Source organism: Terrapene carolina, unplaced genomic scaffold, assembly GCF_002925995.2.
Source record: "Terrapene carolina triunguis isolate 2854851 unplaced genomic scaffold, T_m_triunguis-2.0 Scaffold234, whole genome shotgun sequence".
NCBI lineage: Eukaryota > Metazoa > Chordata > Testudines > Emydidae > Terrapene > Terrapene triunguis.
Genome location: NW_020664585.1, coordinates 4,448,806 through 4,670,808, shown reverse-complemented (window position 1 = coordinate 4,670,808; position 222,003 = coordinate 4,448,806). Strand labels below are relative to the sequence as shown.

The window sequence follows — 222,003 nt, the reverse complement described above, 5'->3', positions numbered from 1 at the left end:
AAGTCACTTTTATATTTCTATTGGTCAGTTTCCCCATGTAGCCGAGCACTTGGCTATATTTGTTTTTTAAATGGCAGATTACAAAGCAGTTCAATCCTTGCATGTCACTGTTAATATGCAGCTTTAATTAAAATGCTATAAATGGGAGTTAAAGAGAGACAGTATGTAATCAGGAGCTGTTGGCACAGAAGTGGAGCTATACGGTACCTTGTATCTTATTATATTCACTATTTAGACAATGTGCTAGACATGAATGGTGGCATGTGAAAATTGCATGTTTTTGCCCCGAGCAGCTCTCACTCGAAGTCTACTCTGGTGCTATATAAATACCATAGGCAGACTGGCAGAGAGAGCGAATCTAGTACAGCAAAGATAAAGGATGCGGGGAGGGGAGATTGGTAGTGAACAACCAGAGTTACAACAGTGAAAGATCATGCTCAGCTGAGCAAGATCAGCATGGATTTGTCAAGAACAAATCATGTCAAACCAGCCTGATAGCTTTCTTTGACAGTGTAACAAGCCTTGTGGATAGGGGGGAAGTGGTAGATGTGGTATATCTTGACTTTAGTAAAGCTTTTGATACTGTCCTGCATAACCTTCTCATAAACAAACTACGGAAATGCAACCTAGATGGAGCTACTATAAGGTGGTGCAAAACTGGTTGGAAAACCATTCCCAGAGAGTAGTTATCAGTGGTTCACAGTCATGCTAGAAGGGCATAATGGGTGGGGTCCCGCAGGGATCAGTTCTGGGTCCAGTTCTGATCAATATCTTCATCAATGATTTAGATAATGGCATAGAGAGTATACTTTGTGGATGACACCAAGCTGGGAGGGGCTGCAAGTGCTTTGGAGGATAGGATTAAAATTCAAAATGATCTGGACAAACTGGAGAAATGGTCTGAAGTAAATAGGATGAAATTAAATAAGGACAAATGTAAAGTAGGAAGGAACAATCAGTGGCACACATACAAAATGGGAAATGACTGCCTAGGAAGGAGCACTGTGGAAAGGGATCTGGGGGTCATAGTGGACCACAGGATAAATATGAGTCAACAGTGTAACACTGTTGCAAAAAAAGCAAACATCATTCTGGGATATATTAGCAGGAGTGTTGTAAGCAAGACACAAGAAGTAATTCTTCCGCTCTACTCTGCGCTGATACGGCCTCAGCTGGAGTATTGTGTCAAGTTCTGGGTGCCACATTTCAGAAAAGATGTGGACAAATTGGAGAAAGCCCAGAGAAGAGCAACAAAAATGATTAAAGGTCTAGAAAACGTGACCTATGAGGGAAGATTGAAAAAACTGAATTTGTTTAGTCTGAAAAAGAGAAGACTGAGAGTAACATGAGAACAGTTTTCAAGCCATAAAAGGTTATTACAAGGAGGAAGGAGAAAAATTGTTCTTCTTAACCTCTGAGGATCGGACAAGAAGCAATGGGCTTAAACTGCTTCAAGGGCGGTTTAGGTTGGACATTAGGAAAAACTTCCTAACTGTCATGGTGGTTAAGCACTGGAATAAATTGCCTAGGGAGGTAGTGGATTCTCCATCATTGGAGATTTTTAAGAGCAGGTTAGACAAACACCTGTCAGGGATGGTCTAGATAATACTTAGTCCTGCTGTGAGCGCAGGGGACTGGACTAGATGACCTCTCGAGGTCCCTTCCAGGGCTATGATTCTATGATCATGCCAATGCACCTTGGAATTATATTACACACATTGGCAACAGCTATTAGAGACAACATCCAGTGCATGCGTCTATAAGGAATTCCCTCACATCGCCCTGCTATGGAGTTTTTCACAATTGTCCATGTGTCTCATGGTGTTATTTACCCTCCCTCTGAAGCATTAGGTACTGGCCTACTGCCAGCGGGGGGTGACTCAGTGTTCTGATCTGGTGTTGGGATAATGCTGGAGATTCCAGCTGCACTGCTAGGAGGGGTTTATTTTTGTATAAGTGTGTGATGGACCCAGAAACATTCAACCCTTATCCTCCCCCCATACAGACACGCACAGAGCTTGGAATGGACCTACATTACTAGTCAAAACCACACTCCCATTTTCTCACTAGGTGCTGATCTGTGGACGGCAATGTCAGATTTCTGCCCGAACCACATAGTTGCCTTCTCACTCCGCAAGGGAACTCTAACTAGCGGGAGATATAGCTGTCCCCTGTTCCTGCCCATATCTGCAATGCAAAGACGTGTGTCTGGCTATAAAACACTCTCTCCTCTGCTGTGGCAACATCAGCCGGTTGCCAGAGGCACCACAAAGAGCAGCAAAATGGGTTCTCTGGAGCCTTGCCTGAAAGAAATGCAATTGGCATGCGCCGGGGGGCGTCATGGTTCTACATTGTGTATTATCGTAATTTAATATCACTGCTGCGAACGCTGGGGAGCAAGATCATCTCAAACACTGGCTGAGGGTAGGAGCGGCTGCATGCAACCTTCCTCCCCCTGCCCTCGGTGCTACCTCACCTTGTGCCAGCTCAGCTTAGCGGGGGCTGGGAGACTTTCCCTATGAGATTCAGCTTCCGTTTGGAACCGTCTCATTTCCTCTAATCTAGGGGGCGATATTCAAAGGCAGGAAGGTGCCTAATGCCCATTGCAGGTCAATGGGAGTTGGGCACCTCGCTCCCATTTGTGCCTTTGAAAATCTCCCCATCCGTTTCCAGCTCCTACACGACCCAAACCGGCCCCATTCTTTGGGAGTCTCTAACCCAAATGCTAATGCCACAGGGGTGCCTATTCTGCGGCATGTTTTCGGTCCAGCTATACAAAACAGCCGTTTCACCTGTTGGAGTCAGGGATACACAAGCTGCTTTCACCCCTTACTTCCGAGGGGCTTGCCTTGCTCAACAGGAGGGCCCAGGAGAGACGTTCCCTAGCTGCTCATGTCTCGTGTAGCCAGAGGAGGCACTTACGTTTGCAATTTGTACTGGCCTGATTCCATGGTGGGGATAGCAGATTCCCACCCTGCCCCGTGTCACTAAGATAGCTTCAAAGCAGTTAGGACACTACCGTGGTTTGTAAGAACGATCGGCTCAAACATCTGCCGACGCTCTCCACTCCGTCGCAGTAGCAATGTTTTCATAGTGCTGATGGGTACATACGGAGCAGTGACATGGGAGCTTGAGGATCTGGGGTGACCAACGTGTCTCTTGGGTCCTGGTAAAACAATTACACTAACCTTACCATGGCTGTTGGATCCAATCTCTGCAGGTCCATGCAGACCATTCAGTAGATCCCAGCAATCTACTGAATACAGCTGCCAATGATTCATAACGACAAAGACCAATTAGACTGGGATCCTGCAAGTGAGACCTGCTGGATACCCATCCAGTGTCTTTGAGCAATTGTAGGTATTACTGTAGATACACACACAAAGTCCCCAAGCAAGATCCAGGGAGCATAGACAGTAGAAAAGGAAATAACTTAGTAGTCATCCTGTCCATGCCTCACCGACTACCAGCACAGAATGAGTCTAGATTCCTATGAATTTGGAGCCATTTTAACCACTTCTCTTGGGATAGTCATCCTTACGGCTCAGCACACACGTGGATCTGTTTATATACCCAGACGGGGGTGTTGCTATCTACAGATGACATCCAGTGTGGCTCTGATTCATTTTTTTTTATTATATGATTGCAGTAGGACCCCAGGGCCTCAAGCAGGACTCGGCCCAGTTGGGTCAGGTGCTGTATAAACAGAGCTAAGGACAGCCCCTGCCCCAAGGAGCTTCCGATCTAACAAGACGAACACAGACAAAGGGAGGGTGGCTGGGATATCACACAGGAGGAAAGTGATCTGGTTGAATCCAGGCATGTCCTCTTAGTACCATGGAATTTATTTTGTTGCCCTCAAGACAAGCCATATGAGAAGGATGGGGAGGGATACAGCTGGAGATGTACAATTTTAGATACAATATACACCTTGTTGCAACTGAAATAAATACGCATCAACCATATCAAACAGCCCTTCAGTCTAAGCATGAATAGCTAGTCAATTTCCTGTCGGCATCGAGAAAGAAGAACATCTTGAGTGGGGATCCGGAGGTGGAGCAGGTATTGTCTTTTTGGGTCCGATCAGGGATTCTTTGGCTTCTAATGGAAAAAGATCCTGGCGTAAATGGTGAAAGGGTGTGTATTGTACCGAGAGCGGCTTGCTTCCCAGAGTGCTGTTGGAACTTAATGTCTCATCAGAGAACAGAATGGCACTGCACCAATCCCCGCCCCCCCCCCGCCCCCCCCCCCACTTTTTGTACTACAGTCCAAAGCCACAGGCTATTTAATTCCATTTCCAAATGAGGAAGGTTCTGCCCACCAGTGCTTGAGGTGGGCTGGCACGATGCAGTCCTTGGAGGGATTCAGTGGCAACCTGACAAATGATCCGAAGCTGCAGCCTCAAACCAAGGCTTCATTGAAAATGGCTTTACGTGCTCCCCACAACGTATCCAATGATTTATAGAACGTTAGAGACCGCTTGTACTCAGGAAGCATATTCCTGAGCTTGTGAATGTCTGGTATTTGGAACTGAGAGGCTGTCCAGCGAAAAAGCATTCGAATATAGATATGGCAAATACACACAGTGGAACCTCATCCATTCCTGCTTTGCTAATCCATTAATCTGATCATTATCACCCAGGATTTAATAGCCGAGTGCTGTGGTGAGATCTCAGGCTACTAAGAATTCAGCCCTTTTACAAAGGCTATTCAGACTATACTATGGGGCAGTACTGTGGTCTTTTGGGTAAGGCGCTGGGCTGGGAGTCAGGAGGCTTGGGTGTTATTCCCAGCTCTGATCTGGGACTTTGAGCACGTTTCTTCCCCTTTCTGTGCCTCAGTTTCTCCACCTATAAAATGGGGATCCCGATGCTTAACTTCCTTTGTGATCTGCCTTGAGATTTACAGATGGAAAGCGCTGTACAAGAGCTCAATGTCATTAGTGTCACTTTCCTTTGCTCCTTAACGTTCAAAAACATATAACCATTTGCCCGCTGGAAATGTGTGGCAGTAGGAAAATGCGGTGCTCTTCTTGAAAGTGCAACAAGAGCGCCTTCTTACTCATGGGATCCACTGCCAGTGCAGTCAGAGTCACAGTGACCGCTATACACCGTAACTGCGGTACCTTCTGAGCCCCGCAGAGCCCAGAGAAACTTCGGGAGAACGAGCTGGATTCTCGTCCTTCTCATGCATCCGCCACAGACTTGCAGGGACAAGTTGACGTCAGAGTTCGAAGGAAATGGGGTTGCACAGCTGAGAGTGGGAGCAGATTTTGGCCTGCTAAATCTTTATTCATGGCGATGATGCGGGGGACCCCAAAAAGATGCTGAATCTGCATTGTTCACCGAAAAAGATGTCAGCTGAAAAATGTAACCAAGCTCTAATTAAAAGAGCTGTAATCGTCCAGGGAGCACTTTTGACTGGAGTCAGTGAGAGAGAATAAATATGAAGCGATTTTTGCAAAAATCACCTTTCAGACTAGAACTGTGGTGTAAGCCAATTTAATGGCATTTCCATAGTTCGCTTTTATTTTTCTATTCAAAGGCAAACTCAATGTTTGATTGTCTTCACTGGGGGAAGACACGACGCATTGTGAGGAAAGTATCAAAGCCTGGCCCTGAGTATCCTGTGGATGGGGCAGATTGTCTCCTGGTGTAAACCACCAAAATGTCATTGAACTCAGTGCAGCTGAGCCTATTTACACCGGCGAAGGCCATAACCCAATGTTTTCTTCTCCCCGATCCACGGAAGACAACTCCAAACTTTAAAGAAGTTCCACACGTTTTCTATCCTGGTGGAAGCCAAAGCGTTCGGGTGAGTTTTCCTCTCTATTTAACAAGGCCCAAAGCTGTGGAGGGGTTGGCTTTTTTGGATAGAATATGCTGACATTTTATAATGTAGTGCTCTGGACTGTATGCACTGAGCTGGCTCCCCCAGGACATGTTGAAAAATGAGATGCTGTATTTCAGGTGTTTATCCTGGGGAACAAATAAATAAGTAGAGAAACAGAAACCTCATGAATTTTTTAAAGAGCTTATCAGCATCTTAAAAAAAAAAAAGAGGGAAATATCCATCAGATCTGCATTCTCTGCACTTTCCCCCCCTTTAATCTTTTAATCCTCTTGCTTCCAGCTTCAATCCACATGGTCCACTCCAAATAATCACAAAAACAATATCAATATGCGGAAGAAAGCAACAATCATTCTAAGAGCTGCGTTAGCCCGAGTCAGGCAGCTGCTTTCCCGCAACACACACTCTGATGCCTAAACCAACTAACGTCCTTTTTTAATCTCGCCTTGTCCAGGTGCAATTTATCAAGTAAACCCCTTTGTATAGGGAATGTCTCAGAATTACAATATTTGCTAACTTTTTTTTATTTTTTTGCAGCACACATTTCTTCGTGGGATAGGAAAAGGCCCCTCTTTGGCATCTTGCCCAATGCACGGATCCTGCACCGGACCCAGGCAGGAGCTCCTTTGTTACTGTGCAGGGCCAGGTTGCTTCAATAGGGGCGCTGAGTGGGCCCAATGGCACACCTGTGTGGACCGGGTGGCAGACATCACCGGACTAAATTTAACTGGGGAATTTATTACGAGGAAGGGGGTATTTTTAATGCTGTTTATGCTGCATCACTGAGTAATTGATTACGATGTTGTGAATGAACTTTATTCACATTTGTCAGGGATTCTTCAGTGTTCTTTGGACACTCTGCAAACGTACCAGCGTTGGAAGGACCCTCTTCCTGTCCCAGTGTATGCCGCATGCTGCCCTGCCCTCACACAGGCATATAGGGCAGCTGGCATAAAGCAGTGGGAACACACATTTAATTCCTTTCTTAACTGGCGTTTGGCTACAATTATTATTACGATTTATTTGTGCTGCAGCAGTGCCCATGGATCTGGGCCCCATTGTACTAAGTATTTCCTTAGCAATAAGTGAGGTGGCAGAGTTGCAGATCTTTATTAAGCATGCGGAGAGGCCAGGGTTACATACTGCAACACTAGAACTTGTGTGTGAGCAGCCTGGCCCCAGTCTGTCGTCCTGATTTGCTGGTGTTCCTTCAAACTAGGTCCTTCCTGAAACTTGGTTCCCTTTTTCCAGTTCCGTGCATCTGACTACACCAGGCGCCGTACAAACATGTAATAAAAGAGACACTCCCCACCCCGAAGAGCTTAGTCTAGGAAACTTTGCTCCTTGTAAACTGAGCTCCTCCGCTTTCACTCACCCAAAAGGAGTTGAGGAGCAGCTGACTGAGTGAAAACTGAGGGCCCAATTTTAATGTCCTGGGGGGAAATTGCTACTATGGGCTAGAAACATGAAAGAAAAAGCTACCACTGTTTATATTGTACCTCCTGACGTCAGTGGGTCCTGTGTCATGTGACTAAGGCCAGGAAATATGCAGCTCTTTCTAGCCCTCCTGTGGGGAGACACTGTTGTTATTCAGTGTCCACTGAACAGCAACGGGGGTTTTGCCTGGGAAGCCAGCAGGCAAAGTTCAGACAATATCTTCTGCCCTTGTGCTCTCCCCGCTGGTTCTACAGTACATTTTAATCAACAATCCTGTTTCCCAAGGCCAGCCGTGCCGCGGCCCCAACACTAAGAGGGGTCGTTTGAAATAAATTGTTCATTTCTAGGTAGATCAGAAATGAAAGAAAAGAAAAATCCATAGCTGCCAAAGAGGGAAGTCAAAATTGATAAGGGAAAGGATGTATTGGAGAGAAGCAGATAAAAGGCACAGCGGGTGTGCGTGTTGGATGATTTATTCAATAGTCACTATGCATAACAAATTGGCAGTCAATCGTCCGTTCAAATGCAAAAGACCTATTGACAACTGGCTCCCAACTTGCCCCTCCAACCCCGGACAGATGTGCATTTGACAGTGTGTGAACGACATTTAACAAAGGATTAATTCATTTATTCCTGGAGCAAATCACAAAGGTTCCTCCTCCAAGGCTTGTTTCCTATTTCAGGGCAAATAACCAAATAGCACCAGTTGGCCATTGGCCATGGAAATCCCCAATGCCAACTGGCAAGTGTATCCCATTTTCCCCTCCTTTCGCTGACATTTTTAATGGCCAGCTGCCAGGAGCCTGCAGACTGCTTGCTTTGGGAACAGGGGGTATTAATTAAACTCAACTGCATAGTCAGTGTGTTCATACGCAACAAGGTTGCAAACCCAGCCACGAAAGTGGAGGTTTTGCAGAGGCTGTAGCCCTTGCTGAGTTAAAACTGTAAATAAAGCCAACTCGGTTTCTTTTGAGCTTTTGGTGTGTTTAGCACAGACTGGACACAGGGAGGTGTGAAACTCAGAACCACTGGAGGTTCCCCTCAACCAGGCACCCTGATGTTTGGATATTTTTTGGGAGCTCAGGTCCACGCAAGATGTGCAGTGTTTCCTTCTTCTCAATAGGCCTAAACGGCCATGGGAACCGCTTGTTTTTGGAGATCTTTTGAGAGCTTATCTGAGCTTAACTGAACCGTCATCCCAGCTCTGTGGGTGAGATTGTCTCCTGCATAGAGGGGATGGAAGAAGCATGTCCCCATGGATGCCCCTTCACATCAGCAACACACATCAGGGGCTTAGCAGAGGAGTGGCCGGCCAGAGCTCTGTACGTGACACTGCCCACCTGCCACCCAGCAGAACATGGGTAGGAAATTCCCACAGAGGCAGCATTGCTCTCAGGAGTGGAGAGGGAACAAATGACAGTGCAGTAAGCAAGCCCTGACTGGAGGTGGATGTGATTGCCTGCTGATCGCTATCGACATGGCAGGTTATGCTCCCTTCCCGCTCTGTGGGCCCTCAACTCCTCTCCCACCAGAAGACGATATGCTAGGAACTCCCCATGGTGTGAGGTTTCCTGAGTAAAGCTCCCCTGATACAGAAAACTCCATGGGAAGGGATGATTTAGCCCTTGGCCTGTAAGATAACCAAGCCCCCCAGTAAGCAGGTAGGAACGCAGGAGTTAGCAAGCTACTCAAGGACCGATGGACCATCCCATTGGGTGGCCTGCCTCTAGCAAAGGCTGGTACCTGAATGCACTGAATAGACAGGGGTCTATTCCCCACCTCACCCCCGCAGGATATAAGAGTAACTCCAGTGAAGTCAGCAGTGCAACTGAGATTCTACCCTGGGGGGAGAACAGAGCCTGAGTTTGTCTGAGACGAGAGATGTCTCTACATTTAATTGCCAGCACCAGTAACATAGCTAAGGGCCTAGTTCCTGCTCCAGTTTAAGTCAATGGGAGAGAATATAATGTTGTGTGACTTGAGAGAGAGCGTTATTCAGAAAGAAGCTACATGAAGATTGTTTTCAGAAGGGTTAGCCTGCCGATTTGGATCAGGGCTGTGTCAAGCGTGGTGAGTTGTCTGAGACCAGATGTTCAAACCAGCTCAGCATCCATCCCACTGGCTTCAGATCTTCTGAAAATCTGGCCACTCATTTCAGTGCCTAAATGGAAGCAGAGCTCTTTTGAAAATGGAGATCACGGTGCCTAATTCTGATTTAACTTCCGGAGTAAAAAAATCCCAGCTCCTTTCTGCATGTTACTTGTTTCCATTTGCAACGGGACTTGTCTTTTTAATAAGCTGCCATTTAGATGGTTTTGTTATGACATTTCTCCTTGGGAGCAAAGTTATTTTTGAGATGTTTCATGCGGAGACATAATCAACTCTGCTGGAAAGAAGAAGCACTTTAGCTACGTTACTGCATTCAAGTGGGTGTATGGGGAGGGTTTCATGTCTGGTGTGCTGGGTAATGACTTGAGACGACTCCATGCTTGTAAAACTAAACTGGCTCTTTATTAAGAGAACTATTTACAGAAGTGCTGAAACACCAGGTACACTGAAGCCATGTGCATACAGACTGACTTCCTAGTGCTTCGTTCAAACTCTTCCCTCCCGCAACCTGTGCTCCTCCTTCCAAGTTCCATGTTCCTCCAAGTTCTATGCAGGTTTCTGCAGAGCGGGTTAACACACGGGCCTTTCGCTACTTGCAATTAGGCATAGATTCAGGAACGCAAGTGAAATAAATCTAGAGGCATTTCAGTCTATCCCCTTGTGTGGATTTGTATAAATCTGCATTATGAGATGAGATTTGTCCATATGGACATATGAATTATGGAACTAAATGACTTTTGGATTATTCCACAAACATCCCAGTTTGTGAAAAATATTTTGCACAAAGTTTTACTAAACAGTTTCAAAAATCTGTAAAATTGCTTCAGTTTGGGGGCATTTGGCAGGGTCAAAAATAGGTAAATTTCTTTGGGGGAAAAAATCATTTGCTATGAATAATTCATCTAGTTCCCAGGGGAGGCTCCTTTCACACCTGTTTGCACTGAGCCATCTTTGAGCCAATTTCATGAGTCATCCAAACTTTTAAAGAATGAGCCAGAGCCAGAGAGTTGCAGCTCAGTAGTACCGTGCTTAGTGGGGATTTAAATCTCTATTTATTTAAACTTGTCAGATTGCCAGCGTTGTAACAGATTGAAGCTCGGGGAGACAGGGTGACCCACTGCAGAGGACAGTGGGACTCAGGAAATCTAGGTTTCATTCCCAGGTCTGCCAGTGACCTGCCACATGGCCTGGAGCAAGTCCCTTCACCTTTCTGCATCTCTTTTGGCACCTAGTTCTTTTCGGGATTACTCTAATCTGCAGTACGGTTTTCCTCTCTCTTGTTGCTCCCCTCTAGGGCTGGTTTCCTCACTGTCCTTTCACACAGTCTCACCACTTTTGGCACAGGAGTCATCTCCACTGCAGAGCTGGTGTCTCAGATCCTGCACCTCTTTCTATTCCTCACGTGAAAACATTTCTTTTCTCCTCCGCCTTTACTTTACCTCTTCATCGTTCTCTCTCTCTCTCGCTTTGTTGCCATTGTTTATATCACCCTGTAACTGTATTACTTAAAAGTGAGAAGCCACTTGGGATAGAGCTAGGGTGACCAGATGTCCCAATTTTATAGGGTCAGTCCTGATTTTTGGGTCTTTTTTTTATATAGGCTCCTATTACCCCCCACCCCCGTCCCGATTTTTCACATTTGCTGTCTGGTCACCCTAGATAGAGCTGGCAGGAAGGACACTATCCTGGGCCTGGTTTTCAGATGCGCTACGCACCCACAGCTCCAAATGAAGCCAATGGGAATTGAAAACCAGGCCTATAAATGGGGGATTTCTGGCTCTGCCAGTGAAATGGAATTTCTCCTACTCCGCATGAAAAAGGGTGCAACTGGGAAAAGGAGGAAAAACTTTCTTGATCCAGGGAAATGCTAAATATTGTAACATTAAACCATCTCCGCCACAGGAAAATGAGAACAAAGGAAGGGGCAGCTGCCAGTGAATCATGCGGCTCTCCAGGAAAGGTTCGCAACGAAGATCTTTCCCGGGAGAGTTACATCGCCATTTCAGGCGGTTTAATGAGTTCATTAAGAAAAATTAGGGCAAGTGAGGGATGAGCCCTCAGGGAAAAGTTAATTTAAGATGTGGTCTGCAGGAGAGGGTTTGGTTTGCCTCTTGGGGCCGGTGGCAATACATGTATTTCCTGTGGCACCAGACGATGAACAGGGGAGCCAATCAAAATATGCAAATACTGTAGATGAGATGCAAGGTACCCTGCTTTCAAGTGCCTGTTACTGGCTGGATTTGTCCTTTGTCTTGGCATCCGGTGCCTGCTTTATAACCTACTGCTCTGAGCACTTCTGTGATGGGCCCGACTGGATGGAGGCGTGAGGGAATCAAGCGGGACTAGGGGCAGGTGGAGACCCCGAGGCTCGGCTCTTGCATGGTCGTGGTGCGATGGGGCCGGGGACAAGTCAGCTGAAGTGCTGGTCTCCCTGTGCTGAGTGAGGTGACTCCAAAGCCCTGTTCCATTACTCAGGGTGACAAAGGGATGGGGGTGGGCCGAGAGTGAGTGCAGGGGAGACATGAGCTTAACTGCTGAGGCTCTTAGATACTCTTAGCACTCCCTCCTGCTACTAGGTCGCCCTGCTCCACTTTCACTACAGCAGCCTGCGGGTCCACCCAGCCTCACACATCTTCCCTACACACGTATCACCTTGTCTGCAGGGCCCACGTGAGATCACCGAGGTGCACTCGTGTCAGTCCTCACGGCCAGGCCCAGCTGGGACTGATCTGGTGTGGGGAATCTCACACTACTTCTCTCCTTGGGGCCCAGCAGACCCCGTGGGGTAGCAGCCAAGGTCATTGGCAGGACAGTGGGTGAACGCACGCAGAGAGAGCAACAACGTCCCGTTGGCGAGGAGGGAGATGGAACAAAGAAATCAGCGTATATGTCTCAAGGAGTGTGCTGGATTCTCCGTCGTCGGCAATTTTAAAATCAAAATGGGATGTTTTTCTAAAAGCTCTGCTCTAGAAATGATTGTGGGGCAGTTCTCTGGCCTGCATTATCCAGGAGGTCAGACTAGATGATCACAATGGTCCTTTCCGGCCTTGGAATCTAGGACTCTGATGAATTTAAGTCTGTATAAATCAAAAGCAACACCTTCAATTCCACCCAGGAACCAATGGGTAGATCCTGCAGATCCCAGAGCACCGGTTTTACGTCCTGGTGCCAGGATTTGCTGCTTAAAAAAACAAACTGTTTCATGCCACATCTATGTCGGTTCCCAGGTTTGGACTCCATGTACATCACACTGCCAGACTTCATACTCCAAGGAGACATAGGCGTGGATGACAACAGCAAGCTCCCTGACCAAGTGAAAAGGGCATGCTCGCCTAGCCAGACATAGATGGAATACAGCTGTCTGCCTGGCTGCTACTACATAGAACTGTCATAAGCAACAGGGCATCTTACACCACCTACATTGTGAACTTGGGTGACCAATGGTGAACGACACTCCAGTTAGAGGGTCGATATTGTTTTGGTCACCCTCCTTACCTCACTTGGAGCTGGGTTGAATAGAAAAGATAAGATCCAGGATCCAAAGCAGAAAATCACTTGACCTAAAGTCACCGTATAAAGTCTCTAGAAAAGCCCCGTAAAAGGGAGTGAATGGCTTTTAAAGGTAAAACGATTTGTTACAGCAAGAGGCGCAGGCACTCATGTGGAATAAAGAGCGGAAGCGCCAAATTGGGCACCTTTCAGCAAGCACTACATTCACTTTAATGGGAAAGGGGAAAGACTAAAATCGTTAGCCAGCCTAAAGCGCTGAATCAGCGGATCTTGCTGAACGTGTGATAGGGCATTAGTCTGCTTCGCCGGCACTTGACCCTGGAGCTGCGTGTTTGAAAAACACCTGTTACCCAATACCTTTTAGAGCTGATCCACTGTGGAATATCAGCGCGGGTGCATATAGGAGGCCTGGGAATGTCCCGTTTCTTCATCGGGGGAAGGGTTCAGGACACTAATTGAAATTCTCAGCAGTGATGTCAGTTCCTGGGCTTTTTAAAGGAGCAGCCTGCTATATGCAGCTTGTGTCCTTGATTCTCCCCCTGACCCCACTACCCTGTGCATTTAACAGTCAGAGGAAAGCTAAACTGTACATCAGTGAAGCAGGCAAGAGGAAGATGTGGGGTGATGAAAGCAAAGCACATAAAACAGCTGGTGGGGAGCACCCGTTTTGTAATAATGGCTCTGGAGTCCGGTCTGTTTTACAGGCATAATAAAATAATGACAAAAATAATAATAAATCATTAGTACAATACATCTAGCATCTTTCTTGCCGGGAGATCCCAAATTGCTTTTACAAACACTGGGTGCTTATAGCGAAATCATTTCACCTGCCACTGGAGTACTGCCACCTCTGAGCTAGGATGAAGCAGCTGTTTAACAGTGTACAGCGATTACACACAAGAATTTAGGTAAAGGGAATTCAGAGGAATACTGTAAGTGGCAGGGGAGATTTTAGACAGGGAGAATGTAATTACCTGCATTGGAAATTGGCCAGGGCTTGCTGTCATCACCCCTACACTTGCATAAAATGCCATTGGATTTGTATGGACCACAAGTGGTCTGGATACAGAGATTTTTGTCTCATCTGAAAGACTGGATCCCTAGCCCAAGAGCACCCCTACTGCCATGCTCAGGCACTGCTTCACTGTTGGTGGAGTGAGCCACCTACCGAACTATCACAACCCCTTTCTGCATCAATCTTGATTTCAGATATGAGGACCTCAAATACTGACCTGGCCCAACAATGCTTCATTTATAAGATCTGGCAAGCTCACAGTCTGCGGTAGTGCGACTTTTGGCCACCTACACAGGGCCAAATGCTGAGGTCCGTGCTCAGGAAAGCTCCCACTGAAGTCAAGATCACTGTCATGAGTATAATTTATATCCATTATTATAATGATTACGTATTGCAAATGACTGAGGAGCAGCAAAACCAGAGTCAAAACCAATTGAGATCAGTGTCTCTGTGTGCCAGGTGCTGTATAAAGACATATTAAGAGACCATATCTGCCCATAAGAGCTTAGATTTCAAATAATCAAGACAGAGTGGGAGGGGAAACAGAGGCAAAACGAAGAGAAGTGATTTCCCCAAGCAGGTCAGAGGCAGAGGAGAGAACAGGTCTCTGGGTGGCTAGTCTATGTCCTAGACACTGGAACATGCTGATTTGATCCATGTTTAATTGTTTCTTGCTCAGAAAGATTCAGTCAGATCTCGTCTATATACTGCATCCGGATATTTTGTCCCCATTCTTGCCTGCCAATGAACTGGGATCCTGAATTTGGGTTTCCACCTGCCAAGTTGCACTCAGGAAAACAGCCGGGACAAAAGTTACAGAACAAAATGTCACCCATGAAACGTTTATGATAAAACCACATGGCCCTGCTGTAGGGGTCTGATTCGGGCTCTTGGCTAAAACGTGGACGTGACAGATGGTTTTGCACGATGAGACTATTTCATGACAAGGTTGGAAACACGAGCTGATCTTGGCTGTGTTTCACAAAGCCAGGCCAGGCCGGCCACGTCGCGAGTCAAGCTTTGCAGCAGCAAGAACGTTTGTTAAAAAACCAAGTATCCTACAAACCTGGTAAATGTCACGGGACTCAGGGAAGAGAGAGCAAATAAAGAGGGAAGCGGAGCTCAGAACGTATATTACATCCAAATGCAAAGTGTCCCCTCAGTGAATCCTCATTGTCTGTCAGCACCGAGGAGCAGATAGATGGAAAAGGAAGGCCATTCGATATGTGGAAATAAGACAGCAGCTCGGCACTTAAGCTGGGAGAGCGGTGGTTGGGGAAATGGAAGTGGTGTTTAAAAGGAAAGGAATTCATTAGACTTCACAGTCTATGCCCTATAATTGTTACTCCAAATCTCCGACGTGCTTTTATTTAACCCTTTGATTTCCCCCCCGAGCTCATGTTCCGATGCCTTCTGGTCCTTAAAAGACAACAGAGTACATCACCCTGGATCAGCTACTACAGAGCGAAGGGATTCGAATCCAAGACCCGAGACTGGAGCCTCAAATCTGAACCACTTCCAAATGTCAGCAGGGGTTGGGGGTGCTGAGGGCGAGTCCCAGCAGCCAAACCTGCCCCGCTGGTTTGGGTTTGGGGTCAGCCGAGGTAAAGTCTCAGAAGACCAGCAGGTGACATATTGGCCCCCTTGAATCCAAGCAGAAGCCTAACCTTGATGGCGACCTGCAATTGGCATCCTTACCTGGGCCCATCTGGCACAGAAATACATTGGGCATCTTGGGGCCTGTCTGCGGCAGTGTGGCTGAGATAGAGGAGAATGGGCACAGGGAGGCCCCCTCCCCCTGCCCCAGATTGCATCTAGCCAGGATCAGACTACCTGCTGTCTGGAGGAGGGCTGGCCACCACTTACCGAGCCAGCCTGGGCAGGTGGTTGGGGCATAACCAGGGCAGAGCATGGGCATTATTGTCTATACCCCTGTAAAGAGCTGCTGGCTCAGAAAGATCCCCCCTGCCCAGGCTGCAGGGATAACAGCAGCTTTCAGATTTGCCCTCGGCTCTCCCCAGCCATCCGCTGGCCCTTGGTGATAATTTTGCAGCAACAGAAACACGAGAGGCGCATATGACCTAGAGGGTCATTTCAGTTTGGGTCTGGCTTCCCCGCTGAATTAACCTGAGTTACGTGTGCTCTCATTGGCCGAGCTCAGGTGGGAACAGCCATGCTGTGTTCCAACTGGGGCGACGCTCAATCGCGTGTGTCGCTAGGACTTCTGGGGGCACATCCCATGGTCCTTTGAGCTGCAATAAGCTGAGCTGCTCTAGGAATCTTTCCCCAGTGAATTGTGGGAGAACTTGTCTGTCCTTTCTGGGCACACAGGGGGGGAATTGTGGGAAGGTGTTGCAGGACTAGTGGCACCGAGGGGAGCTAGCCTGCGTCCACACTACAGCAGTCATGTTAGCAGTTGACAAGTTGTGCCAGAGCCTATGCCCCTGATGGGGCAGCCATCTTGAATGAAAAGCACCACCACATTCCAGTGAATGGGGCGTGTATGTGGCTGGGATTTTAGTTAAGGGCGACACTGAGGTTCACTTTGCAATGAAGACAAGGCCTCTGAAATGCCGCCGGTGGGTATCCCAACTAATGAGGGACATTCAAGGGAGGTGGTAAAGTGCCACTTAGCATCTTTCCTTCCCTTCTAAACCCTGGGGAATTCAAAGAGCGTTGTCTCTGACAAGTAATCACAAACCGCCAGTACCAACTCGCGTCGCTCACTTTTCAGCTACGTCTGCTCATCCTTGCCAAAGCTGAAGCAATGCAAAATGGAAATTTAAAAACTTCATCCGCGTTGCCAACAAAGGCTCATTAGCTTGCAAGGTTGGTTATTTCCAGTTGGATTTTTTTCCCAGCCCACACAAATCCTCTTGACCAAGGTAAAGCCAAGTGCTTACAGCAGCGAGATTGGTTGAAAATTGACTTTTAATCTGTTGCTCCTCCAAAGACCCCAAATCTATTAATACTCCTTCTACAAGGCAAATACAAGTTTTTGCTGAGGATAGTTACCAGGAGGGGGGAGCTGGGAAGTCTGCTGCTAAGGATTGTTACTTGGTGCTTCAAAGTCCTTGAGCTCGAAACAGTCTGAGAAACTTTTTGTCTGTGTACGAAACACACACACACACACACGTTTCTGAAATGTCTTAAATAAGCAAAGATTTGGAAGCCAGGTGCAGTGAATATTGACGCTGCAGAGGGGTTCACTCACCACAGGAGCACCTTCTTGTGGCAAGTCATGTTGTAGCAGTTGTCTCTCCCTGTGGCGCCCCCGCCAATGGCCGCTCCCTTGCTGCGGTGATCTCTCAGGGCGCAATTTGGCCCTCTGACCAGCTCACGCTTCAGTCCACCCTTACCAGGGTATCAGAGAGTCCAACCTATAATCCAATGACCTTACAGCAGATCTTCCATCTGCCTCTGGGCTCCATGCTCCTTACATCCCTGATCTCTGGCAGTTTCACTCCACCTTTCTTGGACGGGGACGCCAGACCCTCCCACTACTCTGGGTTCCAGCCCAGAGACCATGCAGCTGGCAGCTGAGGTCTCCTCCCTCACACTCCTTGCTTCCTCCCTGGACCATTGCCTACCTCTGTTTTCCCCAGAGAAGGACTGCAGACTCTCCCTACAGCCCTCTTCTGCTCTCAACTTCCTGGCTTTATACTAACCAGTCTGCTCCTGCCCAGCTGGGCTTCATGGCCAGTTAAGCCTGGTTCTCCCTCCAGGGGCAGCCAGGAAACATAATTGGCCTCCCGGGTCCACATTGGCTCAGTCAAGGCCTATGCCGGGGTACACACACCATCACAGATGAATACAGAGCCTCCGCTGGCATAAATGAACATCAGCTTGAATATCCATCGAAGTCAGCTCTGATACTAGCTATGGACATCAATGCAAGTACACCTGCTTGTCAGAATTCTGGATCCTCAAGATTTCATGTACTACTGAACAAAACTGACTTTCTGTTTCAAAAAAGCTAGTTCCTTCCCAGCGTTTCAGAGGGCATTCTGGGAGGGCAGGTCTGAATTTGGACCCAAATTGTTAAATAAAAATGCCTTAAATTGGTTTGATCAAAATAAAAGAAACCAGATATTTATCCTCTGTATTTAAACAGCTGCTGTCACGCAGTCTCTGAACCCTTATAATCTTTGATATATTTATCCTTACAGCCTGTGAGGTAGGACAACGCTATTACGCCCATTGTACAGACGGGCAAGCAGCGAAGCACAGAGGACTGAAGTTATTCATCCAAGGAATCTAATGCAGAGCAGGGAATTGGACCTGGAGTCCCAGGCTAGAGCTCTAACCACTGAGATATCCTTCCTCACTCGTAGCTATGAATTATGAAGGTAGGTAGGGCCAACCCAGGGTCTCTTAAACAAGAACTAACCCAAATCTTCAGCCCAAACTCCAAATGCACCTTTGCAATGTTCACAATAAGCAGGTGGGACTTTTGTGTCCATTATTGTTCATTTTTGTGCCTCTCTGCATCTCCCTGTTCCAACAGGGACCAGAAATGGAGGTGCTTAAATACCCCATTTCGATGGGTTTTATGGCTTGACGGGATGCAACAAGTATCTTGAATCACATTGGGATCCAGTTCAGGAGTTGCCCAACCCAATCCTGAAGACCCAAGAGGTGCAGATAAGCTCCAGAGAAGCATCCATTCAGAATGTACTGAACATCTGAACCTTCCAAGGGTGACCCATCGTTGATAAGCCCAAGAGAACGCTCAGCTGATATATCTGGATACCTTCCCAGGGATGGACGTTGATTCTGTCTCTTTGGGATTCTCTCTCTACTCCAGCTCATTGCCTCTGTCTTTCCCTTTGCTGGTAAGAGACCTTCTTTTGAGACTCTTCCTCATGTTGGGAAGCATTTGGGGCTCCCCAGGGGTACCCAGGGTTGTGAGGCACTTCACCACCACCTGCTTTTAGCATCAGGAAGTCTTGTCAGTGCCTGTTGCAACACAAGCACTGCCTTGCAGGCCTCCGCAGGAACAAAACCCACCAGCTTGTGAGATTCAACTAAAGACCAGCACTTTGAGAAACACCGCAGCCCTGAGATATATTTATAGTGAAAACAAGGCTATGGAACAGAGACTCAAGTGACAGTGAGTGAGAATACTGGAGACAAACGGTTACATACAAAACAAAATCATAACATGCTTTCTAGAGACTAAACTTAACAGGTTAACCTCCTATCTAAAGAAGCTTATCTCACCCAAAGTTCACTCCAGCCTTTTCAACCAAGCCAAGTTGAGACTCCTTTTTCATAAAGCAAACTCGCTGTCTGTTTACTTCCTCAGTGAGGGGTCTAGGGTGTCTTCTTTTCCCCCCCAAATATAGTAAAGCAAACCTTTGATGTGCACTTCAAGCTATGGTTCCCTCCCCCCCCCCCATAATGTTTTTTTCTTCCTATTAGTTTCTTTCTTTAAAGTTCTCACAATGCTTCATTTTGGTTCAGATTGGTGAGTGGTGGCGACCTAGTGTGAACCATAAAATACTTCACTGACATTTAAACAGTCAGATAGATAAACATTTCTCGTCTGACAGAAAACCTGTTCTTCACCGTGGCTGGTGACCGGTCTCTAGACACAGGCTTTAAGAGCATATTTTCAGTGCCTAGGCATAACTCCTCACACAGTAACTGTACATACATTTCACAGTGATATTGATGACCAGAGTGACACAGGCTTTTATTAAAGACCTACCATGCCGCTCTTTGGTGAGCTAGAGAGTAAATACCAGATTCAGGAGATCCCTGTAACCCCTTTGCACCCCATTCTGTGCCCCTGGCCAGTTGGGTCCAAGAGGTTCCTGGCTCATACTCGCATTGACTCCATTGGGTCCATGTGTGTAATTGTGGGTCAGAACGTCACAATCTGGCCCAGGGTTCTCTCTCTCGCTCATGCCTGGTTGCCATTCTTCTGCTTCCCTGTTCTTTTAGAGCCAGTTTCTCTACCCCAGGGCTCTCCCACCTTCCTCTCCCTTGCCCCCTCAAATCTTCAATTGTCTTTCCTCTCTTGCTAGGCCTCTCTCCTCTAGGCTTCCACCCCCCTCTCCAAGCTCCTAACCAGCCACCCTCATTTTGCTATTTTTCTTTCAAATGCTTCTGCCCCCCCAGTGCCGGTTATAGCACTGCCTGTAATGTCCTCCCATGCTATTAATCTGTCAACCACGGTGAGGTTTTCTGCTTCAGTTTGTCGCACCAAGCTGATGGAAACAATATGACAGCCAAATGCACGGACCCATTCAGCGAGGAGCAAATGTCAAAGCCACGGGGTTCAGGTAGGTTTGAAATGTTCTCACACGGGCTCATCCCCTCCTTGCTTCCACTTATTCCTGTACAAGGCTGTTCTTCTGCACGCCAGCTGCTCTGGCCCAGAGACAATCAGATGATTGAGAAGCCAGCAGGGAAGAAGCACTTTAAGCTGTATACGCGGCACCCCCCACACCCTGGGTAAAAATTTGCGTATAAAAAGTTGACATTTCGAATCACAAAAGGACCGAATGTTGCTTCAGAGACAAACTTAATTTTTCTACACCCAAGCTCATTAGTGGCACATCACATGAAAGCAACAAGCGCCCCATTTAAATTGTAGATTATGACCTTTACGCTTAAGATCTTTTCAGACATCCTGTTTACAGCTTTTTCATACTGGCACTTCATAATCCTCAAAATGAGATTTTTATAAAGCCTTTTTATTAGAAGGTACTGCATCCTATTTCACCCGCTCCCACTGGCGTGTCCTCTCGAGACAACCTTGGTATTGGAAGTTTTTGAAAATTCCCATAAATTAATGCTACAACTAGATCATATTGTGGAGAGAGGCAGCATAGATTCTGTTAGACTCTCTTCTCTTCTATATTATCTTGCTCCTAAGAAAGGAACTGGTTCACTGAATTTGAGCCTAGGAACATGTGAGGAGAGGGATTCTTATCATGGGACAGAAGTCAGTGCATTTCAGGGTTGATCCACAAAGAACATTTATGCAACAAAAGTCACCTCTGTGCAATGACGCAAGTTAATCGCACAGGTTTTGTTTGCTTGAGAGGTTTGTTTAAACAGTCCTTAGTTTTTGGCCAGTGATTTAGGATTTTTAAAAAATTGAATATAACTAGGAGGGATGTTCATGACAGTGTTAAAAGTTTGATGAAAACAGGGGTTTCCCCCCCCCCTTTGTTTTTAAAAAGAAACATTCTCCGTGCTGAGAAGCAGCAAGTGAAACTGATTCTAAGCAGAAAGGGTAACTAACTGGCTTTGTCTGAATGAGTGAAGTGCAGCAAGTAAACAAACTGCATGGACAGTGTAAAGTGAATTAGTGTAATACATTCTCCCAGTACGGAGAGCTTGCAACTCGCTTTAGAGCGAGGGGATTCCACCTACTCTGTACAAGTCAAGGGAGTGCCGGGTTTGCTTCTACGCTGTTCCTCTACCTTGGAGCAACTTGCCAGAAAGAAACTGAGGATGGGTAGGGTGTAGGCAGAGCCACGGCTCTGTTCCCTGCCACCCCCAACCCTCCATGTTCTGGCCGGGGATGTCACAAATTACATCCCCACCCGGCAACCAGTGTCTCTGCACTGCCCCCTAATATGGGGCTGTGTATTTTGGCCCCAATTCCACAATGTGCTTAAACACATGCTTAACTTTATGCATGTGCTTAAAGTCCACCCCTACTCGGCAAAGCACTTAAGCAGGAGCTTAAGTTTAAGCCCCGGAAACATCAATGGTTAAAGTTAAGCCCACAAGTAAGTGCTTTGCTGAACTGGGCCTTCCTGCACAACCTAGCGCTTAACGTGTTAGTAGGGGGTTAAAGACGTTATTTTTATCTTGACAGTTTATTTTTATCGTATTTATTTTTTTGAATGTGAAATAGTTTTGAACGAGGGAACGGATATTCGATTTGTCTCAAGATGTTGTATAACTGTGATGAGATCAGGGCTAGCAATGCTGTGTTAGCCCAGAAAGTTAAGACAACTTCTTCTTACAGGTTCAAGTGCTTTAAGTTGCCTGTAAATTGAATTGGCTAAAAATTGCTGATCCATTCGAGATGGACCAGACTCCGGGCCAGATGCTTCTTACTATGCCTGAGTGAACACTGCAAAAACCCACAAGCATGTGTTTGAATTCTTAAGCTGATTTCCCTCACCTCGGCTGATGCCCCTTCCAGGAATGCGCTCGTCTCTCCGGTCAGTGAGTTTGCTAGTGGGGACATTCGCACAAAGGGGATTTAAGAGATCGTAGCGAATTAAAAGAGCGTGTCCTGCAAATATCCAATCCTTGAAACAGGAGCTGCTCCAAGCAGTTTTATGACATGAAATTCGTTTGCACAAAACATTCGTCAGAAAATTTGGAAGCGTAAATAAATTCCTAAAAACTGGAACACTTTGGACACAGGGAAATTCCTTAGGAGACGGATACTCCAGTGCTCAGGGCGCTAGGATGCAGAGAGTTTGCTGCTCCGTGCCAGACTTCCTATATTTAAAGATAAGGAAAATCAATAGGGCGTGGTACCTTCTGGTTCGCGTCAGCAGCGGCTGCACAAGGTAGTGAAATCGAAACACGGTGGTGCACTCGGCAAGTCACACCCTTGTCAAAGCCAAAGTCAGTTATGAACGGCCTAAATACCTTTAAAAATCGGGGCCTTAGTCCCTCTGGGCCTCACTTCCCCATTTGTGAATGGATATAACAGCCCTGCCCTGCCTTCCAGGTGTGTTGCGAGGATAAATACAGTAAAGATTGAGCGGTGCTCTGAGACTACGATAATGGAGGCCGTAACAGTACCTTGGTAGCCAGACAAAGGGCTAAATTCCCCACGTAAACGAGGTCAGTGGAACTGATTTGCTGAGCTCTGCTCCTGAGACCCTTGAGAAGGGGGCCCTGCCTGCCTTTACCCAGCAGGAACAAAGTACCTCCCTTCAGCCATTACAACTAATAATAACCCGAGGGCCGAAGCTGAGAGGCTGCTCTGAGTCATGGAACCGCTTGCTGGAAAGTTACTGGGGGAAGAAAAGTGAGTGATTGAGGAAAAAGCCCCCCCCCCCCCCCCGCCTGTCTCACAGTATTGTTTCCTCCCGAGTTCCCCGGGCCTCATCCCAACTAGGGGGCCATTTAATGCACCGTGAGCGCATGGCTGGTGGGCTCCCATTAGACCCATGTCCATGAATCCTGCCATCTTTGCTCAGCGGGGCTGTTGGAAGTAGGTCGAACCTAATCCTGAGGAACGCTGAGGGGAAGGGCCAGAGCTGGAACTACCCCTGAGCATCCAGGGGGGGCAGCTAGGAGCTTGTTCCCTCCCCTTCAGCAGCTACCTTTCGTGATGGCAAGTTCCTGCCAGTGGCGTAGCCAGGGTTGCAGCCGAGGAGGAGCGGTGGCGAAAAAAGGCGCCGGTCCTTCGGTGGCATTTCGGCGGTCCTGCGCATGCGCCGAAATGCCGCCGAAAGATGGAGCGGCGCATGTGCAGGGCCGCCCTGCTTCCCCATCCAGAGCGCTGTCCGGGGCACCGAGACCCCCGGCAATGCTCTCAGGGCCGGAGTCCCGGCCGGAGCACCCGGAGCCGGCCAGCCCGTGGCCCCGTTCCGCCGGCCGGCCGGAGCGCCGGGAGCCGGCCAGCCTGTGGCCCTGTTCCGCCGGCCGGCTGGAGCGCCACTTTTGGGGAGGGGAATGTGGGTTCAGGGGAAGCGGCCGCTTCCCCTGAACCCCGCTAGCTACGCTGTGCCCCTTGCATTGCTGTCCCTCACCATACACAGAAGCAGGGAGGCAGGGGGAGAAGGGGGGCGCCATGGCCCCATGCTCCCTGCACCGCAAGTTTGTTCTTTTTTTGCTAGATGTAAATTAAACATCACTCCCACACAAAAAAACAACCAATAAACAAACAAACAAAACCCCAAAACACAACAAAACAATCACTGGTGGGATGAAAGCAAGCACCCTAAGAGGGAAATATAGGGCGATACGTTATGCATAAGGGAAAATACGTATTTAGTGGAATCTGATATAGTTGCACATAATATTGGGTGTCATGTTGCCAAAATTTAATGGCAGTGATTGTAAGCTTTTGGGGGCAGGCCCCATCTTTTGTTCTACATTTGTACAGCACCAAGCACAGTGGGCTCCTGGCCTATCATTAGGGCCCCCCAAGCACTACAGCAATACAAATAATAAATAATAACAACCATTGCAGGCTGCTGCTGCTGACTCCAACCCATTTTGGGCCCCCTTTGAGCCATCCCGGCTGCGCGCTGGCTGTTTGTGTGTGTGCATTGCTCCGTTCTAGGGAGCATTTTCCCTCTGTGACTGTGCATTCCAAGTGACCTTTTTAACGCTGGCTGCCTGGGCGTGCTTCTTCTGGGGGCGGAGGAGCGTGAATAAACAGAAGGGGGGGGGGGGAATCTAGAAGCAACAGCCACCCCATTAAAAAAGTGGAAAGATGGCAGTTAAGGAGTTAAGCAGTAGGCAGTGCTATAGGCCTGCGAATAGCAGCGAGCAGCAGAGTGGAGCTGCAGCAAGGAGAGCTGGATAGAGATGTTAAGTAACGGAGCTCAGAGAGCCTCAACCGCATCAGTAGCTGGAATCCTAGCTACAGGGCCAGGCTTTCCCCTCTTCCCCCCCCATTAGAGGCAGCGGTTGGCCTGAAAAGCCTCCTGGGGGCAAAGCAGGAGTCGCAGGATGGACAGAGATTCTGGGTTGCATGAGGGGGAATTGCAGTGACAGCTACTTCAGCACTGCCATCCTTCCTGGAGACGAGGGCTCTGAGACACACACACGCACAGGCTGGGGCTGCTGCATTTGGGGGGACGTCCTCTCCCTCCTGCACACGCTTACTTTGCTGGTGCCTTGGTGGAACGCAAAGCGAATGCCCTTCTGAGCAGGGCGGCGAGTGGAAGGAGAGCGGCTGGAGGAGAGGGTCCGGGTAGGAAAGGCAGATACTGTACAATGCTGTTGGAAGGACCCAGGGAGCACACACAGCAGGCAGGGAGGAAGCTGGCGCCCTGGCAACTGACCTCTGTGGAGTTGTGAAGGGACTGCACAGTGCTCAGGTAAGGGGCGTAAAGTGAGCAGTGCTGGGGGCTGGTTATGCTGGGGCTGATGGAGCGGTGGCTTATTGTATTATTTTTCATGTTGAAAGCATTAGCAGATTCTTTGCCCCCAAAAATGTATATAAGGCTACCGGGGGGAAGCAGGAGAGGACAGGTTACAGGGATTACCAGAGGCCGGAGGGTTACTGACAAAGTTTCACTTTGGGCTGCCAATAAAGCTGCTCTTTGGAATGGGAATCTGCTCTGTTATCTTCCCCCATCTGCATTTAGCCGTATGGGAGACGCTTTCAGGACCTTTTAAAAATGCAGAGCGTGACAAATGATGGACCGACAATTGCATTTCCACTCACACTTGTCCCCATTACAAAAAAACCCCACGCTGGAAATGACCCGAGTGTCTGTTTCGGCTTCTCAAAGCTGGGAGTGGGGAAAGGAGAGGAGACAAATCTTTTGTTCTTCTATAATGAGTGTTTTATACTGTCTGTGTAATGAAGTTTTAAATCAATATGTGAGAGCTTCCTGGCTCGGAAGGGGTTAAAACTCCTTTGCAGGGAGGTGTTAATAATTCTATTATTGAGCGTGATTTCTCACCATATTCTGCTGGTTTAAAAAGGAGAAGGGGGTGGGGGGAAATCTCTCTCCTTAGACTTTGTGCAGGAACATTTGCAGCATGGGAAATTGGAAAAAGCTGGTAATCCTTTCAAATGAACTTTCCTGATTCATTCTGCATCCAGGCTAACGTCTTAGCATTTTTTAAATATCTATGTTAAGAAAAAGGGTGAGAGTGAGCAGGAGAGTTAAATAATAATATGAAGGTTACCTTGAGCCTAAGATTAGAAAATAAATAAATAAAAGGAAGTCTCTGCTTCTCCCAACAGGGCACGATTTCATAAACTTTCTCTGCAAATGCAGTAAGCCCACCAAGGGTTTGAACTGAAATATGTGGAGTGGCAAACTTTGGAGAAGGGATGCCACTGAGGGGAGGGGAGAGGGTAGTAGGTTCTAAGGCAGAGAGCAGAGAGGTTTAAAAAGCCGGCTGGAGCCCTTGGAAGCATGAGATGTCTGATACACTTCAGTGACCCTTCCAGTCCAGATTGTTCCTTATTGCACCACTGGTTCTCCACTTGCTGGTTTACTCTGCTCAGATCATTTTAACAAAACATGAACGGGGTTGTACAGGGACCACCTGTCTGGAAGCATCATCCCCAAATTAATCCCTTTGCTCTTATTGCAAATGGAAGAATCTTTCCCTCTGAGTTTCACTAGAGTTTTGCTGAGCTATTGTTTTAATAGGCAGCCCCTTTTGTATGATTAGCCCCTTGTATTGACAAGCTACATTGCAAATGACTGGCTGGCCCTCCATTCATCTGCCATCCCTGAATTTCGCCTCCTTTCAGTCTGGATTTTCACTGATGGTTATTATTATTATGGCAAATGCAGTTCAGTGCTCAGGAGAGGGCAAGAACTGTGCCGTGAAAGAACAGTCTCCTCCAAGTTTTGGGCAAAACACCGGGAAGCTATGCTGATATGTAAAGTTAGAGCGATATGTCTGTCTGAGCCTAGGGAGCCTTGGAGAAATACGAGATAGAAAAGCATCTAGTTTCCCCCCTGCAAACCGCAGGGTTGTCCCTGTTGTCTCTATATGTCTCCAGTATGGTTGTAAAGGTCCCAACCACTTGCCTTGTCTTGCATTCTGCATTGAAGGTCCCCCGGAAATCACACATGAACCCCCCTTGTCCTCTTCACGCCCAGCATGGGCATGGGGCACGGGGCCATCTTCTCCCTAAAGGTGAACTGCCACCGTTTCTGCTCCAGCCATATCCAGGCAATCTTCCCATTGGCTTCAAGAGGACGTTTGCCTATGTAAGGACTGCAGGAGTTACCCCTGTAGCTGTGGCTGGTCCAAGAAACACTAAGGCAAGGTCTGATGGTTGGGGCTGCATTTTCTGAGACCGACTCTGCGATGTTACAATTGATCTCCCCGCAGAGAATGGGCTTCAGGTCCTGTGTGTATGATCCACCTGGACATTTTTAGCCTTAATCAACTACTGCCAAATAGGGATCAAAGGGGGTCCACGTTCTCTGTCTTTTGCTATCGCCATTTCACCACTTACCCATGTGCTACAGCCGGAGCTGGGATCCCAGCTCTCTCACTCAGTAGGAAGGCAGCTAGTCTCCTCCCGTGTTGTAGTGAGCAGACATGAGATGGGGAGGTAGAATGCCACCTACAGAAGTCCAGGGGGCCAGTCTGTGACATGGGCGGAGGCAGAGGGAGGGCCCACAGGCAGGGACATGCAATTTCACTTTTCATGGGTGCGACCTTTCTCATTGCGAACAAACTGTTTTCATTTTTGGTCTTCATCAGGCCTTTTATTAACACATTAGGGGCCCGATTCTGATCTCAGACTGGTGTCTATCTGGAGTAACTCCTCTGAAGTGAATGGAACGCTAGTGCAGATGAGATATCAGAATCAGCCCTGGACTCTTCTTTAATAACCGGCAGCTGCTGTGTTAATGCCCAGGTAGGGTGCATTAGCGTGTTACTTTGGGGCACAGTGCAGGGAGTGGGAAGGGGGTAGATTGGCTGGTACGTGCATACATTTTGTATGGCTAGATACACCCGTTGCTTCCATGGCAGTTCAGGGCCTGGCCCCCAGCCCAGCTGTTCACATTGGCTTGTTAAAGTTAAAGTCACTTGTCAGTGAGGAGAGAAAACTTCTGGCACAATTTGGACAGTGCTGGAGGTGAGCCTGAGCGACTACGTTTGGATCCAGGTCTGTGTCCCCAAATTGCAGGTTTGTTTGGTTCTGGTTTGCCCCACTGTAGAGACAGAAGCACGATGCTCCGGGCTGAATCTGAACTTCTCCAGGGATTAGAGGCGTCTGAGCTCAGATTTTCGTTTGGGCCCGTCCCTGGTACAAATGTATATAAACTCAGTGAAACCCCTGGACAGATATAGCGGGGGCTGCAGATGTGATATGTACAGTCTGCCGCCTGGTGGTCTTGTGTCCATGTGTGTGTCATGCAAAGCAGTCAGCTGGTACTGGTGGAGCCTTGTGGCTTAGCATTCCTGGACATACTCATTTTCCAGAGTGAATAATCCAGGCAGCCTGTGCATCACTTGCTGCCTGACTGTAATTGACAAATGCTCTAAAGTGGTGTTTTTTCAGCTAGTTAATTTTGGACAGTGCTGCACGGGAACTACTCGAAGCGATTCTCTAATGCACTCGGCACGCCGCTGCTCTCTCCCATTCCATTCTTCCAGCTCCTCTTTGCAAGAAGCCCCAATTTAATAGGAATTGCTGAATAAACTCACGGACGCTGAAAGCCCAGGTATAATTTGATTAAGTGCATCGGGAAACAGGCAGCCCAAGATACAGAGCAACACCTTGGCATAAAGATTTCTAATTAGAACGCATTTGCTTTGCTTAAATAAACAAATCAGGAGAAGAAACTGTCAGTTGCTAAGCGCCCCTCTGGGTCTCATCCCGCCAGCACATCACATCCTGCTGCAAAGGATTCACAGCAACTCTCCGGTGGCTCAGACACAAGCAGGGCTTGAGTACCCCCTGTGGGTGCAAATTTGCACCTCTGTGTATCTGAAGAGCAGCTGCAGACAAGGGGAATTCACTCCCTGGGGGAGCCCGGCCACAATCTCTCTGTTGCCTTCTGCTGGGGGAGAGCAGCTTTCAGTTCCAGCTGGACCCACCTGATGGAAGCTGCTGAGGAGATGCAATGACCTAACTGTTCCCTGTGGTACCATGGCTGCTTTGGGCATTGCATAAGTCAGCTTCAGGGCCCCCACAAAAGAGGGGTTACTGCGACTCCCTTCCAAATGCAGTTTCCACTACCAGAGGCCTTCAGTGCTGATGGAACCCAGGCAGTGAATCTGGCCTCGTATCTAGATTTAATAAATGATGATTGCATGTTACGGTAGTGCCAGCCTGGGGCGCTATAACGCTCTAGTCACCAGGAGTTGGAGATACCCCACCTCACTCCATAGGGAAAGGTGGTCCGCAGATCCTGCTGTCTTACCACTGAAAACTTTAATCTTGGTAAATCTTCTAGGCTATGTAGGGGTGGATTGGTTAATGCTTGGATAGGAGACCTCTAGGAAAATCCCACGTATTATCCAGGATGTGTCTGACAAAAGCCCGAATGTGGTATTAGCTGGCACGGTGCTGTCAGAGTTGTTGTGTTTTAGATGAGATGGAAATCCAAACTTAGTCGTACAAAACACAGATTTCCTCCAAAACTGGATCTCCTTCTCTCCCCATTTTGTTGAGCATTAGCAAAGAGGCCCAATTCCATACCATCACTACAGTGTGCAACCTTTTAGTGCAAAAATAGGGCTCATTTAGAAGCCATCTGAAAGGTGTCGCCAGAGTTTTTGGAATGGTGTTAGAGATGAGATTTGAACTCCACTGGATTTCAGGTGCTTTGCTTACCAAGAAAAGAAGGTGATCAGTGTTCTAACATGCAGGAGCCCTCTATTGGAGGCAATCAGAACTGCTCACCTAGGTCCCTGTTATTTCAGGGCCGGGTACTTTTGGAGGAGTTCGATCCCTGGTGTGAAGCACAGTAACGAATATAAGGCTCTGTGGTGGCCGCAGATTTCTTGCAATATATTTAATAACGAATTTCTTTTTTTGTGCACACACTCTCTTCGTGTTGTATCTCAATTAAATACATTTTAAATTGTACATTCATTAGCAAAAGAATCCAATTAGACCACTCATCAATATGTCATTGTGAGTGATGGCTTTTCCTTTCAAGGTCATGCACCATCAAATCTTCTGATTCTGGGGGGAGGGATAGCTCAGTGGTTTGAGCATTGGCCTGCTCAACCCAGGGTTGTGAGCTCAATCCTTGAGGGGACCACTTAGGGATCTGGGGCAAAAATCAGTACTTGGTCCTGCTAGTGAAGGCAGGGGGCTGGACTTGATGACCTTTCAAGGTCCCTTCCAGTTCTAGGAGATAGGATATCTCCTATAATTTATCACTATCATGAATCTCTTCTAACAACAAAAATATGGGATATAAACTAGACTCTCACTTACAGCTGTCCTTAAACTGATGGCAACTTGACACGTTGTTAGGTCTGTTACACTCCAGTTGTAGCCAAAATACTCTTTTTTTTTTAAAGAAAAATCTATTCTGTAAGAAACTCTTCTTCGGATTACTTTAGTTTTAAATACACTGATAAAAATAACGTCTCCTGCTTGGAATGGTATTTTTGCTTGCACAGTCCTGTGCATAATCCTAGATTACTGAAATCCGGGGAAAGACTCTGCGTCTAAGAACTGGAGAAGTGTGGTTTTATAGGTGAGATTAGTTTGGTCTCCTTTACACTGAGAGATGCTTGGGGATTAATTGGAGACACCACCCATTTGACCTCCACATGCAGTCTTAAGGCGGAACATTTCAATGATTACTGAAAGGGATTTATCATGTACTACCTGGTAGGAAGCTGAATTAACCTTCCAAAATCTTCTACTGGAACTTCCATTAAATGGCTTACTCCCCTCCCTTAGTAATAAAGTCCAATACTCCAACTTGCCCAACGACTGCTCAATAAAACAATGTTATTTTTAGATACACATTAGTGGCTTGATTTCAAATGTTGACTAAGACCAGCATTGGGTCTTAAAGTGAGTACCACAAATTAGACTAGTATTTTGTCATCAGTTTCATATTAGGGTGCTGCTCCTTGATTCCTGATGTCTATACAGCAAGTATCTGATCTGCAGCTGGTATAAATTGTCATAGGTCAATTGATGGGCCTATGACCATTGACAGCAGCTGAGGCTCTGGCTGCATATGTATCCCCCATATTACCTATATAAAATAGAACCAAGTTTTCAGGTATGTGTTATAGGAATAAGCTGGAGAGTAGGGATAGGATACAGAGGGACATAGACAAATTAGAGGATTGGGCCAAAAGAAATATGTTGAGGTTCAACAAGGAGAAGTGCAGAGTCCTGCACTTAGGACGGAAGAATCCCATGCACCGCTACAGACTAGGGACCGAGTGGCTAGGCAGCAGTTCTGCAGAAAAGGACCTAGGAATTACAGTGGACGAGAAGCTGGATGTGAGTCAACAGTGTGCCCTTGTTGCCAAGAAGGCTAACGGCATTTTGGGCTGTATAAGTAGGAGCATTGCCAGCAGATCGAGGGACGTGATCATTCCCCTCTATTCAGCATTGGTGAGGCCTCATCTGGAGTACTGTGTCCAGTTTTGGGCCCCACACTACAAAAAGGATGTGGAAAAATTGGAAACAGTCCCGCGGAGGGCAACAAAAATGATTAGGGGCCTGGAGCACATGATTTATGAGGAGAGGCTGAGGGAACTGGGATTGTTTAGTCTGCAGAAGAGAAGAATGAGGGGGGATTTGATAGCTGCTTTCAACTACCTGAAAGGGTGTTCCAAAGAGGATGGATCTAGACTGTTCTCAGTGGTACCAGATGACAAAACAAGGAGTAATGGTCTCAAGTTGCAGTGGGGGAGGTTTAGGTTGGATATTAGGAAAATCTTTTTCACTAGGAGGGTGGTGAAGCACTGGAATTGGTTACCTAGGGACAGGGCCGGGTTTAGCAAGTGCGGGGCCTGATTCGTGGGGCTTGTACTCACCGGGCGGCGCTCCGAGTCTTCAGCGGCACTTCGGATTGCCACGCTCCGGCCGGGGTTGCGGGGCCACGGGGTTGCTGGGCTCCGGCTGGCACTCTGACCGGGGAGCGGCGCCATGGGACTTGCAGGGATCGGGCCGGCGCTCTGGCCGGGGGAGCAGGGCCGTGGACCTTGCCGGGCTCAGGCCGGCACTCTGGCCGAGGGAGCGGGGCCGTGGGGCTTGCCGGGCTCGGGCCGGCACTCCGGCCGGGGGAGCAGGGCCCTCTTAGGCGCAGGGCCCGATTCCAGGGAATCGGCAGAATCAGCCTAAAGCCGGCCCTGCCTAGGGAGGTGATGGAATCTCCTTCCTTAGAGGTTTTTAAGGTCAGGCTTGACAAAGCCCTGGCTGGGATGATTTAGTTGGGGATTGGTCCTGCTTTGAGCAGGGGGTTGGACTAGATGACCTCCTGAGGTCTCTTCCAACCCTGATATTCTATGAATCCAGATGTATTTTATAAGAATCTGTCCTTGACTTTGTCATTTTTTTCATCATTAGGACAACTGCAGGTATTTGTATTTACAAACCTGGAGCATTAAGGGGGTTCGTGTGCCCTGTGGGGGTGAATTGCATCAAATAACACTGAAGTCCTTCAAAAATAACCCTCCAAATTGTTCCCTTCCTGTAGGGAGGAAGGAATTTGGAAAACTCCAGAATTCTATCTGGATATTTTAAGTCAGAAAGCAAGAGATTTGCAAGAGGAATGGTGCAATGGCTCAGAATCCAGCAATGTGTCCATTAACCCAGAAAAAGGGATAACAAGCCAGGCTAGAATGACCTCCATTTTTCAGCTCTATTTCCCTGTATTTCTACATTACCTACCCTCAGTTAAAGGTAAAGGCCAATCTCTCTCGCTCTCTCTCCTGCAGCCTGCTAAATGCAAGCAGGCTGCTGACCCAGCAAAAAAAATGCCACGGGAGCAATGGGCCCTGGCTCCTAGTTAAAAAACAAATCTATTTCATCCACCCCGGCGATGCTAGCAGCACATCTTTGTATTCAACTTGCTTGCTATAACCAGGTGTCACTTCCACTTTGAGGGTCAGATTCACTCCTCCGCTAGAGCCATTCTGGTGATGCAAGCAAGGGGATCAGCAAGCAGCCAGATGGTCCTAGCTGGGGATTCCTTTGGTGTCCTGCCCTTCCAGCTGCTGGCCTGAGAGTTGGGTCAGGGCAGAGGGCCACTGTGCTCTGGTGGTTCCCAGCCATCGCCGGCTGGTGTACTTCAGAGCAGTCCTGAGATGTAGCACTGACCCTGTCGTCCGGGAAGCACAAGCAGCTGCTTTGAAGTCTCTGCCACTCAAACGCCCCTGGATGATGACTGGAACTTTGTTCATAAAAGGCCCAGGAGACAGTCTGTAGAGCATTGATCTCGGCATCTGTTCCCCATCCCACCCAACGTGTTAACAGCGGATCAGATTGACCAAGGGGACTGGGGGGTGCTGGGGTTCCCCCCCCCCTCACATTTTCTTTAAGGCTGAATTACTTTCAGGTGGGACTGGAGTTGCTTCAGCCAGTGTCTCTGATCAGCCAGGCCGCAGCAGAGGAAAGCATCATTCCCAGAAAGCCTGGCACTGTAACGCCGCCTTATGCTAGGTTAAGAACAGCCAGCTAGCTGCACCCCCCTGAAAGAGATCAGTCATTAACTAACGAATCCAATGGGAGAGTCGGTCCGACAGCCTTGGGCAAGTCATTGCAGCCTAACTATACTGCAGGCTAGAGATGTGTCGCAATGGAGGGGACTAATTCCAGATGGATTTTTTTTTAAAGTGCCTTTTTTTTTTTGTCAAGAGAAGATCAGACCAGAGCTTGAATTTATTTGTTATTTGAAAATAGTATCTGGGAAAAGGACTTGGTCTGTAGCTTGTTTGCCGGCAGTTTGCCATGAGGCAGTGTGGCCTAGTGGTGAGAGCAGAATTGCGGGGTTCTGTTGCTAGCTTGCTGCGTGACCTTGGACAAGACATGTCCCGTCTCCGTGCCTCAGTGTCCCCACCTATAAAATGATACTGACCTCCGTCGTAAAGCACTTTGAGATCGACAGCTGAAAAGGCCTATGCAAGTGTAACCCACACACCTCTTGGGTGTGGTGTTCTGTCTCCTCTAGTGGCACCGAGACCACTTAGAGATTAAAGAGTCTGCTACAGCCTTAGCTAAGAGCCATGTGGTTTTTGGCTCATTCAGAAGAGGCTCATGTATTTCGCTCCAGAGGTCCCAAGTTGAATCCCGCCCACAGGTGACCGGGGTCTGTCGGTGTTACATAAGAGCTAGGTATTATTATTACAAGTATTCAATATTTGATAGTCCGAGTCCAAACTGTTCTGAATGGCCTTCACAACATCCCTTGGCAATGAGTTCCACAGGTTGACTGTGTGCTGTGTAAAGAAGTACTTCCTTTTGCTTGTTTTAAACCTATTCATTTCATTGGGTGACCCCGTAGCTGCAGTATTGCCAACTCCAAGCATTAAAAAACCATGAGTCAGGCCTGCAAAAATCATGAAATTGACTTAAAAATGAGGAATTAAAAAAAAAAATTGGGGCTTACTTTATTCCTTTTCTGATTTCTCAGCCTTTAGGATGCACCCGAGTCACGTTTTAAAGCTTCCCTGGAGTAGGAACGACAGCTGAGAGTCTCACCTAGTCACATGAATCTAGGAACTGGGGCTTTCAGAAAAACATCCAATCACGCGCGAGACTTGCGATCAAACAGCAAGAGTTGGCAACGCTGCATAGGTCCCCTGTGCCCCTGGTCAGCTGGGTCACAGGTGCGTGTGGTTTAAGAGAGAGACTGGGGAAAAGAACCGAAACAAGTGTTTTTTTGGGAAGTGGGGCCACCTATATCCAGCTGTGGGGGAGGTAGGTGCTCCTAAATGAGGGCTCTGGCTGCGTTCAAGTTTTGTTGGCTATTTAGACAATATGGTGAAAGATGTATATGATCTGAAGAGAAACCAGAGTATTTAGGCAGCAAATAATAAATAAGACAGTAAATATCATAATGCCACTGTATAAATCCACCGTACGCACATACTGCATGGAGTTCTGGTCGCCCCATCTCAAAAAAGATATATTAGAATTGGAAAAGGTACAGAGATGGGCAACAAAAGTGACTAGTGGTATGGACCAGCTTCTGTATGAGCAGAGATTAAAAAGACTGGGACTGTTCTGCTTGGAAAAGAGGCGACTAAGGGGGGAGATGACAGAAGTCTATAAAATCATGACTAGTGCGGGGAAAGTGAATAAGGAAGTGTTATTTACTCCTTCTCATAACACAAGAACCAGGGGTCATCCAATGAAATGAAAAGGTTTAAAACAAACAAAAGGAAGTACTTCTTCACACAGCACACAGTCAACCTGTGGAACTCATTGCCAGGGGATGTTGTGAAGGCCAAAAGTAGAACTGGGTTAAAAAAAGAACTAGATATGTTCATGGAGGATACGTCCATCAGTGGCTATTAGCTAAGATGGTCAGGGATGCAACCCCCATGCTCTGGGTGTCCCTAAGCCTCTGACTGCCGGATGCTGGGACTGAACAACAGGGGATGGATCACTCAATGATTGCCCCGTTCTTTTCATTCCCTCTGAAGCATCTGGCACTGGCCACTGTAGAAAGGATACTGGGCTAGATGGATCATTGCTCTGACCCAGTATGGCCATTGTTATATTCTTAGAGAATGCAGTTTTGCCTCATTCCTTCTAATACACACGATATTACACTACTTTATGGTCCTGATTCTATGGTGTACCCAAGGAGCATGTGGTCCAAGGTGGCAGGGGCAAAGATGTCTTTTGAAGCCACTTTTTGTCCCTCCCCCAATTCTAGTGTCATGGCGAGGAGTCACCAGGGGGCACTCTTACACATAATTTGACATGTTCTTTTTCTTACTGTGTGAGCAAATGTTCAGTCTTCGAAGAAATGTTGTGCTGCTAATGTGGGGATGTGGATTTTTGGGGACGTTGCTGCAAACTGCAAGGGAGTTTGTTCTCTGCCTTAATCTATCTAACTAAAGTCAATTCCTGGGGCAGAACTGAGCACTGCTGTTTGGGCTGACAGGTTTGCCTGCATGTCATTGGTCACCACCTCTGTTCAAAGACTGATGTATACAGTGTACAATAACCAATAAACACTGAGAAAATACCCTGACCTCACATCCCTGATTTCTCTGACTGGTTGGAGGTGTTCAGCATTGCTGCAACTAAAGGCTGAGGTTCATTCAGCAGCACTGAAGGAGCGAGCAGAAAGTCTACCATCAATGTCTTGCCCACATTTGACATGCTTTGGTTTCACCACATAGAAATCAAGGACACCATCACGTCCTTCCAGCTGGCAATACTCTTGAAGAGTGTGATCTCCATAGCACAATCAGTTCTTCCTCTAGAAACTTGACCGTGATGAACTGACAAGGACACAATTATCTTTTTGTAACTGCTCAGATATCTGAAATTGGAATTGAGCATAGTCAAGCATACCCTGGGAGAGCTGCCATCTCTTCCTAGAAAAATGTGTCCTGGGGAGTTTTCAGTAATGACAATGACAGTTCCCTTCTAGCTTTCAACTCTTCTAACACATCTAACCAAAGGATCTGTCTGTGCTGCAGCCCGGGGAGCAGTCTGATGTCAGCTGTTTCGGCTCTTGTAGCCTGTCTCCCAGCAGAGCCAGCTCAGTGAACAACTCATCCCTCACAAACTGTAGCAAGAAGTCTTGAAAACCTCGAGCGGTCTGGCACTGAAGAGTAACCCACCTTCGGGGTCTGCAGGCTGTTCAAAGCCAGGTAGCCTGCCCATGGCCATGGGCAATGCAAACCCCTAGCTGAAGGGGCCCAGATCCTCCCCCTGTTTTCAATGCGCAATGGGATCTGGTCTGTATCTCTATGGCTGCTTCTTTCACTTCGAGGCTGAGGAGACACAGTACAATCACTCTTTGCCCATGGTGTGTAACCCAGCCCTCTCGTGAGTATCCCACCAGGGGAGCCCATGTCTGCCAATCTCCGTCCCGGGGATGACACGATGAAATGATGTGTAAAGGCCTCCAGGATGTGCTATCATGACAAAGCCAGACTGCAGGGAACCCGGGGCTAGCCAGTCCCACACCCGCTTAGCCAAACCTGAGGGCTAGAGGCCAGATATCCGAGACATTACTGCCGGCCTTGGCATACTAGGACTATGCCAACAACTAAGCCAGCTGGTGTCTGGGGCCTACCACACAACGATATAGAGGCGTATGGTGCTGTACGGTCTGTTTGATGGCTGGGCTCCGGCCCACCCTACTGCTATCAGTGGGTTGGCTGCTGGTGCTGTCGCTGCCCCAAAGTGCTCTCCTCCTCCTCCTCTGCTAGCCGGTGGCCTGGCCCTGCCTGCTGTGGGCTCTGATGCAGCCTGCCATGTTCTTTTCGGCCTGGCTGGCTCTGGCGTTGTGTCGGGGAGATGCCGGCTCTTCTCTCTTTAATCCTCTTGCTTCCAGTCCACCAGAGCCCGTTATACGGGCGTTGCTTTGGGTGCTTAGCACAGTAAAGAGCATGTTTAGCCTTGTGCCCACCGCAGTCCTGGCTCCCGGCCGGTGTGAGAGGCTTGCTTGTGAGTTAGCCTCGTGGTAACGTACTCTCCTGCACACGCTACTCTGCCCCTCGTGGCCCAGGCCAACAGGCAGAGACGCACCCCTCTGAGTGCTGGAGCTCTCTGTGAGTCGGTGATGACTCAGCCACTAATGTCACCTCCCAGCATCCTCTGGTTCCTGGGCTCACCCCTCGTTCATGGCAATGATTGCTGGATGAGGGCAGCTCTTTTCCTGGTCTCTCGCCACAGTTTTCTGCCAGCCCCTTGTCCTTTCTGCTGATTTTTCCAGTGTTTCTTTTCCTTGGCTGCTGAGGGAAGACTGAGCGACTCAGACCCCTCCAGCATGCAATGTTCACTGCCTCTCCAAAGGAATCTGGCCAGAGGCATCTCCCAGGTTGCCAGCTCCCCTCAGGCTTTTGCCTTCTCTTCTCCGAGTGGATCTGGCTGTGAGATCTCACACAGATAGACCTCCGCTCCTTCCCACTTGCCTGCATGCCTAACTGCTGCGTGCTGATTGCCTCATTTCAGGGTAGGAATTCGCTCTTGGGCCTTGACTTCTTGCACAAGTGTCCAGCATTCTCTCTGCCCACTGCTTGCCGCAATCTAAATTCTCTCTTTGATGCAACACGGCTTGCCGTTCCGTATCAATACTTCTCGCATTGAGACCTTTACATCAGCTTTAAACAGGGACGCCTCTGCTCATCCTCTCCTTGAAAGACAGCCGAAGAGATCTCTGGGACTGCATCAGCCAGGAATTTCACCATATCATCTTACATGCCATGGGCTCCCTGGGATATCCGCTGAGGTTCCATTGCTGTGGATGTCAGTCCGTCGGGGAGGAGGGCTGTCGCTCTGATCTCCCCCTGGCAGTTTGAACGCTGCCTGCGTGGTGTTCTCTAAACCATCCATCTACACTAAACAGCTGAAATATGCCTAGGTGTCTGATTAATACACATGGAACCTAGCCACTCCAAAGCGAAGCCTTGTGCTGTAGCCTTGGTGTTGAGGAGGCTAGATGTGGGAGCTCATGAGATATTTGTGCTCACCAGCTGCTTGGAGACCCAGGCAATAATTGCACTGCTGGGCCTAATGCACTGGCTAAGTGTGAGACCAGCCTCCAGATCCTCAAAGTTATTTAGGCACCTAACTCCCATTGAAATCAATGGGCGTGGCACCTTTGAGGATCTGGGCCCGTGTCTCCATCTAGGTCGTATCGGCAGGGCATTGGCCTAGAGCTCAAGAGACCAGGGTCCAATTCCTGGCTTAGTCACAGATTTCCTTTGTGCTCTTGGCAAGTCAGTTAGGGCTTGTCTACACTATGGGGGCTGTTGAAGTGCTGTCGCTATGCTGCAGCAAACCCATAGCATAGATGCATCCTACAGTGATGGATGGGGTTTTTCATTTCCTGCAGGTAACCCACCTCCCTGGGCGGCGGTAGCTAGAATGCTTCCATTGGCCGAGCTGCGTCTACACCAGGGGTTAGTTCAGCAAGGCTACGGTGCTCAGGGGTGTGAATTTGTCAATCTAAATTGTTAGTGTATTCCAGGCCCTAGTCTACCCTATGCCTCAGTAACCTGGCCATAAAATGGGGATCCCAGGGGCGTTGTGAAGATAAATACATTAATAATTGGGAGGTGCTCAGGTGATGAGGCAACCTAAGTACCTACATCTAGATAGAATCTATTCCCTTTTGTCAGCGTGGAAATTCAGTTGCATTGATATCTACCGTCAATATAACCGGACATCTGCTAACAATACAGAGATGAGCCCTGCTCTTTGGGAGATGTGGGACGACTCTATGGTGCTGAGCAGGCTGGGGTCTCTGGATACCAATCCCCTAAAACATTGTTTAATGTTGGACTGTGACTGGGTTATTTGCTGGGCTATTTATTCCATCTAAATTAATACAACAGGTATCTCCCAGACCTCCCTGCCTGGAGAGTTTTGCAGTCCCTCCCTTGTTAGTCATGATCTCTCCCCATCCTCCCTGCGTGGGCAACTCCCCTGGTCCTGGGGTCTTTTCCTCCCTCTGCAAACCGCAGCGGGGCTTTCCCCCTTCATTCCAGCCTTCTGCTGTGCTTTGTAGGGCCATCACCCCGATCACTCCCAGGCATGGCTTGTTCTGCAATCGGCTGGCTCGCCCCAGCCCTAAAGGGGCTGATTCCACACTGATTCCACACTGTAGAGAAAGGTCCCACACGCTGTTTTTCCATTGGTCAGTTACAGGATTTGTATCTATATAGGGCTGAAATCCTGGCCCCATTGAAGTCAGTGGCAAAACTCCCATTAACTTGGATGGGACCAGGATTCCACCCAAGGAGTTTTTAGCTTGTGTAAAGGAAACCGTTTCTGACAAGAGAAAGCTGAAGAAATACTAGGGCCAAGTCTGCAAAATGCTATTTTTGTCTTTATTCTTTAACCAGCAACAGTCTCTACCAATTGAGATCCAGCTGTAATGCAGCGTGCATGCAAATTCTAAAGGGTCTACAGAGTAGATACCACGACAACCACGGAGCCTGTAAAGATGCAGACGGACAGCCCGTCTGATTGAATAGCTGCCTCATTTGAGGCGCTCCCATTTGGGTCTAAGCAGCCCCCTTGCAGGGAAGCATATGCCATCACAGGGAGATAACAAACAGCGCTTCTCCACTTGCATCCCAGAGTGCACCTCACTCCTGAGGCATGCTGGCTGGGGGAGCTGACACAGCGAGGCATCTGCTGTGTGGGCAAGTGGAAACAGGCCTGGGGAACATAGACCTGCGCACTGTCCTCTCCAATAGCGGAGAGTTTGGACACATGAAGCTCTGTTCTGCTGCTTGCTGGAGAAAGCAGGAAGGCTGATCTTCAGCTAATGTGATAGAGAGAGACTTGTCCTATTTGTAATTTCATATTCCAACATGCTAATATCATATTAGTATTATGGTTATTCATTTCCATTAGTGAAAACAAACATTGATCTAATACGCTGTTCACTGTAGCACAATGGAAGATTGCTAGTTTAATGCAATTAGCCTTTCTTAGACAATGATAGAGCATCTCTGCTCTTTCCAGAAACATTTTCAGGCCCTGCTAAAGGAAACCCAAGTCCTGTAAGCTAAGATAACACTAATGGAAAGTGTCAGATAACACCAGCTTGTGGTTGTTACTGGGTAATTAAAATAGTAATACAGTAATATATTGGTACATCACAATGGGCTGGCTACAGTTACCTGGTGCCCTGGCTTGAATTGTAAATGAACGCATTCTTATTTATGTTATTACAGTGATTTCAGTGTCCCCGTTACCCTGGCTGTTTTAAACCATCTGATCTGAATACATTGTAACCTGTATCCAGATCTGGAAATACCTGGCTGTTTTCTTTTTTCCTTTATGAGCCACCTTTGCACTTGCAAGGTGCATTCATCGTAGGGCAGGATGCAATGTGCTTGCATGGAATTGCGGGCAATGGAACAGAACACAATACAAACCCATACAAAATTCTGTTAGTCTTAAAGGTGCCACAGGACTAGGGTTACCATTCGTCCGGATTCCCCCGGACATGTCCGGATTTTAGAGCTAAAAATAGCGTCCGGGGGGAATTTCTAAATGTCCGGACTTCCCCCCCATGCAGAGCACGCGCGGCTAACAGGGAGGCCGGCAGGATGGTGCCACTTACATGGGGCTCCGACAGCCAGAGACAGCCCCTCCTTCCCCCTGCAGCAGAGATCACTCCCTCCCTGCATTTGCAGATCACCAGCCGGCCGTTCGCACCGGCAGTCTGGAGCTCTTCCCCCTGCTCCTCCTCTCCGGCACGCTGGTCTGAGCGGCAGAGTAAGGAGGCCAGGGAGTCAGAGAAGGGGCAGGGAGGTTCTGGAGGGACAGATCAGCTGGAGCAGCAGGGAGAATCTGGCCCTTTATATTTCAATGTCCTTTCTCTGACTGGATCCGTAGGTCAGTGGGGCTATGTCCTAACTAGGGCTGCACATCAGAAGGTCGGCGAGGCGCTTTAGTTAATGTTTCATAGCTGAACTTGGATCCTTAATGGGACCCTTGGCGCCTACAGAGCTGGATCTCCTGAGAACAAGCCTTGTAGCAGACCAGCACCTCCCCTCCAGTCCTGGCCCAAACTAGAGAGCAGGGGGCCGTGTGAAAAATTCAATATAACCTGCACAACAAAGGTGCCTGGAAGCTTTCGAAGCAGATGCTGCTTTTGCATCCCTCCCCACCAGCCATGGCAAGCAAACCTCTCCTGCTGCTTCCTGAGTGAATGAGTAACAGCTGGAGGTCCATTGTCCTCAGCCTGCACCCTGGCACCCTGCTGTGTCTCTCACTGCAGTTAGCCAGCGCCGGGTTAGCCTCGCCCAGTTGGGAGCATCCCCCTCTCCCTCTCCAACAAGGCCCTACTTATGTCTACTATGTCCTCGCTGTTTCTGCGCTTCCCCTTGGAGGTCTGGGGGCATATCCCAGGGTTCTTTGGGCTGAGACACTCTAGGATTCCTTCCCAGACAATTATGGGAAAACTTGCCTGTCCTCGGAGGGAATCGGAGCAAGGCATTGGAGGGCGATCAGCATCTGGGTGACTTAGCCTGTGTGCTAAGTTCAAAGAGGGCGGGTTCTAGCCCAGGTCAGCTAGCCTGGGCTTCAAGCACCTACAAACCCAGCATACAAGTTTGTCTGTGTGGATGGTAGCGGGTTTGGGCTAAAAACCAGGTAGGAGCCCAGGTTAATTGGTCCGTAGACATACCCACAGCCAGTGTCTCGTGCTGTACACAAGAGGGGCATTGGGTTACTGGAGAAATTCATTAGCATGGGACTGATTCAAATGGAACGGTTTCTTCACACATGTCGAATTTCACCATCTATTTCCTATGTCCGCCCTGCATTTCATCCCGTATTTCACACGTCCTTGTTGTGTGTCCTTGCTATGGCTGATATCAGAACTAAAATCCCACAGTTCCAGACTGCACAGGCTCAGAAAAAGTATTTGAGTGTTAGGGGACGTCTTCAAAGTAAACCTGGAACCTTCCGAGGTTGGGCACCGCGCGAGCAAAGTACTCTTACAGCGCCAGGCTTGGATTCACTTGGTGGCTAATTCAGGGCAGATCTTCCTTTTAAGTAAGCATCTCCCGCCAATGGTGGAGCACAGCGGTGAAACGAATCTCTTCCATCTCTCTTTGTCATTGGCTGCCACTTCCATCTGTGATCCGGGGTTGAGCTCGACTGTTCTGCCCGCCCTGCTAGGGGGTCTTCTGAAGGTTTCTCTTGGGCATCCTTGTCTCTTCACACCAGTTGGTTTCTACTTGAGAGCTTCATGTGGGCGTCTGTGTGCTGGCATCCGCAGTACGTGCCCCAAATGTGCCCGATGCTTCCGTCCAATTCTTGTGGAGGTAATTTCTCAGGTCTCTTCACTGGTGATAGTCTCTCCTTCCAATGTCTTATTTTCAAAGGCATCTAGTTTCCTATCTAACATCTACTAGATCTCCAGCCCTCGCAGCTGCATGTGAGGACTGAGTTGCAAATGCTCAGGTTTGATTGCCATCCGTTGTTGAGCTTAGTGAATGCTGTGGACGCCTTTCCTAGCCTCGATGCCACATCTTTCTTGAGGTCTCCCCTGGCTAGTGTGATGTTGCCCGGGTAAACGAACTGTTCTACGTTCTTGATGGTTTTGCCTTTTAATGGGATGTTACTGCTTGGTGACCGGGATTCAAGGATGTTTGTTTTGGTGTAACTGATTATGAGCCCTACTTGGCCGGCTGGTTTTACAAAGGTGTCTGTCTTTGTAGGTTTTGGGGGTGTCGCTCAGCAGCATGTGAGTGAGCATCACATTTAAGGTTAAGCTGTTGCAGAATCAAGCAGAGAATGTGTCAAGTATTGGAATTAAACAGAGGGGCTAGTTCAGTGACATTAAAAAAAATGGTTCGCTCTCTCCTAGGGTCACGTCCTGATTGCTGCTGTGAACGTGCAGCAGCTTTCTGGATTTGGTTCATTATGCATTGGTGGTGCGTGTCCGACACTGGACTTTGCTTGTCTGCTAAATTAAGCAGCCCAGTTAGGTGTCAGGTTGCTACTATGGGTGTAGGAATGTAATAACATCCTACTAGCAAACTCGGTTGCATTCTTTGCATTGCAAGCTGATATTCTGCAGGCACAACAAGACAAAGGAAAGCACAAAGAGCCTTTATGCTACAAGTTGTATGAACCGAGTCACCCGTCGTCACCCACCTGTGTATTCATTTAGGGAGAAGAAAGATGGGCCATTTCTTTTCCGAAAGCCACTTTCTACCTAAGTGCGTGTAGGCGCATGTGCTTTCCCCATGCATACTGTGTGCGAGGAATATTCTATTGCACAAAACTCGTACCTGGGAGACTATGGAAAATGCCGAAGCTATGAAACGTTCCATCTCTCCTGCTAAAAGGGGGGAGTTGGTTTGGTACAGATATTGTGTAATTCTGGTGTCAAGGTGCAGGGACTGTACATATCTTATGGGAAAAGGTCGTGTGAATAGATCTTTTGGCATGTAGCAGCCAGAGGGGAAGCATTCGCTACGGTGCTCTAGGCCAGTGGTCCTGAAACTTTCTACCTTGCACCCCCCCTTACCCCTGTCTGCACCCCCCCACCCCTCGGAGATGGGGAGCCCTGGGCGTGGGGCTGGCAGCAGGGGGCAGCAGCCAGGGCCGGGGCCAGGAGCAGAGCTGGGTGGTGCTCCCTTCCTGCCCCGTGGGGACTGGCCCGGGCCCCAGCTGCGCCCCCCTGAGCATTCCTCTGTGCCCCCCGTAGGGGGGGCATGCTCCACAGTTTGGGGACCTCTGCTCTAGGCACTCAAAGAAGTAGCAATGCATCCCCTCTCCCCTAAGTAACAGAGGCAGAAACTCATGTTTATTTAGGCTGTCAGCTCTCTGGGGCAGGGGCCATCTTCTGTTGTGTGTTTGTACAGCACCGAGCACACTGGGGGGTCTCTAAGCACTATTGCAGTACAAACAATAATGATGTTGTTCCCAGTCTCGAATGCAAGATGTAACCCTGCTGCAGGCCCTGATTTCTTTCTCCCTAGATGAGATCACTTTCACGAATGTTTTTTGCACTGCTTCCAATACAAAGGACGTTATTGCTGCAAACCTCTTGTGAAAAAGTCTGGCTGCGATTTGTTTTCAGTCTGGGACGTCTTTCCAGTCAAAAATCGCCCTGGCATTCTAATGGATTTAAGAATTCAGTATCTTGGGAATATTTTCTGTGCCATCACACTTATGTGCTTTTCCTTTGCAGTGTGGAGTAACGTGCATTTTTCTTCTGCCTTTCAAACAGGGCTCACAGTAGAAATCCTCTGTGCTGTGTTTGCTTTCAGACGGGCATGGGAGAAATTCATGCCCCCCACTGCAGTTTGGGAGCATCTACTTCTGACCGAATCATTAAGAGCGCTATTATTTTGGCAGCAGAGTTTGTGCCACCGTTTCCATGTCCGATGGTCCAAAGCCGTGACTATCTGATCCTTTCGCAAGCCCAACCCAGTGGCTCAGGCCGGCACATCTAGAGAGCCTGGGACTGGGGCTTCGGAGCAGCCTGTTGAATTTTTAATCCGCTACAACTGAACTCCCAATGTCAGTTACGTTTAAAACTTAAGACATCCGCTCAGTTAAATAAAAGAACTCCCCTCAATTCGCTACAGAGCATGTCGAGGTGATTTCAGCCGTGCACTGAAATATTGTCTGGGCAGCTGTCAGAGGACTTACGCTGACACAGGCTGTTGTGTACAGCAGAGGAGACACATTTCCGGCAGGTATCCGTCGGTGGAACTAATCAATGTGGACGGGCAGCGGAAAATCATCTCTAGGTTGTTCTGTGTAGGAATGTCAGGTCAGATCCTCAGTTGGTGGAAGCTGGCATAGTGCCATGGGAGCGGCACTGGTTTATATCTGCTGAGGACCTGGTCCAGCATTTCAGAGTTTATTTATAACTGACTTGGAAAGCCGGGGTTGTGTGTGGTAGCCTCAGGCCTCGTGAAAGCGAGAGAAACAAAGGAAGGGTAACGTGCGGGAATAAAATCATGATAATTAGCAACAACAGTACAGCACCTTGCATTTAATACAGCACCTTGTATCTCAAAGCACGTGACGGACGTTAGTTAATGAAGCCTTGCACCAGCCTTGCATGCGTTCCCCTGGAGGGTTCAGCTGAACATCCAAAATATTGTGAAGCAACCCTCTTTTCGGTTCCTTGCTCACCAAGCAGCTCGCCTCAGCTGCTCCCCACCATACCCAGAGCAACACAACAGCCAGTCTCCTCTATCGGAGTCGTAAGCTATTCAGCTCATCAGTAAATCTTATTTACAAATTCCTTTCCTCCCCCATCCCTGTTAGCACTGGCGTCTGCTGTCTCATTTCAATCGAAAGCCTTCCGTTGATTTACAGCAAGGAAATAGATTTATAAACCTTAAAACAGATTTGGAAATCCTGCAAAAATCTATGAGCAGATGGACAAATCCTCCTTTGGATTTACAAATCAAGCCAATAAATCCCAAATAAGAGGTTTTTCCATTGCAAATCTTTTTGCACTTGGGCCAGAGAAGGGACTTAACTACTAACCAGGGACTCTGGAGCCCAAGCCACCAGACATACAGTTTCCATGAAAATGGCTGGATGAGAAAATTCTGTACCTGACTTTTGTGTATTGTTCAGGAAAGCACTGTAACCTGAGCAACCCTCACGCTGCAGTGTCACCAAACATACAGAACCGAGGGCAATCCACTTGCCGTTATTTCTATTTACAGATCTCACTCTTCCAACTGTTCCCTCACCAGTAAAGCTCCTCCACCCACTGTCTGGACTGGTGGGCCCAGATCCTCAACTGGTGTCCATTGGCGAGCTCTGACATTGCAATCAGTTGTGCTACACTGATCTGCACCAGTTGAGGATCTGTCCTTCTATTTCTGTTGATCTGTTTCCCAGTTAACAACCCCCATGTAGTTGTGCTTCTTCTCTCACACCGACACACTGGCGCTCCTAACCCTGCCCTACCTACACTTTCATGACGTGATTCTTCCTGGACAGGGTCAGGTAAGATACTGACGGCCGCCCACCTGGAATGCCTTAACGTCTTCCCAACAGCTACGTGATATGCTCTCGAATGCACATGCCTGACCTCTGCTGAGGTCAGCGGCAGCCTCGGGTATGTGTCTAGCGGCATAACTAAGAGTTGGAATGCAGTCTCATAGAATCATAGAATATCAGGGTTGGAAGGGACCTCAGGAGATCATCTAGTCCAACCCCCTGCTCAAAGGAGGACCAATCCCCAGACAGATTTTTGCCCCAGATCCCTAAATGGCCCCCTCAAGGATTGAACTCACAACCCTGGGTTTAGTAGGCCAATGTTCAAATCATTGAGCTATCCGTGCCCCCCTTTCATTGGAAAAGTTCCCTTTGACTTCAGTGGGCTTTGGATCAGGCCCCATCTCTAACTGACACGCTACTCTTCCATCTTCAATGATCTCCCCCACTGCCTGAGAGCTAGAGCTGCTGTGGCCAATCTTTCTCATTCTGATACTAATTGGCTAGGTGCTGTGATGGGGAGACTGCCTGGGTTTTCTGCTTTGCACCCGCTCATGTTGACACGGGGATCAGCGAAGAAGACCCGCCAGGCGTTCTGGAGTCACTGCTCTGGGCACCCGTCTCAGGAGAATGGGAGCTGTTGAAGGAGACGGAGTGTGGATGGTAATCCAAAGAGTGACAGCACCTGTCTGGTTGGAAGCCGAGGATCTCAGTCTGTGGAGAACTCTTCTGTCTTTGAAGAGCTGCATAAGAGGGCTCAGGAACTTCACTTCTGCTGCGCACCTGGTACAAGGTTGCTATTGAGTCCGACCACTCTTCAGCTGCCATGGCACGTAGTCTGGAGGAACAGCTGTGCAATAGCGGATATACAGAGATAGGAATACTAATCTGAATGTCATTACTTCTCAGATAAAGCAGTTCAGAGATACATCAGAGGACACAAGCTGTGGCCCTCTCGTAATATTTAAAGTTGGGAAATTGTGCTCGTGCTGAGGGCTTGATGGGAAATAATTCCTTTTCACCAAAAATTCAGAGGCTTTGACATTTGTTTTTTTGTGCCAATATGCAACAAAAATGAGACCTTTTTGAATTTTTTTTTTTTTGTGAAAAAATGGGAGGGAGAGAAACTTCCCTACCCTGCAATAGCCAAAGTCCCAGTGATGAGGGCGCTCACCTGTATGTGGAAACCCGTGTTCCAGTCCCTGCTTCAAATCAGGACTTGAAGCTGGGTGTCTCACATCCCAAGTGGGTCCCATCGCTGCTGGGCTTTTGGCTGTTCTTGGGGTGGGTCTCCCTCTCTTACTCTCCGGTTTGGACCAGAAATTCCATCCTAGACCTCTGATCAGCTCTATTCGCAGCCAACAACAAGTCAAAGTCAGAGGCCCAGTGAAAACCATATGGACCATATTTCCATGGGGGGCTGAATGGAAAATCTCCGAGGTTTAATCAGGAAGGGGGTTGGCATTTAAATGCCCCTGCAGCTCTTGTGGGCACCTCCGTTGGTGCATGCCGTTGCCTATGTTTATTCAGGAAGCGTGGGTAGCTAGACACCGACAGCTGACGAACAATAGGAGAGGTGCTGCAGTGATGTCACACTGACTCTTAAAGGACAGGATATACCTGGGTAGAGCATGACCCGTGAGAACTGCAAAGAGATCTAAAACTTCTTAGCAAACTTGAGTTGAAGGAGGCTGGGGTCCTGAAGGTTGGAGCTGATGCTTGGCTTTGGGAGGAAACCTAGCACATTTTTTAACCTGAAATGTGGTGTTTTGGACTGTGTTTCACCTTGAATTTTTGCATTCATTCAAAGTTGAAACTCCAAGGGGTGGGAACCCTTGAGACGCAGCAGGGGAAAGGATCTCATGGTCCCTGTTAACCAAAGTCATCACATGTCACACAGCTCTAGGGGGTTGCACTACAGAAAGGGGGAAAGCCTTCCAAGATTTGGATGCTTGTCTACATTTATCCTGAGAACAGGCTCCCCTGGGCCAGGCCAGATTTAGCTCTCAGATACACCAATGAAAGTCTGCAGTAACTTCACTGAAGTCAATGGCACGCTCTGGATTTACATCCATTGGCATCGTTCTTTATTTGTAGCACCGGGGCATCCAAATATCCCAGCCAGGGTCCAGGCCCCATTGTGCTGATGGATATACAAACACAGAAGAGAAGAGAGCTCCAGAGCGCAATGGAGACGAGTGCCAAATCTGACCCATACTTTTTAATGATCAAACGTTTTGGTTTCATGGACTGGGGAAGGATTAAACTCATCATTAATCCAAACCAGATTGCCCATCTCCTGTGTCCGTCACGTTGGGAGAGTGAACTTTAGTGGTTATAGTAGGAGGCTGGAGGGCAGGGGCAAGCCTCCTGGGTTCTGTTCCTAAGAATACCACCGACTGACTCCTGACATGAATCTGGGCCTCTGAATTAACTTTGCTGTGTTGCAGTTTACCCATGTACAAAACTGGCATACTTCTATACAGCGTCCTACATGAGTGCTGTGAGACTATATTCATTCATCGGTGGAAGGAGTTTTGAGATTCTTGGCTGAACGGAGTTATATGAGGAATGTATAAGCCATTGTCACAAAAGCATCTTGAAGCCCGGTGATGGAGAGAGCTGACAATTCTGAAACAAGAAATGGTTTCGGGTCAACCCCAAAATGACAGTCTTTAAAATGTTCAGCGAATCAAAGAGAAAAAAAAAGTTTGGGGTCAAATGGAGCTTTAATTTTGAGCAATTTTTAACTTTTTAGTCACCTATAATTGAAGGAAATTTCAAAACAAAAAATCATTTAGAAAAATGTCAAAATAAAAAGTTTATTTTTCTGACGAACAATTCAGCAACAATGACATGAATTTTCTAAATGTTTCGGTCAGCCCCAATCTGCATTTTTCGCTGACAAAAGTTTCAGTTGAAAAATGTCATCCAGCTGTAATGGTGAGCAGAGGAGAATACCCATAATCCCAGATCCAGACACCCCAAAATAGCTGAGAAGTTTCGATCTAGATCCACACTTTGGACCTGACCCCACTCAATAATGGACTGATCCAACCCGCCAGATCTAAACACAGAGAAAGTTTTGATCCGGGTCTAGAACTGAACTCTACCGCTCAGACCCATCTGTAATAATAAGAGGCAGATGGCACCTCCTGTAGGGAACTGATGGACTTATACAGAACTTTAGAGTGCACACAAGAAATGGAAACTAGCTAGAGACCTGAAGTAGGAACTATGAGATGAACTAAGTTATACTGCACAAACCTCAGACAGCTGGAAATCAGAAACTGCCACCGCCTAGCAGAAAATAGTGCTATATTGGGCAAAGGGTGTTGCCAACAGACTCTGAACCCAAGCCAAGTCAAATAAAACATTAAAAAAAAAAATAAAGTTAGATTTGTTTTAACTGCCTCTAAAATGTCAGGTGGTATATTTAGCTTGGCAGCGTCCCTGGAATGGATATGTGGAGCGTGTTTTTCTGGTGTGGGCTGACGTCTGTTTGTGGTGTGGATGAGACCAACGGGCTTTCTCCCCTCCAAGCCCCACACCCTGCCTTCAGAACGGGTTACTTAGCTTCAAAGGGATTGCAAAAAATTGCTGTGCTTGACGGCTACAAATCTGCCCATGTATTATGGCTATATCATTTGTATCTATATTTACAGCCACTCCTCTATTGTGATACAAACTACTCCCTGCCTACTATCACTATATAGAGATAGGGCCAAATCTACAGCTGGGGTGAACTGCCATTGCTCCATTGAAGTCAATGATGCTACATCATTTATACCAGCTGAGGATCTTGCCTCGATAGTGTAAATTTTCAAACGTGACGTGTGATTTTGGGTGCCTCACTTTTTTGGTGCCCAAATTATTATTTATTATTGGCATTACCCTAGCACCGAGGAGCCCTTGTCATGGACCGGGCCTCCACTGTGCTAGGCGCTGTACAGCCAGAGACCAAAAAGACAGTCCCTGCCCCAAGGAATCATAGAATCATAGAATATCAGGGTTGGAAGGGACCTCAGGAGGTCATCTAGTCCAACCTCCTGCTGAAAGCAGGCCCAACCCCAACTAAATCATCCCAGCCAGGGCTTTGTCAAGCCTGACCTTAAAAACCTCTAAGGAAGGAGATTCCACCACCTCCCTAGGTAACCCATTCCAGTGCTTCACCATCCTCCTAGTGAAATTTTTTTCCTAATATCCAACCTAAACCTCTCCCACTGCAACTTGAGACCATTACTCCTTGTTCTGTCATCTGGTACCACTGAGAACAGTCTAGATCCATCCTCTTTGGAACCCCCTTTCAGGTAGTTGAAAGCAGCTATCAAATCGCCCCTCATTCTTCTCTTCTGCAGACTAAACAATCCCAGTTCCCTCAGCCTCTCCTCAAGCTGATATCAGCTCCTGAGGAGCTGATAATCTACATACTTTGAGGTCTGATTTGCAGGAAGGGATGAGCACCTCCCCTCTGCGAAATGAAGACACTTGGAAGTGTCACTTTTGAAAACCTAACCAATGAATTGAAATATAGGTTGACAATAGATCTAGACAAACACACACACACACGCTGGCTTGGAGCTCCATCACTGACAATTTTTCAAACAAGATTGGATGTTTTTCTACAAGATCTGCTCCAGGAATTCTTTTGGGGCAGGTCTCTGGCCTGTGTGATACAGCAGATCAGACTAGATGATCACAGTGATCCCTTCTGGCCTGGGAATCTATGAATTGTAACCAATGATCCCCCCCCCCCCCCCGCCTGCCTTTGCAATGCTAATTGCATGGCATGAGTTTAATCATATGGTTTTCAACTTAAATCCCTCCTCCCCCCCAAAATAAAAAAATAACATTAAAGGATTAAAACTCCAACAGAACTTGTGCTCAGTCCAGCACCCTGAACGCCATTTCTTGGCAGAAAAAAAATGCCTGCTGGTCTTTTCACTTCTTAGTCACTCCTAGCTTTGCTGTTGGGTTTTCTAATTTTCCCAGGGAGAAGATGAAACACACATTCTACCTCCCACATACATACATTAGCTTTTAAGGACAAGACTGACAGTAATGAGCCACCCCCCTGATCTCTGGAAACTGTAGCTCTGATGGGGCCTTCACTGTTCTAAATACTTGGTGGGTTTTGCTGCTCCTTGCACTGTGAGTGCTTTGCTCTTTTCTCTAATAGCAGGGCCGAGATGGGAAAAAAGAGCGCTTCAGCCATGCAGCGTGAAATCCGGCTGCACTTGAATTAAAGGACTTTTTTAAGGGCCATTTTTGCCTATGCACAGCATCATTATCAGCTTTGGACTCCTTTAGCCCAGGTAAGAGGAAGGGATTCGGCGAGTCTCTTGTCGTTCAGTGATAATGCATGGAGCATTGTAGAAGGGAGCTACGGGAGTTCTTCGTAGTTTGAGCCAACATCTTCTATTGAATTTGAAATTATACTAATTGGAATCTTGGCCAGGCATTCAGAGCATTGAATTGTGACCATTACTAATCAATAGGAAAGAAACACAACAGGAACCAGTAATGCCACCTAATCAGAATGCAGTTTATTCATAACAGCCAATAGTATAATTGTGTTAGGAACAGGCTGATGGTATCTGATTGGCTGGAGCACAGGATATAAGCCTGTCCTTGTTGAGGCTTTTGCATCAATAAAACCACATGGGTGTGATGGGGTCCAGATACCCGTGATTACTAAATATACCCAACACAGAAGGCCTAATTATATATGTATACACACCGCATCTGTGACTGGTTTCTAAACACAGAACGCAATGAGCACCGCAAGAGGGCTCACCAACTATTTAAAGGGATGCTCCTTCACACTGCAGTCCTCTTGGCCAATCAGGAATGCCGCAGGCCGACGGCTGAGGATTCAATTCACTCTTGGGCACAGAATCTGCACACGGGCTTAAGTGGGACTTAACTGTTGACCCTATTTTCAAAACCAGAAAGTGAGACCCTTAGGCTTAGACTCATGACATGCCCAAGGGCTCCCGCTCTGGTTCCTTTCTGCGATCAGCCCTGCCTGGATGATGTAGATTGAAAAAAGGCTAAATTCTACCTTGTCTCCCTGTGTTCCTCATAGAGTGCAGGGAAGTGAGGGGGAGAGAGACCACCAGGTGCACGCGGACCCCTCTCCTCTGAGGGGGTCACAGCTGGGGTTTTGCATCGACTAGAGTGGGTCATCGACTCGTCTTGCAATGTTGTTGCCTAGGAAGCTGTGACAAGCTTTGACCCACTGTGGCTGTCGTGAAACATGTTCACTGCGTGATGCGACCCAGGGCTGTGGGCAAAGCAGGTACGCCTGGAAAAAATATTCCGCAGTTATAAAAAACTCAAGTGTTTAGACTGGTGCAATGAAAAACCTGGACATTTCATGAGCCCTGACAGAATTCAGGGAATCATGGGACTGTCCCAGTAAAACCAGGATGTCCTGTCTCTTTACTTAAGTATCAGGGGGTAGCCGTGTTAGTCTGTATCTACAAAAACAACAAGGAGTCTGGTGGCACCTTAAAGACTAACAGATTTATTTGGGCATAAGCTTTCGTGGGTAAAAACCTCACTTCTTCAGCTGAAGAAGTGAGGTTTTTACCCACGAAAGCTTATGCCCAAATAAATCTGTTAGTCTTTAAGGTGCCACCAGACTCCTTGTTCTTTACTTAACTGATGCATGGTCTCATTCTAGCCCTCTAACTCTTTTCAGCGTCTCCATCAAACAAAACAATTTAAATTGACATCAATCCCCATCTGACAGGTTTGCTTGTGTGTCTGTAGACTGGGGAATTTCTTGCACTCCGATTGTTATTTTTAGTTTTGAAACTCCATGGTTAACGCACGTAGATGGAGAAAGGTGCCTTAGAAACAGACCAATTAAATAAATAATGTTCCTGTTGATCAAATCATTCTATTAAAGTCCCAGCCCTTTCAAATGAGATTTCATTCATCTCCCAGAAATTGTTACTCCAGTAACCATTGCCACCAAAGTCTAATAGAATTTACGCGGAACGACATGTAAAAACAAAACACTTTTAAAATGTGTTTTTATGTAAACCCAGCATGGGGTGAGGCTGCCTGCAGAGAGGAAATCTTAGAAGAGAGGGAGGCTGTTGTGCAGAGAAGATAACAAAACACACTGGCAAAACAGCGTTCCTGCTGCAGAAAAACAATCCAAAGCCCTGTTTTTCCTGGTGTAAAATCAGGAGTCGCTACACTTCGTTCCAGTGGCATCCATGCAAAGGGAGTTAGGTTCAGAATCTGAAATGAACAAAGGAAATTCCCGGCTGTTTGGGATGACACAAATCTTTACACTAATACATACACGGATGCCCTAATACTATAATCCCCACTACTGCGACTACTATACACTAGTCAGCGCAGCCAGTGCAAGAGGTCTTTTCGAAATGTCCCTATGAAATTAGTTGTGTTCTCGTGGAAATCCTGAATGATTAGTGCCAAGGCATCATCTCTTATTGCTACCAGAGCAAAAGGAGGCCAGCTCTGCCAAAAGCGTTCTTCTAAAAAGCAATGTGGCTAACGGGCATTCCTTCCAGGAAAAGACTCGCTGCTAGTTTCTGATGTCATTTATTCTGAAGCCAATGGAATTACTCTGAATCCACGCCGGTGTGAGGGCTTGATCTTGCTTTCCATCAACTGGAATAGGAGCAGGGCCAGGAGAGCATGAACTGGTCCAGTGTATGCAGTTTTCATTGGGTGGGGAAAAAACATGTTCCATCCATTGATACGCAAAGCCAATATGGCCCTTAATGTGGTTTTCCCCTCGCACACCCGCCCAGATTGCTTCCCAACAAAAGAAGATAACAAACAAGTTCAGCAACAAAATGTCATCAAAGCCCAGAATTTTAGCTTTGATTTAAAAGCAACCAAGTGCACAACATGTTCTTCTCATCTCCCGAGGCATTCACAACCCCGGTGTATTAGTGGCTCAAGGGATTGGGCATCGAATGGTCCTTGCATGGCTGAGTTTGACTGAAGGACAGAATGGAAACCTTAATTTGTACTGTCCTGGCTTTGCTCAGTTTCTCTCCCAGCTGTAATATTATTTAACTCTAGTTGGATGCATCTCATTTTCTGGTTCTGGTTTTGTTTTGTTTGGTGGGGGGGTTTGGGGGACGGGGAGAAGGAGAAATACCTTTTCACTGACAGGTCTACAGCTGGATGATTTACCGAAGAGCCCATTCTGATTTTAGCAGCGTGAAGTCCGCATTTCATGTCACCACGGAGATACACCTAACATATGTCTAGTTTGATAACCAGACTCATATTTTCAGAAAGTGCTCATGGGAGTGAAGGACTCCTAGCACTGACTAGATCTAAGACAGATGATTTGCAAGCTCCTAACATAGCCACTGCACTCCCCCCCCCCCCCCGTTATCTGCAATTATCCCTATTGCAACCCTGGGCCTTTTTTAGTCTAGTGGATGGAGGAGAAGCTGGGAATCAGGACTCCTGGCTTCCCCAAGAATTGTGACAGTGTAAATTCTTATTCACAGGAACAACTTGATTGCAGCATCTGCCAATGGTGCCCCATGTATCTTTTGTAAGTGAGGCTAGGAAAGTTGCAGAATACATACATAAGACAACATGATCATCTAACATCAAGAGATTTTGAATTGCCAAATTACTAGATGGTAATCAATATGGTGAGGCAGCATCCGATTTAAAAGCTGTGGGTTGATTTTTTTTTTTTTTTTGACAGAGAGAGACCAGCTCAAAAATGCATGCTATAAGACTGATTGCACACAAAAGCTTTTAGCTCTCCAGGCATCTGGTTAAACTGAGTGTGGATGAATCAGATCTGACTGTTGCTGATGTAATCAGTGCAAACACGTACTTCCTCTTGGAAACGCCAGATGACTTCTTCATTCTGGCTATTAGTGCCGGGAACTAAAAGTGAGAGCAGAATTTGCCTCTGTGCATTGCAGCTACAGTATCTTCCACAGGAAGATCTCACAGCACTTTTTTGGCCTCATGTGACGTAGATAAGTGACACACCTATGGCTCTCTAGGACTTCACAACTGTCACGATGCTTTACATCACAACCACTTGGGAAACTTCACGGTAGCGGGGGTGGGGGATAGGACCCAGATGCTCCTGCTTCCAAAGCACAACCCCCTACAGGAGATTTGCCATTAGCTGTTAGCAGTACACAGACTATGGAACATTTTTGAACAGTCTAACTCCATCCAGGAGGGGGCAGTCAGTCGGACATATACACATGCCATACCATTCAGTTAGCGCATGGCCAGATCATGATTCCTGTTTGACAGTTAAGGAAACCAAGAATTAATGATTGTTCCCGGCAGAGTCTCCTGAGCAGGTAGCCTGTTTCCACGTTTTAAACACTAGACTACAGTCTAGCCATCTCTATTTTTAAAGACCTTTTCTCTTACTCTGTCCTAGGCCCCGATAAGAAGTGGTACTGATATGATGCAACCGGATAGTTCAATTGCCTTTCTTCTCCTAATGGAACTCTTGTGTTGGCTAATTTGCTGTTTTTAATGGCCTGATTGTTCTGCACATCCCAGGGAAGCCGTGTGAGCACTTCAGTGTGTTTTGCAGTGGTCACGTGCTAGGCGGTGCTTGAAGGCAACTGAACCTTGTTGCTCAATAATTGCAGAGCAATTTGGAGACACGACTCAAATGTATAATTTATGGGCGCTTCATTCATCCTGGTCACAAGCAGTTACTGAGACAATTTTTATAGCACAAAAACAATTCCCATCAGGACATGTGGCTGGCTACCTAGACAAGGGCATTAGTTTGGAAAGGGAAGAAATCATAGAGGCGTAGGACTGGAAGGGACCTCAAGAGGTCATGTCGTCCAGTCCCCGGCACTAAATCACTTTGAACTTTCTGATGAAGGTTTCCTCTTCAGCGAAAATGAGCAAAGGACCCTAAAATGAAGAGAGCCTGATCTCACCTGCTTTGCACAGGGTGAGAAGTGGGTGTAAAACGCTAGCAAATCAGAATTCCCACCCGCACCTCCAGGAGAACATTTCACACACACTTTGCACAAGTGTGAATGACAAGAAAAGAAACCAGGCAGTAGGGAACCCGGCCCGCCACCATTCTGATTTGCTAACATTTTATGCCTACTTTGCACGGGTGCAAATAACTGCATATGGTGCAGGGCAGTGAGAGGAGGAACTCCGGCTCTAAGCCTGCACTGCTGTGCACTATTATATCAGCATGAGCTGGTGGACTACTACCCCAGAGCCCCGTCTTTCCTTCTAGGATGGAACCGCTCACGGTGGGGGAAAGCAGTTGCTGTTGCCACTGCTAACACCATGTGTCTGCTCAGACCACCTTGGAGATCAATTCTCATTAGCCAATGGAGAATTAACAAGCACTGGGCTTAAGGTGCAGGAGGGAGAGGTTAGGCTGAGCATTAGGAAGGAAATAAATCATATTTGGGCCAAATTCTGCTTGTTTCCACCCATATGAATCCATTAACGTTAGCAGAGGTGGGAGCTGACCGCAGAATCTGGCCCTAACCCTAAAATGGAACCAAATGCCAAAGGAAGTTATGGACTAGCTGGCACTGCAGATACTCCAGGCTAGGCAATAAACAAGGGATGGTCTAGGCATAATAAAAATCAATGATGATTCCTCTCCAAATGCAGGAGATGGGTGAGACCAGCCATTGCTAGAGCTTTCCTCCAACCCAGGGGAGTCTGAGATTTTAATAAGGGCATTTGTGGAGCATAGCCCAGAACAACTGATGAAAGCCACTGCTCTAAAATCTGACTTTTCCAACCCTGCCCCACTGCATTGAAATGTCTGATTAGTTCCTCTTGCTTTTAGCTTCATTATTTTGACTGGTAAAGCATGTGACAAACTGTCCTCTGGCTGAAATGCTGATCTGGCTGGCGCTTATTAACTCTGCTTCCAAATAAGGGACGCTTGGGCAGCCGTGTGTTCTGAAGCTGCTTTCCCTGTACGATGAAGATAAAGCCTTCTTCAAGTCCCAGGCTCCCGAGGTATTTCTCACATAGCTCTTCCGAGGAGCACTCATCTCCAATGCAGAGGGCTGCCTTCCACTGCTGGGAATGCCGTTTGACTTTAGTTATCAGATGAAGTCCCGTACACTTGTCATTCTGATGACATATTATTTAAGAGCACTTGCGTGTGCGTACAAACACACATACGCACGCTCTCCCTCGTGCCTGGCAGAGAGAGCTGGAGATCCCAGAGGGGAGCGAGCAGACACCTTGGTGCAGAACAACAGTAAGTGACAGCGGATGCCGTCTTTGACATCGGTAGTAGGGATCTAGGAGAGCCAAGTACGATTCTGACATCTAAAAGCACTCAGGCTACCTACTCTATAAAAGAAACTATGGGAACGGAGAGGTCGTGGAACGTGCCAGATTGGCAGCTCCTGACAAATGTAGTGCACTGTTCATCCACTGAACCAGTCCAGCATGGGCTTCTTGCCCCTACTGGTGTGCCTCAAACCTGGCACGGAGGGTAGGTGAGGCTTCATGGCTCAGTCTTCACAGCCTCCTGGCTGAGTTTGCCAACCAGTGCCAGCTGTGGGGGTGGATTTAGGAGGCAGGCACTTGTCCGCTGGAAGGTGGACTGAGACTACCGAGACCATTTCACCCCCCCGATGCCCGACACACTCAAACCTCCCCAAATACACCCGTGTCTGCAGTGCCGACCCCACACAAGACAAAGCTCAAAAATGAAATCACTATGGGTTGAATAGGGAATTTCTTGAAAGGCCATGAAGTCAAAAACACCTCCAGTCACTTTACTAAGGCCTACCAGCCCTAGTCAATCTCTCTCCCCCGCCTCGGAATGATCACAAGGCAAATTCCACAGCAGGTTCGGTCTGACAGTTAGCCATGCGTGACAGGACGTATTGTGGCATCCACCCACGAGCGCTCCGGCCACCACCGCACACTTGTTACATAGCAGCGCAAAGAGCTAGAGGATGACTTTGGCTGGGTTATTAATCCCAGCTTTGATGGAACAGTGACTGGTAATGAGAAACAGCAGCGTTGCATCATTAGAATGAAGAACCATGGGGGTAGCGTATTCAGCATCCAGGCGATGCAGAAAGAGAATGCTCCAAATAGGAGTTTCTATCTCCCTGACGGTACTTGGTGTTTCCGGCTAAGGAGAGAGAGCCGACGTTCCTGTGCAGAGACTATTTACCCTCGCTAGAGTTAACTTGGATCTTTTGCTTCTGGTGGTTTTTTTCTTTTTATCCTGCCTGAAAGTTAGCATTGCAGAACTCCTTTAATGAGGGTTATGGTGCTGTAAGCCCCTCCCACCGGGGATTGCCTTCTTCATCTGTGATTAAACCTGCTCAGTGAAATTCTCTGAGCGATTTCGGTGCTACCAGAGGGCCCCAGCTTTCTGGTTCTGCACTCGTCCCGTTCAGCCTGAGCTGACAGCAATTGCACTGGAGGTGGGGAAAGGGCGCAGCGTTGGCATTGCACCAGTATTGTTCTTACTCTTGATATTATCGTTGCAGACAGAGAACCGGCTGGAAGGATGTGACGCGTTAGGCTTCACCACTGGACAGGGTGAGGGCTTGGCAGGAATTTGTTGATCCTGTTGTGGCGTCTTACTAAAATACTGTGTTTTGGTGACATGTCACACAACCCCTTGTTAAACCAGCCCATCTGTCTGCTTTCCTTCCACATTAGACTAGGGCAGTGGTTCTCAACCTATTTACCACCGTGGGCCGCATATGCAGCTCTGTGTTATGTGGGCTGCCTCCACACAATATATATACTACCTTATGGCCCTGAGGATGTCACGTGGGCCGCAGCTGTGTGCTGATTGGGCCGAGGCTTGAGAACCACTGGACTACGGGCTCAGCAGTCAGTCCGCAAAGAGTTTTGCCGGCAAACTATTCAGAAGCTGTACAAAAGTCTTGCCCCTCTAGTGGCGGGAGGCTAGGCCGTTGATTTCAACGGGCCTTCTCAGGTGCTTAAAATCAAGCTTGTGCTTAAGTGCATTGTTAGATCTGGGCCTTAGAGGCAAGTCCAGACTGAAAGTTATTGCAACTCAGCAGAGGTGGAGGAGGAGGATCGATAATTCTTTTGCAAGAGCCTCGAACTGGTTCTGTTCCTGACTGTTGAGAGCTTTGCCCCTCAGTAGCCCTCCCATGAGCTGGTGGACTTCTCCATAGACAGCTTGAACTTTTCTGGAGCTGTCCCAGGCCTTGTAGGCACTAAGACATCTCCCGTGAGTTGCACCCAAAGTTGCAATGTGGACCTCACCGTGAGCTCTTTTTTGGAGTAGGAGAATCTGGGGTCACCATGACTTTGTTCCAGAAGAAAGAACTCTGCCTAGACTCTGTCCTGGGTTATGGTTTTCCCCATCCTCTCTCAGCTGCTGCAGAGAATGCAGATAATTGCATCTCGGAGCGAGTGACCTCCAGCACACAGGCCTGATTCAGCACTTGTTTTACATTTCTGTCAATTTTTCACACTTTAGGGGATGTTTAGCGGCAGGAATCAAAGTTGAAAGGTGCCCCGGTTACCCCTGGCAACCGCATAAAGCGGAGCTCATGGCTTGTGAACATGTAATTGGAATCACGATCGCTATTTTGTGTGTGCTGGCTGGGGAAGAGGGAGAACAGAGAGGGGGTTTCCTCCTCCTCCTTTTAATCGATTATCTGTTCATCCAAAGCTGCAAAGAAAGGGACCGATGCAGAACAGCGCTGCCTCCCCTTCAGACTGTTTGTAAACATCCCCCTGGCTGGGGAACAATAAGAGGAGGACATGATCTCCTCAAGACAATTAGCAGAAGTATTAATGGAATATATGCAAATGTGCAATAATTGACCTGAGACTTCAGTTCACAATGGAGAAGGATGAGCTCCAGATGGCTTAATGAGAGTAATTTAAACCCTTTCTTTATAGTGTCAGAGCCACAAAAGAAATAAGAAAAGCCAGGCTGCATTCCACCCTGGGAGGAGTGCGGCTGGAGATTGTTGTGACACACCCATGCACCACTTGTTGCTTTGGAGGTACAGCGGGGATAGACCCCAGCTCCCCCTGCTCCAAACAGCCCAAGCCCCTGCCACAGGGTACGTCTTCACTACCCCCCGTATCGGCGGGTAGCAATCGATTTATCCGGGATCGATATATCGCATCTCGTTAAGACGCGATATATCGATCCCCGAACACGCTCACTGTCGACTCCGGAACTCCACCAGAGTGAGCGGCGGTAGTGCAGTCAACGGGGGAGCCGCGGCCATCGATCCCACGCCGTGTGGACTCCAGGTAATTCGATCCAAGATACTTCGACTTCAGCTACGCGATACTCGCGTAGCTGAAGTTGCGTATCTTGGATTGATCCCCCCCCCCAGTGTAGACCAGCCCTGACACTCCATTGTTTTTAGTAGCATAGGGCCTATGACACACAGTTAAGCAATTCTAATTCCATCCAGCAGAGGGATGTGGCGCTCAAGTCATTATGTTGCTTGAGAAGATACCATCTATTTTATTTACTCTGGTCATTTACCTTTTGTTTCCACCCTGGGAGGATGGATTCAGTGCTGGGTTCAAACAGGGTGTGTAAAACACCGCCTCCTGCTCGGAACGTGAACCAAACCACAGCACTTTTCCAAGAAAGTTTGGAATGAGATCTTTTAAAAAAAAAAAAACCTCCTGTCGGCGGCTGTCTCTGCACTTATGTCTCCTGTCTAGTCCTTTAATCTCATGAACATTTAGCTGTTAAACCCAGCCTCCGGAGTCAGGACAATGGGCGGGGCGGGGGAGTGTACGGGCATGTCCCCAACCTTTTTATTATCTGGCTGATGTGTCTGTCCTCCTGTGTCCTGTCCCCACCCCCCATAATGTGATTGCTGGCACCTGATTCCTCCTCCCCAGAGCTTGCTGTACCTATGTACCCCGCTTCCCCTGGAAAAAAACCTCCTTAGGAGTTATAGCAAGCGGGGGGAATGGTTAAAATGAGAATCTCAGGCTGTCCCTGCTTTGGGCAGCTGGCAAGCCCTCTGGCCTGTATCTGAGGGGAGAGCCACCTTCTCCAAAGAGGAATGTGTGAGTAGCCCATGTAGGAATGAAAGGAGACAGCAGGCAGCACCCTCTCCGTATCCTGCTCTAGCTTACCCGGATTGGGGCGGCTGAGATCAGGAGCGTCAGCCCTCTTTGACTGGCGTTGTTGGGTGAAAAATAATATCCACCCCAATTTAGGCTTAAACAGGGTTTTTTTTAGCCCTTATTATATACAGTTTTAAGACACCATTATTATCACCTATGAATTATAGATGCATGCAAAACCAGATAAGGCAAGAAAAATAAATGATCAAGTTACCTGCCCGGGGGACTAGGTAACTCTTTTCAAATCCGTGGTCCCTGCTGCGTTCTCTCCATCTCTCCATCTTCACCCTGCTGTTTGCACAGATCACAAATAAGACCCACAAACCAGTTTCCTGGTTTACCCAACCCTGAAGCTGTTTCAGCTAAGTTCTGAAATGCTGCATCAGCAGAGACACACATGAAAAGCAAAAATTCCTTCATATTTTCTTATAATACACTATGGACTATTCATTTCTCTAACATTGATTGATATATATATATATATATATGACAAACATAATGCATTACACATTCTCTAACAGGGCGATAGGTCAGGCTGACAAGGGGTCCTTGCGGGAGGAGGAGGAACAAGAGCCAAGTGCTGGAACATCTCTTGAAATCTTTTCTCAGTGTTTACTCAGCCCTTACTCAGGCAAAATTCCCATTGAGCCCCGGACAATTTGCTTGAGTAGGGACTTCAGGCTACGGCTCGCTGAGAGGTGCTTGGCACCTGCCACTGTCATTAAAGCCAACGGTGCCAATCCTGAGGGACCTACTCAGTGTTTACTCAAACTGAGTAGAGGACAGAGTAAACACAGAGTAAGGACCTCAGAAGCAGGCCCAGGATGAAGTCTCTGAACTGGTGTCAGGCCGATTCTTGAGCTAATGCTCCTCCCTCATTTGCAGCCTGATGCTAATTGCAATAAAGTTCACACTTACAGAGCAAAAGGTGTTTGAATAATTACTCTGGGAAGCAGAATTAAAATATTTATTTATAATTCACACCATATGTTCCACCAATATTTTGTATTTAATCAACTAAAGACAGATGGCAGAACATTAGAGGCCATTAAACTAATGGCACTTAGTTTTTCCATTTATTTTCTTCTCCTTTGGAAAAAAATGAGGTGGATAAATGAAATGGAATGACGTCAGCGAGCTTTGATCTCTGAAAGGCCAACTGGAGCTAGGGGTGAACCAGGGAAAGGAGCGACAGTGTTGCCTGAAGTTAATAGAGCTGGATTCCAGTCTTGCTGACACCTGTTTCACACTGGCTTAACCCCACTGACTTCAGAAGAGTTACTCCTGGGTTAAACCAATGTGAGGGCAGAATGAAGCCGTTAGTCATTCATTAGCAAAAGGCAGTGGATGGCTCTGGGATCAGTACTGTACTTCGGAGCCATCGGTCACCAGCTCTCATCCATCCTCAGTCAGTTGACATTATGACCATCCTCTGAGGAACATTGGCGCTCACAGTCCAGTTCCTACTGACCAAGCCGCACCACAAATGACACTCCAGAGTCAACGAAGAGATCGGGTAGTGATTGGAGCTCTCTTCTTGGCTGGGAGGTAATCAGGACAGGGCAGGATTAAGACACCTTGGAGGGGCTTTGCTGGGGAAGCTTGTGTGAAACAGTGTTAAGCCATGCGTGCAGGATAATACACGTGTGAGGTAATACTCATGCATGGATTATACAAAAGTGTCTTTAACTCAGCGTGCTCTTTCATCCTCCAGTGGCGATGCAGGGCTCTTGCTGGCGTGGGAATGATTGTGCCTGCAGCACAGATATCGTGTAGCATTTCAGCAAAGGAACTGAATTATTGTACAGCATTTGAATTATATTTGAAGCTCTCTTCTCTAATTTTGGCCAGCCTGGGACACCATACTGGAGAAGAATGCAAGGTTTCCAGATTCAGGCGGCACAATAGAGATTAGTTCCATTTAGCCTTGAGCTCTGCGGTGCTGTTGTTCGTCTCTTTAGGATAATGCTGGGCAGGAATCGGTTTTCTTCTCCCGCAAGAGTTTTTTGAGATTTCAAACTTTTGTCCTGTTCCAGCCTGGGAGGAAAGGTTGAAATCTCAAAATTTTTCACAGACTGATCAGCTGGAAAAAAAATCAGATCAGGTCGGTCAAAACACCAATCAAAACATGTTGGTTTCACTGAATCAGCATTTTACAATGAAAAATTGTTTCATCAGAAAATTCCCAGCAGGCTCTACGTAGACCGACAGTTTCACACTTGAGTGCCAGAGACAGGCCTGTAGGGTGGAATTTTCAAAACCCCTAGAGCCCAGACCCATCGATGTATTTAGTGCCTAACTCCCATTGAAATCAACATTCCTCCTTTGAGGACCTGGGGCCTGGGTGACTCGGGAGCCGAGTTCTGGTGAAAGTCAGTGGGCTGGTTTGTGAAGCAGTTTGTGCTGTTGTGATGCCCCACTGACAGTCATGGGCTCCTAAATCATGTGGGCATTTTTGAATGTTCCACCCCAGACCATTTTAAGGCACCGCAGTGACTGATTGCCAGCTCGCTCCCAACCCCCCTAAGACACAATCCACTAAGCCTATGGCAACAGCTTCTGCATAAACCTTGACCCTGCTTATTTAAGGGCTGGCGTGTTAAGAAATTTGTGCTGCAAACACCCCATTTATTGAAAGAGACAATGCAGCGAGTGCTTGCAACGTCCCTATTGCCTGGGCTGCTTTCTTGTTCCCGGGATTCAGAAGGGTAAACTACTCGGCTGCGCATTTTTGCTGTCTGTTCTGTGCATACAAAGCCGACTTCGCTCTCCGGGCCTGTCAATCGGACCTAGTTCAGCTGCATGAAAATTCACTCTGAAAGGGAGAGGGAGGGGAAGAAAAGTAGTTTATTAAAAAGAAAATGTGACGAAAGGCAGCAATCAAAAGGGTTTTCTTTATAGTTCCTGTTGCATTCAGAAAGCCCAGCCTCCCGTCCCCCCACTCTGTTAGTACACATTCGAGATGAAAATGATTCACAGTTGGATCAACAGCTCTCGGAGGTGTTAACATTTGCAATAATCTATTGCTGTTCTTAAAGCAGAAATTAAAACCTTCAGTCTGCAACTCCCAGGCCCCCAGCCTCTGGGGCTTGTTGGGAGCAGCCTTTCTGAGAGGCAGCAGGGGAAGAGACAAGCCCTGCGAATGTTGCAGGAAGCTCGGTGAATAATTCTCTTGCACATCAGCAGGATGACAGAGCCCACAGTGTCTTTGGTTTCCCACACTTCTCTAAATCAGTGGCCTGTGCTGACAACACCTGGTGGCTGGAACCGCTGGGCGAGAGCCGTCTCCCTTAGCTCTGTTGAGTTCAGTGAGGTTACTTCTGTCTGGATTTCAGAGGCGAATCAGGCTCATTATGCTCCCAAAGCTGACCCTCTACCCCCACAGTTACTCACTGCCAGATCGGAGTGGGAAGGACTGACCCCCCTTTTGAATCAGTGGCAATCGCTCCATTGGGGGTAGGGTGATTCGGAGTTAAAAGGCAGCCTTCTCCCTGGGCGAGCTGGCTGGGCCATCCGGAGCGCTGACCTTTGCCCCTTTGAGCCAGATTCTGCTCTCACTTACTCTGGTGTCAGCTGGGGTATCTCTCCCGGAAGCCCATGGAGTTCCTCCGGTGTAGAAATGGGGCGAGGTCAGAATCAGACCAATTGCACCGTTATGCAGACTCACCAGCTACTCGGCCACGGGTTGGCACCAGCAGACATAGCCCCCAGAATAACGGTGTAGCCCCAAGTTCAGCGACACAAAGTTCAGGGGCTGTTTATCCCTGAAAGGGCACAGGAGCAGGTCCCTCCAGGCTGCATGGGTTGCTGTCACCACACAATTTCCTTTTCTCCCAGTGGCGGGAAGAACAGAGACACTTCCTGAGATGAAAGAACCTCCCTCCCCCCAGCTTCCCAGGGCTGTCTATCTGCAGGCCAAGGAAGCCCTGCACGGCCAGCTGTTACAGTACTCCTCAGCGGGGTAGCTTGAAGGTCAGCGTTGCAGCTACGCCTCTGACTGAAGGCAACAGAGATGCTCACATGAAAGATGTAATAAGGACAAATGCAAAGTACTCCGCTTGTAAGGAACAGTCAGTTGCACACATACAAAATGGGAAATGACTGCCTAGGAAGGAGTACTGCGGAAAGGGATCTGGGGGTTATAGAGGATCACAAGCTAAATATGAGTTAACAGTGTAAAAAACAACAACAACAAAAAGTGAACCTCATTCTGGGCTGTATTAGCAGGAGTGTTTTAAGCAAGACACGAGAAGTAATTCTTCTGACTGATTAGGCCTCAACTAGAGTGTTGTGTCCAGTTCTGGGCGCCGCATGTCGAGAAAGATGTGGCCAAATTGGAGAAAGTGCAAAGAAGAGCAACAAAAATGATTAAAGTCTAGAAAAACATGACCTATGAGTGAAGATTGAAAAAATTGGGTTTGTTTAGTCTGGAGAAGAGAAGACTGAGGGGGGACATGATAACAGTTTTCAAGTACATAAAAGGTTGTTACAAGGAGGAGGGAGAAAAATGATTCTCCTTAACTTCTGAGGATAGGACAAGAAGCAATGGGCTTAAATTGCAGCAAGGGCGGTTTAGGTTGGACATTAGGAAAATCTTCCTAACTATCAGGGTGGTTAAACACTGGAATAAATTGCCTGGGGAGGTTGTGGAATCGCCCTCCTTTCCACTCCCCCTCCAATACCCCATTCCGCAAGTGCTTAGAATCATAGAATCATGGGACTGGAAGGGACCTCAGTATGTCATCTAGTCCAGACACCTGCACTCAAGGCAGGACTATGTAATAACTAGACCATCCCTGACAAGGGATTGCCTCCTTGGATGGGTGCTCAGCATCTGTCAGGATCAGACTTTACCGAAACGTCCCAACGCCTTGTTGGTGCCATCAATAGTCCCCTCTTGCAGCACAGAACTCAACATGGCTTTCACCAAGTTGAGCACCCGGTACACAATCTACCGGCATGCCAGGGCCACCTGCACACAAGAACACTCGGCTAGAGCAGCAGCCGGGAAGAGAGCCTTGGCCAGCACGGCATCAGCAGCGCGAATCAGAGATGGCCTCATGGTACTTTCAGACCAGGCAGCGGAAACATCTTCTCACATCCGTGAGATGTAAAGTCAACTCACTGCTTGGCAAAACCACCTGTTGGTCTCTAGGGATCAATCAGTCCTTGGTCGCTTTGCTGAGTCCGCCCGCAGTGGGGCCTGTTGGAACAATCACCTTGCCATCAGCCACTGGATTGAGACCATCAGCTATATCGCAGAGGCCATCAAACCGCTGTAAGGTGCCACTGGACCTTTGTTTGCTTGGGCTGGATTCAAACCCAGCAGCCTGGAGGGGAAATTCTCCGTATGCCATTACCAATCCCCCATAGCCAGCTAGCCCCCACCGGCAGGCTCTCTTCTTACACTGCTACTGGCGGGAATGCTGAGCCGTCCCCAGGAAGTAACGGTCCTTCAAACTTTTGATACTCACAGGTCATCAAGCCACGAAAGAGAGGCGCCGACTGACTTGTCATTTGTGGGGAAGGCTGGCACATTTCTGAGCTCTTCGGCGCCGCAGTAATCTTTGCTGCTTTTCAAATCGGAGGGTAGGAAATGTCCCGTGGGCGCGGAGAGACATTTGAGTGATAGAGAATCTGGAAAACATTTACAGTGTGTTTAAAAAAAAAAGTAATAGCTCAGCTTGTCTACTTGAATTTAGGACGGAAGAGGCAGGGGGAAAAGCCGGGCGAGAGCTGCAGACAGTCTGTTATGTGTTTTTTGAAAGCTGAGATTGACTAAAACTTACATTGCGACGGGAAATGAGCCAGTGTGCATGCAGAAAGGGGCTGTGTGCCTGTCAGCGAGCCGGTCTGGAGGGTGTGCTGAGATCCAGCGCTTTGCACAGATGAAATCATTTAGAATGTTTCTACAGCAACTACGTTGTGATAATGCGCTCCGGGCCGCCCTGACATTCTGTCAGCATCACGTGACGCCCCGAGCTGCCTCTCTTACTGGGAGAGATGGTGCCCCCCCGGCTGGGCATTAGGACAACCCCAATAGGCTGTCGGGTTGGGGTGATGCCCCGGGGAGCAGCTGGTACCCTGCTCCAGACCCCGAGTCACATCAAGGGATAACCCCAGCAGAGAACTGCCCGTTGGGTTCTGGGGGGGAGGGATATTGCTGCAGAGGGATGTTGGCACCCCATTCTGCCCGGTGCCCCCAAGGAGCTGCACTAGATATTAGTCCCCACCATTTGCAGAAGCATAGGAAGAACTCTAAGCCTAGGTGGACAAAGAGACGCTTGCAGGCAAAGACGCCCCATTAGCAGGGATTGGCCCCCTGGTCAGCAGTAAACGGTTTATCTTTCTGGTCAGGCGCTAACAGGAGAGTCCGCTAGCACATTGACTAGGTGTCGGGGGCACACAGGCAAAGCCGTGCTTTCCAGGCCCAGCCCCACGTCAGCGGTGGGGTGGAGATGCATGGCCCAAGCAGACAGTTCCTCCTAGAGCTCCAAAAGGGAGGTGCTGCTAAACCTATGCACGGATGTAACCTATGGGCCCCCAGTTGGCCAGCATGTCGGTCTGTGTCGGGAAGGAGGGGATAGGCAGCTGGTTTCAATGGGAGACACCCAATCCAGCCTGGGAGGAGCAGGGCTCAGTCACATGACAAAGATTAGGCCCTTACCAGAGAGGGGCCTCCTAACTACAGCCAGTCGGAATGTGTTCATTAAAATATGTTTTTTTGTGAAAGCCAAAATGTTTTGCAGAGACTTATCGGTTTCTGGGTCTGGGGTGGGGAGAGCGGGAGACCCAGGCAGGTCCTTGCTCTGTGGCTTGGGGGTTTGAGGATGGGCTGGGACATGGGACACCCAGGTTTGAGTCCCTGATGCAGAGTGATCTAGAATTAACCACCGGAACCATTTACTGAGGGTCGTGGTGGATTTTCCATCACTGACAATCGCCTGGGAGGCAGCAGCTGGATGTTTTTCTAAAAGTTCTGCTCCAGGAATGACTGCGGGGCAGGTCTCTGACCTGTGCTACCCAGGCAGTCAGAGCAGAGGGTCACCATGGTCACTCCTGGCCTTGAAACCTCTGAATCTCTTCCCTGTGGCAGCTGGAGCCAGGTTCGCCTCCTCTGAAGATAAGTTGCAGCAGCCTGTTGAGAAGGAGGCTGTTTCAGGTGCTCTCCTGCACGGCTGTACGGGAAGGAGCGACCTAGTCTCGCTGAATGAAGCCGCTCTCCATTTCCTCGCAAACTCCTCTGCAATAAGGGGCTCTGGTGCTGCTGGTCTATTGCCCAGGGGTGAATCAAAACAGCTTCCGTCCGTTTTAGCTGCACAATTAATTTAGAAAGGGCTTTAAAAGGCCTAATCTAACTAATGAGGATAAGATGTGGAAGGTGATTACGCATCTGCCTCTCCGATCAACAGGGGCACCTGGCAATAAATATGCAGATTTGGACCAAATTCAGGCAGCCACGAGTGCTTCGCTGGTATCCGCAGAAACGAGCGAAGAAGAGCTCGGTGGGGCTCTCTCAGGAGCAGAAGTTATTCCCTCACCCACTTGGCTCTTTAAGTAGAACACTGGGAGACAGGAGGCCCTGAGTTCAAATCCCAGCTCTGCTACTGCGTGACCTTGACTACGGACTCACCTTTCTGTGCCTAAGGGTCCCCCTCATTAAAATGGGTGTGTGGGGGGGGATCATGATAGTAGCTACCTCCCAGGGATATTGTGAAGCCTGACTGGTCAAGACAAGAGTGTGACCTGGTTGCTGGGGTGGGATGGTTGAGAAGCAGGCTGTAGTGCCCTGCTCTCATTGGACTCTGGTGTGTGTTGGCACTGCAGAGATCTGCAGTTTTCTCCCGGTAGCCCTGCTCTGTCACATACACTCACTAGGGGTGGTTTCTCTCTCTCTTTCTGAGCCTCCTGTGGTATCGCAAAGTACCACGGGATACATCCCAAGCAAGGGTACGTTTTTGGTCCGGTAGCTCCCGCGACGGACAAGGGCAGATGAAATAAACCCAGAGCCACTCTGCCTCTCTCATCGGTGGCCCAGAGCAACTCTCGTCTCTCCCCCACAACTGCTCAGTGAAATATGAAAAACAGGCATTTTCTTGTCTGAGTCTGAACATCCCAGCAGCATGATGACACCAAAAACGCAGACGAGTTATGTCTTGCTGCTCAAGCCTCACAATCTGCTTTAGGTTCTGATGGAATCTGGTAGCTCCCAGCTGCTTCTTCCACCCCCCACCCAGTTCCCACAACCAAGCACCACCTTCCTCCCCATGGCCCATATTCCTCTCCCTTCCCCACCAAGGTCCTGCTACATCTCCTCCACCCACAGCTTCTCCTTCCCACAGCTGGGTGGGTCCAAACCCTGGCCCAAACCCTGGTTCTTACAGCGGCTCTGCCTGGCCCTGCCACAGGCCCCACGTTATTTCTTTCTTTCCCACACTGTGTTCACTCCGAGTAAGGAACCGTGAGGTTCATCTGCAATAGAGATGGGGAACCAGTTTGGAGAAAATAAGAACTGTACTGATGCAGAAGTAAAACCCAGGCGGGAACTTGCTCTGATGCCTGCTGAAACTCAGAGGCGGGTTCTGTTGAATATATAAACACCTTCTACAAGCGCAGTAGTGTCTGCGTGCATGTATACTAGGAATGGGCAAACCGACTTGAACCTCCGTCCAGCACTTGCACCAGCTCCAAGTCATTTGGGGAGCGCTGATTTCAAGTGTGAAACGTCCTTACGTGCGTGCTTCCGAGCTGGTGATATCAGGCGAGCATCCCCGTACGATCGTGGTTTATAGTTACTGTAATTCCCCTTCCCTCTGTTGAGCTCTCAAAGAAGAGTTGCTAGGGATGTCTGGGAAACTGAGGCTAGCACAGTGCTATCCTCCATGCCTGATCAGGGGTTGAATTTCATCCCATCCCAAGCGGCCGCCCCAAGGGAATGTGGCGATGGCAATCTGAAATAGCCGAGACGCTCTGTGTCTATCCAGGAGCCTGATCTCCCCATTCCCAGCACTGCACAGTGCTCTCCAATATGCTGAAAATGGGATTAAAGAAAGAGTTAATGGCCACTGCTACTGCTATGCCTCTCGCTCCAACAGGCTCGGCATATTATTGTACCGTCAGCCAGAGCTGAGTCAAGAGGACTGTGTTCTTGCCTTGCTGTTGCATTGGATGCAATGCCACAAAGATATTGTCCTGCAAGATCTAAGGTTTGCGCTGTCTGCAAACTTGGGGAAATAAGGGAGACTCATGCACAGTCCCCCTAAAATCCCCCAAACCCTCCACTTTCCCCTCCTCCTCTAGTCAGTAGAATGCTAAAAAGCTGTGGTATGTAGCCAAGAACATAAGCAGTGTGGAATTTGCAGCTGATCTGAAACACAGGTGGGAGGGAGGGAGGGAGGGAGGGAGGGGGGCATTACACGATCTGATCCCATTTATCGACGAGCAAAGCCATTTTCCACATCACATAAAGAGGAGGCTGGAAAATCTGCTAGTGAGTCAGACGGAGAAGCAATTCTCAGGCCCTCCTCCAGAACTGCTCGTGCAACGCTGTAACATGGGTGATGGGGAGAATTCCCTCCTGACCCCGAGCTGGAAATGAACTTCTGCCCTGAGGCATGAGGATTGATTGTATCCGAGCTAGCGTAACTGCCCTGCCTGTTCACAGGAATGCCCGATAGACAGTATCAGCATACAATCTGCTCATGCCAAGAGCTTGGTCCAGGCCTATGAAGGTGTATGCTTGTGTATTTGTGTCTGTGTCCGTGCTGACCCGTCTGCATTGCACACTACGTGGCATTCTCTTTGGGCGAGAGGGGCTAGACGGGCGCCATTAGAAACTGAGCATCCTCGGATCACTGAAGGGCAAAGGCCTGTCTTATTTGTGACCCTTTTCAACACCTCCGTCTCCTGTTTATTCTTCCCACCGACCCAGAGCAGGGCAAAGGGGAGAACAGAAGCTCAGGCACCAGCCAATCATTTTCAGGTCAGCAAGCTGGGCACCAGCAGAATGGGCAGCGTGTTCGGGCCATGTCTTAATGGCATGTGGGGCAGATTTTCATATGTGGGCACAATGGGTGCATCCCTGAGGATGCATAGGAAGGTTGGATGCCTGCAAGCCACTGCATGGGTGTGCACAGACGAGCCATTACCTGCTTTGTAGGCGCCGTTTTGTACCCTTTCAGTGGCTCTTTGACTTGGGTAGGCAACGGGGCAGGCGGATTCTGCCACCGCCATTATCCAGGCTGAGTGCTTGTGATTATGTAGCGCTCGCCTGACTGGTGAAATAACAGGGGAAATGTCGTATAAGGTGGTTCTGGTTCTTGTGACAGTCAGAAAAGAGACTCCTGCTTTAGACTTGCTTGGTGCTCTCCCTTAGGCCACCTTAAATATTTGCAGGAGGGGGGCTGGATTCTCCTTCACAATGCATTGCCGCAGACATCAGGACCAGGTGAATTCATTCATATTCGCCACCCTAGTGGCATGCAGCCATTCTCCTCTAAGGGAAATCCTTGGAAATTGGCCTTTGGAAGGCTGGGAATCGAATATTTAGGACTCAGCCACTTCCCAGCAGCAAAGATGCAATTTACAAAAAGTTAAAGTGAAACCAAAGTACCCCCTGAATTCGAGGGTTTTCATCGATTTCTCCCATTCGTTCCGACAAGGCCATGATTAACGGTGACCTTTTCCCTTCAGCACCTTTGTGACCGAATAGCTGCCGGCTCATTAAATATGAATCTGAATTAACAGCCAATCAGAAGAGGGGTTGCTGCTGGGGAATGACTGAAGCCCCTTTGATGACTTGGCTGTAAATTTGCTTTTCATTCGTTTGTGGGAGCCTGGCCTGAAGCATGACAGTCTCGAAGGGCTGTGATTAACGGGATGGTGCAAACGGCTACCCTGGGGATCAGTCTGCAGAGGCCTTGTTGCATACCAGGGACGGGAAACTCTTTGCCTCATTTCAAACCCAGCCGAATGTCCAGGCCATTATCGCATTTGTGTCCGGCTTTGGAAAGACGGGGAGGGGAGGAGGGGAGAACAGGAGAGGAGAAGGGAAAACGGTTGAAAGACAGACCCTACTGCAGCAGAGTGAATAGCAAATGTGCACGGAGTGTGGCACAACGGAGTGGAGGGGAAAAGAGTGAAAATGGATGCTGTACGTACATATATGTTGTACACCAGGCAGCTACTGATGTGTGTCTGTGTGCGTATGGCTGTGTGTATATCAGTGTGTGTGTGTGTGACTGTGTAAATCGCTGCATGAGAGGGTTATTCTATTCTTGCTAGAAAAATTCAGTAGAACTTCCCTAGCAATCGAATGGTATTAAAAAACAAATGTCGTCACTCTACCTTGTCACCATTATTACCAGGCATAAAGCCCTTCTAGTTCCGTAACACACCCTGGGGCTGTCAAGGCAGTCAGTAGCACGGCACATGTCTCAGCCCTCACCTGGCTGGCCCATGTCCCCAGAGGCCACGTTGGCCTTGGAAACTTTTATGTTGCAGATACACGGATACAAGTCTCCCTTCCCACCTGCTAATCAGCTCATTCATGAAACTGGAAACCTGCAGCTAACATTCCATTGCTCTTGTAATTCAGATGGTTAATTGCTTTTGGCTACTTACCTGGTCACTTTTTAAAAAGTGGTGTCAATTCCTTCCTGACCCGAAGCGGGAAATCGCTTCTGGCCTGAAGCATGTGGATGGATCACACTTGTGGTTTGTATCCTAGCTAGCATAACTGCAGCGTTTAGTGCTCATGCCTGATACACAGTATGGCCTTTTTATAAAGGCCTCTAATTTTGCTTCCTCAATGAACCATAGCCACAAGCAACAGAATATGGATGCCTGAGTGCTTGGTTACCCCTTGAACAGAGACATAGGCAGTCAAGTATGCTTAGTTAGATGGAATATCCTGCGGTACCCCTGACCTGATGCCACCCATCACTAGTATCTACTGCAGAACACAGGGAAATAAGAATCTTGTGAGAGACGCTCTGGGGTGGGGCTGGGGATGACGATTTTGGGTGCAGGAGGGGGCTCAGGGCTGGGGCAGGGGCTTGGAGTGAAGGGGGGTGAGGGCTCCGGCTGGGGGTGTGGGGCTGGGGATGAGGGATTTGGGCTGCAGGAAGGTGCTCCGGGCTGGGACCAATGGGGTCCGGAGGGTGGGAGGTGGATCAGGGCTGGGGTAGGGGGTTGGGGCACGGTTGGTGGCGCTTACCTCAAGCAGCTCCCAGAAGCAGGGGCATGTCCTGCCTCTGGCTTCTGTGCTTGATGACGCCATTTCCAGGGGTCATTTTCCTGACACGAGCTGCTCTTGGGTACATTCCTCTTGCCCACAATAAGAACTTGTGCCTTTTGGGATGTGTGGCCCAAGAAAGTTGAGACGGTGCCAGTCGTGTCTGGGGTCCAGATGGATCTTGTGTGGCCGGAGAGGAGTCAGGACAGGGGCTGGAGAAGGCTACTTTCTCGTCAGCATTGCGGTGGTAGCTGAGGCAGCAGAGATACCAAGGCTAAGAGCCAGGCTTTTCGCAAAGCCTATGTAGCCCCCATGTGCTGAGCAGCTCGTCTGAAAATCGAGCTGTAAGTGTCACTGTGGGAGCTGCTGGGAGTGGAGCCAGTTTGAAAATCTGGCCTCGTTTGTGGGGGCTGAGCTCGTTTGAAAACCTGACCTCCCGGGGGAGCAAGTCGCTAGGAAAGGGGCCCGGGCATGGAAGGAATTCACACAGGTATCTTTGCACAACAGAGCAATAGACACACAGCTAGGGCAGTTTGACAGGCAGGAGCGGAACAATGGCTGGGTTGGCTAATCCGGAGAGAAAGGCTGGTTTTGTGGAGCAGCAATCAGGAGAGCCGAGTTCTATCACTTACTCTCACTGTGCCTCAGTTTCTCCATCTAATAACACCAACCTATCTGGCCGGGGTTTATGAGGCTTATACTGGTGAAGCCTGTTGAGATTTTCAGATAGCAGGAACCCTGGAAGCGCAAATTGTCTATGGCGTGTTACTTTGATTAGGGAGGGAAATATGAATGTAAAATCCATCCTTTTTCTAAGTGCACATAACCAAGGAACATCTGTTTGTTGGAGAGCATTAATTGGAAACAATGACCGTGACCGAACCTCCCTCTGCACTCAGATGTGTGCTCTATTAGGCAGGCTGCAATGAGGAGTTTGTTGCGATGCTGGATGGCTTTGTAGTGGAGGGGTTTCTGATGGCTGCTTCTCATCTGTCATGCAGAACGGCCTGGAAAATGCAAGAGAACGACCACATTTAGGGAGCGCTTCATGGGGCTGTCCAGGTCCGGGTGTTTTTTGGTCTGGAAATAACCTATTTCTGGGTTGCATTGGATTAGAAACACCAGGAGAACAGCTGAGCCAGCTACATGTTGGTCCTTAATATTTTCTAGTCTTCAGTGAAGCTAGGGGCAGAGAGACACATTCAGTAAAGAAATAATGGGTGGAAAGTTATTGGAACTGTAATACCCCGCCCCCCGGTTTGGGTTCAGGGAAAGCTTTAGGCAGAGGTTTGGGTCCCTTCTGCTTTTCAGTGAACTAGCCAGTGCATCCCTACATAGGGCCAGATCTCCAGCTGGTATAAAGTGATGTTGCTCCATTGAAGACAAGGCTCCTCGGTGTCATGCAGTAGCAGCAGCTCCGTGCTTTCCCAGAGGCACCAGGGAAGACCCATGAAGCACAGACAGCTGTGCAGATTTAGCCCAGCTGAGGATCTGGCCCATTTTGTCAGAACCTCCTGTCTGGAGCCCAGGAGCGAGTATGGCGTTTGCACAAGGAGAAGAAGCCGGGTTGAGCTGTTCAGGTTGCACTCTTTGCTTGTGGTCCTACTCTCCTTTTTCTGTGCTTACGCAGGCTGTGCGCATGACCTGCATGCCCCCTATGCAGCACTTCAACCCTGTGTGTGCAAAGAGCCTAGTGCAGGTGCTCTGCTCTGCCCGGAATTTCACCTCTCGTTTTCCCCTCTAAGCGCATCTTGGGGCTTGTCTTCACGTACAGCGCTACAGTGCAGAGTTCTCAGCTGTGCCACTGTAGTGCTTTAGTGAAGACACTACTACGCCATTGGTAGAGCATCTCCCGTCAGTGTAGTTCATCGACCTCCTCGAGAGGCGGTAGCTGTGTCAACGGGAGAAGCTCTCCCGCCAACATAGCACTGTCTACACCAGGGCTTAGGTCGGTATAACTCTTGTCGCTCGGGGTGTGGATTTTTCATGCCCATGAGTGACGTAATTCTACTGTTACAGGTCTGGAGCGTAGACCTGACGTTAGTCACAAAAGAACTGGTACATTCTCTGGGGGATGGTTTTGTCACCACCTCCTCAACTCTGATATGGGAAACAGGGAGTCTCTTTTGTCATTATGAGGAAGCTGAACAGGTACCTGTAGCATGGCCACCGTGGCTTATGATCGTGTCTGATTTAGCAAGCGAAGGCGAATCCAGGCTGAGCAGTGCTTAGATGGGAGACTTCCAATGAAATCTCAGGTTGGAGTTCAGTGGGTGGTAGTCTGGGACCAATTGAACTGAGCCACTATGAACCAATGGGAGGAGGGAGAGCTCAGTGGTTTGAGCATTGGCCTGCTAAACCCAGGGTTGTGAGTTCAATCCTTGAGGGGGCCATTTAGGGATCTGGGGCAAAAATCTGTCTGGGGATTGGTCCTGCTCTGAGCAGGGGGTTGGACTGATATTCTATGATTCTATAATGCCACCACATGATCCTGGGGAGAGCAGGAGGGCCTGTGCTGATGGGAGTTGTGGCAGAGGTAGGGTGACCAGACAGGGGGTGGGAGGTAATAGGAGCCTATATAAGAAAAAGACCCAAAAATCGGGACTGTCCCTATAAAATCGGGACATCTGGTCACCCTAGGCAGAGGTATAATCTCTGACCGCTGCAGGGGGCATTCAAGATCCAGAGCCTGTTAATGAAGCAGGGTGTTAATATGAAGAGAGCAATTTTCAAAAGTGCCTTGGGAGCCTGCAGCATAAAACGTCATTTGCATTATGGTCACCTGACCATGGACCGGCCCCTTTGGACAGAATCAGAGCCGGGTCGCTGCTATTGGTTACTAAATTACTCCCCCGGCTCTAGGCTCTTTCTCAGCAAAGAGGCGTCCTGCCATCAGTGGGGGTTTTATCATCAAGTGCATGAGAATTTCATCAGAAGAGTCAGCCCTGGTTGCTTCCAGCTGTTGTGCTCTAAGAACTGGGAAATTCCAATGTTGCTCTGCCCTTGAGGCCTCTCGCCTTGGGTGAGGGAGGCAGTCGGGGGCTGAGATACAAGACAATCCCTCTGAGTCAGCAGGGACTTCTCAAAGCAGCGCATGGTTTCGATGAGGGGATCGGGGGCTTTGCGGTGACACATTTTTGAGGGAAGTTGATCCTCAAGAACTGAATGGCCTGATAGCAAAGGTTGGATCCAAACAAGGTGCAGGCAGGTGCTGTGCAAGCGTCTCATTTTAGTTCTGCCAGTACATTTGCAGTCTCCCCCGCCATTGTAGCCCTGGGATGTTCCCTGCACCGGCTCTGCTGATGATGCCCCTCCCCCTGCTATGCCAGCCAGGAGCGCCTTCCTCCTGGCTCTGCCAACAACCCTCAGTTTTGACTGGGCTCTAGGACACTGGTCTCTGCCATTCTCCTTTGACTCTCTTGTGCAGGAATTCCCCGCTGTGCATGGAGATTCGCTATGATATGCATAGGACTAGCAGCCTACCAGCTTCATAATGACCTGACCAGGCTTGAAGTCCAGTCTTCAGCCACAAAAGGCTCACACAGGCTCTCCAGAAACTGAAAATCAGAGCTGGTTTAAAAGATCTTGCCTGTTTCACAGCAACCCCTCACGCTGCACCTCAGGCTCACTGGAGAGCCCTTACCATCCCTTCTGCTCATAATGAGCACAGTTTAAGGAGGTTTAGCTGTTCAATGTTGGTGAAAATGTAGACAGCTAATCATTCCTCCATGTGGAACCATATGCCAGGCCAACAGGGAGTTTGTAGGAACAATAAGACACATGTGCTTTGAACCCAGTCTCATCGACCGGTTGGCTGGGTGTTCTCCGAGAAGTCTGCCTTTGCTCAAACTGTGACGGGAACAGATGCAGGCAGTTGTGTGGGGATGTGGCTTTCCACACACCATGGCAGGAAGGCGATGCACAAAGATGCTGCAATCCTCTGCCAGCTGATTGAAAGATTTAGCATCTGTAGAGGCTTTGGAGTGGAGGGAAAGGTAATTAAAATATAACGCAATGCGAAAAAGGCTGGTCAACAGGCTGGAAACATCAGAACTCCTGCTCCAAATACTTATATAGAAAAGTGTCAAACATTCTGATCCGATTCTAAGGATTCAAATTATTTGGAGAATCTGCAGAAAACTTAGTGTCACAGTGGTATTCATATTATATTGTGATGAAGTAGGTAAGTAGGTAGGTAGGTAGAGAGAGAGAGTCTCACTATTCTCCACTTGATGGCATCATAACTCATCTGTATGACATAGGCCCTATACTGCTGATAGCTAATAGGGATTCTCCCTTAGCTAGCAGGGACCTGTGCTTTCGTAGCAGGAGAATTTGAGTTCTATCCTGTCTGAATCCAGGAAATTCCAAGTGGCCGCAGTGTACGACACAGTGACAACTGTAACATGCCTGGACAGTCCTGGATTTCTTATAATACTAGGTTAATTTGCAAATATCCCAGACTGCTAAGCTTCAAAAGGAAAGAAGAGGATTTGTGTTTTATCTTGACTGGGATCTGTCTGGGGGAGGGTATGCAGCTTCAAATGCTATAAATCTGTCCCTGCTAAAGCCTTCCGAACACTTTTCTAATGATTGTCTTTCCTTTTGACTTGCAGGTGGAGATTTCTTGTCCTGAAACCGAAATGAATGGAGATTCATTAAACAAAGGGCTCCAGTCAGTATTCCGTACCTGGAGACGCATCCAGGGACCTTTCATTCTTTCGCTGAAAGGGAGACCGTGCCATTTCCATTACAGAAATGCCTGCAAGAACCAGCGCTGAGGAGCTGAAAGCGGAGAAAGCCAGTGAGGGGAGCCGTGTCAGCTGATCAGCTTTCAAATCGCCTTCAAACACTCATTTTTCTTAACATGATCCCGCCATCAATGGAGTCTCCAGAGCACCCCTTAGGAACGTTAACAGGAGAAGAATAAAATGGAGCCAAATGGTACTGTGATTTGCTTTGAGAAATACCTCGTTTTCTTAGCACAAAACGGGAACTGAAAAATAGACTTTCCATCCCCTACCCCAGCCCCTTTGGACTTTATAGAATTCTAAAATATTTTTGTATGAGTTCAGTATGCAGTCCCGTTCTGCTTTAGTGGCTACTTATTGATCCCAAAATAATACCAGGGGAGAATACTTCAGCAGCTGAACCAGTGCAGCGGGACGGCTGACAAAAGGCCATTGTCCTCCCTTTCCCACTTATCTTATATCAGCTGGTTTTGACCCAATCTTGTGCACTTGAAGAGAGAGTGGTGAGACTAGAGTTGCTGTCTTTGCTCTGCGACTTCCCACCCAACACAAGGCGAGTAATGAAGGCGCTATGGCCAAATTACTGGTAAAGTTCCAGCGTTATTTTAGGCGGAAACCCGTGCGCTTCTTCACTCTGATCGCGCTGTACCTGACGGCCGGGAGCCTGGTGTTTCTGCACTCTGGGTTTGCGGGGGAGCCCACCATCTCAGAGAATGAACCCAACCCCCTGGATGGCACCAGCGAAGGGGCAGCGTTTCAGTACCTGGGGGTGGTTCAGCTCGGGAGGGGGTTCAAGGAGACCCCGGAGGCTCGGAATTCTGTCCGGAGGTATGGGCCGTGGTTCAAGAGCGTTTCCAAGGATACGCCAGAGAGGAACAAAATGGGGGACTATGGCGGGGCCTGGAGCAGAGCTCTCAAAGGGAGGAAGGTCCGTGAGAAAGAGGAGGACAGAGGTAAGATTCTGATGGGGCTATGGGAAGAGAGGCTGAATAGCAGCGTATATTCACAGCAGGGAAGAGGCACAGACTCATAGCAAACCTCCCGGGCAAAATCCTGGCCCCGCAGGAGTCAAGGGGAGTTTTGTCCCTGATATTTGCTCCTCCATCCCCTTGTAGGGCATTTTCTAGGGCTTTAGCGATTCTGGTTTTTGATAATTCACCCAACCCAGCTTCCCCCACTTCCTTTGGGAAATGATGCCTCCAGCCAGGAGAATTTCCCCCCCAGATATTCAGCCTGAGGTTTCCTTTGCTCATTTTCATCTCGTAATAAGTCCTAGTCCAAGGGCCTCAGACCCAAACAATCCACCTCCCCTAGGGTGTTTATAAGTGGTGCTTGCAAACATCCAACGGACCCTCAGGGAACTTTCAAGAGGATAACTGCTAAGAGAAGAGAAACACAAGTTGAATCTTAGGTCCAATTTATGTCCCATTGGCCCCATGGATTTGAATATGCTCTTGTGTCTCCTGCATTGAGCGAGTCTCATTTGCTAGGCACACCTGGAGCCAGATTCTGATCTCAATTACACTATCTTATGTCTCCATTGGCTTTGGTGGGGTTACTCTCAATGTACGTTGGTGTAACTGAGATTAGCAAGGGTCTTCATCTTGCCCTGTATTTTTACTGGCGCCAGCCTGCAGGAACACTAATCTGAAAACAACCTGAGCTTCGCCCCTGGGGGTGCGTTGAAATCCACTCACTTTTAATGGTCCCGCTGGATGCCTAATTGAAAGGCTGAGGAAGATCGAAACCCACACATTCAAGTGAGTTTCTGTTTCCCAAGCGTTCTGTGCATTGGAGCTGATAAGGCAGCACTGCAGTGGATCAGTGATGTTTCTAAGCCAGCCAAAGAGCTTGCACCAAAATCAGCATCCTCAATCTCTTTGTGTCTATATGAACTATCCATCCCTGAGCTGTTCAGCTTTGGCACCATGACGGGGGACCGAGAGGGCACTGGGGACAGACCAACACCCGTCAGTCCCTCCTAATCCCCTTTTAAACATAGATTATCTCAGTTTTAAATGAAACCTGCTACTGATTTTACCCTCAGCTGACAGCGTCTTTTGTGTGGTGACTTATTGCGCGGCTTCTGATGTGCTTATCGTCTCTGAGAACCTAATTTACAGGACTTGACAGGACAGTTATTGTATGAGGGATGCAGAGCAATCATAGGTTCTGTTTCTTTACCGAGCAGGGTGGCGTAGCCGGCTTTGTCTATTCCCAGTCATTATTTCCATTCGTGCCAGAGGGTGTCACACAGGCTTGGTCCACACTGGGGCGGGGGATCGATATAGGAAACGCAACTTCAGCTACGAGAATAGCGTAGCTGAAGTCGACGTTTCCTATATCGAACTAAAAATACCTACTTCGGGTCCACGCGGCGCAGGCAGGCTCCCCCGTCGACAGCGCTTCCTCCTCTTGGCGAGCAGGAGTTCCGCAGTCGACGGGGGAGCGCTTCTGGGATCGATCTATCGCGTCCAGATGAGACGCGAGAGATCGATCCCAGAAGATCGATCTCTACCCGCCGAATTAGGCGGGTAGTGTGGACCAGCCCACAGAGAGGCAGCACGTCATCCATTTCTTTAGCAAGAAAAGGCATTCTGCATCTTTTTGCTTAACGCTGCCCTGCATGGGTGTTTGCTGCGCGGAGCAGACGGCAAGAGCCAAATAAACTCAAAACCTACTTCAGGAGCTACCTGATTTCCTCCGCGTGTTCTGAACATTCCCGCTGCTCCACAAGGAGTTTCTAAAAGCATCCGTGCCATCGGTACGAACTGTGAGACGAATGGATCACCTCGCTCCGGTGCTGTAGTTATAGTGGTCTTGTTGCTTACCCTGAAACATTTGCCAGACTGCCAGCCCAGAAAGACACTGACATGCCTTTGATCATGAAGACACCTTAGCAATATTTATTGTTATTAATACTTCTGGTACGCCTCACGTGCTTAACGTGGGCATTCTGGGTGAATGGGTGGATGCAAATTCCTTCTAAAGTAATGGGAAATTAAAGTACAGCCAATTACATTTGCAGTAGGCTCTCAGATTTGCTGTCTAGATGTCCTGATATACCAACTGTCCTTCTCGCTGTAGGTAAATAATGTACAATATATTGTGGATCGGCTAAAATGTTGTTAATTACCCAGGATATGCTCATTTAGTTGTTCTTGTTGGTTTTTAAAAGCTCACGTATTTACCCGTCGGATGAGTAAACGCAGACAAACACGCACTCACTGAGGTACTCTAAGGCTGCATTTTCAGAAGCGCTCACGGCATCTGGCTCGCTCCGTTTTGGGGCCTACTCCAGGAGAGCGGGGGCTGTTTGGTACCTTGGGAAATCAGGCCCCAAATGGCTCAAGTTGAGCACCCAAAACTAGTGGCCACTTTTGAAAATCCCGTCTCGTATGCCAGAGTTAATGCTTCATACCCGGGATAAGCCTCCCTTTAGAAAATTGTCCTACATATGCTGATGGCATTAAATATCAGACGACAGCAACAGGATGAGGTGTCAGGAGAGTACCCAATGATGACACAAAATTACCTGCAATCAGTGTTCCCAGATCTGAAGATGAACGGGAACGGTACATTTACAAGGCAGTTAGACTCTGCAAATACACTTTGCCTTGAGTTCTCAATCTACTGTTTTTTCCCCCGTGAAGCACTAACTTGCATCTTTGGTTGAGTGTGAATGCTGTTACCATTTGTTGTCATTAATAAAGTGGGCTGGTGAGAAGAAGCAATATAGCATATTGCTACAGTGCGGTGCACCTGTGACAGCAGCATAATAGATTGCCTTGGTATTTAGGGAAATAGCGGCAGTATTATCCATGATGGGAACCCAAAATGAAATACGAAAAAGCAGCAGTAACTACTGATAATGGCTCCAGCAGCAGATTATATTTTTGAAGATGATTTTTTCCATAGCTTTTCCCAGGGAAGGCTTATGTGGACCAGTAGTTATTGCAAAAACACATGGTTCTGTTCTGTTGCAAAAACACAGAGTTAAAAATGTGCTGCGTCCACAGGAACGACGAGACCGCCTGCAAAACCAGACAAACCCATAGTGAGGCATTAGGAAGCTGAGCATGTGAAGGAACGTTGGTAGCATTCACATGTCCCCCTGTTGTGAACTAATTCAGTGTCTCTCTATCTGTTCCCCGAGATAGTTCTGTGAGCGTCCTGCTTGATTTAGCATTAATGGGCGAGTGTCCTGCAGTTAGCAACGCTTTTCTCGTCATTTGGAAAACGAGCTCAACTAGTTGAGTCAGTTGGTTACAAGCCGGTAATCTATTCCCAGGCGTTTCCCCTCTAGGTCATAGGCTGGCATCTGGCCCATACAAGCTGCGAAAAAGGCTCAGCAACAATTGGCAAACAGATAAAAGGTTTTAATTCATTCACAGCGAATGTTTCGACCAGCTCTGGTTGTAGGGATCAATGTTGGTGGTTCTGGGCTGTGGAGGTGCAAAGGAGGACTGGAAAAGACATAAAGGAGGTGGGATGTACAAGATACCCAAGAGGTGATGGCTTCTCTTAATCTGTTCACAGAATATGATCCCTGTGTATTTGCTTTACCTCTGAGTCCCTGGACATTTTGCAGCATCAGCCCCTTTGTACAGAATCTGAGCATCGAGGGACAATAAACGTTACAGGCCAATTCCGATTAACTTCCACCCTCAGCTCCCAGTGGTGTGGGTGGGAATTGTGGTGCGCAGCAGCCCCTCAGCAAATGCTCTGCACCAAACAGGATTAGGCCCGAAACAATACTCCTAGGCGCTGCATGCTGTGTGTTCGAATGGCTGCAGCAGTGAACCAGCCAGGAACTCACCTCTGCACCGTGGGTGCAGAAATGATTGTTAATTGGCTGATATTTTGTGTTCCATCTGGAATTCCCCTGCATTTGGCGTTTGCTCTAGAATAGCAACTGTCACTCATGCGACAAGGAGCTTGTGTAAAATGTCCACACACAAAGCCACGGCAAAGAGATGATGGACGCGCACAACTCCCCTCGCAAGCTGGTGCCATTCGCTGAGCATGCCGCCCCCGCCACCTTTCATCTTGCCAGGTGTGCAGACAGGAATATGATCTCACCAGTGTGCATGGGAATCTGTATGTATAACTCCCAGGGACAGTGAGTATGGAGATGACAACATACCCCCAGTTAGTTGGGATTTCATATTAATATGCCAGATGAGTAACCAGTGAAACATTTAATTTTTCACAGAAGTAACCTTCCGTGGAAATGTTCCACTGAGAGGCTGAGTATGTATTTCTCGGGGGGGGGGGGGGGGGAAATGCTGTCATAAATCTGTGGCAAGCTAGGAATTTCACAGCTCTCACTATGCTGTGCACCACGGATCTGCCTCTCAGGTCCTCGGTTTCCAAAATCACATCCGCCAGCCGCTTTAGCTCAAGTTGGATCACCGTTGGCAATTAGCAGTATAGGGCCTATGAATCACAGTTGAATGGTTCTTATTTAATCTAGTAGAGGACAATGATGCAAATGCTCTCTAGACAGTTCATTGCAATGCTCTGTAGTGGCAGCTAAGTCATTTCAGGTCGCTCCAATCCCCTAATAAAGAAGCTTTTCCAAAGCTGGAAAAAAGTAAATACCCTCCAGCCAAGTGACTTTCATGTCACATAACAGGAGACGGGAAATATAATGCCCAAATCAATAATCTGCCCTTTCCCCTCCAGCCTTGTGGTGTTCTTACCCTTACAACAGAGGAATCTGTGGAAACCCACTTCTGAAACGCGTTTGGTCGTGTTCATTAGATTAATTTGGATTGACACGCAGAGAATCTCTACCAGATGGTTAGCGAGAATCAGCTGTCTGTCACCATAAAAAACCATGCAGCATTCCTGTTCCTGGCCATATGTAATGTGTCCACTGCAATTAACTGCTGATAAAATGGCTTCTAATTCCTAACGATGGAGATGGGGATTGACGCAGGGAGATGCTATCGTTATCAATGCACAGTGGTGCTGGCCATGAGCGACAAGAGTTGGACTCCACACTTGCGTCAGCGACTCCTAGAAAAGGGGCTACTTTGTGTGCCGAGGGAAAGCAGATGCTGCTACCACTCAGTTTATACCTTAGTTCCCAGCAAGTGACCGGCCCAAATAGTATTCAGAAGAATCTTTGAGTTCAGTAAAGCCAGTTCATCCGTAAGAAACCTCTGCCGGCTTTCTGCTAAATCATCAGTAGAGAAACAGCCCAATCCGAGACGGGGCTGCATGTGAGACAGAGGGAGACTTTGGGGTTGTATTCAGTACATTCTGGCAAAGCCCCATCTGCATAAGTTTCCCTGCATTTTGAAGCGCAGATATTGTACACGCTACTGTATTTATTAGCACTTTCCTTGTTTGTTTGTTTTATAATGCTCAGTGCTCGGACCGGGTATAAGCAGCTATGGCCGTAATTAACAAGAGTAAGCGAGAGCCAACGAGGCCCGAGTGAGATGTTTGTGAGCAAATGGAGCCTGAACGAGATCTGAGTAGACCAAATAGAGACAATCGGGTGGATTCACCAGTATGGACTGGCAGTAACCACACCCTACTCAAGGGCCTTCCACAGGGTGAAACCGGTGTAAGGGAGGACAGAATTGGGCCCAGTGTGTGTGCCCATGCTCCCTTCTTAATCAAGGCTCTACTGCCTAACCTGCGAGCGCTCCTTCTTCCAGCTTGGGTTGACATACCTGTGCTAGCTTTGATCACAGGTATGCGTCGCAATGCGCAGCGGCATGGACTAGCTGCCCAAGTATGCACCTCGGGTCTTGGATGGGATTATACTCGAACTGTTAGCCCATGCTGCTGTTTTTAGTGTGCGAGCTTGGTCAAAGTTAGCGTGTGTATGTCTATCCGAGCTGGAAAGGACACCGCCAGTGGCACTGTGGACATCCCCCTAGAGTCTTCAAGTACATAAAAGGTTGTTACTAGGAGGAGGGAGAAAAATTGTTCTTCTTAACTTCTGAGGACAGGACAAGAAGCAGTGGGCTTAAATTGCAGCAAGGGAGGTTTAGGTTGGACATTAGGAAAAAGTTCCTAACTCTCAGGGTGGTTAAGCACTGGAATAATTTGCCTAGGGAGGTTGTGGAGTCTCCATCATTGGAGAATTTTAAGAGCAGGTGAGACAAATACCTGTAAGGGCTGGTCTAGATAATACTCAATCATGCTGTGAGTGCAGGGGACTGGACTAGATGACCTCTTGATAGGGTGACCAAATGTCCCGATTTTATAGGGACAGTCCCGATTTTTGGGTCTTTTTCTTATATAGGCTCTCACTCCTTGTCCCGATTTTTCACACTTGCTGTCTGGTCACCCTACCTCTCAAGGTCCCTTCCAGTGCTATGATTCTATGCTTCCTTTGTGCCCTCCATTGGAAATGTGTCCCTCTGTTCTTCAGCCATTCACTGCCCAGCTGTGCGGCTTTTCAGAGAAGCGAGCTGTGTTCCTGTAACGTATGTCGCAGTCTGAGGGTCCGAGCACGTGCTCTCCTGCGAGCACCTCATTCAGGGGTTGTCTCTTTGCTGTGTCTGTTTGGCATTTGGGGGGTGGTTGGGTGGGGGTTAGTTGCTTGTGATGTTTGGGAGCTTGGGCTCGGTGATCTGGTGATCCCTTCTGGCCTTAAACCCTATGCCTTTATAACACACTCTTGGCAAAATTCTCTGCTGGGCAGAGGTGACAGCACAAGGCCCAGGCCTCACCTCAGACCAATTTTGTAGGGTTATGCGGTGCCTAGTCCTTGTGTGGACCTCCCCACAGAGGCGAATTTCTCCAGCTGTGAATTGCTGATGACACTAACCATGACCTTAGGAAAGGAGAAACACCCTTAACAAGCTGGCTAAACGCACCCCTGGCGTATGGCCCCAGGCTGTAACTTGGTGACACTCCTGCTAAAATCACAAATACCAGTCCCGTCCGTCCTCCTGCCCCATTGCTGGAGGCTTTCTGCTACCCCAGAGCCGTCGGGCGCAAACCTAATAGCATTGCATACAGCAATTAGTGTGTAAACCCTTTAGAACAGAACTGTATTTAGGCTGGAGAAACTGTGCGTACCAAACACGCAAGGCCTTTGATCTGCAGCCTTCAGGATAAGGGTAGATATTTATTTTAATGCCACCCTAAAGCTAAGCCCTGAGAAATTCTTTCATCCTGCTTTTAACTAACAGTTAATGCCCCGTGAGCCAGCAGAGAACGTGGAGGAGCAGACGCAGAAGCCAGCGCAGCCGAGTGACTTCTGCCAGCTCCAAAAGAGCTACAGGCAGTAGGCTCTCGCTCTGCAGAGCAGACCTCGGCAGCATCCACGCCTTGCACTTCCTTAGCATCAGCTGTCTGGGGATCTTAAAATACTTTGTAAACATTAGTGAACTAGCCCCATGATTCTTCCTGGAGGTAGTGGAATATCATCAACCCCATTATACAGGTGGGGAAAGTGAGGCATCGAGAGGTTGAGTGACCAATCCAGGGTCACGCTGAAAGTCAGTAGCAGAGCTGAGATTGGAACAAATGAATCTTGCTGCCCAGCCCCCCCCCCATCCCCCAGCGCTCTAACCACTAAACTGCACACCCCACCCAGAGCAGGGTATGCAAGTCAGCAACCTTGACTCATACAGTTTCGCTTCTTCTTTCAGTCACTACATTACTCTACTTCCTGGGTGTGGTTATAGAACCCAGGAGTCCTGACTGCAGGTCCCCTGCTCTAACCACTAGGAACCCGTTCCATTCCCAGTGCCAGGATCCCTAGGCCAAGAGAACTGTCTGACTCAGCTGTAGTCAATCCCACTGAACGCATTCCTGGACATCGCGAGTTTGTTTTAGCGGAGATGGTGCCACGTGTTGTTATGTCCAGATGCCAAGTAGCTAGGCCCAGAGGCTCAAAGCTATTTAGGTGCCTCCTTTCCCATGGGAGTTAGGCACCTAAATACCTTTGAGAATCTGGGCCGAAAAGCCTTGCCTGCTGCAAGCCCTTCCTTGGCGCAGCAGAAAAGCCTCTAGGGGCAGCAGCCAGATAGGAAGAGCCTGGGGGGTTGAGACTCCACCTCGCAATCCGAGTGACAGCAGGCGGTCAGGTTCACCTGCGGTCCTGAGGAGAGCACGGGAGTGTATCAAAGTCCGAGTGAGACCATGTGCTGCTTGAGCTGTGCCGCAAAAATTACCAGGCTGGCTACTGGTGTGAGGGGAGGGTTTTACTCCGGGCTTGGTATCGTAAATCAAAGGCCCCTCTAAGTCACCGTCCCCATGCAGAGAGGCTCTCAATATCCATCACTAGCCGCCGACACAGCTGTCCCCTCCAGGTGATCAATGGCTCTCTGGGGCAGGGAGAGGAGCGGCTTGTGGAGAGCAGGCTCTCTCCACATCAGCCTCTCAGATCCCTGTATTACGGGATGTAACCCAGGTGGCGGCACCAGGGAGAGTTATTCCAGGCGGATGAAAATCACCGTATAGGTATCGTTATTTGTATTACAGTCACATTCTCAAAGGGACTGGAAGTGAACGAGAGCTGGATGCTACCTTTGCTTTTTAATCCCTTTTTCCCCAAATCCATAGTGAGGCTCCTAAATAAGTGACCAGGTTCCCATATGTGCTGAGCCCCCACAGCTCCCACTGAAGACAAAGGGGCCCCGATATAAGGCTCTCCGGTCCCAATTCTCCGTTGGCCTAATTCAGTTGACTTCAAGGGAATTGCACCAGCAGGGAATTTGATCCTCAAGTTTGAAGTGCTTGGTCAATGAACACACCCACGGAAGTCAGGATCGGTCTATGGACCAGCCAAACAGGCTAAAAAGGGCGACGTTCACAACGGTGTAATAATGATTCTGTGCTTGTAAAGCACAAGTGCACACTTTGGGGCACTTTTTATTTATTTATTTAAGACAATCGTGCTTGTTCTTGTGATCGCCTCTTCTTCAACCTTCCTACCACGGAATGTACCCATGGAGATCTCTCTGTTCCTTTGACAAGCTAGCTGCAGCGCATCCACTCTTCGCTGAAGAACGAACATCCCTACATCTGCTGCTTTCAGTGCAAAGCAAAATGCCATTTTCCGTGGGTGCTGGAGATGGATGGAAGCAGCAGCAAGATTTTGTGCAAGTGATAAGATATGCAAAGACTGTGGTTCCAGCTAAGGACAACTCAGTAAAGTTCCGACCAACTAGATGAGTCTCTTTTTGGGCTTCCTTGACTGAACAGATGTCTACGCACAGCCAGTCGTGGCCACTGGAGGTGGGACTCCAAGCGTTGGCAAAGCCAGTTCTCATGCCTGGCCACATGCAAAAAAGACATTGGCCCTGATTCTACACTACATGATCAGCTGCTATATTTCACTGCAGAGGTGACTGCATTTCAGTGGGGGACAAAGTGTATTTGCTGCATGACCTGTAAAGTGTTTTGGGATTCTTTGGGATGAAAGGCACAATCTAGACAAAACGACATTTACTATGAATATTGCCATTTTATTTACAATGCTAATGCCACTTAACTACTAACGAAGCCATCAGATGAGAAAGAAGTAGGAGGAACGTGATTTAATACATATTTGCTGGATGGCTGTTTTCCAGCAAGTCAACATGGTCCAAATTCACTTCTGTTCCATTGACATCGGTAGAGTTACACCAGGTCTGAATTTGTCCAAATGCATTATTTATCAGGATTATATCATAGTAGCTGTGTTATTAACTCTTAGCTTCTGCTATTCCAACTGGGCTGTACTATGCTCATCATGCCCCTCTTAGCCCCTTGTTAACTCATTATCCTTGCATTTCCCTAATTATTCAGTAGCCTTCCTAATAAGTTGCAGTTCATCTATGTCAAGAGCAGTGTACTAAACATAACGCACATCAGTCACTGGCCCGTTAAAAATTACTGGAGTAATCCAATATCAGTTGGATTTATCATGAACAAAATTAGTTGACCTTCTGAAACCTGTTCAGCATTGTGGAAATGCCAAGTTATGCTGAAAATAATTGGAAGCAATGAGCTATTACTATTCCGTGGTTAACGTTATCAGGGCACATTTCCATCAATCTTCCTCCCGTCTTCTCCTCATCCTCCAAAAGTCTTTTAAGAGTTTCTAAGAGGATCTTTTAAGAGGTCTAAGAGGATCCGACAACCTTTAACTGTTCAAGTTGAACCTAAAAAGCAAACACGGTTGGTATTGTCCCTGGGATGCACTGTGGTTTGGATGGCACCCATGCAGTGGGGTGTGGAGAGTATGGATTTTGGCTTAGGTAGCTGTGATGGTTGCAGACTCCAAGCAGGAGCTGAAGAATGTTATCCGTCAGGAGCATGGGACGGCTTGGTATTAGCAAGTTCCATTGCTGCTGCATCTGATACCAAGGTGGTGGATTTGGCGTACGAATCTAGACAGATGAAGAAAGAGAGAATGAAAGGCCCAAATAGTTATAATTGTGCATTGCAACGTGCAGAATTCTTTCCAAGCCAGAGTGAGCCCATAATGAAGCTGTTCTATAGGTCTGATCCAATGCCTACTGAAGTCAATAAAAATATGTGCTTGGCGCATGGGAATGATGGGGTCAAATAACTATGGAAGTATACAGGAACACAGGCAAAGAGGTCAGATTATTCTGTTCATAAATGTATCAGGCTCCATCTTCAGACTACTTAGGATGTGTGTCTCCACTGCTCCCATTGGGGAAAAATGTATAGAAAGAACCGGGTCCCCCTTCTGTGATTTGCCCCCAGTTGGCTCCACGTTCTACGGGCCAGATCCAGGCCATTAACTTCAGCTGAGTTACACTAACTTGCACCCTCTGAGGCTCTAGTCTGATGGGTCTGTTGTCTGTGACACTATGCTTCAAGCGCCTCAGGACTGGGGCTAGATTTGGATCAGTTAATTCAGAGTAAATCAGAGTAACTCCAGTGAAGACAGCACTGGTTTAAAACCAGTCTGAGATCAGATATAGGCTTCTTGACTTGTAAATTGCCCTGTAAATCATCCCGATTACCCCGGCAGCCAATAAATACATGAATACTATCATTAATTGGCCAGATTCTCATCTCAGTGTCACAGGAACAAATCCAGAGTAATTCCACTGCTGTCAAATAGGTTCTAACGACCGGCCTGGACATGGGATGATCTCACCACAGCAGGATTCTCATGTCAAAGCTACAGCTGGGAATCCATAGTTAGGAGGAGGTTGAGTCTAGGCTATAAGCAAGGTCAAGGGCTCCACTTGAAAGGAGACACTGAACGTAAACGGTATTTGTCTGTGTGTCTTTGAATCCCAGTGCTTGTGGCCACATCCCTGCTGATGGACAACTAGGGCCCCTGCTCACCTGAGGCTAACAGGTTTGCTCTAGGTCTAGGCCCAAGACAGGACTCTGACGCCGTCACCGTGAAGTAAGGGGTAACTAAACAAACCCAGAGATAAAAGGGACTTGACCCCTGTAGGATTCAGGAACATGTTTTAAAGAAACCATTTGACTTCTGCACATTCAAGAGCAAATCGGAGATATGTTCAGAGTTGTGTGCCTCGGGCGACTCCTGTCCTAATCAGTAAGCTGCACATCGCCCATCAAAACAGATTAATAAACGTTACATTAACAGATTACCAAATAGCTGACTACCCACCCAGCACTTGGGAAATTGCTTTTTTTCTTCCTTTAAAAAAAAAATCGTCCCAAGAAATGGCTGTAGGCTCAGTTCGCTGAACAAACATGTCACGTGACTCTCATCTGCAATGTAGCTTTTCAGCAGAGCATGTATTTTGTCTCTGATTAGAAAAGAAAAGGCGAAGGCAATGAGAATTATGTCGGCCACACTTATTAGTGGTGATACAATACCCCAGACAAAGCATCTAGCGTGGGTGCCTGCCTGCTTTAATTTTGACTGGCTCGGGTAACTGGTGCACAATGTATTACCTGAGTACCAGAGCTTCCCTAGTCTTCAACAATATTCTCATTCATAATTAGAGCTGGCTGAATAGTGCAATATATTTTCCCTGACTATTCCTCTGAATGTTTAAATGAATCCACCCCAGCCACGTTTGCCCTGTTCTGCGTACTCTTTCCCAGTCCCACTAACAATGGAGAGACCGAGTTTTGCTGGCATGAATGTGTGCGGGAAACAGGTGTCAAGTTTCGATGCGTGGCTGTTCCTGGAAACCTAATTTCTCAGGTGTGCATGTTAGCACACAGCTCATCCAATCGGGGAACAGAAAAAATACACCTGTCACAACCAAGAAGCATCCAATCAGGGACCATAAGCAATATATGTGACTTGACTTATCTGACCAATCGTGACTAGCCAACATGACTAGCTTATAGGGTGTATACTGAATACCATCAGAAGCCTGTTCATAATCAATCCACAGAGTTTTCAAAATGTTAGATCACTTCCAATAATGAATATGTTTAAGGCGATTCTTATTTGCTTGCAGATCACTTTGAAAAAGGCTAAATTTGTCCAATAAACCATTTCTTATGAATTATGTATTCAACTCTGTCCCCATCCACTGACACGTTCCACAAGTACTATTCTTTGTCCTAGAACAATCTTAACTCTGCCCTGTACTGACCCAATGCAGTAACCACACAATGATGATAAAGGCATTTTAGTATATGTGGTTCCAGATTTTTAAAGGCACACTAGATTTTTCTTCATGCTGTTTCTCCCCACATGGCCTCATTATGGGGCAGAGTTAAGGTTGTTTGGGTGCTTTAACTGGGTTTTCCTTACATGCTTGGATTTCTTGCACTCTAAATATCCTGAGTTTGTAATACTTAGTTTTGAGACTATTTAAACATCCTTGGCACATGTTCACGCTGACTTTACGGATACATACTTTTAACCTTTTCACACTATCTTAATCTCATCTTTGTCTGGGGATAGAAAAAAATACTTTAGTGCGGTACGGTCATGACTCAGACCACTATGGTAACAACATCACAAGCTGTAGGGTCCATTCTTGTAGGATACTGTGTCTTTTAAATATAAAAAATGTTGGGGGTGAGAACCCTTCTTTGAAAAGCTTTCTAAGGGGTGTTTGAATTGCAACCTGCGGTATAACTCACCTTAGAGACACACAGGACCAGATGCTGACCTGCGGTCAAGGAGAAATAGCTGCATCTCAGGAACAGAGCAGAAAGGTTACTTTAAGGCACCTTCATGGTCCCCTGATACTGGGGCCTTCCTGGCATCGCCATAGCAGTTCTGATGCAAGTGCGATTTTGCAGATATCACTCCATCACCTAGGCTGGCCTGATTCTGATCCTACTGGCAATTTACATGATTGAGTGCAAGATTTGTAGATTCCAAGGCCAGAAGGGACCATTGTGATCATCCCATCTGATCTCCTGTGTAACACAGACCAGAGAACTGCCCAAAATCATTCCCAGAGTAGATCTTTTAGAAGAACATCCAGTCTTGATTTAAAAATGGCCAGTGATGGAGAATCCACCACGACCCTTGGTAAATTGTTCCAATGGTTCATTACTCTCACCGTTAAAAATGTCTGCCGTATTGCAGCCTATTTTCTCCCCTATATCATGCTTTGGACATGAAATGTGGTTGTCTATCTACACCATCTCAGGACCTCCACCTCCATTAAAGTGACAGACAAATTTACATTTCGGCCATTAAAACTTTTTCTTCCTTTCAAATAAAGGTTTCTCTTTCAACTTAATTTAAGATATGTGAATCCATCCGTTATTATTAGACAAAGATCTGGGACAATTGGTACATTTCCATAAAATATATTGATTCGCCAGCCTTGGGAAAGTAAAGGTTTTGTGAAATACATCAATAAAATAAAAAGAGAGACCAAAAAGAGCATTTCTTTGAAGTGTTTGCAGGTGCCAGGTCTCTTACAGATTTCCCCACAGCCAGTTCAGGCCTAATAGAAGATCGACTCTATCACTTCTCCAGCGACTCAAAGCAATGCTTTCCCCAAGCAGTTTTCAACAGTTCCAACAATACCGGAAGCAGGAGATGCTACCTGAACGCAGTCTGTATCCAGACGGAATGTAGTGTTCATTACACCCAGGGCCCTGTCTATGTGTGTGGGAGCACTGCTGTTCATCTCAGAAGGCAGAGGTCATGCTGTGATAGTGCCGGCCTATTTCACTCTGCCTTTCGACAGGAGAGATGGCGTAGTGACAGAAAATACACTTCTGGCAGATCTGAGAAATCCCTCCTTGAGGATACACCAATCTGTGACCCAGCTCTAGCAACTCTATGTGAGCTCCCCGAGGCTGCAATGACTGTGTTAGGGAACTGCGTATTGTCCCATCAGCCATTTCGAGCAGCTTTCCCCATGACACCCTGCCGTGAACAAGCGGCTCACATTGAGATGCTCGGAGTTGGCGGAATGCAGCATTGCGTCTGCAATGAAACTGTATCGTGACGGGTTCAGCATGCAGCACTCCTGGATGCCAGACAGACGAGGCAAAGGCACCAAGGTCTCTGCTGAGCTTCAAACCAAATGGTAATTGTCCCAGTGCTGCAGCTTCATTTTCTGCCTGTTAAAATTAGCTCAGTGTCGTTTTTGTCCCTGCTTTGCAGACTTTTCCCCCAACTTACTGGTATTGTAACTATAATTTCCTATGGACGGAACCGAAATTAACTCCCGCTCAGTTCTTCAGCTGCATAAAAATGCATGACAGAAAGAAAGACACATGGCTAGAGATATAGAAGTGACCATACCTCGTCCATCCTAGCTGCCTTATTGTTTTTTAAAAGAGAGCACGTTCTGGGTGACTTCCTGGCTCAGCGGATCTGTATTGGCATAAGAAGTCTAACTTCCACATTGCAGGTTTGAATGTGGCCATGGTCTGTAATGATCAGAAGCTATTAGAATCATAGATTATTAGGGTTGGAAGGGACCTCAGGAGATCATCTAGTCTACCCCCCAGCTCAAAGCAGGATCAATCCCCAACTAAATCCCCAAATGGCCCCCTCAAGGATTGAACTCACAACCCTGGGTTTAGCAGGCCAACGCTCAAACCACTGAGCTATCCCTGCCCTATGATCCAGTCTGTTTTCTGACCCAGGGGAAAGGAGTTGTATTATGTCCATTAAGTTCCTTATAGGCAGATGACCATAAAAATTACCCCCTCATTTGGTACAAAATAGGCCCGGTCTCATCAGAGAAGTCAAGGACTTGAATGGGCCATTCAGACTGAAATCCACCCTTTCCCCATGGTCAGGAATCAGTATATTAGGAGGACAGCATGGGGGAAAGCTTGCTTTGTTGATGTACCGTTTTGGTGAATAAACAGAGGACTTCAGTCTGACAACCTGGTCCCTTTCTCCAGACCAACATGCACCAGACAAAGGAGAAAGCTATCCCTTGTGCACTTTTATAGTGGGATGAGGTTTGTGTTGCCCTCACTGCCAAATAAAATACATCTGTAGGCCCATCTTTCTATTTTTGCTAATAGCAGCTGCTTGCACTGTTATTTGATTCATGAACAGGTTTCAAATGCAAATCAACAACTCTCTCGAGGAAAGAAAAGGGAAACACAAAAAGCGTGGGTAACTGTGAGAGGTGCTGGCCTCTCCCATTGAAAGGTAGCACGGAGAGATTTCATGGACTCAGACAAAGGACATCGGCTGAGAACCTGAAAGCCCCTTCTAGCCTGGCCTGACGTTAAAGAGCAGTACATTCAGAACAAGCAGAAACAGGTTTCAGTAGACAGCAGGTAGTCAGTGTGTGGACTTCCCGGCGAAGGAGTTCGGGTCAAAGCTGGTCTGGTTAATTTCAAGACCACCCTAAACATTTTCAGCTCCTGCGTGCAGCCATGATCATGTGTTCGATCCTTGGCACACTTCACAGCAGATGGGGTGTGGAAGCCAGGATGCAATTCGTCCCCCCCCCCCCAACCACCAACAAACACAGCACTGAACATCGTCAGATACACTTTCTTTTTTTGCTGTCCTCTGGATATTGGCCATTACTGAGGCAAGACTACATGCACATATGGTATCTCTTCTGCTCCTGTATTAAAGGCCTTCTTGACAGATACTGCCCTATAGATCTAAGTGAAGAATCGAGAAGCAGAACAGAAAGGACTTCAGTTTAATCCCTTTTGTAGGGGAAAGAAAACCTCCTTAGTGTAAGACTCCCACATCTTGTCCGCTATCTGTATTGATTCTTCTTCTGCTTTAAGTACCTCTCCTAGACGGCTTGCAGCTCTCTGCACCATTGTGTCTGAGGCACGTTATACTCAGAGCATATATTTAAAAAGCAAACAAACAAACAGGATGTTTTGCTGAACAGCTTGACTTAAAAGAGAAAGCAACGGCGCTGCAGGTGCAGTGTGCAGATGTTCTCCGAGCTGTATTGCCTCTCGCCGCTCTCCCATGTGTACTTGAGCCACATTAAGCTCCTTCCGACTCCATTATTCCTTTGCCAGTTGCCTAGTCAGTGTGGGAATGATTGACATTTGTCAGGAGTCTGATGGCGGCACAGACATTAGGCACTACGTTATATGCTAGTTTGCATGCCGAGCAGTCTGGCTTTTCACTGAAGCACCTGCACGGATGCTGCCTGTGAGCTACCCAGGCGTCTACACGCTGGGCCTCCTCCAAAGTCGGCCATGTTTTATTGTCAGGCGTGACCAGCGCTGACGGATTATCACTTTTCCCGTGGGGGCAGCGGGGTCCAGTGGAGGGGCACTAGGCTGGAAGTCAGGACACCTGTCTTCTGTTCCTTGCTCGGATACATGGCCCTTGGGCAAATGGCTTCACTTCGCTTTCCCCTCCTGTTCTTTGTCTGTGTCTTGTCTCTTCAGATGTAAGCTCTTCGGGGCAGTGAGTCCCTCGCATGATATGTAAGCACTGAGCTCAGTTGAACCCTCTAGATGTTACTGTCATACAAATTCCTCCTCCCCCTTGTTTCCAACTTGGAGACAGCTCTGCTTTTGGGGAGCAGAGTTTCTGAGGTGGGGATCTCCAAGGGTCCCAAGGGAATTAGGCACCAGCTCAAGAGCTCAACAGGAGTTGGGCATCTCATGCCTTTAGGCCCCTTTGCAGAATCCAGCTTTATTTCCTAAAGGATATGGCAGCTGGCAACTCACTTAATGGCCGGATTGTCATACTCTACCCACCTTCCCTGTGGAATCCAGAGCTCCCCCGTGTTTGTGACGGCCACTAGCTCATGCTTTCTTTCCTCCCTCCCTTTCCACGGTGCTACATAAAGCTACGCCGTGGGCTTCTCTTTGGTGATTAATGCAGCAGATATGCAACCCCGAGAGAGACACCCAGACCTTCGGCAGCCTCATTATTTGGAATCTATGAGGTGTGCAGGCAAGTGTAATGGTCCCCACAATGCATTATTCATGACCCATATAAATCCTGAGCTGGAAGTACCAACCTTTACACAGATGGAAGAGTAACTAGGACTTCTTGATTAAATGCTGCAAGCCTGTGGGCTTGATCAAATGCCCCTCCACTTCCACTGAAGCATGCCTGTGTTTGTAAGGGTAGATGTGACAATACACAGCCACCTTCACAAATGTGCTGTGTGCCACGGAGCTTTTCATAAAAGGTGTCTAGTGCCTGGGACAGAAACTGTCTTCCTTTGATTACGCCTACAGTGACTTAACTAAATACACTTGCACACAGGATTCCATGTGCAGAGTTGGCTGTAAAAAATAATTGTGAACAAAAAAACCCTGGCTGTAGAATGAGAGGTTGGAATAACATCCCTTTGGAAACTTGTCCCCTAGTTCACACTAGGGATAGTGCCCTGCACAAGTGGAACATGTTGCCTTTGTACAACATCATCCAGGCCCCAGTCCTGCATAACTTTATTCAGATGAGTAGCCTATTGGCTTCATTCATGAGTAAAGTTCTTCATATGAATCCGTGTTTGCAGGACGATGCACAAGATACATAAAGTATCTAATGCTTTTCTACTCATCATAACTTAAAACCAATGTAAACATTTAATTAAAGTCTTGGAGGGGGGAAATATTTGCTCACGAACAATGGCTTGTAGCAGGGAGCAAATTTCCTTTGTTGGGCATGACCAACCTGACATTCCTTTAAGAGCATCATAAGCCCTGGATTGTCACTGCATGATGCAGCGAGAACAGGATGTGCATGATGCTGCTAGCACAGAGATTACTCTGCCTACTGCAGATTTGCTCCTGCTCTCCTTTCTCTCTCCCTGGCCCCGTGTGTCTCCCACTTCCTTTTGCATTGTCCAATAATTCTGACCTTTCCTATCTGCCTGGTCCAGCTGCCTCCAGCTTCTCCACCTGCCCAAGCCATTTCTTGCCTTTAGAACAAAGAAAAGCAAATACATCTCCGGCCACAGGAGGTCAGAGTCAAATTCTGTGGCTGTATTTTAAGAAGGGCGAGGTAACTTTATGTCCATTGCTAGCATTTGTCCTTGTGCATGCTAGGCTAGGGGGAATCAGACCTCACACTTCAGGATAGATCTTGGCGTCTAGAGATTGTTGTAGGGATGCATGAGAACAGAAAGCCCCACCTAACAGAATTCCGGGCCTGACTTCCTTACACTTTAGAAACTCCTGGGCTCCATGCCCTGTTTCTGAAGAGCTCCATGTTGCAGAGTGAAAGACGGAGTGGGCTTCCTTCCTTGTGCATTAGGCCCTCGAGCATCTCTGTGATTCTCTGCGGCGTGCAAGATGGAGCGCCAAGCACGTTGCCTTTCCCTGACTCCCTGTTCCCTCCGCAAGCCTCGTGTAAAACACACACATTTGTATCCTGGAACAAATGTTTGGAGAGTGTCCACATCTGCTTCTACCAAGGCGCAAACGGCCCTGAGTTAAGCGACAATGAGTTAACTCAAGGTAAAAAAGACTAGGAAGCAAATGCCCCCTTACAGGAAATGTCACCCAGCAATCAGGTTAATTTCACCCTTTTGCCCAGTGCACAACGTCCTCCTCGAGAGGCTGAGCCAGCAGATCTGGTGACAATCAAATGCACCAATAAAAATAAAAAGCAAAGACCGAGAGGCGCCTCAGTTTCTCCTCGCAATTTATTGCCATCTCAGCCCTTGATGTGGAAAGCTGCTTCATACAGTTGGGGCCAGATCCTCAGTTGATGTAGCTCAGCACAGCTGCACTAACGTCAATAGGCCGGTGCTGATTTATATCCTTGTTCAGAATCTGACCCTTCTTCAATATTTTAAAATTCATTTGATTCACCACCATTCTATCCTCTTTTCCCGTTTTTCTTCTTCCAAGCCCTTCTAGTAAGAGCATTTTTTCTACTAGTGAGATTTCCATTCTAAAGTTAGCCGTGGTTTATGCGTAAACTTATGAAAAAATATGATGACTTTACTGTAATTTTAAGAATGACTGCTTTTCCATCAGGGAAATCATGTAGTTTTTACATGCAAATCGAAAAATAATGGACGGATCTTTTTGTAGGTGCAAGATTTAAGTTGCACAGCGCAGCATTTGAAACCAACAGGAAGGGCCAAATCCCGAAGACCGGAGTGGGTTTTTACTCAGTCCTTGCTGAGGCAAAGACTTCTGTTGACTTTGATGGGGTAAAACCTGGGTTTAATCCCAAGCCTGCTGTCATCAGTGGGGGAGGTGGGGGGGAGTCTTTCGTTGTTAGCACTGATGACTTTGTTCCAAAGACGTCTTTGCCCAAGCATGTGTGACGGCTGCCATCTTAGCTGACAGGCCAGGAATTGAACTGGCGACCTCCAGTGCTAAAAGCCTGCGCTAAAAAAGCCATGCTTGTTACAGCGATCGGGGTTGTAACGATGCATTTCCTCTGCCGAGCGGCACGGTGGGGGTCCTTTGACACATGCTCACCAGAGGGTTACACCTGCACTCTGTGATTTATCTGCTGTAGCTCTGTGGTGCTGATGGGACTTGTGCACAGTAGGTGGGGGACCAGCCCCAGCCTCACCATCTGATTCCAAGTATTCGCCGTGCCTGCTGGCACTAATTTCCTAAGCACCTCTGCCGTGTTGTCTCGGCTCTCTCACTTGAAGTGCTAGGTATTGTGCCTCAATCTGGGATGCGGAGAATCAACTGACTGGTGCTAAACATGATGGATTGAGCCATCTTCCTGGCCTTAGCTGCCGGATTTTCTTTTTAATGTAAGGCAAGTCCTTGAAAGGACTGTGCTAATTATATAGTATATAGCTTATGGTTTGTATGAATTAGCCCTGAAACAACGGTTCACTCTGCAAATACAAGGAGCCTTTGCTCTGAATGACCTGGGATATTGTTAGCTGATAGGTAAAAGGAGAATTCGGCCCCTGATAGATAGTGCTGTCAGGCTGCTAGAGAGAGTAAAGAGCGGGGAGCAGCAAAGATAAACTGAGCCGAAACACCCGCAATTAGCTTGTGCCTGCAGCTACTGGAAGTGCCCTCTTCAGGCAAGGGGCTTGCCCTAGACTCTCCAAAATTCACACTTACTGTTCAGAGCCAGAACTGAATCCCGTAGCCACAGGCTTGCCCATAGAAATGGGTGAAAACGGGGGGAAACAGAGGAGAGAGAATGCAAATACTGGAAAGTGTCCTGCTCTACCTGTATAGCTGTGGCATGATCTGCAAACCCACAAGGAAGAGACAGCACCTGGCTATGTGCCCCATGCCGAACCTTGGGATACAGGACCTGTCTTCACACCCATCCTTACGTTGTGCCTGAAATAAGGAACCAAAACTCAATTGTGTGTAGCCCTAAGGCCCCTTCACACCATTCCGGCAGCATTAATCCAAAGGGGCTTTCCACTGGGAAATACCTGAGCGTAGGGCTTGCCCAGGTTGTGTCCAATTTACAGAGCCAGCCTGACATTGTCCTCCTCTTTACCCTCTGCCCTAGGGGATATAGCTGGAGCACTTCTCTGCTTTGGCTAGTCTCACAGCTGCTGCAATGTATTTTCTACTGGCCGGCACTCAGACACTACAGAGGTGAATGCAGTACAAGAACCTATATAGATACGCTTGGCAGATTTCAATTGTTTTAATATAATTTCAAAGTATAATATTGATGTTTATTTGTAAGCATTTTTTATCCATTTAAATATTAACAGTTGCACATACAATTTTGATCTATTTAAATTTTCACGGGAAATTGGGGGTGGGTCAGACAATAATTATTTAATGACAGCAGACATTGAAATTGAAAAAGTTAAAGCTGTAGAACTGTTAAAACACAAATTGTCAACATCCCCTGTCAAAATATACCAAGTAAAAGTCCTTAAATCAAACTCTAAGTTCTCAAGCAGCATTTTTTTTTTTACTTTGCCTTTCTGTAAATGTAAATGATTATCAATGGAGATATTTTTCATCGGTTTGCGTGTGCTTGGTAAAATCAGCGTTGACTGACATTGACCAATAAAAATCTAATCCTTCCAAGCTTAGATATAGAATATAATAGAATAGGGGCTGTTGAAGTTAAGTGTAATTTAGAGCAGCCTTGAGGCTGATCTAACTTATGCTGGGGGCCAGGCCAAGAACAGAGGGAGGTGCCACAATGTATGAAGCTGCCTTTGCTGCCTCTCTGTTCTTGCACCAAGTGTAGCTCAGCTGGAACTGCCCACTCTGTGTTCATGTCCCCTGCCTATTCCTGTACTGCATCGTGAGCTACACATCCCAGGCGTTGCATCCACCTGCCCCTGGACCTGTTTCTGTGGTTCATCCTGGGACACAGGCCGTAGCCTGATTCTCCTCTCATGTACACCACTACTTCCATGGACGATAATGGAGCTACTCCCGGTTTACACGAGCACACTTGAGGGGGGTGGTGGAATGAGGCCTATTATTATCACACCCTCACCTATTTCAGTGGTGCATCTTGGAGGTAGACCCCTTTCCCTTTGCCTGCAGGGTGCACCTTCGGCTGGCTGGCAAAGCACTTAGCTACATAATCAGGGGAAAGAAAACCCGCCGAGTGATTTGGAGCCAGGCAATGTTCTGTCATTAAACTCCGTGAGCAAGGTAATCCCCGACCTGAAAGGAGCAGGGAAGAGGAGAGGACAGCGAGGAGAACTTCAGAACAAGGGAAAAGATGGACAGAGCTACGCGGCTCATATCGGGCAGTGTGTGAAGACATCCCATTTCTTGGCAATCCTGAGCAGCGCAAATCACAGCAGCCAAGCGTTGCAGTTTTGCCAGCAGCAAAGCAGCAGAGCCTGCCAGTCAATTGCCCTTTGCATGCCCCCTCCCCGAGAAGCTGATCCCTGAAAGAGAATGAGAGGGGGAAATCCAACGCTGAACATCGGCAGAGAAAGCAGCCGACATGCTAATGACCGTGCACAGGGCTGGGATTCTGCAGATGGAAAGGGGAACTTGTCCCCAAAACCTCAAAGGGAAGAAAAGTCCGTTCAGAAAGAGAAGCCAACGGCTGTGAAATGGCAACGCCTGCAGTTCTCTGTGCTACCCATCTAGTGTAGTGCCCGTCACCCCATTAGCAGTGGAATCATCTCTATTGAAACAAACAGCAGGTAACCATTTAGGGTTGCACTGCGCCTGGTCCGTGGTTTGTGTGTGTGTGTTGTGTGTGTGCATGTGTGTGTGTGGGGGGGGGGGGGGGGGGGAAAGGGAGTCTTCCCCCTCCCCCACTTATAAGGAGCAGCTCCAGTAGGGTTGCCAACTTTCTAATTTCTGAAAACCGGACACTACAGCAGGAGCGCCAGAACCTCCCCCGGTCCCGCCTCTTCCCCGAAGCCCCGCCCCTGATTTGCCTCTTCCCCAAGGCCACGCCCCTGCTCACTTCTCTCCATTCCTCCCCGTCGCTCGCTGCTCTCCCCTCTCACCCTTCCTCGTTGCTCGATCCTCTCCACCTCCCTCCCCTCGCCGGTTGGCCTCCCTCTGCTCCGGGGCTGGGATGGGAGCTTCAGCCCCTGACACACAGCCTGCCTACCCACGAGATGCAGGTAGGGGGCTGTCCCAGCTGAGCAGGGGCTGGTACAGGTTGATGACCCAGTGCGCCCCCACCCGCGGTAACCAGACTTTTGGTGTCCGGTCAGTACATCTAACTGGACACTGTATAGGTTCCCTTTCGATTGGACTTTCCAATCAAAAACCAGACAGCTGGCAACCCTAAGCCCCAGTCATGTTTCCTGCCCTCATAGAGGCAAGGAGAAGGTTTGGTGGGTGCAGCTTGGCCACGCCTGTGGAGAGGGGAGCAGGGGTGCACTCCCTATGCACACTGGACAGTCTTGGGAGTTATTCTGCCCCAGTCTGGCCCCTAGTCACAACATGATGATACAGGGCCTGATCCAAAGCCCACTGAAGGCAAAGCAAATCTTTCCACTGAATTCCAGGGCTCTGGATCAGGCCCGCGGAGAGGACTTTGCGTGTGGCAATGGTTGTGGGGATGCCCAGGGTAGGATGGCATCGAGAGAACCAGCACTGGGCTTGGGATGTTTAGCCCCCTGTGCCCATCCCTGGATGGAGCCGGGACGCACAGCAAGTAGCAGGATTCTGGGTTGTGCACGGAGGTTTGTCTCCAGAACCCAGCTTAGAAGTTCTGATTGCACAGCTGGGAGGGCTCTAACGGCCATGGCGTTCTGCCGGCCGGGAACCAGAGTAACGCAGCCATGAACCAGGCCCCGTCTGGATTGTGTTTCTAGCCTCTGCATTCTCAGCTTCCCAACGTCGCAAATTACCTCCCCAAATTCAACCCCCTTAGCCCCTTCCCTGAGCCCAGTGCTGCTGAGGAGAGCAGAACCTCCCACTGAAATATGGGCTATTTCTTTAGGGATGGTTCCTTTGCGGACGTGCAGCGACTGGAGTTAAACAAGCGAATGAGTTAAGCATTCGGCCTTCCAGGGCTCTGAAAAACTCATTTTGCTTCCCTTCCTTCTCGGGAACCTGCTTTATTTGCCTGTGTATTCATTCCTTGCACCTACAGGGGTGCTTCGCTGATGGATTCCTGCTCCCCCTCTCCCTCCGCTTGACTTGCATTTCTAGGCCAGCTGAACTAACTCATGTTGAAGAGGTGAAAAATAATATTTAGCCAGAGGCTCGGATTCGGAGAGAGAGGGAGACATTGGGAGTCTCGTAACACGCCGAATTCTTCTTCTCTTTCTTTTCCCCAGCAAAATACATTGGCTGCTACGTGGACAACACTCGCCGACGGGCGCTGCGTGGCGTGTCCTTCTTCGACTACAAAAAGATGACAGTGTTCCGTTGCCAGGACAACTGTGCCGAACGGTAGGGTGGTAAATGAACACAGCATCTTCATTAATTTCAGCACATCAACAGTGTCTCTCTCTTGTCGGCTCAAGCACTCCAGTTTCTTGGCCATTTTCCTTCTGTCTCTCCCCCACCCCCATCCTTAACCCCCGCTCCCGCCCCCTGGGATGTTTTGAAAGATCCTATTTTTCTCACCAGGAAAAGGCCAGGGCAGTTGATGTTTCTCATTTGGGATGAAAATGCTGTCCTGATTAGAGGGGAGCCTGAGGCCCTTTCGCTGAGCACCACCCACTGACAAAACCAAAACCCACTGACCAGATTTTCCAGCCTCCCCAAACTACCCTGGTTTTAGGCCCATTTGCTTTGGATGAAATTCATCTTGTGCAGCAGGCACTTCAATGCCACATACGCCCTCAGCCCAGGGTATAGTGCTGTACAGGCCACGTGTTGGCCCTCTGCACAGGGTTCCCCTTTACACAGCACGAGAACCAACCGGGACCCAATCTCCAGGCCTGGAGGATACACCTTTAGTGCAACGACTGCACTGTGGGCCAAGCTGCAAGTCACAAGACACAGGCTAGTGATGTGGTTTCACATGAGACAGCCGGCATCTTTCCAGGCTGCTCGGTGTGGCCTTTGAATAGCAGTAATTGCCGCTCACCCCTGAATCCCTTTTTGTTTTGGGGAGAGGGTGGGGAAAATACAGTGATCTCCAGGTGAATGAACGTCTGAAACCTTTTATTACCTATGTGGCCTGGAAAAGCTCTTCTGCCCCGAGCATCGTCCCAGATATATAATGTGATTCCGTTGCCTCGATTACCATAATATCTGTGCATCTCACACATATTTACCCTCCCAGCACCCTGATGAGGTAAGGAAGTGTCATTAGCCCCATTTTTCAGATGGCAACTGAGGCCCAGAGATCTTAAGTGCCAGATTTTTAAAGGAATTGGAGCATCTAAAGATACAGAGAGTAGGCACCTAATGCCCATTGAAACCAGTTATTGAAAGCCCACTAGGGACCTATCTTCATCTTTAAACGCTTGCATTGCTTTAAAAATCTGACCTTATTCAAGGTCACCCAGGGAGTCTATAATGGGGAAGGGGGGGATTGAACCCTAATCACTCACATCCGAGTATCAGTAGACATGGGGGCACCTTCCGTGATGCCTTTGACCAGAACTTTAAGCTAAGCGCTGTCTAGGTTCCTGTCTGAATGTAAAGCTGGAGGGATGCGTTAACACAGAGCGAGGAAAGGAATTGGGAAACAATTTGCTGCTTCTAAACATTCCACCAGCCACTCAGCGTTCCACGCACCAGCTCCTCCATTGCCGTGCCTTTGAAATGCACTGAAGAGGGTCTGTATATTGCCAGATAATCCCTCCTCTAGGCTCCGTAGCAGACATTCTCACTCCTGTGTCTTCTGTAAAGTCGAGAGGCCAAAGCCCAGCACGCGGAGCCTACATGTGCCTGTGACATTCTTGAGCTTTTCCATTAGTGCAGCCATTGATACAGCAAGTGGAGTCCTGCTCGCTGATCCCCGGTTCCTCCCTGCAATCTTTCCTTGCAACGGCCACATCAGCAGGGCGGGGAGACAGAATAGGAACTGAATGATCACCCATTGGTCCAAACTATATTGGACATGCAGGGATAAAGCTGCAGCTGGACCTCTAGCTCACTGCCTGTTGTGCAAGTACCCGGCTGGATGGGCACAGACTTGTGCCTGCCCTTTGCAGGGGCAAACACCTGCTAAAACATCTAATGCTTGTGTGTGCCCTTTACACAGCCTGGGAGTCCACAAGTGTTAGCATCTGCACCTTAGAAAGGAACATTGCCTCCTGTTGGGTTCGTGGGTGCAAATGCTAAGATTTACCCCCGGGCAGCCGTTAGACAATTGAAAAGATTCATGCAGCGTTGGTCCACGCACAGGTGTTTGCAGATGACAAATGCAGCTGCAGGTTCATGTGCATGCAATTTTGCACATGTGCAGCTGCTGGCTGAGTGCTAAGAACCAGCGGGACTGGATAAGTGAAAGTGTGTCTCTTGACTGAGTTGCCACACAATACACCACAAGATTATTTGGATTGTAAAGTCCCAGGTGCGGGGATCTTCTCTGCTCCGTGTTGTACACAGCATTGAGCTCAGCCCTGCTATTCAACAACTAATGATAATAATAAAATAATCTGAGAGTTTGCCCAGCAGCTCTCTTACTCAGCAGAATTGCTGCATGACTGGCATCTGCCTGGAGAACCCGTGTCACCCCTCGTGCTAGTCGATTTTCTGTGGCAAGCTCTGACCCTTGTCTCTAAAGGCAAAGGGGGTTCATCTCTATGTTCACTTTTCAAGCCCACTCCTGGTTCAGATAATGTTGCAATCTCTTCTTTTCAAACCCAATCGGTATCAACTAGTGGAGCTTTCTGACTCTGAGGCCCTGGAAAGTCTTGTTATTTCACCCGCAACACATATAATGTCCTTTTTGCCTGTAAGTAATGTTGCTGTCTCTTGCTTTATGATCTATAAGATGCACTAAGCACTTTTTCTTTTAAAGTGATGCTACTTCCAGCTGGTGTCTAGTAAATCATCAGCAATGGACACACACATCCAAAAAAATCAAACACACTCTTGTTCAGAGAACTTTAGCTGTAACATGACTGCTGTGGCAACCAGAACCCTGAAATGGCTTGCGGCAAGCTGATCTCCCATTGTGCCCAGTACTTGGAGCAATTTAGATTGACTCTAGAGTGGCTGAATTGTTATGGAGAATTCTAAATGCAGCAGAATCTGGGTAATGCCACAAGCTGGGATTGGACGACAGGGGATGGATCACTCGATAATTACCCTGTTCTGTTCATTCCCTCTGGGGCACCTGGCATTGGCCACTGTCGGAAGACAGGATACTGGGCTAGATGGAACATTGGTCTGACCCAGCGTGGCCGTTCTTATGTTCTTATCAGTATCTTAATCAGTGTACCAGCTTACCTGACGCAACAGCCAAGCAATGGATTCCAGGCTGGCCTGCTTCTGATTCAACAGGTCTGATTCTGATCTCACACCCAGTTGACGCTGGTGTAACTCCATTTCCTTAAAGGAATTACTCCTGATTTGCACCTGTTGAAGTGAGATCAGAATCATGCCTGGTTTCGCTAAATACTGGATAAATAGTGCACTGGTCAGTTTAAATGGCTCACCTGGTGCAATCTGGATGCCTGAGTTAACAGATGTGACTTGGGGCTTCCTGGTAGAGATTATCCAGGGTGTTCTCCCCAGCACCTGTTGTTCACCATTGAGGGCCTGATCCAAAGCCCATTGAAATCAGAGAGGTTAGGACCAGGCCTAGGAAAGTCAAACTGGCCTTAATAGAGGTTTCCAAAATGTGCAACTGTTTTTGCATCACCTATTTTGAGTGCAGCTCCTCTTGATTTGACAAGCATCGACCTGCCAGGGCAGTGTGCTCCCCAGGGCCACCGGGAATGGGATGTGCCTGTGATGGGCACATTTCTCTTCCCCCTGTGGTCTGTGTCGGGGAAGAGCCCAAGAGTACTTGGAAGGAAAATCCACCAGCTATTGAGCGAAATTCCCCTTGCAGATCTGCACGTGAAACTCTCTGTGCATAACCAGGGCTGCTGCAGATAGTCGTGGGAAATCTGCACACACAGGGCCAAATCTTGAGACCTGCTAATGTGAGCAGGAGAGGTCAGCACCACTCAGGATTCGGCCGATAGCAAGAGCCAGGGATCAGAGTTGCAACCCACTGTGTGGAGCGGAGAGGAGAATTTATGCAGGAGAGACTTTCCACCACGTCTGTCTCGTGCGGTGGGCTCTGAGGAACCTCAACCCTTTCCAGATTAAACACGTCCCGCACTGGGGAACATTGACATTCCCAGCACTTTGAACTGCTCGCCCACCACTGATCTCATTAGGGTTTTGAACCGTCCCCTCTGGCAGGGGCAAGAACTCAGGGGGTCAGATCCCCAGTAGTTCTACTAACTTCCAGTAGGTTTACCTGGGCCAGGCTCCTCCTTCCACCTGTCTCTGTTGTTTCACTGTGTAAGGGATGCTGCTCTGACTGTGGTTTCTACCTCCAGGGGTTATTTGTACGCCGGGTTGGAGTTCGGTGCAGAATGTTACTGTGGACACAAAATCCAGGCCTTAAATGTGAGCGAGTCTGAATGTAACATGGAGTGCAAGGGAGAGAAGAGCAACATCTGCGGAGGTGTGAACCATCTCTCCATTTACCGGCTGGAGCTGGCCCAGGAGTCCGCCAGGAGATGTAAGTAATAACTGCGCCGCTGTCGGAAATGGAAGTTAATGAAAATGGATGGGCAGGTACAACATGGAAACAGGGAAAGTGCCTGGCTGGAAGCATTTGCATTTCCCAGAGCTTCGTGCCCACCTCTTTGGGTGAAATGCACTCCGTGGGCTTACCTGGAGGGTGCATTTCATCCCTGGTGATCACAGCAGCTGGGAACACTGCACTCTCCTCTTCTCATGCTCAATTCATGCTGATGCCTGTAGCCCAAAGTGAATAGTGAGACTCAGGCTGGGGAGCCAATGTACCTCACTAGTTTGGGAGCTTGGCTTTGGCTGGGCTCTGATGCTTTCTTGCGATGTTCAGAGGTGTCTCTGAACTATCCGGACTTCCCCAGCTGTGGATGACTATGAGCTCTCTGGCAAGAGCTCCAGCCCCTCTGGCTTCTGGCTGCAGGGAGGAGTTCAATGAGGAGAGAGCAGCTCCGGAAGGGGCATCCCAGGCACAGAGGGGCTGTGCTGCTCTCTTAACTGGGATTGTTTCCAGAGAAATTGCTGGGGTTTATTTGGGGGAACGCTTGTGCCAAGAGGCGTGGCATACATTGTGCCCTCAAGGTGGCCAGACTTAGGCTCCAGTGTTAGGGACAACCCCCATACTGCCCACACCCCCTCTCTAAGACAGGGGAAGCCGTCTCCTGCAGTAAGAGTGAACTATGACCGGACAATAGCTTGGCTTTAGGCTCACACCCTCTCGGTCCTGTGGTGCACTATACGGTCAATGTAGGGCCACTTCAAGCAGCCATTCTGTGTCCTTCTACTATAAAGAAAGGGGAACTTTATATTCTTCCCATCAACTTTGCCTGGCCACTTTCTCTTTTCCAAGCTTCGCCTCCCCCCACGTTCCTCGTACGAGTGCTGGGCAACTTTGAGCCATAAACCGGGGAAAAGAGGAGATGGGGGGGAGGGTTTGATGAGCCCTGGAACCCCCCCTTACATGCTTTCCTAAAGCCCCAGTTAATCTTCTAGTCCAGTGCATAGTGCACTAGACTGGGAATCAGGGGACCTCGGTTCTGTTCATGCTGCTGACCTGAGGCAAATCTCTTAATTTTTCTGCTCCCCATCAGTAAACTGGGGTTAAAGATATCCACCTTCCTTTGTAAAGTGCTTGGAGATCCACAGAGGACGAGCACTGTAGAAGAGCAAAGTGTTATTATTCTCTTCTGTCATTCAGGAGTCTGGAAAGGGTGATGGATCGAGTGGTTTGCCACTGGGGAGCTCTGCTCTTACCTGCTCTTGTCATTCTTCACAAGGAAAGATAAGGAGGGGCGCTCATTGCTGGTCCTAGATTCTGAGCTCAGAGACACTGATGTGTATCTGGAGTAACTTGAGGGGAGTTACTCAGGATTTAACCTGGCCTGAAGTCAAAATCTGGACACAGGCCCTTTAATTCCTCTTCATCCCGCAAGGAGGGAGAGACCTTTGAATTAGGAATGTCATGTTGTTCCATTTGTCCTGCAGAAATGATGCCTGCGGAGCTGTGGGTGGGCATCAGAACTGAACGTGGGCACTTGCTGTTCCTCTAGGAGATGAAGAATATACACGGGCTCCAGAAAGGAATGAGTGGACTTCCATTCCGCTCTCCTTTGAACACATGCTCTCTCTCGCTCTCTCTTAAAGGGACTCCTTTTGGCTTCCAGTTAAGTTGCATAATACTGTAATTACCCCCCATTCTAAGCCTTTTTTCTGACACTCTTTGGCGGAAGCTGCCAAGAACGGTGTCGTTGTGATGGTAAAGTGTGCAGCAGCCGTCAAATTACTCCAACTGGGGTCTTGCCATAATCATTTTAATAAGGATGGATTGACTTCACTGGCATAATTTAGCAACAAATAACGAAAAGAAGAAAACTCGATGCCGTGTGCTTTCTGTGATGAACTACATGCCAGATTTTTTTTCTTGAAAGGAACCTTTACAAAGATACAAGGCAGTACGTGGCTAACATGTAGATCTGGGCACTGGGAAGCCCTGGGGTTTGAACTACAGGAGAACAAGATTCCATATTAATATCAAGTACCATGGGGCAGTTGTAGAAGCAGAAATCTGAAGAGCGGTAAAACTTTCATCTCAGTTTGGGTGTTGGCTTTAGTGTGCAGGTGTTGGGACGGGGGTGTTGGTGGGCTGTGATCGGAGGTCAGCTGAGATGATCTGGTGGTCACTTTTGGTCTATGAGAGGAGGCAAGGGCCGTGGCCTCAGAACAAGTGCAGAATGATCTCTAATGCACCTTAGGCAAGACAGCCAAATGGTGAGAGACTTGCTCAGGTCAGCAGCAGAGGTGGGAACAGAATGTAGGTCTCCTGAACACCACTCCAGTGCCCACTCCCTGGCACTCCGTTGCCTCTCATTGTGTTTCCAGGCAGGGCCTGATTTTTCCCCAGTTCTCTGCCTGGCCTGGCTGAGATCAAAAAAGGCCAGGTCACTTGCCCAAGGGAGCAGCCCATTCGATTCACAACAGAGGTTCTCAGAGTGTGGAACCATGGACAGCAGGGCACTCGGAGAACCAGCTGGTCACATGGTGCTGGCTCCCAGCGGCTAACCTGCATTAAAAGAAACTCAAAATCCATTCACTGTTTCCCTACTGTGACGTTTTCGCGGTTGCCACAGGGATGTTATGGGGTGGCGGATGAGAGGGAAAGTGTCTGAGACAATCTGAGTGTCGAAATGTGGTCCGCCCAGTGAAAACGTGGGAGAATGCCTGCATTGCCCAGTGATGTGCACTTTGCTTGTTTCGGCGCATCCCACTGTTGTTGTCCAAAGCAAAGTCCGCAGCAACCTTGTGCTCGTTTGTGTCTTCCCTTGTAAGTGGTGAAATGCTCTCCATTAAAACTGCAGCATCGGCGCATCCCCCTCAGCAGCTGTCCTGAAACGTTAAAGATGTTACAAACCTATAGGACACTTCTTATAATCAAAGGGCCTTTCCCTTGCAGTGAGCTGGCATTAGCGTTTGCCAGAAACAGAGGAGTGGGGAGAGAGAGAGAGTCTTGGGGAGCTGACGTTCTCTCAGAGAAGCTGTGTTATTAATTTACAGTAAAGGTGTGTCAGCATGGACCTGTCAGACCTCATTAACCTTAATGCTGAGTTGCAGATGTCAGGATTATTTGCAGTATTACAAAAGAGCTGTGAAATGGACTGTCTGAATCGCATTGCATACTTACAGGACTTTCATAATGAAGCCAGCACCGGCTATGCAGTGAGCCTGGCTAATTAGTTCATTCCTGCCAGGCAGACCAAAGTCTTCCTGAGTGATTGCTTGGTAAATATGCCAAACGATTTGATTTCTCGGATTGAAAACAGAGGCATAATCGTTCTTGTTTGGGGCAGACAGTGCCTGGCTGGAATGTGAGCAGCATGGAGCATACGGATCTCAAATGACTTGCATCTACAAGTCAGACTGGTTTAGCAACAGATAATAATAGATAATGGATTCCACTTTGATGTTACTACTTATTATTTGAGGTGGCCCTACAAGTTGTCTATACTATTGACTATTTGTGCTACTGTGGTACCTAGCGGCCCCAGGCATCGGCCAGGCCCCCATTGTGCTAGGCCCTGTACAAACACAGCACAGAAAGCCAGTTCCTGCTGCAAAGAGCTTCCAATCTGAGTGTGAGACAAGAGACAACAGATGGAAACAGACGGACAGGGGAGCAGATGGAAACAATGAAATAATATTGGTCTGTATGATAGACAGCGGTTACAGCACAGAAGTGTCCTATAGCACTTTCCATCTGGTGATCTCAGATAGCTTTTCAAGTACTACTGAATTAAGACTCCTAAGCCCTCTCGGTAAGGTAACTCAGAATGATCATCCCCATTTCTCCAGGGGGGAAACTGAGTCACGGAAATCGGAAGTGACTTGTTCGGGAAGCCTGTGGCAGGTCTGGGGAAAGAACCCATGTCTCCTGACAGTCTCAGGCCAATACATGAGATCTGAAGAACAGCTTGTTTGTAGTGTGCTGATAAGGTGATAGCTGAGGTTGTACTAAGGTATGATCTTCACATCAGGTTACCTTGGACTTTCCGGATTTGATTTTATCTGTACGAGTGTTGCCTGCAGCAAAATGTTCCTCCCGGGCTGAGCTATTCCTGGATGGAATGAGTGTTTTATTCAGATGTTATTTCATAGCTTATAAAGCCAGAAGGACCCACTGTGATCGTTCCTATACAACACAGGCCAGTGAACATCCCTGAATTAATTCCCCTTTGCCCTGGTACAGATCTTTTAGAAAAATACCCAATCTTGACGGAAAAAGTGCCAGTTGGTAAATTGCTCCCCTGCTTAAATCCCCCTCTGTGCCTTATTTCTAGTCTGAGGGTGTCTACAGCACAGCCGCTCCAGCGGCACAGTGACAATGCTGCAGTTGTGCTAGTGCACACTTCCTACAACAACAGATGGAGGGGGGGTGTTTCTCCAAGAGGCAGTAGCTAGGTTGACGGAAGAATCCTTTGGTTGACCTAGCCACCTCTACGGTGAGGGTTAGGTCGACCGAACTGCAGTGCTCAGAGAGTGAAATTTTTCACAGCTCTGTGCAACTTCCTTAGGTTGACTTACATTTTAGGTGTAGACCAGGCCTGAATTTGTCTAGCTTCAAATTCCAGCCGCTAGATCTTATTATACCTTGGTCTGCTAGCCAGAAGTGTTCCCCACGTAGACACTTCTAGACTGTGATCAAGTCACTCCTTAAACTTCTCTGTCTTAAACTAAGCAGATTGAGCTGCTTCCATCTGTCGTTATAAGGCCGGTTTTCCAATCCTTTAATCATTCTCCTGGCTCTTCTCTGAACCCTCTCCAATTTACAAGCATCTTGAATTGTGGACACCAGAACTGGATGCAGTATTCCAGGAGCAGTCAGTGTCAAATACAGGGGGATATAATCTCCCCACTGCTACTCGAGATTCCCATTTGTACTTCAGTGATCACATTAGCCCTGGGAGCTCACGTTCAGCTGATTAACCACCTCGACCCCCCAAGTCCTTTTCAGAGTCACTGCTCCCTAGGATAGAGTCCCCCCGTATGCAAGTATGGCCTACATTCTTCGTTCCTACATGTACGACTTTACATTTAGCTGTATTAAAATACCTATTGTTTGCTTGTGCCCAGCTTACCAAGTGATCCAGATCGTCTGTATCAATGACCTGCCCTCTTCATTATGTATCACTTCCCCCAATCTTTGTGTCATCTGCAAACTTCATCAGTGATGATTTTAAGTTTCCTTTCACATCATTGATAAAAATGTTAAAGAGCAGAGGGCTAAGAACTGATTCCTGCAGGACCCCACGGGCAACAAAGTCATCCCCCTTTTAGAGTTACTCTTTGAGGCCTATCAGTCATCCAGTTTTGAATCCATTGGATGTGTGTCATGTTTATTTTGGCCCGTTCGAGTTTCTTAATGAAAATGTCACATGGTACCAAGTCAAACGCCTGAGGCCTTGTCTACGCTACACTACGAACAGGGGAGGTGCACACACTACAAAGCTACTTTTGGCGGCAAAACTCTGCTGTTTTGCCGACAAAATAAAACCACCACCACAAGAGGCATAAAGCTTTTTGTAGCAAAGTTAAAGCAACCGAGCGTCCGTGCAGACTCTGCTGTTTGTTTTGTCGACAGAACTGGCTTCCCCCAGTATCCCACAATGCCTGCCGTGACCGCTCTGCTCACTGGTTTGATCTCCGCTGCCCTGCAGGCATGCGCCCCTCCCCTTTCCGAGTTGCGGGAAGTATCTGACAGCTGAGTGCGCTGCTCCCTTTGGGGAACAAAGAGCAAATCATGGAGGGCTTCTGTTGTGCCCTGCACAGCGGCAGGCAGATTGCTGCTGCAGGGAGGCGGAGGGGGGGAGGGACCTGACTCCTGCGCTGCTTTGACAATCCTCAGCACGGAGAGCTCCCAGAGCAGCTCTGGATGCTGCTCCCCACAGATGAGGAGGCTGTGGGAGAACTCGGAGGGAATCACAGAACCAAGCACAGAATCACAAGCAGGCAGAGCGGGCTGCTTCAGGAGAGACCAATGTGCCAAGGAGAGCCAGGGGCTGATGTGGGGGTGGGAGGGTGTCCCCCTCACCCTGCCTCAGGATAGATCAGTCAGCCTGCTGTCTCCCCTGCCCCAGACACACCACTGTCTCCCCCCCCCCCATTTCAGTTGAAAAGCGGCTGACAATCTACTTGGATGCCCCTGGAAGGATGGGAGGAGAAACCTGCATCATGTGACGCTATACCTGCCCCATGAGGCATTGCAAACCCTTCCCAAAGCACCCTGCGGCCAGTTGCACAGTGGGATAGCTACCACAATGCACTGCTCTCTGTGTCCATGCAAGGGCTGTTAGTGTGGATGCACCCCGCCGACACAAGGAGCTAGTGTGGACGTGCAATAGCGGTTTTAATTAAAGCGTGTATTTAATTAACGTGGCATAACTTTTGCTGACAAAACTCATTAGTGTAGACAAGGCCTAAGTATATTCCATCAACACCTTTAGCGCCAAATGTGTAATCTCATCAAAAAAGATATCCAGTTAGTCTGACAAGGTCTATTTTCCATAAACGCATGTTGATTGTCATTAATTACAGTACTCTCCTTTAATTCTTTTTAGTCAGTCCTATATCAGCCATTCCATTAGTTCGCCTGGGATCTATGTCAGGCTGATAGGCCTATAATAACCCAGGTCATCCTGTCTACCCGTTTTAAATATTGGCACAACGTTAGCTTTCTTCCAGACTTCTGGAACTTCCCCAGCGTTCTAAGACTTATCGAAACAACACTGATGATTCAAACAGTTCCTTGGCAATCTCTTTTTAAACTATTGGATGCCCGTGGAATGTTTAATTTCAGGAGCTGCAGCTGAATATCGTCTTTAGTTACTGGTAGAAGGGAAAGTATTTAATCATCATATGTTAATATGACGACATTGTCTGTTTTTTCCCAATTACAAAACAGAACTGTTAGCTGAACTCTCCTGCCTTTTCTGCATTATTACTTCTATTAGAGATTGGAGCATCCATTTGAATAATATAAGAACCAGCTTGAATGTCTGTCTGTCCAGCAAACCTGAATCTTTTGGGAACTTAGAGCTGTAGAGGCAAACTTTCTCAAAGCCCGCCAGTCTGTAACAATCAGAGCTGGACTGTGCTGGCCAAAGATGTTGGGATGCCCAGACAGTGAATCCACCTGGTCTCCGGCTCTGAGGATCCAATTCAGCAGGTTGCTCTGTGAGAACGTCACCTGCTGCTCCAGCCCCTTTAGGAGAGTGATTCTCTGTGAAAACGTTGCCGTCTTCACCAACTGGAGACCCCTCTGGTCTCCATTCTGAATCAACAGCTTTCTCTTGGCATCCCTGTTGGCCGTTGCTCAATCAGCCTTGGAGGGCAAATATAGCTTCTCTTCTACTGCAGTGGTGATGGCATTTCCATTAGTCCCTGATCAGCTCCTGAGCATTTATAACATGGACTGGGAGAACCACATGAGACATGGACTGTCAGTTGGCTGCTGGGGGGGGAGCCCTGGAAATCTCTTTGCTCCTCAGGCAACAAGCTCCCCACACGCAAAGGGTGACATTCGGATGAACAAGGATCACCTGTTTCCCTGACAAAGGGTCAGGGCAGGTCCAGGAGAAGAGACAGAAACTGAAGTGCTTCCTGCCCCACTGTCCCCAGGCACAACGCGGTGGGTATCCCAGGAGAGGATAAAAATAGAGACAGACTTTGCTCCTGGGCTTTCGCTCCTGTTTTGTGTCATAAGCAACCAGCAAAATGCAGCAATGTGAGTCTCACTGGAAAGCCTCACGCAGAAGGAACGAAGCTCATTCCGGCAAATTGCTTTTGCCCTTGTTTTGTCGTAGCTCAAAATGACTCATTCAAATGCCATTAGCAAATCTAGCTTCACAGCCATTAGGCGACAGCAGATCGTTATCATAATAGGACACAGAAAATGCTCTCCGGGCGCACAGAATCTGAGGGGTTTGTGGGGGAGGGGAAGCAGATGGAAGAGGATGTGTAGGAATTGATCCCTGTCTGTGGACTGAAATGGCGAAGGAAACACTGCTGATAGACTGAACCCTTCAGTGAAAATGTGGCTTTGTAACTTTTCTCTGCCTTTGTTTCCCCACCTCACAATGGGGATAATTCTACCTATCTTCCAGGTGGGGTGTTCCCCTCATTCACAGGGCTATAAAGTGCTGTAAGGATGCAGCAGAGAGGAAGGACATTCTTTTGGTTAAGAGACAACCTGGGATTCAAGTGATCTAGGTTTAGTCCCTGGCTCTGCCACAGACTCCCTGTGTGACCTTGGACAAGTTGCTTAATCTGTGTGTGTTTTAGTGCCCCACCCATAACGTGGGGGTGACTGTACTTCCTTTGTCTGTCTGTTTAGATTGAAAGTCCTTTGGGACAAAGACTCTCTCGCTCTAAGGGTATGGACAGGATCTAGCACATTGGGATCTCAACTGGGCCCTTTAGGAGGTACCAGAAGAGCCGTAATGAGATGAAAGGGGCTATGGAAGTATGAAGTTTCCTTCTGCAGTAAGTGTCTCCTGAAATGCGGTGAAATGCCATGAATTAAAGGGCTAGGCTCCCCACTTCACCCTCCTGCCTTTGACAACAGATAGGAATCTCTCTCTGGCAGAATGTTCTCAGTGTCCTTTAAGAGTCCTTCACGTCAGCAGTCTCCCATGGAGAAGGCCTACCATGCTTGGAAAGGAAGTATTAACCAAGTGGCCATGCATCAGCCACTTGACTAATGAGGTTGGTCGATGAGCTTCCAAAGGGATGTGAAATTCTGGTCACCTCCACTGCAAAGAACTTCAATCCGATGAGCTCACTCCAGAGGGTGCTTTAGATCTCAGGAAAAAGAAATGCTCATGAAAGAGCAAAGGCTGGAGGTGGCTCTGGAGAGACGTCGTGGCCGATTCAGGAGAGCGGTCAAAAGCCAGGTCGTCTCCGTGAGGAGGAGGGAGGCCAGGTTCAGCCGGCTGGAAAATTGAGCTGGCATCTCAGCCCACTACCAAGCAGTGTCTGGCTTCTCCAGCCAGCTGGGAGATCATGTGCCAGAGCAGACAAGGAGGTCGCAGGATGCACTCATATGGGAAGCAGGCGTGAGTGGTGGCGAGATTCCTACGAGAGACCCATGTGCTATCGGGGCATTGGTGATGCGCTCTGTCTTCTCTACTGTGCCAGCCACCGAGGTAGCTGAGCCCGCAGGAACAATTGGAAGCACAGGCTCTGAGGGGGATTTCTATGCCCTGTTAAGGTGCAGTTCCTCACCCCGTCACTCGGCGGTGCAGGTGGCCTGTGCTAAATCATACCCTGGCGGGCACACTGATTGTTCGCTCCACTAGTCAGTAAAGGTACCTAGTCTTTCAGTCTCCCCACCCTGTCTGATTGCTTGATCCATCTGTTGTGTCCTGCCTGATACTTCTCTCTGGGGCAGGGCCTGCCTTCTTTATTTGTTTGGCACAATGGGACCCTGATGCTTTGACTGGGGCTCGGAGGCACCTACCATAATAACCATCAATAGGAAGGGCAGAATTTGCAATTTGCAAGTGACACTGCACTGAAACTATTTGAGACTTGCATTCTGATTCCATATGTAATACAAGCTTTGTACACCTGGGTGCTGCGCAGGAATCCAGACACAGTGTGGAATTAGCTGATTATGAGAGTAGCCAATAGTCACTAAAAGAACCATCTGATTGGTCCACGGGAAGTTAGACCCTTTCAATTCATTGAGCGTACCTCTGGGCCCAGGTAGCCTGTAACAGCTTGCTGATCAATGCCCTCTTTCCCCGCCGACCGTCTCTAATGGAGCAGAAAGGTGTTTAATTACTCAAGGGATGTCCATTTTTTAATATCACAAAGGATTCGTTCTCCCATGTTTTTGTTGACGAGGACTAGTTATTACAGGGATTTCCCGATGTGGTAGGTTTTATATAAGAACGTAAGAACATAAGAATGGCCAGACTGGGTCAGACCAAAGGACCATCTAGCCCAGTATCCTGTCTTTCGACCGTGGCCAATGCCAGAGGCCCCAGAGGGAATGAACAGAACAGGTAATCACCAAGGATACCCACCGGATTGGCGGGTAGTGATCGATCTATCGGGGATCGATTTATTGTGTCTAGTGTAGACGCAATAAATCGATCCCTGATTGCTCTGTCGTTGACTCCGGAACTCCACCACGGTGAGAGGCAGAAGCGGAGTCGACGGGGGAGTGGCAGCCATCGATCCCGCGCCGCGAGGACGCGAAGTAAGTGATTCTAAGTCGATCTAAGTTACGTCAACTTCAGCTACGCTATTCTCGTAGCTGAAGTTGCGTATCTTAGATCGATCCCTCCCCCCCCAGTGTAGACCAAGTGATCCATCCCCTGTCGCCCATTCCCAGCTTCTGGCAACGGAGGCTAGGGACACCATTCCTGTCCATCCTGGCTAATAGCCATTGATGGACATATCCTTCATGAATTTATCTAGTTCTTTTTTGAACCCTGTTATAGTCTTGGCCTTCACAACATCCTGTAGCAAGGAGTTCCACAGGTTGACTGATAGCGGCCTCAGATCTGGATTAGAGGCCCTGCCTGTCTTATAATTAGCTAGTCACTTGACATCTAAAGGAATGCATCTGCTGTCTTTGGCCCAACTATCTAATAATGTAGTTCAGTAAATGTATATGTCTTGTTTGTTTTCAGGGGTGTCACCATGTAGGGTAGGTCCTTTGGTGCCCTCTGGAGGAGACCCCCCTTGTGATACTCCTGCATCGCAGTGACTTCCCTAGAGGAAGGTCATGCTGAGCCCAGAAAAAAAGGTGTGATGGTTTGGGGTTAAATCCCAGCTTCCTACCTACATCTGCTGGGCAGGTACAATCGAGCTTGGGTTGTACCTTAAAAGGCAGCAGTAGAAACAAACGATCAGAAACCAGCATGAAGGTTCTGGAGGCGCAATGGCTGCTTGGTTTGGTCTGATATTGTTTGTTGGGTGTTAATCGGCTGTTAAAGGGATGCCATCAACTTGAAACTCACATTTCCTAGGTGGGTGATCAGTGATGGTGGCAATTTTACACCTAGTGACTTGACCAAGGTTGCACAGTAAATCTGTGGCAGAAGCTGGACTTGAAACCCAGGAGTCCTGCCTTCCAGTTCACTGCTGCTCTAAACACCAGACTTTGTCCAAAATACTGACTGTTCCTTGAGGGAAATTTCCCCATTTCAGGAAAGTAATTCACCGGTGCATGTTCTAAGTGCAAGGTGACTTCAGCAGATCACTTTTGCTGCCTGGAAAACCCATAACCTCCCTTCGAGATAATAATGACCCACTTTGCATAAATGGAGCCAGGGTTGTGAATGGAAGGGGTGTAACCTTATTAAGTGATTTGGACAGGCGGATGAACTGTAACACAGCCAAAGGAGAGGGAAAGAAGAGAGAGACAGAAAGGCAGAGGCATCTGTGAATGCAGAGTGTTTCTTTAATGAGTCAGAAATGGGTTTTTGATCTCTTTCTGACTTTTTAAGGCTTTTGTGAATCTTGCCTGTAATTTCGTATTCATTGTATTCAGCCTCCCTTCATCTTTAAGCCCTAGACTTGTGGGGCTCATTAGCAAGTACTTAAATGTCAAAGGGAGAGAGAGAATCTATCCAGTCAGGTGAATGATCATTTACGGTGATACTTGGATGTGTCTAAGATCCCCGGGAGGAATGGTTTGGGGTTTTTGCCAGGCTGTCCCACAGGAAAGCCAGCAGAAATCAAATTAGAAAAATGCAAATGAACACTCACAAATTGTTCATGGCACTGGTATTGCTCTGAGACCAGAAGGGAGTGTAGTACTCCAAGCCATGCTTTGCTGCCAGCATACTCTGGTAAGCTAAGACTCTTCGCTGCAAAACCAGTTGATACAGACCTACGGCAGGTTTCCATTATAAAGTCAGTTTTAATCAACAGTTACCCCACTGTCATGTGGCGTAGGCAGCCATGTACCTGGGATGACTTCGTTTTCTGTGTACTGCTTCTTTATATTTCCAAAACATCAGCCATTTTGTTCTCAGAGTCGCTGCAGCCTGTTACCGTGAGGCACATACACTGTGCTCCCTCTGTTTCTCTTGTTTATTTTTATTCACTCACCGAGTTTTTCCTTAATCTAAACTAGCAGCCACTTTAGTTGTAAGTAAAAGTGTATGAATAATGGATTTTTTGCATGGGGGCTGGACCAATGGGTATAGTGGGGGTGCTGAGCTGAGAGCTATTGTACCAAACTGGAAACCACTTCAAGCCAGGAGGTCTTCCACACTCTCAGAACGGCAAGGTTCAGCCCCTATAATTTTTTGGTTTACTGGCAATTCAAAAACAGGAGAAAAATCACTTCGGGTCAAACCAAAATTGCATTAAAAAAAATTTTTTTTTGGCAAATTAAAAAGTTGGGGAAAAGTTCATTTACAGTTGAATGAAATGTTTCGCATCAAATTTGAGCACGTGAAGATGTTTTTGAATTTATTAAACTAAACAAAGGAAATCTCTAAACAAAAAGTCACTTCAAATTGAAAAATCAGAACGTTTTATTTTGAAAATGTTGAAATGAAATGTTATGCTGTTTCCAGAATTTATTTTTGTAGGGTTTTTTTTTATTCTGATTGAAACAATTCAGCAAAACGGACATGAATTCACAGAATGTTCAGTGGCACCGAATCTGTGTTTCTCGTTGAAAAAAGTTTTGGTCAAACAATTTTGCCCAGCTCAACTTTGAAGCTGGTTGGCTGGTTTCTGTGTGTGGAAATTCATAACATACAATATCTGAGACACCAGAGCCATTTTCTCTGCCATGTATACGTTCATACTGGGGTATGTAAGCTACCACACTATGGTCACTGGGGGCAAATGTTGATTTTTTAGGGATGACCACTGCAGATGTTTGTTCTAAAAACGCATCAGAATAAACAGAACACTCAGACAGCAGAACACCCTGACCTTTCATACAGGACACTACAAAATGCACTTTGCTTCTGAAACCTCAGTTGAAAGGAGCTGTTGTTCTTTCAAAGATCCGTACAAATGGATTCGCTTATTGGGTTAGATTGTCATCATGCAGGAGTTCAACCCAGAAAGCTAGAAACAGGAGGAGAGAGGTCCATGGCAACCATGAGTTGCCTGATGCATGTTTTCCCTGGCGATGTCACTTGGGCTTTCAAAATCCCAGCAACCCAACAGCATCATTTTGCTGATAGAGATATTAAAAAACAAAGAGCCGGAGAGAGGGTTAAAAGTGGCCAGCAAGTGATGGAGGACGACAAGGGAGAGAAAAAAAAGGAACTCAGCCAAGTATGTTGAGTACCCATGGGAGGAGCAGGGCTTCAAGTGACGGTGATGCATGGGGGCGGGCATGCAGGGTCATGTCATCCCCCCCAGATTTGCTGTTTGCCTTGTACTGAGCATGCTCACATGGACTAAGCATGCTCAGTATCACCGCTGAAGCCGGCTGCCCTCACTCTGCCCCTCCCCCCCCCCATTATTGACAGTCACGGGTCGTCTCTGGCTTCAAGCAAATCAGGCCAGAGACTTTCCAAGATTCACCCTGCCTTCGTGAAATGATGGAGATTAGACACAAAGTGCCAGGCTAACATGTAAGTGTATGCCAGTGGGTGCACTCAAACAGCTCAGAGCCCGGGGAGATACGTCTTCCTCCTCCAGCATGGCATTCCAATTGACACCCTTTCTAGGCTGGCTGGAGAAAAGCACAGAGTAGCTGAGTGAGGGGCTCTGGTGTCCGGAAGCAATAATCCTTAATCAGGCTGCTCAATACTCTCCTTGTAGAGCAAGAGACAAAGAAACAATGCATAGAACAGAGGATAAGGAATTAAACAGCAAAGAAAGTCTCATTGAGTTGTGCTGCTGTTTGTTTTCCGGATAACCTCTCAGTACAAACATGAGGCGTTTGCATGTCAACTGGTGCATTTTTATTCAAGGCAGCAAAGAGTATTTTTCCGGGTAATGTTCTAGGTGCTTTCTCAGAGTACAGCTAATGGCATTCAGTTAGAATTGGCTCCTTTACTGTACCAGAGGCTTCTTTAACTTAAAATTGTCATGAAAGTTGGATCGTTTCCTGAGAATAAGGGGAAGGGTCCTTGATAAATCCGCCGTAGTGAAGAGACAAGATTGCTCGAGGGATTGGAGCCTTTCACCATGGATTCAGATCGTGATGAGTTCAATGATAGCCAGCCCTGTTACCAGCCAGACACTGACCATTGGTCTGTTAGAGATATGTAGGTGGTTGCAGACTCATTCATATTGGCCCTCTCTTCATGGAACTAGCCCGAGGTGGTAGGGAACTGCATGGAACCGGCATGCGTGGCAAGGGTCTATAACCTATCTCATGCCTTTGTGTGGAGGAGGATTTGGAGTGGAGGCTCTTTGCATCAGTCAGGAGGGTTTGTTCAGTTGGGAGGAGGGTCAGATTACTGTCACTGAGGATAGCGTTTGCAGCCAGAAGGACTGGGTTTGGGTGGATTGATTGCCCAGGTTTCGTGGTGGGATGGGTGGCAGCAGGTGGAGAAGACCATGAAAGGCTCTCAGAGAGTCTCGACTCATGTCTCTTTGCACTACAGCCATTGTTGCCAGTGAACCAGACTTTCCATCTTCCGTGTCACATGGACCTTTACTAACCAGCTCTCTCTGTTCCAGATGGCAGTGCGATATTCCGCGGATGCTTCCACCGGCCGGACAACGTCTCCTTAGCTTTGCCTGTGACTGGGGTGATGCTGAACATGTCTGTGGACAAGTGTGTGGACTTCTGCACTGAAAAGGTAAGTAGGAGAAGCGAATGGGGCTCTAAGCGAAGGACCCGGCACACACCTCCAGTTTGCAATGATGTAAATCAGGAATAACCTCACCAGAGCCAAGGAAGTGACTGGTGTAACACGGGTGCAAGTGGGGAAGGATCAAGCTAAGAGTCCTTCCAGAGCTCTGCATTTGCTTCAGAATAGTTATGTTAAAAATCATACTCAATCCATTTTAATCCAGCGTAATGTAATAATTGCTTGTGTCCAAACTACAAGAGGTGAAATTTACAGCTTGTATCTTTGCCCAACGAAAAGTAGGTTCTAAATCCCAGGAGAAGGCCATGCTGAGGATCACTAAATTTCTCCTTTTGCTTAATCTGTAACCTGCCAGGGTTTTATCCCCTGGCGGAAGCTTTACCTGTACAAATCCTATGCATGGACTTTCTGGGAGATTTGTATGCGGTTGGCCCGGCAGTGTCAGGATTTGACGCCACTGTTTCTAAACAACAAGTCACTGCTTCCCGTTTTAAAATGGCGGGACAGATTCTTAGCTGCTGTGGTGGCCATCACTCCACTGAAGCGAATGCAGCAAGGCTGATTTACACCAGCTGAGGGTCTGGGTCGGGGTCAGTTCCTACCCATGTTCTTGAGGTTGCTGGGCAAGTTTCTTCTCACTGGACTGGAGAGGGGAATAGGAAAAGTGTGTATTCCCGACCTTGGAATGTGTGTCCCGAGGGGAAGAGAGCAGAGAAAACAATGATCCTGGAGGACCGTGGAGGGAGGCGGAGGTGGGAAGGAGAGGGGACGGAGGAGTGGGGCCAGAGAAATTGTGGGACGGGGGAGGGGAAAGTGCATGGGCAAGAGAAAGAAGATCTAGAAAAAGAAAGGGGCTCTTGAATAAAAAATGCGGCCTTGGGAAAGAGACCCAAAGAGAGGAGGATGGGGCATAGGACTTTCAAGAGAACAAATTGTAACTCTGCTTAACCTTGAGGGGGAATTTTGCCATGAATGGTCCCATAGTTCCACTGAAGAGTCACGCAGCTTATTCTTCAATCCTTGGCCCCTCTGCTGACACTGCCAACAAAGGCTGGGGTTGATAATCCTGGAGACCCCATTGTCTAGGCTTTGGACATAGGCTACCCAAGAGCCTTTAGGTGACCATGAGCCCAAACCATGACCCAAGAGCCATTAGGCTTCATGAGTTTGGTCACACTGGTAACCCAGGGCCAGATTTCACCCTTGCTGGTTCTTATTTTATTCAAACAAGTAAACGGGCTTGATGGCGGAGGGAGGATGTTCACCCAGAGCGCTACAGAGGCTGAGCTGAATACTGCCCTCTGGGCAGTCGACGTTCTGTCTGGTGCTGCACCTCAGCCCTGCATGAAGGAGATTTCCTTGCTATCACCCACGACAAACCCATCCCTCAGGACAATCAGCAGCTGACTAAGAAGGGAAGGAGGAGTGGGGCTGGACAAAAGCTTGTTTTCTTTCCCTTAATGCCCTGAAAACATGGGCAAGGACAGCTCCTGCTTAGGTGGCTCCCTGCCACGTTGTCAAGGCCTTTTTCCAACCTGCGCAGACACAGTTCTGACTTGGGAATTGCAGGGTTCCCAGCGCCTGCAGGGTGAATTGGTTGAACTTGCATCTTTGGGATAATTTGGCGCCTTCTCCCAACTCTGCTCCTCGGGGGAGGGAGAATCGACTTCTACTTCAGTGTAGCTCCCTTGGTGTCAATGGGGCTACACTGAATGGTGTCAATGGGGCTACACTGAATGGGGGTAGCCCCATTGACACCAGCTGAGACTTGGCCCCTGGGGTAGGGTCTCTCTGGCCCAGACTGCACACCAATCAAGTGTCTTGCTGAGCAGTGAAACATCTGGGTGGGAAAGTAGCAGCATTATGCCAGCCAGTTACAAGGTCAACTACCTATCTCGATGCTTTAATCCATATAGATGACTCCATAGGGTCTCTTCCATGCCAGACTTTTACTATACTGGAGCACGCAAATGTTAACATGTGCCGTGAGAGTTTTACCAGGGTTTAGTCTATTGGATTTGAATGTTAATTTTTAAAAAATGAAAGAAAGAAAACAAGCAAACAAGCAAACTTACTGATGGATCTCTGACCAGAAATAACAGATTAATGCTTCACCTCCAGCAGTAGACTGGTGGCCAAGAACCTGACCCCCACATGGGAAAATGTAGAATGTGTTAGAGGAAACTGCAGATTCCGTACCATAGTAATGGGGGAAGGTAGTTTCCTTCCTGACCCCAGCTGTGGTCACAGTTTATGTCCTGAAGCATCAGGATTGTTCGTTTTTCTGATAGCTCATGTAACTGCAGATGTTAATCACGTAAAGGTCGAACCATCTGCAGCAGGGAGTTCATCACCAAACAATCCCTATAGCTTACATAGGGCTACATCGCCACCCCCAAAACAGGGAGCCATGCATGGGGAGTTCCTTATAATACGCTGTTACGAACCAATGAAACTCCATTGTCTGGCTTCCTGGGACTTAGTTGCTATGAGCTCTAAGGATGCCCAAACATATGCTTAAATGGCTGCCCTCTAATGAGGCCCTCCCGTCCTGCATCCGCTGACACTGGAGGTCTCCCTGCTGTCACATTTCAGTGCCATAGACAGACGTAGCTCAAACAGATGCCTGGCAAATGGGAGGCTAAGAAAGGGATTTGAAAACAACATATCTAGACTCCGCAGCTTTCCCTGGCTGTGTCTCCATCTCTACCCCAGTGAACATGCTCCCTCAGCCGCTCGACAGACCAGAGAGCCCCACTAAAAACCATTAGATTCCCTGCACTCTGTACAAGAGCAGCAGCTCCACACCACAGCCCTGCTTTGTTCTTGCTCCCCTGAGAGCTTGGCTCTCGGAGGTGTAAATAAAATCCTGAGCACCGAGCCCCTTGATTAACCCAGCGCCGCCACAGCCCTGGGTGTTAAATTGCCTGTCAGGCTCTGAATGTTCCCTCATAACTCTGCACTTTAAAATCCAAATGAGGTCACAGAAGATGCAGTCTGTGGGCTTTTAGTAACCTTACTCTGGGTGACAAACTCACAAATTACCAGAGCAGCATCAGGCCATGATTCTAAGAGGAGTATCATAGCTCCAGATATATTACACCCTGCACTCGCAAATAGCTCAGCAATTTCCAGCCCCGTGGTTTGGAATGCAGGGCCACAGCTGGGCGAGGAGGCGCTGGACAGGCTAGAACCCTGGTTGGGTTGGTTTCTGTCAAAGCCAAGCTGCCGTTGCTAGCGATGCAGCGCTGTGACGGGCTCGCAAGGAGTAATAACACCTCGCCCCTCACCCGGCTCCACTCCAGGCCTGGTTCCAGAGCTCATGGCTGCAGTGGAGGTACTGCTGGTTTGCAGGAGTGCAGCTGACAATGGAAGTTGCCCACCGAACATTTCATTTACAAAGCACTGTGTGCCCTGAACCGAATTAGCCCTCGCTGCGTGGAGAGGGGTGTGTGCCAAGACAGCCAATGGGAGATGCCAAGGAGAGGGGTGTCTCCTAAGGCCCACCCAGTGGCACCAGCAAAGGCGCTTATGGACCTTTTAACATGGAAATGTAGATGCCTAGTGAGTTTGGACACCTACAGGGTCAGATGGGGGGGGGGGGGGGGCAGGTTGTACATTGCAGTGGTGCCAAAACTGGGGTGCCTAACTCCTTTTGTGCATCTAGGCCTTAGTCTCTCTGTGCCTCTGTTCCCCATCTGTACAATGGGGACAATAGCAGGCATTAAAGATTGTGAGGCGCTCCGGTGATGGGGGCCACCGAAGTGCCATGGATAGATAGAGAGCAGTCTGCCTGTGCAGATCGCAGGGCAGAGTCAGGGCCTAAGAGTAAACCTACCCCCCTGGGATTTAGCTAGGAGCGGTCACGCTTGTAATGCACAGCACTTTTCCAGCTCCTGACCCAGAAAGGAGTCATGAGAGAGAGACGGAAAAGCTTCTGTCACCCCAAAGCCTTGTGAACTGCCCCCAAACACCAATGCCATTATTCCTGTTTTACTGGGAGGGGTGGGGCAGCTTCTGGACAAGTACAACTGCAGCTCAGCTGCCAAACCCAGCTCCGGATACTCATCCTCCAAAGTGACTGTGGAGAGACTCCAGCCTCCAGGGCTGTCAGGCAGCCTCCCAGCCCGGCTAGACAGAGTCGCACTAGCAGGACTCCAGCCAGCGCACTAAAAATAGCCGTGTGGCTGGGGTGAGCCCCCCAAACTCACACCCCAGCTGAGCTAGTGTGAGTCGACACGGGCCGGGAGGCTGAAGTGTAGCTACAGTGTAGACAGACCCTTTGATAACCACTGAACTTGGGAGAACGAAAGGAACCACTTTCCCAGGCCGCTGTACTCAATCCCTGACCCAGCGTTAATAAGCAAGGGCCTGACCATGCTGCCCCTGCAGATGATGGGAGCTTTGCCCTGAGCTCTGATGGCAGCAGAAATGGGCCCTATGTCTGGAGCTGAGTTGGTGGGGATCAGGAAGCCGGTGAGCGCGGGTGGCAGCGGGCAGGCGGCAACGGGCTGCACATCCCAGCCTCCTGCAGGCTGCTCAGGCTGAGCGGCTCTGTCCCTTGCTCCCCCCAGGAATACCCGCTGGCAGCCCTGGGGGGGGCCTCCTGCCACTGCGGCTTCCCCACCACGCTCTTCACCCTCCACGAGCGCGAGGACGAGCAGCTGTGCGCCCAGAAGTGCGGCGGCGAGGAGTTCGAGAGCTGCGGAACCGCCGAGTACTTCATCGTGTACCAGACGCAGGTGCAAGGTAGAGAGCGTCGCGCCGGGCTCTTGGCTCTGACAGCGTGTGTCTGCTGGGGAGGCAGCGGGAGAGGTGTCTAACTCTCCTCTTTCAACAAGAGCAATGACTCCGGGAACCCCGGAGCGCGGCTGCTCAGCTGGAGTTCAGCTAATGCGGGATAGTTATTGCTACTTGCCTGTGGTGTCTTCTTCCCTGCAGAGGGGCTGGAGAGCTGGTGCATGCTGAACTCAGCTGCTCGCGCGATACTCCCCCTTTAACAGCTTTCTAGCAGAGCCAGGTGGCTATCCGGGCTCCACCCCCTCCGCTGAGAATAGGGCCACTCCCTCTCTGACTCACAAAGAGTTTTGCTCAGTGGTTTTTGACTCCCCGCTGCCTAGCCGAATGCTGATCCTTGGTGGCCCACCATTGCCCACCTCCCATTCATCGGTGCACCCTCTACTGGGGGTTGTGCTGATTGGACATGCAGTACGATGCATGTTCACAGCAGCCTTTGTTACAAAGGGCCCGTGCACTGGCGGGGATACTCTGCCATATATTGAGCATGTTCATTTCCCTTCAAAGTCAGCAAGGGGAATGTTTCGATTATAGGGCTTTGATGTGAGCCCCGCTCCCCAGCGAAGGACAACGAGCACCATTAAATCAGAGGTGCCTGCTTGGAGCGCAGCCTGGGACAATGGTTCTCCAGCTATTGAGTCTGCAGACCTACCAGGACGGGAAGGTCACCTGATGGTGGCCACCTTTACTGAGACCCCAGGACTTTGTGAATCTACATTCAGCCTGGCAGGTGGGCTCTACAGAACTAGACTAATGCCCCCCAATTGCCCGGTGCTAGCCTCTGGTGGGGCTCTTGGAGGAATTCTATGGGAGCAGACTCTACTTCCGTTGTTTAATGGTCCTAATCTGGGTCACAGAGTGGAGCTGCCCTGAACATTGCACCGACAGCTGGTTCCTCTGCCCCAGCTGTATTTCCTGTGTAGCTTTTCCTTTCTTTCTTACCTGGGCATTGGAGTAAGGGGTGGGAGGAAGGACACACTAACTGATCAGATGGTCACATGTCTCTGCTGCAGATTTCAGCTTTACCACCCGTGTCCAAACTGGCCATAGAATACATGGAGCTCTGAGCGTTCTGTCACCCTGCATAAAATAACCCGGGTTTCCAAATAGCCTTTCGGCGTTCATTAAAAATTACCATTTATTTCAGTTTCCCAGGAAATAAATCCTCCTTTGAACATGCAACTTTAATTACTGCTTAGATCAGACACAGGAAATAACAGTTTGCCATCTGCCTTCAGCAGACTTTTCTTTTTTTTTTTTCCCTTGTCACCGTCAATAAGTTACAGGCCAGAATAACCAATCACTGGTTAATAATGGGGCTCTGATCTTCTGTCACAGAGCCCTCCAGACATCCCAATGCAGCTGCTGTCCAACGCTGCCCTGGGGGAAGCGTACAGGAGGCTGTGCAGACTGCTTGAAAGCAAAATGTGACAAATCCAGTCTCCTTTCCAAAGAAGCACCCCGTGTCCCAACGAGGCTGTTCATTTCCATTCGCTCTGGCATTTTCTTCTTGTTTGGGTGGTTAGGATTTTCATCACATGGGATCATGCATATCAGTCCCTTCTGAACGCCTGTAGGCCCCGCATGTGGCAGTGCTTTTCAGTTCTCTCACTAGCTAACCAAAAAGAATTTAGAGTTCGGCTTCATTCAGATCTGTGGGACCAGCTGCTTTTTTCTTGCACCTAATTGGAAGCCTGTGTCTGGTGATCATAGCAGAGGCTGAGCATTAGCATTTCTGGGTGCAGCTCCTGGCACTGCCAGTGACTTGCTGTGCATGTCACTTCATTGCTTTGTGCCTCGGTTTCCCCATCCATAAAATGCCACTAACATTCCTCACAGGGGGGTGATGAGGTTTTATAAATCGACCCATGCTTGTCAAGCGCTTTGAAATCCCTGTATGAGTACAAAAAATTAATACCCTGTGAAAATGTGGCCTAAATGAAGGAGGAAAGCCCAGCAGTATCATGTTTGAAGACATCAGTGCTTGAGAAATGTTACAGAAAGGTGCTTGGGGAATTACTGTCATAGAAAGAAATATACTCAAACCCCCATAGACCATTTTGACTTTGCCCGCTTGCCCCATTGCAATGCAAATGAAATTGCTCAGCAGCAAGAGAATATGCTTCCTTCTGGTGAGTGAGTGAGTGAGTGAGAGAGAGAGGTGCCTTTGTCTCCTGAGCTCTATTAGCATTTCACAGTGGCAAGGCGGAGAGTAGATCCATACAGTTACAACGCAGGATAAAAGACTGTGGGTCAAGGAAGGAGAAAAGGAAAAGCCAGTCCAGGAAAGTAGAGGAAGGAATCCTAAACAGAAAACTCAAAGGCTTTTCATTAGAGGCGACTTCTCCCAGCCCCCATTCAAGGTCAATTCCATCAAGATTGTTCCAAAAAAAGTTAAGTAAATAAAAATGAAATCTCTGGTATGCATTCAAGGAGATTCTTTTTTTTATCAATTTCATTAGGGCCCAAAGTAAGCAAAGACTTCAAGGACATCTGTAATCCAACATTTTTTTGCTATAACATGGTTACTTTTGTTCTGTACAAAAGCTCCTGTGGGGACTTTCTCAAGCAGTTTTAGCTTTTGCTAGAAAATAAAAAGGGTAGAATGTCTCCTGTTAATAACATTTAGCATGGAGATATCCAAGGAGCTCAGTGCACTCTGCAAACATTAATTGTCCATTAAACTTCAGAGCTCCCTGGGAGGCAGGTAAGTCACGTGCTCCCCATCCTACTGTCCAATAATCTGTAAAATTCTCTTTAGCCTTCGCTCTTTTGCCCAACATTCTTGCAATTCGTGTTCACTGGGATGGGAACAGAAAAGAGATGCCAACCAGCCCAGGAGAATTGGCTTCAAAAGTCAAACAAGTATGCACAGGGATTTAATGTTCAGTATTCCTCCAGTTCTCCTCTTCTCTGTGGTCATTTGAAAAATGCTTTTGCATTAATCAGCATAAAAGAGCAGGATGCATTTATACTTACGCGGCTTAGGAAATATACATATATCTATATTATTCTACATAAGATTGACACCAGTCCTGGACATGCAGTATTGGGCTGGTATCCCCAGCTCTGGAAGGTGATAAGCTGCATTCAGCACAGGGGATCAGTGCTGGGAAGATAAAATGGTGCGCCCACTTCAGCAGCTGAAAGCCTAGCAGGTGGGAGCAGAGAATCTATTATGGTCACTTAAAAGCCACTCCTCTGTCCATCTGTAGGCAAACGTTGCAACTCCTCAGCGTTGCCGTTCATGATCCAGTCATTGGAGATGTTTGGCCAGGATAATGTTGTTCCTTTTATTTTATTTGACGACTCTGGTGAGCGGAGGAGGACATGGGATAGCAACAATAGCAATAACTCATCTCTGAGAGAAGCAACCAGGGGGAGGAACTCTTAGAACATGTTACCTCCAAAATGCCCGCAGGTTGAACTGCCAAATTCTGTGCGAGGTCAATAACATCACCGTCAGAAAACAAATAACACAAAGAATGTCTGGGTCAAAAGGGACCTCAGGAGGTCATCTAGTCCAACCCCCTGCTCAAAGCAGGACCAATCCCCAGACCCTTAAATAGCCCCCTCAAGGATTGAACTTACAACCCTAGGTTTAGCAGGCCAATGCTCAGACCTCTGAGCTATCCTTCCATCCCTAAATTAAACTGTTCCGTCTTGCACAGTGATCTCGATGCAAAGCAGCATTACGTCTGGTCAGTACCAGGATGGGAGATCCACCCACCTACATCTACAATGTTCAGTTCCTGAGCATTTTGTGATTCTGTCACCTATCTGAGTTGGCCAGCTGGTCCTCGAAAGCAGCAGAATTTTGAAGTAAAGCAGTTGTACCCAGTTAGAATATCTTAGTGGCTAGCACTTTTCAGTGTTTCTACAGTGAGTGAGGCTTTCCCCTAATGCAGCCATCTAACTGTGTTCTGCTTCTGTCTGCTCCAGGAGACTACAGCAAGCCATACGGAGTTGACTCGTTTTCTGTATAGTAGAGCCAGTGATATATTGTTTTGCATCTTTATCAATTAGGATGAAGAAAGAAACAAGTAGAATAAAACAGGAGAGCCAGTGTGCTTCCAAACAGCGGGGAAATCCTAGGCGCGACTTTCTGTCCCTTGGAATATTCTGTTAACACTTTCTCCAGGGACAGCCCTCTAATAAAACCCAACCTCCCACTAAGCAAGGGGATACTGGGGGGCAATGTCAGGGGAAAGTTAAACTGGGACTCATTCTGAGGCTAAGGATGAAAGGTGGTGAGGATTTTCCCATCTCTAACAATGTTTACTGCTGGAGCCCAGCCAGCCTCTCTTCCAAGCTGCAGAATGATTTCCTAGAAGGGAATGGCCTTGGGACCTGATGTGATTTTCAGTCCAAGGGCCAAGTCACCAGGCCGTAGAGAACAGCCATAATGGGAATGATTATTCCAGGTATAAGCTAGTGCTGGGCATCTGCCCGCACAAACCCATCAAGGTATACACTCAACCATGAATGCACACACACATTGTGTGCACACACCCACAGTACCTACACATTAGATATACATCCACCATTACACTCAGACTATCACACACACATGTCCTAGAAGCAAAACCACCTTTGAAATGGATGGTCCAGCTCCGTACCCAAAAAATTCACCTCAGATCCCCTGTCATTATAATGGGCCAAACCCAAGTCCCTGATCTAAACATCCCAGGGCCATTGGGGCCAAAGTTTGAACTGCAGCCCAGGTCTGCCTCAAGGACATACGCACTGTTATTAGCACACATGGTGTCCTTTGCTGTAGTCCATCTGCCTTCAGAAGGGGTCGCAGTATGATGGCGGAGCCGGGTAGCAGAAGAAATGGGACTGTCAGTGTGTGCCTGGCTTGGCCATAACGATTCTTGTGCCACTCAGCATGTGTGTCCTGACTGACTGCCTTTTGGGGGTGGATCTGTGTGTCTTCCTGTTGGCCATTCTTGCTTTAGATGAAGGCTTTGAACTCTGTGGGGGATCCTGTGGGAAATGATCATTTCCTTTCATGATTGTATAGTGAAACCCATCCAAGTGATGGTCCCTGCAAGTCTTCCCATCCCCCTTCCCCCATCCAACCCCCCGCAATGCATGTCAGGGATGGTCTGAAGGTTCCTCATTTCAAAGCAGCACAGTTGGGATCCAGCAGCCATCACAGCTGCAGACTTGTGTTGTCAATGAAGAAGCAATCGCTGTAAAACATAAAGTAACAGGGACCTGAAAACCACAGTTAATGGAAAGCCCTTAAGTAATGTAGTCACCTCTTCAAATACCAGCATGTACAGCTGATTTTCCTTCTCTTTCCCCTTCTTGTCCTCACTGCCGGAGCTATGTGGTTCATATGCCCTGCTGCCAAAGTGGAACCAGAAACTGGCAAGACAGTCGCCGTGTCACTGAAAAGGCCCCAATGGACACAGGGACTGATGGAAAAGTGCTTAGTTTGGGATGCATCATCCACAAACACGAGGCTGAGGAGGTTGCAGCAAAGTAGCAGGAGTGTTTCTTGACACACTGTCTATAGATCCAGAAAATGGCAATAAACCTTGAGACGGCCACAATGGAGGGGAGTTTGGATGGTACCTGGTGCTTTAGCCAAAAAAACAAGCCAGACGCTGCTTCAGCTCCTGGGGCAACAAAAGAGACTCTCCCCTGGCGCCCATTATGAACAAGGTTCACTGAATGAGCATTTCCACATCTCTGTTAGTATGTCCCCTGAGATCTGAAAACCTCTCTTCCCCTTATCTCAGTGGTGGAATCTTATGTATTGCGCCTTGACACATCTTCCATTTGTTCTCTTTCTAGACAATCGTTGTATGGATAGAAGGTTTTTACCAGCTCGGTCGAACCAGTTTATAGCTCTGGCAAGCTTTCCCGGGGCGGGCAACACTTGGGCGCGCCATCTCATCGAGCTAGCTACGGGTTTCTACACTGGGAGCTATTACTTCGATGGATCGCTCTACAACAAAGGTGAGAGGGGCCTGTAGCTTTTAAAATGTGCTAGGTTAAGAAATAAGTAGAAATTAGGCTTTGGCCTAAGTATAGAGGAGCATGAGAATTTGAGTTTGTTAATGTGAGCAAAATAGAAGTTGGAGTCAGTCGGATGTGAAAATGGAAGTTAGCAAGGACAGGGGCCATGTTGTGGCTATGTTTGGTTAGAACTGGTTTTAGCAGGACATATATAGTGTAAATGGTAATTGCATGCCTCTTTGCTTACTAATCATTTCCCTCTTAATAAAATGGGGTTCTATCATTCAAAGTATCATCCAAGGTCCTCTACCGAATTCAATTGTCTGTAACTGACTTGGAGGCTCAGACCTGAAAACTAAGCTTGGTTTACTGCAATCTTAGCTTTAACAATTCAATGCTCATTGGAAACGTTTAAAATGGAAGGTCACAGGCGTCACCAGCATTTTTGCTATCACGGTGACTTCAGATGGCCTATCAACGAGGATCTCAGGAACTGGACAACTTTGAGGGTTTCAGAAGAAAGGCAGGAGAGGAGATTTGAATTAGAAATACACTACTGTGACTAGGGCAGGAAATGTGCTTTATTGATGAGCAAAAGAACATAAAGGGGGCCACCAGCGCTGACTTTCCATTGTGCTTGACCCCCGGCTCTGCCCCAGACCCCGCCCCACTCTACCCCTTGCCTCAAGGCCACACCCCTTCCCCTCCCCCACCCCACCTGTTTTCACCCCCGCCCCCCCCCTCTTCCCACCCTGGTCCGCTCCCTCCCCCAAGCGTGCTGCATCCTCGCTCCTCCCCTCTCCCGCCCCCAGCCTCCTGCATGCCGCGAAACAGCTGATTGTGGCAGGCGGGAGGCATGGGAAGGGAGGGGGAGGTGCTGATTGGTGGGGCCTGCCGGCAGGCAGGAGACACTGGGGGGAGGGGGAGGTGCTGATAGAGGGGCTGCTGGTGGGTACTCAGCTCCCACCATTTTTTCCCTGTGGGGGCTCCAACCCCAGGGCACCCCCGGAGTCAGCGTCTCCGAAGGGTGCACAGGCCAAATGCTCCGCTCTGCAATGAAAACTCATTGATAGATAGGTGGGTAGAATTCCATTTAAGTCAATATAATTACTCCTGATTTACCCCTTCTCCCCAAAACTGACGCATGTCAGGGATGGTCTAAAGCAGTGGTTCTCAATCAGGGTTACACATACCCCTGGGGGTATGCAGAGGTCTGCCTGGGGGGTACATCAACGCATCTAGATATTTGCCTAGTTTTAAAACGGGCTACAGAAAAACCACTAGCGAAGTCAGTACAAACTAAACTTTCATACAGACAATGACTTTATACTGCTCTATATACTATACACTGAACTGTAAGTACAATATTTATATTGGTTGATTTATTTTATAATTATGTGGTACAAATGAGAAAGTCACCCATTTTTCAGTAACAGTGTGCTGGGACACTTTTGTATTTTTATGTCTGATTTTTTAAGGAAGTAGTTTTTTAAGTGAGGTGGAACTTGGGGGTTCACAAGACAAATCAGACTCCTGAAGGGGGCACAGGAGTCTGGAAAGGTTAAGAGCCACTGGTCTAAAGGTACCTCATTTCAAACAGCAGAGCTGGGATCCAGCCAGCCATCACAGCCGCTGACTTGTGTTGTCAATGAAGAAGCAATAGCTGTAAACATAAAGTAACAGGAACCTGAAAACCGCAGTTCGTGGAAGGCCCTTGAGAAATGTAGCTGCCTGTTCAAATACCAGCATATCCAACTGATTCTGTTTCCCCTTCTTGTCCTCACTGCTCTGAAACACAGTTTTGAGTCTTTCAAGCCATCACAATATCTTGGTAGATTTGTTACTAGGGATTCACTGGGTGCATTTCAAAGGGCCCCACACCCAGCAGTCCTTATTCAGTCAACACTTCCTTTGGCTCCAGTAGGAATTTTGCCTGAGGAAAGACTTCAGGCTTTGGGACAATTCTTGCCCCAGGCTCATGGTGTGATCTCCACACTTTGAGAGGTTACATGTCACTCCTTTCTGTACCTGCTGTACGGTTCTATTTGCATGGTCCATCTATCATCACCGCCTCGGAAACGGCCCGCGGGCCGGACTGTACCAGTTCCACAGAGCCCTGCGTGGGGCATGGCACCATTTACCTCAACTGAGGACAATCTGAATTCCCCCCCCCCCCGTATATCCACCCGCCCCTTCCTGAGGGCCAGATTGTGGGCTGCCTTGCGAGACCTGCCAAGCGAGTAAGGAGGTAACTCCCTTGCACCACCTACTTGGATTGTGGGAAGCAGGAAGAACAGTCTCTGTGGGACCAATGGGGAGGAGGAAGTGGGAAGTGGGTGGAGCGCGTGCGGCGTGTTGGCTCCCACTATCCCATTGTACCAGCTACAGTTGCTATGGCAGCCTCCCGGGTGATGCATGCCACACCCGGTGTGGACCTGGCACAGGGTACTTCCCCCTGGGAGTAGTGGGAACCTGGGAGACAGATTCTGAGTCACTCACACTGCCTGTTGCTTGGGGTTCGAGGCCATGCCACGACTGGGCCCTTGGACGGTACATTCACTTTGGCGTGGAAAAATTCTATGGAGAATTGTCATGTTTGTTTTGCGGCTGTCACTTGTGGTCCATGCTGGGGACTGAAACTTCCCATAAAAGGTCTTGGCTGGAGCGGCTCGGAATTTGTCACAAATTTACAAATTCCACATTTTTGCACCAAAAAAAAAAAAAAAGAAAAGAAAAGAAGCCACTCATTTTTGACCAGCTCCAGGCTCAGCCTACTGCAGAGTGGCTGGACCAAATGCCAGGGGGCAAACTCCCATTTTGTTTTGCATTATAAAAACTATTTGGGGTCTTATAACGGACGCCTCTCCCCCACCCTTAACTGGGTATTTTACCCTGTTATTCCTACCCTGCCTTGTCCCCTGTTTATGATACCCATTTTGTAATATGTCAGTACTAAATTGTGGATTCTTGTGGGTCACCCCGAGACCATCAAATCTGCCTTTAAACTCACATTTCATTAGGGATTTTTTTTTAAATAATTTCTATGGGAGACTAAGTCAGTGCAGTTAACAATCGCCATCCTCTGAGAGAGCACAAGAAGAATTCAGCAACCAAACGCAACAATAACAAAGAAATCACCGTTACATCAATCAGTCTTAGATAATCTCCCAGGCAGAGAGGAAAACTGCTGAGAGTTAACTTAATGATACAGCAAAGCAAGGCTGCACGCTGGCTGGTCATGACTGTAAAACGCTGATGTCCTGCATTAACAGTCGGGTAGAGGGACTAGAAAGGGTTGGCTTTCGTGGATTTGACAGTCTTGCTCCAGGGTGCCCAAATTGCTAACCAAAAACATCACAGACCCCTAGTGAGAAGGGCCAAAACAGAGGCAATCTGGGGGTCACCCAATGGAGCCTCCCTGTGGCTAGTAGGACCGCAGCCTGATAAAATTGAACAGCATCAAGTTGATTCACCTCTCCTGGTACGGTAACACCTCGAGAGAGACTGTAGCAGCCCTGCACAATCCACACCTAAGCCCATTCCACCTGGAGCCACCACGGGCAGGACTTTCTGACGGGACAAGTGGTTTTGAGCACCACACTACTGGTGATTTTAAGAAAGGGCCAAGCGCTTGTCCTTTTTAGTGGCATTTAAGCATGTGCTTGAAGCTAAACACGTGCTTGATACATAGCGGCAACGATTCCAAAGCCAGAAGGGACCACGGTGAGCATGTAGCCTGCCCTCCTGGATAACACTGGCCAGAGAACTGCCCCACAATAATCCCTAGAGCAGATCGTCTAGGAAACAGCCCATCTTGATTTAAAAATTACCAGTGATGGACAGTCCCCCAGGATCCTTTATGAGCTCTGCAGAACAGAGAGGAACATAAGCACATGCTTCAGATTAAACACGTGCTAAAGTTCTCCACTGAATCGTGACTTTAAGTTCTCTGGACCTCAGTTCCCCTTTGTAAAACAGGGATAATAATATTTCCTTTCTTTAGGTTGCTTTCTTGATCTCGTCTGTTTAGACGGCAGGCTCTTCAGGACTCTGACTGTGTGTTTAGATAGCACCTAGAATAACGGGGCCTTGGATTTGGGCCGCTCAGCTACACCAAAAAACCAAATAAATAATGAATAACGTCGCTGGCTGGGGCTCCTACAGGAATACAAATCACAAAGAATAATGTTTGCATTTGAAAACCGTCGACGGGCTCATGGATGATTTGCAAACAGAGAGAGGGGGTCAGTTCCTTTTGAATATCACTCACGCTGGATAATTTAACCAGCCCCATTCGTTCTCTTTCTGTTTCTCATCCTGCTCGTAACCTGGGAAATCGTGAAAAGAGCAAGCCGTTTGAGAACAAGTTATCCACTCACCTCCCCCATTGCAAAAAAATGTTTTGGTTCAGACTGAGATGTGAGTGTGGAGTCAGATCACTTTGCTTTTTGTCAGGCCCGGCTCTCCCTGTTCCACAACAGCGCTCACTCTCCAAATAAGAATCTATCTGCTTTCGAAATGCAGTAAATCCCCTCACCCTATGATGGGAGAGGCCAATCTTTCGGTTACAAATTAGACTGTTTCAGAGCAAATGTTATTGCTTAGGGCATGCAGGATGGCTTAACAGAAAAACGTTAAGACTGCCAGTCTGCTCACTGCTGCTGGTTGACTCACAAAGCATGTTTCTCCTTGGGCGTAATGATTTTGCGGATATCCATCTTTTGTTCCTGTAGACATGGAGAAATTATTTACTGAGTTAATATTTTACAGGGAAAGAGTTCTTCCCTCACTCTGCCTCTAAAGCCCCCGGAGGGACAATAGCAACGCTGCCCTGAGGATGTAAAAGATGACAGTCTGACTTGGCTAGAGCTATAAAGAGCTACTACCGTGCTCAGCGCAGGGAAGGTCTGAAATGGACGGAGCAATAGCTTATGGGACAAGCCATAGAACACAGTGAGGGCAACACAAGGAAGAACAGTTTTCATGCACTTATGCAATTAGCCGTGGAACTTTTTGCCATAAGATATAATTGAGTCAAAGACATTAGTAGAATTCATTGAAGGCCCGGTCATTTATATGGCTAACAGTAGTATCCAAAGTGAAATAATACGGTTATTTGTTACAAAAGAAGACTTTTGGAAGGGTTATAAACCCTCATGCTCCAGGGCATAAGACAACCTCTCATGGGTGTCAGGAAGAAACTTCTCTGTGAAAAGGTTATTTGGTCAGTTCCTTCTGCAGAATTTCTTGCACCTGCATCTAAAGCAGGTATTGCTGATCAGTGTGGCTAACAGGATACTGGACTTAATGGACCACTAGCCTGATCTAGTCTGGTAATTTTTATGTTCTAATGAAGCTCCAGAAGAAAATTTAATTATTATTATTTATTCTTTGTATTGCAGTAGTGCTGTGGAGCCCCAGCCAGGGTCCAGGGCCCCATTGCATGCAGTTCCCAAACTTTCCCCCTGCATGATGCCATTTTCAGATGTATTGTTTCCCATGTTTTGCCTCCCAGACAGCATGGAGGATGCCATTTTAAAATGGCGTCCTGCAGGCAGCGTAATCTCATATGCACCGTATGTACTAGGTCACACTGTGCTGAGGACGCCATTTTGCTCCACAGAATGTGCTACTCTGAGCAGGGCCGGCTCCAGGGTTTTGGCCGCCCCAAGCAGCCAAAAAAAAAAAACGTGATCGCGATCTGCGGCGACAATTCGGCGGGAGGTCCTTCGCTCCGAGCGGGAGTGAGGGACCGTCCGCCAAATTGCCACCAAATAGCTGGACGTGCCGCCCCTCTCCGGAGTGGCCGCCCCAAGCACCTGCTTGCCAGGCTGGTGCCTGGAGCCGGCCCTGACTCTGAGGACACCATTTTGCTCTACAAACACCGACTAGAAAGCCCCAGAGAGTTTACAATCTAGATTAGTGCTCAAGAAATGGTCTTTCAATAGCATTCAGTCTTGTGATAAGAGGAATAATGATGATCATATTTTATATTTATTTTCAATACCTTTATTTATAGATCCCAACATTTTCTTTTCTTTTCTTTTTTTAACAAACTCTCAGACAAAATCTCTCCTCCTTATGCTATCTGTACCGGAGCTGGCCTAACAGTGCAAATGGTTATCATAGATAGTCATTTGAATACATATGTGAAATTTGATTAAGCTGTGTTTGCCACTAGAACCGGGTGAATAATTTTAAGAACTTTTTTTTGGTGAGTAAAATAGTCAATGAATAAATTATTCCTCAAGTATGTGTGCAAACGGCATGGCACTCAGTTTATGTGCCTCTGAAGGATGACTGGCTAAGCTGACCCTGTGGGGAATTAAACCTGTAACTACAGGGAGTCTAGTCTCATGCCTAGAACTGGTCACTCCCAGGATTAGAGGAGACCATGTTTCCCTGGTAGGCTTTACCTTACCAATCCTTGCTCAAAGCAAGTCCATGAGAAGTCTATTTCAAATACATTCCAAGATTCTCTACGATTTCAGTATCGAAACGCTGGGCTCAGTTTAATTCTATGGAACCCATTTGACATGGCATTGCAATAGTTGTAGCTGATACAGCATGATAGAGTTTCCAGACAGGCACTCGACACATTCACTTATATCAACCAATGCCCATTCCCTCGTTCTCCTTTGCACAATGGTTCTTGAGGATGTTTGTCCATTAGAGCAATTTATTTAAACGTCTTTATCCCACTGAGTTTAAAAAACAAACAAAACACACACAACAAAATCTACGCACTAATGATACAAAACATTTTGTTCTGCTGGCTAAAAATCAAAGAGTATTTTATGTTTATTCTGGGCTTTCTACTCATCTGACTGGGCTAGAATGTATCCAAGCAACTAGTAGATGAGCTACCATGTAGCTATGTTGTACAGCCTGACGGAGGAAAGCAAATGACACATCTATAATTGATGTAATACATCTACTTACATCCTCTGTCTCCCCCCTGGCTTGAATCATCTGCTGACATGTTTTTTTGTTTTGTTTATTTAGACGTGGTGTGTGTATTTTTCATACCGCTAGGCCCGCGGGTCATTGAGATGAGGCTATTCAGCATGTTGAGTGCAAGCTGGTTGGCTGCTCAGTTGGATTTGCAGCTGGTGAACTAAGAAAGTGAGGCCGCAGCCCTGTGCGCTCAGCAGCAAAATACGTCGAGTTCGGAGCAGCGGGGAGAGGGAAACCTGTGTCTTCCCAAAATGAGTTTGCTGGTGGTTTTTGCTATTGTAATCTTAGCCGTAGGAAATGGCACGGGATGCACAGCAAAGTGATTTCGGCAACCACACATTGGGCCGTTGCTTCTACTCCGCAGGAACTCCCAAGCACTCCTGCCCTACCCAGACTGTAGTTAGCACCAGTTCTGCTCTGGACACCTGGCCAGCAGGAAGTGGACTGGCTCCAGTGACTCTCCTCCCATAGGCAGTATAATGACTCTGCCAGGATCAGGCTCACAACCTGGAGCTGGAGAGCGGTAGCCTATCCCCAATGCCCGGAGACATCTGCTCCCTTCAAGTGTATTTAAGACAAATTATTCCTTATAGGAGCTGTGCCGAGTCACCTTGGATCAGTAACAGATGCCAGGTGTTGGGCGACGTGGTGTTGGGCGAAAGCCCCAGCCAGACATTGTATGGGCCATGGGTAAAACTGAGGCCTGTGCAGAGAACCAGACTAACACTTTTACAGTGCTTAACGCCCCCAAACCAGGCTAAAGTAAGCGGTGCAGGAGCCTCATGTCGGTCTGCTGCCCGGGGATGGATTTCAGCGCTGGACTCCCCAGGGGTAGTGTCACGATGGCCACCTCTAGGCTTGGCCAAACAGGAGTTCGACCAGCCGGCCTGTGAGCGTGCCTTTGCTCTCCTCAGCGTGCAGGGTTGAGATCTTCAGTCAGAGATATGGGGGGGGGGGAATATTATAAATCCCACCCGGCCCCTGATTGAACACAGGTGGTGCCTCATTGGCTGTGCACAGGGGACATGGTCGAGCTGAATTTTTGATCTATATAAACAAACAGCTTTAAAAGTCGGACGAGTGAAACCAATTTACAGACAACAGCAGAGGCCGGTGACATTAATGGGCACTCTGAGCGCTCCCATAACAGGCTGTCAAGTGTCATTTCTCACGTTACGAGTCACCGCCGAGTTACAGGGCGAGTGTAAACACCACGGCCAGGAAGATTATATTAAAAAAAAGTGCTCTTGACCCTCCGATTCAGACCAGGGCTCAGGTATGTCGGTTAATGCCGTAAATAGCCCGCGAAGGCTCGTGAATGCCAGCGTGTTTGCCACTGGGGCCTCAAGGAAAGCTGAGGTTTGGGAAATCAGTCTGTTTGCAGACAGCTCTGCTGACAAGGGGTGAAATTCACTGCACCGGCACAAAGCCAGAGGCACCGGAGAATCCTTGGCACCAAACCACCTGGTGTGTACCTGTGCACAGGATGCAAAGACCTGTGGTGTGCACGGGTTCAGCCCTGGGCGAGGCGAGTTAGAGGGACAGTTCACCTCCTCAGCTGGCCCTTTGCCTAGCACGCCTCCAACAACTGGCCTCGGCTAATCCAGACATGGGCAGCATGTTCCCATGAAGCCCCCGGGAATGCCCTGAGAACACGGCCACTGCCGCCCCATGCTTTCACGTCAGCGAGCTGTGGGACCCCGGCGCTCACAGGCTGAGACCGACGCAGAGTGGGGCAGCTGGGGACAACGCACCACAGTCCCTCCAGGGCTGCTGTCATTAGAGACACTTGGCACTTCTACAGCACCTGCCTCATGGGGATCTCCAAGGGCTTTATAAGCGTCAATAACCTAAATCTCACAACGCCTTGTGCCGTCTAGTAAAGTACAGGCATCATCATCCCATTTCACAGATGGGAGAGGCTCAGGCACGGAGAGACTGGTCACTCAATTTGCCCAGCTCCAGAGATTCCAGGGGAGTTACTCTTGATTTACGTCGCTACAAGAGCTCAATTTGGCCCAAAGTGATTTATCCAAAACAGTTGGGAATAAAACCTGGATTCCTGACTCCCCGTCCCCTTCTGTGACCATTAGGCTCCACTCTCTGACCACTGTCACTAGGACTGAAGCTGAGGTTGTGTACTGAGCCACCGGATCATTGCACTGGGTAACCAGGCACTGTGCTAAGTAAAACATGAATTGCTCAGAATCCAAGCAAATAAATTATTTCCATCTGGAACGAGGATGCAGATATATTTTAAATTGCCAGCTGCTTTCATCCAAATATATTTTGCAGTCTGATTTCTCCCTGCTTGCTGTTTTCTTTTCTTTGGTCTTTTTTTTTATTATTATTTTTGCATTTCCTTATTCTTCTGTGTCTGTTTATTTTTCTGGGAAGGGTTCAAAGGTGAAAGGGATCACTGGCGAAGTGGAAGGACGATCTGCATCAAAACCCACGAAAGTGGCCAGAAGGAGATCGAGGCCTTTGATTCAGCCATACTGCTCATCCGGAACCCATACAAAGCCCTGATGGCTGAATTCAATCGCAAATATGGCGGCCACATCGGATTCGCTTCTCACGCACATTGGAAAGGCAAAGGTATGCTAGTCACCTCGATACTTTTTGTACCAGTGTCACTCGCTGGTTTGGGTTGGAGGGGAAAAACCCACCCATTCAGAACAAGTCTCAGTGTTTTGTGTCAGCATTTTCAAAATGAAATGTGTTGATTGTTTGGATTGAAATGACTTTTTGTTCTGAAAGGTCCTTCAAACGTGCACAGTAACTTGTATGCAGGCTGAGTTATGCATGCCACTGCCCTCTAGTAGCTGGAGGTATGAAGAAAAGACTGAGGCGAACATACACAATGCTCCTTTTGCGTGTGTTTTTCAGAGCTGTGCTACAGGACAGTTCACAGTTGTAACATCTGTGTACAGTACATGAGGGCAGAGGACATTACAGGATTGCAAGGGAACTAATGACTTCTCATAGCCAGCAGCTTAATGTATAATAATAGTATTTGCCCTTACTTAGTACAGAGGCATAATCACCCCCCTATTACAGATTTCTATATTAAGGCACAGACCACTGAGGTGACCAGCCCACAGCAGGAGGTCAGGCTGTGACTGACCTGGGACTAGACTCCAGGAGTAGAGTTAAGTGACATTTTTTAGACAAAACTTTTTTTCAGTAAAAAAATGCAGATTTGGGGACACCAAAATGCTTTGTGTATTTGTGCCGGTTTCACTGACTGGTTTGGGTTCAGAAAAAAAAACCCAACATTCAAAAAGTCTTATGATTTTGTTTCAACATTTTCAAAATGAAATGTTTTGATTTTTTGGATTGAAACGACTTTTTGTTCTGAAATTTTCATCAAATTTCTTTTAATGCGTTCAGACACATTTTAAAATAACGCTTGATGTAGAAATGAAACATTTCACTTCAGGATTTCATTCGACCCAGAATGATTTCTCTCTCTCTCTCTTTTTTAAACTTTTTGATTCACTGAAAATTTCAAAACCATTTATGTTCGGTTCAATTTTTTTCCTCATTTTTCAGAATTACCAGCAAACTGAAAAATCCACTATTCTCACAGGTCTCTCTCTCCCGGAGTTCTGATTTCCATTCCACGGCTTTTACCACTAGATCAGAGACTTTGTGCTCATATTTTGCACAGAGGGGAATTTCACCAAGAGAGCAAACTCAAAAGGGGACTAGATATGGAGAAAGGGAATTCAGCCTTTAATCTGGGCAAACATTCAAGAAAAAGATGTTTTGCCCGGCTCTGATGCATAGAGTTTGGTTGGTTTGGCTGGCAGAGGCAGACAGAGAGGATGCTGGGATTGATTGTCCCTATCTTCTTTTAACTCAGGGGGTCTCAAACTCAAATGACCACGAGGGCCACATGAGGACTAGTACATTGGCCCGAGGGCCACATTACTGACACCTCCCCCCAGTGCCCTCGGCCCCGCCCCCATTCCAACCCCTTCCCTGAAATCCCCACCCCAACTCTGCCCCCTTTCTGTTCCCAGGAGGTGCAGGAGGGCTGTGGGGTGTGGCGGGGGCTCAGGGCAGGGGGTTTGGCTGCAGGAGAGGTTCGGGGGGCAGGCTCCGGGAATGGGGAACCGCAGCCAATGGGAGCTGTTGGGGGCGCTGCCTGAAGCAAGAGCAACACACAGACCCCTGTGCCCCTCTTCCCCACGTTCCGGCCGCTTCCCGGAGCGGCGCGGGGGCAGGGCAGGCAGGGAGTCTGCCCTTCCCCCAGTGCGCGTCGGGCTGGAGCCGCTCTAGGTAAACGCTGGGGGGGGGCCACAAGGAGCTTGCGGGCCGCAGAAAACAACCCCCCGGGCCGCGTGTTTGAGACCCCTGTTTTAACTCATCGTACAATAGAGATAACACCCATTGAGCTGCAGCAGGCTTGGAACACGCAGCTTTTGCAGTTGGTTCTCAAACACCCATCAAAGCCATTTATTCCTCCTCCATTTGGAACATTATCCCTTAAACAGTGGTGTTAGCAGAGGGTGACACCATCACTCCCATTGGACTATTCAATTCAGCCTTCCTATGTGCTGAACGGAAACAGGAAACCTGTGACTCAGAGAATGCCCCTGCAAGGGCTGCCTTTCCCTGTGGTGTTAAACCAAAACAAGTAGCAAAAGCACCTTCCTCCAGGTACCATCCAGTGCTTCTGCACAAGCCCAGCCTGACTTCACTACTCTACCAACCTGTGGGACTTAAATGCTTGTAAGAGCCCATTGGGAGGCCTCAGATAAGCTCCGACATGGCGCTGAATCTCTGCTTGGTGGAATGAAGGAGAAATCCTCCAGGGTTTTCCCCTCTGAAGCCAGAGCTGCTCTCAGAAAGGGGCCTGGCCTCCTAGCAGAAATCACTATTATCAGAGCATTGCTTCAGGATGAGGCCATAAAATACCTGGCCCTGACACGTCTTCCGACTTGATGATCTTTCCCTCTGAGTGACTGGACATTTCATGTAGGAGCCCCAGCAGGAGAGAATCCTCCCCTCTAGACAAATCAGTCGCAGCCTTTTAATTCTGCACACCCTGCTGCTCCGGAGAAAGCACCTTTCCCAGCCACGCACAGACACATATTGTGGATGCTTGTTAATTACAGCAATTTACAAATTGCTGTTGTGAAATTGACTTCATTGGAAAGAGTTAAAATATTTAGCTTGATTGAACATCTGCTACCCTTAATTCAGAGTTTATTTAAGGGGATCTCTTCTTGTGTTGTTGGTATGTGCCTGGATTTCATTATTGCCACGTGCACTGAAATCTCGCTCTCTCTCTCCTCTTTGCAATGCCACCAATACCAGAGACATGCCCAGAGCAAAACCCCAGTGCTGACTGCAATCCAAACTTGGGGAAAGATTCTGCCTTTTTCAACACAGCTCTGAGCACAAAGTGGTGCGTCAGGGGCACCGTCCCAGGAGGAATTGCTTCCCCATTGGCTCTGGGGCAGCAGCGATTTGCTGTTGACTTAGGCCAGTAACAAATCACAACACCGTTTCACACCAGCTCATCTGTGCCTGGGAAGTGGAAGGCGTGGAGCCTTGTCTCCGCCCACTCCTCACCCATTTGTGCCAGTGGGGAGTAGCTGGGGTTTGTGTGTCTTGGAAGCAAGGTCTGGGTAGCCCATGCGGGTGTGTAAGTGGGGGTTGTGCTCTGCCATATCCCTTGCTGCGGGCACATGAACCAAGTCACTACCTAGCCCTCAGTCTGGGGCAGTTCATAGGTTCAGAAGAGACCATATTGATCATCTAGCCTGACCTGCATGACAGAGGCCATAATGCTTCCCAGCATTAATGCCTGTTTGAACTACAGCAGATCTTCTAAAATAACAGCCCATCTTGTGCTCACCTCTGGGGTTACATTTTAGCAGTTTAGGCCCCTCTCTAGGACTGATGTGAAGCCTGAGGGAATACAGGCAGGAGAGGGTGCTGAGTCTTTCTTTGGAGTATGTGTCCCTGTGCTGAGGGTGCTGACAACAGTGCTATCTGGAACAGCGAGTGGTAGGTTTTTTGGATATCCATCCAGGCAGCCCCATCTGCTGATCTCCTTCAAATGACTGTCAGAGATAGCAGGCTGGATTTTATTTTCAATTATCCAGAGCTACTCCACTGAAGTCACTGGGGTTCTCTTGGACTTACATCCATGCAAGTGAGATCAGAATCACACCAATCAATACTTGATGGCCCCTTAAAAAGGATACAGGACAAAGGCAGTTGTCCATGTCTCCATCTACTGTTGATGTTCAGGGGACAAAATTCCCGCAAAGCCCTGCTCAGTTTTTGTAGCTCAGGGAAGAGCAAATGTCAATGGGTGGCCAGGCAGGCCATTCCCCGACCTGCACCTATGGGGTCATTTGCAGGTTTCACTATGCACACGTGGGCAGGTTTTCAGGTCCAGTGAGCATGTGCATATTTTCATGCCTCCCCCCACTGTACCCACACCTGAAACCTTTTCCTTTAACATACTGGTCTGGGATAGCCAACAGCTCCAGATATTTCTCTGTGTAAGTTTGTGCCAGTTGGGTAGAGCGCTCGGCATGCTTCACCGATCGTCAGGGCCGGCTCCACGGTTTTGGCTGCCTCAAGCAGCCAAACAAAAAACAAACAAACAAACAAACAAATAAAAGGCCGCAATAGCGATCTGCGGCGGCAATTCGGCGGGAGATCCTTCGCTCCGAGCAGGAGTGAGGGACCGTCCGCCGAATTGCCGCCGAACAGCTGGACGTGCCGCCCCTCTCCGAAGTGACCGCCCCAAGCACCTGCTTGGCAAGCTGGTGCCTGGAGCCGGCCCTGCCGATCGTAGTAGCAATAATTATGCTGCACAGAGAATGTGGAGAGAGGAAACCTCAGAGAAGCTTATCTGAGGTGTTAGAACAATCAACACACAAAGCTGAGGAGAAGGTGGGAAAAATCTGTCCACAAATATTCTCTCCAACGCAAAAACTAATTTCGATTTGGATTTAAGTCAAAATATACCACCATGTGCTCTAAATAAGACATATTTTTAACAGCGAGGGTAATTAACTGGTGGAACAACTTGCCCAGGGATGTGGTGAAGTCCCCATCATCACTCGATGTCTTTACATCAAGAACGGATGGCTTTCTAAAGAGTACGCAGTGGATCAATGACAAGACGTGGGTCTGATGCAGGAAATAGAGGGCGAAACCTTTCGCCTGTGTTATGCAGGAAGTCAGAGTAGGTGATCACAGTGATCTCTTCTGGCCTGGAAATCTGTGACTCTATAGCACTGCAAACCTTTCAAGTTCACTTTCCAGGAAAGTTCAAGCACTTCATCTTCACCAGCAGGAATACTCACGAAGAGCAACATTTCCTACTGGACTGTCCTGTTTGTGGAATTTGTGACTAGCGCTGTGTTGCTTAGTTACCTGACTCATCCCAGCAGAGGACAAAAGCAGAATTCATAGTGAATAGTCAACACAGTGCAAACCAGATGCGCTATATCCGTCTGCAGAGGGGGCAGCACGCAGTGCCTCGGCATTACTTAAGCCCTTGTTTGAGGGCTGACGTGGGAAATAAGTGGCCTCTGCCCATTCTGAATATTTGCAGTAAACTCTTAACAAATAACCTGCAGAGCAAAAATTATTCTCTGCAGAAATTCACTGATAAATCTGAATAGAGAAGCAATTTAACAATGGTGCAAACTGAAAAGAAGACAAAATTTGTCATCGGAATTATTGATTGGAAATCATTCACTCAGCTCTGCCCACTCCTGGATACCTGTCCCAAAGCATTCCCCATTCAATGAGGGACTAGCCAAGCAGTCCCACTGCTGATTGCAAGTGCCAGACTACAAGTGAGCCCAGTAAAAATGGGAAAATATGTCTTAGTGTCCTAGCAGGTTTAGAAACCCAGGACCTAATATTGCAGAGTTATGGTTCTGTCAATAACTATGAAACAGTGCAGCGAAGAAAGGCTGCTTTCATTGCAATTGGCATTCATGTGTGTTCTATTAATCTCTGCTCAGGATTGCTGCAGTGGAAAGGAGAGAGGCAGAGAGGGAATTGGAGTCGGGGCACTAGCGCAAATTTTTCTTTTTTACTACATGTGATTTTTTCCCCCTCAGGGTTGAGGGGGAAAGGCTGGCGAGAAATTTACCAGCTAGTTCTCCAAACTATTCTAACTGCAGAATCGGCCAAGGTCAGCTGTAGGCGTGTTTGGGGCCGTGCGCTTTTGTGGTCCAGTTCTCACTTGGCAGCTCACATTCCAGCCCACTCTCCCTCTCCAGCAATGGAATGAGAGTGGTGAAAATCCCCCCCCCTCCCCCCCGATCTCCTGCTTGGTACCATTAGGTCCCCATAAATTATACGGCTGACCACTCAGGAGGGGGCTACGGCCTGGGGCTGTGGGTTAGGGTGCGGGGGGCGGTGTGAGGGCTCCGGCTGGGGGTGCGGACTCTGGGGATGAGGGGTTTGGGGTGTAGGAGGGTGCTCCAGGCTGGGACCAAGGGGTTCGGATAGCAGGAGGGGGATCAGAGCTGGGGCAGGGGGTTGGGGTGTGGGATGGGTGAGGGCTCCAGCTGGGGGTGTGGGCTCTGGGGTAGGGCTGGGGATGAGGGATTTGGGGTGTAGGAGGGTGCTCCAGGCTGGGACTGAGGGGTTCGGAGGACGGGAGGGGACCAGGGCTGGGGAAGGGGGTTGGGCCATGGGAGTGGGTCGGGGTGCAGGCTCCAGGTGGTGCTTACCTCAAGCAGCATGCGGAGCCCCTGGCTGCAGGAGCCAGAGAGGGGACATGCCGCTTCTTCTGGGAGCCGTGCGGGGCCATGGCAGGGAGGGAGCCTGCCTTAGTCTTGCTGCGCCACCGACCGGACTGTTAGCGGCCTGGTCAGCGGTGCTGACTGGAGCCGCCAGGGTCCCTTTTCGACCGGGAGTTCCCTACACAGGCCTCTCTTTTATATACCCCAAGCCTGATTTTCACATGACCTACAGGTCACACCACCTCCATTTTCCCCACCTGGGGAGGTGAGTGGCTCTTGTCACAGGTGGGGCTGAAGCCCATTTCCCCTTGCAGGGCCCACCACTCTGGTCAACCATCAAAGCACAAGCCTCTACCACATGAAAGGAGTAACTCCATATGTTGGTAGCAGTGGTAGGGCTGTTATCCTGAATGTGGGCCAGCTCCTTGAGGATAACAACCTTTGAACCTTGGTGCAAGTCCCTGCTCTGCGATAGACTAATAACAATAATACCTTGCTCTTATCGAGCACTTTTCATCCATGGATCTCAAAGTGCATTACAAGGGAAGGTCAATCCGATTATCCCCATTCTAGGGATGGGAAAACTGAGGCATAGAGAGGAGAGGTGACTTGCCACCAGGCCAATGGCAGAACCAGGAATAGAACCCAGGGCTCATGGGTCCTAGTCCAGTCTGCTATCCACTGGGCAACACTGCCTATGTAACCATAGGCAACTCACTTAGCCTGTATGTGCCTCAGGTCCCCCTCTGTGCAATGGGGCAAAAAGCCTGGCTCTGCCTCACAGGGATCTTGTGCAATAAATACAGTAACGATTATGAGGCACTCAGATACTGCAGTGAAGGGGGCCAGATAAGTCCCTAAGAGGAAAGGTGGAGGAAGACCCTGCTCACCCTTCTAAGAGGTCTTTTGTCTGGAATGCTACAGAGCCAAAGATTAAAACAAAAGGCCGAGCTGGCATTTCGTTATTTCCCCGTAAGTCCCGAAGGCATGAGGGAGTCCCTTATCAACGCAGCCTCCTGTGCGGCACACACAGCTGTAGCATTGCTCATTCTTCCCACAGCCGTGACCTCCGGGCCTAAGGAAGAGGGAGCGTGGCAAGAGAGAGATGATTAAATTTTCTTTGCTAGCTTAATCCATGGCCTTTCCTCAGCAATGACTGTCAGTTTGGCCACACACAGGCCATTGGTTGTTTTTCTTTCCTGACCGAGCTATTGGCCTTTCTCTTGCCAGTGAGTTAAGGACACCCAACTTATTTCATGTCAGACATGACTTTAATCTCCAGCAGGCTACCAAGGGCACACCATCCTCCTTGGCATTTGCCCTCTGAGCCAGCCCCCAGGAAAGCCTACCTTTAACCCTTCCCCATGGGGCTACATTTATGCATCCAAATCATGTGTCTCTCTATGTAGTGGCAGATCAGGAACTGCAACTGGTACCTTGTTCCCTATCATTAAAAACAAACAAAGGAAAGGCCTATCTGGCTGGATATGAAAATGACCAATAGAAACAGGATCTTCTTGGTTTTTACTTTTCTCATTAGGATCTCTGCATCATTTCCAAGCATTGTATGCTCTATCCACTGCTCTAGCCAAGCATTTTATGCTCTATCTAAGCACTGGTCAGCGCAGACAGACCCTGGTGACTGGATTCCTCTTGTTTTCTGTGTGTCACTCTACTGCATAAACAGCCACGATGCAGGCCTCAGTCACTGCAGCTTCCCTCGCCAACGTGGTTCACCGTCGGCCCCAAGGAGGGAACCCCCCTCAATGGCTGAAAGAGGAGCTCACTCCCCAGGGCCAATCCAGTTCTAAAGGCTGTGAGTGCCAACGGGGAGGGCATTTTAGGCCTCAGATCAGGAAGGGCATTTCAGGACTTGCGTGAAGTGAGCTTAAGTGCTTTCCTGAATCAGTGCCATCGTGCCAACGATGGGGTTTTTCCACCTAGCTCTGAATTAGGTGAATGTGTATTTCACAGCAATACAAGGTGACGTTTTGTACAGCCGAAATCTCTGTGAAAGCCCCTCCGCTGTTTCAAGCTTTGACGTACAAATTCCCCTCTGCCAACAATGGGATTTGACCGAGGCCCTGCTCTGCCCTGAGAAGGTGCTTGGGCCGCACCTGTGGAGATATGTCTGAGTGGGCTAGAACCTGCGATGGTCTGGAAGGGCTTGCTGGACCATAATGGTGATTTTCAATCACTCTTGGAACACTGAGAAGGGTAAGGGGTGACTTGAGCAGACTGTATCGGTTCCTACATGGGGAACAAACATCTAATAATGGGCATGTCAATCTAGCAGACAAAAGTATAATGAGATCCAATGGCTGGAAGTCGAAGCTAGACATATTAGGACTGGAAATAAGGTGCACATGTTTTTAACGGTGGGAGTAATTAATGATTGGTACAATTTACCAAGGGTTGAGGTGGGTTCTGATTGAGATTGGGTGGTTTTCTAAAAGATCGACTCTAGCTCGAACAGGAATTAATTCAGGGAAGTCCTACGGCCTCTGTTATGCAGGAGGTCAGACTAGATGATTGCAGTGCTCCTCTCTGGCTTTACAATCTATGAACCTCTCACTCAGCAAGCGACTTCTATGCCCGTTGAATCGAATGGGCCAGCCTGTGACCTCGGTCACACCGCACCGTGGAACTGGAGTGACCCTGCTCACGGTGTGAGTGGCAGAGGAATCTATATCCACCCATCTAAAGGGAGCTTACTGCTGTGACTAGAATACTAACGCAACTTTCCAAAATGGAAGCACGGCAGCTCCCTGGCTGAGCAAACGCAATGGGCATGTAAGGCACTGTTGGAATGATCTGAGCTACTGCGTGTGAGGGGGACGAGACCTTGCTTGGCCTCCTGGCTGCTGCTGTTGTTGAATACAGCTGCTGGTCCTTTCTTTCCCTCCTGGTTGCAGCTGTGCTTTCCACCAGCCTGGGCTGAAGGCTCTTTAAAATCAGTATTTTGTTCCATGACATTAATTTTATGATATCCCTGGAGTGGTTCCAAAGCAAAGTTTTATGTGATATGATTACACAAGGTGAATTGTCCTGTATCTGTTTAATGAAACAGATACTGTCTTTAATGATTCTTTGGGGAATTAAATACAGCTAAGCTATTAATCAGGCATTGGTTCCTCAAGGAGGACAAGAGGAAGGAGCAGATACCCAGAGCTTTTATGCATCATAAGATACATGTGTATTACAGTTTCAGCAGAATCATAGCTTATTATTGGTGTTTCGTCATCCTTTTTATCACCTGATTTTAATGTGGGGATCAATTAGCAAGAGACCTTGGGAATAATTGAAAGAATTTTAGGAGGGAGCACGTGTAGTCAGCCTAGGGACCAGATGGCTAGTTGAGCTCACTGAGGATATTATCAATCACCAGCCAAAGACCTTTGTGGAACTTTATCGACAGGGCCCATTGTCATTTCTTTCAGAGCCATTTTGCTGAACTACTCCTGGTGTTGAAGATCAGCAAACACCACATTTGGTAACTCTCTCTCTCTCTCTCTCTCTCACACACACACACACACACGGCCCATTTTTATTTACAGTTGTCCAAGGGAAAAATTGAAACTATAAAGTCAACCTCAAAACTCAGTGCTGTGATTAGACAGACTGTTCGCATTCAATTTCAGGAGTGACAGGTGGTAATAGCCACCTTGATTAAACTCAGAGAGCCCAAGTAGCATGAAAAAATGCAGAGTCTAGGCTGATTAAATGCCCGGGGGGAAGGCGGAGGTGGGGGGAAACTTGCAGTGGTTGCCACTGACAGTAAAAGTGAAAAGAAGGCAGGCATTACCTTGCCTCAGGAGCTGAGGTTTCCAGCTCACATGACATTGTTGTCATGGAAATCATACCAGTTCTGTGCACAGAAAGTGAGTCAGCCCCATTGACTTTAGAAGCAAGCAGCAACTCAGCAGAGTTGAGGGAAGCTACAAGGGGGAAAGATACTGGGATACAGAAGAAAAGTATCAGACTTAAAGCCAGTTTTAGGAGATTTTGGTAAAGATCGATCTGGTAAGGTCGGCAAGGTTACGTGATGCATATGACATGCATGAAGTTTGCATGCTGTATGGAAAGACTCCTCCTCAGCAGATGGGCTACAGAGAGTGACTCAACCGTGACTGGAAAAACACGAGGCCATTAACAGCAAGAAAACACAATTTGGACAGGGTAGGAATGTGGGATCAGTTTAGTTCTGTAAGGAGGGCCGTTAAGTTTAGAAACATGACCGTCCAGAGCTGTCAGAGACATGATCAAAAGAGCACCCGTGCCCTCGTTAAAAATACTGCAGCTCTTAAAGCAGTAAAAATCGCACCAAATTATAGAAATGTGGGGCTGGAAGGGACCTGGAGAGTCATCAGATTCAGCCACCTGCGCTGAGGCAGGACCGAATAAACCTAGACTATCCCTGACAGGTGTTTGTTCAACCTGTTCTTAAACACCTCCCATAATGGGGATTCTACAACCTCCCTTGGACGCTTATTCCAGAGCTTAACTACCCTTATAGTTAGAGTTTTCCCAAATACCTAACCTAAATCTCCCTTGCTACAGATTTAGCCCATTACTACATGTCCTACCTTCAGTGGACATGGAGAACAACTGATAACACTCCTCTTTATAACAGCGCTTAATGTATCTGAAGACATATCAGGTCCCCCCTCCGTCTTCTTTTCTCAAGACTCAACATGCCTGGTTTGTTTAACCTTTCCTCGCAGGTCAGGGTTTCTAAACCTGTGGTCAGTTTTGTTGCTCTCCTCTGGACTCTCTCCAGTTTGTCCACATCATTCCAAAAGTGCGGCCCCCAGAATTGGACACAGAACTCCAGCTGAGGCCTCCCCAGTGCCGAGCTAAGTTCCCCCACACATCACCTCCATATTGGTGCACATAACAAAATGAATTCTGCACATGGATGTAAAAAATTGGAGGAAACATTGATGCTGAGTAGAGCAGGACAACTACCTCCCGTGTCTTACATACGACACCCCTGTTAACACACTCCAGAATGGCATTAGCCTTTTTCACAGCTGCATCACACTGCTGCCTCATATTCAGTTTGTGATCCGCTATAACCCCCAGATCCTTTTCAGCAGTACCACCACCGAGCTAATTTTTCCCCAATTTGTAGCTCTGCGTTTGATTTTTCCTTCCTAAGTGAAGCACTTTGCACTTATCTTCATTGAATTTCATCTTATTGATTTCAAATCAATTCTCCAATTTATCAAGGTCATTTTAAATTTGAATCCTGCCCTCCACGGTGCTTTCAACCCACCCTCCCCTTCCAGCTTGGTGTCATCTGCAAATTTTATATCACCTTCATCATCATCATAATTTGCACACTTCTCCTGCCTTCTGTTGAAGATCTCACTGTATTTTACAGTGGGGCCAGGTACAGAGGATTTTCCTATATGCATATGCCAAGATTTTCAAACTGGATAAGGATTTGGATGCCCGATTGCCATTCAAATGAATGCGAATTGGGTATGGAAATCTCAGCCATAGCATGGATCAGATTTTTGCCCCACATCGGAGTGTTCATTAATTATGCCTTGTTACACCCTAGTGAGCCAGGCAAGTATAACCAGTATAATTCATATCCCCTTTTTGCAGAATGGGCTGTGAGACACAGAGAAGGCAGGTCACTGGCCCAAGCTTACACAGTGAGCAAGCCATACCGTGGCACCACTGCTGGTCTCACGTTAAGGCTCGAAGGGAGGTCTGAGCAGCATAAAGCTGACGTTTCAGAGAGTCTGTCCTTCTGTACAGGGGAGCTTCGGTGTGTCCTTCTGGGAAAACGAAAGGAACACAAACTGACTGCAGGAAGGGAGAAAACAAGCCAGGTTATTTGATACCTACATTTCCTGTCAGATCCTCTCTCACACTTGTCCCTCCTCCTTATGCTTGTTGGGGAAGAGAAGCCGACGCATTTCAGACAGGGCTGGGGGAAACGTCCCAGTGCACAGGTCTAAGACCATATGTCCCTTCGTCAGCCTGGGTCAGGGTCAAGAACACAGTCTAGTCTATAACACCGGGTTGATATGTTTATCTCCAGCCTTCCAGATATTTCTGCCCCATCCCCTTGGCATAAGCCTCAGCCCCCTCCAATTCTTTCCCTCGCTGCTGGCTCCAGGACCTCCTCCTCACTGCCCCCAGGATTGGAACAGGCTCCCAGACCCAGTCAATGTGAGTGCCAGTGCTTCCCCCCCACTTCCTAAAGACCTCACCCTGTAATGAAGTCCTGATGTCGTAGCTCCCACGTACATGAATTGCACCCTTCCTGTTTGGACACTTAGACCAAGTCCTGCATGCCTTCCTTGCTTGAGGGCTGGGCTGGATTGACCCATCACTGGGCCCTAGGCAACCACAGGGGTCACAGCGCCACTCAGGTTTGGGTCTTCTCCCCCCAAATTTGGGGCATAGGCACCTGCTTAGTTTGCCTATGCATCAGTCCAGCCCAGCTTGAGAGGTCTCTTTGGCATCCAACAGATCAGGATTTGACCTTTGCTTTGTAATCTCATTGGGTCAGGGGCTGAATTCTTTGTTCTGATAGGGGAATTGTTACTCTTGCAAAGTGCCGCCATATTATTAACGATATTACTAATAGATAGATTGGTAAACAAGAGACCTACATTGTATCTAGTGCCTTCACACATGCTGTGACTGATACGGTTGTTAATGGATTTCCTTTGCTTCTTGCAGAATGGCCAGAGTTCGTCAAAAATTACGCCCCCTGGTGGGCCACTCACACCCTGGACTGGTTGAAGTATGGCAAAAACGTCCTTGTGGTGCACTTTGAGGACCTGAAGCGAGATCTCTTTGTCCAACTGAAGAGGATGGTGAGCCTCCTGGGCACCAGGGTGTTTGAGGACAGACTCTTGTGTGTCGAGGGCCAAAAAGACGGAAACTTTAAGCGCTCTGGGCTGAGGAAACTGGAATATGACCCCTACACGCCCGAGATGAGAAAAACGATCAGCACTTACATTAAAACTGTGGACATGGCTCTGAAACTCAGAAACCTCACAGGGGTCCCAGATGACTATTATCCAAGATGATGAAGATGACGCTTGGGGGAACTGACTCTAACCAGAACAGAAAGGCTTGGTTTTCCCAGCCAGTACCTAGTTCCACCCAGTGGGTGGCTTTCTTTGAATTATCCATCTGCTGCTATTAGCTGTTAATGAATTCCCTGCATGAGAAAAAAGAATGGTCACCAGTCATCGCTGAGAAGATGCCTTGGCAAACACATCAACGAGTCTAAATTCTTTGGGGATTGTGCCCTTGTGAATTGGCGTTTGCGACATGAAAACCTGCACCACTGCTGTCTTTACCGTTTTCTCTCTCCTGTCGCGTGGGGTGCGTTTTCCGTTCTCTGTCAGACTTTACAAAGTGGTGAACAATGCTCAGCAATGGCGGGAAGGAGAAGTAGGCTCCGATTTCCAGTCTGGAACGGGGCTGAACAGAGACATGGCATTTAAAATTTGATCTGATGTTATTTACGGTGATCCATTCATTCCTAATCACGTAACTCTTTATTTATAACCTTCCTTGGGGTTTGGGGGTAACGCTAGTGCTGGAGATTAACAGTAAAACTCACTGTGCATTTCCTGGGCCTAATTCAGCTCGCAGGCCCTGACCCAGCAAGGCGCTTTAGCACATATTTAGCTGTTAGCACGGCTTCTTAACCTGGGGGTCGTGAACCCTGAGTGTCAGGGGTCACGACCTCCTTGATTTTCTTAGATCACTAAGTAGGAGGGAAGTCCTGACCGAATGGGATGGGCATCGGGGGGAGAGGAGTATGGAAGAGGCTGAGAACCACGGACTTCAGGCACCTGCTTAACTGTAAACATGGGAACAGTCCCATTGGGCCTACTCCACTACTCCCATGCTCAAAGTTAAGCACGTGCCTAAGCCCTTTGCTGGATCAGGGATACGGTTACATGAGTCTAAATCTGAGGAACAACACTGGAGTCACTGGAGTTACACTGGCTTAAAGACGAGCCAACGTGCCCCATCCCCCACCTACATCCCAGCTGTATTGTCCTCCCCACCTCCTCCTGGCTAAGGCCTTGCATGTCCCGGCTGATGCTGATCATCTCTCCCATCACTTGGCTTTGGCAGCAGATGCGGCCGGGCCTGGACAGGCTCCTGCACTGGCAGCCGACATTCTTGTCACAGAATCCCAGACAGGGCCATTATCTTTAGACAAATATTTGCTGCTTCATCGGTGCAAGGTCACCAGAAGCCGCTTCCATTTGCCCTCCTCGCAGACGCCAGCTCTCTCCTCTGGCAAGCCAAGGTCTCCCTCAAGCGCTCACAGCTGACCCATCCCCTGGTGCTGACAATCACCCACGGGCGGGGAAGTAGTTGCAGGGGCTGCATAGCACTGAAGCTGTCAGGCTGATTAGATCCCCCTGCTTGCTCATTTGACATCCGTTGCCTCTGAACATTGGAACAGAAAGAAGGAGAGGAAAAAACGATGCTCAAGAGGGAGAGGTGGAGGGCTGGGTCCTCCATCCCTGCCCTCCAAAGCACATAAGCCATGAAGCAGGGGTAACGTCACCGTCCTTTGGAGGATTACAAATGAGCGAATGGTTTTGGGGCTGGGCACCAAGTGCTAGAGAGCTGTTGAATTTAGATCTGAGCCTCACGTCAACCAGAGTCGGGGGTCCCCAGATTTGAGGTTCCAGTTAAGTGTGTCCAAGCTGTGAAGTCTGGATCTAGCTCTGAATCCAAACTCGCTCGAAATTCAAGGGGGAGGGATGGTTCAGGCCCCAGTGTCCGGATTGGGCTGATCTACGCTTATCATGCATCAGGTACCCATCTGGCTCGGGCTCCACGGCATAGCAACAGCAGACTGGATGCGGCCCTTAGTTAGCTGAATTGTCATTGAAAATCTTGCAGCTGAGTAGCTCCTACTCTAGCCGTTCGCAGCCTTTTAAAAAGCCCTTTGTCTCTGGAGAGGCAACAAGGAGGCTTTCGGCATCAACGGGATAAGAGCAGCCGTTCTTACTCAGCCTGCTTGACCCTCCTTCGCTCCCACTCCTCCCCAAGCCTGCTGCTCTGCGGAGAAGGGCTGAACACCCACCTCGGAAAGGAGTTCGCTGTCGCTCCTCCAACCTGTCATTTGTTCTGCAACAAGGATGTTGCCCCGTTTTCCATCGGCCGTTACCGTGCCCTTGTGCACAAGAGAACGAGGAGAGGGCTGCAGGGGTTTAGGGAGAGAATCCCGAGGCGGAGCTGTTTAGATGGCTAAAATCAGGAACGAATTACTCCAGCTGGAAACAATTCAGGACCACTCCCCGCAACCCGCCTCCACCCCCACTCAGACACTCACCCATGCCCACACCAAGAGGGGGCGGTGACAGACACTCTGTAGCCTCTGAGTTCTTGCTGCGAAAAAAAGGAGTCAAATCCCAAAGGATTTGTGTGTATTTCAGTAAGGGATCATTTTGCAAAGCCGACGTTCCTAGCTGCCTGTGGTCCCACAGCAAATTCCAAACTGCCGGTTCATTCCCGGATCAATGCTTCACCGCAGTCCAGTTCCCCCACCCCGCCAACATCAGCCGCGAGTCCCCTTTGGGTGTAGACGCAAAAGCCATATATCGTACTCAGCCATTTTCCTATAGTTAGTTACTTGACAGTTGGCTTCTATCTTGATCTCGATAGAAATAAGTGCACAGTTCTATAGATATCTCTATATTCCAGGAAAGCAAAGCAAACTACATTGAGAAGAGGAAAAAATTAAAGAAATATATTTTTTTAACATGTCTGTGGAAAAGACATAGCCAAATGGAAAATTACAGCAACACCAGGGCTGCGGGGTTTGCTTTCATTGGGGTTTTTTTTTCCTTCCTGATTTCTCTTTTCTTTGGCTGTTTGGTCATCTAGGTGCAAGCAGAAGCCTTCGCTCACAGGCCGGGTCTCATCTCTGAATGTATTTTGTAAGGAGTAGCTACAGTGTTTTTAACTCTTTCTTTAGCCAATCATTTGAGGCTTTCTAGGAGATCAGACGCCTGTGTCCTGATAGAGAAAGCAATCTGGTTTTCCTTTCCTTCGTTTGTGGCAGTCCCGGGGCTGCCAACCTCTGTCAGAGCAATCCTCAGGTTAACGCCTATTAAACGAGAGTTTTGTTGATATTCTGCAGTGTGCTGGCATGTGTTTCGCAGAGCAGCTCGACACACACAGACTCGAGCCCAGGGACACAGAGATGTCACCCACCAAGACAGCTCAAAGGCAGCTGTCAGGCACGGACGATATTGCCCCCAAAATGGGCTAGGTGCTTCCCAGAGCAAATCCACAGATGTGACATGGTTTCCTGACCAAAGAGCTGACAATCCCATCGGTGACGAAAGCAGCGAAGAGGAGGGGATGCAGCAACCGGGGGAAAGCAGGGAGCAACAGGGGATGGAGCAAAGGGCCAGGGTTACAGGCGTGCGCTCCCGTGCCTATAGAAACCTGGGGAAATCACAATGTTATTGCTATATTTATGCCTCTTGCGGGAGACACAAAATAAGTGGCGCTTTAGGAAGGCTCTGAATGAGAAAAAAAGGGAGGGATTGGTCAGGATATTACATGTGCAAGGGGCAAAGGCATGGGACTGGGAGAAAAATTCACACACACACACACACACACACACACACTGCAGGTTAAAAGCCCCCAAAGACAGGCCCCTTGAGTTTTCCCGTGCAAACACAAACCATCTGGTGAAGTTCAAGGAGGCGTTACCTTAGTGGGACCCAGACCCAGAATCTCCCCAGTTTTGCCAGCCTTGGGGCAAGCACTCTGCTCCTCGGGTGGCGATGCAAACAGAACAATCCCTTTCTCCCACGGGAGCGTTCTGCCCTTCGTTATGGACCCAACGGGCCAAGTTCAAGAGCAGATCAGTTCTGCTGCCATGAGCAGATGCTGCTCAGAACAAACTGCCAGAGCAACGAATTCTAACAGGGGCCGCCAGGAGACGGCAGAGTGAAAGCAAAGGTAACACCTTCCTATATACTAAAACCAGAGCGAAAATGCCAGGCTGGCATCTAGCATCGAAGCCCGCATGTGTAGTTGGAAAAGAGAAAAAAAGGACAAGCTGGAGAGCTGACAGCATAGCCCTAAGCTGGCAGCCAGAGAAATCTTCTCCAGGCTGACCGGAAGGAAATCTGTAGACAGCAGCTCCATACAGAGCCATGTGAAGGCAGATGTCGACACCCGAAAGTCGACAAAACAAAAATCGCCAAAGGGTGTTCACACGTGCTCCCTCTGTCGGCGGATCATGGCCACGTTGGGGGCCCCATCGTCGACAGTGTGAGCAATGCACTGTGGGTATGTATCCCACAATGCAGTGTTGGGGGAAGGCGGAGCTGATTGCTGCGCATCTGGGGAGGATTCCCTCCGAGTTCTCCCACAGCCTCCTCATCTGCGGGGAGCAGCATCCAGAGCTGCTCTGGGAGCTCTCCGTGCTGAGGAATGTCAAAGCAGCGCAGGAGTCAGGTCCCTCCCCCCCTCTGCCTCCCTGCAGCAGCGGTCTGCCTGCCGCTGTGCAGGGCACAACAGGAGCCCTCCATGATTTGCTCTTTGTTCCCCAAAGGGAGCAGCGCACTCAGCTGTCAGATACTTCCCGCAACTCGGAAAGGGGAGGAGCGCATGCCTGCGGGGCAGCAGAGATCAAACCAGTGAGCAGAGCGGTCACGGCAGGCATTGTGGGATACTGGGGGAAGCCAGTTCTGTCGACAAAACAAACAGCAGAGTCTGCACTGGTTCTTTGTCTACAATAAAGGGAGGGGGAAAGAAAAAAGTCTCTCGGAGGGGTGGAAGTGTTTTGTCGCCGAACCCGGGTGTTTTTCCTGACAAAAGTCTCATTGCAGTGTGTACGCTCCCACTGTCCTGTTGCCAAAAGGCAGTTCTGGGTGCCAAAACTTGGTAGTATAGACAAAGCCTGAGTGAAAGGCTAAGTGCTAGTAGTCACTGAATTTCCGGAGCAGCAGGAGTGACTGGTACGCTTGAGACGCTACTTGCGATACCGGGATCATTCTAACTCACTGGAAAACAATATTCCAATGCTTCCAGAGTTTGTGCAATCTAGTAACTCACCAGCGGGCTTCTGTTGAGTTCTATGGACAGAGCAGACTTAGTTGCCGTGGCTGCTGGAGACATGGCATCCAAGCTACTAGTAATACATAAGGCACTATAGTAGGGGGAAAAGCATCGTCTAAAAGGTCATCCTGCATACAAGGTGACACCAACGTTCCCCACCTCACCCTCTCCCGAGTAGTCCTGCACACCCGTGTTTGTAGATTCCTGTGGTAGATGGGCATCAACATCATCCAAATTATAACAACTAATTACTTGAGCCTCACAAGCCCCTTAGGCTTGGAGAAGCTCTCAAGAGTTGTGATGAACAGCTCAGCTTCTAGAGTAGACACATTGCACCAGGAAACTCACGAGAATCAGCTTTCGGGTCACGTTTTTGGTCCGTCTTGTTAGGCTGAAAATACCATAAGAACAGCTTTTCCTTGCATTACTTTGACACCTCGCACCTCCAAACTCAGGTTTGCAACAAAACCCTAATTCAGGCGAGTGTTGTGTGATGTCCAATTGCACCACAAAAGTTCTGCTGAGCTTTAATCTGTGGATGAAACGTTGCCTAGATTCAAGGATGGGTGCATTACGAGTGTATAAAACTCATTGGCTAGAGAGATAAACCGCCTCTTTTTCCTGGCAAAATATGCCTGCTTTTATTTTTGGCACAAAATATTGTCCAGTTTGTGTTAGCGGAGAGCGCTGAGCAAAAGAAGAGTTAAGTTTTACAGACTTCAGTGCCGCAGGTCTTTGAACAGGCAGAGAAGGTTAGCACAACACATTAGGTCAGTCACAAAGTTCTCTCTGTCCATACTGTATAGCATGACCCTTCTAAACTCCCTGTTCCCCCTGACGGCCGCCACCAGAGTTATTGGCCTGCAACCCAGGCCCTCTTGGTACTGGCCCACCCTGTAATAAAATCCTTTCCACTGATGTTCTTGGAAACGGAGTGAAAACCCCAAGACCCAAATATACAGAGCTCCTCACGCTGCACAGTGAAAGCTCCATAGCAAAGCTATTAATGGCCCTACACACGAGCCGGCAGTTTACAATGGGAATCAGACTCGGTGGTGCCTCGAGTGAAATTGAGAAAATTACCGAGCTAATCATTTAATTACAGCTTGGCGAGAAAGTCAAGCCAGGGTAACGCTTCAGACAGCCCCCTTCGTGACTGGCAGAGGATTTCACAGGCCTATGGTCTGTTACCCGGGCCGGGCCTTTGTCATCCCACATCAGCAATGCCTGCAACTCAGCTGTGCCAACAGCAAGCGTTTCAAGGAATACGCAGCCATCCTTGTAGCCACATGAATGGGGTTTCATTGGGCTCGCCCGGAAAGAACCACAGCATAGGCCCGAAGGACACAGGTTCTTTATGCCCAACGGCAACGTTCTCAATGGTCTGCTTTGTCAGAGCGAAATGCCTTTGCCCGCAGACAGTGGGGCATTATGCTGTATGGCAGAGCTTGCAAGATGGAATGAGAATTTGGGAGAGTGAAGGCTCCAAGTAGGAGGTTTTACCAGCTCCTCTGACTATTCCCTGCCCTCCAAACATTTTAGGATTCACAAATTAAGTTTGAGTTTTAAATGACAGATCCCCATCTCCCTCTCCAGGATGCCAGGGGAAGATGCAAGTAACCCCCCAACTCCTTCTCACAGAGAACCCCGGCTCCCACTTTTCTCACTGCTGGTGTCTTCTACGGGATGAGGTCACCAATGACCTATCACCCTCCCACCAATCCTCTTGTGCTATCTGTCCTGGTGGTAGGAGTTGGCCAGGAGTCAAGGCACTTTCCCGCTCCAATCTATGGATCTTCTTGGGGAAAATAACTTCTCAGGACAAATTCTTTACCATCGAGGGTTTCTTGTATTATTGTTCCTAGATATAAGCCACTGGTAATAACAACACATTATGAACATAAATAGCTCCTTCATGCTATTTTTACCACCTCTGGAATATCCTTAAAGCAAGGGCTATTCTGTTGCATCCTCTAAGTTTAAAGCCAACTGATTCGCTAAGAACATTATTTCCATTCTCTGTATAATTATTTCCATGAAATAAAGTTCTGGACTTGGTGGGATTTATTTCTTTTCTCTTTGTCGATCGCCCTCTCATTTTCAATTCTTTACATTATTATTTTTAGTGATGCATTCACCACAATAAAAATATATGCAGTGCGTGGCTTATTCTGACAATATCATCCTGCAACAGATAAAATTCCAATAAACCCCACTGGAAATAATTAAAACAGAGAAAGGAAGCTAATCTCAGAGATAAAAGAATTAAGAGTCAGTATCCCATGCATAAAACATACTCTGTGCTTAGTTTTCAATCTAAACCTTATAATCCCCTTTGATTAGAAATATAGGGGATTGGTAAATGGATACAATTCTAGCTCTCTCTCTATTGTATTTTCAGCACTGCCGTCACTAACATCACAATGGGCAGCATTTTCCAAAGCTGTTGGCCTTGGCCGACTTTGCTCCCATTGAGGCCAATGCTAAAACTCCCCTTGCGTTCAGTGGGGGCAGAGTTAGGCCAGTGTTGACCCCTTTTGGAAATCCCAGCCCTTTACATACACATTCGAACCCTCAGCTCTGTGTAACAGAGGGCCCCGTCTTCACCACTCCAACAGTTACGCTGCTTTCTTCAGTAGGGTTTTCTTGCTTTGTCTCCATGACGAATGCCACCAGGCCTCCTTCAGCTGACATCACTGATGGGACGCTCATGCCAAGTGCTTACCCTGCTCTCTAGGGGTCCATCTACACAGGGATAAAAGACCCGGAGCACGGGCATGGCTGGCCTGGGTCGAGGGGCTAAAAATTGCTGGGTCGACATTCAAGTTGGAACCCTCACAGGATCCCAGAGCTCCGGCTCCAGCCTGTCTACATGGCAATTTTCAGTCCTGGAGCCAGAGCCATGCGAGCTTGAGTCAGCCAACCCAGGCCAAATGTTTTGGGTTTTTTTTATCCCTGTGGAGACGAACGCGAAGAGTGACAGATTTCCAGTAGTGAAGAAGTCACCTGGAAACCTGCTCTGGGCTCTGCCAGTAGTGGAGAGGCTACTGCCACTGCTTGCAGCTGCCCTGTGGATCCTGGAGCAGGAAGCCATCCCTGAGACGGCTGGGCCCAGCCTGCTGTGGCTTTAAAGAGCAGCACAAGGACCTCAGAAGAGAGCTGGAACTGGATGGGGAGCCGGGGCAGAGTGCAGAGTCCTGGCCCGATGTGTGCTTGTCAGTTTACAGTACCCAGCAGTGGGCTGCGGCAACTTTCGTGCCGGCTTTGCCTTCAGTCCCGCATGCAGAACACTGCCACGGTGCACCCTGCAGCTGACAAAGGCATGGCTAGCCCCTGGAAGGAAAGGGTGCAACCTTCTGGTAAAAGACGTTAATAGCTACCACTGTCATTTGGGTGTCAAGGACCAGGAGGCCCATAAGATTCATGGGTTCATAGAGTCCAAGGCCAGAAGGGACCATAATGATCATCTAGTCTGACCTCCTGCGTAACACAGGCCAGAGCATTTCTCCCAGAGATTCTCGCTTCAAGCCCATAACTTCTCGTTGAACCAGAACAGACCTTTACAAAGACACTCAGACTCTGTTTAAAGACTTCTAAGTGATGGAGGATTTACCCCCGTTGCTAGGTAAATTGTTCCAATGGCTGATTAAGCTGATCGTTAAAAAATTGCATCGTGCTGTGAGTCTGGATTTGTACCGCTCTCGCCATTGTGATTTAAATACTCCCGGCACCTTCGAATCTGGGCACCATGGGTGAGATTTTCAAAAGGGACCGGCACTGGCCAAATTATCCACTGCAGCATCTGACTTCACCCTTCCATCACGTCAATTCTCCCTGAGGGAGCCTCAGTCATCCCCCTTTCATCCGCATATTTCTATCACTCGGGCATGGGACATTGCCTGCATTTGAGCAAGGCAGAGCTGGGAAGCATCAGCATATTGTTTCATAAGGTTACCAGACCCAAGAGGATCTGGTCGCATTCAAACCTCGCAAGTTCCTACCCGCAATGAACCTGAAGTTGGAATCTTCTGAGGTTCACCCAGTGCTGTAGACGGCTTTGATGCCCGTGTCTCTGGTTTCGCCAGCTCTCACTCAGGCTTAGATCAGGCTGTGTGCTTGTGCTCACCAGGCTCTGATGTGCCTTTCACATCACACCCTGAGCTTAGGGAAGCAGCTATCAGGAAAGAGAAATCAGATCGCACATAGTCTGCATCCCCGGTGAGCAGAAATCAGAGGAAATTGATAACACACTGAGATACCATTTGAATGTTCGTTTCAAAATATTTTTAAGAAACAAGATATATCATGCTTCACAGGCCGCATTTTCTGAAAGCCCAGAAGCAGAACCTGTAGTGACCTTCATGGCCGAGAAGAGAAAGGGCTCAGTTGTAATGAATACAAAGGGGATACTTCATTAAGGCCAAGGGACTTGAATAAACCCCGCTGTTCTCTCTGACTATGACCCAACGCAACCTCTGTGCCACCTAGCATCACCACACCGGATCTCTGTACATCTTGGCAGTCAAGGAAGGGACTTCTGATACACTGTAGCACCTTGTACGGTAACCATCTTTAATGAGACGTCTGTCTACAAGATGAGACACTGGCACCGTGGAATCAAACAGGCGACTACTGTCTCTTTGCAGATCCATGCTCTGTATGTTTAAAAATACATAACGCAGCCCCACTTGGTTTACACAGTCTAAATCACTGTATAAATAAGGAACCATTTTTTAAGAGTGAAGGTAAATATAAACCATTGGAAACACTGACCTCGGCACACAGTGATTTCTCTATCACTTGACGTCTTTAAATTGAGTCAGGATGTCTTTCTGAAACATACTCTGTGGCTCAGCCAGAAGTGTTAGCCTTGAAGCAGGAATCACTGGAAATCTATGACCTCTATGATGCAGGAGGTCAGACCAGAGAATCATAATGGTTCCTTTCTGGCCTTCAAAATCTGTGAATCCATAAATAAATTATCCCCTTTTATACAAACATCTTCAAAATGCGGCACCAAAAAGAGTTCGTGCTCAAAACACCTTGTGAGGCTAGATGCACGTGAAGGTCATTTCACTGCTGAGGAAACTGAGGCAGAGGGGGTAAGTGACTTGCCCAAGGTCATACACCAGAGGTGCTGGTTCTCTTCCCTGTTACCAGCTGAGAGGATGATAAGTGGGGGGCAGAACTGAAATGAACAAAAGCAGATAGTCTGAGCAACAAGGAAGAAAGCCAGTAATTCCCTGGAGAGAGCAAAAAATGCACTAGCTCCTTTCCTGACATCACTCTTCCATGAGAAGAGTTGCTGTAAGCGCTGCAGGAATGTCCTGCGATCACAAATAGGAGGGAACATGGCTATACAAGCACCCCATTAAGACATGGTCTACATGCTATGACAAAGTTTGAGAACACCCACCCTATAACGTAGCAGGGGCACAGCCAGAAACAGGCCCCAAGAATTCTGACTCCCAGAGACCTACACTAACCTGCAGGGGTTGCACAGTTTGTCCCACTATGGAGGATTTTGGTCTTTGTTCCATCCCAGCCTTTCTAAGGAGGTTGTCTGCAAATATTTGGCCAAGTTACAGTTTTCCTGAGGTATTTAACATCTTACTGTCCTCAGCCTTCTCTGGAGCGAGTATCACACACGTTACACGGTTGCTTATATTTGTGACGCAATCTGGTGTTATTTCCTTTCGGCAAAACACAAGAGATCCCCGCACACAGCGTGCTGTCTCCCGCTAGCAGCGCCGATCGATTTTGAATTACAGAAGCATTTATGCTGTATGTAATGTGGAGCCAACCCAACTATTCAAAACTAATCAGAGCGTGGCAAGGTGTATAATGGTCTCTATCGTAAGTACTTATATGACTCCCGTCACCATAGTTTCTGAGGGCCTCACAGTCTTTAATGTATCTATCCACATAACACTCCTGGGAGGTAGGGCAGTGCTATTAAGCCTGTTTTACAGATGGGGAAACTGAGGCACAGAGCGGCTAAATGACTTGCCAAGAGTCACACAGGAGGTCTGCCCCAGAGCAGAAATGTGCACTCGGGTCTCCAAGTCCTAAGTTAGTGCTCTAACCCCTGGGCCATCCTTCCGCTCAAAATACTACCTTGGTGTTTGACGATTTTACTTCGGAAACTTGGAAATATTTGTAATTTGCGGGCTTCTTCATTGTTGTGTATGTTGCATGGCACCACGGGACTCACCCTATGACAATGTAGGCACAACATGGTGATAAGCTGTTGAGATGGGAACAGGATTGGGCCTAAAGATTGTTTCCTCTTGTTCTGTAACACTTTGGAGTTAGTGCCACGATTTTTTAAATGGTGCCTATCCAGACAGAGCCTAGCCTTGCCTAGGCTGTGATGAAAGAGGCATTTCAGAAGCAGATCAGGTATATTTCCAGATGACAGAGAAAACCAAACCTTAAAGCTTGCACAATGGCAGAGGAAATCCTCCGAATGCTAACAATATCATCTGCCCTTTTTTTTTGGTGTTTTTTTTGTGGCTTTAAGGATCACAGAAGCTTAATTCATTTATTTCACCGCAATTGCTTTTTGCAATGAAATTGAGCAATTTAAGTCATTACTTCCTGGTAATTGCCCGTTGAACATTTGATTGCACATACACTGCTTCCATATATCGGTGCCTCACAGATGTTCCCAGGAAGAGCCGTGGCAGCACATTCCGATTCACCTTTTTGTGGGATCTTCTCCCAAAGGATCTACCACCCCTCTTTCCATGCAATATGAGACCATAAGGTCCACCGCTTCAGATGTTACCTACAATGCAACTCTGAAAAGAGACTCAGGGGTCAAACTGGAGGGGGGAAAGAGGTGATCCTCTTTCAAGCTCCACCCACAAAATAAGCTCCTTCCAAGCAAGTCCCCAAAATGAGACTCTGATGACAGCAGATTGTGTAGATGTTCAAAATACGGCCCTGCAGACTCTGTGAGCTCCCCTGGGTGCCCCTCTGTGCGGTCTGAAGATCCCCAGATGCTCTATTAGGCTTCTTCCAGGGCTGCCCATTTGCTGCCACTCAACTGATTCTGTGTCAGATTGGCTCAAAATTGCAAGTGGAGAGATGATTTTTTTCTAACAGCCAGAGCCACAAACTGGGACTTGGATTCTCTTCTGTCCGCGCTAGTAATGGAGATTCTGCAATTGGTGGCTATATGGTGTTGAATCATGAGGGTCCGTGGCCCACGGATGCAGGACCACTGCCAACTCTGCCCTACCGGCAGAACAAGCGATTGCCGAGGTCAGCAAAGTACTAGCAGGCAGCAAAGCAGTGACTGACTCTTCATGTGGGCGGCTGCAGGCTGTGCCCAGGGCCGGCTTTTGCTAATTGGCCACAAACTACCCCTATGTTGCTGGTTAGCTCAGCAGGGGCTAAACATAGTGAAAATCTGTTAGTTATTAGTAAGGTGACGGCTCTGATTTGGAGACTCCCGGGGAGCAGATCCTGTATGTAAGGAGGGGCCATTTTTTACCTAGACAATTTTCTGACCATGGTCTAATTTTAAATAGCTCTGTGCAGCATCCCCACCCTGCTGACAGACTGCATGTTGACCTGCTAGGGTCAGATCTTTGGGCCAGGGACCAGGAAACTGACTAGTCTGTTTTCAGGAGCTATATAAATAAGGTAAGAAGTAGCAGAAACAACGGAGTGCAAAGTTATCAGCCAAGCAGACCCAGGTCGGGTCGTGTCCGAGAGGTTAGAGGAGCTCACGGCAAGGAGTCGCAGCAGTGAAGTGCATGACTGGACTTCACTGACCCTGTTTTTACTGCACTAGGTATGGACGCAGGCAGGACAGACGAGACTCTCCAAGCCTGGCGTTGCCTACACGGGGCTCAGTGTAAGACCCAGAAAGCATGCTTTTCTTGGTTTGCCCCAGAGTCCTGCCAGTGGTCCGGGGAGTTTGTCTTCTGGATGTTACAGGCACAGTAAGTTCCTTGCAATTCTGAGTTTCCTTGTCCTGAGCTGCCCTTGAAGGTATCTGCACATTTGTACATTTCACAGCCAGGACTGCTGCAGAACAATGACTGGAGCCCTCAAAAGGATCAGCCCAGATAAACAACCAAAAGTTCAGATACTAATTGAAACCACTTGACCCTGTCTGGTCTGTAAACAGGGCTGGGAATACTCTCACTGGACTTCTGCTCCCTCTTACTCCAGATCCAGGCTGGGATTCCAGCAGGAACACCGCCCTCTGGTGGTGTTTTTGTTTCTTCTGTTTCCACCCAAAGTTCAAAACAGGAAGGGGTAAAATGAAACACATTATCCTGAGAGAAAAAGGAATCACCCCTAAAACACAAATTTGAGCTCGGCTTGGAGACCGATTTTCTCATCCTTAGCAGCATGGGGACAAGGAGCCAGATGTGGAGGGATTCTGCCTGCTTTAGGGTGCATTAAGGCCCTCTGTATAACGACCTCCTCCCATGGATTGTGACCAGGGTTTGAAACAGGCACATTCAGTTTGTGGCACAGACCTTGATCACTTGAGCTAAAGAAGCAGTATCAATAGTAGGTTGTTATCCTCTAGTGGAGCAGCCCCCTTACACGCGCTTTGCCAGGGACGCAGGATTAGGCTGCTAAGTAGCTGGTTGTCTCTAAAGGCAAAGTAGCGCCTCTGTGAACATCTGATAAGCCCTTGGGGGCTGGGATGCTTTTTCCAACAGCTAGTGAAGGGCCATGTGGTATTTTGACATTCCATCTAGGAAGCATAAAAGACCCCCAACAAAAAATAGCATTGCAGAAATATTAAAAAGCAAGAGATAAAAAGAAGCTTAAAAAGAAATGCCGAGGGTTAAAGCTGAAAAGGCAGGCTGCTTCTGCAGGGAGATAAAACGATAGTTATACACAAGCAGATTAGTTCAGTTCTCCCAACGGATCCCAAATGCCATTCCAGGCCTCTTTTATCCTCTCCATACAAATAGGAACCTGCATGCCTCTGAAACGAAACACTCCCCCGCTCCCACCCTGCAATGCACTGACTCTATTAGAGACTCCAAAGCTAGCAAAACTCATTGTGTTTCCAGATGGGTTTGTCACATAAGTGCGAGTGGAGAAGTTTGAGCTCTCGATTGCTGCCTCCGACTCTTCCCTGACAGATCTGCAGTTCCCCCAGCGCCTCGGTAACCTGGATTAATCAAACCTTTGCTTTATAGCACGGGCAGAGAAATGCAGACGCACACGGACTCCGAGTGGGTCATCAAGATACCAGTTCTTGCAAAGGAAGCTTCCAGACTTTTTGCCCCCCAATTTTTCGCGTCAACTGCGGGTTACATAACGCACAAGGAGCAGATCCTATAAATAAACGACCCTGAAATTGTCACTTGAAAACAATAATCGTTCTCAACTGCTCTTAGGAGTGAAAATGCGTCTGTTCAATGGTGAAATTAAATCCTACCCGTCTCGGGAAAGAATATGGGAAGACGACTGTGGTTTCCATGGGTGAGCGCTATATGCCTAAGGGGTGGCTGTCTGACGTCATTGCTCAGAAATCCATCTCTAGCTCACACGAAAGGTGCAATCACCGACATTCTTCTCTCTGCCTGGTTCAGTTCAAATCTTGGGCTGGTGTCAATTAGGATAGCCCCTTTGGTTTCAATAGCTTGAGGGTGATTTATACCAGCCCTACGGCTCCAACCATCCTTACTTGGGCTGCAAGAAGCAACCGGTATTCTCCCAGCCAAGTGCATTTCCTGCTGCTGTATTTTGCAAAGCAGCATTTTATTGTACTGCGCCAACTGTCAATGATGGGATGGGATATTAAAAGTTACTACAGTGAACTTTTTCCGAAGGGTCTGGCTGGAGAATCTTGCCCACATGCTCGGGGTTAAGCTGATCGCCATATTTGGGGTCGGGAAGGAATTTTCCTCCAGGGTAGATTGGCAGAGGCCCTGGAGGTTTTTCGCCTTCCTCCGCAGCATGGGGCAGGGGTTGCTTGCTGGAGGATTCTCTGCGACTTGAAGTCTTTAAATCATGATTTGGGGACTTCAACAGCTGAGTCAAGGGAGAGAATTATTCCAGGAGTGGGTGGGTCAGCTTTTGTGGCCTGCATCATGCGGGAGGTCAGACTAGATGATCATAATGGTCCCTTCTGACCTTAAAGTCTATGAGTCTATGAGTCTATGAGACTGTATTTTTCTTGCCAGGCATCTTTCCTCTCAGAAAACATGTGATCTCTCCCCCTTTTCATTCCGAACAACACAGCTGCTGCATCTGTGACTGGGGACCCCTACGTGTGCCATGGTGCAACCTGGTCCCACCTGATGGTCCCGCCATTAAGTTGCCCATTCCGTAGGAAACTGTCTTTGGACCTCTACCTGTGTGCCGGCAGCAGCGAAGGGCCAAATTCAGCCCTGACCCAAACAAGCCCAGGGCTGCATGTGGGCTGGGGAGTCTGTGCCCTTTCTCTCTTTTTTGATACAGCTACAAGTTTATCAGTCCTTGGCCCATAAGCTCCTTGGGCAGGGACGGTGTGTCCCTCTTTGCAGTGGTATGCACATAAACAACATCACCCACTCCCACCCCCACCCACCCAAAGCAACCTGCGTGCAGTGGACCAAACCAACGCATCTGCAGGCTGTTCCTCGCCGGGTCCCAGGCTGGCTGATCCGGCTGCAGGGGACTGACTTTGCCCAGGAGGAAGAGGAATCCTTCCGGAGAGAGAAAGTGCCCAGCACCCAGAAGAACCATTTCTCGTCTCCCTCTCAGCCCCCTTGTATTTATGTGGCTTTGCTGCTCTCCTCATCCACTGGCCGTGGTGCTGAATGCTGAGTGTCTCCAAGCCTAGGCCGCCTAGGCCGCCCTTTCTGAGCTGTTCAGTCCACGTTCTGCACGTGCCCCCAAGCTGCTTGATTGCGGGTGGGGGACAAGGTAGATCAACACCCCCTGCGGTGTTCTAGACACACCCTGGGGTCTGGGGTCTGGCCTGCTGGGCCTAGCCTGGCTCTGCAGGATACAGTACGCAGGGAAAGCTCACAGTAGAATTGTCTCATGAAATATTGGCCGTGCAGGAGAATGCAATTCTGAAGGCTATTTAGCTGGAAATAAAAGCAACTTTGAAGTGTGCTCTAGTCACAAAAGCAGAACATAACTAATTTGATGGCTGTTTGCCGCTGCGTTTGCTCCCCAGTTCTGACAACAACAACAAGGAAAAAAAAGAAAAAAGCCTTCTCAATGCTCCACAATCCAGGAAACCCAGTCTGGGCTTGGGTGAACGCTGTCAGTTTAATACCATGCTGAGGTTATTGCACTGAATCCAACCCGGGCTGACTTCTCCAGGCAGGAAGCGGAGCATCTGCGCGATTAGGATGAGGTGAGGGGATGAAACAGAGGAAGAGCTTCGAGCGTGAACGGGAAAAGACAGCTTCTTCTAAACAGCCGATATTCTTCTGCCTGCAGCAAAGGGTTAACTAAGGTGCCGTGCCACACTCATAGAGGAGATGCACCACTTACATCCCACTAGAGCCAACAGTGAATTTCACCTGCAGAGAATAACCATGGCAGGAAATCTCCTGGGAGCTGTGCACTTTCCTTTCACCCATTGTTAGGCGACGGGAGCAGCTATATCAATGCAATTATTAGTATTATTTATTACTTGTATTATCATCGTGTCTGGGAGCCCAGCCGTGGCCCAGCGCCCCACTGTGCTAGGTGCTGTACAAACACAGAACCAAAAATTATTGCAAATCTTCTGCCCCAGCCAGAAGGAAGGACGGAGGTGAGAAAAATGTCAAGGGGAGACCTCCAAAGAAAAATCCCAGGGCTGCAGGGCACAGTGCTGGGGATACAATAGGCATAGATGCTTCTCTCGCTACTCAGCCAATGCGCCAGCATTCCATGGTGGGCGATTACCATGCGAGGTCCTCCTGCCAGGGCAAAGAAGTTGTTCACTTTCCCTCCCAGAAATCCATTATGCAGCATTGCTAGTGTAGACCCACTGCATGGTCCACCCCAGAGGTGGCTGCATTTCAGCGATGACTCCCTGTGGACACAGCTTATAAAGCATTTTGAGGTCCTTCCAGAGGAAAGAAGCTGTGCAAATAATAACGATATTTAACATGTGCACTAGCTATATTGCTGCTCCCATCCCCCCATCTATAGCAAATCTTATGCCAGCTCTTACGTGGTAAGCAAGCCTCTGCCTGCAGCCTCCTCCCTTCGTTTTCAAACCGATTTCCGATCTGATCTGGGAGGCAAATATAGACGCCTGGTTTCTGGCAACACTCTGCATAGAGACGTGTCATCGTCCCTGACTTCCCCTGCAGCCACTTCCGAAAGGACAGGGACAGGTAATCAAAGCCTCGATCAGTTCCCCATGATTAGAGCTCCTTGCAGAATCTGTCGTGGCTGTCGTGTGCGTCCTCTGCGTCTCTCCCACTTCCTGATGGGCCAGGACTCCCATTCCACACATAGCAGATAGCTCCCAGGGATGGCTCAGGTAAAATGAGAGGAGGTAGTGGCTTTGCCAGGCACTGGACTGGGATTTACTCCAAGCTCTGCCACTGATCTGCTGGGTGACCTTGGGTAAATCACTTCCCTGCTCTGTGCTTCTGCTTCTCTTCCCATGTGTGTTTAGATGGTCGGTTCTTGGGGGCGTGGCCTGTCGGCTACTTGGTGTTTGTGCACCTAGCACAATGGGCTGCTACACACCATCTGAAGAAGAAGAAGAAGAAGAAGAAGAAGACAGCGAAGGAGAAGAAGGCGACGGAGAAGGAGAAGAAGAAGAAGACAGAGAAGGAGAAGAAGAAGACGGAGAAGAAGAAGGCGGAGAAGAAGAAGACGGAGAAGAAGGAGAAGGAGAGAGAGCTACATCATGGTGAGAACTGCCCGCCGTTGGCCTCCCCTATATTTTACAGTGAGGGCGGCAGCCAACCCGCGTTATGTATCCTGAGGTTGTTTTACAGCATTTTGGGCAGTGACGCCATAAGCTACGTCACTGTCAGGGTGGGGAGAGTGCGTCTATCCACGGGCCCGAGGCATCCAGCTCATGGTCTGAGTGAGTGTGCTGGGGGCAGGAGAGTGCTGGCTGCAGGACAGCGCTGGAGCCGGGAACCCCCTGCCCCCCCAGGCCTGCTGGGCACGGACTTAAAAGGGAATCTCTTCCTCACAGCGGGGCAGCATGCGGAGAGAGGCAGAGGTGTGCTCACCGCTGCAAAGGGACGATGCCAGGAAGGCATTCCCGGGGCTTGGGGGGACGGGGTCCCCTGCACAGAGCCGGGACTCACCCGCTGAGACCCATGGACCAGAGACAACCGCCAGCTACAACGCGCCCCAAGCAGGGCAGAGCAATCGGAAGAGACCTAGGGGAGCGTGCTAGCCGGCCTGCAGGTAGCGGACTCCGGCCTTCCGGTGCCCAGAGGGCCCCTGGGTTGGAACCCAGGGGAGTGGAAGATCCTGGGCTTCCCCTATCCCTGCACCACTAGGCGGCACTGTCACCTCAGCCTCTTACCGCTAGGCAGCGCTGGTGTCACAGACCATAACTGTGAGGCGGGGAGGCTCGCCCCACTCACAGCGAGTCCGGGGGGGCTGGTGGCTGCGGAGCAAATGTGCCGATGGGGCTCGTGCTCATCCAGTTTGTCCTTAACCTCTCAGACGATGGGATTCCCAGCCTTTTCCTTCCCACAGTACCAGGGAGAGGAAGCAGGTTTGCCAGGCAGAGGCTGTCCTAGGCTGGTGGCTCTCCAGTAGCCTCCATGCTATGCTTTAGTGGCCCTCCACCCCATTCCACATACCCGCCCCACCTCCCTCTGAAACGTGATTGCTCCCGGAGAGCCCTCGGGCCGTGGGAACTGAATTCCCAGCTCTGGAGAGGGGGCCTGTGGAGAAGAGGTTGAATGCAGTGTGGGGGAGGAGGGGTGGGGGGGAGGATCTAGGAGAATGCAGCTGACTTTGCTCTATGTGTTCTGGGTGTAGAGATTTCATGCCTCCGGTGCTGGTGATCTGTCTCTTCTCACCCTCTGCTTCTCATCGGCGTCTTGCTGTTCAACGTTTCCAGCAAAAAGCTGCCCCAGCTTAGCCACAAGCCCCAACCTTTGTGGCGTGCCCCAGAGCAGTCCCAGCACTGCGGCTGGTTCGCCACAATTACCCCGATTGCTCAGTCAAACCAGCTGAACCCTGGACCCCATCAATCCAGCTGTTTAAGATTCGCCAGTGGTATTTGAATGCGAGGAAAGGCCTTGAGAGGGCAAGCCACCGCTGCAGCTAGTGCACAATCAGTCTGCTATCGGCAAGAATTGACATCCGATCATCTATCTGCTTTCAGCGTATTTCTGCCAGTCTCCAGCAATCCCACTGGAAGCGTGGTTAGCCGAGGCTGGACGTAATTTCATTAAGATCACAAAATGTATGTTCAGCAGATTTCTATGACATTATCGTCTACTGCTGTCATTAAGTTAGTGAGGCTTAACAAGATCGCAGCATGAGGGGAGAGCAAGAGAGAGGCTTGCAAGACCAACCGAAAATGAAGGCTTTCTCTCAAAGTGCAGGCAGCATCGGAGGGGTTGGCAGAGGACGGGGATGGCTGGACAGCGCCTGAGTGAGGGGATCCCGGTGCACAGGGAGAGCGGGAAGCTTATTCCATCTGCTGGGGGCTGCATTATGGTATTTTCTTTTCCTCCAACGCAGGTTACAAGTGAGTCAGTGCCTGAGCCCGGGTCACTGCCGATGATCGTCGCAGGGAGAGCCGCTGTCTGCTAGCATTGAATCAGGGAGCTGATCAGGGTAAGGGAGAGAGTAAGCGATTGCTAACCCCATGCATTCAAAAATCATGAGTCCGGTCCCCAAAATATCAGGAAATGGGCTTAAAAATAATGAGCTTTTTAAAAAAAAGAATGAATTTGGGGTTCTCTTTATTCGTGTTCTGGCTTCTGAAGCTCTAAAGAGCACTCCGGGGTCAAGTTTTTTGCCCATAAACATGAGGGCTAAAAACTTACTCTTGTGTTTTTGAATGAAAACGGAGATTTTCCTCTAATCACATGAAACCAGGAGCTGGAGATTTAAGAAAAACACCAACTATTGCAAGACCCGTGATGCACAGTTTACTGGGCCTGAAAGGACCATTATGAGCACCAAGTTGGACCACCTGCATAGCTCTGAATTAATCCCTGTTTGAACTAGGGCAGATCTTTTAGAAAAAACATCCAATCTTGGTTTTAAAATAGCCAGTGATGGAGAATTTACCGCACCCCTTGGTAAGTTGGCAACCTGGACCTATTATCCCTAAAGCTGGGAAAGGATATCAGGACCTTTGGGGAAGTTCCCAGAAACCTCCCCAATTGCTACAAAACCCCTCCCTCCATTTTTATTAAATTTTACAGACAAGAGGAGGTCAATGCACCAACCGTTTGTGCTACTGAACCCCCCTCCAGAGCCGGCGGCAGCCCCTGGGCAAAGCAAAGGAGGCAGAGGAAAGTCAAGATGCTTGAAAAGTTCCACTAGCCTGCACTGAGTGAGGCCTGTTACCCCGTTTGGCTGGGCCTGAGCGGTTATTCCATGGCACTCACGCAGGCTAAGCTAGCGGGAATCAGCTCTCGTGCCTCAAGGCGTGCAGTGCTCCCTGCATGGCTTCCAGAAGGAATTGGACAAGAACACATTGTACAAATGGCCAGGTGCATTCGAGTGCCTTTGCCTTCCTGTGACGCATCAATCAAGGCTGCTACCACGTCTGAGCCAGACTGGCAAACCCTCTGCTTCTAAATTAGCCTGACCCCGGCTTCCACTTCCCCATTCAGCACAAACAATACTGCTCAGGGAGCAATTATTTTCCTCTCCAACCGTACTCCCCCCTGGCCAGCTGCGCACTCCAGTCACCTGAGCCACATATCCAGGTAGAGGTGACTGATTTTCCCTCTTATCACGCCAAGAGGAATCATAGAATATCAGGGTTGGAAGGGACCTTGAAAGGTCATCAAGTCCAGCCCCCTGCCTTCACTAGCAGGACCAAGTACTGATTTTTGCCCCAGATCCCTAAGTGGCCCCCTCAAGGATTGAACTCACAACCCTGGGTTTAGCAGGCCAATGCTCAAACCACTGAGCTATTCCGCCCCGTCCCACCCATTTCTCAGTAGAGCAGGTTCTCTCCTTCACTGCCGGCTCAGATCTTGAGGGCTATTTCTTATCACTGTTAAGCAGAGGTGGCGCCGCTGATCTGCACGGTGCTTGCCAGCGGTAAACCCAGGGGCCGGGGGAGAGGGAGCCAGCGAGGAAGGATTTGTGGAAGGAGTGGGTTTTGAGGAAGTTCTGGGGGACGTCAGACTAGAGCAGCGATTCTCAAACTGTTGGTCAGGACTCCAAAGTAGGTCGCTACTGCATTTTAATGGGGTCGCCAGAGCTGGTGTTAGATTTGCTGGGGGCCGGGGCTGAAGCTGAAGCCCGAGGGCTTCAGTCCTGAGTGGGTGCGGCGCAGCTTACAGCCCACCTCCACCCCCGCCCAGGGCTGAAGCCCTTGGACTTCGGCTTTGGGCTCCCACCCCCACTCCCCCTGCCTGGGGAGGGGGGACTCGCTGGGCTCAGCCTTCGGTCCCCCCTCCTGGGGACATGTAGTAATTTTTGTTGTCAGAAGGGGGTCACGGTGCAATGAAGTTTGTGAACCTCTGGACTAGATGATCCCAATGGTCCCTTTTGGCCTGGGAATCTATGACGGACAGGAAAGGGAGGGGGCCTCTTGGCAGAGGAGAGAGGCCAGCGGATCCCCATATAGCACAAAAGCCAGCACTGGTTTGAGCACAGGAAAGACAGAACGCGAGAGGACCGGGGAGAGCACACGGAGTGAGAAGGGGAGTAGGAGGAACGGCGAGCAGCAGTGTGGGTGAGCAGCAGATCATGCCAGTCACGGAACAGGAAGACAAGGATCTTGAAGTCGACGCAGCAGAAGCCAGAAAGCCCATGACAGGTGCCACTGTGACCAGAGCAGGAGATGCGAGGTGAGATCTCACTCCCTGGGACAGAGACATGTGCATGGCTCCAAGCATTGTTAAAGGCACAAGGGCTTGATCCAGCCTGGGTCAGAACATTATCCTCATTTAACAGCCGTTTAGTGACCTATGTGAAATGCTTTGTCTCACTCCACAGCTGGCAGGCAGGTACCCTCATCTCAACAGCCACCATACTAGGAACGGGGAACCCTTCAGGGGAATCTCAGCAGAGATGGCAAGAGCAAGGGTTACATGGACCCAGAGGCCAGGCCTTCAGGACACCTTCCAGGGCTGCATGGGAGAAGCCGGAAATGCTGCTGACCCAGCTCTATGCTTGAGAGCAGGGGATTGATAACCAGGATCCCTGGATTCTGTTAGCTGGAGCTCAGTGCATGATGCAGTCAGCAAGAGGATGGATACCCCGTGGCTCAGTTACTTACTATTTACTAATCCGGAGACCCATGCGGGCCTCTCATTAGCACAATTACTCTTAGGCGCGTGATGAGTTTCACCGTCGCCCATTAACTCCCCTCATTTAGGCAGAGCACGCAAGCACCCTGGCTACCACGCCCGCTGTGCAAGAGGCAGCAGGCTTTAAGCTGAAGCGAGTTGGGAAGCGAGAGGTGCCTTAAGGGTTTAGTGTCAGCGCTGTTCATCTGCGGACTGAAAAGAATTCCACTGCAGACCACTAACCTGAAGCGAGGGCGTGTGGGTTTGTTTTGCCTCCAGACCGGTTTCTCAAACGCCCTGCGGGGAAGGATTTGCACCAGAACGTGTCAGCATTTAAGCTGCTCAAAGTGGAATTTGTTGCTCCGGGAGGGCGAGCGGCATTTTTGCAACGAGCCCCTGCTGGGTCTGACATCCAACCTGTACAGCGCGACCCATCCCGCGGGGGGATGTCTCTCACAACCAGCGGATGGATTGCAACAGGGAGACGGACTCAGAAGGAGGGCAGCTTGGAGAGTGAACGCAGGGGCTCAGAGTCTGGGGCACGTGGCCTTGCTTTTCTCCCTCTGCTGCTCTGATCAAAAGGGTCAGCTGCTTGTTAATGGTGGCAGGTGCTGGGTTTTCCGTCTGATCAGAAAGGTGGGTCTCCAGCAACATGCTCAGGGTACGATTCGGTGCTGAGTCGGAGGGCAAAGCAGCCATGCTGCTGAGCTTTGCTTCAAGCCTGGCTCAGAGAGAGACCAATGCTAGCAACACTTTCCCTCAAGGATCTGGCTATTGTTCTTCATCCAGGCCCCTTCCATTGATCTAACTCCCAGCCAGGCCTTTCCCTTCAGAGCATTATAAAGCTGAGAAGCTCACCGCGCCGCTCATTGGTACCCTGGTCAGAGAGGTAGAAGACCGAGCACGGTGGGGAGAGACAGAGCTGGTGTTAAGCCAAGGAGCACGTAGCGATGGTATTTTAACTAAGTAAGAGGATAAGGAGGGAACGGATAGTTCTGGGGACTGGATCCATGACACGTATAGATCAATCCTCCATTCCGCCATAGGATCTTCTTTTTTCAGACTTTCATAGTCCAGAATGGACCATTAGAGCATCCAGCCTGACCTGCATATAACAAGCCAAATGTCCCTACCCTGAGCCCAAGGGCTTCCATTAGAATAAAGCATTCCAGTCCTGAGGAGAATCTTGTGTGCCCCAGACAGAGGACAGGAGAGACTGAGGGGGTCCCAGAGCTGGAGGTCCCTGCGCCGGCAGGGAATTGATGAGGTGACACATGCCTAGATAATCCTAGCAGGTGATCCACACCCTATGCTGCCGAAGAAAGTAAAAAAAACCAATGTCCCAGCCAATCTGACCAGGGGAAAATTCCCTCCTGGCCCCAAATTTGGTGATGAGTTAGACCCAGAGCATGTGAGCAAGACCCAACCAGCCAGGCATCTAAGACAAAGGATTCTCTGTACCACCTCGGCACACCAGTCTCCCACAACCAATATCCTGCCTCCAGCTGTGGCAGAGCTCTCTGCTTCAAAGCAAGGCAGCGGGGAAAAACAGATTACAAATGTTTATTAGAAAAAATAATTCCTTCCTGACTCCTGCAGGTCACTTGGCTGAAGCCCTGAAGCATGAGATTAGATTATAGTCATTATCGTAAAAAAGAACGACAAGTGTTATGAGCATGCTGAGGCCTTGGCAGTCCTGGTCTCTGCACAAAGCAGTGAGTACCCTCTCCTTCCTGCTTTTGGGGATGTTTTCACACTTATTGTCAGTGCTAAGGCTTTTAGTTTTACTGTTTTCCCTAATTTTGTGGCTGGCAGAATACTCTCAAGGTCTCTCTCCAGGAGTCACAGGCAAAGCAGGCTAGATAGGTTACCAAGCAGTTGCCCTAGCAACAGTGTCTATATTAAAACTCTCACCGTATTTCCCCCAATTTTGTGCAATTTCTGTACTTAGTGGGTTAGTTTCTTTAGATAGAAGAAAATGATGCAGGAGATCAGATGTGACTTCATCAGAATAATGGGGATGGTCTGACTCTCCAAACCTTTCCAGGTCACCCTGTCGCCACCCCCTTGAGACTGTTCTCTTAAAAAGCAAATGGCTCTGAGTCTGAAGAATTTGACTCGGAGGAGCAGCCCACCTTCTCCTACCTTATATATGCATTGATCTGGCTTTCCACGGCCCCACAGTAAAAGGACTGTCGAACTGACAGTCTTTGAAAAGTACACTAGCAACACACAGATGCATCAGTTACCCCAGAGCCAATGTAACGAAATCCCCTCCGTGCTGATACCCAGCCCCGGCAGCGTGCCGTGACAGAGTTATGGATCCCATGGGATGCAAAACAGGGCCACTGGGCATGATGAGTAAGGACGAGTAAGGACTTGCAGGGTTAGGGAAATAATGAGAACCGCAGCCAGGGAAGTTCCTATCAAAGCCCCAGGCTCCTGGCACTAGCCCAGCGCGCCATCGGCACTGCAGCCAGTTGTAAATCAGAGGTAACAAAACCAGCGTTGTCTCTGTTGAGAAGTATTTTCCTGACAGTGACCGCGAGCGGTAAATCCATCTTTGGAGCAGCTGAACAAAAGCTCAGGCAGTGCCTTTAAAAACCTGGATTTTCTTAAGGAGGATTATCACCTCCTTGTTTAACTTCAGATTAGCCCACAATTTAAACATTGTCATTTTCTCGCTCGACGGGGGTTAATGAAATGGCATGGCATGGATCACCTGAGAAAAGAAGAAGGACAGGGTGGGAGGTGGAGTATAACCTGACTGACATTGTACGTGAGACAAGGGATGGGAAAAATACAGGCAATGCTCCCTGTGGATAACTCCCCCATGCCCCAAGTAAAGGACCCAACTTCCTACCATACCAAAATTAACAGACCAGCTACCAGACTTGGGAGTGGTCTCTTCAAGGTCCCTTGCACTGGGAGACTTCACTCTGCAGACTGACAAAGCCGAGGATGCATTGCTAGGCCAAGAACTCATCACGGGTTTCTCCTGGCTGGTTTGTGCGCCAGCCACATGGCTGGCCACGCATTAGATTTCACCTTCACACCCTGGATGACAGACCACCAAAAGCAGAGGGCCCCACTCACGCCTCACAAGGAATCAGCTGATGTCTGCCAATGACTTCCTCTGGCACTCCGTCCATCAGCTCTTCACACTGAAGAGACATGGTTTCAACCTGCCTTTGGGTATTTTTTAATAAAGAGAGACTTTGTGGGGATTTGTGTTATTTACTGAAACAGCTACTGGGGTCAGCATTGCCAGCTGCCTCCGGCTTCCGGATCTACCTGTGATAGTAGAATCATTAAAAGGGTTTAAGTGGGACTGAAGCGGACATTTCACCCTGGGCAGAGAGGGGCCTCAGCCAGAACCTTACATCCAAACTCTCCCACATTTAAGCAACTTCGCATCGGGGTCTGAAGTTGGTGACCCGAACCCATCTCCACTTTTCAGAGATCATTTTAAAAGTGGGCTACTACTTTGTATTCTAAACAATCCAACGGCGGTGAGGCCCAGGGTCAGAAGGGATATGAACATGAGAACACAGGATTCATATGGGAGAACATTGAGTCATCCGGTCAAGCGTCCTGCCCCTGGCAGGCAGGAGGCAGCATAGATAGGGCACTGGACTCAGAGTCAGGAAACCTAAGCTACATCTGCCGCGTTTGACCTTTGGCAAATCACAGCAAGAGTTCTGTGCCTCAGTTTCCCCAATTTGAAAACAGGGATAACAATACTTCGCTTCCTCTGCAAAAGTGCTTTGAAACCTCTGGCTGGGAATCTCTAAGGAGTATTTAATACTCCACCCCAACATTCTGCAATGACATATACAAGAGGGGAGAGTCCTGCCTCCTGTATTGATCAAATTATGTCCTCAAACCATGCGAGTTGATGGAAGGCAAGTCTGGCCAGGGTCCCCACACATCCCCAGTCATTCTCTCCTTGTCTGCTCAGCGTACAGGCTTCCTCTGCAGGGAGCGGCAGCTGCAGGGAGTGGGGTTTTGGCTGTGTCCATGACTAAGCGGTACTGCTGACGGGCCTTGATAGTAAGCTGCTACAGGAAGTTCCCCGGCAGGTTCTCAGGAGACCCTACACTGGTCTTTTCACACCTCAGCGCTGATGGAAGCTTGTCCTGCCACTGCCCATGCTTTGCCTGGCCTATGGAGAACAGCAGACTTTGGCTACCACTAAATGCCACCAATTGGTCACCGGCATCAAAACACCCTTGTAAAAAAGGAGAAACTCCGCCGTATTGCAAATGGAGCTGCCCTAATTAAGAGGCAACAGAGAAAAAAAAATCCCTCCATGTTCCTTCAGATTGTGGACCCAGTTCATGCTGATACTTAAATGAGAAAAGGGGAAAAAAATCTTGCCAGTGTAATACAGACACCGCCAACTCCGTTTTTATAAAAGCAATGAAATGCAGGGGAGATGAGAGTTATAAATCTGAATAGCGATCATATCCTTCCCCCACAAAAAAAAACATGTTTGTTTATCGCTTTTACTATTTTCCGTAAAATTTACAGTTGACAATCTGCCAGAATGCGGCCGAGATCTTTTAAATGTGGCTCCAACCAGCCTGGTATGGAGGAAGGAGACAGGCTAAAAATATTGCTTCTTTTTCGTCAATCCAGTTCCAAACAAAAGGGGTGATTTACCAGGGAAGCAAAGCACAGCTTTCTGTCGAGCGCCTGACAGCTCCCTGGAAAGAACAGTCATTATGTTAAACAGAAATGATTTTTTTGTGTATTCTGGAGTTAATTTTCCAAATACTTGCGTGAAATGAGACCAACCCAAAAGTTGCAGGGATATGGAGAATTGCTTGTAATTACAGGAAGGGGAACAGAAGCCAACCAGACCCTATTAGAGGGCGCTCGGTTCTGGAATTCTGGCAGCTAGAGGGGTCACATGCGTCTCTTTAACAGTCCTTGGGATGAGACATTAAAATCAAGGTCCCATCTGCAGCTGAGTCACCTCGGGCTGCGACCCCACCGTATCTCAGAAGTCAGGGCTGGAACAGACCAGTGCTACAGGAAGTGATTCAGTACATAGTGCTCCTCTCTCTTGGACAGTATTGACCCAATATTGGGTATGGGGTATCGTGTGAATGGAAGTGCCATCTTTCCTGTGAGATGAGTTACCGATCATCATTAAAAGGGTCCGTGGCACTTTTTGCAAGGGTGTGTGTCCTGGCGCAATTCCACTTTGGATAGTTGTTACAGTCCATCAACCTCATTGAACTGGATACAAGAACCTTCTTCACTTCCTGTCTTAAACTGTTGCCTAGTGCTTCTGGCTCGGAGGAATAGCGCGTAGAGCTCCGAAGATGGTTACATTCCAGTGGCGGGGGGAGTGAACAAGTGCTCCACTCTGTTAAGTTATTTGGGATCTCAAAAATAGAAGGTGACATAGCAAATATGGGATCCTTATTTCCTGCATGCATGTTGTAAAGGGCCTAGCAGACATGGTCTTCATCATTGGATTGGTCCTTTGGTGTTCCCAGCACCCAATAAGCAGGGTACGCCAGACTTTGAAACACAATCAAGGATGGTTATCATGGTTCTGCATCCACTGGGGTCTGACAGTGAGGAGAAGTCTTTTCTGCCAAGCGTCCTAACAAGTTGGTGACTCGTTTATCCTAGTCACAGTCATTCCTGCAATTTCTAAAAGCTACGTTCGAACAGTTTAACGCTGGGCATCACACAGGGTAGATTGGGCTTGGAATCCCAGTAATTCCTGGCCACTGGTACCTGTGAAATTCAGGTCCCTGTTGTATTCTCACATCATTGATTTCAATGAGGCTTTTGCCTGAGTAAGGTCTTCAGAACCACTAGCAGATGGCACCACTAGGGATGCCGGTGCCAAAAGTCCTCTTTCGAGGGGGAGGGATAGCTTTTAAGGGGGAGGGATAGCTCAGTGGTTTGAGCATTGGTCTGCTAAACCCAGGGTTGTGAGTTCAATCCTTGAGGGGGCCACTTAGGGATCGGGGGCAAAAATCAGTACTTGGTCCTGCTAGTGAAGGCAGGGGGCTGGACTTGATGACCTTTCAGGGTCCCTTCCAGCTCTATGAGCTAGGTTTATCTCCATATATTATAAGTGGGACTGAGCAATGCATGGGCTTGCAATGGTACCCAACCCTAGGGGCCTAATCCTGAAGCTCTTGCCCTCTCCATAACTTACAAACCTTCACACCGTGGGCATGGCGCTCAATCCTGCCAGAGGCTAGTAAATCCCAGAAATGCTTCTTGTCAATGGGAGTTTCATCACCAAGGATTAGGACAATTCTAAAGTCTACTCAGTTCCTTTTGGGTCAGCTCGAGCTCAAATCCGGATTTTGCCCCCGAAGCGCTAAATCTCTTCGGTGTCATTGGAACAAGGGCGTTCGTCTGAATGCTGCTGATATTTTCGCTTTTAGGTTTCGCTCCAGTTCCATTAACCCGCTTGACATGATTTATTCAATGGACAGAATTAACTCCTACAAAGGGCCAGCTTGTAACTTACATTTTTAGACTCTCCGTGATGATAAGATAAATGAAATTGGCTGATTTGGGGTCAGCGTGGTGACTTCGAGGATTAATGCGCTAATATATTAGACCTTCTGCTCCAAAGTAGCTCATTTAAATCCTGCATTGCTAGGCAGTCCTTCTCAGTGGCAAGCTTCCAGAGCTTGATCAAATTGACAAATGCTTCCACGAGGGGAGAGAAAAAGCTTTTACATTACCATTAAAAGTACAGGCAAAATGGCACTAACTAGTGGCACTGTGGTCGGTTAGAATTCTCCAGTAGTTGGTCCGATCGTCTGTGCAAATCATACCAAAATTTGGAAAAGAATTTTGTTCAGAAGAAATACTGGAGAATGTCCACAGCCATAACTATTCCCTGTACTTTTAAGAGTTACATAAAACATTTTTATCCCCCTCTTTGCAATAGAAACAGAAAGGGATGTAGCTTTAACGTCTCATCTGAAAGGTGACTGAAATGATGCATGTTCAACATCCCAGATAGGTGCTATTGGCTGCAGGAATTTCTGCAATGGGCAAGCCTATCAAAATACAGGACATTTTAGCCACGGGAAAAACTATTAGCCTAATAAAAAAGATAGGTATACAAAGCATTTGGATACCGGCTGCCCTCCATTGCTCACTCAGAAGTTAGATTAGGAAGCTGTCTAACTCCTGAGTGTTTCTATTTACGGACGTTTTATTACCCAGATTATCTTCTCTTTTTTTCTTTTGTGTGAATGTAAACTTTGTAAATGCTCTTAGTTTGACCAAGCTGACTACGCACTACCCTGTTGCCTGATCTGTTGGTTGTGCATTAATTATACTGAACACTTAAGACTCTATGCTGATGCCCACTATGCCTAATGCATATTCATTATTTGCACTTCCACACCCCATTCCCGTAGAGGGTGCCCTTCTCCCATCGGTTACAAGGCCTTTTGCCTCAAATTCATTAGCATGTGCATCAACTAGTTACCATGGCATTCTTGTGGTTGGACACCTGTGGATGTTCCGACTTAAAATACCTAAAGCTGGCATCTTGGGGGTACCTGTCAGCAATTTAGTCATAGCTGCTCATTACAGCATTCCCTCTTGTGCTATCTTATGAGCTAGGGTTACTCCTGGTTAGCCGCTTATGCTAAGCTATTGTCGTACAGGCCTGGAGGCTTGTAGGCTCCTTGTGTTACTGCCTTAACATATATTTATGCCTTACATAGCAAATACCTGTAGGCTACAGCCTTAGCATGTAATACACTTCACTGGAAAGCACTTGTATTATTTCCTTGTGACCCTAATTCATGGTAGCTCTCTCGCCAGCATAGCTCGTTAGCTCAGTAGAACTACGTCGCTCAGGGGTGTGGATGTCATTATACCGATATAGGTCTGTAGTATAGACCAGACCTCGTTCTGCATCCAACCCCTCTGTTCTCACTGATTGTAATTTGCAGCAACGAGCTTCAGAAGAATAAATCTTGTCCACTATTGGGATAGTGGAAATGTAATTAGCGGCTAATGCTCCCTGTCAGTCCTGGGAGATGAAAGGGATGCAGTACTCAGAGACTGGTGGATGCTGATGAGGGAAGGCGTGATTGGTGGGAAGTTGACGGGGATGGAAGGGCAGGTGCCGATTCTTATCGCGAATGCGGCTCACTCAAAGGATGCGGGAGGGGAACCAGACCTTGTCCAACCCGAAGGTTATGTTGGCAAGAGTGGCAGCAAACTGAGGGCCACGCCTAATTCGAATAAAATGGAGCAGACTGCTGGCATCGACTGCTTGGACAAAGCTGGAGCATTGCCTGCTGGAATCTTTGCTGCCCAGGGGCTGCACCTGTGTATTAAAGTGGAGGAAGGCCTTGGGCTGCCCTGACAAATGCAATAATCACATTTTGGACACCTTTGATATTTCATAAGTTAAAGTGGTGGCCATTAAAAATCCAATATTTGCCAACGCATACCACATGGTGACAACCCCAATTTCCTATTTTAAGCACACTGTTGTCTCAGATACCGTTGTTTGGTAACTGTTAACAAATGCTGACATCTCATTGGTGACCACTGGACCGATGCTGGGGCCAGGAGCAGTAGAATGTTTGGGTGGGCTGGCCCTTCATTTCACTTTATATTTTTTACTGTTTCCTAGGGTATCAATGGTGTGTTTCATCCGACTTCCTTTGGGATGAAAGGGAGCTCAGTTAATACAGAGATTCCGCTGGGTTTGGAATGAGCACTCAGAGTCTATCCCACTTCGCTGAACTTCTTTGATCTGAAAACCGGACCAGTAATAATGTGAAATCAGGATTTCCCTGCTAGCTTTCTAGTCCTGCTTGAACAGTCAGGATGGATAGAAAACAAGATTAGCTGTTCCTTGGGGTATTTTAGTATTTCTCCTGCTTTCTCGTGAAGAAGGTCAAAGGCATATGAGCGAGTTTCTAAAATGTTAGCTGAAGAGCAGAAGCCCTCAGAGGAAAAGTTCTGGGTAGATGCTTGCCTTCATGTTTTGCGCAACGTTCTTTCCAAATTGGTTTGCTGCGGCCTTCAGTATTGTCTGCCCAATCCATCCCCATAACTATCTCTGTCCTAAATATGGAAAGAAACAACAGTGGCAGAGAAGTGATGTGGTTGTTAGCGCAACGCCTCAGAACTCCTGGGTTCTCTTCCTGGCGGGTCCACTGACTTGCTGTGTGACCTTGGGCAAGTCACTGTGCCTCAGTTTGCCCAGCTGTAAAATGAGGATAATATGCCCCTACTTTCCAGAGGAGTTGAGGATTCATTATTAGTGTTTGTAAAGTGCTGGGAGACCCCTTGGGGAAAGGGGCTGAATAACTGCAACACATTTAACTTTGCCATTCCCCCAGAGATGGCGGCTGTATAACCCAGCTGCTGGCTGAAGCTGCAACAAAACATGGGCACTGACATTGTATTTTAAGCATTCTCCCTTCATTATTAAAGTGTTTGATAGTTATTCCGGCAAGACGAACAAATACTTTGGACTGAAAGCAGCTGTTGTACCAGGAAGCCTCCCTGTTCTCCCTCTGTTGACAGAAGCAGGAGGAGCAGGCGCGCTTCCACCCATCTTTGGGCTCCTCCTGTCACCAGACATGTGCAGTGTTGCCAGCTCTCATGATTTTGTTATGAGTCTCATGATAATTATTGTTTTCCTTAAAGCCCCAGCTCCTGGAGTCAAGTAGAGATGTGCGGATTTCAGCCTTCGTTCTTAAAGACAAATGAAGTTTCTAGCCCCCATGGCTGTGGAGAAAGCTTCCAAAGGTGACCCCAGTGCACCTGAAAGGCTCAGAAAGCAGAAGGCAAATTAAAAAGAACCCCAACGCTATTATTTTACATCATCTCAGGATTTTAAAGCCAATCTCATGAGTTTTGGTGAGCACTCGGGGTGTCGGGGGTCTCTCTCTGCCTTGCTCTCTTCATTTCAGTGGGTAATCAGGCTCTGGGAGAGAGAACTGTCCATTGGATCTGGAATCACTCCTAGCTTTTGCTAGCAAACATTTCCATCACTAGCCAGGACCTACAATCTGGATCTGAGCTGTAAAATGGAGATAATAATCCTGCCTTTCTTCCACCCTTTGTGTGCCTAGTCTATTTAGACTGTCCGCTCCTCAGGGGGAGAGGTGTCTCTTCTACATGCCTCCACAGTGCCCAGAACATGGAGATTAAGTGACCTGCCCAAGGGCCCTCAGAGTCTGTGGCAGAGCTCCTGACTCTCAGTTTAGTGCCTTAAGCAAAGGGGATGGTTGGCCTTCTAGTTACTGGTTAAGTCTGCTCTAATGGACACTTAGATTTGGTAGCCAGTGATTAGAATGAGAAGCAGTGGAGAGAAACAGATTTTTGCCTACATTTGAACACATGGAACAGTAAGTCAGATGGCCCATTCCAACCCCAGAACGGGAAACAATGCCGTAAAACAGCGGAAAGGTCATTTGAAACATGCCAAATCACTTTCACGGCATGGAGTCAGACAGTGACGAAAACTCTCCTAATGCCTGCGAACCCAGCATGGAGGGAAATGTCGCCAACTCTGATACTGTGAGAGCAGAGCAAGATGTAAATTGTTCTGAACCAGATACCAATCTCAGCGGTGTCATTAATAATTCTTTTTCAAATAAGCATAACAGAACATTTGCCAGATCGTATCGGACAGAGAACACATCATGTTGACATGAATACAAAGAAACATATTGTAGGCCACTCAATGCATGGATTAATGAATTGGGCAGGGGAGAGGAACAGCCCCAACCCATGGGATCTTGTGTAGGGAGCATCACCGTGATAGCCCTACATGATGTTCCTCCACGGGGCAGCAGAAAACATGTCTGCCTTTCAGATAAGGCAGAAAATACATATATGGGACCCATGCAGTTAGACACATGTAGGCAGACCCATGTCTGTCCTTTGCAGGCGGCAGAACGTGGAAGGAATGAGCGCGGTTTCAGGGCAGGGCGAGCTGGAAATGGATTGGCCCATGATCAATGCTTCAGCTCTCTCTTGAGCGAATTCACCCCAGTGCAGAGCACCGGCATGAGGCCTACACACCTTCAAGCTTTATTTTGCACTAGAAGAGCTTTTGCGAAGGGCTGCATTTCACCCTGGAGATAATATTTCCCAGAGAGGGACAGGCAAGGGTTGAGATGACAGTGCAGTACCTTTATCCAATGAGTCAGGCTTTTCTAAACATTATTGGCATGTCTATGGAGCTCACCAGCTCCCACCTGAACTAAGGAAGAACAGTGACATCAGCTAAGCTACAAGTTCAAAGGGTGACCAGCCCTCAGATTGCAGGATAGAAGATGATCTTGGGGGGAGAGGTGGAGAAAACTCTCCACACCCCCTCCCCAGGATAGAACTGCAGAGTTAAGTCTGGGGGGGGGTGAGAGGCAGAGGGGTGAGTTGGGCCTTGTGAAATAGCAGCCATGGGCCCTGTCAGACCCGGACACCGGGCTACGGGGACAATGTATTTGCACGGGCCTGGTAGGCAACTGCTATGTTCTGACAATAAACAACAGCGCAGCTATGAGAGGGATCAGGCAGCCTCTTCAAAATGAGGTAATAACTCTCATTACAGGTGCTTAAATGCTGCACATTAGAAGCGCCAACGTACATGGGTGACAGGCAGGCGGGTTTATCAAAGGTGGAGGGGGAAATGGTCGTCATTAGTAAACAATATACGTCGGCCCGTAACGTGAATTGATCCCCTTTAACGGAGACCGAAAACTCTGCTGCCTTTTGAGATGTTGCAGGACATTGTGTAGACACAGCTGATACCAGCATTTTCACACTAGCTACTGCACTTTAGCCAGAGGTACGTTCCCCACTAAACTGGACCAAGTTCAAGGTTCAACTCCCTCCTTCCAAAAAGGAAGCTCTGATCACCAGATTTACAACAGGCTTCCCCTGAGAGAAGATCAGCTCCAAGAAGAGTTATATGTAGAGTCCTGGCTCTCAGCAGTTTCTTCGCTCTGAGCCGCCGCATCTTTCTCTTTGATTTCTATTGCAATTGGCTCAGCTCACTTGGAGATGGGCTGTTCTCAAGAGCGGTGCAGGACTTGCGTATGGGATCCAAACAGAGCTGTTCAGCCATTGATCATCTGTGCTTAAAAATCCACTGACTCCTTGCGGAACATTTGGGAGAGCCTCCGGTTCAGAAAGGAGTTGTAGACACAGGACGCTGGCAGTTCTTTTGCAAGGTTTGGGGTTCGTTAAATGCCTGAATTAACATTAACAGAGGGCTTGAAGTGACAGCCTGGAAGATGGCAGGCCCAAGACGCTCACGGGAAATGTACAGCACAATCCCATACTCCCCTATCCAAATCAAAACCCCACAGTGATCACGCAAGCACTCCGCAGTATCGTAAGTCTGAGATATAGGCCCAGATTCTCCCCACCCCCACTCTCAACTGGGACACTTTGCACCCATGTCACCTTAAAGAGCATCGGGAGTATCAACCCAGCACAGGGTGAGCCTCTGTGACGTAGAACCCACATAATGGCTCTTCTCCTTTGTGCAGGGGGCCATGGCCAAAGAACGGGTGTGTGGCCAGACCGGCACTGCTTGGTAAGGCGCTTGGCAGCTGGCATAAACTAGTACAGCCTTTAGGCTGCTCCGAGTTACTCTGGGGAACTGGCCTGGTGCAGAGCCGGCCCAGAATTAGGGGAGCCCCAAGGCATTTAATGTCCTCTTTGCATCGCCCCCTCCCCACTTCTCCACTGCCCTGTGTGCTCCTCAGCCAGGATCAGTGCTTAGGATAACCATTACTGCAGAACATGGAAGTTCTCCTTGGAAGGGCTGCCTGCCACAGCATCTCAGCCTGTCTAGGCAGAACCACCACCAGGGCTGGGAGAGCACTTAGGTCTGTGTGGCCTTCACAGACTGGCGAGACTAAAACAAGGGTACAGATTAGTGCAGTGAACCTCTCTCCAATGGGAACTGGGCTGAGACCACCAATTCCTTTCACGTAGGCCACTGAACAGGGATGAGGTGGTAAAGGCTTTCAGTTACTACTTGCCTGGCTTAGTGTGAGCCAGTGATGCCTAAACGTGATGCCCTGTGTGACTCTCTGTAGCCCATTGTCAAACCCTTCCGAGCGCTCCTGTCCTATTATCACTACAGAACCACAATCGAGGATCGGGGCCCCATTGCACTGGGAACTGTACAGACAACCAACAGGAAAGCCAGTCCCTGCCCCAGAGCGTCTAGATAGGATCACGTTGCCTGTTCCTCTCTCAAAGTCACAAACTTCTGCTCCTTGACATCATGCGCATGTGCTTGGAGAGTATTGGTGGTGGGGAAGAAGCAGCGGGAGGAGCGAAGCCAGGAAGAGAAGAAAATTAAATCAAATCAAAGAAAGGCCAAAAATTAAACATTTCTGCTGTCTGTTTGGAGTATGGGGGGGGAAGAGCTTCTCTCATCCCCAGGAGTTTTCGAGGCTGCGGAGCAAAATGGACGCAGTTTTCCTGTGCGTAGCCTTTATTCTCTGCTTCCTTGGGAGAGTTGTGCACAGTGCAGCAGATATGCAAGAAGGAATTCTGTTATTCAGGATGTGCTCATCATCCTAATGTGCGTCTTGGAGCCTTTCCTTCAGAGACAAACTAAGGAAAGGAACAAAGCCCCTTCTCCTCTACAGTGTGTGCTGACCCACTCTGGGTTATCAGCAGCTCTGTTATTATGCTGCATCTCTTCCTCAGTCGTTTTCTTTTATTTCCCTAGCTCCGTTAATGTCTGAAGACTAGAGGAAAGAATCCCCAGGGCCATCTTGAGGTTAGCAAGATAGCACGCAGACATATTATACTTGGAAGCTCTTCCTCACCAGGGATTTGGGCTCGGCAGTTGTCAGGGGGGTCTCTCTCTGCCTTGCTCTCTTAATCTTCCCGTGGCTGAACAGTCACTGAACGGCTTGGAAACCCCGGGATCTAAAAGCACTGTCAAAAGAAAGACATCATCCTGGTCCTCGCTGCAGCTTTATTCCACGTAGTAGCTCTAAGACAAAACAAAGCTCAAAATGCTCTTCTCGCCTCACATAGTCTCAGACCTTTGCTGCTTCTAAACCTGTGGCCACCCCGTTGATCCTGATTTCCTGGGGCTAGTCATTCTGCAGCAGCTGTTACAGTGATGAATGCTACCTGCAGCCTCTCCTGTGTTTCTTGGAAAGGCTAAGCTCTAATTAACATCTGTGAGCTCCGTCGGTGTAAATGAAAGCAGAACACGACCCACAGAACAGAATAAAACCATTCCCATATCAGCAAGGCCTTTTAGAGTCTTGAGATGCAAATCTCACTGAAGAAAAGGGAAAAAAAAGCTCTGAGATTAATCAATTATTCTTGCATAATTATTTGGCAACATGCAGTGACAAATGATGTTGGAGAGGATCCCTTGCCAGAGGTTCAACAGAGTATCGCTTGCTTTTTGGTTACTGAGATTCTAAAACTGAAATGTCCATTTCCCGTGCGTCTCTCACTCAGTCATGGGGAAATTCCCAAAAGCTAAGGGTGACCTTTCCCTAGTCTGGCCCCGTGAAGAATGTGGGAGAGAGCAGGTTATGAATCATATGTGTTGCACCTCTGTGTTTTGATTAGTCAGATGTGTTCTGCCATGAGGTGACAAGGAGTTCGGTTCCTGCAGGAGTGACTCACACGTTCCCAGGTCTCAGGTAGCCAGCCATCTACCAACACTGTTCTCCTTGCAGGGCTATCTCCAGCCCCTGCTGGGCTCACAAGGTGAGTTTGGTAAGGAGAGGAGACCCCAGCTTGTGGACACAAAACAAAGGATCCTGCTTATTTTAAAAAGACACTGTCTCTGAAGCCCATGGGAGTCTGTAATGCTCTGTCTCTGTAATGCTTTTACCCTCTTAATACATGTGCTTGCTTACGAAGAGTTGGGTGGCAGCTTAACTGTGGCCGTTACACAGTTTACCATCACTGAGGAGAAAAGTAAAGTGGGTTGGCTGGGAAGGTCACAATGTAGGCAGGGTTTGTGTTTGTGTTTGTTGTGGTGTGCTTGCTGCTGGACTGAAATATACCGTGTGGTGTGTTTATTTGGGGGACTGTGTGCTGACCGTGTGGGTGCTGAGCCTAGCGGCCTGCTAGGCAAGGCTGAGAGCTTCTTAACGAGGCTTTGATCCCTAAGCCCTTTAGCACCCATCAACCATTAACCAGGGGGTGGGGCTACTTAGGAAGGCCAGGGCTTTAAAAAGCCCTCTCCTAAGCGACCAGGGGAGCTAGTGAACAAGAGCGGCTAACAGGGGAGTTTTGCGAGGGAGTTCACAAGGGAAGCATGTGGGGGGGGGGGGCTACATACACTTACCATTCCTTAAACTTCAAGCCAAAAACACCCCCTGATAAAAACAAAGCAAGACCAAAGGAGCCAGCTGCAGGAGTAAAAAGAGAATGCAGGCAGAAGTCCAGCAACAGAGTGGGGGCTACCCAGTTTATTGCACCCAATGCAGCATGTCTGATTACCTGCCCTAGGGGCAGGTGGTGTATGTGTGCACTCGGTGCAAGGAGCTCCTGGCCCTCAGAGCCCATGTACAGGTTTGGAGACCAGGGTAGCTGAGCTGGAGGAGCTAAGGGAGACAGAGAGGTACATAGATGAGACTTTCCGGGACACAGGAGAACAGTCCCACCCCCCATCTGACAGCCTCTGTGCTGTTGAGGAGGATGAAAGTCTCAGGAAAGGAGAACATCCAACTGGAGCAGAGGGAAACGATCCCATAGTTGGGACCCTCCTTCCAGATGATGTTGTGATGTCCTCTCGCACTGAGGACACCTCTCTGGGGGAGGGAACTCCAGTTATTAGGAAGAGACAAGTATTATTAATGGGCGATTCGATCATTAGAAACATAGATAACTGGGTTTGCAATGACCAGGAGAATCACATGGTGACTTGCCTGCCTGGTGCGAAGGTTGCAGATCTATCAAGACATCTAAATAGACTTATGTGTAGTGCTGGGGAGGATCCAGTGGTCGTGGTACATGTAGGTACCAATGACATAGGGAAGGATAGGAGAGGGGTCCTGGAGGCCAAATTTAGTCTGGTAGGTAAGAGGTTGAAGTCCAGGACCTCCATGGTAGCATTCTCTGAAATGCTTCCAGTTCCATGCGCAGGACCAGTTAGACAGGCAGAACTGCAGGGTCTCAATGCGTGGATGAGACGATGGTGTAGGGAGGAGGGGTTTAGATTTATTAGGAACGGGGGAAACTTTTGGGAAAGGAGGAGCCTATACAGGAAGGATGTGCTCCACCTAAACCAAAATGGAACCAGAATGCTGGCACTTAAAATTAAAAAAGGTCGTAGAGCAGTTTTTAAACTGGGAAAGCCAACAAGGGCGGAGAAGCACATGGTTCGGACAGCAATATCCCTTAGGGGATGATCTATTAATGGAGATTCTCTATGTCCTAGTACAGAGGAGAGGATGGAAGATGATAAAATACAGGTAGGATCTGATGAGAAATAATCAAAAGAAAAAAGTCCCATTCAATTATGTCACGTAATGGCAGACAGCTAAAAAGTGACAAGTATATAAAGTGCTTGTATACCAGTGCTAGAAGTCTAAATACTAAGATGTGTGAACTAGAGTGTCTTGTATTGAATGAGGATATTGATATAATAGACATCACAGAAAGTTGGTGGAATGAGGATAATCAATGGGACACAGTAATACTAGGGTACAAAATATATCAGAAGGACAGAACAGGTCATGCTGGTGGGGGAATGGTACTATATATGAAAGAAAGCGTAGAATCAAATGAAGTAAAAATCTTAAATGAACCAAACTGTACCATAGAATCTCTATGGATAGTAATTCCAGGCTTGAATAATAAGAATATTGCAGTAGGGATATACTGCCAACCACCTGACCAGGATGGTGATAGTGACTGAGAAATGCTCATGGAGATTAGAGAGGCTATTAAAATAAAAACCTCAATAATAATGGGGGATTTCAACTATCCCCCATATTGCCTGGGTACATATCACGTCAGGACGGGATGCAGAGATAAAGTTTCTTGACACCTTAAATGACTGCTTCTTGGAGCAGCTGGTCCTGGAAGTCACCAGAGGAGAGGCAATTCTTGATTTAGTTCTAAGTGGAGCACAGGATCTGGTCCAAGATGTGAATATAGCTGGACTGCTTGGTAATAGTGACCATAATATAATTAAATTTTACATCCTTGTGGCGGAGAAAACACCACAGCGGCCCAACACTGTAGCATTTAATTTCAGAAAGGGGAACTACACAAAAATGAGGAGGTTAGTGAAACAGAAATTAAAAGGCAGAGCACCAAAAGTAAAATCCCTGCAAGCGGTAAGGAAACGTTTAAAGACACCATAATAGAGGCTCAACTTAAATGTACCCCCCAAATTAAAAAACATAGTAAGAGAACCAAAAAAGAGCCACCGCGGCTAAACAACAAAGTAAAAGAAGTCATGAGAGGCAAAAAGGCATCCTTTAAAAAGTGGAAGTTAAATCCTAATGAGGAAAATAGAAAGGAGCATAAACTCGGGCAAATGAAGCGTAAAAATATAATTAGGAAGGCCAAAAAAGAATTTGAAGAACAGCTAGCCAAAGACTCAAAAAGTACATCAGAAGCAGGAAGCCTGCTAAACAACCAGTGGGGCCACTGGACGATCGAGATGCTAAAGGAGCACTCAAGGATGATAAGGTCATTGGGGAGAAACTATATGAATTCTTTGCATCGGTCTTCACGGCTGAGGATGTGAGGGAGATTCCCAAACCTGAACCATTCTTTTTAGGTGACAAATCTGAGGAACTGTCCCAGACTGAGGTGTCAGTAGAGGAGGTTTTGGAACAAACTGATAAACTAAACAGCAATAAGTCACCAGGACCAGATGGGATTCACCCAAGATTCTGAAGGAACTCAAATGTGAAATTGCAGGACTACTAACTGTCATTTAAATCAGCTTCTGTACCAAATGACTAGAGGATAGCTAATGTGACGCCAATTTTTAAAAAGGGCTCCAGAGGTGACCCTGGCAATTATAGGCCGGTAAGCCTGACCTCAGTACCGGGCAAACTGGTTGAAACTATAGTAAAGAACAAAATTGTCAGACACATAGATGAACATAATTTGGTGGGGAATAGTCAACATGGTTTTTGTTAAAGGAAATCATGCCTCACCAATCTACTAGAATTCTTTGAGGGAGTCAACAAGCATGTGGATAAGGGGGATCCAGTGGATATAGTGTATTTAGATTTTCAGAAAGCCTTTGACAAGGTCCCTCACCAAAGGCTCTTAAGCAAAGTAAGCTGTCATGGGCAGTGGTGTGGAAGTGATTTTAATAGTGGGAGTGCTGAAAGCCAACCCCCTTACCCCGATGCCCCCCTCTTCCCCCCACCCAGAGCTGAGGCCGGGACCAAAAGCCCCAGGCACGGAGCAGCAGCAGAGCCTTGGGAGCAGGGCGGCAGCCAAGACCCCGGGCGTGCAGGGCTGGCAACTGAGACCCCGGACACGGGACTGGCAGCTGGGAGCCCAGGGGTGCTGCAGCACCCCCCCCCACACACACCCCTAGTTCCCACACCTATGGTCATGGGATAAGACGGAAGGTTCTCTCATGGATTGGTAACTGGTTAAAAGATAGGAAACAAAGGGTAGAAATAAATGGTCAGTTTTCAGAATGGAGAGGGGTAAATAGTGGTGTCCTCCAGGGATCTGTACTGGACCCAGTGATGCTCAACATATTCATAAATGATCTGGAAAAGGGTAAACAGTGAGGTGGCAAAATTTGCAGATGATACAAAACTACTCAAGATAGTCTCTTCCCAGGCAGACTGCGAAGAGCTACAAAAGGAGTTCTCAAAACAGGGTGACTGGGCAACAAAATGGCAGATGAAATTCAATGTTGATAAATGCAAAGTAATGCACATTGGGAAACATAATCCCAACTATGCATATAAAATGATGAGGTCTAAATTAGCTGTTACCACTCAAGAAAGAGACCTTGGAGTCATTGTGGACAGTTCTCTGAAAACATCCACTCAATGTGCAGCAGCAGTCAAAAAAGTGAACAGAATGTTGAGAATCATTAAGAAAGGGATAGATAATAAGACAGAAAATATCAGATTGCCTCTATATAAATCCGTGGTACACCCACATCTTGAATACTGCATGCAGATCTGGTCGCCCCATCTCAAAAAAGATACAGTATATTGGAATTGGACAAGGTTCAGAAAGGGGCAACAAAAATGATCAGGGGTATGGAACGGCTGCCGTATGAGGAGAGATTAATAAGACTGGGACTTTTCATCTTGGAAAAGAGACGACTAAGGGGGGATGCATCTGAAGAAGTGAGGTTTTTACCCACGGAAGCTTATGCCCAAATAAATCTGTTAGTCTTTAAGGTGCCACCAGACTCCTTGTTGTTTTTGTAGATACAGACTAACACGGCTACCCCCTGATACTTGACACCATTCAATTCAAGCAAACTCACTTGCTAGAATATCGGCATTTAGCACAGGCATATGCATTTAAACGTTCCAATAAATATTCAGACAGTCTTTATGCAGTATCCTCTCACCTCTACTCAAGGTCGCAGCAATATTCAAGCAATTTTACTGCAAAAAATACTCCTAAAATGATTATTTAGTAAGATTTTGCCTTGATGTGGATTGGCAAACTCAGGGTTGGATCCTCAGCTGGTGTAAATTGGCCTGTGTCTGTTGAAGTCAAGGGGACTATGTTGATTCATAGCTGCTGAGGATCTGGCCCTTAATTTGTAATGAATCGTTTGTATTTTAGAAATAGAAACATCCATTAGAGCATTATAAAACAACAGCCTACTGGAAACCTCCAAACTTCCTTCTCTCTGCATGGAGCTTTCGCACAGATAGGCCGTATTTGTATGTAAAACAGACTTTTTATATTAAATAGGCAAACAGCTACAAAGACAAAATCAAATATTAGGTTTCCAAAGCTGTCATTATCATGATGATTTAAGCCAAGGTTATGTACCAAGTCAGAATGATGGGAAAGCTGTTTGCGGTAATGATAGATGGGGCTGAAAAAGCCAACTGTGAAAATTAGTGAGGATTCTCCCCACGTTAACTTCTCCTCCGGGAGGGTCACATTATAAAACAAACAACAGCCTAACGGAAACCATGTGCCGCTCTAGGGGCTCACAGCCACGCTGGTGCTTTGCTGCCGAGGGGGGAGGGGGGGGGACTGCATCTAACTCCAAGAAGAGCGCAAACACACATACAGAGTGCAATTCACCCATTGGTCAGATGATCAGTGCACGGCTGTGCAGCCCAGCATAAGGACTGCATGAAGGTTCCCCCCCCCCCCCCCCGGGCCCTACACATCACACAACGGGCCTCCTTGTTGGCTTCATGTAGACCAATGTGGGAAGCCGCCACCGAAGTGGGTCATGGGGCAGGATCAGAGGAGAGGCCCCATATCCACTTTTACATGGATTCAGTGTGCTCCATACAATCAGTACAGATGGTCTGATATTCCAGAGAGTAGGGTTGGAGAGTAGATTTCTCCACCCCAGCTGCCCCTCCAACCACCTGCAGAGGTCCTGAACCTACCCCCCACTGAAGACAATGGAAGCTCTGCTATTGCCTTCAGTGGGTGAAGATCAAGCCCAAAGACACAGAAGGAGTGGAGAGGATGTCTCCCAATGGACACAAGCAGGAAACAGAGGGGACTGCGCCCAGGCACCTTGGCAATCCCACAGTGTTATGTTAAACACCCAATGTTTTCTCACACCTTTACAAAGAATTAAAATAGAAAAAGGAATTGGAGAGCCCGCAAATCCCATGTTAATCCAAAAGAGCTTCAGCCCCCAACCTGAGCCAGAGCAAGGCCGGTACCAAGCCATTTGGGTAACTTATTGTCTTCCATTTATTTGGTGTTTTTGCACATCTCGTCTCACTGTAGGCCCGCACTCATCCCTGGAGCCTGGCACCATCCCACCTTTAAGGAAATATGGATCTGGATCCCGACATTGCTGCTTAGACCCGTTTCTAGTCTCCACATTTCTCAGAACTCTGACAGCCCAATTCAGGAAAGCATTTAGGCATGTGCTTAACTTTGCGGATGTATTGAAGCCTGACTGACTTTCCTGAACAGGGATGGACTTAACCATGTGCTCAAAAACTTCTTTGAATCAGGGATTGGAAGCAGCTTGCCTGAAATACCACCAGAAAGTCAGGGGTTTGGCATAACCTGTTTTCTCATCATCCCCTTGAAACTCTGCCACGTGCCGACATGCACTGGGTGAATATTTTGCTCCTGCTAATTATTCATTTCTTTTCCAGCTTTACAAGGTGGCCATCAATTCTGACATGACATGCATATTTGTGATTGACATTTACAGTGCTAGGCTGAGGAACTATTTCTCCTACCAGCTATAAAAACCTTCTGTTCCTGATGCATGATTTAAAGACGCTTTCGACCTCTATTCGTGTTCAGCTAATAGGATTCCAGAAGCATACCTTTTAGCATTTAATTAAATATTATGTACAGTAGAAAGTGGGCAAACAAAGACTTCTTCCAGCTGTCAAAAAACCACACATTTTTTCCCCTGCGATGGAAGAACAGGAAGGTGTTTCAAAACAAAATACAAGCAATGGATGACAAAATGTAAGCACAGCCTCACAGAGCCTCTGAGCAGCTTATTCCTTAGGGCATTTAACTAGCGGAGGTTTTAGGAGACAGAAGAAAGTATATAAATTACACTGACAGATTTCCATGATCAGCTATTAATGTTAACAGCCCAATGTTTCCTGAATGGAGAGATTTCGTCCATGACCTTTTGAACAGCCCAGGACATACAATAAGCATAAAAATCAGGTTCTGCACATGCACGCAGGCTGTTTTGCACAACTATGCTCAGCGGTCAATAGTTTCCTGCACTCATATGACCATCCAAAGGTCAAGAGTGCTTTGGAATGTTGAGGTGTCACTGGTTCTGATTGGCCAGTGATTCTGTGTGTCATCTTGTGCTGCTTTTAGAATGTCCTAGCTGATTGGCTGGTCAGGACAGTAGTCATTTGCCTAAACTCTTTCCGCTAGGATCTAGGCTGGGGCCAAAAAGTCACCTGTTAGGTGGTAGAGTCCCTACCCTACTGCTAGCACATACACAGCATGCTATTCAGAGAGCTAAAAAGCCAATTTACTCATCAAACGGTCAGTGCAAAATAACAGTGCAGTCCCAGAGGGAGAGAGGGCTGGCTCAGACCCCAAACTCCCTCTCTGGTAAAGGCGATGCCCATTTGAATAAGTCCACCTGCCCCATGAATCAGCTGTAATTAACCTGCAGTTCCAAACAGGGTTCGGACACCCCGTAGCAGAGTGGAGGGGGAACAGGAAAATCCTACTGCCAAAAAGCTATCCTGTGCCAATGACTCTGGGTTGCTGCAATGATTTGGGCTGGATATGAAATAGTGACCTAAAGGGGAAGACGAAACTGACTAGAGTTCACTTGAAATGTCAAGCTAAGGGATATTATTCCTACAAAGCGGATTGCTGAGTGGAGCCTCCTGGATCTGCCAGGATTCCAATACACAAGCGCTCCTGTTGTGATCAGACGTGTACCCTCTGCGTGCACATTACTACATGGCAAGACGTGCCTAGGTTCCAGTTTGCAGCAATACGTCAATGAGCTGACTAACCCCAACAATGAAGAGGTCTCTCTGTAAATTGTGCCTTACTTTGTACCGGGAGGGGATTAACAACGGAGGAGCTCTAGGGTGTCGCTGTTGAAAATAAATACCATTGCACTCCCATTTGCTTTTGGAGGCATCACAATGCATCAAACACAATATAATGTCCAGCCCTCAGCTGGTTAATGCCAATGGTAGGAGTCAAATACCTGGATCTCGCTTTAGATCAGTGATACTCAGACTGCGGCTTTAATGTGTCTCCTGTGGCTCTTTGCAGCACCTGCTTTGACAGCTATTAACCAATCAGGATGCTTTTACTGTGTTATTAGCCAAGTAAGTTGTCAACTTGCACTAAGTTATTAACTTATCTGCTTTGGGAATAATATATATACATATAAAAACTGAATATTTCCCCATCAGATTGTTTAAATGTGAATAGTACTATAGTAAACGAAACAATGAATTCACACGACTGCAGCTCTTCTGGGTAAGCCTGAGCACTAATTTGACCACTGCTTTAGATAATAAGCAAACTGCTCTTTTGAGGGGAAATTTAGTGAATTTGGGGTTCTTTCTTAGAGAGTTAAGTGTTGGTGAACTATCCTGTAATGTTCTGTTATCTATCCTTCTGTTTCTCCCCAGAACAGGCATACTAGAGGCAGAAGCTCTAGGAGTTTCCTGCCCGCCTGCCTCTCCTGGAGGAATTGTTCTGTAAACACACCAACGTTGGAAGGAAAATGCACTGTGAAGATTGCCACTGCAGCATGGTTTTTAAAGGGAATCGCAGCCTCCAGTCCCACCCAGAGCCAGGTTTCGCAGCTCCGTTTCACAGTGAGTGCTATGAACAGAAGATGCCAGGGCTGGGCTGAGACCCCAGTCTCATTTCTGGGCTCAGCCTGTACATCTGCCCACTAAATGGGAGACTGGTGTCAAAAATCAGGCCTTTGCATTTCCAACTGCATGCAAAGAAGAAGGTTTAGGGGAAGCCGCTCTTCTTCTAAAACCCCCTTTTAAAAAATCTCCCGTCCTCGCCTTAATACAAATGCTTTTAGCCCATCAGTGTTATTGGGGAAAGTGTCCAACAGGTGGCAGTAGCCTATCTTCTATTAATTTGCTTGATAGTCCTGTCTGGTACAATATTCATTATCCTCCTTCTTGGTTCAGGCTGACCAAATTTGATTTTCAGTACAAATCCCCCTGACCCCCCCCATTCTTAAATGCCTGAGAGTAACCCGAATAAAGATCTCATGTTCTCACTATGTCCTGGCAACCAGCAGCTCTAGGCTGGACGGGCATTCTGAGTTGATTGAGCTCTGACTCACATTTAAGCAGGTTTTTTCTGCTTACTTGGGCTCATTTTCCTGGATTGGCACTGCACCTTGATATGTGTGTACTGGGAAGATGCCAGGAGCAATTGTAGCTATTGTAGGACTGATGCAAACAGATCAGCAGTGATAACGAATATCCAGTCCTCGGCACTGGCCGAGCAGTGGCCCAGCTTTGAGAGTACTCAAGGGAGAAGTCCTGTGGCTAATTTCAAGCCCATTTAAGCATCCGTGGGGTTGAAAATGCAAAATCAATGTTATTGGGTTCGTGACCTGTGCTAAGGAGGACTGGAAAAGAGGGTTTGGAATGGCACAGGGAGTGGGACCCCATGAAAAACCAACCCAGAAGGAGACTGCAAGGAAAGGTGCATGGGGCAGGGAGAGCGCAAACATCGAAGGTAACGTGTCTCGGGATCCCCTAAGTATGGCACTCGCTTGGACCAGCCCAGCTGCGGGGGGTTGGGCCTACCCCAGATACATAGAACAGGCTGCCTTTAGCGAGATTGATTTTTTTAAAAAACATTGAAACATCCTTGGAAACCAACCCCGGGTTTAAGGGTTATGTACCTGAATAAGTTTTGCAACCCACCTAAAATAATCAGAGAGGCTTGACTCTCCCCTCCCCCTGCCAACTCCAGGTGGTTCATCCATCCTGTCTTGTATTTCATGAAAGCTGCCCTGCAGACAATGTAGCAGCTATTCACAGTACTGTTTCCTTCTCTTCATCTTGTTTGGTAACCTGCACTCTCTCTCTCTCTCTCTCTCTCGCTCCCTCTCTGTTCATATATAGATCTATATATATCTACATATATTGTCAGTTTCATTTCCTGGTTCCCCTGCTTGTGCTCTTTAGGTTGACAACACCACAAAAGAAGAGGTCAGTTTACCCTTCTGGTCTCGCCTCCCCTTCCCCTCCCCCCTCAACCCCGGCCAAAGAAAAAACACCCTCTCTCCTTAACTCTCACCTCTAAATGTGAGGCCCTACGCCAGCGGAGCTGAATAGCTGAGCAGCGCTAGCCTCTCCCTCCCAGACTGCCACATGATGCTGTTTGAAAGTGCGTTTTCTAGCAATGAGGGGTGTGAATGCAGAGATTAGGGTGTTACCCAGCAAGCTTGCTTGCTGCAGAAGAAGATGGTCCCTGTTTTCACTTATCGGCACTGGGCTGAGATGTTTCCCTGATGCCGGATAAACAGGGTGCTGATTTGAAGTGCCTCTACCTTACCCGAAGTGGTATTTTATTGCGATTGTCGTCTATCTCCTTCTTAGCTGATTGTGATTTCCAGAATTCCTAGGACTCAGCGTGCCCCTGTGTATCAATGCCAGGTGCTCGCATCAGATAAAAAGGCTTTATCTACAGATGCAGCTTTCCTATTAGTAACACACCTTTCACTTTGTATTTCAAGCATAAGAGGCAGTTTTATTTACTTTCATCACAGATATTTGATTTTGGCAAAAACTCCTGGAGTGGGATTTTTTTCATGTCAATCACTGTATACGGTTTTATGTATTTATTCTATTCCCGCTTCGTTGTTTACAAGGGCTTCTCAGCATCTTCAAAATAACACTGCAGGCTAAGAGCTTGGATTCTGCACTGACGAGTGCCTTAGAAAACCCTTGAGTAGTTAGATATTATTAATAGTGCCTGGAACCTCAGCTGAGATCAGGCCCACGTTGTGCTGGGCGCTGCATGAACACATAGTGCGAGAGAGTCTCTGCCCCTAATAATCTACACAGACAAAGTGTGGAAGGGGAAACAGGCACTGGGAGGTGAAGTGACTTGCCCAAGGTCACACAACAGGTCAGGAGCAGAGCTGGGGAGAGAAAGCAGGTCCTCCCTGTCCAGGGCACCACACTACACCCCCAGCTTACATGCCCCAATGAAAGGTGCTGTGGGTAACCCAATGGGAGAGAGATTTTTCCCAAATATCCTTGCCCTTTGGTGCTTTTTTTTCCCCACTGGGCACAAATTGGCCCATCCGTGGTTTAACTTCTTCCTTGGTTGTCCAAAGCATCCTCAGGGCTGTCCTGACACCTGCTTCTCTTGCTCCCCTGTCGGCCTGTCTCTGCTTGGCACCGAACAGAGAGAGGCTTATTGAGAAAACAGTGTCAGTCCTTTAAAAACCAACAGCAGCAGCCTTTCTGTGTTAACAGCCTGCGAGTGGGAGGAAGATACCTCAGGAGTGGCTCCAGCAGGGCTGGAACCTTTGATTTAAACATTTTTTTGCAATGTGCGTGAGACACGCGTGTAAAATACGTCACGCCCCCCCTCTAGTGGCTGGTCCGCAGCTAGCGTAACCTGCTACTGCAGTCTGCTAATGGGGTTGCCCCTTTAGTGTAAACTGTGGAGATCTGTGCTTTGGTGTGGAAGTCATAGATTCATAGACTCTAGGACTGGAAGGGACCTCGAGAGGTCATCGAGTCCAGTCCCCTGCCCTCATGGCAGGACCAAATACTGTCTAGATCATTCCTGATAGACATGTATCTAACCTACTCTTAAATATCTCCAGAGATGGAGATTCCACAACCTCCCTAGGCAATTTATTCCAGTGTTTAACCACCCTGACAGTTAGTTTTTCCTAATGTCCAACCTAGACCTCCCTTGCTGCAGTTTAAGCCCATTGCTTCTTGTTCTATCCTTAGAGGCTAAGATGAACAAGTTTTCTCCCTCCTCCTTATGACACCCTTTTAGATACCTGAAAACTGCTATCATGTCCCCTCTCAGTCTTCTCTTTTCCAAACTAAACAAACCCAGTTCTTTCAGCCTTCCTTCATAGGTCATGTTCTCTAGACCTTTAATCATTCTTGTTGCTCTTCTCTAGATCCTCTCCAATTTCTCCACATCTTTCTTGAAATGCGGTGCCCAGAACTGGACACAATACTCCAGCTGAGGCCTAACCAGCGCGGAGTAGAGCGGAAGAATGACTTCTCATGTCTTGCTCACAACACCTGTTAATGCATCCCAGAATCATGTTTGCTTTTTTTGCAACAGCATCACACTGTTGACTCATATTTAGCTTGTGGTCCACTATAACCCCTAGATCCCTTTCTGCCATACTCCTTCCTAGACAGTTTCCTCCCATTCTGTATGTGTGAAACTGATTGTTCCTTCCTAAGTGGAGCACTTTGCATTTGTCTTTATTAAACTTCATCCTGTTTACCTCAGACCATTTCTCCAATTTGTCCAGATCATTTTGAATTTTGACCCTATCCTCCAAAGCAGTTGCAATCCCTCCCAGTTTGGTATCATCTGCAAACTTAATAAGCGTACTTTCTATGCCAATATCATGTAAAGTTTAACTGGAATTTATATACACCACAGTATTTAACATTTTAGAAACAATGATAAGATGTTACTACTCTTACTATAACACTGCAAAATGGGTTAGCTAAGGAGCTATCTTAGAGAGGATTTAGGGGCTTACTTCATTCTTTAAAAGCACTTTGATGTCCTTCAACGCAAATGCTGTATAAATGTGTTCCTGGCCCAACGCTGTAGAGTCAGACTAATGGGTCAGATATGGAAAGCAAAACTGCCGAGAAACACGGGTGATCCCTCCATCAGCCTATTTCGTTGTCTAAGACGGGCGAGCAGCAAAGAGGGGACCAACATGGTGGTTGTAAAATGTAGAATTTTTAACCTGCAAGATCCCTTTGACCTCCAAAAACACACAACTTGGGGTGAGTCAGGGAACAGGAAACCTGCCGCTGTAAGCAAAAATAGGTGCTAAGCACAAGCCGTGCTCTCACTTGACTGGGAACGGGGCGAGATCTGCAGTGGGGAGCTAGGCAAGAGGTGACGGAAATATGAGAGGTGGGAGAATCTGCGCACAGTGTGTGTGGAACAAATTGTAGTGCCTCAAGATACATCCCCAGGCCAGAAGATTCCTAGTGCACGATGGCAGTTCCTGCTCTGCCCCCCTGTGTGCGTGTGCAAACTCGCCTGATCGTCTGTATACAACAAAGAGAACGATCCCAGTTGAAGCTTCCACATGTTGCCAACCACGGACTTGTGAGGGAATCCACCCCTCTGCAGCCCGGCTCCCCATGCTGTGACAGTGACAGCGCCGGCCTCTCCCCAGTCCAGATGGCCCATTGCGCCCAAGCATAATGGGAGAAGCGGGAAGGGGTGAGCACCTGGCTTGGAAGGAAACGGATCTGATGAGCGTCAGCTGCTTTGTGGTTTCCACGGTATGGACTGAAACACTAAACACTATTCACTGCGGAATCCCGAATGGATCTGCATCAGAGCACGTGTCTTGATCCGAGGCCAGTGCTTTAAAACCTCCAGCCTTGTAAATCTAAAAGACAGCCCTAATCAAGCACTAATTTCAGACACGGCGTAAACCCCTTTCCTGTTTGCCTTTCATTCCCCGACGTGTGCAAAGCCTCTCAGAAGCCTGCTAGTCCCTTTCGCACGCACTTTGCGATATCCCCCTTCCTGTCCTCTCCCATTTAGCAGGCGCAGCTATTTTACGCTGAGTTCTTTTAAAGAGCCCACGACACGAAGGCAAAGCTCTGCCTGTCCTCCCTTGTTGCAAAAAGCCCCCTGGACCTTGCCCGATAGTCAAAAGGTCCATTAAGTCAGGCTGCGGCCCAGGTGCAGAGGTGACAGAATGGCAGGTTTCTCCTCAGCACGCTGCAATGGACCCAGCTGGGGCTGGATAGATGTGGGGAAAGCAGAGCATGAGTGTGTCCCAATCCCAAGACAGCGTCCAGGCTCAAAGGCCCAGCACCTCGCCACGGCACGGACAAACATGAACGCGCTGCTTAGCCACGAGAGCCAACTCCCAGGCCTGAGCAGACTGACAGGGAGAAGGAAGAGGGCGTGATGAGGACAGAGGAAGTGTCGACTTGTCTAAATGCCACCCGGGGAATACAAAGGCTAAGACCTGCTGCCACCCGGGAAGGATTTCTGCTTGACCAAAGCGTGTGAGAAAGAAGCTGCTATTCGGAGAAAGTGAGAACAGATGGGGGCTTGGCATGAGGACCAGCCACAGAGATGGGAAGGGAACATCTCACCAATTCCCACGAGAAAGCCTCTCCCCCAGACAGCTGCTAATGGTGCGTATGTAGAACACAGGGTTCTCCCTGGCCCAGCAGCCTGCTCCCCTCTGCCTACTCCGCTGTAGCCGACGGTAACAAAGCACCATGCTCAAGAGCCTTGCCAGAGGCTCCCACACCCCTGCACAACTGAGTGTAGAATTAGTATCTGGGAAATGAAGAATTAGGGGCCAGTCCTGCAATCTGATGGGCTGGGGCAGCCCCAGGCTCCTTGCTAGGAGACCTGAGTCCTGGATGAGAGCCTTAATCAGCAAAATCCCTTTTCTCCATCTAACCCTGCATCCCACAGGGGGACGAACCTTTGCTTTCGACTCCGGCTATGCCACGAATAGCAACGTTATGTTTTTACCATAGGTGCAATATGGGGCTATATAGGCGGAGGTGAGGGAAATTAAACACATCATAGACGATGATCATTCAGGGACTGTCATAGGATCCAAGCCATCATACTGCTGTGCAGTAAGACGGAGGGGGAAGGAGGGGATGACAACATGATTATCCCCATTTTTATAGATGGGGAACTGAGGCACAGCGAAAGACTAATTGACTTGGACAGGGTCACACAAGTAGTCTGTGGCGGGGTAGGGAATAGACTCCGGAGTCCTTATCCATACAGTACTATCCTTCCGTTTCTGGTCAGTTTCACAGACAGAGACAACTCTTGGCTTTAGAAAATAGCTGTTATTATTATAGACTCTTTTCTTAAGTGTGCATGGAACAATTTCCCATGGGTCTTAGGTTTTTAAAGCTTGTTTTCATACAGTCTAAATGCTGGGATGGATTCAACCTTAGACTGTCCCTTTAATTCTTGAGTTTATGCTACCGATTGACACTTTAAAAACATATTGCTCCTTTGCCACTCAACCCCCTGGACATTTCACCACCCACTTCAACAGGGCTTAAGTCCCACGTTTTCTGTATTGTCAGAGCAGCAGCCTGGACCTGATTTTCCTCCCTGCTGACTCTACTCAGACCCACCAAATAAGATTGTTCATCTCCCCACCAGAAAGGAGCCTTGGGAAGATTCTGCGCTGCCTGTGACACTTTGATTAATTAGTTTAAATGTGTGAAGCTCCCTGCAGATGAAAAGCACCAAGTGCTAAATATTGTTGTTGTTGTTGTGAGCCTCTCTGTGTTACAATCCAAACTGTCTTGATGGGGGAGCCTCTAACAGAACACCTGCAAAGCGCTTTATTCCCCCAGAACATCGCAGAACCTTAGTGATCAAAGCAAGTTTGCTCTGTGCTCGCAGAACAGATTTCCCTGTATAGCAAGCTGCAACACAGAGCCATAAACCATCATTTGTCTTTCTCTCCCATTACAAAGCCAAAATCCCCCATGCTCAGCCACTGCACTCCCTATTTATGCTCACCAGCTACCCAATTAACACCCTACTCAGCTGCTCACCTGCAGTAGTTTATCCCCAAATCATTGCCCAGTTGCTTCTTAACCTAGGCTCTGATGCGGCAGTCAGAACCACTTGGGGTTCCACTCGGAATCAGGTGGCCATGTTCATGTATCTGATTGCAGGGCTAAGGCCATTGGCTTGTCTACACTGGATGTTTAATTTGGATTAGGGTAGGATGTGAATTTAAAGCCCACTAGCTATCCCTGAATAACTCCATGTATGGACACTCATTCCAGAACAAGAATGCCTTGTTGCTGTGGATTAAATTACCCCCGAATAACTCCACATGTAGACAAGCCCAATTACTCTATAACGACATTCCACCCCAGCTCTAATTAACAACCTTCTGCAACAATTAGGCTTGAAGAGACTTGGCTCTGTGCGCCAAACAGAAATGCCAGGATACGGGCAGCAGGGTGGCTAGGAATGGGCACACACAACTCATGCCCTAGTCGTCATTTCAGCAGCCTACGGCGTAAAGGAAAAACATCCTCCCTCCTTTCCGTGCTATTTCTTTGTACGATAGGCACCTACCACAGGGCCCTTGGGCAAAGCTACAGTTGTAAGACACAGTCAATTAACAGCTACTTTCAGGGCTGCAATTTCAGAACAATCCTTGAATAAACCAGTAGTTGCTATTAGCTCTCCTAAATCGCCTTGTCTCCCTTGCAAGGAGGGCTTGGGGCAAAGGGGATTGGACATTCCTTCATTTAGGGCCTGCACCCGTCAGATCAATGGGAGTTTTGCAATTGATTTCAATGGGAGCAGGAGCCAGACCTTAGACCCCCATCCTGCAATCAGCTTTATCCTGCACATTCCTGGGTTCCACAGGGACTGCAGAGGTCTGGCTGCGAGGACCTGATTGCAGGATCGGGGCCTTCCTTTACCTGGCTGGTTGGTTTGATTTCATTCCGGGGCTTCTGTGTTTGAATGCCTGCATGTTCTATTTTCATTGTTCTGCAGGTTCCTAAATAAACAACAAGCAGCTGGAATTGATAATTGCAGAGGTTTCCAGCTTCACTGGGAGTCCCCAAGTTCCACGGGCTGCAGTTTTCTGCTTGACCTTTCTCTGCCATTTCATGTCTTCATTGTTTCACAGTCTGCATCTCTAAATGGTTCACACGGAAGAACTCTCCCAGTGCAATTGGTTCCAGCAAACAAGATAAAAACACTGGCACAGCAGCCGCCCTTCTCGCTGCTACAGCCTCACTGCAAAAAGGTGCATTTTTACATCGAGACAGTTAACGCGGTGTAAAATCCTAATAGAAACAAGGGGCTAGTAGTTGTTACCTGGATGTAGCTAGTCAAGACCCAGTGGGGATATAGGGTTAACATCACCGGGACACATCCAGGCTTAAAACGACATCAGTTTTGTCTCCACTAGCATTCTACACCCAGATAGTTATCTTCATGTAATACACCTGTTTTTGCAGCGATGCGCTTACTCTCACGTTCACCTGATGCTCTTCTGGGTAGCAAAAGCAGGAAACATCGGGGACTCTATCTTTCTGTCTATCTAATGAGAAAGGGACAACTCTGGTGGATGTACCTGGTCTCCCATCTCCCTACCAAGCTGATACTAACAAGATTATGCAGATGAGACACTTGATAGATTAGAAGAGCCGTGGCATGGGGGATGTGGGGAGAGCTGTCTGATGATCTGTTGGAAATCCAGCTCTCTCTGCAGCGTGTGGTATTATCAGAGGCGTTTCTACTGCTCGACAGTGCAGCTCAATTACTCAGGCTTTGTGAGTCAGTGTACAGCTGGGTCTGACTTGAGCTTTCGCTGACGAGACCTGTAAATAGCTTAGTGTCTTTTCAGGCAGCTGCCTATTGACTTTTTCTTTTTATATAAAAATATATATTGCTCCTGTAGGTGTCTGTGAACAGACTCCCAATTACGGGGAAAGGAGCTGGCTGGCTGATGTTTTCTAGAGCTGTAAGATATAAAGGCTTGGTCTACACTTACCCCCCAAGTCGAAGTAAGGTACGCAAATTCAGCTACGTGAATAACGTAGCTGAAGTCGACATACCTTACTTCGAACTTACCGCGGTTCAGACGCGGTCCACACGCGGCAGGCAGGCTCCCCGTCGACTCCGCGGTACTCCTCTCGCTGAGCTGGAGTACCGCAGTCGACGGGGATCACTTCCTGGTCCGATTTATCGCGTCCAGACCAGACGCGATAAATCGAACTAGGAACTTCGATCCCCAGCCGCCGAACTAGCGCGGCAGTGTAGACCAGCCCAAAGTCTCCCCAATGGAAACTGAACATGTTACAGCCATTGGCCTTAAATAATTCGCGGGGGCTTTTTAAAAAACACCATGGTCAATGCCACAGCTCCAGTTCCTGGCTTTTCCCTTTTAAGAGCGCAAGGGAGGTCAAAGCAGAGGGAGGAAGACCTACTGGGAGGTCACCTTCTCCAGCTGCCAAGCAGTGACATCAAGAGTTAGACATCTAAATAGCAGATCGAACTACACATTGCAACCCGGTCGTCTCGTTTCTGGAGCCAGCCTTGTGCTATAGACCCATGAGCAGGAGTTGCTCTGTTGAACACAGAGCTCCCTGTAACTAATCCTCTTCCCCGCCCCGCACCTTTCAGGGATAATTCGTAAAGAAACCAGCCCTGCCCGGCGGATCTCTGCTAATTCATTTGTAAAGCTAGGAAATGGCCGTTGCTGGGGTCGCTGCTCCGGCTAGGTGGGTCAATAGCTGTTCTAATCTTCCACGAGAAATTAAATCTTTGCTGCTTATTTTTCCTGTGGGAGCCTCTCTCTGACGCTCATGTTAGTAAACAGATGCAGTGTGGTGCGCTTATGGGCTGTGATGTATTCATCCCTTTAAATCATTAGGGTCCCACAGCTAATACCTTGCTACATGGCAACCATTCATCATTGCGGTGGTTGCTAGAGCTGCAGTGGCCCTCAAGCCAGCAAGCTCAGCACATGGTACCCTCTCATCGGGTAGACAAACTGTATTCAAGCGAATGTTCAAATGATCTAATACATAGGTTAAGAAAAGAGAGTCTGTACATCTGGGTATAGTGCTTACATTATTCAAAAGTACAAAGGTTGGTTTAAAAGTAATACAATATATATAATACATAATCAGCAATAACCCAAATAGGATTAAAACATTTATCGATACAACTTAGATCTTAGCATCGAAGCATTCGGGTCCATCACTCCTGGAAACTTATACAGAGAGTTGGTTGTGGAAAGCAAATATCGAATGCGTGAAGATTGTCCCTCAGTAATTGAGCATTTAGGGTAGATAAATACAATCCATCAGGGAAGTATTTCAGTTACTTTCCCGAATGTGCTCCTCAGCGGCAATCCAGCTAATCTCTCCGGGTATTGCCGATGTCCGGTGATGCGTTCTAGGTAGATGTCCCTCGACCACCTGATGGCGTCCAACACCATCAGCCGAGCGTAGCGCTGACCAATTCCACCTTCTCTCAACACTCGCTCGTTGCTGGGGTCTCATGCGCCCAGGGCTCCGACCATCAGAGCATGAGTTTGAACCTGGTTTGTCCAATGGTTAGAGTGGAGGGGGAGCGGAGCCACAACGCCTGAGTTCTATTCCCAGCTCTGCCACTGACTTGCTGTGTGACTATGAGCAGATCACGTCGCCGCTCTGTGCCTCAGTTTCCCCATGTGGATAATGAGACTAATAATATTTACCTACCTTACTGGGGCTTGTTGTGACAGCTAGTTAATTAATTACTGATCATGGAAAAATCAGATCCTGAGGGCCTTTCTCAGGCAAAACTCTCTGCGAGTTTTAATACCTGCTGATTTCAATGTATTTTAGCTCATGATTTGTAAGTGCGCTGTCCAAGGTGTCGGATAATTAACGAGATGTGAACTTTCCACGGTTCTGATAAGCATCTAACTGATCATGTCAGTGAGTGCGATGGCATCCCATCTCCCTGTCAATTCCACACTCACCAGATTATGCAGATGAAACACTTGGCTGGACGTTTATCCAAACCTCTTTGCTCTGTAGGTCTAACCAACAAAGTATTTTAGACCCAGATCCTCAGATCTGTTTAGGCCCCTCACTCTGAAATATTAATAGCTTTAGCCTCACCATAGCCTCGTGAGGGACAGACATATCATTATCTCCACTTGATGGGGAAACTGAGGCATGGGACATGAACTATGTGCGGACTCCTGATCCAAACACCTCCAAAGTGTGGGGCTGGTGGAATGCAAGGTTCTTGGTTAGACCTCTCTTGGAACTGGATTTTTTTTAAAGGTTGATTTGTTTGAACAATTTGAGCCAGATCCTCAGTGGGAGTTAATCAGTGTCAGTCCCTGGATTTCGGGTGGAGCTTTGCTTATTTACGGGAGCTAAGGCGATGGCCTTTTTTTAAAGAAATTGGGCAAAACCGGGCAGTTCATAGTTCATCTTCATTGATTTTCACACATCGATTTTCATCGATTTTTATACCAGAAGGGACCATCCTCATCCTGTTCATTTGGTCTGCTCACCCGCAGAGCCCAAGCCAGAGAACCTCCCCAGGAATTCCTGCATCAAGCCTGGAAATTCTCTTTGAGTCACACACACAAAAGGGCAGCTCTATTGCAGCTTTGTGGAGGCTTTGAACCCAGCATATCTCACTCCCAAGGCGACAGTCATAGTCTTTGGTCTATGCAAAATAATATAGACATGAACAGCGGCAGAATCGATAAGTTTCTACAGGAATTTATCTAAAACCCAATAGAACTCAATCTCCTTCTTTGCATATGTTTTTGGAACTATCCAATAGAATTCAATAGCCGGGAAATAATTCTCTACGTTATTCTCTAGGTAAAACATTTCTGTTGGCAAGTTATTATCATTTTCTCACCGGGAGACCATGGTAGGTGGCCTAGTGGTTTACAAATGATCTTCATGCTACCCGGACACTAACCCAACAAGAATCTGCCCATTGATTTGCATTTTTAAAATATCGTCTTGATTTTTTTCCGTAGATTTCCCTGTTTTACTGATCATTGTAATAGCTGTGTCTGATACAAAGAAATCAACATATAAATAAGCATGTCACCAGCTTCCGCTCATTGCTAGCAGTCAAGAAGCCAAAGCATGAATTATCTCCCAAATTAACTGTGCATGAAATTGGCTAGTGCGTGTGGCTCAGCCCATCTTTTATCTAAAAGATTTATTAATGGGCTATGCAGTCTCCCTGAATGGTAACACAACTGGCAGGAAAGTTACTTGATGGGTGATAAGAAGGAGGGAAATCTTGAAGTGGGATTTATTATTTGAAAACTTTCTATGGGTGTTTTGTTTGCTTGATAAAGGATCCATAGGTATTTTTCCCTGATCTAACCATGTAAAAGGTAAATCACATTTTGGGACTAAACTAATCTCACCATTGCCAGTCTTGTGATTTCTGGTGTTTTTCTTAAAGCCTCAACTTCTGGGGGTATTTGTACAAGTGAGAAGCTCAGCTTCCATTTGTTTAACAATAGTGGGTTTCAAGCCTTCATTTAAGCACAGAAAATGCAGGAATTCCAAGGCTCAGCAACCAGAATGCAAAGGAAAAGAAACCAAAAGTAATTAGTTTAAAAAAATATGTGTGTGCTTTTTAAGCCAGTCTTATGATTTTGGGGTCTGACTCATCATTTTTTAATTTGATATTCTGTTGCTGTCATAAACATACAGCTAAGGGTAGCATAAAATCCCTCCTTTACCTGTAAAGGGTTAAGAAGCTCAAATAACCTGGTTGGCACCTGACCAAAAGGACCAATGAGGGGAGAAGATACTTTCAAATCTGTGGGGGAAGGTTTTTGTTTTGTCTCTCTGTGTGTTCTCTCCGGGTCAGCGAGGAACCAGGGCAGGGAAAATACATCTCCCAAAGCCGGACCTGAACTAAGCATCTAAGATACAAATTGTAAGTAATAGGAAGGAAATGCATTAGATTATCTTTTGTTTTAGCTTGTGAATTGCCCCTATGCTAAGAGGGAGGTTTATTCTTGTTTTGTTTTGTTTTGTTTTTTTTTGTAACTTTAAAGTTTTGCCTAGAGAGGAATCCTCTGTGTTTTGAATCTTATTACCCTGTAAAATTACCTTCCATCCTGATTTTACAGAGGTGCTTCTTTTACTTTTTTTCTTTATAATAAAGTTCTGTTTTTTTAAGAATCTGATTGGTTTTTAGTGTCCCTAAAACCCAAGGGGCTGGTGTGTGCACACCTTGGTTACCTATTCGGTTGGTAGATTATTCTCAAGCCTCCCCAGGAAAGGGGGTGAAGGGGCTTGGGGGGATATTTTGGGGAAACAGGAACTCCAAGTGGTCCTTTTCCTGAATCTTCTAACTCACTTGGTGGCGGCAGCGATACCGTCCAAGGGCAAGGAAGAATTTGTGCCTTGGGGAAGTTTTTAACTGAAGCTGGTGGAATATAAGTTTAGGGGGTCTTTCATGAGGGTCCCCACAGCTGTACCCCAAAGTTCAGAGTGGGGAGGGAACCCTGACAGTTGCCGTCTACTAGCTACGTGCCCACAAAGAGGTTATCGCCATTAATGCCACGGGCAACTGATGGAAATCCTTCCTTAGCTCAAGTGGTGCTGTCCTGGAGTCCTGCTTGGCAGCCTGGTATGTGTATCATGTGACCATTGACTGACTTACAAAGTTGGGCCAGCCCATATGCATGCAGCATGGTTGCGGGAGGGAAGGAGAGGCTTCGACTGTTCCTGGAAAGATGCATTGTGGGTCACGTTCCCCGAGCCAGGTGTTTATAGGATGCCGCTCTCTCGGCAGGGCTCACCACTCAGCACACATTCCCTCGCTCCTCTTGCCAGTTGAATACTTCCCGGATGACTGCCTGGGTGGCAATACACCCCGGTGTGTGCTCTCCTTCTAGCATCAGACCGAAGGGGGAAAGATTGGCAATTACCACTGTGCGTCTTCGCCGCCTGCAGATAATTCTTCCTGCCACACAGCCAGAGTCCCAGCAATCGCCCCATATCGCAGACCCGAATGTGAGAGGGTAAGGGGCGAAATGTCCTCGCCTCGCCTCACCTCGGGGGACCTGCTTTTCAGCTCCACTTGAAGCAAAAGGTTTAGTGTTCCCAGCTTGGCCCTCAGCTGACTGTAGTTCACACTGTAGGAACAGAGCAGTGTATTCGCCTCAGCTCACCACAGCAGCAGTCAGGTGAGGCCTTTGTGGCTGCTTGAGCTGCCGGAGCCTCCAGCGTCTCAGACAGTCTCTGGGGTAAGCTGCGATCCCATCTCAAATGCAGCAGTTTTTGGCAGGCATGGATTGCCAGTGCCACTGCTTGGGAAGCCGCAGGCATTTCACTTCTCTTTGGCTGAGCCTGTGGAGAAGGGTTCGTTCTACTCTCCCAAGAGGAGCAGAGAAGATCTACAACCTGGATCATCAAAGGTCCTTGGCTATGACTACCCCCGGGATACTGGGGTGGGGTGGAATTGGGAACCACCAAAATGACAATATATCCCTTAGCTGCAGAGGTAACCAAAGAAGTGGGGAATCTACCCTAAACCAAACGCCATATTTCCCAAAGGAGAAGTGTGTGAATTCCATTTACTCCCGACTGCTTGGCCATGTGGAATTCTTCCCCTCCTGAGAATCAATTCAGAAGCAGAAGCCAGGGGGCCGAGGTGGCCTGGCCCCCGGCCTCATCTCCCCAAATGTGAATCCCAGGTTCACGGGGAGGCTGTATGTGGGGTGAGCCCAGCCTACAGCCAGGAAGGAAGAAACCCCGGCATGGAGGTCAGGGTCAGTATTGAGCTAACTGGACACATTTTTGGATGGAGGGAACACACAACCAGGATCAAAATCTCATCAGGGTTTGCTCATCCCTACAGCAAAGCACATGGTCCTCATTAATTGGGAAACCATGTGGATCCAAGTAGCCCAATTCTCCCTGGGTATTTTGGTGGCACCCAGCTGGTGGAATTTCTGTTCCATCTCTCACTCCGGCTCAGACAACTGCTGTGACTTCACTGGCGTACTCAAAGGCTCCATTCGTACTGTGGCTGATGCCTTCTGAGTGTGTTGAGATGGGGTTCGTTCTGCGCTCCCTGAGCAGCAGAGGATCCACGGCCCAGATCCTCCAAAGTTATTCTGTTGCCATATTACCTGGAGATAGGTCTTCATTCTACTCTGTGCTATCGATCCCCCCGCCCCCAAGAAATATAATTGTGCATAGGAGGGATGGGGAGCATGTGTGGAATTAATCCCTGACAATGAAACCACAAGCAAAGACAACGTGGTTGAATATGAACTGTAGGTGCGTAGTTGGTAAGCGCCAGGCACAATGTCATTTTAAGTTCTCACTTCACGCGACAGGCTGCGGGGTATTTATCGCTGGCGGGAGGCGCGGGATGTGCAATGGGGCCGAAGGGAGTTTGGTGCCCGATGCCAATGGGACTCGGGCACCTATCTTCCTCAGCTGCCTGGCTGGTGTTGCCCTTGAGGGAACGTGACCACGGGGCTGCTGAAGAAGCATGTTGTGGTTGCAAGCCCCGGGGCGACCACGCGCCAGCAGGACGCCCAGTTGAACCGCAGCGTGTCACTCAGAAGTAAGCAGCAGCGGTGGTGGCGCCTGTCTCTGCAGATTCCACGACGCAGACGCTGGCAGATATTCTGCTCACTTGCTAGCACTGCAGTGAATGCTCCCAGGGAGCCAGGGCAAGTGGTTACAGGCCTGGGCCCTGGACTCCTCTGTGTGCTAACAAGGTGTCTGACTGCGTGCTCAGCGAGCTTGGGGCCCCTGCCCAGTCCTCTGCCCTCCCTGCCACCATGCTGGGGGGCAGCACGAAGGAATGATGCAGAGTGCATTGATCCCCGCTCCCCCAGGCCATCTCACCAGGCACGGCCCAGACCCCTCTGCTCTGCCCAAACACTCTGGGAGTGCAACGGAGCCAGCCCCGTTTCTTTAGCCACATGCTGGGTCCGGTTCTCGCCTTGGTGCTGGCCCCTTTGTGCCCAGAGCCAGCTGTGCCCCCACCCCAGCCTAGGGCACGTCGGAGGCAGGGAGGGGGCGGGGCAGAGAGTAGAACTCCTCAAATCCTCAGCTCCCCCTCTGCCTTCCCATCCCCCTTTTGTGCTGGGGGGGGGGGAGCTTGGCCTGGGAGGGGCTCCAACCACTGGGCTGTCATTCAGAACCTGGCCGCGGAGTCTTTTGCCTGCAGACAGCGCCTTACGTTATTGGGAAGCTCTCAGCTTGCACCTCCATCGCTTTTAAACGGCAGTTGTTCCAGCGAATTTTTTTTATGGATTAAAACTTCCCCGGAACACAGCTGCGAGGCGAGTGGCTTGAGCCGAGCCCGATCGATAGATTTCTCTTCTCTACACGGCTGCCAACGCCAATGAACCAGCCCATCGATTTTCACATGGCGTTTATGACTTCTGAAGTCATTGGTTGGATTCTTATTTTTTCTTCCCCCTCCATTCACCGATCCCCCGCGCTACTGCATTTAGGGCTAAACCCTTCCGAGCAGGGCTTGTGAGCCGCCACTTAGGAGATGCGATCTAATCGTAGGCCGCTGCACATCAGCCGCCCGCTGCCGGGGTCCGGGGGGCAATTTGTGTCAGTATCGCACAACTGAAAGGAAGCATTCAGGAGTTTTTGTTTTGCCTTGCTCTGAATCAATAGGCATCGAGCTGGAATGGAGTTAACATGCCGCACCGGAGAGATTGTTGCTACCACTGCCGATATGTGAGCTGCTCGGAGATAGGGTGCGGGGGCTGGGGAGGGACCCGGGAAGATAGTTCACTACTGGAGCCTGGTGAAAGCCACGTGGATGAGAATCTTGATTGTGTCTTTGAAGAGGTCCTGGGGCAATGTGCCTGGATGATGGCACTACCATGACCTCATTCTGCCTCGTAAAGAACTTTCTCTCCTGAGACGGCAGCGCTAGGCGGGGGCAGGATCAAGTGAACCCAGCCAGCAGTTCGACCGGCTTTCCTAAAAGAGCAAAAGGGAAGCAAAACGCTTTTTTAAATCTTGCATTTCTCCTAGCCTGGAACCCTTTGCATCCCTGGGAGAACTGCTCGGAGGGTTTCTTTGTTGCCATGCTCAGAACCCCGTATGGGACAAACGTAGGGTAACTCTACCCAGCAAAGCCACCTGCACGGCAATGAGTCTCAGGGCACGGGTGAGCCGACTTGAGCTCATGCCACAGGGCTAAAAAAGCAGGGGAGATGTTCCTGCTTGGGCTGGGGCCCAGGCTCCGAGACTCTTCCCCCTCGCTGGGTTTTAGCCCAAGCCCGACAGGCTACCCTGCTATTTTTAGCCCCCGCCAGCTCACAGCAGTTGACCCAGGCTCTGAGAGTAGCTGCTGCGGGCTGCGTAAACGTAGGCTGCTCCAGCATTCAATTCCCCAGAGGCAAACCCCTTGAGGAGCGCCACCGATTTAAGGTGGAGTCCCTTGCAGGGATTCCGAGTTATTCATCAGACCCAGCGGCGATGGATGCTTCCACCGTTTGGAGCCTCAGGCCTTGAAAAATGAAACCCTCAGAATTTGCTCTGGTTGTGAGGCAAACTGATTTTTGCCCAGAAGAAATTGCAAGAAGCTTGTTCCCTGTATTTTGCTGAGAATTTTCCATTTCTGGGATGCTGTATCTGAGCCCAATCGTCCCCCTGCACACCTCAAAATGTCACAGTGCTGGATCGCGTTCCTGATTCAGCAAAGCACTGAACTCTCTGCACAGGTGTAAGCCCATTGGCTGCAGTGGACTGACTCTCATATTTAAAGTTCGCTATGTGCTTCAAAGCTTTGCTGTCCTGGGGCTGAAGCTACCACAGCGGTAGATGCCTTGCCAAACCCTTGCTGGGTGGATGAAGAATCCAGTTATTCCCCCGTGCTGATTAGCGAGAGCATCGGAGCTGGCGCCAGCCCCAAGGACTCAGCAGGATCTGTTTAGAGGGGCTCATGGCAACCTTTTCTTCACTCTCACATGAACTGGCCGTGCTTTGTCAGGGTCCCGTCTGAAACCGGAACCCCCCTGACTCAGGCGTGCTAGAAACATAACCTAGGTTTTGCTGACAGCATGGACCACGGCTGGGGTCCGTTCTGAAGCAAAGACCAAGAGACTCTGCCTCTTGTCTGTTCAGCTGACGCTAGGTAGCTATCTCCCGAGCTACCCGTTGTAGGGTATTTCCAAGGAACTTGTCATACCATCTGACTCGCAGCGCTCTAGTGGCTGTGCCATTCTGAGAGGAAATGCAGGCACCAGAGGCAAACGTGCCCATTAAAACGAACATCCAGGAGAGCCGTAAGACTGAGGGGCCGTTAAAAAATCCCCCTGGCCGAATTCTCACTTTGGGAATTCTACCTCCCTCGCGTTCCCCTATGGCAGAGTCCTAGAGCATTTAGTAGCAAATGTCCTAACTCAGGAATGCCAAATCTGACTCGATTCCCATGTGGTGGAAGACCTAACTCACCAGTTGTGGGGCTGATTTCCCCTCTTTGTAGATGGAGAGGTCAAGAGGGGGCTATAAGGGAAACTCAGTGCAACCTTATCTAGTTCTGCTCCATAATTATATCTCCACTGGAAAATTCTAAAGGGTGGATCATAAAACTATAGAAAGGGGATTATTCTCTATTAAGTATTATAGGTCTTTAGAGTAACTTCTATATAACCCTTTCACATTTCTATAGTGCCCTGGTACTTTTCCCCCTGTTAAATTCTCTAGGACTTTTCCATCAGTGCTCCCGCTCAGTTTTAAGCAGACAAGTTATTCTTCACTTCTTGTCTGAAACGGTTGTGTAGCGTTTTTGCATGTGGTACCACATTCAACCCCAGAGGTGGCTGCATTGTAGAGGTGGAAGAAGTTATCCTGGTACGTAGTACGTATATCAGAAACACTTTCTGATCCCTTTGCGGTACTGGTGTTACGTGAGTGTACGTTTTTATCAGTATTCTGTCTGATATTTATTTGTTCTTCTGTATCCTCTCTAACTTAAGGTGGACTTGATGAGAAAAGAATATTCAGAACACAATTAAAAAAATTTTTTATACTAGTACCAATATATGATATGCCTTTAAGATGTTGGTTAAGTGGCTATACGCATACACTCTACATAATCATTTTCTTATACAATAGGCAATATATATCCCAGCTAGAGTAGCACCACATTTTGATCCCACTGTGTGATGGGCAAGGTGAAGATTTTGTCACGGTTATTTTTAGTAAAAGTCACGGACAGGTGTCCCCACCACCCGCCGCCCTCCAGGTGCCCCCGCCACCTATGGGTGGCACGCCAGGTGCTTCCGGCACCCTCTGGGGCCTCCTGCCGCCTGCAGTGACTGAGAGTTCTGGGGCCCTCGCAGCCTGGCGCAGCTCCACGGCCCCCGCTGGCTGACAGCTCTGACCCCCTGCTACCTTTGGGCTGAAGCGGAAAATGTCATGGAAGTCTGTGAAAGTGACAGAATCCATGACTTCCGTGACATAATCTTATCCTTAGTGGTGGGCATTGGAAGGATGTCCTCAAACCTAAGAGTTACAAGTCATGGCCTCCTCCACCTTCTCCCCAACTTCAGAGAGAAGCAATCTGTTTTTCTCTTCTCTGCATTTTTCTCTCTCTTTGGCATAAGTCTCTTCAATTTCCTTTGTCTCTGGAAACTTCTACATTACCCAGTCTTCTAGTCATTTAAGGTCAAATTTTCTAAATGTGGATGCTAATTTTCCCATAGACTAAGCAATTGTATGTGCAAATGGAGATTTGTGCGTGCAAATACCAGACTGCATGTGCAATCACCACTAATGCAGGGTTTAAACACACAATTATTAGGCGCGAGCATGTATAAATTTTGAGGATCTGATTTGGGCAAAAGACCGAATGAATTAACTAGTCCAATAGCCAATAGCCAAAGATGGAAATGCATTTTGGCCACAGAGCGTTCCAAACTCTAGGACATAATAATCCATATCTGCAGTTTTGATTCCAGGTGCTTTAAGGTGGTATTGTCCTTCTCTGGAGCAGTTCAGGAGGCATGAGGAGAAAAGTGTATTGGAGTTCTCCTAGAACTAGAAGGGACCTTGAAAGGTCATTGAGTCCAGCTCCCTGCTTTCACTAGCAGGCCCAAGTACTGATTTTGCCCCAGATCCCTAAGCTGCCCCCTCAAGGATTGAACTCATAACCCTGGCTTTAGCAGGCCAATGCTCAAACCACTGAGCTATCCCTCCCCCTAAAG

The 222,003-nt window shown here is 48.3% G+C and overlaps 1 protein-coding gene across 1 annotated transcript; it reads left to right on the top strand.

Moving 5' to 3' along the window:
- The first annotated feature begins 24,435 nt into the window (after window positions 1-24,435).
- WSCD2 (WSC domain containing 2) lies at window positions 24,436-159,065 on the top strand. Its single transcript, XM_024196260.3, has 9 exons — window positions 24,436-24,963; window positions 78,153-79,240; window positions 103,280-103,394; window positions 107,462-107,646; window positions 122,325-122,446; window positions 127,033-127,207; window positions 133,064-133,228; window positions 142,583-142,783; window positions 155,629-159,065. Exons 2-9 carry the CDS (start codon window positions 78,859-78,861, stop codon window positions 155,979-155,981), a joined length of 1,698 nt encoding a protein of 565 aa, XP_024052028.1. The 5' UTR covers window positions 24,436-24,963; window positions 78,153-78,858; the 3' UTR covers window positions 155,982-159,065.
- The last annotated feature ends 62,938 nt before the right edge of the window (window positions 159,066-222,003 follow it).

Excerpts from the sequence above, each read along its gene's own strand:
- WSCD2 (XM_024196260.3), top strand. The coding sequence starts at position 78,859 with ATGGCCAAATTACTGGTAAAGTTCCAGCGTTATTTTAGGCGGAAACCC. Across the intron at positions 133,229-142,582 it reads TGGATCGCTCTACAACAAAG|GGTTCAAAGGTGAAAGGGAT; the intron begins GTGAGAGGGGCC and ends TTTTCTGGGAAG. Across the intron at positions 142,784-155,628 it reads CGCACATTGGAAAGGCAAAG|AATGGCCAGAGTTCGTCAAA; the intron begins GTATGCTAGTCA and ends TGCTTCTTGCAG.